This window comes from Notamacropus eugenii, chromosome 5, assembly GCF_028372415.1.
Source record: "Notamacropus eugenii isolate mMacEug1 chromosome 5, mMacEug1.pri_v2, whole genome shotgun sequence".
In the NCBI taxonomy this organism is placed as follows: domain Eukaryota; kingdom Metazoa; phylum Chordata; class Mammalia; order Diprotodontia; family Macropodidae; genus Notamacropus; species Notamacropus eugenii.
In genome coordinates, this window is record NC_092876.1 from 76,177,724 (window position 1) to 76,419,058 (window position 241,335).

General features: G+C 40.1%; 1 protein-coding gene and 1 long non-coding RNA gene across 8 annotated transcripts; one reads left to right on the forward strand and one right to left on the reverse strand.

Moving 5' to 3' along the window:
- Positions 1–15,067: 15,067 nt before the first annotated feature.
- Positions 15,068–177,555, reverse strand: LOC140504598 (uncharacterized). Its single transcript, XR_011967156.1, has 3 exons — positions 174,711–177,555; positions 141,686–141,973; positions 15,068–15,403 (listed from the first exon to the last, which is right to left on the reverse strand). It is a non-coding gene; the product is annotated as an uncharacterized lncRNA (long non-coding RNA).
- SCMH1 (Scm polycomb group protein homolog 1) lies at positions 48,741–227,778 on the forward strand. 7 transcript variants are annotated; one of them, XM_072609777.1, is made up of 15 exons: positions 48,742–48,853; positions 103,985–104,064; positions 110,388–110,538; positions 117,774–117,842; positions 119,012–119,035; positions 141,452–141,522; positions 142,643–142,877; positions 148,949–149,037; positions 150,124–150,367; positions 198,847–199,079; positions 203,659–203,785; positions 206,452–206,652; positions 208,526–208,711; positions 223,868–224,010; positions 225,592–227,778. In XM_072609777.1, the coding sequence occupies exons 3-15, from the start codon at positions 110,526–110,528 to the stop codon at positions 225,715–225,717; spliced, it is 1,761 nt and encodes a 586-aa protein (XP_072465878.1). In that variant the 5' UTR covers positions 48,742–48,853; positions 103,985–104,064; positions 110,388–110,525; the 3' UTR covers positions 225,718–227,778. The 7 variants fall into 7 exon arrangements, with proteins under 7 accessions (XP_072465877.1, XP_072465879.1, XP_072465880.1 ...); XM_072609776.1 differs by lacking the exon at positions 103,985–104,064 and having other exon boundaries at positions 48,741–48,853; XM_072609775.1 differs by lacking the exon at positions 103,985–104,064 and having other exon boundaries at positions 110,388–110,406.
- Positions 227,779–241,335: the final 13,557 nt, after the last annotated feature.

Here is a 241,335-nt window from a genome sequence, read left to right on the forward strand (position 1 = left end):
TGTGCCAGGCACTTTACTAAGTGTTTTACAAGAATCATCTCAGTTAATCCTTAAGACCATCCTGGGAGGTAAATGCTAATTATTATCTCCATTTTACAGTTGAGGAAGCTGAGGCAGACAAGGGATAAGTGACTTACCCAGGGTCACACGACAAATGTCTGAGGGCAGATTTGAACTTAGGTTTTCCTAACTATAGACCCAGCATTCCTTTCATCACACCACTTAGGCTTCGCTTTCCTCATTAAACCCAATCAATTGACATTTATTAAGGTTTTGCTATGTATGTGCCAGAGCAACATGCTAGGTGTTGGGAAGATATTAAAGCTAAAAAAGATATGTTTCTGTATTTATGTGCTTTATGTACTTTGCACTTAGCACTTTGTACTCAGCAGAGAGAAAAGACAAATCCATTTGTATTCTCCTCTATAGTTTTTGGTTTTCTTTAGTGCACCTTAACATGTTTTACTGATGCTCTTTTTAGCATACTGATTGCGGTCCACTAAATTTAATACATATCAACTTATTCCAAAAACAAACAAACAAACAAACAAGCTAAAGGTTTGAAGGCGTGGAGGAGAGGATGCATTCCAGTCATAAAGGACATTTCACCTGCCAAAAGGCAAAGAGAGGAGGGGAGACAAGAAAGGAGGGAGGGAGGGACAAAGAGGAAGTGTGCTCAATTTAGAGAAGAGTAGGTAGGTCAGTTTGTCTAGAATGTACAGTGTGTGAAAAGGAATAACGTGACTGACCGCAGAAAGGCAGGCTGGCATCAGATTGTGAGGGGCTTTAAATACCAAGCAGAGGAGAATGTGTTTTGTCCTAGAGGTAATAGGGAGCCAGTGAAGGCCCTTGAGCAGGTAAGGCAGATGGCCAGGCTTGTGCTTGAGAAAGATTCTTTGGCTGTTGCATGGGAGAAATCAGGAGTCTAGCAACAAGGCTTCAGCCATAATCAAGGTAAAAGGTGTTACTGCTCTGAGCTAGGGAAGAGTGGGAGGGAAGGAGGGAAGGAGAGAGAAGGGACACTTGTGGACGAAGAATAACCATGACTCGGGACCAAGCGGAGTATGCACATTCTGCTTTTACATGAGTCCTTACTGAATATCAAGAATTCTGAACCCTTACCCACACCCACCACCCCTGTCAAGTCTTGTCTTCTCGAAGCTCTCATCCCTTCCCCAATTCAAGGCCCAAGAAGCCCCCCAGCCACTGCAGGCTGGCATATGGGGCGAGGGATTCCACTGCCAATCCCTAGCACTTAGCCCCAACCATATACATGCAGGCAGGGTAGGGCAGGGCGTGAGGAAGAACTTGTGTCCCCAGAGGCCCTTAGTCATCTCCCCCAGATTTGGAAGCCTGGGTGAATCCTACCTCTTATGTGAATCTGGAGCATGTTAGGTGGAGGCTGGGGCTAGGGCTGGGGAGGGGCAAGGATCCATCAGGCCCTGTGGGTCCTAGTCAACAGAAAACCAGACACAGGACCCTAACTTAGGATGAGGTGAGAGCAGAGCTGCCTGAAGGTCACTTTCAGGGGCCACTGAGCTACTGAAAGATACTTGGAATATATCCCCTCCCCCTTTACCTCTGCCTCTTAGGATACCTGGTTCAGCTCAGGGGCCACTAATAAAAATAATAACCGCAGTAGCCATAACTAACATTTATATAACACTTACTAGGTGCCAGGCACTTTACAGAGATTATGTCATTCTATCCTCATGACCTGGGGAGGTATATGCTATTATTATCTCCATTTTACAGATGAGGAAACTGAGGCAAGCAGAAGTTAAGATCCTTGGATCACACAACTACTAAGTATCTGAGGTCAAATTTGAACTCAGGTCTTCCTGACTCCAGACCCTGAGCTCTCCTCACTGCACCACCTGCTGTCATAAGGCCTTTCCAGATCTACCACTCCCCACCTAAGATGCTTATCTCCTTCCAGCCCTTCTCCATCATCTTGAATCAATTTTGTATACATTTCTATATTCTCCCCCAGCTATTTTGTAAGGTCTAAGAAGGCAGGGTCTTTTGATGGTCTGTGTTTGCATACCCAAGATTTAGCCCAGGCAGGGGCACCGAGGAATGCTCATGGATTGTGTGTTGTTCCCTTTGTGAGCATGCATATGTGTGTGTGTGTGTGTATAGGACATCTAATCCGTGTTTGCATCCACATTAGTGGGATACCTACCAGCAGTGACTGATAACTTGGGTTTTCTGTGTTCTTGCATTGGGGGGGAGGGGGGGCGTGAGTGTGTGTGTTCATAGATGATTCTACAAATAAAGATGGTACATCCCCAATGTATATGTGTAATAAAGAAGAAACCTCTGGGTGTGTAACAGCATCCGTGTGTCTCTCTGTGAGTGCATGTCAGTGTGTCCATGTGCTCTGTGTGTCTGCTTCTGTGAGAGTCCCTGCGTATTCATGTCTGTGCATGCATCTCCACGTGTGCCAGAGCACTGGAGCATGTGAATCCATGCTCCTTACAAGGGGAGGCTTGGGAAGGGGGGGAGGGGGCATGAGGGGCTGTCAATGGCCAGGACGGGGAGGATGAGACCCAGTGTGGGTGCCCAGCAGGAGCCTGGCATTTGCTGTTGAATCAAAGAGACGACATCAAAGGGATGAGGGAGTGAGGGGGGGCTGCCTTCAGGGAAAGGGAACCACTGCAGCTCTCACCCCTCCCACACTCTGCACTGACCCCAAAGGGAGAAAAAGGAAAATTTCAGGACGAACTGAGGAAGGGTAGCAGTTGGCACAGAAATCTTCCCCCAGCACGCACACACACACACACACACACACACACACACACACACACACACATTTGACATCCTCACACCCTTTTAAGCTGCAGTCAGTGACTCCCTGATGCCACCAACTTCCCCTCATCCCCACTCAGGGCTCAGAGGCCCAGGTTTTCTCTTCCCCCACCAACCTGGACCTCAGCCTGACTCCTTTGTTTCTTTCCAAAATCTTCCTCCTTGAGAGAGGACACAGAATAGAACCTCACAGCCCGAAGGGGCTTTGGAACGCTTCTAGTCTAATTTTCTGCCCATTGTGGCACAATGAAAAGAATAAAGGATTTAAATGTAGAGCACCTGGGCTTCAGTTTTGGCTCCTAATACCTGTGTGACCTTGGGCAAGTTGCCTTCCCTCTCTGGGTTCGCTTTATTCATCAGTTAAATGAAGGAGTTGGACTCAGTCTCTCAGGCTTCTTGCAGTTTTGAATTCTATGATATCATCCCTCCCCCCCAGATCCCCTCCCATTTTATAGATATAAAAGTAGTTTCATCTTAAAGGTCTCTTCTCTAATGATAATCTCTATGATTAGTTTTTCCCCTAGTGAGGATTTCCCCTGAGAAAATCAGCATTTGGCCAGTATCTCTCCCAAAAAAGGCCTTCAGATCCTCTGTAAGCATTCAGACTAACAGGGCATTGAATATAGGACAAGTTTCAATTAACCAGGAGGAGGGGAGGGGGCAAAGAAGAGATTCATACCTGAGTCCCTCAGTACAGAGAACTCTCTTCCCCTCTCTTTGAAGATATTAAGCAGCCCTCTCCCCAAAACTGGTCCCACTTTCTTTCTGGATCCCTACAACCCTTGTGATTAAAAACACCCTCAAAGGAATGGGTCTGGGGTACTCCATGTTGCATGCAAATTTCCGAGCCTTCTTCTCTTGTGGGTCCCCATAGATGGTGCAGCCTTAGACTTCTCTCAGGACCTTGAAATGCTGAATTTCTCCATCTCCTCTGGTTTCAATTCATGAGGAATGACATAAAAACTAGAGCGTCAGGATGAGAGCCACGGAGACCTGGGAGCACCCCCCCCCCACCCCCGTGGTCCTCTAGTTCAATTCACACCTGAGTCCTTGCTATCCAGCCTTCAATATGTGGCCATTCAGCCCTTGTCTGAACGCTCTGGTAAACATGAGCCCACTGTCTCCTAAGGCAGTCTATTTGATTTTGTGGGTGATCTAATGCTTAGAGAGGTTCCTCCTGTATCAAACACAAATCTGCCTCTGTGCAATTCCTTTATGTTCATCCTGAACCCCTAATTTTGCCCTTTAGGGCCAAGCAGAATAAGTGTAATCTTTTTTCCACCAATAACCTTTTTGGGTTTTTTTTGGAGGCTATGGGGTTAAGTGACTTACCCAGAGTCACACAGCTAGTGAGTGTCTGAGGCAGGATTTGAACTCGAGTCCTCCTGACTCCAATGCTCTATACCAGTAGCCTTTTAAATAATTGAAGATAGGCTACTGTGGTCCTGTCCCCCAACCCTGCCCTCAGTCTTCCATTCTTCAGACCAAACACCTCCAGTTCTTTCACTTAATCTTTACATGGCATGATTCCTAGGACCTTCATGTTCCTGGCTAGCCTCCTCTGACAGATCTCCTGATGTCTCCTAAACTATGACCCCCAGAGCTGAGCACAATTCTCCAGATGTGGTCTGACTAGAGCTGAGTATGTCCCCATATGACTGTGCCCCCAATGCCCTCCCACTTGTCTAGAGCCTCTCCTCCACATCTGTGTCTGGCTCCTCCCAGAACCTGGCAGCTTTCCTCAGCTCCCTGGGCCCCTCCTTCTGGGGCTGCTCTTGACTGGGTCTCCAGGAGACCTGTTCCATCCTTGTCATCTGTGGGACCCAGAGAAGTACCCGAATCATAAGAGGTCAGGCAGCGAGGTTTAAGAAAGGGCTCCCCAATCCCTCCTCCCTTGTCATTACCACCACAAGAGACATTGGGGAGTCCTAGAGGGGTGGGGGATGGTGCAGGCTGGGCCTAAGACTGGGCTCTCCTAGCAACAGGTCTCCTAGGGAAGCCCTGTCTACAGAGGAGCCCTGGGGGAAGCCCACAGCCTGATCAAATACGTGTTGGGGGCAGGGAGGTGGGGGAAGCCTGGAGCCAGCTGTCTAGCTGTGGGAGGAAGAGAAGGCAGAGAATATCCATGCTGAGGAAAGATCAGAGTGGGGGTCTATCATGGAAAGACCCCTGCCTCAACCCTCTTCCCTTATAAGATAGAGGATGAAGAAATCTGCATCCTGTCTTTCTTTTTTAAGAAGACAAAGTCTGTCTCAAAGGGAACACCTGCTAGAGGTAATTGCCCTGGAAACTCGACAAATCCTAAATCCTTCAATCCTGACTCAGTCATGCATGAATGAACTCTGGCCTGGAAGTTAGGAGACCTGGGTTCTACTCCTGGCTCAGCTGCTAATTGATGGAACCTTCCCTACCCCCAACCCCCTCCCCAGTCCTTTCTCTCCCAGCCTCATCTATAAAAGAAAGGGGCTCAGGTAGATTATATCTATTAGTAATAATAATTTGTATTTATGTTGTACCTCACAGTTTATAAAGTCCTTTACATCATCTATTATCTCATCTGGTCTCTAAGGCCCTTTCTGGCTATAACATCCTGAGTTGATAAAGCTCAGGTATAGAGTTTGAGCAGTACGGCATCCTAGAATTTAGAATCATAGGCCTTGAGTTCAAAGTCAAACTCAGCTATTTACAAGTAGGTGTCATTGGGCACAGCACTTCACCTTTCCAAGCCTCAGTGTTCTCCCCTCTGAAATAGGGATAAACTTTTACACCTATTTCACAGGTTGTTATGAGGAGAAAGCTTTCGAAGTCTCAGGGCCCTATAGCTCAATCCTGATATCATTATTAGATCACCACACTGACTATGTGACCTAGGCAAGGGACTTCCCCTCTCAGGTCTACCCAGAAATCTTTTAGCTCAGGGGTTCCTAATCATCTTTGCATCCCTCATCAGCAGAGTGAAGCCCATGGACCCCTTCTTAGAATAATGACTTGTGGCCTACATTCCTAATTAAAGAAGATGCTCAATTTCCTGTTAAAGGTTAATGAAAATAAAGCTGTAACTTCTCCCCATCCCAATTCACACAGGTCCCCCTAAAGTCTCTCCATGACCCCTGCTTAGACCCCCAGTGAGAAACTCCTGTTTTACAGGAAGGTGTGGCCGATCACAGATTTAGAGCTGGAAGAGATCTTAGAATTCATTGAGTTCCCCCTCCTCTGCCCCAATTTTATAGATGAGAAAACAGAGGATTAGAGAAGCCAAGTGATTGATCCAGGTGACATGAGTGACAAAAGGTGGTCCTATGCCACTGTGTAAGAAGACAGGATTGATGATCTGGGGTATCCATAGACCTGAGAGAGGGGCTCGGGTACTGGGGGGCCACAGTCTTGCAGGAGGACCTACACTCGAATCTTGGCGCGGCTATTGCATGTTCTATTTGTGGGGAATTGGGTAATTAATTTTTCTTGCCTGTATCCCTTTGTAACAGGAGGATGTCAGACTGGATGGCCTCTAAGGTCCCTTTCAGATGTAAATTCTATGATCAAAAAAGCTTCATCCCTTGTTCCCCTGGCCCTTCACACACACACACACAGACACACACAAACACACACACAGACACACACACACACACAGCCGCAGGAGTTTGTCCGTGCATTGCTTGTTGACGGTATTCACAAGGGAAAAGCATAATTGCAGAAATCACATCAGTCAGGTTATAGGTAAGTGAAGCTGGGCAGACAGAAATCCATGCCGTGTGGGCAGGTGGCTCCAGCACTTCCCACGATGCCCCTGTCTCCTCCCCAGAAGCGCCCCCTCCTCGTCTGCCCCAACTCCTCACCGCTCTGTGCTCAAGCTGCTCCATCTGGGGCTGCCCCTTTCTCCAAGGTGCCAGGAAGGCACTGTCCCCTTCGCCTGCCCATCAGGGAAGGAACAACCCCAAACCACTCTTCCTCCCCACCCTCATCACTCCTGCCACATACAGACACTGAATGGTAGCACCACAGAGCAGTCGGGTTCTGCTCTCCACCTTCTGGGCTATGCTCTGGCATTCAGGGATTTCTCCCTGATGACCTCATCCCTCCAATGAGTCCTTAACTCCTGCCTAGACACACTTGGGGCATAACTTGGGGAAGCATCTTCTTCACACAGAGAATGGAAGGAAAATAAAAGATGAGAAGGGAGATACAGGGATAAGGAAGAAGAGATAAAACGAGAGAGAGAGAGAGAGAGAGAGAGAGAGAGAGAGAGAGAGAGAGAGAGAGAGAGAGAGAGAGAGAGAGAGAGAGAGAGAGAAGGTTGGGGGAAAGGTAAGAGTAGGAAAGGAGAAACAAAGAGATGGGGACTGTGACAGAGAGCAGGAGGAACAGAGGAGACATAGAGGCAAAGATGGGGAGACATGGAAACAGGAGGGAGAGGAGGGAGAGACAGAGGAGGAAGGAGATGGGGAGAAGGGACAACAAGAGGTAAAAATAGGAAGCCGAGGGAGAAGAGGAAGGCAGGGTGACAGGAGAGACGGAGATAGAACAGAGAAAAAGGAGACAGAGACAGAGAGAGATAGAGACAGAGAGATCAAAGACAAGACTGGGAGAGAGGCAGGGGCAGAGATGGGGAGGAAGAGAGAGACAAGGACCCTGAGAGAGAAAGGAAGGCAAAGGAGCTGGAAGTAATAGGGGAATGGATGGGGGATGAGAGTGGGGAGAGGGATGGAAGTAGGACAGGGGTGGCAGAACAACTCAAATCCTCCTCATCCCTCAGAGCCCAGTTCAAGCTCCATCTTCTCCAGGAAGTCTTCCCTACAGATGGGCTTCTTCTTGGTGCCCATCTTGAGTCCAGGGCTTTCCCAGCTCCTCCATTCCTGACCTCTGGCTAGGACTTTAGGCTGGCACAGGATCTCTCTGCCACTCTTGGCCTCCAGAAGGGGTGGAATGTCCTGAGACCACCGACTGGTCTAAAGACAGCTTGACTCCCAGGCTCCCGTTCCCCCATCCTGACCCACTTCATGCCTCATCTACTTTCCTGATTCCCTGGGCTTTTTAGGTATAATCACAGCACCCCCTGGTGGACTTGGGCCACCATCACTTAGTTCAGAGCTCGGGGAAGACCTAAAAATTGTAGTGGCTGGGTGGGAAGGAGATAGGCAAAAGAAGGGAATCTCCTAGGGTCTTGGGATTCAGAGCTGGAAGGAATCTTCAAGATTATCTCGAGAAGCTTGTGGGAGTCGGGACCAAAAGGCATGGGTTGACAGTCTCTGTCACTTCCCAACTCTGTGACCCTTGACAAGTTAATCAATGGCTCTTTGCCTCAGTTTCTCTCATTTATCTAACAGGTTGTTGCACTACTTCCCTCACAGTCTAGTTGTGAATAAAATGCTCCATAAACATGAGAAGAGAGGTTTTACCACCTAGTCCCACTCCCTCAGTTTTACAGATGAGGAAACTGAGACCCATGATGGGGAAGTGATTTGCCCAAGATCATGATGTCAACCTAGCTAGTATTCAAGATCAAGTCTTTTGACTCCAATCTAATTTGAATCAATGAGTGTCTAGTAAGTGCCTACTATGTGCCAGGCATGGGGCTGGGATACAGAGACAAAACAGAAAATGATGTGAGCCCAAAATAGCTCCCATTCTACCTGTACACCGATACACATAGATGTGATAATCTGAGGTGAGACAAAACATTAATAACTAAGGGGCACCAGGATAGTTTTCCTGTAGGAAGTGGCCTCTAAGCTCCTACTCCAAATCCAGTGATCTTCACCTTACACTGAGAAAGGAAAGTGGCAGACGAGGGGACCTGGGAAGTCCACCTGACCCTAAACCATCCCCCCTCTGACACCTGACTTTAAATGTTCTCAACCCTTTGCCTTTGTTCAATAAGTCAACAAAGCCCTGTGAGCAGGACCCTCTCCAAGGGATGTGGTGTAGAAAGAGTCTCTGTTCTCAGAGTCTGCCATCCTCCCTAATACAGTCAGATGCAAGAGATGGACAGATTGGATTAGAATTGTAGGGGAAGGATAGAGAGGGGATCACAGAGATTTGGAGGAAGGTGGGATCAGGGAAGGCTTCCTGGAAGAGTGAGCATCCCAAACTGAGCCTTGAAGGATAGATTTGGAGAGGTGATGACAACTCACATTTAAATGGTGTTTTAAGGTTGAGTAAATGCATGCATTGTCTCACTTGAGTCTCACAATAACCCTGTAAGGTAGGATTCACTGCAGGAAGTACAGACCCCATTTTATAAATGAGGAAACTGAGGCTAACAGACTGAGTCAAGCAGTTAGTAACCCTGGGAGGCAAGGTCTGAACCTGCATCTTCTTGATTTCAAGTCCAGCATTCTACCCACTATACATCTTATCTGAGGAGGAAAAGAAGTCTTTTCACATTCAACTGCCTGGGAGAAGAATAAGGTGGGAAGAAGCTTCCAGAGGGCAGAGGGATGTTGGGGATGGCAGGGAAGGGGAGAAGGGAATTGCTCATTTCAGAGGTGCTCTGGATATTTCTCTCTGATGACCCAGTGGTGAGAGGGATCCTGATCCCTGGTTAGCAATGCTCCCCACTCCTAGGAGGAATAATAAGATGGGGAGAGGGACAGAGACGTAGCCCAGAAGGAATCTAGAGCAGTGTATCATCATTCCCCAGCAAGTGGAATATGTCGCCTATGTTAGTGTCCTACATAGAGAGCTGGAGTTGGGGTCAGGAAGATCTAGGTTTGAATCCTGCCTGAGACATTTACCTGCTGTGTCACCCTGGGTAGGTTATTTCACTTTTTGGGGCCTCAGTTTTCCCATCTATAAAACAGGGATGATCATAACACCTACATCTCAGGACTATTATGGGACTCAAGATATAATGTAGGTAAGTCAAATCTCAAAAGCAAAGAATCAATCAGCCCTGATCTACATTTTGTAGAATATACAAAATGAGGGTCAGAGCAGTTTCACTTTTATCCCCAGGCCCTAACACATAGGAATCACTTCTTAAGTCTTTCTTGAACTGAATTGGATTCATAAAATCCTAGACTGTCTGAGCTGGCACAATAAGGGAAGGGGAGGTAATGAATATTATTAAATGCCTAGGACATGCCAAGCACTATTTCTTTCGGTCTTGACAACCATCCTGAGAGGTAGGTGCTTTTTTTGCAGTTGAGCAAACTGAGGCAGGAAAAGGTTAAGTGACTTCCCCAGGGTCACAAAGGTAGAAAGTACCTAAGGTGAAATTTGAACTCAAGTCTTCATGACTTGTCTTCTTGATCAGCCCAGGGCTCTATCCACTGTGCATCTAGCTGTCCAAAGAGAGGAAGTTTGATGGGGATCACTGAGTCAGTGTCTATAGAGAGACCCCTGACCTAGGGGTGAAGGTTTGTCCCTCTCTCTCCAGCTTCTTCCAGGGTGCCTTCTGGCGGCTGGTGCACCTGTGAGTGCCCCCGGGTCCCAGGTCACTCTTGGGGTCTGAGGTGGAGCTGGGGTGGGTTTGGAGTTGATTCTGAGCCGGATCCTCTGCGGTGTCTCAGCCCTTCTCTCCAGGCCTCATTAAAATGCAGACGGCAAATGCAGAGCCGTCAACAAGGTCACTGGAGAATGAAGAGCAACCGAGATTGAGCCAGCGGCAGGAACATGCCCAGCTCAGCCAGCTCAGCTCAGCCAGCTCCGAGACACCACTCTGGCATCCTCCTCCTCCCTCCGCCACCTTCCTTCCAGGATCAAAGAATGAGAGAACTGTAGCCGCCTTCCTTTCTTCCTGTCCTCCTTCCCCTCCTCTTCTTTTCCTCTCTCTGCAGCTTTTCTCCTCTCCTCCACCCCTTTTCCATGTCCTCTTCAATCTTTCTTCTCCTCCTCCTCCTTCCTATCTGTTCTTCCCTCTCCCCACCCCACCCCCACCTCCTCCTGTCCTCCCTCGTCTTCTTTGATCTTCCTTTGCTCTACTCCTCCCTTTTTTGTTCCTTCTTTCGCCCAGAGTCCAATGCCCAGGACTCCCAGTCTCCATCTGCCCTTCCCCTCCCCATCAATGCATACCCAGCCTATTGTCATTCCCTCAGGGCCCATCCCTCTGGTGTTGGGCAAATAGCCATCCAGTTTACTTGGAAAAACTCCAGTGATGGAGAGCTCACTACCTCCCCAAAGAGTCCATTCCCGTAACGTGAATTGTTAGAAAGATTCTCCTTACATTGATCACAAACCCCTTTCCTGCATCTCCTCCCCCCACCTTCATCCCTAGTTCTTTTCTTTGGGGCCAAGCAGAGAAAGCTTAGTCCCTTTTGTCCACATCAGCCTTTCTTCATAATCTTCAAAACAATGACAGTCCCCAAATATCTTCTCTTCTCTAGGAAAAAACATCCCTAGTTCCTTCTATTACTCCTCCTACAACATGGTCTCCAGTCCCCTCACCATGCTGCCTCCCTTTTCACCAGGCTCCTATTTGTCAATGTCCTTCCTCAAATGGGATGCCCAGAGCAGAATACAATACTCCATATGAGGTTGGTGTCATTCAGCCAGATAATGGGCATTACGTGCCAGGCACTTGGCTAAAAGCACTGAGGATGCAAAGAAAGGTAAAAGTCAGTGCCTGACCTCAAGGAGCTCATAGCCTAATGGGAGAACCTATGGGCAAATAGCTATGTACAAACAAGACAGAGACAGGAGAGATTGGAGGTGATCAACAGAGGGAGGACAGCAGAAATGTAACTGGGAAGAGGCAGAGATGAGAGAGTTGTAGGCATGGCGGTCAGTGAAAACACCCAGTTAGGAGATGGAGAATTCAGCCTGAGGAACATGCAGGGCACTTGTACATGCAAAGGATGGAGAAGGATGGAGAACAGAACTTACAGAAACTGTTACTCTCCTCAGTCTGAATGGTAGATCTGAGGGTGTTCATCTAAGTGTTCAATAACCAGCCCTACCAAGGGCTGGACCATCCTATGGAAGCACGGAATCCTAAAATGTCTGCAATTTATCTGGCTAGTCATGAGAGTCCCAGAAGGTGATTCCTCTGAGTGGAGGAGGGACATCAAATATGTCCATTAGAAAGACAACTATGGCAGCTTGAATATAGCATGACTTCTCTTTGGGGAAAAAACTAGAAGCAAAAGATTAGCCAAGACACTAGCAATAAGAGACATGTGGAGAGGACAGTTGAACTGTTGGAACGAGGGGAAAGAGGTACTAGGGAAAGAGGGAAATGAGAGCCAGAGAATGAGAAGGAAAGGAAGATAGGAAAGGTCATTGGTGCAGAAAGAGTTACTGCCCTAGAGTCAGGAGGACCTGGGTTCAAATCTGGCCTCAGACACCTACTAGCAGTGTGACCCTGGACAAGTCACTTAACCGCAATTACAGAAAGAAAGGAAGGAAGGACAAAAGAGAAAGAAGGAAGAAAGGAAAGAAATAAGGAAAGAGAAAGAAAGACTAAGAAAAGAAGAAAGAAAGAAAGAAAGAAAGAAAGAAAGAAAGAAAGAAAGAAAGAAAGAAAGAAAGAAAGGAAGGAAGGAAGGAAGGAAGGAAGAAAGAAAGAAAGGAAGAAAGAAAGAAAGAAGGAAAGGAAGGAAGGAAGGAAGAAAGAAAGAAAGAAAGAAAGAAAGAAAGAAAGAAAGGAAGGAAGGAAGGAAGGAAGGAAGGAAGGAAGGAAGGAAGGAAGGAAGGAAGGAAGAAAGAAAGGTAGGTCATTGGTGAGGGGACTGGTAACCAGGGAGAGAGAAAAGATAGAGATGATGAGGAAAGCTCAAGCAGGGATATGTACTAGCCATGGGGAATGGTATCTTTGACTGGCAGGGAGAATATATGTAGGCAAACATCCAGGAAATTGGAGCATTTGGAGTAATGCTTCTTTCTTCCCTGATTTCCATTTGGTGAAGGCCATCTGGGGAAGGCGTCTCCTCAGGGTGGGGCAGAAGGAAGGGACCACAGAAGCCAAACTTCCTGGGTGGCCATTCTTACTCTGCCCAGAGCCCAGGCTGCCCAGCAGTAAGGACAAGCAGATGGACAGCCCAACCTAATCCCATTATCATCCCATTCCTTCATTCCTCTTTGTGGCCAAATTCCTTGAAAAAGTTGTCTACACCGATGCCTCCACTTTCTCACCACCTGCTCTCTCGTTAACACCATTTCATGCTGACTTCCAAGTCCACTGGTCCAATGAAATTCACCATGACCTCTTGATCACCAAATTTTATAGCCTTTTTTTTTTCAGGCTGCATTCTCCTAAACCTCTCTACAGCTTTTCACACTGTTGGCTACCCTCCTGCTTGGCTTCAAGCTTCCTTTGGCTATAGAGGCATTACATTCTCCAAACACTTTACTTCTTCTTCTTCTTGAGACAATCTGGGTGAAGTAACTTGCCCAGGGTCACAGAGCTATTAAGTGTCTGAGGCAAGATTTGAACTCAGGACCTCTTGATTCTAAGACCAGTGCTCTGTGCTACCTACTTGTCCCAACTTCTTCTTAAACTCTTTCAATGGTTACTACAGATCCTATCTCTTTGGTGTCTCTCAAATCTCCCTCCTCTTCTCTTGGTCCTGGCCTTCATTACTATGCCCCTAGTCTATTACAATTACTAGAGCCCCCTAATAGGTCTTTCCAACTTCTTAATTCTCATTCCATTCCATCCTTCCCAAGTTGGCAACCTTATCTTCTTTGGGCATGTCACCCCTTCTACTAAGAAAGCTCACCTATGGCTCTCTATTGATCTAAACCCCTGTTTCTGTCCTTCCATTCCCTCCACCCTCTGTGCCCTGCCTTTCATTCTCAGCCTCATCTCATTTTATTCTCTTGAAAGAATTCTACATATCAAGAAAACGGGGTGACTCTCCAGTACCGAAAATCAAACTGTCTTCTAATGCCTCTCTGTCTTTCCCTGGGCTAACGCCCATGCTTAGAATGCCCTCCTTGACACTTTTCAGCTGTTGAAGTATTACCCATCCTTTACAACCTAATTCAGGAACAAGGTAGGTGAGGCACAGTTAACCATCAATTTGTCTGAGAGGAAAAACATGATCTAGGGGGTTTAGCATGCTGAAAATCAGTGGTGTGATATGGTGGCCCAAAAAAGCTAATGGGATCTTGAGCTTCATTAAGAGAGGCATAGCTTCCAGGAACCAAGAGGAGGTGATAATGCCATTGTATTCTTTCTTAAAATTTTTATTTATTTTCTTTTTAATTTATGGGATAAAACAAACATTTCCATAACATAGTACAAAAAAAAAATGATTGCATGTGAAACTGGAAATCTATTACATGCTACTTGCTGTTTCTTTTAAATATATAATGAAGTTATCATGTGAATTTCTTGCTTTTTTCTTCCCTCCCACCTCCCACCCTAGAGATGGCTACCATTAGACACAAATGTGTATATGTGTGTGTATGTGTGTGTGTGTATACATAAAATGTAAAATCGTTCCATACATACTTCTATTTAGTCAGCTGGATACAGATAACATCTTCCTTCATATGTCCCATTATATTCTGCCCTGGCCAGCCCTCATCTCTTCCAGACCCTACAGTTTAGGGAGAACACTGACAAATTAGAGAATGTCCAGAAGAATGGTGAAGGACCTCAAACCCACTCAGTTGAGGTCACTGGAGATGAGTAGGTTGGAGAAGAGTCAGTAGGGCTATGATTGTTGTCTGAGGATTTGAAGGACTGGCTGTCTTGTGGAAGAGAAATCAATAGACTTCTGTTTGACCCAGAGAACAAAATGAGGAGTAGAATGGGCCAACAGGGAGGTAGGGTGAGCTCCCCATCCTTGGAGGTCTTCAAATAGCCTAGACAATCATTTGGGGATATTGTAGTGGGGATTCTTTGGGGAGAGGTGTTAGGGTTAGACTAGATGATTGTCCAGCTGTCTTCCAACTCTTCAATTCTATGATTCTCTGAAAATGCAACCTCCTCCAGGAAGCCTTCCATGGCCACCATCAGGGATATTCGTAAAGCACTTTGTCCATACTTCTGCAAGGCACAAAGTATAATGTATTCTTGTTGGTTGTTTCCTATCCCCCTAATAGACTGTAACGCCTTGTAAGGTAGGACTTGTGCCTTATTTACACTTTGTATCTCCCACAGTTTTAAGACTTGGTAGGTTCTCTATGCATAGTAGGTTCCAAATAGATGTTAGTTGAGTTGAATTATTTAATTCAACTACATAAAACCTAGTTGCACATTTTAGATCTTAGGTAAAATGCAAAGGAGAATCTCTCACTTTCATTTTTACCAAAAAATAAATAAATAAATAGATTCAGCCTTCATTAGCATTTAAATATGCAGCAGTCAAAGTAGATATTCTTGGTGGGATAGATTAACATCTGTAGGCACTAATTCACTCTAATGGACCCAGTGGGGAGTCTTTGATGCTCCATCTCTTTTTCAGAGAAGCTCAGGGTTGGAAAGGACCTCAGAGGCCATCCAGTTCAACTCTGTACCTGAAAAGCAATCCTTTCTATGGCATTCCTGGGAAGTGGTCATCCAGCCTCGACTGGGAAGCTCATTACCTACCCTCTGGGATAGCCCAAAGTGCGTTGGGATAGCTCTGACGATGAAAAAGCTTCTTCTCTTGAGCCAGAAATCCTCTTCTCTGCAGCTTCTGCCTTTGCTCGTCTTGGTTGGGTCCTGTGGGGCCAAGGAGAACAAATCTAATTTTTCTTTCATTTGACAGTCCTTCATATACTTAAAAGATAACTAACAAGTCTCCCTTAAGACTTCAGTTCCTTCTCCCAATTCTCATGCAGCTTGCTCTCCCCATTCCCACACCCCTCCTCCAGATGTGTGCTCTGGTGTGTCAGTGCTTCCTAGGCTATGGGCCCCAGAGCTGGATGCAAAGCTCCAGATGTGGTCTGAGGACAAAGACACTCTTCCACCCCTATTTTGGACGCTGCTTTTATTAATGCAGCCTGATTGCATTAGCCTTTGGGAGTGCCATGCCATACTACTAATTCCTCTTGAGTTCATTAAGACCCATGGGACTTTTTCATGGGAACTGTTGCTTAGCTATATTTCTCCCTATCACATTTGCACACTGGATTTTATGAAAACATTAAGTGCTCCCCAATTTCATCTTATTAGATGTGGCTTATTGAGATCTCTCTGGATCCTGACATAGATGATCATATTAGCAATCCCTCAAAGCTTTGGGTCATCTATAAATCTGATAAGAAGGCTATCTGTATAGTTATCATTGATAAAAGTGTTGAACAGATTAGGGCCACCGATGGAACCTTAAACCATGACTACACCAAAACACAGAAGGAAGAAAGAGCTGAGAAGGGTCTGAGATAACCCCACCCACCCAGTGGCACCTGGGTGAGACGGGAGCTGGCGAAGTTATCCAGAATGGAGCCCAGAAGAAGGCAAGAAAGAGAGGTCTCCTCTCCCCTCCATTCTCCTCACCCCTCCACCCCCAGCTGAACTCCAATGAGTGGGACTTCCTGGAAACCAGCCAATGAAATAGACCACTAGCTTAATTAATAGACCACTCACCCTAGAGTCTCTCAGAGTGGGCCTGTACAGAGCCTTGAAATCAGACACCTGGGTCATAATAATACTATCTCTGGTCACATTTGCACAATAATTAAAAAGGCTAGCCAATTTGAGAGCCAGGGCTGTGGGTGGGCTCTTTCCACTCCCACCCCCTATAGTCTTGGTCTCAATACCCTAAGCTTCTGGAAAGGATTCCTCTTCAGTACAGAGTTGAACTAGATGGCCTTTGAGGTCCTTTCCAGCCCTGAGCTTCTGAAAGGGCGAAGGAGACTTGGGCAAGTCTAGGGTAGGTCTGAACTTGAGCTGAAACACTGGCATTAACAATATTAATCTGGCTCCAAGGGAAATCCCAGATTGGTCCCATAGACCAATAGCTGTATTCCTGAGTGTCCACATTGATAAGATTTCCCAGGTACCTACTCTGGCAGAGGGAAGGGAATACTGCCACAGGGCAAAGCTAGAGCTTCGGAAAACACTAAGGGTCCTGTTGGTCTGGCTAGTCTCATAGATCTGGGACCTCCATAATTAATGGGAATGGGGAAAGAATTTAAAGCAATGGATGTGGTCAAGGCTGAAACTGAATACCTTGGGCAGCTCAATGGTTCTTAATAACAATGGCTGATAAGGAGTGGCCTTGGGATGAATTACACTTTTCATCTCTAGCCCTCTCTGTTTTCATCTAGAGAATTATATTACTGAATAAGAAGGGTCTTTCTGAACACTAACATTTTATGCTCTATGTTCTTAAGTATCTTTCAGTTCCAGTATTCTACAGTCTAAGATACCTCACCAGTTTGGACATTCTGTGTTCTAAGTTTCCTTCCAGTTCTGACTTTCTCCATTCTAAGGACCCTCCTAGCTCTGTCCTCCTGGTTCTAACAACTCCTTCCACCTCTGACCTGATGCATCCAAAGATTCCTCCCAGATCTGGCATCCTAGGTTCTAAAGTCACTTCCAACTAGGATATTCTCTGTTCTGAGGTCTTTCACAATTCTAATTCTCCATGTTCTATGTCTTTTCCATTTTCTCTCTCCACCTCCTACCCTCTACAGACCTTCCACAGGGGAGCATCAAGATCTGAGTCTAGTTGCTCTCTCGCTATGGCATCCAAGAGGCCTCTGTACCTCTACTGCTCTGAAAACCATTCATCCTCAAGGCCCAGCTCTTCAGTTCCATTAGTTGGTCATTCATTATCACTATACGAGAGCTGGAAGGGACTTTAGAGATCAACTGATTTGATCCCTTCCTTTTACAAATGTAAAAATTGAGATCCTTAACTGAGTCTTTGACTGACCCAAAGTCACACATTTAATTATTGCTTGAACACAGTCAAAGCTTCTGATCTGTGGTCTAGCACTCCTCCTTCTGCACCAGGTTCAAATCTCTCACCTCTTCTGCGTTTCTTTCTCTGACCACCGCACCCCTCAAGGATATCTGTGACATAGTTCTTGTTCATTCATGCATTCATTCAGCAAACATTTTTAAAGTCTTTATATGTGCAGGGAAGGTCCTGGGCTCCAAATAGGGAAACAAAATGGAAAAGAGTGCAATCCCTTCCCTCAAGAAGCTTATAGTTGGAAAATAAGACATGTCTACACATAAGACAGCTGTAAGGGGAGATCCAGACACAGCACTCTAGAAAATTCCAGGAGAGAATAAATGCTTTCAACTTGGAAAAAGGTTTGAGAAAGACTACAAGAAGTCTGTTGGTGCCTGAATTGGAGCTCGAAGAAAGACTTTAATTGTCAAAGATGAGAAGGATGTGGATTCCAGTCATGAAAGATGGTCTTCTCAGAGACAGGAAGGGAAAGGATAAGATTGATGAAGAAAAAGTAGTCCAGTTTGACTCAAATGCAGAGTACAGGAAGGGGACTGGATTGAAGTGAGGCAGGATAGTGGTGCAATGGCTAGATCATCAGACCTGAGTTAAAATCCAGCCTCAAATACATGCTAACTGTGTGACCCTGAGCAAGTCCCTTAACCTCCTTCAGTCTCAGTTTCTTCATCTATAAAGTGGAGATAATAATAGCGCCTACCTCTCAGGAAACAAATAAAATTAGATATTTGTAAAATGCTTTTGCAAACCTGAAAGTACTATATAAATGCAAGCTATTGAGGAAGGCCTTGAATGCCAGGCTAACGTGGTTGGAGTACATTGGCTCAGGCACCACCTCTAACATGAAGCTTTCCTTGATTCCCACCCTTCCAACCCTAACCAACTGAAAGTAACCTCTCCCTCTTCAAATTTTCCTAGGGCCCATTGCCTGCATTTCTCCTTTGTCCCATCCCATTCGACCTTGCACCATATTGACTTTTGTATGGGTCATATTCCACCCATTAGATTGTAATTTCATTGAGATCAGGGACTCTGCCCCTTTTTATCTTGTAACCTCAGAGCCTACAACAGGGTTTGAAACATATAGGCCCTTCCTACAAACAAGAGCACCCAGAGAAGAGAGACCAAAATTTTCTAGAGGTCTAGAGGTCTTGTCATATGAGAATGTGATATTTAGCCTGAAAAGAAAAAATTTTGGAAGATACAGGTAGAATTTTTGTAACACTTTAACTGAAGTTTGTAAGGTACTTTATATGTATCATCTCATTCTATCCTTACAACAACACCATGAGGTAGGAGTTAATATTATCCCTATTTTATAGTTGGAGAAACTGAGGTAGGTAGAAGTTAAGTGACTTGAGCCGGGTCACACAGTTGAGGTCAGATGTGAAATCAGATCTACTGCACCATCAGCCACCTTCAAATATTTGAAGATCTGGCAGATAACGGATAAACGCATTATGCTTGTCCCTAGAAGGCAAGACAAGGAACATGGAATACAAATGGCAGAGAAATAGATTTAAGGATAAAGTAAGGGAAAACTTCCTAATTTCCTAATAACAAGAGCCATCCAAAAATGAAACTAGATGCCTTGAGAGGTAGTGTTATGTAGTAGATGGACCACTGGACTTGGGGTCAGACACCTGGGTTCCCATCTCATCTGTGATATTTGCTAGTTGTATGAGTATGGACATTTTGTGAGCTATCTGAGCTCCTCTTGGGGAGGTAAGATGGTACAATGGAAAGAGTACTGAATTTGGAGTTGGAGGATTCAAGTTTGAATCCTGCCTTGACAAATCACTTAATATGTCTGTGCCTTAGTTTCCTCAGCTGTAAAATAATGGGATTAAACTGGATGCTCTCACAGATCTCTTCCAGTCCTAGTTCTATGATCTTATGATCTATAAAATATGGATAACAATAGCCACAGACCTACCTCTCAGGGCTGCCATGAGACTCAAGATAGTTTTATATATGGCAAGTATTTTTCAAATTTCAAAAGTCTAAGGAAATTTCAGTTATTAGGAGGTAATGAGTTCACAGAATCACGGGAGTTAGAAAATCCTCCAGAATCTATCATGTCCAACCCAAATCTCAACAAGGATTCCCTCTACATATCTTTCAGGAATCTATCCCTAATATCATTCATTGTTCCAACTGGGTGACACAAGTCATGATCAGCTCTTCAGACACTCAACACAAACTTATAATGGCTGCACACTTTGATGAGTGTTTGATTAAGCTATCCTATTAGACTGTCAAGCCCTTGAGGAGAGGCACCATGTCTAATCTTCATTAATTGCTTACCAGTCCAATACAATATTTTTCATCTCCATATGAACTCATTGACCAGGTTTGATGAAACACCATTCCTGTTCCATCCCAGCTTCTCGGGAGTGTTGGGATCAAGTCAACAAAGCTCTCCGATCTAATAAACAATCTATCTATCTAGCAAGGAGTTATCCAGGCTCCACTTGCAGGGTTTCAGTGACGGGGAACTTTACACTCCTGCCTATCCACATGGCCTATTCTACTTTTGGGGCAGTTAAGAGGTATTTCCTTACCTAAATATATGACCTTAGAACTTCTGCCCATTGGATCTAATTCTAGCCCTTGGGGTAAAGGAGAACAACTCCAATCCTTGTCCTTAGAGGGATTTAACTAGAGGTAAGGTGATTTTGTCAGACATAATGTAGAGAGGATTCCTGTTCAGATATGATTTGAACCAGATACCCTCTGAGGTCCCTTCCATATCTAAGGTTCTGTAAATAAATCTTAGGTTGAATTCACATTTACTCCCAATTTCAATAGCCTTTCCCACAGAGATTGCAGACATTGTTTTCATATCTTTAAAAGACAACAGAATCTGAGAGGGTTGGCTTAAACTGTCATTTCTTGAGGAATCTTTGACGAATAGAGAGTTTTAACTATTGTTCAGGAGACTATTATCTATGATGGCTGCAAAGAAGACAGAGGAAAAAGACTAAGAGAACTTATTTCCTGAAAGAACTAAGTTTAAGTTTCATATTGTAAAAAAGCACAGACAATTCTTGAGAAAGCACTTTAATAAGTATCCCAAAAAGTACTGATTGGTGAAATTGTTTCCGGAACTGAAGAGAAATCAGCAATTATAATGATGTTGAAAGATGACTTTTGCTTTAATTTTTCTTACAGATAAAGTAGATTGTCAATAATTATGTCTTTGTTTCATTGTTTGTTACACTTTCGACAAAGTATATAGCCATTATTAATCTTTATGTTTATTTAACTTAGGATCCTGGAGATTGGGGGAGGGTGGGACAATATATTATAAAGAGAAATTAACACAACTTATGAAAAAGTAGGCTTTTCAAGTTTTTTTTTAATAAACTGGGATGAGGGCTCAAAGATAATTGATTCATTAATGAGAGAAATATTACAATTGTTAGTCATTAGTGTGTAAATGTTGGAAAGCACACTTTGCCTTAGAACCCAGGATGAGAACAAATAAGGAAAAAATAGCTAGTCGAAAGCAGAGAGAAAGGTGATCAGCACCTGGATCAGGGGTGGGGAACCCATGGCCTCGAGGCCACATGTGGCCCTCTAGGTCCTCAAGTGTGGCCTTTTGACTGAGTCCAAACTTCACCGAACAAATCCCCTTAGTAAAAAGATTTGTTCTATAAAACTTGGACTCAATCAAAATGTTGCACCCAAGGACCTAGAAGGCCACATGTGGCCTCAAGGCTGTAGGTTCCCCACCCCTGACCTAGTCTGTACTTGAAGGCTGACCCTAAAACTTGATTGTGTGTACAGCCACAGAACCACAGAATTTTAGAATTGGAAGGGACCTCTCTGGGCATCTAGTCTTATCCATACCCCAAAGGAATTCCCACTGTAACATATCTGGCAAATGGCCATCCAGCCTTTGCTTGCAGACCTCCAATTAGGGAGGGATTCATTACCACCTGCAGCAACCCAGACCATTTTGAGGCATCTCTAATCACAGGAAAGGTTTCCTGATGTTGAGCCTAAGTTTGCCCCTTGACAACTTATAACTCTTGTCTCTGGTTCTTCCCTCTAGAGGAACAAACTGAACAAGTCTTAACTCTCTCCCACACAAAAGACCTTCATATACTTGAAGAAAGCTGTCATAACTCTCCTGGGTCTTCTACTCTCCAAGCCAAAGATCACCAGTAAATTTTTCCCTTTAATTAATCCTGACATGACATGGACCCAAGACCATTCATCATAAGATTTAGAGTAGAAAGTTCCCTTTGAGGTTATCTAGCCAATTCCAACATACAGTCATGAAGTCATCAGGTCCCGGATTTAGAGCTTAGAAGGGATTCTAAAGTGCAACACCACCATTTTATAAAATGAGGAAATTGAAGCCTAATGGGTAAAGGGACTTGTCCAATGTCACACAGATTATACATTGCAGAACCAAGGTTGGATCCATGGCAGAAATCCCCCCTTCTACAGGAAACCTTTCCCAATCCCTCTTACTTCTAGTGTCTCTCCTTCACTGATCATCTCCAATTCATCCTGTGTAAAGCTTGTTCATGTATAATGGTTTGTATGTTGACTCCCTCGTTAGATTATGAGCTCCTTGAGGACAGGGACTTTCTGTCGCCATTCTTTGTATCCCCATGGGGCAGCTAGATAGCACAGTGGATAGACCACAAGGTCTAGAGTCATGGAGACCTGAGTTCAAATCCAGCCTGCTACTAGCTGTGTGACTCTGGGCAAGTCACTTTACCCTGTTTGTCTCCATTTCCTCATCTCTAAAATGAGCTGGAGAAGGAAATGGCAAATCACTTTAGTATCTCTGCCAAGAAAACCCAAAATGGGGTCACAAAGAATCAGACACAACTGAACAACAAGTACCCCCAGGGCTTAACCCAACGTCTAGCATATAGTAGGCACTAATAAATTTTGACTGACTGACTGATCCCAGGCTTTCTGACTCCAAATCCAGTGCTCTAGATATTTCACCATACTGTCTCTCTTAAATTGAATTGGATTGAACTGAATTTGTGTCTCTGGAGCCTGATTGAAGTGGGACTAAGGACTGAAAGAGGCACTCAGTCCTCTGTTCTAACTTTAAAAGGCAGAACAGTCAAAAGCTGGTCCCCAAATGCTCAGGCTATGTGGGAGAAAGTCTTGGGGAGAAAATGTTGAAGGAGGGGAATTTTGCAATTAAAAACATACACAAAAATCCAGACAGAATAATGCATGGCAGACACAAGACGGTGTACTGGGTGTGTGTGGGGGTGGGGTGGGGTACTGCATTTGGCTGCCTTATGGGGGGAGATATGAGAAATGAGAGAGAGGTTCAGAGACAGGCAGATGGAGACACACAGGGAGATGAGAGTGAGAGAAATCGAGAGAGAGACATAGATGGAGACTTAGGAAGAGAGAGAGGGAAAGAGAGCAGAGCCAGATGGAACTCTGGAGCGGGAAAGGAGGTAGCAAGAGGGGGGTGGGAGGATAACAGACTTTGAAGGCAGAAGCTGCAACCTCCATCCCACACCACTGGAGATGACATGGCAGGAGGTTGGAAGCAGTAACTAAATCTTAGCATGTAGAATTTCAGAACTGCCAGGGTCCTTAGATCTCTCAAAGTTGAGCCTTCCAATTGAAGGCATGAATCCTCACCCCCCTGCAACCTCCCTAATAGGGGGTCATCCAACGGAGAGTTCACTCTCTGAGGAGGTGACATGATCCGTAGCACTGTAGAACGTTAGGGCTGGAAGGGGTCCTAGAGACCCTTCATTTTACAGATAAAAGTAAGACTCAGAGAAGGGAAATGACTTGCCTGAGGTCACACAGATACTAAACAGAATAAGGTCAACTGTCCTGACAGTTCAGAGTTCAGGTAGACAATTCTGGCTATCCTTTTAATGAGATGGTGTTGCCTCTTCAGCCAATCATGTCACTGTTTAAGATACAGTAAATTGAGCCTTGATAATGAAAATGATTTTTGTAGAGATCTTTGACTGAAAGGCAGATGTGGAAGAGTGAAGATTCAAAGGCCCAGGAGAGGGATAGTTCTGAGGAAACTGAGGTTAGGTTGAGGGGCTCTGTTGTACCTTGAAAGGAGACAAAAGACCCTAGGAAAGGTGGGAGCTGAAGTCGAATGTTCCATGCTTTCCAGCCTTTTGGATAGCTCAGTTAGTGAAGGTGGCTGTGCTATGCAGAGGCAGGATAAGTACTCATCCTTAGGTTGGATAGCTCAGGTTAGCCATCCTTCACTGATTAGACCACCATGACTCAGCAGCCTTCTTCCTCCCTCCCCTGACCCCCTTCTCCCACTGCTAGAATCTTCCTGGAATCTCTTTATTGAGGAAAGTCCTAGAAAAACTACCTTTTGTTCTCCTTCGACACCATGCTACCCCCATTTTTCAGCTCTCCTTTTATTTGTTGTCTTTCCTCATTAGAAGGTAAGGTCCTTGAGGGCAGGAACTTTCTTTCTTTCTTTCTTTCTTTTTTTTTTTTGCTTGTATTTTTATCACTAGTACTTAGCACAAAGTCTGGTGGCTAGTAAGTACATAATAAATGTTTCTTGACTGACTGCTTTGAAATCTCTCTAGCACTTTGGGCAGCCCCCCTCATCAATTCCAAACACTGTCACCAAGGTTTTTCCATCCAGGACTCACCCCAAAACTCAGCTGACATCATTAAGATCACAGAATGTCAGAGCTGGCAAGTGACCTGAAAGTTCATCTAATCCCCACCTCCCCTCCCATTTTAGAGATGGAAAAACTGAGTTCCCAAAAGCAGAAGGAACTTCTTCAAAGTCAAACAGCAAGTCAATGTCAGAAGTAAAACTAGTTTTATAAAAGTAATGTGGCATCTTTACACTACACCATGCTTCCAGCTCCAGGAGAGAGAAGAGTCAGTAGGGACGGAGTGAAAAGGAGAGGCGATACCAAAGAGCTTCCTATAGAAAAGCTGGGTGGGAATCCAGGATTCCAGATTTCCAGTCCTGCTGCCCTTTGCCCTAATTAGACCCCATTTGGAGAATTGTACTCCATCCTAGGTGCCACATTATAGGAAGAATATTGACTGACATAGAATATTAAACCAGAATGGGGAAGTGACTAGAGATGGTATTAGTCAATCAATCAACAAGCATTTATTAAACAGCTATTAAGTGCCAGTTACTGTGCAAAGCTCTGGAGACATAAAGACAAAAAAAGACAAAAATAAGAAATGATCCCTGTGAGGATCATTGAAGGAACTGGAAATGAATGCATACATGAATGCATGAATGAATGAGTGAATGAATGAATGGATGAATGAAAAAAAGCATCTCTTAAGCTCTTCTATGTATAAAGATAAAACTGGAAAAGCAGAGATATGAAACATGAAAAGTCCTCTCAATAGCCACATTCTCTTGTCCAGGTGAAACCAAGATATAATAAAGAAAGATTAGACTTTTTCTTCTCCACCCTCGAGAGCCAAGGGGTAGAAATCACAAAGAGGTGGATTTCAGTTCAAAATTAAGAAACAGTTTGCTAACAATGTCATCCCAAAAGGGAATGAGCTCCCTGGGTAGAGGGTGAGTTCCCTTTCACTGCCCAAGATGGACATCTGCTCCCTAGGGATGGGGTAGAAGGGATTCCTGTTCAGGCATAGGTTATATTAAATAATGCCTAAAACCATTAAGCATTATGAACGTGGTGTCAGAAAATCGGCCTCCCGAGTCCAGGAGCTGCCACTAATCAATTGTGAAGACTGAAGCAATCCCCTTCCTCTCTTTGTAGCCCTCAGTTTCTCCATCTGTTAAAGGAGGGAGTTGAAGGAGGTGCATCTCTCTGGGCAACTTGCCACCCCCTGATGCCCTGTGTTTGGATTTCCTATTTGGGTCTTAAACTTTGTTCAGCGTCTGCATAAGCGGTGTGGTCCCGGGAAAAGAGCACTGGCTCTGGAGCCAGATGACCTGGGTTTGAATCCTGGTTCAGATACGAGTCTCAACCCCTTGGGCCTCAGTTTCCTCATCTGTAAAATGAGAGAGTAGGACTAGATGATTTCTAAATTCTCTTCCAGCTCTATATGACTATGACTTTGGGAGTGAGGTTTGAAACCTCCAGGTTTTCCCAGGCAGAGTACCCTGCTGCTGCAAAGAGCTTGCTTCCAGACCAGCAGCAGCAACAGCAGCAGTCCTGTGGTATTCAGTACCGAGCAAAGCTCTCCCTTTGGTGTCCCCAGGCGAGCCACCAGCGCCACCTAGGGGCTAGCCTTGCTGCCAGCCTCTTTCTTACTGATTCTTTGTCAGGACCACATCAGCGTCCCCAAAAGATGCCCAGCTAGGTCAGCAAACTGGTGGTGCCCTCCTGCTCTAGGCATGCAGTGAGCCAGGAAGTCCCTGCTGTGTTCTGCCCATCCCCATTGCCTCCTGGCTTCCTAAGGCCCCGTCCTTGACCTTGTTTTCTTTTCTCTACCTTCTCTCCCTTGGTATTTCATCTGCTTATATTGTTTCAACCATTAACTCAGGATTGTAGAATTTTGAGCTAGAAGGGACCTTAAAGATCATCTCCTGCAAGTGTTCTTAGCGTGGAATTCATGAACTTGCTTTTTTTAATTGTGATAACTGCAGTTCAATAGAATAATTTTCCTTTGTAATGGTATGATTTTTATATTTTATGCATTTAAGAACATCTGAAAAATAGGTTCATAGACTTCACCAGACTGTCAAAGGGGTTCAGGACATGAAAAAGGTTAAGAATGCCTAGACTAGTCCAACTGCTTCATTTATACATGTCAAAACTAAGGCCCAGGGAGGTTAAGTTACATAGCCAGGTCATGTAAGTAGGAAACTGGGGATTGATTCAGACCTCCTGAAAACAAATCCTTTTGACCTTATACCATAGCCACTCCATAGAGAAAACTCCTCAGCTTCATCCTGTATCTTTAGTCCCAACCCAGGGGTGGGGAACCTGTAGCATCAAGGCTGCATGTGGCTTTCTAGGCCTTTGAGTGTGGTCTCCTGACTGAGTCCAAATTTTACAGAATAAATCCTTTTATAAAAGGAATTTGTTCTGTGAAGTTTGGATTCAATCAAAGGGCTGCTCTTGAAGATCTGGGGAGCCATATGTGGCCTTAAGACTGCAGGTTCCCTGCTTCCTGTAACCTAACCTGTTTTCTGAGCTTTGGATACCCAATTCCCACTGCCTTCAGGACCTCTCCACCAGGATATCTCACTAACACCTCAAATTCCAACTGTCCAAAGTCAAATCTACTGTCTTAAACCTTAACGGATTGTTCCTCTCAGCTAATCTATTTCTCTTGAAGGCATCACCTTCCTCCTAGTCATCCAAGTTCAAAATGAAAGAAGGAAGCAAGTATTTGTCAATAACTTACTGTATGCTATCTACTTAGCAAATATCTCATTTAATCCTCATAACAATCTGGGAGGTAGGCATTGTTATTATCTCCATTTTACACTTAAGGAAACTAAGGATAAGTAATTTGCCCAGGATCACCCATCTAGTAAGTGTCTGAGTCTGGCTTTGAACTCAGATCATCCTGACTCCAGGCCCAGTCCTCTCTCCATGGAGCCATCCTGAGACTCTCCTTTCCCTAACCTCTCAGATCTAATTACTTACCTAGTCTGCTCATTCTATATCTATAATATCTCTTGTGTCATCCCCTTTCTCTTTATTCTCCTATTCCAAGACTTCATTCCTACCTGGATCATCCCAATAGTCTCCTGACAGGTCTTCCTTCTTCCACTCTACCTCTTCCCTCCTCCAGTCTTCACATAACACCTAAACAGTGGTTCCTCTCTGTTACTCATGTTTCACCAGGCTCTTGGCTCAGAACTGGGCACACAGGAAGGCTCATAAATTCTGATTCTCAGTAGCCAATTATCTTCAACTCCCTCAACTCCAGGAGTACGCTGTTGGAGTAGGAGTACACAGAAACCAGGAATTTGGCAAGAGAAGGTTCCAGAGCTTCCAGAGGTAAAGGAATAAGACTGGTGGCCTGGGTGGAGCACTTTATGATTTACAAAGCACATTTCTAGCCACAGCCCTAAAAGGTAAATGGCACAAATATTATTGTCCCCATTTTACAGATGAGGAAGCTGACATTCAGACAGCAGAAGGGACTTGACCAAGGTCACTCAGTCAATAAGCAGGAGATCCAGCCCTGGAACAAAGATCTCCTGGGACAGAAGAATGTCTGTCCCTTCTTCCAGGTTTAGAACCAAGTCCTAACTTCTCCTTAGAATATGCAGAGCCTCTGCTGTGGAGACTGGGAATAGCCAGTAGGCTAATGTAAGGATGTTGGGGGAGGGAGGGAGGAACTGGCAGGGACACGAGGCTGACTGTCAGACATTGTGAAGGCCTGGGCTGGAAACTTCGGTACAAGGAATTGTTCCTAGAGTTAGGAGAGAGGGAGGATCCTCAGGGGGCTGTGCTGCCTGGACAGAAAGAGCCAGGGGAGGGGGAGGAGGAGGGAGCAGGAGTAGGAACTAAAAGAAAGGTCAGGAAATGATCTGAAGCCAAAAAAAAAGAAAACCTGGGGGGAGAAAGGACAAACTCCAGCCAGGGAAAATCCCTGAAGAATAAAGGTCATTCCAGGTCACACTCACATTTGTTCATTCCTTCTTCCATAAATATTTATCACGGCCTGTCAGAGCAAGACAAGACCTCAGAACATAAAATGTCAGAGCTGGGAGGAAAACTTAGAACAGAGGATGTCAGAACAGGGAGAAACCTTAGAACAGAGAATGTCAAAGCTGGGAGGGCCTTAGAATCCACAAAGTCAGAGCTGGGAAGGGCCCAAGAACACAGGATGTCAGAGCTGGGAGGGAACCTTAGAAGACAGGATATCAGAACTGTGAGATGACTCAGGAGAAAAAATGTCAAAACTGAGAAGACTTTAGAACAGAGAATGTCAGAGCTGGAGGGGATCTTAGAATGGAGAATGTCAGAATTGGGAAGGACATAGAATATCAGAGCTGGAAGGAAACTTAGAAGAGGAAATTTCAGAGTTGGAAAAGGATTCCAGAACACATTTTAGAACTGGGAGGGACTTTAGAACATAGAATGTCAGAGTTGGAAGGGTCCTCAGAACATAGCCTGTAAGACTTGGCCATTCCTCCAGAGTTATCTAAAAGGGGAGCCTGTGTCTTTTTGGCACATCCCTGAAGAGAAACAGCCTTGGGGGAGGGAGGAGGAAGGAGCAGCCTCAGCCTCTTTCAAGGTCAAGTCTCTTTCTCCCTGCCCCACCTTACCCTGTTTTACCAGGGAAGGACTTCCCCACTCCAAAGGGGCGAGAAGATGTTGGTCTTCTTATCTTTTCATCAGCATCCTCAATAGTATCCCTGGATTAACTAGCATCAATGTCTTCAGCTAGAACCAAGGACACATGGATATACCTCTTCCATGCTCAAAGGGAACTTTCTGAGTACCTGACAAATGGGAGAAGACTCCCAACATCCCATGCCCCATGTGCTTTCTAAACTTCAGGTCCTTTTCTCTTGGACTCTGTTTATACTTTGACTCCTTTGGGATACAGATCTAGGAGTGACATTGCTGGGTCAAAGGGCATGAAAAATCTTATAGCCTTTGGGTTCCAAATTGTTCTTCAGAATGTTTGGACTAGTTCACAACTTCCCCAATAGTGCATTAGTATCCCGATTTTTTCCACATCCCCTCCAAGCATTTACCATTTTTCTTTTGTGTCACATTAGACAATCTGATAAGTTTGAGGTGATATCTCAGGGTTGTTTTAATTTACGTTTCTCTAATCAATAGTGATTTAGAACATTTTTTCATAGCTTTGATTTCTTCTTCTGACACCTACCTGTTCATATCATCTGACTAATCATCAATTAGGAAATAGGCCATATTTTTATAAATATGGCTCAATTTCCTATATATTTGAGAGATGTCCCTCAATTTTTATTGAAAAAATTTGAAGCTATTTCACCAAGAGCTCCCTCTTTTGCCTTTCTCCTCTCATATCACCCAGATGCCTTTTGCTACTATGCCCTTCTTTATTTCTGTCCTTCATGAAGAAGAGACCCTTCTCCCTGTCCAAGCAAACCCATCTACATATACAGGTGAACCCATTTCATCTCATATTCTTCAGCAGAGTGCCCTTTCTACCATTTCTATTCTCTCACTTATCTTCAATCTTCAATTAACTGCTTCCTTACTCCCTACAAACATGTCTATGTCTCCCCTACCCATAAAAGACCCTCATTTGATCCATCCATTCTCACTAGCTATCATCCCATATCTTACCTCCCTTTTGTGGCTAACCTTCTTGAAAAAGTCATATAAAATAGGTGCCTCCATTTTCCTCTCACTCTTTTCTTAACTTTCTACAGTTTAGCTTCTGACCTCATCATTCAACCCAAACTGCTCTCTTCAAAATTACTTAATATCTTTTAACCTCAAATCTAATAGGGTTTTCTCAGTCTTCCTCCTTCTTGACACTTCTGCAACCTTTGATATATTCTTTTCCCCATTCCTTCCCTTAATCACCCTCTTCTCCTTGAAAATCTCTTCTCTCTAGGTTTTTGGGACACTGCTATCTCCTAGTTCTTCTCCTACCTACTTGACCTGTCCATCTGTAAGGTTAATGGGATATAAGATCTTCCCCACCCATTAATACTCACATGGAACCCTGGTGCAGAACCCAATAGGCTCTGGACCACAGGGATTCCCACACCTTCTCAATTAAGTACTGATTTCCAAGTTTCTCTAAGCCAATCAAGTGCTCAATGTTTGATTGGAAACAGTATACATTGTATTGCTTGGATGGGAAAGGTGTGGGTGGAGAGAGAAGCAGGCAAAGGGAAGAACTTGCCTTGGGAAACTTGTTCATGGGGAGGTTTGAAGGAGAGAAATGTCTGTACTCCCTGGATTGATGATGAGTACCTTACTAAATCTGCCTTGGGAAACTTGTTCATGGGGAGGTTTGAAGGAGAGAAATGTCTGTACTCCCTGGATTGATGATGAGTACCTTACTAAATCTTGCCTCCTGGTATCCCAATAGGGATGTTTTAAATAAATATTTTGATTTTGTCTTGGGTGAAGAGAGTTTGTTATATTTTGCAAACCAACCAAGGAGATACACATGTATATTCATAGCAGCTGTTATGGGTGTCACATTGGCTTTACAACTTCTCAGTCTCCTTTGGTGCATCTCATCCCCATGGGTATTTCACAGAACTCTGTCCTAAACCCTCTTCTTTTCTCCTTCTATTTTATTTTACTTAGTGGCCTCATCAGCTCACATGAATTCAATTACATCTCTATGCTGATGACTCTCAAATCTGCTTTTAACTTCTCTATTGACCCCCCCAGTCTCACATCTCCAACTCCCTTTTAGACATCTTGAACCAAGTGACCTGTAGCTATTGTAAACGCAACATGTTCAAAACTGAATACTATCTTTTCCCCAAAACTCTCTCCATTTCCAAATGTATTACTATCAAGAGTAGCGCCATTTTCCCAGTTGCCCAGGCATACAACCTACATGCCATCTTTAGTTCTTTACTTTTTCTCAGATCTCATATTTAATCTGTTGCCAAGATCCATTGGTTTTTACTTTCATAACATCTTCGGAACATGCCCTATCTCTCCTCTGATATTGCTAGCACACTGATACAAGGCCTCATCACCTCACATATGAACTATATCAATAACCTGCTGTTTGGGCTCCATGCCTCTAGTCTCTCCTAACCCCAGTCCATCCTCCTCACAAAGTGATCTTCCTAAAGCGCAAGGTTAACCATGTCATCCTTCTTCTCCAAAAAAAAAAAACAAACAAAACAAACAAACCAAAAAAACCCAAAACAAACAAAAAAACAGTGTCTCCCTATCATCTCCAGGATCAAATACAAAATCTTTTGGATGGCATTCAAAGTCCTTCATGACCTAGGTGCTTCCCTTGACCTTTCCAGTTTTTTTACACCTTACATTCCTCCACACATCCTGTACTCTCTGATCTAGTAACTTGTTCGTCAAACAAGATGCTCCATCTCCTAACTCTGAGCATTTTTCCTAGCTCTCCCATGCCTAAAATGCTCTCCTTTCTCATTTTTACCTCTTGGCTTCCTTCAGGTCTCAGCTAATATCCCACTTTCTACATGAAACCTTTCCCAATCCCCCTTAATTTTACTACCTTCCTTCTCTTGATTAGTTCCTATTTATCTTGTCTATAGCTTGTCTGGACATAGTTACTTGCCTATTGTCTCCTCCATTATGCTGTGAGATCCTTGAGAATGAGGGACTACCTTATCTTTCTTTGCATCCCCAGCATTTAGCATGATACCTGGCACATAGTAGGTACATAATAAATCTTCATTAACTGACTGACTTATCTATATATTAAGCCCTAACCACTCTCATGACCTCCAGTCTCTAATCTCCAACTGCCTATTGGACATCCTGAACTATATGTATACTTCATAAACTCAACACATCTAGAATGGCTCATTGTCCTTCCTCCCCAAACCTTTATTCTGTCATCTTAACTTTCCCTGCTGGTGAACAGAAATCCTCCTTGTTACTCCCACCTACAACTTTGGGATCATCATTGACTCTTTACTTATACACACCCCACATATCCAATATATTTTCAGATCCTGACATTTCTACCTTCACAATGTGTTCCATCCTTTCCCTTCTCTCCCCTCACACTGCCACCATCCTAATTCAGACCCTCATCACCTCCTGCTTGGACTCTTGGAACAGCCTCCTGACCGGTCTCCCTACCTCAAGTCTCTTCCCTCTACATTCTCCACTCAGCTGCAAAGCACAGGTCTGACCAGGTCTGACCCCTCATTCAATAAACTCTAGTGGTTCCCTATTACCTCTAGAATCAAATGTAAAAAACACTCTTTGGCATTTAAAGCCTTTGACAACCTTGTCCCTTCCTACCTTCTTACAAATTCCCTTCTAGTACTTTGTGATCCAGTGACATTGGGCCTCTTGCTAATCCTTAAATACCCCACTCCATCTCCCATCACCCTGTCTTTTTAGAGGCTGGTTTCAATTTGTGGAATGTTCTCCCTCCTCACTTCTGCCTCCTAGATTTCCTGACCTCTTTCAAGACTCAATTCAAATCCTCCCTTCTCTAAAAAGTCTTTCCTGGTCTCATTTCCCTCCCCCAAACCCCCTATATCATGCTTCTATGGCAACAAGTGAAGGAAGAAATTAAAATAATGAGAAGCCAAAAGGAGAAAATGAATAGATGGTACTGAAAGGAGGACTGAGCTGTGGAAGAGAAAGGAAAGATTGAGGCAGTCTGTCATGTCCTGCAAGCATTTATATACCTCCTTAAAGGACTGAGGGAAGTTCTCTGTAGAGCTCTGCCCTTTCCCCAACATCCCCTCCCCGTGTCTGTCCAGTAGCAGATAACAAAATATACTCTGTTCACTTTTTCCGCCTTAAATGTATTTTATATTCTGATTTTGCCTCAAATATTGAACCAAGAAATCTATTACGCAAAGTAAACCTGGGTGACCCCAAGTTTAGAATCTTGCTCAAACTTGGGTACTTCAGGACATGGTGGTTTGGACATACCCTCGTAGGTATGCATTTAGACAAGGAGGAGGAACTGAGGCAGGACAATTCCCATCTCCTCATTTGACAAGTAACAATCAGCATATGTTTGCCCTTATATGGGAATTGTTTACTCCTGTTGATAAAAACATTATAATTCGAATCTCAATTTCTCCACACCCAACTGCTTGCTTACTTGGTGTGCTGATAAAATATTTTTACCTTTTTTTCCTGAGTTTGCCTTATTGACTAGGGCAAAATCTAAACCAAAATTTCTTTTAACACTATCAATAAATATTTATTAAATGCTTACTATGTGTAAAGCATTGTGCTAAGTGCTGGAGCTACAAAACAAGCAAACAAAAAGCAAAAGATGGTCCCTGAGCTCAAAGAGTTTACAATCTAATGGAGGAAAGAGGGGAAAGAAAACACATAGGGGTTAGATAGATATGCAAAATTTTGAATTAGGTCAGGAAGCCATATCCCTGTCAGAATGTTTTTCCTAACTGGAGGCTCTGGGTTATTGTGACTGTGTTCATTGCTAATAGGTTTTCATCCACCAGCCTCACTTTCTCCGCCAGAGCCACACAGCCCTCCCTCACTCAAATCAAAGTCATGTTATCAGCTCCCTGATGTCATGGTCCTCTCAAATACACAATTGCTTTTCATTCACTATAAATTTCATAAACCAGCAGAGAAAGAGGCCATGTGAGGGCCATTATATTGCCCATAGGCTAAATAGGAGTAGAACAAGCTGTTGTAACAGGTTGTGCCTCATTAATTTCCCAGCCCCAGAAATGAGAAAGGAAGGGGGAGAGATAGAGTGGAAACAGGTGAGGCCTAGATGAAACGGAAAAGGCCTAGGCAAGATTCAGCTCAGCCCTTTCCAAGAATGGAGGGGGGAATCAAAGATATCTGATACCTTATGCCACCCATCACTCAGTTTCCTATCCCTGGAGGTCTTCATAGTAAGACAGGATTACCAGTTATCATTCTAGCCCAAGTTCTGCTTGGTCTAAATGCCTCTTGAGGCTCATTCCACCTCCAACGTTCTGAGATTCTATGACTAGTCTTCACTGCACACATGCTCTAAGATATCTACACAGACATCTGTGCCCAGAAGAGGGACAGACAAGGCCCTACTCTCCCTCTGACTCCTGTGAAAACCAGAAACATTTTCCTTTTTATCTCCTTTGGAAAACTTGTCCTTCTCTGTCTTCCAAGGACTCTGGACAACCCAAAGATGGTGGCAAGAATTGAGACTAAAATTCAAAAGTTCAAGCTCTAAGTAAAACTCATGTATCAGTCTCAGTACCACTACTAACATATTTTTGGACTGAGGTTGATTCTGTTAAACAGAACCATATGTACAGTGTAGAATGATGATAGCATTGCTGTGAGAACCTTTGGAATTTCCTAAAATCCTGTATCCTTAATATTTTTTATCTCAATGATTTTTGAAGGCACATTATATTTGAGAGGATTTAAATTTTTTTAAAACATAAGTTTACTTTCTAAAGAAATGAGTCCTCCAAAAATAACTAAAAGTAATGAAACTCATTGCTGGTAGAGATGGAGGTACTCTACCAGATGCTGGTAGAGGGGACAAACAGGTACACTCGTTAATTGCAGATGAGAATGCAGACTTGTAGAATATATTTTTGGAAAGCAATCTATCAGTACCCAGTAAAAGCTGCAAATATAATAAAACTCTTTGACCCAATGATTCCATTAAGAATATACCCAAAAGTATTATCAAAAACAATTACTTATTCAAAGATTTTCATATTTTCATTATAATTTTTTTAAAAATCTAGAAGAAATCTTAATTTTCCAGTTGTTCATAATAAATAAATTGTGGTACATTATTGAATGGAATGCCACGATGCCATTGAGACAGACAAATATATGAAATACAAAGAAAACTTTATGACATAAATTGCAAAAGATAATTGCTGCTGGAGAGAATATACACTATGATCATAGAAATGGACGAAAATGAAAGGACAAATAAAGAATCTTGATAGGACTTACAGGAAATGCTTGACAAATGAGGATATTTCATTCATTTAAATTCAAATAATTGCTAATCAAATTTGACAGGTTGGAATGATATTCAGTATTAAACTTTTAATAGGAATAGGGCTTTGACCTAGAGTTTAATCAATATAGGAATTTCTTCCTACACCAGCTCCTGGTGAGAGACTTCCTTCAGCCATGATAGTCAGAAGCATTGATAGTCTTACAGGCTTTCCTAGACACTGGCAGGTTGAGTGACTTGCCCAGGATGTGGCAGAGGTAAGCCTGAGCCCAGGTCCTCCTGGCTCTTAGGCCAACTCTGTATCCACTATGCACTGCTGCTTAAAGCTTCTCCATGGCTTTTCTTTCCCATGTTTCCCATTCTCAGTTCCTTTACCTAATCTTAGCATAGCTGAGTTCTCAGTCCCCACCCTAGCTTAGTTATCTTTCTCTGAATGCCTTCTAGTTTGTCAAGATCCTTTCTAAAATATGGAACCTAGTTGAACAGGGTTCTCCAGATGGGGTCTACCCTGGGAGAGGATAATAACCTCCCTTGCTCTGGACATCATGGGTCCTTTCATGCAGCCTAAGGCCATATTAACATTTTTATAAACTTCATCATATTATTTGTATGTTGGAGCCTGTGTCTCTCTATTACCCTCCATTTGGTACTGTTCATTTTTAATTCTTCAGAGACAGTCATATTCCATTCTGCCATAAGACAACACTAGCAGAATGTCACAGTATTAAGATTTTGGGCCTTCATTTCCCTGGGAAGCTTGGAGTTTTTAAATGAGCTTTGCAACTTTCCAAAGGCAATCTAACTTGCTTTGCTATTTCACTTTGAGCCCACATATACATACTGGGGGACAAGCACTATAGGTGGTCCATACAAGTGTGTGCTGTAATCTGGGTCATAGATATTGTTATTTCTATGTAGATGGTTAGGCCAACATCTTTTGAGTAGTAACAGATCATACCCAGGAAGCTCTGAAGTGTTCTAGGCCTCAATGTAATCACACAATGTCATCCTACAAATAGGAGTTTCTGGAGGATCTCACCATCCCTGCCCTGGATCTCCTCCATTACAATGATGAACACTTTTGGCAAACACATAATTATCTCCCTGTCTCATGCCTCACCTAATTTTATGAAGAGAGATTACTGAATGGAGTTATTTCTGTTGTCATAACTTTCAAGAAATTTTGAATGATATTGGTGCACAGATGTATAGATATTTATGTAAGGAAGAAGAAGGAGGAGAAGAAGAAGGAGAAGAAGGAGAAGGAGAAGAAGAAGAAGGAGAAGGAGGAGAAGGAGAAGGAGAAGGAGAAGGAAGAGAAGGAGAAGAGTAAAAGATGTCATCAAGGGAATGTATGATAAGAAGGAAATGTATGAGGAGACCAGAGGATCACATGGTCAAAAGAAGGGACAGAAGGTGGATAGCCATTGTGACTAACTGCCATCCTTGTCATGTCAAAAGAAAACCAAGAAAGCCTCCAGCACATTGGGTGGGCACCCTATGACAAATATCTGGAAGGAAGAGGCATGAGCAGGCATGGATAGGTTGAGCTCTGCATCCTGGTAAGGCACTTCCAAATCCATGAGATCATAGCTCCTTGGGAGTTTTAGTAATCAATATCACCCCGTTGGCTCATATTGAGGTTACGGTCAGTTCAAAGCCTCAGACCTTTATTTACAAATCCTGCTGCCCAGCTGTGTCTTGTAAATAAGCCTTGAGTGTCCAGACTGGAGAAGTTCAAGCACTTCCCCCTCAAGGCCCTGCACAATTGGAAAGATATTAAGCAAATGAGCGCCTCTGAAGCCCCTCCAGCTCTGACATTCTGTGTTCTAAGGTCCCTTCCAACTCTGACATTCTATGTTCCAAGACCCCTCCCACTTTTGACATTCCATATTCTAAGACCCCACCTAGCTCTATCATTCTGTTTTTTAAGGCCCTTCCCAGAGCCATCAAAGGGCTTGCTGGAGTGATGCCCAGATTCCTCAATAGCCATTGTGGTCTAGGAGCTCAGGTGGAGCCCAAGGCTCCAGAGGACTGTTGTCATTTGGTTTCAGAGAGAGTGAGGAACAGTGAAGCAGGTCCTCACTTAGGTGGATTGCTCAGACTCACACATTGGCCTTGGAGTAGCCAACTGGACTTCAATTTCTTCATGTGTAAAATGAGTCAGTAAAGAGATGGTAACCTCTAAAGCCCCTCCAGCTCTCTGTGTTCTAAGGGCCCTCCCAGCTCTGACGTTCTGTGTTCTAAGGCCTCTCCTAGTTATGACATTCTTATGTTCTAGGATGCCTCACAACTCCGACAATTCTATGTTCTAGAATTCCTCCTACCTCTGACTTTCTATATTTTAAGGCCCCATCTAACTCTATTATTCTGTATTTTAAGGTCTCTCCCAGCTCTGACATTCTATGTTCTAAGACCCCTCCCAGTTATGATGTCTTACAACTCTGACATTCTGTGTTCCAGGCCCCTTCCCACTTTTGACATTCTATATTCTAAGGCCCCACCTAGCTCTATCATTCTGGGTTTTAAGGCCCTTCCCAGTTCTGATATTCTGTATTCTAGCCCCCCCCCACCTCATTTCCAACATTCAATATTCTAAGTCTCCTCCAAGCTCTAACATTCTGTATCCTAAGGGTCCTCCTACTTCTGATATTCTATGTTATAAGACCCCTCCCTGTTCAAATATTCTATATTCCAAGGATTCTTCCAGTTCTAACAGTCTATGTTGAAATCCCTCCCAATTGAAAAAATCTGTGTAAGTCTGTGAACCTTTGAGCTGTGCTGAAAAATACTGAACTCCAGCTGTGCAGTGCACTTTGGGCAATAGACTTGTTCCCAGCAAATTGCACATAAAGTGAAATTTTGACAACTGAATACTATTTTTCTGCTGACTTACATTATAATTTCAGAGACTTGACTTTCCTTTCTGATTGGTCTTTGATTAACTATGGCTCTGTTCCCTCCATCTTCCCATACTAATTGATATTCTACAAATATAAGCTTAAACTAATCGGGAACTAGCTTTAATAGGTAATGAAGTATCTTATGAACCCTGGTGTTCTCACATTTGTGTTGGAATAGTACTCATTTTTGGAATGTTGCTGACATCAATATTTCAAGAATTCATGATGTCATGGACATAAAATCTCAGAATTGGAAAGACCTCCGAGGACAGCATGGTATAGTGTAAAGGGCTAGGTTTCTTTTTTATCAGGGACCAGGGTTCATGTGCTATTACTTCAGATACTTAACCTCATTCATTCTCAGTATTCTTATGTATGAAATGGAGATAATTCTTGTACTATCTACCTAAGTTTCTTGACAAAACTGGAACATAATAGAAAGATTCTTGATAGGTGTAAGTTAACTGCAGCATATTCTCAATAATGATTTCTGTACAAAAGTTATCAATGCCGTCAAACCCCTTCCTCCACCAACAAGCAGCCTGGATTCCCAGAAGGTGGCTACTATTTCTCTTCTTGGAGTTCTAAGGCTAATCCTGAGGGCTAGTGTTCCTAGTGTGATTACTCACAAGCCCCCACCAGTGTGCTTCCCAACTGGTTACTAGTTGATATCAATTAGCCATCCAGATTGAATTAAGTTTTAGAAACAGGTATTTATTAACGTGATATATAAGGAACAATTTATACAGAAGACACACACACACACACACACACACACACACACACACACACACACACACAAAACCAGGAGCACCTTCTTCCATAAGTACGTACAGAGTTCATGGGACTGCAGGCTCAAGCATACAGAGTACATGTTGTAAAGAGGTAAAACAATTGAAATATGTCTGACAAATGCTTCTAATTTTAATATTTCAAAAGATCCATGATTTCACTGCCATGAGTACAGCTTTCCATTGGCACAGAGCACAGTCTCTCCTTACCTTAGTAGACAGACTTTGTCAGTTGTAGAGTTTTAGAAATCGTCACCTGGTGGCAGCTAGGTGAGGCAGTGGAAAGAGCACTGGCTCTGGAGTCAGGAAGACCTAAGTTCAAAGCCAGCCTTAGACACTCACTAGCTGTGTGACCCTGGGAAAGTCACTTCACACCGTTTTGTCTCAGTTTCCTCATCTATAAAATGAGCTAGAGAAGAAAATGGTGAGCCACACCAGGATCTTTGCTAAGAAAACCCAAAATGGGGTCACAAACAGTCAGATGTGACTGAAATGACTGAACAACGACATGAGTCTCTAGCAAAATCTTTTCTAGAACTTGTGTTCTTCAGGTATACTCTTCAAAAATGTGGATGTGGAGATGAGAGACTCTCAGTGAAGGGCCTTGTCCATAGTAGACGTTTAACAAGTCTTTATTAAAATGAGTTGAAAACTCAAGAACAAAAACTCCTGGGGGAAGGAATGTATCTGACAAGAGCTGCTGGGAAGTTGGAAGTTGGTTTGGCAGAAATGACTTTTAGACCAACACTTTACCATTTCAGACAGTTTTCTTTTCTGTGCTGGTTGGTTAATTAAATTTCTTTCCTTATTAAAAGAAAGGCTCCAGTGGTAATGGTGCTGTTGAGAGTTAACAGAAAATGACTGTGGTAAAAACAAAAAGCAACATTAAAACTTTGAAAATGAATAAAAGTTTAAAACTTAAATTAATTAATTCAATTCAATTGAAAAAAATCCAGTTAGGCGCCAGACAAATAATAATGATTAGGATTAAGAATCTAACGGTTCCCTGTTACATGCATTCTTCCTGTATCACAGATGTGAGAACTTAAGGGGCTTGAGAATATTGGAGTGGATGTTGGAACTACCTCCCTCTCCCCGACTTTTCAGCTTACTTTTGTAATTGCCTTCACTATTAGATTGTAGGCAGACTCATTGAAGGCAGGGACTGTCTGTTTTCATTTGTATTTCCAGTGTTTAACACAGCGCTGGCATATAACAAGTGCTTGATAAATGTTTATTAATACTATGTATAAACTGTGTTAAGATATAGCATACTCAGTGGCTACAACCTGGTAAATAATCTCAGTAGACAAGCTAAACCAGAATGAGAGTAACCAATGGACCTCAAACTTGTCAGTGAGTTAGGGGAGTATCTACCTCAAACATGTGAAGACTTCTCGAGGCAGACATATGAGAACAATTTGTTCCAACAGTCATGAAGGCAGTTGAAGCAGGTGCTATGGAGTGCTTAGACCTTGGTCAGACTTCTAAGACACCAAGATCATCCACTGCATCCCAGGCCATCACCAGTCAGTCGTCTAGACTTTTATTTTGCCCTCAGACTTTGAAGAAGAGACTGTGAGGCTGATGACTTAAATCCAATTCACTTGTAAATCAAGACATCACCCCATGATGCCAATTGGTCCTCTTTGCAAATGAAGGACAAACAACAGTAGAAAAGAGGCATCTTAACCCTTCAGAGCATCCCCAGAACTCTGAGGGAGAGATGAAGCAGTCTAGCTCCAAGATCATAAGTCAGAGTACATAAGAAAACAAGAAATGCGAGGAGATTATAAGAATAGACCTGTCTTCAACAACTTCAAATCAATAGGCTTAGATAAACTCTAGTCCAGAATAATGTTGAGAAACCACTGGTCCCACTGAGGGTAGTATACTACTTCTCTACTGCAGAAAGATTCTCTTTCTGCACGCAGGCAGGAAGTTTGGACTGAGTTTGATCCTGAAGTAGCCCAGTCTTTAACAAGAAGAATTTCCTTTTCTCACATTCATCAGTTCATTAAACTCCCATCCCGATTCCCCAGGGAAAAATTATTTAAAGCTTAGATTTAGGATCCCATCTAGGGTTTGCCCAAAGGTAAGGGAGAGTAAAAAATATTCAAGGTACAATATGAATCAGGTGCAGAACAGGTATTTTATTCCTACACACAAAAGAATGCTAAACATACACTGACAAGCACAAATTTGACAAAAATATGTTCAGTAACAACATAAGATTCAGTAACAACATAAAATTACTACTACAATCTGTTGGGAGGCTGACACAAACCTTATCCGAAAAAAAATGTAGATTGTAGGATAAGCATTTTACATTTTCCCTTGGCTCTGCATTGTCCAGAGAACAGTATATTTTCTGATAAACCAGCCAAGTTTAGGTCAATCTGTTGTTGGTGATCATCTTTTCTAAAAGCATTAGAGTATTTGCCAGAGACTCCTTTCCATCAGTCAGTTCCAACTCAGTGGGACCCAGGACCTTCATTCCTCTGTAAATCCTCTGGGTCTCTTTTCCTAGACATGTCTGGTTCAAGAATGATGTTCTATGATCTACTCATGGGACCTGGGAATATAAACTCACTTCGTTAAGTCCATGCTTTAGGTGGGATTCAAGGCAGGTGGGGTGGGAAAGAGATCACTCACAGGGCTAGAGACAGGGTGCTGCTTGCCACATGTGAGAGGTGAAGCAAGAGAGATCAAGCCGGAAGCTGTCACTCCTTTATAAAAATCCTCTAAATCGTTCACTCATCTGGCTCAGTAAACGAAACAATTATAGTCATCTCAAAACTCAAGTCCTTCAGCAGTGGAGTTATCCATGGCAAGAAACAGGCCTTAAAGCTTTCTAGAGATGAGTCAGAACCAGGAAGGGCAACTCTGAAAACGCTCCATGGGATAGCCCTCATTACAGCAGGAATCTGAGAGAACTGGAGAATTATAAAATTCCATATTAGAAGGGGTCTTAACAGTCATCTAAGTCAACCCACAACTAAAAGAAATCTCTCTCTCTCTCTCTCTCTCTCTCTCTCTCTCTCTCTCTCACACACACACACACACACACACACACACACACACACACACACACATAGATACAAAAAATAAATGAGATACATTAATATATTATAATATAATCAATATAATTATAATTATATATTACACGATATATAACATATATTATAATGTACTTAATATAAATATAATTATATAATATATAAGGAATCTCATATATCCACTATGTATGTATATCTCATATGTCATATATCTACTATATATATGTATATCCATATATGTGTGTGTGCATATGTCTATCTTTGAGAAGTGGTTGTTCAGCCTCTGTTTGAAGATCTCCAATGAAGGGGAACCCACCCTCTCCTGGGGCAGTCCAATGGATCTTTGAACCACTCTAATTGTTAGAAGTTTTTTCTGAATCTCTCAAAGGTTCAAAGGGATCTAGAATCTCTTTGATGCATTAGTTTTCTCCTACAATGCAAATCACAACCCATCCATGCCAGCCTATCCTGAAGGACTGATATCTGTGTTGACCCCAAAGTTCACTATAGGTGATCCAAACAGAGTGCTAGAATAGAGGCCTTCCTCACTCTCTCCCAACATCTTGACATCTCAAGGATTCCAGTGTCATCCTTGGACTGACTCACTCAATTTCATTTAATAAATGCTTATTGCATTTGTTAAATTTGTTATATTTGCATATTACAAATCCTTATGTGCAAGGATATGTGCAGGATGAAAATCACAGCCCCTGCCATTCTTCAACTAATATTTATGGAGCACCTATCATGTGAAAAACAGGCGGAGAGACATACAGTTTAGTAAAGATATGATCTATGTCCTCAAGATACTCATGGTCTAGTTTAGGAGCATAAGAAACATGCCCAGGTGGGGAGGGACAAGGTCAAAAGACAGAATAGAATAAATGGGGGGCAGGATAGGATGGAGGGAAATATAGTTAGTCTTACACAACATGACTATTATGGAAGTCTTTTGCAAAGCTACACATATATAGCCTATATTGAATTCCCTGCCTTCTCAGTGGGGATGGGTGGGGAGGGAGGAAGGGAGAGAAGTTGGAACTTAAAAGTTTTAAGAACGAACATTGAGAATTGCTTTTGCATGCAACTGGGAAATAAGAAATACAGGTAATGGGATATAGAAATCTATCTTGCCCTACAAGAAAAGAGAGAAGATGGGGATAAGGGAAGGGAGGGATGTGATAGAAGGGAGGGCACATTGGGGGAAGGGGCAATCAGAATGCACAGTGTTTTGGGAGTGAGAGGAGAGATAGGGAGAAAATTTGGAACTCAAAATTTTGTGGAAATGAATGTTGAAAACTAAAAATAAATAAATAAACATTGAAAAAGAAACATGCCCAGTAACAACAATCTAAACCTATTTTTTTCATGAAAATGAAAAAGGATAAATTACAATAAAAGAATAAATAAAAGATATTGCTAGAAACTATTTTGTCTAACAATATGCCAAAAAAACATACCGTCTAAATAAAATGGATGATATTTACAAAAAAGATATAAAACACCAAAATTAACAGACCAAGAAACAGAGGATGTAAACAACCTAATCTCAGAAAAAGAAGCTGGACAAACCATAAATGAACTTCCAAAAGGGAAAAAACTCAGGACCAGATGGATTTATAAGCAAATTCTATCAAATATTCAAAGATTTCTCAATTCCAGTATTACACAAATTGTTTGCAAAAATAAGAAAAGAATGTAATTGGGAAAAATTTAACAAAATAAATAAAAATATTTTTAAAAAGAAAAAATAGGAAAAGAAGGGATTTCACTGAACTGCATCTTTGATACAACTATGGCTTTGATTCCTAAAGAAGACGTAGTGAAAATGAAGAAAGAAAATTATAGACCTGAATGAATAACGATGCAAAAATTTTAAATAAAATGTTAACAAAATAGCTATAGCAATAAATCACAAAGATTAAACACTATCTCCAGCTTACATTTATGCCAGGAAGGCAGAGCAGTCTTAACATAAGAAAAATTATAATCATAATTGACCATATGTTAACAATTCCGAAAAAGCTTTGAGAAAATACAATATCTATTTCTATTAAAAATACCAGAAAACACAGGAATAAATAGGCCCTTCTTTAACATAGGAAGTAAAATATGTCAAAAAACAAAAGCCAACATTATATTTAAAGGAAATAAAGTAATGGCTTTCCAATAAGATCAGGGGGAAAGCAAGGATGTTCATTGTCACCAACATTATTTGATATAGTGCTAGAAATAGTAATTGTAGCAATGTGGTAAAAAAAAATTGAGGGAATAAACATAGAGAAAGAAAATAACAAATTTATAGTGTTCTGCAGATAATATGATGGTATTCTTAGAAAATCCTAGAGTCAACTAAAATTAATTGAAACAATTAATAATTTTTGCAAAGTTGCAGGATCTAAAATAAATCCACATAAATCATCAGCATTTCTGCATACTACCAACCAAAATCAGCAAAAAGAGATAGGAAGAAAAATTCTAATTAATATAACTACATAGTGTATTCAATATATGGGAGTCTACGTATCAAGACACATACAGGAACTCTATAAACATATCTACAAAATGCTCTTTACAAAAAGATAGATGGACCTGAATAGAGAAATATTAATTGCTAATAAGTAGGCTGAGCTAATATGTTAAAAATGACAGTCTCCTAAATTAATTTACTTATTCAATGACATACCATCAAACTACCAAATGACTGCTTTATTAAGCTAGAAAAAATAATAATGTAATTAACCTGGAGGAAAAAAGGTCAAGAACCTCAAAGGAAATAATAAAAAAGAAGTGGAAAAGAAGGGGCCTAGCAGTAACATAATTCAACCTATACAACAAAGTAAAAATAATCAAAATGCTTTGGTATTGTTTAAGAAATAAAGATATTGATCAGTGAAATACATTGATCTTGCAACATACAGAAGCAAATAAATCTACTACCCTAGTACTGATAAGCCCAAAGATCCACAGTATTACTGGGTAAGAACTCACTCAAAGAAAAACTACAAGAAAAACTAGAAAGCAGTCTAGCAGAAACTAGGTATAGGTTAATATCTCACATCATAAACCAGGATAAACTCTGAATGGATATATGACATCATAAACCAATTATGGGATAAAGAAAGAAATCACCTTTCAGATCTGTGACTAATAGAAGTTCATGACCAAATAAGGAACAACAAATGAAAAGGACACTTTTGACTACATAAAATCAAAAAGGTTTTGCACAAACAAAACCAATGCAGCTAAAATTAGAAAAGAAACAAGTAACTGGGGAAAAATCTTTGTGGAAAGTTTCATTGAATCAGTCTTATTTCCAAGATAGAATCAAGTGATTAAAATCTCTAGGAATGAGAGCCATTTGCCAACTGATGAACTTCAAAAGATAGGAACAGGCAGTCATCTAAGAAAGAAATACAAACTACCAATAATCATACAAAAAAAATTCCCTAAATGACTAATAATTAGAGGAATTGAAATTAAAGCCACTCTGAGGTTTCACCTCACACCCTTGAGACTGGCAAAGTCAATAACAAAGAAAAATGACAAATGTTGGCATGGCTTCAGGGAAAATAAGGATTGTTGGTGGGACTGTGAATTATTGGTCCAGCTGTTCTGGAATGCAATTTGGAATTATGACCCAAAAGTTACTGAACTATAAGACAGCATGACTAAGCCTATCTACATTTTAAAAAAAAATCAAAGAAAGAGGGAAAGGATCCATATGTACAAAAATACTTATAGCATCTTTTTGCTGGAAGAAAGAACAAGAAACTAAGGGAATGCCCATCCATTGTGGAATGGTTGAACAAAGTATGGTATATAAATATAATTAGTAAATTACTGGCCTTTCCAATAAAATCAGGGGAAAAACAAAGATGTCCATTGTTATCATCTCTATTTGATACAGTGTGGGGCAGCTAGGTGATGCAGAAGATAGAGTACCAGTGCAGGAGTCAGGAGGACCTGAGTTCAAATCTCACCTCAGACGCTTGACACTCACTAGCTGGGTGACCTTGGGCAAGTCACTTAAGCCCAATTGCCTCATCCTGGGTCATCTCCAGTCATCCTGATGAATATCTGGTCACTGGATTCAGATGGCTCTGGAGGAGAAGTGAGGCTGGTGACCTGCACAGCCCTCCCTCACTCAAAACAAAGTCAAGTGCAAGTCATGACATTATTTCTCTGATGGGATGGTCTTCTTCGGCAATGAAGGACAAACACACATTTGATATAGTAGCACTAGAAATGTTAGCAATAGCAAGAAAACAAGAAAAAGAAATTAAGGGAATAAACATAGACAAAGAAGAAACGTTTATAGCTTTTGCAGATGGAAGGGTGGTATACTTAGAAAACCCTACAATTGTGCTGTAAAAAGTAATGAAGGGGACAGTTTCAGAGAAACCTGAGAAAATTTGTATAAACTGACACAGAGTGAAGTGAGCAGAACCTGAGAATAATTCATACAATAACAATAATGTTGCAAAGACAAACAGCTTTGAAATACATAAGAACACTGATCAATTAAGGATGAAGGTTCCAGAGGACTGATGATGAAGTATTTTACTCATCTCCTGACAAGAGAGGTGAGCTCGGGGTGTATAAAGAGACATATTTTTTAGATAATAGCCAATGTGGAAATTCATTTCGCTTGAGTATGCATATTTGTTAAAAGGTCCCCACACACACATCCCCAGAAGGGATGACTCAGGGGGAAGGGAAGGACATTGATTTTTATTCATTGAAAAAATTTTAACTAAATCAAAATTTAAAAAATACATGAAAAATAAATCAGAGACATACAGAGTGCTGAGGGGAATGGTTGTTACTGTCTGTGGATCAGGGAAAGCTTCCTGGAGGAGGTAGCATTTGAATTGGGCTTTGGATAGAGTTGGGAAATCAGTAGATGAAGAGGGAAAGGGAAAATACTCTGGATAGTGGTTACAGTCATGAAGGGGGGTGTTCTAGGGATGGAACTGTCTAGTTTGGTTGGCAAGGAGTTAAGGTGCAGAAGATTAGGATTAAGGTGAGCTAAAACTAGTGTCAGATTAAAGAAGGTCCTGAAATGCCAGGCAAGAGTTTGCACTTTATTTAGTAGGCGATAGGGAGCCATTGGAGGTGTTAATCAGAAGACTGACATGGCTAGATCTTTGCACAGAAATCAGTGCCTACAAAACAGCGGAGACTGAGATTGCCCAGAGGTCTAAGCAAAGTGAACGGAGAGATATGAGCAAGGAGAGATCCCTTTCAGGTTGGTGATTAAGGGAAAATTTCAAGGAGGAGGTGTCACCTCAGGTGAGCTTTGAAAGGACTTTTAATCACAGACACTGAATGGGAAAAAAAGGGAAATAAAGAGCAGGATGGTGCAGTGGAGTGACATGGAGGAGGTACAAAGGGCTAGAGGGGACTCAGAAAAAGAGGACCCATCTAGCTTTTGGAAAGGAGGGAGCTTTGAACTGGTACGCAGAAGACCCTAGTTCCAGGGGTTCTTTCTACCCTTAGCAGTTTGACTTGAGGCAGATCACTTCTCCAGACCTCAGCAGCTTCATCTGTAAAAGGGGGATCCTAATATTCTTTTCCTCTGAAGGTCAGCAGCTGCCCGGTAAGATTCTAACACCTGGGTCCAAAGACGCACCTTTCATGGATTATAAACAACCTGGTGTCTTGGAAAGAACACCAGCTATGGCATCAGAGGTCCTAGGTTCTGTGGTTTACTGACTGGGAGCCCCCTTCTCCGGGCTGTGTCCCCACGTGTCAAACGAAAGGGTTTGGGCGAGATGACCTAAGGTCCCTGGGCGCTCCGACAGTCCCCTGCCCGCCCCTGATTGGGCTGGGGGCAGAAGCGGGGCATGCGAGGCTTCCCAGCCCAGGGCTCCGCTCCGTCTGAGGGCTGTGGGTGCTTCGGCCAGCCGCATGCAGGGGAGGGATGGGCCGGGGAGGGCAGGACTCTGGGACGCTCCGCTCCTGGTCCTCCCGGCCGGCAGCAAGGCAGCCCCCGCCTAGGGAGGGCAGGGCGGGGACAGGGTACAGAATCCTGAAGGGCTGCGCGGGCTCTGGAAGCCTCGGAGCCCGGCCCCGGGCACAGAGGACGGGGCTCCCGGCTGGCACATGCATGATGTCACCCCACGGCAGGAGGGGGTGCAGGGCTGGAAGAGCAGGCCTCATTTGACTGAGCAAGGGGCTTACCCAAGGTCACACACACAGCAGGGTCAGGGCCCGAATTTGAACCCAGACCTGCTGCCTCCAGATCCGTGCACCTTGGTACCGTGCCTGGTTCCGGAGTCAGCCCCGCCTCTGACCTTGGGCAAGTCCCTGAACCTCTCGGGGCCTCAGTTTCCTCATCTGTTAAAAGGAAGGGGCAGGATTGGAGGGCCTCTGAGGTCCCTTCCGGACGGGTCCAGACCGTCAGGCCTAGGCTACGCCCGGGACACCAGCCCGGGGTGGGAGGCGCGGTGCTGGGGGCCTGAGAGCGCGCCCGAGCACCCCGCAGCGGGAGCGGGGTCGTCGGGGGGGGGGGGGGGGGGCTCAACCGGAGTGCGTCCTTGCGTGTGCGCGCGCAGGCGTGCCGGGGGTGGGGTGGGGGTGTGCCGGGGGCGCGGCGGCGCGGGGCGCGCGGGCGGCTGCCGCTGCGGAGGCGGAGCCAGCGCCTCCGAGGGACGCTTGGCGAGGTTCCAGGAGAGGCTGCGTGGTCCCTCCCCAGCCGCTAGGCGGCGCTCTCCCCTCCCGGGCCGCGGTAGAGAAAGGAGGAGAAGGCGAGCGGAGGGGGAAGGGAGGAGGGAGGAGGGAGGAGGGAGGAGGGAGCGGAGCCGCCCCCTCCCCCGCCCCCGCCCCCGCCCCCTCACACTGCGCAGCGGAAACATGGCGGCGGGAAGGGAGCGAGTGTGAGCCGCCTCAGCCGCTGCCGCCGCCTCAGCCGCTGCCTCCCTCCGCCTCCGCCGCCTCAGGTAAGCGCCGTGGCCGTCCGGCCTGCCCGGCCCGGCCCAGCGCGGCCTGGGGGCCTCGGCCGCCCCGCCGGTCTGTCAGGGTCCGGCCTGTCCAGCTGTCAGGGCGTCCGGCCCGGTCCGGGCCCAGCAGGCCCGGAGGAGCGCCCCTTGCCCCGCGCCCCGCTGAGGGGGCCCAGGGGCGGTGACATCCCCCTGGGACACCGACAGGCTCCCTCGGGTGGGACCCCGGCACCCAGAAGGAATGACACCCCCTCCCCCACAGCGTCAGGCCGGGGACCCGAAGGAATGACACCCCCTCCCCCACAGGGTCAGGCCGGGGACCCGGGGGGGTGCCACCCCCTCCCCCACAGGGTCAGGCCGGGGACCCGGAGGAGTGACACCCCCTCCCCCACAGGGTCAGGCCGGGGACCCGGAGGGGATGACACCCCCTCCCCCACAGGGTCAGGCCGGGGACCCGGAGGAGTGACACCCCCTCCCCCACAGCGTCAGGCCGGGGACCGGGGGGGGGGTGCCACCCCCTCCCCCACAGGGTCAGACCGGGGACCCGGAGGGGATGACACCCCCTCCCCCACAGGGTCAGGCCGGGGGGACTGGAGGGGATGGATGACACCCCCTCCACCTAGGGTGGGACTGCCCTCTTTGCATGGATTTAAACTAGGAGACTGATTTCTCTTCTACTCCCACTCCACCCTCCACCCTTACAGTCAGATACTGGGATTCAGAAGGGATTACCCCGCCCCCTTCCCCCCAGGGTCTGTCAGATGATGTTGATGGGATAACCTGAACACCCACAGACTTTATTATTCCCCATCCCCTCAGGGTGTGACACTGGAAGCTTGGAGCACCTAATGATTCCTCCTGGCCTTGGCTTTGACCCAGATCCCGAGGAGATAACCTCCTCCCCTAGGGTTTGGATACTGGGATGCTTGGAGATTACATTCCTTCTATAGGCTCTGACACAAGGATGGTGACCAGATGATACCTCCTTCCCCCACAGGAGGTAGATGAGTGTTCTCACACATACACAGTGTTCCCCACTCACTTTAGGGTCTGACTCAGGAATGTAGAGGGGATAACACTCCCCCATGAGTATCAACAACCAAACCTCCCCCCTCCACTAGAGTACAGATGACCCTCCCCTCAAGTAAGAAGCTGTGGGAGTATAGATAGGATGACTCTTCCTTCCACTGGGACCCTGGGAGAGAGACCCCCTCACTTTCTTTATAGTCCATCTGCTCCATAAAATCTGAGATAACACAGAATGACCCCTCTTCTGCATGAGGCACAGAAAGAGAGATTTGTCCCTACGTTATAGGGCCTCAAGGCTACAGGTTCCTCACCCTAAGGAGGCACTGAAGAAAGGATGACTTTCCGTATGGGATCTTCCCAGGAGAGCTGGCCTTAACATTGTGGTGTCTGGGTTGGGGACTCAAGAGAATAGACCTTCCTTTCCCATTAGGAGTATTAAGCTGGTGTCTTAGAAAGGATGACCTGGAAATTCTGAGACGATGACCCTCTCTACTCACTCTGTGGTTTGGGCTGGGATTGTAGAGAGAGAATTTCTGTACCTTTGGGGATTCAGGCTAGGGTTTTTTCACAATTATTGTGGAGGGGGAACCCAGGATGGAGGTTCTGGTTCCTTACGGGTTACTTTACTGAGCGATGTGTCGGTGTATCCCCTGCCCATTCTCTTTCCTGCATCTGGAAGTTTATGTCTCTCTGTCCCAGAACTTGGAATAAATGACACTGTGACCAGCAAGTGGGCCCAACAGAATCAGACAATTTTTGTCTATGGAGCTTCATGAGGATACTCACGTGTTCTGCCTCCCTCAGGACATTGGTTGCCTGAATCACATACCGGGAAACTAGTTTTCAAATTTGAAAAGGGTGTGGAGGAAGGGTTGCTGAGCTTGAGAGAGCTCCTCTGGTTAAAGTGGGTGAACAAGCAGCATCCTAAGCATGGAGGAAAGGAACATGTGAGGTCACTACTTGAATATGAACTTGCCAGCCTGCACAGTCTTTTTGAGAGTTGAGAGTGATGTCCTATGGAAATGTGCCTTGAGGTTGGTTTTTACCAGATAGCAGAACTCCCTGTAGGCGAGGTGACAGAACTGTGACCAGGCTGGTTTTATGAGTGCCTCTCTTAATTGGATAAATAAGAGCACTTTATTTCTTTGTTCATTTATGGACTGTCATGTTTCAGACTAGTAAACAGGCATCTACTTCTGTGCACCCAGGTGTCCTTTACCCTGCTGGGGAGGTCAGAAGAGCAAGCAAGAGGCTGTTTTTATAGAGGAAATGGGCTGCTGTTTTTAAACATACCTCTGCCTAACAGTGCTTTAGGGAAATAACGAAGACCTTTCTAGTTTAGTGTCAGACTTTGTCCCCAAGCCTTCAATGTGATATTCAGTTGGGGGGGGGGGGAATGACTTATCAGATTGATCTTTCTTTCCTCTATCTCAGCTGCTCACACAAAACCTTAGTATGAAAAAAGTTGGTATGTTTGTTGTTTGCTTTCATTATTACCCCTCATTTGCTTTCAGTTAGCATGTGGTAGTACATGGGTTGGTTTTTTTATTGTTTTTGTGAGAGGGCCTTTTCCCAAACTCCCAAACCTCTAAACAGTGAATTGGACGGCGGCACCAGCACCTCCCCCCCACTTCTCTCTCTCTTTTTTCCTTGGGAAACATGATGGCCTTGTGGATAAAATGCCAAACTTGTTTCTGGGACCAGTTTCAACTCCTAAGTAAAGTTTCATTCTGTATAAAACAACCAAACAGAAGCTTCGTGAGCTTAGCATTAGAACTGGTACTTTAACATTGCCCTCATTTCTTCACTCTTAAAATTAGTTGGTGATTTTGAAGTTTTACTGGCATGTCTAGGACACTAACAATTTTATTAAATTTTGAGACCGTATGTGTCTTTTTAGACTCTTGTTTCTATAAATCGTTTTTAAAAATTTGCACATTCAAGTGCATAATTCTAATATGGAACACTTTACAGAAATCTGTAAAGAATTTCTAGCCTTTTCATGAGGAGGAACTGTTTTCACAAATCAGGGAATGTTAGAGCTGAAACAGTCCCTAGAGATCATTGAGCCCAATTCCTTCATTTTACAGAGGAGGAAACTGAGGCCCCCCCAAAAGAAAAATGACCCGACTTAAGGTCACATAGATTATAAGTGGTAGAACTGAAAGTAGAACCTAAGTCCAATGCTCCTGCTCCTATACCACATTTCTCTAAAGCACTGAAATCAGAGTCATGCTCCTAGAGAAGAATGAGAACCAGTATCAGCTATACCAAAGTAATTCCTGGCCAAATTTAGTGCAACATCGGCCAGCTTAGGGATCTGTCAGAAACAGTAAGCATTTATTAAGTGCCTGTGGTGTGCCAGGATCTGTGCTAAGTGCTGCCAATACAGAATTAAAGATCTGCTTAAGGATCCCTGGTTTCTGTTTGCCTCTTAAAGCCCTGCACAACCTTGCCCTTTTTTTACCTTTCCAGTTGTCTCTCCAGGGATGATCTAGGAACATGACCTCCTTGCTAATCTTCACATACCTCTGGGCATTTTCACTGTGCCTATTCCTCATGCCTAGAATGTTCTCTCTTCTCCACTCTGCCCCTTGGCTTCCTTGGTTTCCTTCAGATTTCAATTAAACTCTTACTTTTTACAAGAAGCCCTTCCTGGGCCCCCTTAATGCTAGTGTCTTCCTTCTGAGATAACCTCTCATTTACCCTTTATATATAACCTGTTTATACACAATTGTTTGTATGCTGTCTCTCCCATTAGAAAGTGAGCTTCTTTAGGCCAGAATCTATTTTTATCTTTCTTTGTGTCCCCAACACTTAGCACTGACAGGAGTAAGTATGCTATAAACGTTGGTAACTTAACTGGTGTAAGGGACACTGCAAGTACATTGCTTCAGGGAAGGGAGATACTGTAGTCCTAGAAAGGGAGAGTTTGGGATCTTAAAGGACCTTAGAGATAATCTAGTTCAATGCCCTCCTTTTACAAATAATGTAGTTGAAGCCCAGAAACACTGGCCTGTTCTGACAATAGCAGTGTGATTGTGGACAAGTCACTTAACTTTTGTGAGCCTCATCTTCTTTCCCTGTAAAATTGGGCTGTTACTTGAAGTACTTCATTTACAGGATTGATGTGAAACAAGGGATTTGCAAATCTTAAAAGTACTATAGAAATAGCACGTAATATTGTTGTTATTATCCAGGTTTGCAGAGCTGGAGTAGAACCCAAATCCTTTGACCTCCAATCTCATTTGCTTTCAGGTTGAAATAATTTTTTTTTTACGTAAGATTGACTTGCCTAGGAATTTTATTAGCCTAAATGGGAGTTAGGGGAACAAACGCTCAGTCCATTTCAACAAAGATCCAAAGCTACTGGATTAAATCTACTCTAGGCTTAAAAGATAAAGTCTGTTAGTTTTATTGTTAGGAAGCTGAGGAAGGAAAGAGTGATTTGTCCAGAATTTCACTTTGAGTCCATAGATCTGGTTATCACAGAATTGTGGTGTTGGAAGGAAACCCAAAGATCATCTAATCAACTAGTACTCAATATTGGAATTCCCCAATACAACGTTCCCTTACCATATGGGCTTCCAACCTCCAGTGGGGGTTGACTCACTACCTTTTGAGGCAGTCTTCTCCATTTGTGGACAGCTTTTATTGTTAGGAAATTTTTCCTTACATCAGCCCTAGCAGCTTCCACCCATTACGTCACTCCTATGTTGAAAACCATTCAGTGATTTATTCTATAGAGTCCTTAGCCTGTCATCTAAGACTAGCTCAATCTGACTTCAGCCTGTGCTTCCAGCTTTATCTCATCATTTCCCTCCACATGGCCCATGATCTTATCCAAAATGAACTACTTTCTATTCTCCAAAGGTAACTTCACCTTTCTTGTCTGTCCCTGTGCCTTTGCACACAATGTTCTTGTGATACTTTCTCTCACCCTTTATTTGTTGACATAGTTCCTGTTCTCAAATGTCAGTTTAAATGCTGTTTCTTCCTTGAAGCCTTCCTTGTTTGTTCCAACTAGAGGTCATCCTTTCCACCTCTGAACTGCTATAGCACCTTTCACCTTTCTCATTGTACTTACTCTGTGCTGCCCCCTACTGCAGATATTTGTATAATCCTCATCTCCTACTAAACTGGAATCTTCTTGAGGGTAAGCACTACTGTCTTATTTATCTTTTTATTTACTGCATCATTCAGCACAGGATCAGACTTCACAGGTGCTTAAGAAATGTTTATTAAATGATTAAGTTTTAATTAAATGAATGAGTTTGACTTGTATCATCATAAAACTGAACTTGTCATCTGTCCCTAAACCCACCCCTCCTACCATCTTCTCAGTTTTTGTAGATGGCACCACCATCACTCAAACTACTTAGGCTCAAAAACTTTATTTATTTCTGATTCTTTCTTCTCCCATATTTTCTGTTTTCAGTCAGTTGTGAAGTCCTGTCACTTCAGTGTATGCTCTTAATATGTCTCACATCTGTTTTCTTTCCTCGATCCCCATGACTACTATTCTAGTTCCAGCCCTGGTTACCCTTGGCTGCACTCAGTCACCATGCATCTATTAAGCTCTTATTTTGTGCCAGGTGGTGCTGATACAAAGGAAGGCAAAAAACAGTATCTGCTCTCAAGGAGCTCATGTTCTAATAGGGGAGACAACATACAAATAACTGGAAATGATAGCTAGCATTTACATAGTGCTTTGAGGTTTACAAAGCACTTTACCAGTATTATCCTCACAGCTACCCTGGGAATTAGGTGTCATTATTATTCTGATTTTACAAATGACGAACCTGAGGCAAAGTACCTCAATAAGGTGACTTATCCAGGGTTACACAGGCAGGAAATATCTGAGACCAGCTTTGAACTCATCTTCCAGGCTCAAGGGACAATGCTTTACCCACTGTGCTACCTATGTATAGCTTATATCTATACATGTAAGAGATATACGATATAAATAAGAGGGAATTTCAGAGGAAATGTCCTGGAAGACAAAAGGAGCAGGAACACAAAAGACCTGTTGCAAAAGGTGGGATTTGAACTGTCTAGGAAGCCAGGAGGTAGAAGTAGAAGGAGAGCATTCTAGGCATGGGACCCCAGCCAATGGGGAAGGCATAGTGTAGGAAGATGGAATGTCATATTCAAAGAAGGTAGGAAGGATTGATTTATTAAATGTCTACTATTGTATGTGCCAGACACTGTGCTAAACACTTTACAAATATCATCTCATTTGATCCTCTCAGGAATCCCCATTTTACACTTGAGAAAAGAAGGCAGAGTCACACAGACAGTAAGTGTTTGATGTTATATTTGAACTCAGATCTTCCTGATTTTGTTGTTCGGTTGTTTCAGTCATGTCCAACTCTTTGTGACCTCATTTGAGATTTTCTTGGTAAAGATACTGGACTGGTTTGCCATTTCTTCAGTTCATTTTACAGATGAAAGAAAACAGGATTGAATGTCTTGTCTAGGGTCTCTTGTCCTAAGTGTCTGAGGTCAGCTTTGAACTCAGGAAGAGTATTTCTGACTTTAGGTTCAGTGTTCTATCCACCGTACCACTTAATTTCCTGATTTGCTTTAAATACCAAACAGAAGATTTTAGATTTGATCCTGGAAGTACTATAGAGCCACTGGAATTTATCAAATGGTGAGATGACATGCTCAGACTTGTGCTTTAGGAAAATCACTTAGGTAGCTAAGTGGAGGATGGGCCAAGTTTTAGAGAGATCTATTAAAAAACTGCCCCAGTAATATAGGTGATGAGAGTTTTCACTGTATGGTGGTTGTGTGAATATAGAGAATGGGGTATATGTGAAAGAGGTTTAAGAAGGTAGAATTGACAAGATTTGAAAATAAATTGGATATGTAGGGATATATGAATGAGGGGTTGAGGATGACACCAAGATTGTTAACCTGGATGACTGAGAATGTGGTGATGCCCTTGACAGTAATAGGAAAAACTGGAAGAAAGAAGAATAAGGGTAGAAAGATAATGTATTCAATTTTAGGTATATTAGTTTTGAGATGTCTATGGGACATCCAGTTCAAGATGTCTGATAAAGAGTTGATGATGCAAAATCTGAGAATCATCAACGTATAAATGATAATTGAGCCCATGAGGGTTCAATTACTATGAGATCAACATGTACGATAATATTGAGGGAGATTAGAAGAGAGGCCAGGGAAAAGCCTTAGAGGATACTGCTGATTAGTGGGAAAGACCTGGAAGAAGATCCAGAAGAAATCAGATAAGCTAGAGAAGAACATCCCTAAAATCTAGAGAGAACAGAGTATCCAGGAGAAGTCAGGTTTCAGGGAGGTCAAAAAGGATGAGGACTAAAAAGAGGTAATTAGATTTAGTGATCAAGCAATCACTGCTAACTTTGGATGGAGCAGTTTTAATTGAAGAATGAAATTATAAACTAGATTCCAGAGGGTTTAGGAGAAAAAAGAGGAAGTAGAGTCACTAGTTATAGATGGGTTTGTCAAGGAGTCTAGCTGAGAAGGGGAGGAGAAATACAGAATGATGGTTGAATGGCAGGATCTAGTAAGAGTTTTTTAAGTATTTTTGTAGACAGCATGGAAGGGGCCAGTATTTGGGAGAAAGAGGACACCTTCAAGTGGATTTGAGATGAAGAGGGAGCTCTTTAATCTTGGCCACAAAATTTTCAGAAAAGCATGATATGAGGTCCTCAGCGTCAAGAGTTGGAGCAAAAGAGTCATAGGAGGCTTGATGAGAGAGGAAAATATTTGGAATGGCTGCTGTGGTGAGTGGGTATAGGAAATCTATTAGGGAGGAATAGTAGGATTGTCTTGCTGTGGTAAATTGAGATTACCTAGTACAAATTTGTAGTGACCTGGTTAGTTCAGTTTTGTGATATCTTTCAGTTTTGTTCAGTATTATAGGAGTAGGAATAAGTGTAGTAAAAAGGGAAGTAACCTAGACTTCAGGTTTGGCAAGGTGTGATCTAAGAGTAGTGGACAGCTTAAAGCTGAACTGGCCATCGAGTCAGTCAGTCAACATACATTTATTAAGTACCTGCTATGTTTAAGCACCTAGGTTTGTATTAGGCACTGGATGAAAAGTACAGAGTTAATCCCAGTTCAAAGTGATTTTACATTTTAGTGGGGGAAGACAAGTACATATAAAATATATATGCACTACAAATGGAAAGTCAGCAAATACACACACATACACAAAGTAGTTAAACTTAAAGTAATTTGGGGATAAAGCTTCATATAGAAGATGCTGCTTGAGCTTTGGCTTAAAGAAAGAAAGGGACTTTCTTTGAGGTAAGAGGCAGAGGTAAGAAGGAAGTATAGTTCATGTATGGGGAACTAGCGCCTGCTGGAATATCTTAAGTGAGGAAGAGAGAAAGCCTGTTTGGCTTGGTTGTAGAGTGCTGAAAGAAGAGTAATATCCAGTGAAGCTGAAAAGATAGGTTGGGGGATGAGTTGTATATGACTTTAAAAGTTAAACAGAAAAGTTTATATTTTATCCTAGAAGCGATAGAAAGCCACTGGAGTTGTTTGAATGGGGAAGGGAAGGATGCCACATGATCAGATATACATTAAAGGAAAATTTCCTTGGTGGTAGTTTGTGGGATATAGTGGATTGATGAGAGACTTGAGACAGAAGGAGGCTGTTAGAAAACTGTTGCAGGACTGGGAAGGTAGGGGAGTATAGCCAGAACTCAGAGTAGTACTGAAGGATGGAGAGATCTCAGATCATGTGAGAAGAAAGAGTAGGTGCATGAGTAAGGCATAAGGAGATGAAAATGTATTTTTAAAAAATCAGATAAAGAACTTTCAGAGTTCTTTATTATGGATTTGGAACACTTTGTGAATGATGCCAAGTTCAAGCATATAAATGTTTCTTTGTGTAGTTGAAATGCAGTGAAGGAGTAGTTATATGGAAATTGAGTATATTAAGTGATTAGAAAGTTATGGTACATATGTACATGTATGATGAATTTCTTTAGATTGAAAGGAGTTAGGTTAGAGAGAAAGACTGTGAGGCAGGTACTAAATTCATTGAGAAAGGTGGGGAGAATACCCTGAACGTCAATAACAGCTACCAGAATTTGGATTGGGTTATAAATTTGGACTGAAAGAACTCTGAAGGAAGAGAGATTGCCAAATAATGGGGGTAGAGAGTCTGGAAGTGAGAGTGAGGAGCAAGGAATATTCACATTCCATCGCCATGACTAGTGAGTCACAGTAGGAATAAAGTGCAACTGTTACTAAAAAGGATGCCCAGGAGAGCAGTGTCTATCAGGAATAGGTCTTAGTGAGTTACAGAAGACGGAATGAGGGAGAAGGAAAAAGTTTAAGATGAAAAGCAGGTTAGTTTAGTTATAGAGAAAGCATCCCAGAAGGCACAGTGAAAGAAATGGGTAGATGTGGAATGAGACTTTGGAAAAGTGGAACTGAAAGGACTGGGGACAGGTTGAGTAATGCAGGGGTTTGTTCTTCAGTAGCAAGGGGGTTCACTATCACAGAAGATAATAGAAAGGAATGAGAGTATGCTGACTTTTGGGAAATGAGTCCAGGCAGGGTAATAGCAAGGACCACTGATGAAAGCAGGTGATTTGAATGTTCAGGGTTGAGGATTTGTGTTAGCATAGTCCCTAAACTTCCTGGCTTTTCCTGTTGCTGTGATTTGTGGCAAACTTGGTGTTATCATAGGAGTCTTTTTTGCCTTTGGGTAGATCAGAAAACCTAGCAAAGAGATAGGAGCTGGTTTGTCTCTGTGGGAGCCATCTTGTGCCTTAAGGCTGGTCTGGATGCCTAGTTCAGGTTATTTAACTAGATTTTGTTGAATGGGAAGCAAGTCAGGGTAATGTTCATGGAACAATGAGTAATTACTAATATAGAGTATTCATGAAGAAAAATAGAGTGAGCTAATATTGGAAAGGTAAGGGGTCAGATTGTGGAAGGCCTTATTCAAGGTTCAGGAGTTGGGACTTTGATTTGTTAGACAATGGGGAGCCGTTAAAGGTTTTTGAGCAGGGAAACAAAATGATCAGAACTGTGCGTATGGAAGATTATTTAGAGAGAAAATAATAAGGGCCTACATGAGGATAATACAAACTATGATAGAACCCAAACCCAACATTTCTAGATTTATTAGCTAATCTTTTTGTATAGTTTTCCTCTCATAAAGTATCCTATGATGTTAAAACATAGTTAAGGGGCTTAGACCACCAGCAATTTTTCAAGACCTAGTACTGTCTAAACACCATCTTTGGTGAGTCAGTAATTATGTGGAACTTTTACTCTCAGAATGAAAACATATATACACATTGCACGTGCTTTTATTGGCTGTGCTTAGGATTCATTCACTTATGAGCACTTTTGCAGATGTATTTATTTATTATTGCTTTAAACTTACTCCTTCTTTCCCTTTTACTCTGAAGCACTCAAGTATTATGGGAAGAAAAATGATTTTTGTCATTATGCCCCACAGTGCCTAATAAAAAATAAGGACACCAATATACATGTGGAAGTGATGGAAAGAAACCTGAACTTGGATTCCGAATACTTGAGCTTGAGTTCCAGAATTTTGGGGCCTCCTCTGCTAAATGAAGGGGATAGCCTAGAATAGTTTCCAAGGTACCTTGTAGTTCTAAATCTATAATTCTTGACTGCATGATATCTAAGTCCCTTCTAACTCTAACATTCTGTGATTCTGTGGTACTAAAAATCTTAAAAATGAGACAGCTGGTCTAAATGATTTAAATGAGCTTCTGATCCAAATTTTGTGACATCTCATGGTATCTCCAGTTAATTCAAGAGGTACTATGAAAGTCTCCAAAATGAAATTAACTCAGTTTTGATGGAAAAAGTACAGGCTCTCTAGCCAGAAGACCTGAATTCAGAAATTTGAACTTACATCCTGCTTCTTGTCACCTACCTGTGTGATTTTAAGTAATTCACTTAACCTCCCTGGGCCTCAGTTTCCTCAATTAAAAGAAAAGGTTGAATTAGATGGTCTCTGAAGTCCCTTTGAGCTCTAGATCTGTGATCCTATTCTAAATCAATAAACTACAGTATATATTTTCTAGCACTTCTAGAAGAAATTTATAAAAGTCGAAGTATCAGAATATAAAAACATTCAAGGATCACTGGCTGAAACACAGATGATCTCTCAAAACCACTTCCTGTCTGCAGTTTCCTCATCTCTCCCCAATATTATGCATCTATGAAATCATTACAGTTAGAATTATAGCATCTTGGAGTTGGAATAAATCATAATGATGATTTGGCCCAATTTTCTAAAATTTAATTTTTTAATTAACAGAAATCTATTTTCTTTCCCTCTTATTTCACCTCCCTTCCACAATATAGTCTTAATGTGCATCTTGAAACTATCACCCATTTGTCAGGAAGTGGGTGCCATGCTTCATCATGGGTCCTCTAGAATTGTGGTTGGTCATTATGTTGATTAAGCAAGCATTACATGTTTCAAAATTGTTTGTCTATATAATGTTGTTAGTATATAAATTGTTCTCCTGGTCCTGCTTACTTCGCTCTGCATCAGTTCATACACCTTTTTCCAGGTTTCTCTGAAACCCTCCCTTTCTTCATTTCTTTTCTCAAAGTAAGTATTCTATTGCATTCATATACCATAATTTGTTTAGCCATTCCCGAAAGGACGGACAGCCCCTTAGTTTCCAGTTATTAGCCACCACAACAGTAACCGCAATAAACATTTTTACGGGGGGAAAGTTTCTTTGATCTCTGCAGGGTATAGACCAGGTAGTGGTAATGTAGACACAAAGATATACATAATTTAGTAACTTTTTGAGTTTATTTCCAGATTACATTCTAGAATTACTGGAACATTTTGCAGCCCTACCTACAGTACATTGATGTGGCTGTGTTCCTAAAACCCTTAAAATGACAACATTTGTCATTTTACTTTTTGTCAGTTTTGTCAGTCTGATGGGTGTGAGGTAGAACCTCTCAAAGTTTTTAAATTTTTTCTACTTATTAATGATTAGGCTGCTCGGTAGGGTAATGGATAGCGTGCTGGACCTGGAATCAGAAAGACCGGAGTTCACATCTAGCTTCAGACAGTTACTATGCTGTGTGACTTTGGGTAAGTCAGTTAACCTCTGTTTGTCTCGGTTTTCTCATCTGTAAAATGGGATATAATAGCCTTTACATCCCAGAGTTGTTCTGAGGAGCAAATGAGATAATAATTGTAAAGTGCTTAACATAGTGTCTGGCACGTAGTAAGCACTTTATAAATATTAATCATGATGATGAACATTATTTCATATGATTATTGGAAGTTTGGATTTTTTTCTCAGAAAACTGCCAGTTCATAGCCTTCAACCATGTATCACTTAGGAAGTATCTCCTTTGCTTATAATTTAAATCAGTTCCTTATATAACTTAAAAATTAATGTAGGCAGAATTAGAACACCTTCCATAATAACAATATTGTAAAGACCAGTAAGGCACTTAGTGACTGATCATTGCAATGACCAACCACCATTCTGGAAGACCCACAATGAAACATGCTACCTACCTCCTAACAGAGATCTGATAGACTCAAAATACAGACTGAGATTTATTTGAATGTAGCCATTTCAAGAATTTGCTTTTCCTATTTTAATGAGCAGTGGAGTTGGGAGGGAGAGAAAATAGACTTGTTCCTTGAAAAAATAAAGTCAAATTTTAAAAAGAATGAGACTCTTATTAGGAAAATTTGCTGTGAAGATTTTTTTTCCCATTTCCCATTCCAGTTTTAGCTGCATAGGTTTTGTTTGTGCAAATATTTAAAAAAAAAAATTTAAACAATCAAAGTTTTATCATCTAAAATTTTTTCCTTTGTTTGATCGTGAACTCTTCCCTTTTTGTTTGAAATGTAATTTCTGCTTCATTCTCTTAATTAGTTAGTGATATAATTCTTTTTTTTTTAATGGTTTACAATCGCTGCCATAAACTTAAGATTTTATCCCCCTCACACCTACCCCCCACTACCCCCCTCCCACCCCACGACCGCATACAATTCTGTATAGGTTCTACATATACTTTCCTATTGAGTACATTTTCACTATAGTCATGTTATGTAGTTGAACTAAAATAAATGGAAGAAATCATATAACAAATCAAAACATGATACACAAAAACACGCATACACACAAACATGATCTGCTGCATTCTGCAAGTGACTTCCATATTTCTTTCTCTGAGTGTGGAAGGCATTTTTCCTTAGAAATCCACCATTGGGATTTTTTTTTTAATAAGTTCTTGCATTATTACGAAATTCCAAGTCTACCAGAAAAAACTCTCCCACACTGTGGTTGTTGCTGTGCACAAAGTTCTCCTGGTTCTGCTCCTTTCACTCAGCATCAGGTCATATAAGTCCTTCCAGGCCTCTCTGAAGTCTTCTTGTTCATCATTTCTTATGGCGCAATAGTACTCCATTACATTCATATACCATAATTTATTCAGCCATTCCCCAATTGATGGGCATCCCCTTGACTTCCAGTTTTTGGCAACTACAAAGAGTGCTGCTATAAATATTTTTGTACATGTGGGACCCTTTCCCATTTTTATGATCTCTTAGGGATATAGTCCTAGTACTGATATTGCTGGGTCAAAGGGTATGCACATTTTTATAGCCCTTTGGGCATAGTTCCAAATTGCTCTCCAGAATGGTTGGATGAGCTCACAGCTCCACCAACAATGAATTAGTGTTCCAACTCTCCCAAATCCTCTCCAGCATTTATCATTTTCTTGTTCTGTCATGTTTGCCAATCTTATAGGTGTGATGTGGTACCTCAGAGTTGTTTTGATTTGCATCTCTCTAATCAAAAGTAATTTAGAGCATTTTTTATATGATTATAGATATCTTTAATTTCTTCTTCTGAAAATTGCCTGTTCATATCCTTTGACCTAGTGATGTAATTCTTTAGGCAAATCTTACTTATCTTGCTGGTGGGAAAAACTAAACATCTATTAAAGGAAGTAACTTTTATGAAGTCATCCAACTGGGACAAAACCCCAAATCTTCGAATTCTTAATCAGGTATTCTTTTCACTCTTCCATATTTCCTTTACTTTCCCTTTCTTCCCAATTTTTTTTTAACAAACATTCTGTGGCCTTCCTAGGGATAAAAACTTCTCTCCTTTTTCTTAGTGATAAAAGTAGAAAAGTTATTCAAATTAAACAAGATCAAGATTCTGAAATAAAACACATTCCTTGCTCTCAAGTAATTTATCATCTTTATGGGGAAACAAGGGCTGTGCACATATAATAATGCTACAAGTTAGAATATGATAATGTATTATAAAGAAGAGGGCCAGAGTGTTATTAGAAATTCTAGGAGGGAAAAATTTCAAGGGGATAATTGGACAAGATTTCATAGAAGAAGTAGTACTTAATCTGGATCTCTAAGGAAAGGAAGTGTTTCAGACTCAAACTTATATTTATTTTTTATTGGCAACTGAATTAAAAAAAAATCTCTCTGATAGTTAAAGAAACTATTAGTCTAAGAATAAAGGTGTCATCCTAAACATAATACATTAACTTTTTCACGGGTCATACAGATAGTTCATGAATGAATAGAAGAATGAGTAAATACTGTGCTGAGTGCTGGGGATAGAAATAGATAAAAGCTTGACAGTGCCTGTTTTCATGGAACTCACACTCTGTTCAGGGGAGAAAGCACTAAAGAAATTTTAGCCATAGGGCAAATGGAAAAAAATCCTTAGGATTTGGTAGTAGGTCAGATGTCAAGGCCCAGAGTCCTTAGGTTACTTACATAGTCAAAATGATAATGTCGAGAGACTATAGGGTCTAGAAGCAAGGCAGATGGAAGATGTTAACAGGAGGCTGCAGCAAAGGAAATAGTAAGTCTCAATGGTCTTCCATTTCATCAGAAGATCCCACGAGAGTATTCAGCTATTGGAGAAGATAAAGGGGTAGGGTGCCCCTGGTTGTGGGACTCTTCCTGTCCAGCCATCCTAGCTGTGTTGATGAGGACTGTCTGTAATTTACAGTCAACTTTTTCAATAATGTATCAGTCCTTTATATTGACTGGTTCATTCCAAAAATATTTACTAAGCCCTTAGGTATAGTGCCTGTAAGAGAAATAAAGATTCCTTAATCTTGCTCTATACTTCAGGAGCTTGTGGTCTAGTAGAGAAGATAAAACATGGAAATATATAATCATAATACTAGGTAGGAGGTACATTAAGAGAAATACAAAGTACTGTGAGAATTTAGAGGAGGAAAAATTATTTCTTTCTAGAGGGAAATAGGAAGGCTTCATGGAGGAGATGGCATCTGAACTGGGCCTTGAATCATTGGTAGAAATTGGACAAGAAGAGCTGGTAGGGGGAGATCATTTGAGGGAGGACAGTCTTAATGAATAGTCAGGAATTCATAGACTGTTTAGAGAATAGCAAGTAGTTCAAGTTCGTTGGGGTGTGTGTGTGTGTGGAGACAAGTTAAAGAGAAGTATGGAAGGGTAAATTTGGGGCTAGAATGCCAGGCTAAGGAGTCTAAACTTAGAAAATATGGATTCAAATACCACATCTGATGCTACCTTTGTGACTTTGGGCAAGGCATTTAAGCTCTCTGGACTTCATCTTTCTTCATCTCTAAAACACAGTGGTTGGATTATGTGATTTCTTTGGTCCCCTCCAGCTCTGTATACTGTAATCCTCATTTATTTAGTAGGCAATGAGGAGCCGTAGAAGATTTTTGAATAAGAAAGTGATAAGATCAGAGTAGGAGCTATATCTTGTTTTTTGCCCATCCCATCAACATAAATAATTCTGTATGTGTGTATAGTCTTGCTTTAGTGGGTTGAAATTCTGATTTGTTTGTTATGTATAACTAGAAACTGAAGGTAGCAGTTTAATTAAGAATGTAGAACACAAGCATTCCTCCTGCTTTTTTTCTAACCTGGCCCAATTTATTCTTTCCAGAAGATGAGGTAAAAACAGTAAGCAATTGACAAGTCACTGAATCTCTCAAAAGGCTTAGCTGAGCTAGAGTTAAGTAAGTGACAATATAAAAGAGGCCTCTTTGGGGATGAAATCCTTCTCCACAGTACTAAATACATCAAGAGCTGATGAAAAGAAAAATACATTTTATTAGAATACGTATGACATGAAATGCAAGCCAGTGTTTCCAAGAACATAATAAGAAAGGAGAGGGTATTAAGAATCACATTTTGGGGATACACACAGGATAAAGGTCAAAGGTTGGAGCAGAATATATTGTGCTTCAGCTGATATAAGAAAAGCAGGAGTAGCATCTTAATCTCAGACAAAGCAAAAGCAGAAATAGATCTAATCAAAAGAGATAAGGGTGGAAACTATATCCTGCTAAAAGGCACCATAGACAATGAAGCAATATCATTACTAAACATGTATGCTCCAGGTGGTATAGCATCCAGATTCTTAGAGGAGAGGTTGGGGGAGTTGAAGGAAGAAACTGACAGCAAAACTATACTATTGGGGGACCTCAACCTCCCCCTCTCTGAACTTGATAAATCTAACCTCAAAATAAATAAGAAGGAGGTTAAGGAGGTAAATAAAACCCTGGATAAGGTAGAAGCGATAGATCTCTGGAGAAAATTGAATGGGAATAGAAAGGAATATACCTTTTTCTCAGAGGTACATGGCACATTTACAAAAATTGACCATCTACTAGGACATAAAAATCTCACAATCCAGTGCAGAAAGGCAAAAGATAATCAATGCATCCTTCTCAGATTATAATGCAATAAAAATTATATGTAATAAAAGGCCATGGAAAGATAAACCAAAAATCAATTGGAAACTAAATAATCTAATCCTAAAGAAGGAGTGGATTAAAGAAGAAATCATAGAAACAATTAACAAGTTCATTCAAGAGAATGACAATAATGAGACAACCTACCAAGTCTTATAGGTTACTGAAAAAGCAGTTCTTAGGGGAAGTTTTATATCTTTGAATGCCTACATAAATAAAATAGAGAAAGAGGAGATCAATGACTTGGGCATGCAGCTGAAAAAGCTGAAAAAAGGACAAATTGAAAATCCCCAAGTAAATACCAAATTAGAAATACTGAAAACCAAAGGAGAGATTAATAAAATTGAAATTAAGAAAACTATTGAATTAATAAATAAAGCCAATAGTTGGTTTTATGGAAAAACTAATAAAATTGATAAACCATTGGTCAATTTGATTTTTAAAAAAATCAAATTACTAATATTAAAAATGAAAGGGGTGAACTCACCTCCAATGAGGAGAAAATTAAAACAATAATTAGAAATTACTTTGCCCAACTTTATGCCCACAAATTCGATAATCTAAATGAGATGGATGAGTATTTTAAAAAATACAAATTGCTCAGATTAACAGAAGAGGAAGTTGAATACTTAAACAACCCCATCTCAGAAAAAGACATTGAACAAGCCATCAATGAACTCCCTAGGAAAAAATCTCCAGGGCCAGATGGATTTACAAGTGAATTCTATCAAACATTTAAAGAACAGTTAATTCCAATACTATATAGACTATTTTTGAAAATTGGGGAAGAAGTCCTCCCAAATTCTTTCTATGATACAAATATGGTTTTGATACCTAAACCAGGAAGAGACAAAACAGAGAAAGAAAATTATAGACCAATTTCTCTAGTGAATATAGATGCAAAAATTTTAAATAAGATTTTAGCAAAAAGAATACAGCAGCTTATCACAAGAATAATACATTATGATCAGGTAGGATTCACACCAGGAATGCAGGGCTGGTTCAATATTAGGAAAACTATTAGCGTTATCAATCATATCAATAACAAAACTAAGAAAAACCACATGATTAGCTCAATAGATGCAGAAAAAGCTTTCAACAAAATACAACACTCATTCCTATTAAAAACACTGGAGAACATAGAAATAAAGGGAACTTTCCATAAAATAATAAGCAGTATCTACCTAAAACCTTCAGCAAGCATTATATGCAATGGGGATGAGCTAGATGCATTTCCAGTAAGATCAGGGATGAAACAAGGATGTCCATTATCACCATTATTATTCAATATGGTACTAGAAATGTTAGCTGTAGCAATTAGACCAGATAAAGAAACTGAAGGAATAAGAATAGACAAACAAGAAACTAAGTTATCACTCTTTACAGATGATATGATGATATACTTAGAGAATCCCAAAGATTCAAGTAAAAAACTACTTGAAATAATAAACAACTTTGGCAGAGTTGCAGGTTACAAAATAAACCTGCATAGATCTTCTGCATTCCTACATATTAGCAGGAAAGTCCAACAGCAAGAGATAGAAAGAGAAATCCCATTTAAGGCTAGGGTAGACACTATAAAATACTTGGGAATTTACTTGCCAAAACAAACCCAGGGACTATATGAACACAATTACAAGATACTTTTTGCACAAATAAAGTCAGATTTAAGTAAGTGGAAAAACATCAGTTGCTCATGGGTAAGCCAAGCTAATATAATAAAAATGACAATTCTACCTAAATTAATTTACTTATTTAGTGCCATACCAATTAAACTATCAGATAATTATTTTCTAGAGCTGGATAAAATGATATCAAAGTTCATCTGGAAGAACAAAAGGTCCAGAATATCAAAGGTACTAATGAAAAGAAATACTAGGGAAGGTGGCCTAGCTCTACTGGATCTCAAATTGTACTATAAAGCAGCAATTATCAAAACCACTTGGTACTGGCTAAGAAACAGAAGGGTAGACCAGTGGAATAGACTTGGCACTCAAGACACAGTAGGCAAGGAATATAGCAAGCTTCTGTTTGATAAACCCAAGGACCCCAGCTTCTGAGATAATAACTCACTGTTTGACAAAAATTGCTGGGAAAACTGGATAACAATGTTGTGGAAACTAGGCATAGACTCATGCCTAAAACTGTACACAAGAATAAAGTTCAAATGGGTACACAGTCTAGGTATAAAGATTGATACCATGGACAAGCTGGAGGAGCAAGAAATAGTGTATTTATCAGATTTATGGAGAAAGGAAGAATTTTTTACTAAAGAAGAGATAGAAAGCATTATGAAATGCAAGATGGATAACTTTTATTACTTTAAACTGAAAAGTTTTTGCACGACCAAACCCAATGCAATCAAAATTCGGAGGGATATAGTAAATTGGGAGAAAATTTTTATAGCTAATCTCGGGGATAAAGGCCTCATTTGTGGAATATATAGAGAACTCAGTCAAATGTACAACAATACAAGTCATTCCCCAATTGATAAATGGTCAAAGTGTATGAATAGGCAATTTTCAGAGGAAGAAATTAAAGATATCTATAATCATATGAAAAAATGCTCTAAATCACTTTTGATCAGAGAGATGCAAATCAAAACAACTCTGAGGTACCACATCATACCTATCAGATTGGCAAACATGACAGAACAGGAAAATGATAAATGCTGGAGAGGATGTGGGAGAGTTGGAACACTAACTCATTGTTGGTGGAGCTATGAGCTGATCCACACATTCTGGAGAGCGGTTTGGAACTATGCCCAAAGGGCTACAAAAATGTGCATACCCTTTGACCCAGCAACATCACTACTAGGACTGTATCCCCAAGAGATCATAAAAATGGGAAAAGGTCCCACATGTACAAAAATATTTATAGCAGCACTCTTTGTGGTGGTCAAGAACTGGAAATCAAGGGGATGCCCATCAATTGGGGAATGGCTGAATAAGTTGTGGTATATGAATGTAATGGAGTACTATTGCGCCATAAAAGACTTCAGAGAGGCCTGGAAGGACTTATATGATCTGATGCTGAGTGAAAGGAGCAGAACCAGGAGAACTTTGTGCACAGCAGCGACCACAGTGTGCGAGAGTTTTTTCTGGTAGACTTGGAACTTCATAATAATGCAAGAACTTAAAAAAAAAATAATTCCCAATGGTTTTCTAAGACAAAATGCCTTCTACACTCAGAGAAAGAACTATGGAATTCATTTGCAGAATGTAGCAGATCATGTTTGTATATGTGTGTGTATGTGTATTATATTTTGATTTGTTGTATGATTTCTTCTATTTATTTTAGTTCGTCTACACAGCATGACTATAGTGAAAACTTATTAAATAGGAAAGTATATGTAGATCCTATATAGAATTGTATGGCGTCTTGGGGAGGGAGAGGGGTGGTGGAGGGCAGGTGGGGGGGTAAAAATCTAAGTTTTTTGGCAGTGATTGTAGAACATTAAAAAATAAATAAACTTAAAAAAAAGAGTCACAGTTTTTAGATTGTCAAAAAACTTTAATATGGCTATTGATTGTCTAAATGTTAGATCCTTACTTAGTGACAAATGAGTGGACATAGTTCTGGACGAACTGGATCATATCAACCTGAACATTCATGTTATAAATGAAACCTAAAGTGGAAGGATACCTCATAAATACCCCACAGAGAGGTAAATTACATACCCGAAATCTACAAGAAACATTATTTTATGGGATATTGAATCATCATTGAATTAGCAGTACTAAAAATAAACATTTGCCAAAAGACAGCTGTGAAATTAACTTCAGCTTATGCATTAGCATTGGTTGGTGAGAATAAAGTGGTAGAAAAATTCAATGAAGAACCTGCTAAAATACTCTAAATCAAATCAACATGCACCCTGATACTTTTTGACCTTAATGCAAAAGTGGAAAAAAGATGAGAATGAAGAGAAATGATAGGAAAGTATGATTCAGAAGAAAGAAATGAGGCCAAAGACTTATAGTTCATGCAGAAGCCTCATATTCTGTTCTTCAGAAAAATAAAATTGGTAAGCACTGAACATAGCAACAGTGCATTAGTGAGCATAGCAAATAACATAAAGAACGACACTGACTGCATTTTAAGAGACAGAAAAATACTTTTTGTGGATATGGGAGTTATCCCTGAGTTTGCTGTATTTGTACAATCAGACTACCAACTTGTCATTTCTAAGATCAGAATTTATAATAAAGCAGAAGAAAGAATAATAATGAGGAAAAGGTTTGGCATACAATTGAGATTTAACTCAGAATTGTTAAATAAATTGTTAAAAATAAAAAATGAGAAATAGACAACAGAAGCAACATCAATGCCAATTATAATAATTTCATCCAGAAGTTAAACTAATGTAAACGTATTGCTACAACAAAGAAACCAAAAGATCTCCAGAAGTGACATGGTCACCAAACGTTTGACTTGCTTACCACTGGGGAAGAGATGACTGCCAGAGGCAGTAATGAATAAGAATATAAACTCATTTTGTAAAATCTTGCAAGAAACGATGATGAACAGTTATTTACTTCACAAAGCATAAAGAGACAATGGAGGATGAAAAACAATTTAAAGAAGTGAGGCAAGTTATCCAACTAAGCAAAATCATCCCAAGGGCATTTAAGGATGAAAATGGAGAGAGCCCTACAAATAGGGAAAAAAATTGGAAATGATTTGCAAGAAAACATTTCCTTTAAAAATATATTTTTAGAATTACTGAGTCTGAATGCAGATCAAAGCATACTATTTGCTCTTTTTCTTTTTTTTGTTTTGTTTCTTTTTCCTCGTGGTTCATTCCATTGGTTGAAATTCTTCTTTACAACATGACTAATGTGAAAATATGTTTAATATGAATTTGTATGTAGAGCCTATATCAGATTGCATACTGTCTTGGGGAAGAGTGAGGGGAAAGAGGAGGAGGCTATTTATTTATTTTTAGTTTACAGCATTCAGAATGGTTGGACTAGTTCAGATTCCACCAACAGTGCATTAGTGATTTTTCCACACCCTCTCCAGCATTTGTCATTTTCCTTTTCTGTCATGTTAGCCAATCTGATAGATATAAAGTGGTATCTCAGGGTTGTTTCAGTATGCATTTCTCTAATAAGTAGTAATTTAGAACATTTTTTCATGTGGCTATTGATAACTTTGATTTCTTTTTCTTCTACCTTTTCATATTCTTTGAGCATTTATTTATGAACCTGAGAAGTGGCTCTTATTTTTATAAATTTTACTCAGTTCCCTACATATTTGAGAAATGAGACCTTTATTAGAGAATCTTGCAGTAAAATCCACTGCCACCTCCCCGTTTCTTGTTTTCCTTCTTTTGGCTGCATTTGTTTTGTTTATGTAAAAGCTTTTTGATATCATGTAATCAAATTATCTATTTTTGATCTTCTCTGTCTCTGTACAAAAACTTTATGAGACATGAACTGAAGGCATCCTTGATGCTGGCTTGGAACCATTAGGCTTTATAAATAATATTTTGCCATGGATCACATCTTTACTATCTCACAATTGACTGAAAGATATAGAGGATATAAGACCTCAGTTTGCTTTTCGTTCATTGATTATTCAAAAGCACTGGACTTGGTAAAACAAAACTCTACCTTACCGATTCTTTTACAAGCACATCCCATACATATATCAAGATCATTCAAGATTCCTTGGAAGATATAATAACAGAAATAGCCATATTTATTAATCCTCTGTTAATAAATATTAGGTAAAACATTATCTGGGAGATGTATATTTGCCAAAAGTATTTGCCACTGATCCAGTGTAGAGTCCAAGTTAAGGAGTGGTGAAGTGCTCCACTTGGTCATTTGTGTAAATGATGTTGTATTGATTGCCTCTCAATCCCTAAGATCTTGCAGAGACTCCTATAAGAGATCTGTGATACTTCAAAGAATTTTGACCTGTCCATTCACATGGGAAGGATCAAAGAGATGAAGAACAAATCTTGTCTAGATTTCAGAATGCATCTTAATGGATACCCAATAGGGCTTTCTAACTCTGTGTGTGTGTGTGTGTGTGTGTGTGTGTGTGTGTGTGTGTGTGTGTGTGTGTGTGTGTGTGTGTGTGTGTGTGTGTGTGTGTGTGTGTGTGTGTGTGTGTGTGTCAGAGAGAGACAATAGAGATAAATAGTGACCTGGACCCATGGTTCAGTACATAAGTGCAAAGAAAGCTAGAAAAGGGAGAATCATTGTGGACCTTGGAGGTACCTTCATACAGTTGAGATTTAAGTTGGCCTTTGGAGGAGATTAGGATATAGTTGGTAAATAAAGAGGCAGGGGACTTTCCAAGCCATCAGTGTTAGCTCCCTAAGGAGCTAGGTCTAACTAGAGGGAGATGTACTGATTAATTGAAAATGATAGTAATCACTTGCATTTACATAGTGCTTTAAAGTTAGAAATGTTTTCTTCACAATAACTAAGGTAGATAATACAAATATTATTATCATCTTACAGATGAGGAAACTGAGATTCACAGAAATTAAGTGATTAGTCCAGGGTCACCTAGTTGGTAAGTATCCAAACTAGACATTAAACTAAATCTCCACGATTGTATACATTCCATTTTATACTACTTTAGATAAATTGAATCCAGCTTGAATGCTAGATTGAAGAATTTTTAATTTGATCAGATTAGGGAATAGGGAGTTGTAGCTTTTTGAGTAGGGTAATGAGATAGTTGTAGTATCCAAAGTTTCGTCAAAGGTCTGCTGGATGTATTAGAGCAAGGAGAAACTGTAGGCAAAGGAACCAGTTAGGAAACAGTAACAATAACATTACTCAAAAGAAAAAAGGCTTTATAACATTTTCTGTGCTTTTCTGCTTATGTGTCTTTGCTTTCACAATTCTGTATGCGTGCAATATCCTCTTTCTTCATCATCATCTGTTGATTTCCTGCCCGTCCTTTAAAACTCAATTCAAATACCACCTGGTTTATGAATTCTTCTTGTTTCCCTAGATGATAATCCAGGGCTTCTTAAACTTTTTCCACTCGTGACCTCTTCGGTGCTTCTTAAACTGTGATTGCGACCCACAGTTTAAGAAGTGCTGCAACCCAGCCTTACATGGCACATTGTCTATACTCTCTGATGGCACTTAAATGGTTTTATATTTATAACTATCTTTGTTTTATACCTCCATTAGACTATAAGCTATATATTTTTTCAGGCAAGGTCTTTGTAATTTGCTATAGTGGACAAAATTCTGGATTTGGAGCCAGAAGATCTGGCTTAAAGTCCCCATCTGCCACGTCTGAGCCTAGATTTCCTCATGTGCAAAATAGGAAAAATAATACTTGTCCTACTTTTCTTATCTCAGACAGTCCATGGTGGATGGATTGGGGTGGGGAGGCAGGAAGACCAGCCACAAGGTTATTGAAATAGCTCAGGTACAGTAAATGTCTCAGTCTGACCTTATTGGAATTATTCTGTACCTCAGATAGTCCTTCATCTTTGCAAAGAAGGCAGACACATTCTCAAACATCTTCTTTCAAGCCAAGTTTGGTCTTTATAATTTGATGGCATTCAGTTTTGATTGTTTAGTTGTTATTTTTCCATTTACATCATGGTAGTTTTATATATATAATTATATATGTAAAACACATATATATATAATAAGTATGTATGTATGTAATGTACCAAGTACATTTGACTTAGAGAAGAAGAAATTCAAGAAGCCTCATGCTCAGTCTTGTCACTTCTAATCTCTACAAAAATGTCTCTTTGCTCCTCACATGGCTACCACGCTAGCCCAAGCCATCATTACTTCTCACCTGCACTATTACAATAGTTTCCTAATTGGTACCCCTGCCTTCATTCTTTCTCTTCTCCAGTCTATTTTCTGTACAAATGCCAATTGATCTTCCTAAAGTATAAGTCTTACAATGTCACTCTCTTGCTCAAGAAAACACAATGTCTCTCTGTTGCTTTTAGGATTAAAAACAAAACCTCCCCACTCCTCTGTTTGGCATTTAAAACCTTTTACAGTCTGATTCCAACCTATCTTTATAGATAGATGTCATGTTAATATTCCTCCTGCAATCTGAGTTCCAGGTAAACTAACTTACTTGCTGTTACCTGTACATAACATACTATCTCCTACCTCCATGCCTTTGCATAGTCTTTGCATAGTCTGGGATGCTTCTCCTCCTCACTTCTGCCTCTTAGAATCTCTAACTCTCTTCATGGCTCAGCCCAAGTGCTACCTCCTTCATGAGGCCTTGCTTGACTGTGTTGGTGTTCTCCCCTTTCTAGCTCCTTTATCAAGACATTTTTTATAAACATGATATCACAAAGGGTTTACATTTATGTATCTCCATACACACTGATAATTTTCAAAACATAAGTTTCTTGTTGTCAGGTTCTGTTTTGTTTTTGTTGCCATATCCCTAGGATAGTGCCTAGCTTATGATAAACACTAAGTCAAGACCAGGGAATGTGTTATAAGCCTCTTCTAGGCCTCCCTGCCTCAGTGCCTCAGGGCCTGACCTATTGCCAGTTACATAGTAGGATCATCAGATCTTAGATTAGAACCAGAAAGGATTTTAGAGGAGATGTTAAGTATTTAATGAATTGGAGAAGCTAGCCTTGGGGTGGTAGCTTCTGTGTGAGGTACTGGCCTTTATGATGAATATGCGATGTGAATTTTCAAAAGTGTCAGTTCATTGTTTCACCTACACTGACCTGTATAATAAATTACTATCGTGGTAATATGAAAATAATGAAGTGCTAAGGGTGTTGTGATGGGCTATGGAGCTGTAGTGTAAGTGAGGCCCTTAGGGACAGTCACAACAATGGCTACCCTACACTAAAATGTAGAAGACTTCAAATACTTTGTTGTTTTCCCAACATTTCTGTTTCCTAAAAGCTAAGCCATATTCACTCTATACATATTCTCTAAATATTTAATGTGTCTGTTTTCTGATTTATTTATAGGTCATTCCCAGTAATCTTTAGCAGGTTTTAAGTGTGCAGGTTTTGAGAAACCATTTTTTTCTCCTCTCTTAGAAGCTCCCAAAGTTTCCAATTCAGACAAAAACCCAGAATTGAGCTTTGAAGTGGTTCTAAATTTAGAAAAATCTCAACTTCCCCCTTTTGTTTCTCCAATGGTGGTAATTAATTCCCCAAAGGAGTGCTAGCCTCTATTGTGTAGGCCCTTCTAACCCAGAGCGAAGCCTGCCTCCAGATGTAGTGTTGCCACTTAGATTAGTAACTCATCTAGAATCACATTGTTTTTAGATCAACGAGTTCAAAGGGCTACGTGGCAGCTCTGAAGGCTGGTGTCACAAGGTGCATTAACAGAATAATAATGTCCAGAATGAGGGAGCTGAGGGTTTCTCTGCACTCCACTCTGGCCAGACCTTATCTCATTTCTTTTATTCTGAATGTCACATTTTGGGAAGGTCATTAATATGCTAGAACAAGTAGAAGGATAATCAGGATGTGGAGGAGAATAAACATCATTTTCCCTAAGAGGCTAGAGCCTACTTAGAGTAAACCTGTCAGGAAAGAAAATGAGGTCAATTTAGCATGACTTGTCCTTTATGATCCCTTACTGGTTAATTTATTTAAGGAGTGGGGTGGAGCAGAGTCTGGACATTTTATTTCTTTGATGGAGGGTATGCCCAGTGAGGAAACTTCTTTTCCCAATGCGGATCAGCAATTGTTCTTCAACTTAAGTCTTAGAGGATTCTAAAATAAAAAATGAAATCCAACTTGAATCCAGGTCTTCCTGAGGGTCAAACAGGCGCTCTTTCCATTAAACTGCTCTACCTTTCTCTTGCTCATGGATTGCCCCTTTAATAATGTATTCAAGGATTCTAGCAATTGAATTCAAGCTTACTGGTAGAGCTTGAAGAATCCACCTTCTTCCCCTTTTTGAGAATCAGAATTAGTGCTTGTCAGTCTTTGATTCTTGGCCATCTTCTCCATTATCCAAAAGTCTTCACATATCACTGGGAGAAACCCAATAATTTCTTTTAGTGTTGTAGGATGTAGTTTATTTGACTCTGGTGCTTAAGATGGGTATTCTTTTACCATTCATTCATTCATTTATTTAGTGACCATTATCTAGGTACCTGTTTTAAACAAAAAGCACTCTGCTAGGTCCTTGGAAAGATAACATACTGTATATGAGACACTGTCTTTGCCATCATGGAACTTACAGTCCAGGAAGGGGAACATACAAACCCAGATAACAATAATAGACTTCTGCTTTGATACTTGAATGAATCAGTGATCTCATTAGTCTGGGTACTGCTTCCCGTGGTGCAAATCACAACAATGCCTTCTCATTCTGCATGTTTCCATTCTATGCTCTTCTCTAAGTACTCCACAGAGAATATATCTAATGTACTATGTGTCTTCCTCTGGGCCTTTTAATATTTCTTGTATACTGATACAACACTTATGTTGTCTTTCTGTTATATCTCACGATTGCTTCATGACTGACCTGTCTTCTTTTCTAGTCATACATCTTCTGGATGTTGTCTCATGCCGCTTCTAGCTATTGAGGCATCACTGGAAATGTGCAGCCTACATACACTTACCATGTGTTTTTCCATTATCCTTTGTTCACTGCCAGTTTGTATTCTTTGAATATTATGGTGTCAATGATTCACAGTCCTCTGACACTGCCCAGAAGAGTATCAGTGTTTTTAAAATTGGACTTTCGAGGTAGGGAACAGTTTGGGATCACTAAAAGTGTTACGCATTTCCCCACTGTGATCTTTCCTGCTCTCTTATTCTAGTTCTACACTCAGGTCATAATCCATCTGCAGTGCCTGTCCAAGGTCTATATACTTGGGAATTAAGTCAGTAGACTGTTAATCTAATTGCATGTCATAGTTTGAACAATATGCATTCTTCATCCATATGGCTTTTCCTGTATGAATTCCTAGACCAATTTCTCTTGGAACAACTATATATGTCATTGAAGAGCCCCTATAATGTTCTGGAATTTGATGCAATTAGTGTAGTATCTTCCACAGTCAGGAGCATCTGCCTTATCATTCATAGGAAGTTTCTATTCCATTTGGATTTTGCACAAGATAATGTTCACTAGAGTGGCAAACACCTTTTAGCAAGAATATGGACACCTATCTATTTATTTTTATATTAATTTTATTTATTTTCAGTGTTCAATCACTGTTCGGCCTAGAGGCCGATGGGCTACCCGAGTCTTACCTTACCTGTCGCAGGTCTTCAGCGGCCAAACCGGATAAATGTATTGAGAGAAGAGACTTTCCAGAGTCGAACAAGGGTTAGGCTTTATTCAGGGTCTTGGTTACATGTGCAGGGTGAATTCTTCCTCAGGAGAGAGGAATCCTCCTCCTCCCAAGGGGGCAAGGATCGTACAGCAAGAGGATGGGAGCGGGAGAGGGGAGGGACCCTCTGCCCTCTAAGGGCCCCTCAGCGCAAAGAGCACCTTCAGGCTTTCCTGACCCTACTTAAGCTCTCCCACCGCATAGTTTGCACATGAATACTGGGTGTGCTCTCAGTCTTTAGCTAGTCAACAACAGGTGTGCTCAGACCCCGGGCCAATCTCAAGGGTGGGATGCTCTCCCCAGCACGTATCCCACGGAGAAGAGGTGGAAATGCACGAGATAGCCCGTGTCTCACACCTCAATTCCCAGCTGTTCCCTGGGGGGCCTCATGAGAACTCTGAGGTTTACAAGTCCTCACCTTTACCTGCCCGAGACTGTCCATGTGAAACTGAGCTTACACCCCCAACAAATCACTACCCTATAACTTAGATTTTTTTCCCTCCCTCCCCAAGATGGCATATAATTTTATATAGGTTCTACACATACATTCCTATTAAATACATTTTCACCATAGTCCTGCTGTATAGAAGAATTGAAAAGAATGAGAAAAATCATATAACAAACCAAAATGTAATACAAAAGAAAATGATCTGCTACATTCTGCAGTTGAATTCCATAGTTCTATCTCGGAAGGCATTTTGCCTTAAAGGACCATTGGGAATTTTTTTTTTTTTAAGTCCTTGCATTGCAATGAAGTTGAAAGTGTACCAGAAAAAACTCTTGCACACTGCGGTCATTGCTGTGCAAAAAGTTCTCCTGGTTCTGTTCCTTTTAGCATCAGATCATATAAGTCTTTCCAGGCCTCTTTGAAGTCTTCCTGTTCATCATTTCTTATAATACAATAGTATTCCATTGCATTCATATACCATAATTTATTCAGTCATTCTCCAATTGATGTTCATCTCCTTGATTTCCAGTTTTTGACTACCACAAAGAGTGCTGCTATAAATATTTTTGTACATGTGGGACTCTTTTCAATTTTTATGATCTCTTGGGGATACAGTCCTAGAAGCAATGTTGCTGGGTCAAAGGGTAGGCATATTTTTGTAGCCCTTTGGGCATAGTTCCAAACCGCTCTCCAGAATGGCTGGATCAACTCACAGCTCCACCAACAATGAATTAGTGTTCCAACTCTCCCACATCCTCTCCAACATTTATCATCTTCCTGTTCTGTCATGTTTGCCAGTCTGATAGATGTGATGTGGTACCTCAGAGTTGTTTTGGTTTGCATCTCTCTAATCAAAAGTGATTTAGAGCATTTTTTCATATGATTATAGATATCTTTAATTTCTTCCTCTGAAAACTGCCTGTTCATACCCTTTGACCATTTATCAATTGGGGAATGACTTGTATTTTTGTACATTTGAGTCAGTTCTCTATATACTCTAGAAATGAGGCCTTTATCACAGACACTAACTGCAAAAATTCTTTCCCAGTTTTCTGCTTCCCTTCTAATCTTGGTTGCATTGGGTTTGGTTGTGCAAAAAGTTTTCAGTTTAATGTAATCAAAATTACCCATCTTGTACTTCATAATGCTTTCTCTCTCTTCTTTAGGCAAAAACTCTTCCCTTCTCCATAAATCTGATAAATACACTATTCCTTGCTCCAACAATTTGTCCGTAGTATCAACCTTTATACCTAGATCATGTACCCATTTGGACTTTATTCTTGTATATGGTGTCAGGCATTGATCTATGCCTAGTTTCCACCACACTGTTAATGGCTACCTATTTAATACCCTTCTCATTGAATATTGATACACAAATGGCCGTTGAACACTTATCTCTGTAGTTGTATCCATCAAATAATCTTTATGATTTTAACATTTTCACAAGAAGAGGACATCTTTGTGGATCTCATGCTTTTTGTAATGAACAGTTGTGTCCATTGTGTCACTATCTAATAATATCTATCTAATAAATGATATTTGCAAAAGAGATTTTGTGTTGGAGGTGGCATTTGAATTGGGCTTTAAGGGATGACTAAGAAATAAAGAGGGGAGACAGAGAGGAAGGACATTACAAGTCAAAGGAAAAGTGTTAGAGAGGATTGGAGGCTAGAGAGTTCCTTAGCCTTTGGGTCCCAGATGGTAGAATAGTTTATAGTATAGAATACCTGCTGGATAGTAATCTGAACTAATGCTGGAAAACTGGTCTAGCACTTACTTGTGATGTGTCTTGACTACCAGGCAGTAGAGTTTGGCCTTTACTCAGTGTAGGCATTAGGGAGGCACTGAAGATTTTTAAGCATTATATTAGAAAGATTATTGTAGATACAGTAGATTATTATCTCTCTTATAACCATGTTGGAATTCTCTATTATCCATTTTTATTCTGTCCTCAATCTATTTATAAAATAATACCGGTACAGAATCTAGCAGTATAAGACAGTCACAAGGTGTCATATGGGATGAGAGGAAGGAAAGATCCTGTTTGGGTCCAGAGTCCTGGGAAAAGCCTTTACTTCATATTGCTTTATTATGCTTCACAACAACTGCAGCCCACAGTGAGAGAGGAGCTTCTCTGGGGCTATGGGGTATTTTAGTGGTGACCTTATTAGACTTAGGACCTAAGCCACCCAACATTTCCAGTTTAAACCCCTACATCATGCTTCCTTATGTTATCCAAGTTTTCTAACCCCAACCCTCTTTATCAAAGTGTTCAGAAAGACTTAGATTCAAGTTCTACTTCTGGCATATACCTACTTGCCATGTAATGGTAGGCAAGCACTTTGCAGTACTTCAGGCAACTTTTTAAATAAAAAGATTGCAAGTGATAGCAGAATTGCAGAACTGCATCAGTGGAGAGGATTTCTATACCTAGAATTCTCTGCACTGATGAATGAACAAATCTGGATGAAAGAAAGAATTAGAATATCAGACCTGGAAGGAACTTTGGATATTATTTAGTTCAACCTCATCCTTTTGTAGGTGAAGAGGCTGTAGGTGTAGGTGAAACTTAGAGAAGGGAAGTGACTTACTTATGGTCACGCAGCAGATTAGCAGATTTCCTGCTAATCTTCCTGCTAATCTTTCATCTAGTACCTTTTCCTCTGGAATCACAGAATGTCAGCTGGCTAGATAATATATATATATATTTGTATGCATGCATGTATGTATGTGTGTGTGTGTATATATGTGTGTGTGTATGTGTAAATATATGTGTGTGTGTGTGTGTGTGTGTGTGTGTGTGTGTGTGTGTATATAAAGTATGTATGCAGACTTCTCACTTTACAAACAAGGAAGCCAGAGACCAAAGGTCTACTTAAGTGATGTTCCCAAGGTCACACAGTTAATTAGTGACATACCTAGGACTAGAACCTAGGTCTGCTGGTTACCAATAAATTTTTTCACTCTGCCACTTATATGTGTATATGGTGTCTCCTAAGCTCCTTGAAGGTAGAAACTGTTTCTTTTTTGTCACTGTATTCTCAGCTTCTCTCACGGTACCTGACACAGATTAGGCATTTAGTAAATGCTTGTTGATTGATTTCCACAGACACATGCTTCCTCATATAGATAAATTTTCAAGTTTTTGATTATATAAGATAGTATTAATTTTGGAAATTTAAAATATATTGCAAAAGGCTGAACACTTAGAAGACCCTCAGTAGATGGTGGAATTGAAGAACACCAAATATATTGCTTTTGCTAATTAATGTTATGCCTCTTAAAACAACAACAACAACAGTAAAGTCTAGTAGTGATGTCCTTTTATTCTCTCAAATGAGACTCTCCTTATCTTCATCTCTGTTTATATAAAAGCCATCTTTTCTACCTCTCATTTATGGCTTTCCTCCTGTATATCTTGAAACTCTTTTGATGCTTTTGGAGGTCACTGATACTGAATCCAGAACTCTGGAGATGACGCTGCATGGGGGTATGTGACTGTGTATCTCCTCTGCCAACCTATTGTGTAAAAACCAAGATTTGTATAACAGGAGAAATTAAAGGGCTATGACTCACTTTACAAAAGGAGGCACCATAGTATTTATTTAGATGACTACATGTAGATGTAGTAATGTAGATGACTACATTTAAAATAAGATCTAAATTATGAAAATTTAGTTTTTCAGGTACCTTAGTTTTTTTTTAATTTATAATATGTGAGGGGGAGGGGTTGTTTGAGAGAGGCTCTAAGAACTTATCCAGCTTGAATATTCTGTGATTCCCTTTTGGACAAAGTGAGGTACAGTTAGGGTAGCAGTTTCTATAGTACAGTAATCTTTGTCCTCTTAGTGCTTTCCAGCCTCTACCATCACTCTGGGGATTTGCTGCTGTGCCCTGAGCAGGCAGTTTCATTGAAATCTCCACAATAAAGCCTGAGCTTTCACCCCAAAGGTTACAACTAATTCAAAATCCATTAGTCTGAGTAATTGACATTTCTCTTTCTAGTTCTTGTTGCTGTGTCCTTGAATTACCCAGATTACCATTGGTATTCTCTGCCACTTAGGCTTTTCTGGGTTCTCTCTAAGAGCATGTTCTGTTTGCCTTCCTCAACACCCCAGTGAGATAGGTTAGGGGTAGACAGTCTTTCTTCTCTTCTGTGCTTCTAAACTGGCCTTTAATCGAGGTAAGGTTTTTCCACTCTTGCACAGCCTACTTTAATAGACTCTTGTGAAGGACAAACCTTTTGAAAGCTTTCAATTGTACTTATCACTTCCTTACATCCACTCTTTCTCTCTTTGACAAGATTCTATGCATTTGGAGAGTGGTTTATTGTTGTTTAAGTAGCTAGCTCATTTTTTTTCATTCATTCATACATATCCCTTTTGCCTTTTTTAGGGAGTTTGCTCAGCTGTTTCCTTGAAACTGTTTTGATAATGAGCCACTTTAGTGTAGTGTTTTAAAAAATACTGTTTGGCCTCTGCTGTTTTCCTTCACTATGACCAATTATAGTGAATTTCAGTTCACTTACTGCTTTAGTTTTCCTTTCGTGACTGAATTTTGGACATGCCTTTAGGAAGAGCATTTTGCAGATGCTGCTGTTTAAGCCTTTAGAACTTTCTCATAGAGCCAGGTATTTTATTTTGTTTCTCATTTTATTGATTGGGAAGATTGAGGCTCAGGACAGTTAGCTCCTAGAACTCCTATAAGGTTAGCTGAAAAGAAATCTTTGAGATCATCTAGTCCTACCTCTTCATTTTTTTGGATAAGGAAACTGAGCATCCTAATAGAGGGGGAAGTATCTTCCCCAGAGTCACATAGATACTTAGTTAATATATTCCTGGACCTACAAAGCTTCTTCTACTAGTTTAAATTTCCTCCTTTTCATTCAAATCAGCTGCAAGAATCCTGCCTCCTCCCAGCCTTTCCTCAGGAGTCAGGATGAGTGTCTTCCATCTGTGCAGGGAGTCTACCACTTTTTGCTGCTCCCTCATAGATAGCCTCCTCAAGTGAGAAGATCTCAGACCATGGGTGCTAGTGCCCTGAGCCTTCTATATCCTGCTGGGTGTTGCCTGAGGAAAGGCTGCTAGGGCCAGGGCAAGTTGTTTTTCATTGTCTCAAAGCAACCACTTCCATCTGTGTCAGTACAAGGCATCTTCCACTCATCCTGCCAACCCAGTCTTTCAGCTACTGGGGATATGGAGAACCTCTGGTGCAAAGAAAAAAAAAACAGCTCTCCCTTTGAGTAAAGGTTTTCCATCTCCTGCTGTGCCTGAACTTTGAAGGTAGAGGAGAGTAATTTCTCTTTCTTCCATGCTGGACTTTGTTAGTAATATATAGAAATTCTGATGATTTTATGAGAATTTACTTTATAATCTGCAGCTTTGCTAAAGTTGTTAATTATTTCAATTAATTTTTTTAGTTGATTCTCTAATATTCTCTGAATGTATGAACAATCATATTGTTTGCAAAAGTGGTAGTTTTATTTTCTCATTCCAATATCTTCAATTTCTTTTTCTTCCCTTGTTGCTATAACTAGCATTTCTAGCACAATATTAAATGATAATGGTGATAATGGACATCCTTGCTTCACCCCTGATATTTTTGAAGAAGACTTCTGGTTTATCCCCATTACAGATAATGCTTGCTGATGGTTTTAGATACATACTACTTATCATTCTAAGGAAAACTCCATTTATTTCTGTGCTTTATCTTTTTTTTAATGAGAATGAGTGTTATATTTTGTCTAAAGCTTTTTCTGCATTTATTGAGGTAATCATGATTTTTGTTGCTTTTGTTATTGATATTGATATGGTCAGTTATGCTGATAGTTTTCTTAATATTGAACCTGCATTCATGGTATAAGTTGTATGTAGTCATAGGTCTTTATGATATATTGCTTATGATCTTCATGATATATTGCTGTAATCTCCTTACTAGTATTTTATTTAAAATTTTTGCATCCGTATTCATTAAAGAAATTGGTCTATGTAGTTTTCTGGGGGTTTTTTTGTTTTGTTTTGGTTTGGTTTTTTTTGCTCCTCCCGTTTAGGGATCAGCACCATATTTGTGTCATAAAAGGAATTTGGTAGGACACCTTCTTTACCTATTTTTCTAAATAATTTATATAGCATTGGAATTAATTGTTCTTTAAATGTTCTTTAAATGTTTGGTAGGGTAACTCAGCTTGTCCTCTCCTCTCCAAAGAAAGGTAAATTTTGATGACCAGAAGCTGCCCAGTTAACTTGGGATATCCTTCCTTCCTTCCTTCCTTCCTTCCTTCCTTCCTTCCTTCCTTCCTTCCTTCCTCCCTCCCTCCCTCCCTCCCCTCCCCTCCCTCCCAAGAGCCACTTAGTGACTATATTTTCAGCCCTTCTGGCTTACAGTCAATGGCAATAGTAACTGTTTCTCTTTGGAACACCAACCCTGAGGATTGCTTGATTTTTTTTCTTCTTTTTTTCTAATTAAAGGAGCCATCCCTTGACTCACTTCTTAAAGAGGCCTATTCACTGAATGAGCTTTACCTCCCTCTAAGTGAGTGCCTGAAAAGACCTTAGCCTAAAAGGGCCAGGGTCTCCCATTGCTTCCTGGGTCATCTGCAGTCATCCTGATGAATATCTGGTCACTGGACTCAACTGGCTCTGGAGAAGAAAGTGAGGCTGGTGACCTTGTACTCAAATCAAAGTCAACTGCAAGTCATGTCATCATTTCCCTGATGTCAGGGTCCTCTTTGAAAATGAAGGACAAATACAACAACACAAGAATTTACTTGTAAATCCTATTCCTGCGGTTTTTTTCTTAGGGAGCTCATTTATTGTTTGTTCAACTTATTTTTCTAAACTAGAATTATTTCAATATTCTATTTCCTCCTATATAAATCTGGACAATTTATATTTTTGTAACCATTCATTTCACTTAGATTGTTAGATTTATTGGCATATAATTGGGTAAAATGACTCCTAATAATTGCTTTAATGTCTTCATTGGTGGTGAATTTCACTCTTTTCATCTTTGACACTGATAATTTTGCTTTCTTTTAAAACATCAAATTAACCAATGATTTGTCTGTTTTATTGGTTTTTTCATAAAACCAGCTTCTAGCTTTATTAGTTCAGTTTTATTGATCTCTCTTTTGGTTTTCAGGATTTCCAATTTGGTGTTTCATTGGTAATTTTTAATTCATTCTTTTTCTAGTTTTTAAAATTGCATGCCCAGTTTGTTGACCTGCTCTTTCTCTGTTTTATTGATGTAAACATTTAGAGATGTAAAATTTCCCCTAAATATTGTTTTGGGTACATTCTAATTTTGGTATGTCTTTCTCTTTAATTAAATTATTGATTGTTTCTATGATTTGTTCTTTGACTCACTCATTCTTTAGATTTAAATTGTTTATTATTTAAATTATTTAATTTCCAATTAATTTTTCATCTGTGTTTCCACAGCCCTTTATTGAATTTTTTTTACTGCATTAATGTTTGAAAAAGATGAATTTATTATTTCTGCTTTTCTGCATTTGTTTTTGAATTTTTTATGCCTTGTTTCATGGTTACTATTTGTGAAGGTGTAATGTTCATCCAGTTTTCTCCAGAGGTCTGTCATACCTAACTTTTCTAAAATTCTATTCATGTACTTAACTTCTTACTTATTTTATATTTAGATTTCTCTAGTTCTGAGAAGGGAAAGTTGAGGTCCCCCACTAGTATAGTTTTATTGTCTTTCTTCCTATAACTCATTTAACTTTTCCTTTAAGAATTTTAATGCTATGCCATATACACGTTTAGTGGATATATGTTAAGTTTTGATATCACTTCATTGTCTATGGTACCCTTTAGCAAAATGTGGTTTTGTTGCTTGTTAGGTCATTTTTCTTTTCCAACCCCTTAATTTTACTCTCTGTGCATCTGTTTCAGCTATGTTTCTTACAAATAACATATTGTTGGATTCTGGTTCCTAGTCTGTTCTGCTATCTACTTTTGTTTTATGGGTGAGTTTATCCCATTCATATTCACAGTTATTATTTACTGTTTTTCTCCCCATCATACTTTTACCCCTTGTATGCCCCTCCCCCGTCTCTCTCTCTCTCCTCTCTCTCTCTCTCTCTCTCTCTCTCTCTCTCTCTCTGTGTCTTTCTCTCCCCCTCCCTCTTTCTTTACCCTATCCCCACTCAAAAGTATGTTTTGCTTCTGGTCACTGCTTCTCTTAATCTGCCCTCCCTTCTATCAGCCCCACCCCCATCCCTTTTTTCTGTCTTCTTCCTCTCCTACTTCCTTGTTGGGTAAGATAGATCTCTATACCCAACTGAGTTCGTATGTTATATCCTCTTTGAACCAATTCTGATGAGGGTGAGGTTCTCAAGCATTGTCTGCCATTTTCTCTTCCACTGTACAAGCTTTCCCTTGCATACCTCTTTTTTTGTGAGATAATTTTCCCAGTTCTTTCTCACCCCTTAATTTTTTTTTTTTTTGAGATTGTGACAAATGAAAAAACCCCAAGAGACAGAGTTTCTGGATAGTTGATAATCAATTTGTTCATTAGGCTAACTGGCATTCAGTAAATTGATGGTTAGTTGTTTCTTTTGGTAGCCAAAGAGAAGGCCATGGAGAACTTAAAAGCCTTAAATACTTTTTGAAAGGGAATGCCAGGGCAGCTAGGTGATTCAGTGGCTAACGCACCAGTCATAGAGTTAGGAGGACCTGAGTTCAAATTTGACCTCAGACACTTACTAGCTGTGTGACCCTGGGCAAGTCACTTAACCTGGCTTATCTCAAAAAAAAAAAAAAAAAGGAAAGAGAATGCCCCCTGGCAAGTGAAAATGAACCCTCATTAGTGTGCATTTAATAAGAAGGTGTGCTAGAAGTCTTCAGTTCCTCCTGCTAAGAATGTGACTTTGATCTTGAGTCTCATCTGCCTCCAGTACTCTGAACAGGGAAATCCATCTCCATCTAGACTACTGGTTGACTTTCTCCTTCATCAGCTGGATCACCCTAAACTCTAATTAAGGGATAAAAGGATAGGGCTCCTGTCTAAGACCAAATCTGAATTTACTTGGGGTAAAAACATGCCTAGACTGAATTCTGTTGATGCTCTAAACAGAAGTAGGTCTCCTAGTTGGGTGGGGTTTGGCCCAAGATTGAAGACCATGTTTCTTGAGGTCTAGGGCAATCTCATCAGTTATGTCTTTCAGAGACTGACTTTTTATAGGGACTAGACCTTAAATGAGGAAATAAAGGAGAAAGCCTGGATCCTAATTTAATAACTGGTTACTAATATAAAAGTAAAATACTAATTTCTCTCAGAGATCATCACATCATAGTCAACTTACACCCGTGCCCTCTTTGTGTACTCCTTATAACTACCCTAATAATGATAAAAGTTCTTAGGAGCTATAAGCATCATCTTCCCTTGTAAGAAGATAAATAGTTTGATCATATCAAGTACCTTATGATTTCTCTTTCATGATTACCTTTTTTATGTTTCTCTTGAGTCTTGTGTTTGGATGTCAGACTTTCTATTCAACTCTGATCTTTTCACAAGGAAAACTTAAGTCATCTATTTCATTGAATATCCGTTTTTCCTCCTGAAAGATTAGACTCAGTTTTGCTGAGTAGGTGATTCATGGTTGTAATCCTAGCTCTTTTACCCTCCAGAATATCATATTCCAAGCCCTCTGATATAGAAGGTGTTAAATCTTGTATTATCCTGACTGTGGCTCCATGATATTTGAATTGTTTCTTTCAGGCTTCTTGCAATATTTTCTCCTTGTTGTGGGAGCACTAGAATTTGGTTATAATATTCCTGGGAGTTTTCACCTCTTTTGGTGGTTGCTTGTTGTCCTTTGTTCTTGAAGAGGACCAAAATGACATCACTATGATAAAGTCAAGTTTCAATGTGTTTGACTGTGGCTGATCAGACCAATATGATCTCGGAATGCTTTAGCACAGATTGAGCGCAGAGAGTCCATGTGAACATTTGGGGTGGATACTCTTAATCTGTGCATCCTATGTTTCCTTTGAGCTGTTTCAGTTCTGCTTTGCCTCAGCACCTTCTCTGAGGTGGGCACGTCATGCTGAGCAATCCTGTGCCAGTGTCTCCCATGTCACACAATCAATTCCAAAGTTCTTGAGAGAGACCTTAAGAGTGTCCTTGTAACCTCTTCTGACCACCATGTGATTGCCTGCCCCATGCAAATTCTCCATAAAATAGTCTTTTTGGCAAGTGTATGTTTTGTGTTTGAACAACGTAGTCAGCCCATCAGAGTTGTGCTCTCTGAAACATAGTTTGAATGCTTGGCAGGTTAGTTTAAGTAAGGACCTCAGTGTCTGGTACCTTATCCTGCCAGGTGATCTTCAGAATCTTCCGAAGACAGTTCAAATGGAACTGATTCAGTTTCCTGGCATGACACTGTAGACTGTCTACGTTTCACAGGCATGCAACAATGAGGTCAGCACAATGGCTCTGTAGACCTTCAGCTTGGTGTAGTCAGTCTAATACCTCTTCTCTCCCAAACTTTTCTTCGTAGCCTCCCAAACCCTGAACTAGCTTTAGCAATACCTGCCTCAACCTCATTATCAATGTGTACATTCCTGCCATGGTAAGTGAACTTATCCACAGTATTCAGAACTTCTCCATTTGTTGTAAATGATGGTTCCACATATGGATGGTGTGGTGGTGGCTGATGAAGCACTTGTGTACTCTTGGTGTTAATTATTAAGCCAATATTAGCATAAGCAGCAGAAAATTGATCCATACTTTGTTGCATCTCAGCCTCAGAGGCTGCATTGAGTGCACAATCATCTGCAAACAGAAAATCATGCACCAACACTCCCTCCACTTGGGTCTTGGCTTGTAGCCTTTTCAAATTAAAGAATTTACCATCAGTGCATATCTGACCTTGATGCCATGTTTATTCTCATTGAAAGCTTTCGAAAACATGGCTAAAAACATCATGCTAAAAAAGCATGAGAGCAAGCACACAGTCCTGTTTCACTACATTGGTGACTGGAAACACATGAGAGCATTGTCTACTATCCAGATCATGAAATTAACATGCAATATTGAAGAACTTCTCTGGGCAACCAAATTTTGACGTAATTTTCCATAAGCTGTCACAACTAACAGTATCAAAGGCCTTGGTCAGATCTACACCACTTTTAGGATGTCAGGAGGTGATTGGTGGATGCTTTCAATTTCTATTTTACCTTCTGGTTCATGGATATCAGGGCAGTTTTCTTTGATAATTTCTTTTTTTGTTTTTGGAGGGGGGAAGGCAAGGCAGTTGGGGTTAAGTGACTTGCCCAAGGTCACACATCTAGTAAGTGTCAAGTGTCTGAGGCTGGATTTGAATTCAGGTGCTTCTGACTCCAGGGCTGGTGCTCTATTCACTGCACCACATAGCTGCCCCAATAATTTCTTGAAATATAATGTCTAGGCTCTATTTTTGATCATGGCTTTCAGGTAGTCTAATAATTCTTAATTATACCTCCCCATTTTATTTTCCAGGTCATTTGTTTTTCTAATAAGATGTTTCACATTTTCTTCTATTTTTTTTCATCCTTTTGACTTTGCTTTATTGTTTCTTCATATCTCATGGAGTCATTAGCTTCACTTGCCCTATTCTAATTATAAGGAATTATTTTCTTTAGTGGGCTTTTATACCTTTCTTCCATTTGGCCAGTTTTGCTTTTTAAGGAGTTCTTTTCTTCAGTGAATTTTTGTGCCTCTTTTACCAATTTTGCCTCTTCTGTTTTGTTTTTTTTTAAGGTCTTATTTTATTCAGTATTTTTTTTTAGCCTCTTTTACAAAACTGTTGACTCTCTTTTTGTGATTTTCTTGTATCACTCTCATTTCTTTCCCCAATTTTTCCTGTACCTTTCTTGTTTGGTTTTTAAAATCCTTTTTAAGCTCTCCTAGGAATCCTTGTTGGGCTTGTGTCCAATTCACATTTTTCTTTTGAGGGTTTGTTTTGTAGCTGTTTTGACTTTGATATTTTCTCTTGAATGTGCCTCTTGATCTTCCCTGTCACATAATAGTTTTTTATAGTAAGGTTCTTTTTTTGTTGTTTGCTCATTTCCCCAGCCTATTTCTTTACTTTTTGTTCAATTGTTTTCAGTCATGTTTGACTCTTCATGACCGTAGTTGGAGTTTTGTTGGCAAAGATACTAGAGTGGTTTGCCATTTCCTTCTATCTCCAAAACTGAGGAAACTGAGATAAAAAGGATTAAGTGTCCAGCCCAGGGTCACACAGGTAGTAAGTGTCTGAGGCCAGATTTGAACTGAAAAGATTAGTCTCCCTGACCTCAGACCTGGCACTGTTTCCACTGCACCATATAGCTGCCCTTTCTTTAGCTTTATGTTAAAGTTGGGCTCTGTTCTTGGGGTTGAGGAGACACTGTCCTACGTTTCAGGTTTTTTGTGCTGTTAATTTCAGACCTGGTTCTGGTGGTCTGTAAATTTTTGGTGCTTCTGAGATATTGATCCAAGGAGACATGTGATTACTGCTCTTTTGACTTATGCTCTGGTCTTTACCCAATAAAGGACCTTGTTCTCCTGCAGCTGCAAATGCTAGTGATCCTTTCTACCTTGAAACTGAGATGAGGGCCCTTACTCCCTAGTGAATGACTTCAAGTACTCTTATCCATCCTGAAACCATCACCAGTACCTCTGCTCCCCTGCAGCTGCAAGCATTAGTATTCCTTGTTACCTTGGAACTGAGACCTAGAACTAAGTATAAGCAATGCAGCAAGGTCCTACACCCAATGTCAGCAAATGGTCTGTATAATCTCTTTCTAATCAATTGTCTGATTCCCTTACAGTCTCTAGATTGACAGCTCTCTAAGCTGCTGCTGTAGCAAGCACCTACAAGGCCTGTTGCTGATGTTATTGCTATGTTCACTATTCTCTAAGCCAACTTCTACCCTGGTGTCACAGACCTCTCTTGCCAAGTTCCTAAATTATCTTGGGCTGGAAAAATATCTTTTTGTTTTTGTTTTTTATTTATTTATTTTCAGTTTTCAACATTCACTTCCTCAAAATTTTGAATTTCAAATTTTCTCTCCATCTCTCTCCTCCTCCCACCCCAGCACATCATGTATTCTGATTATCCTTTTCCTCCAGTCTGCCCTTCCTTCTATCACCCCCCTCACCCCCCACCCTTATTGTCTTCCCTTCTATTTTCCTATAGGGCAAGATAGATTTCTATACCCCATTGCCTATATATCTTATTTCCTAGTTGCATGTAAAAACAATTTTTTAACATTCATTTTTAAAGCTGTGAGTTCCACATTCTCTCCCTTCCTCCTTCCTCTTCCACCTTCACTGAGAAGGTAAGCAATTCAGTACAGGTTATACATATGTAGTCATGCAAAACACTTCCATAATAGTCATGTTAAACTATTATGGAAGACTGGCTCTATTTCCCTCTATCCTGTTCAGCCCTCCATTTATTCTGTTCTCTCCTTTGACTTGTTCCTCTACCAAAGTGTTTGCTTCAAATTACTCCTTTCCCCAAGATGCTGTTCCTTCTATTATCCCCCCTCTCTTATCCCCTTTCCCCCTGCTTACCTGTAGGGTAAGATAAACTTCCATACCCAATTGAGTGTGGTGTTTTTCCCTCCTGAAGCCAAATTCAGTGAAAGGAAGGCTCACTTATTGACTCTCATCTTCCCTTTCTTCCCGTCCATTGTCAAAGCTCTTTCTTGCCTCTTCTATGTGAGATGATTTACTACGTTTTACCTTTCCCTTTCTCTTTCTCCTAGTACATTCTTCTCAACACCCAATTTTCTTTTAGATATCATTCCTTCATATTCAACTCACCCTGTGCCCTCTGTCTCTCTCTCTCTCTACACACACACACACACACACACACACACACACACACACACACACACACACACACACACACATATTCCCTTCAACTATCCTAATACTGAGAAAGGTCTCATAAGTTACACATGCCATCTTTTCATGTAGAAATGTAAACAGTTCAACTTTAATAAGTCCCTTATGGTTTCTCTTTCCTGTTTACCTTTTCATGCTTCTCTTATTTTCTATTCAGCTCTGGTCTTTTCAACAAGAATACTTAGAAGTCCTCTATTTCATTGAAGTTCTATTTGTTTTCCCCTGAAGTGTTATACTCAGTTTTGCTGGGTAGGTGATTCTTGATCTTAAGCCTGTCTCCTTTGATCTCTGGAATATATTCCAAGCCCTTTGATCCTTTAGTGTAAAAGCTGCTAAATCTTGTGTTATCCTGATTGTGTTTCCACAATACTTGAATTGTTTCTTTCTGGCTGCTTGTAATATTTTCTCCTTGATGTGGGAACTCTGGAGTTTGGCTACAATATTCCTAGGAGTTTTCCTTTTGGAATCTCTTTCAGGAGGTGATCGGTGGATTCTTTCCATTTCTATTTTACCCTCTGGTTCTAGAATATCAGGGCAGTCTTCCTTGATAATTTCTTGAAAGATATTGTCTAGACTCTTTTTTTGATTATGGCTTTCAGTTAATCCAGTAATTTTAAAATTATCTCTCCTGGATCCATTTTCCACATCAGTTGTTTTTCCAGTAAGACACATTGCCTTCTGTTTTTTCATTCTTCTGGTTTTGTTTTATAATTTCTTGATTTCTCATAAAGTCATTAGCTTTCATTTATTCCATTCTAATTTTGAAGGAATTATTTTCTTCTGTGAGCTTTTGGACCTCTTTTTCCATTTGGCTAATTCTGCTTTTTAAAGCAGTCTTCTCCTTATTGGCTTTTTGTACTTCTTTTGCCATTTGAATTAGTCTAATTTTAAAAGTGTTATTTTCTTCAGCATTTTGGGGGGTTTCCTTTAGCAAGCTTTTGACTCATTTTCCATGATTTTCTTGCATCACTCTCACTTCTCTTCACAATTTTTCCTCTGCTTCTCTTACTTGATTTTCAAAATCCTTTTTGCGCTCTTCCATGGCCTGAGACCAGGTCATATTTTTCTTAGAGGTTTTGGATGCAGGTGCTTTGGCTTTATTGTCTTCTTCTGGTTGTAGGTTTTGATCTTCCTTGTCACCAATGTTGTAAGAAAATAGCTCTTCACCGAGAAAGTCAGAATCTATGGTCTGTTTCTTTTTCCCCATTTGCTCATTTTCCCAGCCAGTTATTTGACTTTTGAGCTCTTTGTTAAGTGGAGTTCTCCAGAAGCAGCCTCTACTTCAGCAGTGGCTGCTGCCACCCTGGAACTAGGACTGAGATCGGGTCTCAGGCTGAACTCCTCTCCCCTCTCAGCCAGGTGAGAGACCCCTTCCTACTGACCTTCAAAGCTTCCTTTGGTGTTTGTGGGTTGAGAAGTCTGGAAACCGCAGCAACTTCTAACAGTTCAGCCTCCCAAGACCTGCTCCAGCCACACAAACTGCACTGCACTCCCAGCCAGGTATGATAGACCTTTGCTGTCAACCTTCCAGATTTACTTGGGCTGGACATTTGCTTCAATGTGTTATTTTGTGGCTTCTGCTGCTCTAGAATTTGTTTAGAGTTGTTTTTTACAGTTTTTTTGAGGGTTTGGGGGGAAAGCTCTAGCAGGTCCCTCCTTCTACTCTGCCATCTTGGCTCTACCTCGCTTGAAAAATATCTTAACCCAACCTTTTCTTGGCTCTGCAGCTCCAGAATTTGATTTGAGGCATTATTTTAAAGTTGTTTGGAGGGGAAGTTCAGTTGAGTTGTTGTCTGTACCTGTCATCATTTACCACCATGCTTTCATTGATCCACATTTATAACCTTGAAATTTTATGTGATTTCCTACCATTTCACTACCATATCCAGTCATTTACCAAGTCTTATTGATACTACTTCTGCAAAATCTCTTGCATCCATCTCTTCCTTATTACTCATACCTCTACTCTAGTTCAAGTCCTCATTAATTCTCACCTGGACTATTGCAATAACTTCCTTATTGATCTCCTTTGCCTCCTCCCTTGCTTTCCATCTACTCCAATCCATTCTCCATATACCTGCCAAATATAGATCTAACTGTGACTTCTCTTCCCCTACACAAAAATCTTTTGTAGCTTCCTTTTTTTTCTGTGGGATAAAATGTAATATTTTAAGTTTTAGTTTTTAAAGCCCATCCTTCTATATTTGTGGTATTATTTCATATTATTCCCTTTTGTTTACTGTGTTCTAATCAAACCGGCCTGCTAACTGTTCCCCATGTACAGTATTCCATCTTCTACCTCTGTGTACAAGTGATTTCCCAGGTCTAGAATGTGCTCTCTCCTCACTTCCATCTTGTAGCATGCCTACCTGTCTTTAAAGTGCAGCTTAGATGCCACATCCTATGGGCTTTTCCAGAGTTTTTAGGACTCTCTTCCTCCTGAAATTATTCTTTATTTATTTGTGTATCTATTGTATCTCCCCATTGGATTATAAACTCTTTATCAGGCTATTGTCTGATTGTACAATGGTCACTGATTTTTATCTTTTTATCTGTTGTAGGCACTTGCACATAATAGGCATTTAATAAATATTTGAATTGACCTGAATAATGGGAAGAATTTTAATAAGTAAAGATAGCAGAGGGAATCCATGTAAATAAAATATCCAGGGTCATAGAAATAGGATATATAATGTATACAGGGAACAATCAGCAGGCAGCCATTTTGAATGTCCTTTATGTCTGAAATTAACTGTCTCCTCACTTTTGCTTCATAGATCCCCTTCCTTCCTTCAAGTCTTAGGTTAAGTATAGCCTTCTACATAAAGCCTTTCACAGTCTCCCTTCCCAATTTCCAGTGTCCTCCCTAATTTTTATTGATTTTTAATTTATTGTGTATATATATTTATTTTTTATATACTTCTATTTATGTACCTATTGTCTCCTTGATAGAATGTCAGCTCTTTGAGATCAGGGATTATTTTTTGTTTTTGTTGTTTTTGTATTGTAGCACAATTCTTGGTACATAGTAGGTATTTAGTGTAACAAATGATTGTTGATTGATTAATTAATGATTACTATGAATAACTGGAAAATTAGTATGGGAAGGGGAATAGTATGAGATGGATTGGGAAGACCATTGGGAACCAAAATGTGAGAGAGTTGATGGTGGGCTCATTTAGTTTACATCTTACTTTCCAGGCATTAGAGAGCTATTAAAGATTTTTGAACTAGAGAGTAATGTGCAATTTGAAATATTGATCTGGCAGTATGTGTAGGATGGAGTTTATGTTAGAGACCAGGTGTCCTGACAAATCTAGGATACATCCCTGGGGAATGGTGCCCATATGGCCTATGAGGTAAAGAATTTTTCCCATAAAAGGATTTTGTCATTTGATATTTCATGGGTACCTATTCAATTCGTCCACTCCAGTGTGATAGCCAATTTCAGACTTCGCTCCCTCCTGGTTTTTATCCTTCATACTAATATATTAATCTTCCTAAGTACTACTTTCCTTATATTACTTCTTTGCCTCCAAATCTCCCTACTCTTTATGGGACAAAGTCTGTATTCCTTACCCTGGTATTCAAGGCTCATTAGCTTTGTGTCTTCTTCTATACAAATCCTACCTACTGAATTTGTTTTGTACTTTCCTTTTGCGCAATAGCATTCTCCTCTTGAAAATTATTCATTCATTTATTTATTGTACCATTCATTCTGCTAGGCCTTGGGTACTGACATGGCTGTTGCCATTATGGAGCTCCTCTCTACCTATTGAATCCTAACTATCCTTCAAAACTCAATTCAGACTGGCCCTCCTTCACGAAAACCTTTCATAATCACCCTCCCTTCCCCCATGTCTCCCTGCTCCCTACAGCCCTTATTGTCTGTACCACTCATTTCCTTATTGTGAGTCGGATTTTTATGGTATATATGGCTTTTCTTTTGGACTAGACTATTAATTCCTGAAGGGCAAGAAATTCCATTTCCTTGTATAATAACCCCTAGTGCTTGTTGACAAGTGCTTTTACACATGGTACATGCTCAGTAGATGCTGTTGATTGAGAACAAAGTTTACTGCTCCTTTGCTTAAGTGGTTTGGAATTGCTTAGAAATTTATTATATCTTACTGTATCTTTACTCTCCCAAAATTAACAAACCAAAAAATCATCAGTGTCAATGAAATTAGACTTTTCAACAACGAAATCCTCTATTTTAGTGCTTATTGGTTGATTGATTGATTCTAAAGGTCAGCCACTTCAGTCCTCATTAGATCAACTCAAAGAACTTTTTCTAGGAGGGAAGCCCTTACTGAGAATTCAGCTGCTTCATATTCTCTCTGGTTTAAGCCCCAGGAAGCTTCACACCTAATCTGTGGCTTGATTAATTCAAAAATAGAGGAATAGCCCCAAAGGAGACATGCATCCCAGTCTGAAAGGACTCTCCAGGCAATAAATAGACCCTTGATTGTACCCAAGAGGTGAATAGTTCATTGATTCTTTTACCATATCTTCCAAGGAGCTTTTATAATTCTAGTATGTTAAAGCTAGAAGAGGTTTTAGAGATTATCTACTTCAGTGGTTCTTAATCCAGGGTACATGAACTCCTCTCCCAAGGAGACCAGGAACTTGGATAGAAAAAAAAAATGCATTTTTTTTTTTTTGTGACAAACCTTTGGTTCCTTTGCATTCATATATATTTTATTTGGCAAATTTAAAAATATTATTCTGAGAAGGGTTTCACTTCAGTGCCAGAGGCATTCATGGCAAAGAAAATGTTAAGAACTCCTAATTTGGTCCTCCCTTCCCATTTTACAGAAACCTGCCTCCCTTTGAGGTGAAACAACTTGCCTAAGGTCACACAGCTAGTTAGTGCCAGAGCTAGGATCAGTGTTCAGTGAACATTTATTAAGTGGCTACTAGGTATCTGGCTTTGTGCTAAACTCAGAGAAATACAAAGAAGCCAAAAGACAGTCCCCGCTGCTCAGAGAGCTCACAGTATACTGTATGATATGGGAGATAACATACACACCTACTTATAGACAAGCTATAGACAGGATAAATTGGAGATAATCAAGAGAGGGAAGGCACTAGCAGTAAGAGGGACCAGGAACAAGATGGTGGAGTAGAAAGACGGACCTACTCTAGCTCTCCCCCAAAAGCTCATAAAATACTTGTAAAAAATTACTTTAAACAAATTCTAGAGCAGCAGAAGCCACAAACTGACAGGAGTGAAAGATTTCCTGCCTAAGGCAGCCTGGAAGGCTGACAGTAAAGGTCTATCGTTCTAGGCTCAGAGCTGCATGCAACCTGGCCTTGGCAGCAGGGACAGGACTGGAGAAGGCTTCAGGGTGAAGAATCATGGGCAGCAGCTGCAGTTCCCAGATTCCTCAACTCACAAACACTGGAGACAGCTTCAGAGGTCAGTGAGAAAGCTCTTTCACCTAGGTGAGAAGGGAACATGGTCTGGCTGCAGTGGTCCCTGAGGCAACAGCATCCATTTTAGGAGACCTCAGCCTAAAACCCCGTTGAAGTCCTGATTGGCAGCCCTGGCGTGAGGAGGAGTGCTGGTGTGGTGAAACTGGAGGCAGTTGAGGGAATTCTGTGCACAGATCCTGAGCAGAAAAGCCTGTAGTTGTTTCTAGACCAGAGTACAGACCAGGAGAGGAGTAAACACCTCTCTCTTGATTGTGCCACCTTGGAGGAACTGAACTTACAGGTCCCTAGAGTATATCCTCCACTTGATAAAGGACTCAGAAGTCAAGTTACCTGCTGGGAAAATGCCCAAAAAAGGGGAAAAAAATAAGACTATAGAAGGTTACTTTCTGGGTGAACAGGTATTTTCCTCCATTCTTTTGGATGAGAAATAACAAAGGATAGCATCAGAGGAAGACACCAGAGTCAAGGCTTCTGCATCCAAAACCTCTACAATAAATATGCAATGGTCTCAGACCATGGAAGAGTTCAGAAAAGATTTTGAAAATCAAATAAGAGAGGTGGAGGAAAAATTGGGAAGAGAAATGAGAGCAATGCAAGAAAATCTTGAAAAATGAGCCAACAACTTGCTAAAGGAGAGCCAAAAAAATGCTGAAGATAATAACACCTTTAAAAATAGACTAACCCAAATGACAAAAGAGGTCCAAAAAGCCAATAAGGAGAAAGAATGCTTTAAAAAGCAGAATTAACCAAAAGGAAAAGGAAGTTCAAAAGCTCATTGAAGAAAATAGTTCTTTAAAAATGAGAATGGAGCAGATGGAAGCTAATGACTTCAGGAGAAACCAAGAAATTACAAAACAAAACCAAAAGAATGAAAAAATTAAAGACAATTGGAAAAACAACTGACCTGGAAAATAGATCCAGGAGTGACAACTTAAAAATTATGGGGCTACCTGAACGCCATGATGAAAAAAAGAGCCTAGACGTAATCTTTCATGAAATTATCAGGAAAAACTGCCCTGATATTCTAGAACCAGTGGGTAAAATAAATATTGAAAGAATCCACCAATCACCTCCTGAAAGAGATCTGAAAAGAAAAACTTCTTAGGAATATTGTAGCCAAATTCCAGAGTTCTCAGGTCAAGGAGAAAATATTGCAAGCAGCCAGAAAGAAACAGTTCTAATATTATGGAAATACAATCAGGATAACACAAGATCTAGCACCTTCTACATTGAGGGATCAAAGGCCTTGGAATATGATATTCCAGAAGTCAAAGGAACTAGGATTAAAACCAAGAATCACCTACCCAGAAAAACTTGAGTATAATACTTCAAGGGAAAATATGGTCATTCAATGAAATAGAAGACTTTCAAGGATTTTTGATGAAAAGACCAGAGCTGAATAGAAAATTTGACTTTCAAACACAAGATTCAAGAGAAAGATGGAAAGATAAACAGGAAAGAGAAATCTTAAGGGACTTACTAAAGTTGAACTGTTTACATTCCTACATGGAAAGATAATATTTGTAACTTTTGAGACTTTTCTCAGTATTTGGGTAGTTGGAAGGATTATGTACACATAGAGAGTTGAGTAGGAAGTTGAATAGGAAGGGATGATATCTTAAAAAAAAATAAAGTTAAGGGATGAGAGAGGAATATATTGGGAGGAGAAAGGGAGAAATGAAATGGGGCAAATTATGTCTCATAAAAGAGGCAAGAAAAGGCTTTTTCAATGGAGGGGAAAAGGGAGGAGGTGAGAGGGGAAAAAGTGAAGCTTACTCACACATGCTTGGCTTAAGGAGGGAATAATATGCACATTCAATTTGGCATAAAAATCTATCTTACACTACAGGAAAGTAGAGGAGAAGTGGGGTGTGGAGGAGATGATGGGAGGGTAAATGGGAGGAGGGAGTAATCATTTTTGGGCAGGGACAGGGTCAAAAGAGAGAATAGAATAAATGGGGGGGGCAGGATAGGATGGAAGGAAATATGGTTATTCTTTTAGAACATGACTATTGTGGAAGTCTTTTGCATAACTACATATATATATAGCCTATATTGAATTGCTTGCCTTCTCATTGGGGATGGGTCAGGAGGGAGGAAGAGAGAGAAGTTGGAACTCAAAGTTTTAGGAATGAATGTTGAGAGTTATTTTTGCATGGGGTATAGAAATCTGTCTTGCCCTGTAAGAAAAGAGAGAAGATGGGGATAAGGGAAAGGATGGGTGTGATAGAAGGAGGGCAGATTGGAGGAAGGGGTAATCAGAATGTACAGTGTCTTGTGGTGGAGGAAGGGTAGAGATGGGGAGAAAATTTGGAACTCAAAATCTTGTGGAAATGAATGTTGAAAACTAAAAATAAATAAATACATTTTTAAAAATGGGACCAGGAAAGGCTTCCTTTAGAAGGCAGAATTTTAGCTGGAACTTAAAGGAAGCTAGAGAAGCCAGAAGGCATAGGGGATGGCCGCTGAAAATACCCAGTCAAGTCTTATGTGGGGAACAGTAAGACCAGCATCACTGCATGCTAGAGGGTGTGTTGAGGTGGGGAATAGGGAGGGGGAAAGGGAAGTACGGTGTAAAGTGTAAGAAGACTAGGAATGTAGCAGGGAGTCCGGATATGAAAGGCTTTGAATAGGAAACAGGTGATAGTGAGCCACTTCTATACCATTTCCTCCATAAAACCTTCCTTGATCACCTCAGTTCAGTGACTCATAGCACTTATCATATCTAAGAAAGATCCTTCCTTAGATACTTACTAATTGTATGACTCTGGGCAAGTCACTTAGCTTCTCTCAGTCTCAGTTTCCTCATCTGTAAAATGGGGATATTAATAGGGCCTACTTCACAGGCCTATATGTAAAACACTTGTGGAGCTTAAAGCTCTATATGAATGCTTGCTTTTATCATTATTTTTGTTATTATAGCTACCTCATAGTGTTGTTGAGGATCAGATAAGATATGTAGAACTCTTTTTGAACTCCAAAGTCTTTAAATACTGTGTAAATATTCACTATCATTTACTGTTAACCTGTATTGTCTATCAAACCCTGTTCTATTGATATTTAAACTCATGTAATCTTGAATTGGTAGTTATATGTATTTTCCCAAATGAGTGCCTTTGGGACAGTAATTGTCTCATACTTCTTTGTACTCCCCTGTAGCAGTGGTGTCAAACTCAAATAGAAAGCGCAGGTAGGGGAGGATTAAACCTTACATAAAGATCCCTGCAGACTGCTTATTGACTATGAAAACCACATATTAGTACTGTCTATGTTCTATTGTATTTTTATTTTATTAAATATTTCCAAATTATATTTTAATCTGGTTCTGGCTGCCCACAGGAATATTATGGGCCAAACACAGCCCCAGAAGACTGAGTATTTGCTAACTCTCTCCTATAACTTGTAATATGATAATGTTTATCATTATATGATTTAGCTGGCAAAGAACTATTGCAACATTTGACCAATATTTGAGAGTTCTTTAGGAGTGCTAAATAATGACTGTGCAGAACTATTTTTCCATAATCAAAACCCTTAAATTAACTTTAGGGGAAAATTCTTCATTTTTCGTGAAATCTGAGGGCAAAGAGCAGGTATAAATAGATCTACTTTTTCTGATGCATACTTGCAAGCTTGGTTCAAGAGGATGTATTTATTGAAGGAATCAGTCCTTGTAGCCCATGTACCTATTACAGTTGTTTAATCATTATGTACTTATGCAAAGAGTGATAGCTTATCACCTTAAGGGAATTTTTTTTTTTTTTTTGGTGATCTGACCTGGAAGGGAGGCTGAAGATGTTCCCCCTAACAAGTGATGATCCATCCTCTGCTTAAAGAACTCTAATGAGAGGGGAACCCATTCTATTTTTGTACAATTCTAATTGGGAAGTTTTTCATTGGTCAATCAATGAATTTACTGATTGCTTCCTTTGTGTCAGGCTCTCTCCTAGCTGCTAGCTGAGTCTTGTAATGTGCCTTAGTGGATCAAAGTGAGCTAGAAATTGATGGATTAGAGCATATTTATGTGTTTGTCCTTCATTGCTAAAGAAGACCATGCCATCAGAGAAATAATGACATGACTTGCACTTGACTTTGTTTTTTGATTGAGGGAGGGCTGTGCAGGTCACCAGCCTTACTTCTCCTCCAGAATCATCTGAATCCAGTGACCAGATATTCATCAGGATGACTGGAGATGACCCAGGATGAGGTAGTTGGGCTTAAGTGACTTGCCCAAGGTCACCCAGCTAGTGAGTGTCAAGTGTCTGAGATGAGATTTGAACTCAGGTCCTCCTGACTCCTCCACTGATGCTCTATCCACTGCACCACCTAGCTGCCCAGAGCATATTTAGAGGATGGCAGAGGGGTGAAATCATGCCATATGAAGATAAGTTGAAGGAACATGTTTAACCCTAAAGAAAAAAAGATCCTGTTGGTGGGGAAGGGGAGGGTGTAATTAGGGAAGGGACATGATTCTTGTCCTCAAATTTCTAAAAGGGTGTCATGGGGAAAGGGGGAGCAGTCTTGTTCAGTGTGGCCTCAGAGGGCATAACTAGAATCAGTGAATATAAATAATTGGAAGGCACTATTTAGCATAATATAAGGAAGAATACCCTAATCATTCTAGCTGACCCACAATGTAACTGTCCTATGGGGTTGTAAACTTCTTATCACTATAAATTTTGGAGCAGAGACTAAATGATACTTCCTCTTTCTTCTTGTAAGGGATGTTATAGAAAGGGTTCTTCTTATGTGGGGTGAGAGGTTGAAACATATTATCCCTAAGGTGACTTTAGCATTTGAAATGGTGTAATTGTAGGATCAGTGTTAAGGGCAAATGTCCTAACATTATACCATTCCTGAGGAGTGCTGATTTGCTGAGAGGGTAACCAAGGCCACTGGTTTAGGATGAACACGTGTCTTGATAGTGAACCTTGCTTGGAACCACATATGTTATTAAGATAATTCAAACTTGCTTTAACCTCCTTTAAATATCTCTGTCTGATTGGCACTGGGAAAATTAGATCTCTGTTAAATGTGTTTCATATTCCCTTTGGAAATAGATTATCACAGGACACCCAATTTCAAATCTCCATGGAAAATAACATTCTGTTGTTTTTGTAGATATGTCTGTTCTCTCTCTCTTTCTGTCATTAGGGCCTATGTTTATTGTTTTCGGCACCAAACAGAAGTTGATTACCTGTGCTACAGCATTGAGGACTACCCTGCTTGCACAATTCAGGAGCTCTCTAGGACATGTTTTTTACTTTGTGGACTTACATTTCTTTCAAATGTGTTCTGTCTTTTTCTTTTGCCTACCTTCTCCTTTTTCCTGTCCTTCAGTTCTGGCCAAGGAAAATGGGAGCTTCCTGATGTCAGGGACCTGGGCTGTGTCTCTTTCTTTGATTTTCCCCTATGGATCCTATGGGTCTGTAGCTATGGTGCCATTTCATCTGAATAGATATATACATATATATCCATCTCCAAGAGAAAAACAAATCTAGAGTGGAGCTTTGTTATGAGGAAGATGGGGCTCAAGGTTTCCAATACCTCATACAGCTTCTTAGTTTATTGTTTTCTATTTCTAATCTTAGTTTATTCATTCAATCACATTTATTGATCACTTACTTTGTACAAAGCTTTATGTTATTATACTAGACCGGTTAGGATCTTCTTTGATAATGAATCTGGAATGTGGTCTTGAATTTGAAGATCTTTCCTTAGCTTTTTCTTTAAAGTTCCAATATTTTATTACCATATTCCCAATGGATCCTTTCATGCTCCTTCCCTTCCCTTTTAATAATCAGTGATTATTTATTTTAAGGATATAATATTTCTGGCTTTGTATAATGTAATTTTGATTGGGCTAACAATTTAGTGTTAACTTCTAAACAAAGTAATCTATATTAAATTCTTGTAAAAGCTCTTCTTAACACATTTGTTTCTTTTATGCTTTCTGAATGTAGCCATCTCATATTCAAAAGTTAGTTGAGGAATTATAGACGTCCAAATGTTAATGTTTAGAATAGGAAATATGTGTATAGACCTGATCCTGGTTTAGTTGTGATCCTGGGTTTTCAAATGCTCTACCAGTAGAGTACAGGCTCTAGTGCATCTTACTAAACAGGAAGAGCTTCATGTATGACCTAGTTATTGATTGTGGGTATCTGTCTTCTGAAAACTAGCCTAGCTAAGCTTGAAGAGACTCCTTGCTAAGAGGTTAGCCAATATGTGATGAAATGTTTTGGTTGTGGTGCATGTGAAGTAAGCAGAAATACATACTGATTTCAATGTGAGTATTTTAACCAAGATCAGAAGAAAATTTGAAATATCATAGAATTTAATACCCTAGTATCTTCTTTGGTATATAACATTCCTTGAATAATTTTTTTTCTTTTTTTTAAATTTTTTTCTCTATACTAAAACATCAATTCTAAAAAATACTTGTTACACTTTGGTGTTTCTTCAGTTTTAGCCTTGTGTTATAAAATCAGAATTTTAGAATTGGAAGGGAACTTGACAGTAATCTAGTCCTTCTGATAGTTGAAAAAGAATCTGTTCCAGCACATCGGACAAGTGGTCCTTTGCTTGAAGACCTTCAGTGAGAGGAAGCAACCTCTTGAGGCAACTCATTTCACTGTTGGAGAGCTATCATTTTAAAAAGAAGTTTTCATGGCACTAAGCCTAAATTAGCTTATTTGCAGCTCCTACCAATTGCTCCTAGTTCTGCCTTCTAATTATTTGTTCTTGACAAAGAGTCAAGGTTGTGTAATGGACGGAGCACTGAAGCAAAAATCTAGAGCCGACTGACTGGTTGTGAGACCTTGAGCAAGTCTCTTCCCCTCTTTGGGCCTCAGTTTTCTCATCTGTAAAATGAGGGGGGTTTGACTAGATGAATTTTCTACAGTTCCTTCCAGGCTGTAATTTTAGCAGTATCACTATTAAGAGTGTCTCTGCTCCCAAGGGAAACACAATGATCAATGTGTTGCATTCTTGCTGGGGTTTTTTTAATGTTGTCACAATTTTAAAATTGTCAAGAATTCAGCCAGTACTTATTACTCATACACCCTCTGACTAGTATTTTAGAAAAGTTCTATGTGTTCATAGTCCTTATTTTCAAGGGGCTTCCTGTTTTGTGGGAGAAAACTTCCAAGTTTCTGAGTGGGGCAGAGGATAAATTGGCCCCTAGTTGCTTTTCATTATCTAGGCGTTTGTAGATGACTTTGAAGGAGGGTTCACATTTCTAATTTTTCTTTCTTTCATTCTAGATTTCTTCATCTTGCTAAGGAGAAACAATCTCCTGTTTAGTATAGCTGGTGTAGCATGTAAAAAACCAGCCCTCAAAAAGGTCAGTGTGCACGTGTGGCAACAACAGAAGCAAGAGAATTCCCTGTGTTGGCTTGTGTCTGAACATATGAATCATGAAAGCCAAGGTTAGGGTGAATGATGGAACTTCACACCTATGGAACTTGGCTGGCCATGTCCTCAGGAAGTCCTACAGATGCAGTGTCCACCCTCTGAGAGTCACAGCCTAACAGTCAGTGTCTAAGCCAGGGACAAGCATGACAACACCAGATGTACACACTGTATAAACACTGGCAAAGAGAAACAACATATGTACAAGTGTGATGGAAAAAGTTAAAAGTATTGTACAAATGCAACCTATTAAACTAGTTGGTTGGCATTGAGTACCTGCTATGGGATAAGGCTGATAATAGCATGGAAAAATGCACTAGAGAAAGAGAACAAGTGGCTCCTACCTTGAAGAATCTATCACATTCCAACATAAAAGTGTCATTACTTTAGCGTTAAGAGTAGATTACTTTTAAAGTGCCCCTGGGAAGGATAAGACGTTTAGCCAGGAATCCTCCAATCTGTGGAGACCACTGTGAATGAATATAATGTAGATTTATACATAAAAGGGAGCGGAAGAAAAGAGTTAGGAGATTGGAGAGGGTTAGGATTCCTAGAGGGAGTGAGGTTTGAAACAGAAAAGGATACAACTTGCCTGCATTGACTGTCTGACATTGTTTTAAACAGTAAAATGATGATGAAACGTCAACAATTGGACTTGGAGTCAGAAAGACCAGAGTTCACATCCTAACTTAGACACTTACTAGTTGTGTGACTATGGGCAAGTCACTTAACTTCCCTCTGCCTCAGTTACCTCATCTGTAAAGTGGGAATCATAATAGCACTTACCTCCCAGAGGTGTTGTAAGGATAAAATGAGCTAATATTTGAAGCACATTGCAAACCTTAAAGAGTTATATAAATGCTAATTATTATTATTATCATTATCATTATTGTTATTTTGTGGTAGATAGAGAATTGGATTTAGAGTCAGAGGACCTGAGTTCATATCTCAGTTCTATTTCTTACTACTGACACAAAGGACTTTGGACAAGTTGTTTAGCTGTTCTAAGCCCTCAGTTATTGCATATTTAAAATGACCAGCTTAGAATAATAGCTAGGTGGTATAGCAGATAAGTTATTGGACCTGGAGTTAATAAGACCTGAGTTCAAATGTGACTCCGGACACTAGTTGTATCACTCTGGGCACTTAATCTCCACTTTCTTCAGATTCCTCTTCTGTAAAATGAGGATTGTAATAGTATCTACCTCCCAGGGTTGTTGTAAGGGTCAAATGAGATAATATGTGTGAAACACTTTGCAAACCTTTAAACTCTATATAAATGTTGACTGTTATTTATGGTTAGAAAGAGGTTGTTGTGATTTGGTATAGGGAAGCCAAGCGAGGCTGTGAAGGAATGTTTGAGAGGAAAGAGCCAGGAGTAAGAACATTTGCTAGGGAGAACAGAGGACATGAGAGATTTCACGATGTTGTTAGGACATCTGGGTTGGTTTACTTAATGACAAATGTGAGCTGAGGTCCTGGGTTCTGAGATTTTAGGCAAGCTGATGTGAAGAAAGTATGGAAATGGCAGAGGATTTGATTTGATTCCACATTATCAAGTGCCTACCATGTGCAAAGCATTATCCTGGGGGCTGTAGATACAAAGAAAAAAGTCCCTGCCTTACAGGAACTTAGGTTCTTCTATATAATACAATAAAGTAACACAAATTAATTTCAAGAGAGAGAGAGAAATAATCATTGGAGTATCAGGAAAAGCCTCCTGGAGCAGGAAGCATCTTAGTTGAGCTTTGAAGGAAAGTAGGCATTGTACAAGGTGGGGATGAAGAGGCACAGAGGTGGATCATGGAGTGTTGGAAAGGAAGAACAGCAGCACACAAGTTTGACTGGAACAATATTCTTTGTATGAAAGGAGTGTGATATGACACAAGATTGGAAATGAAAGTAGGAGCCAGATTGTGGTGCAGAGCTCTAAATATCAGACTGAGTATTTTGTGTTTTTTCCTAGAGGCAGTAGGGAACCATTGAAGATTTTTGAGCAGAAAGGTGTCATGGTCAGGTCTTCATTTTAGCAATATCAATTTGGTAGCTGTGTGGAGGATGGAAAACAGTAGCTAGAGACTGAAGTCAGGGAGACCATTTAAGAGGCTATTGCAATAGTTCAGGTGAGAACTAATGAAAGCTAAAACAGGATAGGTACTGTGCAAGTGGAAAGAAGTGTATAGATGCAAGAGATGTTATGGAGGTAGAATCAACAAGGTGACTTGGACTGTGATCAGACTCTAAACTATATGAAAAGACTGGAAGGTCAGGGCAATGCACAATGCGTAGAAACATCTAGGGACTTGATCCAAATTTTGCCTATAAGAATAGAAAGGAAAGGACATGGGAAAAAAATGTTATCTAGCCAAAAGCCTTAGGCTACCTGCTAAGAGCAAAGAATATGGCAGACTCATTAAATCAGTATATATCTGGAAGGGATCTGAGATAGCATTTTGTCTAGTCCCCCTCTTTTTCAAGTAAGGATTCTATGATCCTAGAAGTTAGGTGACTTTAGATGACAAGATATAGGATTTTGAGATGGAATGGATTTGAGATAACATCTCATCTAAGTCCCCCTCATTTTATAGAAACCAAGACGGAGGCACAGGGAGGTTACATAATTTTTCATGATTCTTACAGCTAGAAACTTGCAGAGCCAGGGCTCGAACCTGGGCCCTTTGACCCCAGATTTGGGAAGTAAGTGAAAATGATATAGCAGATAAAAGCCAGTATAGAAAAATCCAAACTTAGAGAAGAACTCAACTTACAGATGGACTTTCACTTCCAAAAAGGATTCTTAGAAGTTTTCTGAAATGGCCAGCCCCCAAAATATATTTGTAAAGTAATATACATAAATTCATTTTATCCTCCACTTTTCATGTATTGGGTACACCTATAGTGTTCATTCTGCAAAGAAGTAAAGCAGTTAAGATTATGGTGAAAGGAGCTAGTGGGGACAGAAATGCTTGCCAGGGGTCTGACAGAAAGCCCTTTCTATAGGTTCTATCCATTCGATCTTCACAGTGGCCCCTCACTGTTAAAATAGGTAGCATAAGTTTTATGTTATCCTCTTTTTAAAAATCTCTCAGCTAATAATTTTCAAGGGTATGATCCAGCTCAGCCTGTATTTTTCCTACTGCACTGCTCCCTGTTAGCACTCTCTGTGAGCACTACTACTGCTGTTCCACTTCCAATGTCTGCCAACATGCCTAGCATCAGCCAAGGGGAGCTGTCTAATATCTCTCCAGTTACGCTCCACCAAAAATCCTGGTTTCCCTCTTGTTTCCCACAATAGCTAGGGCTGCCTGTTTGCTTTCAGAGAGGGCTGGTCTTGTAGACACTGCCTACTCTCATGAAAACAAAGGGCTACAGACAGCCCCCAGTCTCTCAGCATCTTTGTTATCCATTTGTTCCTGGGCGTCTTTCTTGTTAAAGGCAATATTGATGTTCTCCAGTGCCATTCTATCTATGTGCACGTCAAGCTGCGCAACTGCAGCAGAGGGAGTGGGGGCAGGGAACACAGCCAAGGAGAGGGGATCCGCTCCGTCTTCTTTGTTCACATCTGCCACATCCATACAAGGTTTATTGCCTGCTGGGAGAGGGAGATCTCCTGCCTCAATTCTCTTCCTCCCCCTTCTTCTGATGGATCATCTCAAAGGAATATTATCCTCTCTATCACTGCTCATCCTTTAATGAAGTGAAAGGAAATGAGGGAGAGCTGCTGGTAGATCTGCTAATAAAAAAAGGCAGGCAGATCAGTCAGCCAGCCTCCTGACCCAGCCCACAACTCTGTTTCCTATCCATTTGGTTAGTTTATCTTTTTTGACCATGATGGAACAAGTGAGAGGAAGCACAGTCTAGTAGAAAGCATCCTCTCAGGGGCCAAGAGACTGCATTCTAGTTCAAGGCAACTACTCTGAGCAACTCTGTTCACTGCTCTGGGCCTCTGTTTCCTTATGTGTAAAATTGGGATAGTACAGTTATGTCTCTTATATATACCAGAACCGGTGTCTGTACTCTCATGACAGACTATTAGTTATAGGATACAATGTAATACAATATAAGAAACATTTATCAAATGTTTACGTTTTATAAAATGCTTGTAGGTGCTGAGGCAGACACAAAATTTACATGTGTCCTCAAGGGTCATAGGATTTAGAACTGGAGAGAAACCTTAGAGATCATCTAGTTTATCCCTCTCATTTTAGGGATCAGAGAGCTTAAATAACTTACCTAAGGTCACACAACTCTTAAAGTGTTACTTAGTTGATGTAGTCTCTTCTAGTTCTAAATCTCTGATCCTAAATGTAAGGTTGGAATATGAATCCAGGTTTTCTGACTCCTAAGCCTCTATTTAGGTGCTTGATAATTTGCTAGACGTAAAGGCGGGAAGAGCAGGATTCATAGCGTGCCTTTGACTCTTGCTAGCTATATGAACATATACAAGTTACTGAACCTCTCTCAGACTGAGTTTCCTCATCTATATAATGGAGTAATAATACCTGTAGCACCCATCTCATAGTGCCATTATGTAGTTTAAATGAGAAATATGAATCTAAGTTATTTCCACTATATCATATTGCCTCCCCTTCTTTGGTCTAATGCTCTCAAAAGCACCTTTGCCTTAAAACAACTTTGAATTAAACAATCTTGACTTCCCTCTTCTCTTGTTCCTTCTTGTCCCTTGCCTAAAATAAATGAGTGAGTGAATGAATGAATGAATGAAAGCCTCCATTCTTTCACTTAAGTTATCTGAGCTTAACAGCTGACAAAAACAAAAATTAGCTGTGGTTGAAAACAGACCAGTCCTCAGTTTAACTTCTATCTGTGCTGCTCTTGTATTGTAGCTCTTTGAGTCCAGTAATTGGGCTTTATTTTACTCTGCTCCTCCCACAGAAGTATGCACAGCGCCTGAGCCAAGGGTTCTTGAGGTGAATGGTTGTTCCGGTTTATGTATGTTGCTTTATTTTTTATAGGGTTTTGTAAGAGTAAGGTTTTCAGGTTCAGCGAGCTTCCAGTGGCCTTTGCTATCAAAAGTTGACATCATTTTCTGGTAGAGTATATGGTGTAAAAAGATAGTAAGAATGATGATTCACATTTTTATAGTAGCAATAATCAAAAGCTGTGTAAAGCTTAGAGGTTTACAAAACACTTTCCTCACGATGCTCCTGTAAGATAGGTAGTGCAAGTCTTATTTCTGTCATTTTTATGACTAAGGGATGATGAGATTCCATCAGAGACAGGAGATAAGGTCATAGAGCTATTGTCAGAGTCAGGAAAGCTTTTGGTAGGAGCCTGAAATTCTTGGCTGATGCCTTAAGTGCCCTTAGAAAATTGCTGGGATTTCTTGGTCCAATTTGAGTCTTGCTTATTTGGCTGGTAATTATATTTGTTTTGTATTTTTATGTGGTCATATACACCATGTGTGAGACTGTGTCTTTATTTCTTTCATATATACAGACTTAGTTGACTTTATCCCCCTGAATCTCATAGGTACCCAAAGTTAAGGAACAGTCTATGGCAACAGTTGCCCTCTTATAACATAATACCATTTTAAGTAAAAATAAGTTATGTATTTAAAAACTACTCCTCTATAATGTGTCCAGCCTTTGAAATATGTATTAAAACTCTTTTCATGTAATACTCTCAGAGGTCTCGTTGTGTTAGATTTTTCATTATCTCATTTTGGGGGGTTTCTTTGCAAAGATATAGAGTGGTTTGCCATTTTCTTCTCCAGTGGATCAAGGCAAACAGAAGTTAAGTGATTTGCTCGGTCACATTGCTAATGAGTGTCTGAGGCTGGATTGGAACTCGGATCTTCCTGACTCCAAGCCCTGCGCTCCATCCACTGAGCAGCATAGCTACTTCCATTATCTAGCTAGACGTGTCTTTGAATGTTAGTATCATATAGTGTCACTTATTTAAATTTCTTAGCACTTTACAGACTTAAATAATGGTGAGTCAAGGAACCTGGGATCTTCTCCCAAGTCTGTCACTAACTTGTGGCATGATCTAGGACACTTCTGGGTCCCAGTTTCTTCCTCTATAAAATTAGGAGGTCGATCCCTTCCAGCTCTAAAATTTTATGATTCTTTATGTCTCATTCTCCCCATTTTATAGATGGAGAAATTGAAATACAGGGAATCTTAAATGACTTACCCTGAGAATCATGTAGCAAGTCAGTGGTGAATCCCTGTTCCATATTCAGTAACTGGATCTGCCTAATAATAAGGATTTTTTGTTCCTCTTTTGCAGATGGGAATGCTGTGGCACTGTGAGTGAAGGACTTGCCTGGGGGAATGAATTAAAGAATTCCTTTCTGCGGTGCGGTTACCCTTGGACTGCACCTTGGCTTTGTTTCTATAAAGCCATGACATCATCTCCATCAGGAGTATGACTTTTCAAGGTAGGGTGGGGCAGCTTGAAGCTTTGCTCAGATACCTAAAAGGATTCTTAAAACAGTTTAGCTGCTCTACAAACCATTATCATCTGTCCTTAGAACCTGTAGCCCTGTCTGAAAGGTAAGAACATTCTTCTGCTTTATGTCATAGTATTTTTAGCAAAAGTAGTTGGATTTATTGGACACATTTTTGGCAACGTTGACCTTTTAAATTTCCAGATCAAATTTAGGTTCTTTGGAAAGTAAGAGCCTAATAGAAATCTTTAAAGCTTAATAACTCTTTGTGGTTAAATATAAACAGCTTTAGAGTTTGCTATTAATTACTTTTCTTATCACTTGTGTTCATGCACAGAAAGCATTTGATCTGGCTTTTTGTCAAAACTGATTTTCATTTTAAGGATTCAGAGTGTTTCTTTACAATGGCCCAGTGAAAAGAGTTAGTATAAATACTACTTTCCTCATTTTGTAGATAAGTAAACTGAGAACTAGGTTGGTTAAAGTCACTTAGCTGTAGTCATACAGCTAGTATGTGTCAGAGCTACCATTTGAGCACAAGGCTCCCTGACTCTTAAGAATAGCGCTCCTTCCACTTATATCACATTATACTTCCTCTCAAAAAAATTACAGCACTTAAATTCTTTTCTTATAACAGCTCTATAAGGTAGGTAGTTGCTAAGTCCTTAAGAGGAGTTTCCATAAAAGAATCATAAATGCATAAAGCAATGGCCTTTTTATGCCTGATATATTTTAACTCACAAAAGGAAGGCCCTAAAATGAAACCCTTGTGGGGAGGGAGCAGGGGCAGTGAGAGAAGGCAGAAGAAAGGAGTATCATTTATGGTCCATAAGAGAAGCTTACCTTGAATTCAACGCACCCAGCTCTGCCAAGCTATCTATCCCTTCTGGTTGGCAGATCATGCCTGGATTGCAATTAGCATCACAATATCAGAGCAGCTCACACAGTCTGTCAAAGGTTCTGGGTTTTATAAGGAGGGAGAAAATTCTCACTCAGGTCGGGTCACTTTGGTGTCCCATTTCTTACGGCATACATGGGGTCTATGCTGGGTATTGGCTAATGGGAGAGTGCTGGGTGAAACAAATAGAGAGTATGGAAAATTCCAGAGAATAGCAGGGTGGGAGTGATAAACAAAAATAGAAGCACCTTATGTGTCTTAGAGAGGCCAATAGACTTCAGATTTTTTTGGACTATCACAGTAGTATAAGAAATATTACAACTCTGATATTGGGGAAAGAACACTGAATTTAAAATCAGAAGATATGGGTGCAAATCCTGGCTTTGCCTCTTACTAGCTGTGTGATCTTGACTACTTTCTCTCTCTGGTTCTTACTTTACTCACTAGCTCTTATTCCTGTGGTTCTTATTTTATAGATGAGAATGGGCCTTTTTTAGAGGGAAAACAAAAAAACTTCGGAAGGATATGATGAAAGTGGTTTACTGTGATAGATATGGAATTTAAATGGTTAATTGAGCAAGATTTAATAAGAAGTGGTTGACTTTGCAGATTTCCACCCATGTATTTGAAAAATGTTGGGAGGATTTGGAATTGAGGAGGGAGTGGAGAGGGATAGGCTGGTTCATTTTTTTAATTAATTTTTTTTTCCAAATTAAGATCTGCTTTCTCTTTTTTCCACTTCCTCCCCCCATTCTCCTACCACCACCACCACCCCCCACTCCCATTAAGAAATAAAGAAATCAGAACCTCTGTTACAAATACATATAGTCAAACAAAAATTTCTACATTGGCCGTGTCCAAAAAAAAAGTCTTAGGAGATGGGCCTGTTTCATCCTGAGTCCTCTAGAATTGTGATCAGTCATTGTGTTGATCAGTTACTAAGTCTTTCAGAATTGATTGTTTTCACAATATTGTTATTGTAAAAATTGTTGCCCTAGTTCTATTCACTTCACTCTTCATCAGTTTATTCAAGTCTTCTAAGATTTCTCTGAAACCACCCTCTTCATTTTTTTTTTTTATAGTTTAACCATATTCTGTCACATTCATATATACCGTAACTTGTACAGCCATTCCCCATTTGATGGGCACTCCCTTCACTTTCCAATTCTTTGCCACCTCATACAGAACTACTGTAAATATTTTTATACATATGAGTCCTTTCTCTTTTTAATTTCTTTGGGTTACACACCTAGTAAAATAAAATATAAATAAAATGAGATAATATTTGTAAAGCACTTAGTGCAGCACCTGATACTATATAAATGCTAGCTATTTTTATAATTAGTAGTAATAGTAGTAGTAGTAATATTGCTGCATCAAAGGATGTATACATCTTAATATCTTTAGAGGCACAGTCAGATTTACTCTTAAAGGAAGGTGCCTTCTCTGCAAATACCATTTGCCCAAATAACTAGACTTTTCAGTGCCAGCTTTTTCTTCTAGGTAAGAAAATGCAAAGAAGAAAATAGTTTACATTTATATAGTTCTTTTTAAAAAGAAAATGTCACACATTTGTATGTGCAGGCACAGTGCTTGGCACATAGTAAGCACTTTATAAATTATTGTTGATTGATATTATATAGCATGTTAAGTTTTTAAGAAGTGTTTTTCTCACAACAGCCTTGAGATAAGTAGTACATTTTATATCCTTATTCCTTTATTATGCTCATAGAGCATTTATGAGGCTCATAGAAGTAGAGAGACTTGTTCATTTTTACGTGCTAAAAAGTGCCAGACCTGGAATTGAAGTGGTCAGAGGCTTCTTTCCACAATACTATGGTGCATTTTAAGCCTCCTTCAAGTATGAGTTGGCCTAGATGACTCCTTGAATTCCTTCCCAACCCTAGGATCCTTAGATTCTAAGCATTTAGTGACTAGCTGGCTTATTGTGACTAGACCTCTTACAAAGTGCACTAGACCATCTCTCATCCATAAAATGAGAAGTTTGGACTATATGATCTTTAAGTCCCCTTCCAGTTTAGTATTCTATGAGCTTATCAAAATTGCTTAAGAAATGTATCACACAAATGCTCCCACAGAACTTTTGGGAAGATCAGTTGAGATCATGTGTGTAAGTTGGTTTTTACCTGTAAATTACTAGACACAACTTACTTTACAGAATTGTTGTGAAGGAAATGCTTTAACACCCTTAAAATCCTGTATGAATGTAAGTTATTATTATTGCTACCACAAATCTATGGTTATTGTTAGATTTTATTCTCAGCTTATTAATTTCTGGATCCATTTTGCTGCTTCATTGAATTGGCAACAACGTAGTGCAGTGAAAAAATTTGGAATTTGTAGTCAAAAGACTACAAATTTGGTTCCCAGCTCTGTTCTTAACATGTGTGACTTGAACCACTTAAACTCTCTTGGCCTCAGTTCCCTCATCTGTGAATAAGAGGTTTGTACCACATAACCTCTAAGGTCTCTTGCAAATCCAAATCCACGATTGTAAGTTTATACTATTTTTCCTGTTTTGGGGGGTCCTCCTTTATTTATTTTTTTGGGGGGAAGACTTTGTTTTTATTTGAACTTAGCAAATACATAAAATTAGCACTGCCACTTTAGAACAGAAGGAGGATCTTGTTCATGAAACTGCAAATCTCTTATGTAAAACTTGCTTTTCTTTTTAGGTATATATAATAAATTCAGCATATAACTCTGAAAGCTGGCCTGCATGTCAGTGATTCCTTCTGGTTTTCTCTCCTCTTTCCTTTCTCCCTCTCTCCCTCTCCTTCTTTTCTCCCTTTCCTTTTCCCTCTCCCTCTTCCTCTCTCGGCTCTGTCTCTCCTCTCTGTCTCCTCTTTCTCTCCCCTTTTCTCTTTTTTTGGAGGGAAGGCAGGGGAACCTACCTCAAACCCTTTCTCCCTCCTATCCATATCTCCCATTTTACAAAAAAGAAAAACTTGTATCAAATTTATATAGTAAAACATAAATTCCCACATTGGCAACATCCAAAAATAAATGTCTTATTCTGCACCTTGAGTGTATCACCTCTCTGTCAGGAGGTGAGCAGTGTGCTTCATCTTCTATACATTGGAATCATAGTTGGTAATTGCAGCAGTCAGAGTCACTAAGTCTTTCAGCATGTTTTCTAAGGTTGTTGTTATTGTATAAATTGTTCTCCTGGTTCTGCTCACTTTGCTGTTTCTCCAGATTAAAAAAAATTAACAAGCATTTATTTTCTCTCCCTTCTCTCCCCTACTCCCCACCCTCCTGTCTTCCTGGGCACCACTGAGAAAGAAAAATAGAAAAGCAAAACTATTGTAACAAATAAGTAAAAAATTTCCACATTGGCCATATCTAAAAATTCATGCTTCATTCTGCATCTTGTATCAATTATCACCTTTCTTTCAGGAGGTGGGTAGCATGCTTCATTGTTGGTACCATGAGGGTATGGTTGATCATTGCACTGATCAGAGTTAAGTCTTTCAAAGTTATTTGTTTTTACAATGTTCTTGTATTGTATAAATTATTCTCCTATTTCTGTTCACTTTACTTTGCGTCAGTCCATACAACCTTCTGAGGTTTCTTTGAAACAATCCATTTGATCGTTTCTTATAGCACCAGTAGTATTACCTTTTACATACCATAATTTCTTTAGCTATTCTCCAACTGATGGGTGCCCCCCCTTAGTTTCCAGTTCTTTGCCATCACAAGAATAGTTACTGTAAGTACTTTTTGTACACAATGCGTCCTTTTCCTCTCTCTTTGTTCTTTCTTGAGATATAGTAGACCTAGTTGTGGTATCATTGAGGCAAAAGTTATTCACAGTTTAGCGACCTTTTGGACTTAGTTTCAACTTGTTTTCCAGAATTGCTGGACTAATTTATAGTTATACCAGGAGGAAGAGTTCATTAAGGTATCAGTTTTCTTGCAACGTTATTTTTCTTTTTTGTCATCTTTGCCAGTCGGATAGGTATGAGGTAGAACGTCAGAGTTGCTTTAATTTGTATTTCTTTAATTATTAGTGATTTGGGGCATGTGGCTATTGATAGCTTTTTTTCCTTTGAAAACTACCTGTTTATATCCTTTGACCATTTATCAGTTGGAGTATTCTTATAACTATGAATCAATTCCTTATATATATTAGAAATCAGTCCTTTATCAGAGAACTTTAGTGCAAAGATTTTTTTCCCCAATTAACTGTCTCACTTCTAATTTTAGCTGCATTGTTTTGTTTGTGCAAAGGCTTTTTACTTTTACGTAATCAAAATTGTCCATTTTCTCTTCTGTGATCACCTCTGTCCCTTGTCTGGTCATGAACTCTTCCCCTCTCCAATGATCTGACAGGTAATTTTGTCTTTACTCCTCTGATATGTTTATATCTAAGTAATATGTCATTTTGGTACTTATCTTAGTATATGCGTTATCTTCTTCTGTGGAGTCCTTGGTCCATTCTGAGTTTAGCAGGTTAATAAATGTGGTAAATATTTCTAAAGTATGCCACTAGAACATTATCACTGAATTTTTTTAAGATTTCAGAGCCAGATTTCTGTCCATATAATTATTCTTATTATGGGTAGTTTCAAAAAATTTTGTAGATAGTGGGTGTATATGACAGATATGAAATGTGAAATATGGTCTTGTGTTTAACCTCCAGAGATTAAAAGGCAGCCTCTGTCTCTAAAATATCCTTTTAATAAGCAGATATTTTTGAATGTCAAAAAATCAAAATCTGTTTTACTTTAATGTGAGGTCTTTGTCACTACAAATATAGAATCATAGAATGTTAGAATTGGAAAGGTACCTGGGAAATTCCTAATCCAGAGGTGGGGAACCTGCAAGCTTGTGGTCATATGTGGCCTTCTAGATCCTTGCGGGCAGCCTTTTGACTAAGTACAAGTTTTACAGAACACATCCTTTTTATTAAGGGGTTCTGTGAAGTTTGGATTCAGTTATAGTGTCACATTTAAGTACTTAGAGGACCACAAGTGGCCTCTAGGCCTCAGGTTCATCACCCCTATCCTAATCCAATTCTAATCCAGAAAAGGAAATTTAGGAACAGAGAAAAAAGTGACTTACCTTAAGATCACATGAGAAATTAGTGGCAGAACCAAAACGAGGACCCAGCTCTCCCATCTCCAAATCCAGGGATCTTTACAACACAGGAGATTGATCACCATGTGTTGATTTTTACTTTTTCAGTGACAGCATTTCATAAGAGAATTGACTATATGGGGTGTAGGGATCAGCTCTACTGATAAATCAAAGAGTCTTTAAGTATTGAAGTGGTAGGGAAAAGTTATTACTTCAGCTTCAGTTTTATCACTGAACCCATCATTGGGGGTGGAGAAGAAAGTTAGCTGTCAACCTATGTCTTAAGGGACCCTCAACCTTAAAAGATTCTGCATATCAGTATTTTTTTTAAAAAGCCAAATAAAGGTACAGATAGGCACTAGAAGGAACTTGAAAGATCACTTAGTTCAGTTCCTTTCTTTTATATAGGATGAAACTCCTCCTCTGATAGGGAGAGGGACTTGTCTGAGATTACACCTTGAGTCAATTGACAGAGACTCTATTTGAACTCAGACTTTCTAAGTCTAAATCCAGTGTTATTTCCATTATACCACTCCATGTTTGCACTTTGCTTACAGTAAGATAGAGGTATTATTTTGTTTCCTGATTACATGTAAGGTCAAGTCAATAAGCATTTATTAAGCACTTACAATGTGACAGGTATTATGTCAAACACTTGGGATAGAAAGCAAGGCAGAAACAGCCCCTGTCTTCAGGAGTTCACAGTCAATTAGAATGGTGAAGTATTTATCTGTGTGCTGAAATACGCTTTCATCTTCGTGAAAATATGCCACTTTAAAGTTCAGAAGGATTAGTATTCCTTGGTTATTTCATGTATGCCCCTTTTCGTGTAAGGGATGTGTTTATGAAAAGTTTTGTGTAAATCACATATTTCTATGTTGGAAATAATTTATGCTAGGAACTATTTAAAAGAAACTTTTGGTGAATCCTTCTCTAGATTCCTTTTGACGAAGTAGCTAGTACCTTTTATCTTTCGTGTTGTCTGAATATTTAGATATTGGCATTGTTTAAAGTGATGCATAGTTGTATGTTTAGATGGGTTGAATCTTAGCTCTACTACTTCCTGTCTTTGTGACCTTGGACAAGACTTTCTTCTCTCTGGCCTTTAGTTTTCACATCTGTAAAATGAGGGAGTTGAACTAAATGATTTTTCATTCTCTTCCAATTCTAAATTCTATATATTTTGAGTTTCTTTTTCATTTGTATACTTTCTCTTTTCCCATAGCAATAGACTGGAAAGATGGTAGAAAGCACAAATATGGCCGCCCATCAGAGCCCACATCCCAGTTCCAAGGTAAGAAAACCTCCTTTGCTGCTTCCTAGCCTATGGAATATCTATGAATATCTATATTCCTAGCCTATGGAATATCTATGAAGCATGGAGATGTTCATTTCAATTCACCAAACATTTATTAAGGGCTTACTTTGTGCAAGGCACTGTGCTGTTGTTGGGAATACACATACAGACTTGACAAGGTCCTTGTTCTCAAAGAAATATGATCTAATATTGGGAAATGAAATGTACACACATAATTGTGCTATAAAGAAAAATGAGATAAATGCAAAAGAGATGTCTAGGCAAAATGCCAGGAGAAATTCATGTAGGGAATGACCACATTAAGTTTCATGGAGGAGGTTGTGACTGATTTAGTCCTTGAGAAAAGGGAGGATAATCAATTTCCAAGTGAAAGAGGAAGTCTGTTCCAAGTATAAGAATAGAATTAGCATGGAGACCAGAGAAGGCAAGCTATGTAGGGAGTAGAACATACAACAGTCTAGTTTGCTTGGAGTATAGAGAATGTGGGAGTAGGAACACAAGGTAAAAAAATTGGAACCATATTGTTCACAGCCTTAAATGTCAGAATCAGTTTATACTTTTTTCACTTGATATTGGGGAGCCACTGATGGTTTTAAATAGGAGTGGCATTGTCAGAGGACTAAATTGTGGAGGTTATGCAAGCAGTGAACAAAAGATGAATTGGAGTTGATAGACTTGTGGGCCCATAAATATAGAACTAAAAGGGATATAGGAGAAAATGGAGGTAGAAAGTCCAATTAGGAGGCTGTTGGAGAATACTATTCAAGAAGAGATGAAGACCTCAGCTGAGGTGGTTGTAGGGAAGTGGAGAGAATGGGCAGATAGATGCAAGCAAAATTGTATAGGTGGAAGTGACAGGGCATTTGATTAGTTTTGGGGGTGATGGAGAAGGAAAAGCAGTCACTCTGATGTCTGGAGTAACTGGAGGGATGATGGTGCCATGTAGAGAAGTTAGGGGGAGTGGCAGATTTGGGAGGATGTTCATTTGACATCACTTACCACATGACTTGGTTGTGTCTAAGGGGATGAATGGCCCACTCTAACTAGTTAACTATACCAAGAATGGGCTGTCTCTGCAGGGCTCTGTATATTTTACTTTATGTGGTGGTTTGTTGACTTATGTTGCAACATCTCTTCTTCAACAGAAGCTGCTGATATTCTAGAACTAGGTAAGCTATTTCTCCTACATTTTTATAAAACAGAGTAGTTATAACATGATGTAAGTCAACTTACTTACACTAAGAATTCAATATACTTTATATTAACCTATGCTCTCCTTTACCTAATAGAAGCCCTTGCAGTTCATTTGTACTATCAATTTCTCTTGAATGGAGGCAGGAAATCCAGTTAGGAGTTGGTTCCAATAGCCCAGGCAAGCCATGAAGAAAGTTAACAGGGAAAGAAGGCATAATTACCTTAAGGAGAATAAGAATCTTGTACAGAATTAAACCATGAACCAAGATTCAGAATAATCCATTTTTGAACTCTGTTGTTAATTAGGTCCCAGAATTCTTAGCCTACCTACCACAGCTTTTAAAAAGAAATCAGTGAAATAGGCAGAAACAGCTGTCTTTTTCAGACTTAACTGACCTCTCCAAGTATCCTGTAATTGGAATTGGAAGTGAATCTATGTTTGGCTCAGGTCCCTATTTCATAGTAATAAGTTTTTGCCCATTCCAAACAAGATAGTATATGTAAAGACTTGAGTGAGCAACTGCAATTTGAGGAACAAAGGTAATGGCTTTGATAATTCCAGTGTCAACTTACAGGCATAAAATTTAAAAATCATGGACCTCATTATTTAGAATTCCTTAAATCCCTGCACATGTAACATAACATAGCAATTAGGATACAAGGGTCCTGATCGCTATCATTTCAGATATTTCATATATTTCAAGTTTTGCAACTTCATGTCTTCTTAAGAAGGCTGACATTTAATATAGTCCACATTTGTTGCAGTCTTCACCAGTGGGACCAATCCCTTCTGCTTTCAGGCTGCCTGCTACTTGTTCTAGTCAGGGTATAGGCACTGTCAGGCCCTAATGAAGGTCAGAAAGTTGTATGGAAATGGCTAACGTGAAAAACTGGACGTGAGCTGAAGAAGCTAATGAAAAACTAAGCACTATCTTGAACTATGTAAAATTTAAATCTTAAACATGCTTTGCATAATCTGTTAACATTTACCTGTTAACATTCTTTTCCACCAGTCTAAGAGTACCACAGTGACTTAGAGAGGTGGTAATTCCTATCCCAACAGGGCCATTTGTTTCTATAGACCTGAACAAGTCAAATAACCCTTAAGTCTTCACTTCATCGGTGAGCTAAAGAGAAGGACACAGATTTTTTTCAAACAAATTTGTGGGAGGAAATTATGTTAACTTAAATCCCTTTTGCTAATTCAGAGTGCCATACAAGTCCTTTCAAAACCTCTACTTTTGTTAATTAGAACATTCCTCAGCACATGCCCAATAATGTCTTGGCACACTCATCCTGAACTCACAGCCCAGATGGAATATAACTTCATGATAAATTTGTAGAAAATTTATTTTTATACTTTGGACTTACTGTATAACAGCTATGAAAGATCTAAGTCTTAATTTCTTTTTGTTAGCCTAGGTGACTTGTGTTCAAGGATTATAGAATTATGATACAATTTTTGGGTCAAATTTCAGAGTAAATTGAAATTGGAACTGGGGTTAAAAGACAATTAAGAGTCATCTCTTGACCAAACTCCCTTCAATAAAGAATCCTTTCTATCACAGGGCTATGTCGTCTGACTTCTACTTAAATGTCCTCAGTAACAGGAAACTCACGAGACAGCTCATTTAACTGATAAGTTTTTTTCTGTGTCTTTATCCACAATTTACCCATTGTAAATTGATATAGTGGTTCTTATGGAGCTTCTGAAATGGAACAGTATATCTGTCCCCTTTTCTCCATGGCAGCCTTTCAAACATTTCAAGATAGCTCTCATATGTTACTGCTCAGTAGTTGTGATTTTGAGCCTCAGTTTCTTCATATATAAAGTGAGCTAATTGAGTTAGATGATATCTAAGGTCCCTCTTAGCTTTAAAATTCTATGACTTTATTTCCCTAATCATCTGTTTTATAACCTTTTTCTCTAATCCAGTTTCTCCAACCAACAGGATATAGTTTCCGGGTCCCTCACATTTCTTGTTGTCCACCTTTGTATGTATTTTGATTTTTCAGCGGACCTCTTAACACTTTGTGCCCAGAAATGGACATTGTGTTTTGTATCTGGATCAAACCAGTGCATTAATACAGTAGATTACTTTCCTATTACTTGTGCAACCCTGGGCAAGTCACTATTTAACCTCTGCCTCAGTTTCCTTACCCATTAAATGAGGCTAATAATAGAACTTACCTCTGAAAGTTGTTGTGAAGATCAAATTAAGATAATATTTGTAAAGCACTTTGCAAGCCTTCAAAACACCGTATAAATTCTAGCTATTATTATTTTACCCTAATTCAATTAAAGCATCATATAATTTCAAAATCTTAGGTTTTTTTTTAATAATTACATCACAGTGTTGATTCAGTGAGTTTATATTCAGATAGTCAGTTGATGAACATTTGTTAAGAGCCCACTGTGTGCAGGTAAAGTACACAGAACCATTACAGTACCATATGGTAATTCAAAGAAAGGAAGATAGCCCGTTTTCAAGGAGCTCACAGTCTTATAGGAAGACAACATGCAGATAACTATGAACAGACAAGCTATATACAGGATAAATTGGAGATAATCAACAGAAGGAAGGCAATACCATTAAAAGGGTCCGGGAAAGGCTTTCTGTAGAAGTTGGATTGTAGCTGAAACTTAACTTAAAGAAGGCTAAGGAAGCCAGGAGACATTGAAAATACTCAGTTGAAGGATAAAAGGTCTTGTGTGGGCAACAATAAGACCAGTGTCACTGAATCACAGATCACACTGTAGGGTGGAGTGTGTGGAAAGAGGAGGGTTACAAGGTAAGATATAAGAAATCTGGAAAGGTACAAGAGAGCCAGGAGAAACTGGACTAAAAAAAATCAGGCTTTAAATGCAAAACAGAAGATTTTATATTTTATCCAGGAGATGATAGGAAGCCACTAGAGTTTATTGAGTAAAAGGATGACATGGTCAGACCTTCATAGAGGGTAAATTGAAATAAGGATAGATTTGTGTAAGGGAGCTTAATCAGCAGTCTAGTACAAGAGTCCAGGCAAGAGGTGATAACGACTGGTACTAGGGTGATGGCTGTGTCAGGAGAGAAGAGAGTGTAGATGAGAGATGTTATGTAAAAACAATAATCCTTGGTAACATGTTGAATCAAGGATAACACCTAGGTTGCTAGTGTGGATGATTGGGAGGATGATGGTACACTCTGTTGTAATAGGGAAGTTCAGAAGGAGGGGTGGGGTTTGGGGAGAAAGGTAATGAGTTCAGTTTTGAACATTTTGAGTTTAAGATGTCTGTAGGACATTGAGTTCAGTATGTTTAATATGCAGTGGGAAATGCTAACCTGAAGGTCATCAGAGAGGTTATATTAGGATAAGTAGATCTGATAATCATCAGCATAAAGATGGTCATTAAATCCATGGGAGCTGATGAGATCATCAAGTGAAATAATATACAGTGAAAAGAGAAGAGGACCCAGGACACCCATGGTTAGTGATGATGACCCAGACTAAGATTCAGCAAAGGAGAAAGAAAAAAGCAGCCAAATAGGTAAGAGAAGAACCAGATGAGAGCATTGTCACAAAAACCTAGAGGAGAAAGTATTAAGGAGAAAGTAGTGATCAAGAGTCAAAGGCTTCATAAAGGCCACGAAAGATGAAGATTGAGAAAAGGCCATTAGACTTGGCAATTAAGAGGTCATTGGTAACTTTGGAGGAAACACCTTTAGTGGAATGATGAAGTCAGAAGCCAGACTGTAGAGAATTAAGAAGTCAGTGAGAGGGAAGGAAGCACCTGTTGAAGACAGCTTTCTCAAGGGGTTTAGCCACAAAAGAGAAGAAAGATATGGAACAACACCTAGTGGGGATGGATGGATCAAGTGAGGGTTTTTTAAGAATTTGAAAGACTAAAGCCCCTTGACCTTTTTCAGAAGTATGGCTTCCAATCCTTATCTTTTTTGTCCTGTATTTGTGCAGAGTTTTTAGCCTAATGTAGGACTTTAGGTTTTATCTGTGTCAAATTCTCTTGTTAGGTTTTTGCTTAGTATTCCAGTCAACATTGTTTGGAATTGGAATTGTGGTAGAATCTCTTTCTTCCAACTTTGTATCTGGTAGATTTAATAAGCATCCTTTTTGTTTCTTCTTCCAAGATACTGCTTAAAATGTTTAACAGTAGGATAAAAAGACAGAACCATATGGCCCTCCCCTAGAGATCTACTATGTTAAACTGAAGTCATTTTGGATATTGTTTGTAAAAGCAAGGACTCTGACATATACAGGAGGGCCTGCTATCACAGGTTCTTTGATCTGTTTTTCTAAAAGGAAAAGCAGCTTTTGAGGGGTCAACAATCACTTTAATCAAGCACATGTGTGCTTAGTTCAGAGGGAAAAGTCAGCACCCTGAACTTCAGAGAAAATACAAAGAAATCAAAATCAACAGACAGTGCTTCCAACTGTCTGACATAAGCAGTACATACATCCTAGATCAAAAGACAGATCCAGCTGTCTGACCATTACATACATACAGTTACCAGAGCGAGAAGAACCAGCATCTAGGTTTTCGAAGCTGGGGGCTCCTCAGCAGCTGCCCAAAGTCTCTTCTGGCCAAACAAACACTTCCAAAGAGTAAGCCCCAAAGTAAACCTTCACCTCAGAGTACTTAAATTTTTCAGAGCCAGAGGGCATCATAACCCTTGAGAACCAGTGCCTCATTAACAAAAGGTGTTGGCCTTCCTACAAATCTTCCCAGGCCCATTTAATGAGTAGGGAAGATCTTCTTTAATCACATTATTCAATCTGAGGCACTTGATTAGACTAAAACAAAAAATGTATTATCAATACACTGTTATATGGAACTGTGAATATATAGCCCACATTTCAACATCTTACTCGCTAGACTGTTATTGGAAATTTCATCAGAAGCTTTACCAAGTTTAAATAGTCTGTGTCCCCTGTTCCCCTAAGCAAGCAACCTGATGACACCATATGCAAAGAATATGAGGTTAGTTTATGATGGGGTGAACCCACTTTGTGTTCTAGTAGTCACTGCATTCTTTCTAACTGTTCATAACCATCTGTTTTTATCATCATAGAATTTCACTGAGGATCAAACTGGGCCCATGCTGGAAATCATCTTTAAAGGAGAATATGGCCTTTTTAAATATTAAAACAACTCTTACTGAGAAGCCATCATTTAACAAAAATAGCACATCACTGTTTTGATCCTTACTAATTCTTGGATGTTATGAAGACAAGTATCTTAGCATAGTACCTGGCACAGAGGAGGTGCTTAATAAATGTTTATTGAAGTATCTGCATGAGTCCTTATTACATTTTTAGTCCCTTAGGTACTTCTTATATCTGGCAGCTATTCCTTACTTTTAGATTCTCCTACTAGTATTAAGTTATCATCAGTAATCAGATCACCCTAAAGATTGACCTTAGATAGCTGGGTCCAGCATGTTTCAGTTTTTCAAGTTCTATCTGGGTTGATATTGAAAGCTGCCCCCACTTCCAGCCTGGAACAAAATGACCAAAACAACCACCAAGTGGCTTACCCTTTTGGATTTAAATATTCTTAATGAGAATTGTTGTGTCCCCACTTGACTTTGTACTGCTTTCCTTTCCTGTCTTCCACCAATCACAAGGACTTCAAAGTTAGCTTTTTCATGTTCATCTCTATCTTACTCCCTTGTGTACATGCTCTTAAATTGGAGAAATCAGAGAGTATAGATCATGTATGTAGGCACAACAGCTTCTCCTTGGAGGCTGAGAGCTGCCCTCTGGTCCTGCTGTGGAGCTGCCCTTTGTCAGCTTGAACAAGAGAGTTCTTGGCATTTAACCAGAGTCACCTAGTGTTGCTTTTGTGTTTTTTTTCCTTTTGTAAGTTTTATTATTTATTTTATACTTAAATACAAAATGAGAAAAGAAAATACATTGCCATGCATACAGCAAAATGTAAAAGAGAATTCAATATAAAACAATAACTTTCCATTTCAAGAAAACTTATATAATAAATACTACATGATTTTTTCAAAGCTGTCTGGATTTTTGTTTCTTCCTTGTAGGTTTTCTTTTATTCTCTGCTGTGTACTTTTTATATTTTTTCTCCTCTTTCCCCCCCCACCTCCCCACCCCTTCCCTAAAGAAGGCTACAATTAAGTATAGATTTATATACATACAGATAGATATCTATAAACATACACATTTATGTAAGACCATACCATACTTAATTTCCACTTGTCATCTGTCTCTCTGCAGGTGGATAGCATGTTCCTTCATAAGTCCAAGTCTTCCCTTGTTTTTCTACATCAACTAGCTCATTATTAAACTACACAACAGCAATATTCCAACCCAGTTACATCTATCTGAGAGATCACCTATGAAAGTTTTCCACCCAATTTTCTGCATTACTTCTATTCTTGGCTGCATAGGTTTTATTTATACAAGAAAATTTTAACTTAAAATAATCAAAATTATTCATTTTATACTTCAACAGTACTCTCATCTTATGATATAATTTAAGGTCTGATACTGCTAAACCTCCTTCCTTTATGTCTTTTCTCCCTGGTTTCTTTGAAGTTCCTGACCTTTTGTTCTTCCATGTGATCTTTGTTATTATTTTTTCTAACTCAGATAAATTTTTAGTAATTTTAATTGGGATGACATTGAATAAATAGATAAATTCGGTAAAATTGTCCTTTTTTAAATTATATTGGCTTTACCTACTCATGAAAAATAAATGTTACTTCAGTAATATTCAGTAATAATATTTAGATCTGACTTTATTTGTATAAAAAATGTTTTATCTGGTCATATGTTTCCTGTGTCTGTTTTGGCAGATATACTCTCAGTTTTTTTATACTGTCTAGTTATTTTAAATAGTCTAAAACAATATTAAATAATCTTGTGGACACATTATAGTTTCCCTGTTTTTCTCTTGGTTTTGTTTACTAATTCCTTGGTTTAACTCATAGTCATTCATTTCCCTGAACTCAATACTCTCTTTCAACGAATTATTTTGTTCAGTGAGCTTTTGAACCTTCTCCTCCATTTGATTAATTCTGCTTTTCAAAACCTCTTTCTCCTTGTTGGCTTTTTGGACCTCTTTTTCGAATTGAGTTAGCCTCTTTTTAAAGTTGTTATTTTCCTCAGCGTTTTTTGGTTCTCCTTTAGTAAGCTACTAACTTGTTTTTTAAGGTCTTCTATTGCCTGAGCCCAATTTAAGTTCCCTTTGGAGGCCCTGGAGGCAGAGGCCTTGACTTCGTCTGACAGTATACCTTGTTCTTCCTCATCTGAAAGGATGGGGGGAGACACCTGTTCCCCAAGAAAGTAACCTTCTATGGTCTTATTTTTTTTCCCTTTTTTGGCCATTTTCCCAGCCAGTTACTTGACTTCTGAGTTTCCTCTCCACATCTGCCTCCCCTCCAGTTCCGCCAAGCCAGCACTGGGGTCTGAGATTCAGATGAGCTGCTCCAAAGCCTCAGGGGCTTTAGGCAGGGGCTGGGCTGCTATTCAGTGTGAGATTAAGATCAGCTGCTCAGGTGGGTGCAGGGCCGCCACACAGGGCTCACTTCCCTCAGGGGGTTTACGATGAAACCTTCAACAATGGATGCAGGCTACTGCCTGCTTTGGGAGCTCCTTCCGCTGCTGCCTCCACTGTTGCCACCTGAGGAGGCCCTAATTATGGGGATACCCTGCTGTCTTCTCAACCAGCCGAAAAGACCCTCTTACTGACCTTTGGCACCTGTGGGTTGAAGGATCTGCGCTGCCACTGAAGATTCTGTCCCTGAAGCCTGCTTGGTTCTGCTCCTCCTGGTGTCCTCCTTATTTTTCTCTTTTGAGTAAACCTATTTTAGCTTTAATTTTGTCTGAGATCATGATTACTACCCCTGCTTTTTTTATATAATAAGTTCTACCTTTATTTTATCTTTGTATGTTATTTCTCATTTCCTGAAAGCAACACATAACTTTAATTTGCTGTCAGGTTCCATTTTATGTTTAAATTCATCCCATTCACATTCTAAGCTGTACTTGCTTGTGTATTTTCCTCCTATTTTTCCTTGCTATCCCCTATCGGTCTCAACCAATTCTATTCCTCCTCACTCCTCTACTTTACTTCTGCCTGATACCTTGCCCTCCTATCTACCCTTTACCTACCCATCCCTCCAAGAGACTCTCCCTTGCCTTATCCCCTTTGCCTCTTATTTCTTTCTGTATTTAGAAGACTTTTATATCATTCTAAATATATATGTCATTCCCTTTTTAACCAATTCACCCTCGCCTAGCTTCTTCTGTATCCTTTTATGTCTTTTATGTCTCATTTGTATGGGACAAGTACTCCCTTTTATCTCTCCTTACACAGTTTTATTTTTTTAGAATTACCTCATCATACACAACTCAGCACAAGCCTTTTTTGAAATCTACCCAAATAATGATGATAGTCAGAAAGTACTGAACATATTTTTACACATTAGAAGTAAACAATTTAACCTCGTTGAGTCCTTATAATTGGTCCTTAACGTTTACCTTATATTTCTCGTGAATGTTATATGTCCATTTTCCCTTAAGTTTTGCTGTTTTTGTCACAAATACCTAAAAAGTCTTTCAGTTCATTAAATATCCATTTTTTTTTTCATTCAGCATTATAGTTAACTTTGCTGGTAAGTTACCCTTGGTTGTAAGCCCAGCTCTTTTGCTCTGTAAAATATAGTATTCCAATGCCTATGGTCCTTCAACATAGTAGCTACTAGGTCTTGTGTAATTCTTATTGTAGCTCCATGATATTTATTTTTTTTATTTTTTAAATGTTTTATTTATCTATTTTTAGTTTTCAACATTCATTTCCACAAAATTTTGAGTTCCAAATTTTCTTCCCATCTCTCCCCTTCTCCCACTCCAAAACACCTTGCATTTTGATTGCCCCTTCCACCATTCTGCCCTCCCTTCTATCACATCCCTCCCTTCCCTTATCCCCATCTTCTCTCTTCTCTTGTGGGGCAATATAGATTTCTGAACCCATTACCTGTATTTCTTATTTCCCAGTTGTATGCAAAAACAATTCTCAACATTCATTCCTGAAACTTAGAGTTCCAACTTATCTCCCGTCCTCCTTCCCCACCCATCCCCACTGAGAAGGCAAGCAATTCAATACAGGCTATATATGTGTAGTTTTGCAAAAGACTTCCATAATAGTCATGTTGTGTGAGACTAACTGTATTTCCCTCCATTCTATCCTGCCCCCCATTTGTTCTATTCTCTCTTTTGATCTTGTCCCTCCCCAAAAGTGCTTACTTCTAATTACTCCCTCCTCCCATTTGCCCTCCCTTCTATCATCCCTCCCATCCCACTTATCCCCTTTCCCCCTGCTTTCCTATAGTGTAAGATAGATTTTCATACCCAATTGAGTGAGCATGTTATTCCCTACTTAAGCCAAATGTGATGAGAGTAAGCTTCATTTTTCCCCCCTCACCTCACCCTTTTTCTCCTCCATTGAAAAAGCTTTTTCTTGCCTCTTTTATGAGAGGTAATTTGCCCAATTTCATTTCTCCCTTTCCCCTCCCAATATATTCTTCTCTCACCCCTTAATGTGAATAATCCCTCCAACTACCCAAATACTGAGAAAAGTTTCAAGAGTTACAAATATTATCTTTCCATGTAGGAATGTAAACACTTCAACTTTAGAAAGTCCCTTATGATTTTTCTTTCCGGTTTACCTTTTCATGTTTCTCTTGATTCTTGTGTTTGAAAGTCAAATTTTCTATTCAGCTCTGATCTTTTCATCAAGAATGCTTGAAAGTCCTCTATTTCATCAAATGACCATTTTTCCCTTGAAGTGTTATACTCAGTTTTTCTGAGTAGGTGATTCTTGGTTTTAATCCTAGTTCCTTTGACTTCTGGAATATCATATTCCAAGGCCTTTGATCCCTCAATGTAGAGGCTGCTAGATCTTGTGTTATCCTGATTGTATTTCCACAGTACTAGAATTGCTTCTTCCTAGCTGCTTGCAATATTTTCTCCTTAACCTGGGAATTCTGGAATTTGGCTACAGTATTCCTAGGAGTTTCTCTTTTTGGTTCTCTTTCAGGAGGTGATCAATGGATTCTTTCAATATTTATTTTGCCCTCTGGTTCTAGAATACCAGGGCAGTTTTCCTTGATAATTTCATGAAAGATGATGTCTAGGCTCTTTTTTTGATCATGGCTTTCAGGTAATCCCATAATTTTTAAATTATCTCTCCTGGCTCTATTTTCCAGGTCAGTTATTTTTCCAATAAGATATTTTACATTATCTTCTATTTTTTCGTTCTTTTGGTTTTGTTTTGTAATTTCTTGGTTTCTCATAAAGTCATTAGCTTCCATCTACTCCATCCTAATTTTTAAGGAACTATTTTCTTCAGTGAGCTTTTGAACCTCATTTTCCATTTGACTAATTCTGCTTTTTAAAGCATTCTTTTCCTCATTCACTTTTTGGACCTCTTTTGCCAATTGAGTTAGCCTATTTTTAAAGGTATTATTTTCTTCAGCATTTTTTTGGGTCTCCTTTAGCAAACTGTTGACTTGCTTTTCATGAGTTTCTTGCAATGCTCTCATTTCTCTTCCCAATTTTTCCTCCACCTCTCTTATTTGATTTTCAAAATCCTTTTTGAGCTCTTCCTTGGCCTGAGACCATTGCATATTTGTTTTGGAGGTATTGGATGCAGAAGCCTTGACTTCCTCTGACAGTATGCTTTGTTCTTCCTCATCTGAAAGGATGGAAGAAAATACCTGTTCACCAAGAAAGTAACCTTCTATAGTCATTTTTTTCCCCATTTTTGGGCATTTTCCCAGCCAGTTACTTGACTTTTGAGTCCTTTGTTGAGAGGAGGGTATTCTCTGGGGGCCTATAAGTTCTCAGTTCCTCCAAGGTGACACAATCAAGGAAGAGGAGTTTACTTCTCTCCTGGTCTGCACTCTGGTCTGGAAGAAACCACCAGCACTCTGTTCTGCCCAGGATCTTCCTGCAGGGTTCCCTCTCCATACCCTCCACCAGCTCCACCGCCAGCACTCTTCCTCAACTCAGAAAAGCCACTCAGGGCTGAGATTCAGATCAGCTGCTCAATTTCCCCAGGGTCTTTAGGCGGAAGTCTCCAAAAATGGACTCTGCCACTGCAGTGAATGCTGCTAGCAGGTCCAGACTGTGTTCCCTTCTCACCTAAGTGAAAGAGCTTTCTCACTGACCTTTGACATTGTCTTTGGTGTTTGTGGGTTGAGCAATCTGGGAACTGCTGCTGCTGGTGGTACCCTGAAGCCTGTTCTGGGTCCTGTCCCTGCTGTGATGTGCTGTGCTCCACTCTGCACCTGGTGCAATAGACCTTTCCTGTTGACCTTCCAGGCTGTCTCAGGCTGGAAATCTCTTTCACTCTGTCATTTTGTGGCTTTTGCTGCTGTAGAATTTGTTTAGAGTCATTTTTTACAGGTATTTTTGGGCTATGGAGAGGAGCATCTACAGGTCAGTCTTTCTACTCTGCCTAGTCTGTCTTTTTACTCTGCCCCATGATATATAAATTGATTTTATTTTCTTGTTGCTTCTAATATTTTCTCCTTAATCTGGGAGCTTTGAAATTTGGCTACAATATTCCTATAAGTTCTTCTCATGGGATCTCTTTCAGGTAGTGATGGGTGGATTTTTTTCTTTCTTCTTTGTCTTTTTGTTCTAGAACTTCTGCTCAATTTTCCTTGACAATTTCTTGTAATATTGTTTAAAGATTCTTTTTTTATCATAATTTTCAGATAGTCCAACTATTCTTAAATTATTTCTCCTCAGTCTGTTATCCCAAGCAGTTTTTTCTGATGAAATGTTTTGCATTCTCTTTTATTTTTTCTTTCTTTTGATTTTGTTTTATTATTTCTGGTATTTTAGAATGTCATTAGCGTCTTTTTGCCCAATTCTAGTTTTCAAGGAATTATTTTCTTCCTTAAACTTTTGATTCTCTATTTCCAGTTGGTTGACTTTCTTTTCATAATTTTCTTTATTTTCTTGGATTTTTCTTCTAATTTTTCCTTGATCTCTTTTATTTGATTTTAAAAATATTTTTTAAGTTCTTCCAAGGCTCTTTTTGTGCTTAGGACCATTTGACATTTTCTTATTGAAAAAGGAATGACTTTTTTTCATCTTATCTTCCTCTGGATATGAGGTCTTTTTTTATCCCCATAGTAGCTATCTATGGTTGGGTTTTTTCTCCTTTGCTTACTCTTTTTTTGTTGTTTATTTTATTTTGGTTTTAGCAGCTATTAGTGTAATCAAGTTATAGTTCTCAGATATGGGGAATAATGCCCCAAGTCTCAGGTCCTTCATACTGTTATTTTGTGAGGTCTGTCCTGGGGCTCAGCCTTGGGCTCTCCTCTCCACTCATAAACCGCGGCTAGGTCCCCTAGCCACAGTACCACAAATGACCTTGTTCCCTGTGGTTTCTCAGGTAGCTGCAAACTACAGCTGTCCTCTCTGCCCTGGAGCTGAAAGCAGGGGCTCTGCTCTACTGCTAGTGCCCATAGCTAGCAGCTATTGCTGCTGCTCTTACCAGATGTGTGCTAGCTCCTTTTCCTCTAAAGCCACAGCCTGGAACCTGTCTGGTCAGCATACCTGTACTCTGTGTCCCTTGACAGTGGAAGGTCCTTCAGTCTCCTACTCAGCTGCCAGACCCCCACAATATCTGTGAGATAACAGTATCTAAGGTTGGGGCTAACCCTCAACCCAGCTGCCCCAAAGGCTTATTGCTTGTTGATTTTGCAGTCAGCGTAGAGGTGTTTGCACTTCATTCATGCTGAACCTCTGTCCCTGGAGATTGACTCTTTCCTAGGGTCTTCTCCAGTAGTCAAGTAGTCTTAGGAGAACAGCTGCTTAAACGCAACTTTTGCTTATTGCTGTTGCTGTACATTTCCTCTGTGGAGATGTTCTGTTTTTGGAGATTTGGAAAGCCAAAAGTTTTCTGACCTACTCTGCAATCTTCCCAGAATTCTCTCTCTAGCGTTGCTTTTGAAAGAATGCCAATGATATATTCAGATACTGACGTTTGCTTTCCAAATGTGTTTTTAGCACCAAAAGTTTTATCTTCAGGTGATTCACAAAAACAATCACCTAAATTCCTAATGCAGAACACAATCAGAAGCTATTCTCCCTATAAACTATTGTATATCTCTGGTCTTAACTGCATCCTCCTGCATCCAGAATATTGGGTAGTGGACCAGTCTTTGTGTCCTGGAGCCATAGCGCTCCTTGGCAGTACATGGATATTTGGCAAGGCTTTTTATCCCATGGTTAGTTATAATAACATATCCTATATCTTACTTTGCCTTTATGGCTTTCTCCATATAGAAATCCAAAATTGCTGTACTCTTAAATACATGTTTGCTAGAACTTGGATGTGTATCTTACACTTGCTATATATTCTTATGTCACTCTTATGACACCATTTACTATAGTTATGCTGAAGCATCTGTTTGGGATTTACTGCCCTTTTTGTGTTCAGAATTCTCTGTGGGTAGGGAAGTGATTTTTTTTTTTTAAACATGGACTTTGGCTTCTGACACTTATAGTGTTGATTTGAAAGAGAGCCTATGAAAACTTACAAATACAGCAGGTAACCCTTTACACCTCCTACACCATGGCTAGAGAAACATTGTATTATTAGTGACAAGAGTACTGTATTTGGATCAGGGTTCAAGTCTTGTTTTTGTTGCTTTCTAGTTATTCATCCTTGGGCAGGCAGGTCACTTAAGTTTTCTGGGCTTTAGTTTCCTCTTCTGTAAAATAATGAGACTGAACTACCCCCATTCCACACCCACCTTACATCATAGGATGTAAGTCCTATAATTGTATGAAACAATTATCCAAAGTAGGTAGTAAGCAATTCATTTTGCCATGTGTGTTTTGGGAAGAGAATAATACTCATTACAGTAGACTCTGGCTGCTAGGGTAGTGATTTTTTTGGACTGGAGATTTGCCTCTTTGACAAGAAAAGAAAGAGAATTGGTTATATATTGGAAAGTTATTTTCTCCGCACCTTAATGTGATAATAGAATACCTTCTCAATTTCACGAACTTCTTAATATATAAAAGATACCAACAACTTTGTCCTGTAATGCTCCCAATCTTCCCCCCCAAAAAAGTTTACAGTCTTTCCTAATTGCTATAAAGAAAGAATTGATAAATATTAAAGCTTCCATCCCTCCAAATTCTCCATTTTATTCTACCTTTTCATGTAAATTATAATTTATATATGTGGACAATTTTTTGCATTCTCCTTTTTCAGTTAACATTATCTCAGAATTTCATTTTTAGGAATCAGCATAGTCAAGAGATTTCCAAGTTTAATAATTTGATAGTGTCTATTATGCCATTATTTGTTTAGCCATTCCTTTATTGTTGAATTTGGAGGCTTTTCCTATTGTAGAATGGCTATGAAGATCTTTGTATTCATTACTTGTTTCTTCCTTTGGAGTTATTTCAGAAGATACCCAAATTTAGCCTTAGAAATCCTCCCAGTCTCTTTGGGGTATATGTACAAAAATTACTGAGGTGAGGCAAAGGATCTGAACAGTTGTGTAACTCTTGTTCCACTATGAATAAATTGTTTGATCTAAAGTGACTAGAAGCATCAAATCATAGAATTTTGAACCTCAAGAGTCTCTACCATCTTATTTTACTGAGTAAAAAAACCAAAGCCCCCCAAGGTCAAATGATTTACCAGAGGTCACAAAGCAAGTTAGTAGAAGGGCTAGGATTAGAATCCAGACCTCTGCTCAATGTTCTTTATATTCTTTATGCCAAATCATGTTAAATAACAGATAAATGGGTACATTTTCCTTTTAATAGATTTTTAGATATTTTGTTTTATTATTTTTCCTTAGAGCAGATGCTTCCAAAGCCAACCAATCAAACCAACTTACCTCCCTCTTCTGATTTTTGATCACCTCTTTAGTGACTTCTACTTTTGTTTGATCAATTTGTTCCCATCATCTTCCACCCATTTATTTTCTTTCTTTTTTCTTGGTGCTTAGAATGTGGAGAAACCATCAGGAATAGAACTCAAAAGGAATGGGCAATGTTTAGATATTTATTCAAGTACCAAGGAAGATATTTTATGCTTCTAGTCAGAGGGAAATGTCTTAAGTGGGATTTTGTTAAATCAAATAAAGAAGATATGGCATACTGATCTTTCTTAGGGCTTTAGAAACTTGTGGTCATCTGTAGCCTATTTCTTTGAGATGGTTTATAAAAGGTAAATGGTCTTCATATTTCCCATTACCTCCTCATCATTCCCCTCTCCCTACCCTAGAGTTCCTTTTGGTATATGATGGATAGGATATGAAGCATGAGAAGGCTCATAGTATCCTCAGCTTTTCCTGTAAATATTACTCTATTATTAGCCCTGAGTAGTATGCGAATGTTAGTGACTTTGTATAACTCATCACCTTTTACTAGCTAAAAAAGATACTTGTGATTCTATGGGAGTTTCTCTAAATTTCATAGGCACATGTTAGGTTATAATATCTACATGAATTTCAGGTTTGGATCATTCAGACTATTTATATTAGGTATTAATTCTTCCTTGGAAGCCAGTTTTAGCAGTTTCTAGGAAGATGTGCCCTACCATATGTTTCCTTGGTCATGCTTTCCTCCCTATAGTCACCAGTGTGTTAAATAGTCTGTCTGCTCAGGGTTGGAAGAGACCTCAAGGGTCATACTAGTTTTACTCATATTGATATGGTGCTTTTAAGATTCATAGGCTTTATCTAGTTTAACTTCTATGTGTATCTTAACAGGAATCTCCTCTGTAACATCCCTAACAAATGTTCAGGCATCCCCCAACTTGAAAATCTTTAGTCATGAGGAACTCATACCTATACAAGTAGCCCATTTCACTTTTGAACCACGCAGCTTATTTATAGGTTTATCATGAGATCAGATCTAAACCTGCTTCATGGCTTTATAAATATTACCTATTTATTTTTAGCCAAAAAAAAAAAAAGAGGAATTTACATGTAATACACATATAGTTATGGAAAGGACTGTTTATCACAACAGAACTATTGGAAAATCATTGAAAGAACCATTGGAGAATGTGGTTGGGAAACATTTTTACTAGTAAGACCACTGTCATGAAAGCTTCTCCAGTTTGCACTCTCCACGTAGAATGAGCACAAAAACATTTACTCCCTTTGCTTCCTGTACGGATGTCTGTTAGATGCTCCTAACTCTCACAGGCTGCGTCTTGTTGTTCAGGACGTGCAGAGGAAAATCAGAGAGAAGGTAGAGTCATGAAGTTTATTTGAGTTTAGGGCTGTGCATGGTCCCCATTCTTTTTGCATTAACACAGCTGAATGGGCTTGCTTTATTTTCCAGAACAGTGATAACCACATTGAATGAAAATGGTTCATAACACAGGAAACTGAGTTAAAACCCTAAATACAAATCATCACAATTTCTTTATAATTTATTGTAACCAATTTTTTCCACTTCCTCTACACAGATAGACACATGCACACATGCACATGTTAATTCATTATTGTGTATGTGTGTTGATGGATCTGTGCTTTCATTGGTATAGGGAGCTCCTGGTGAAGAACTCTTTTCATCCCAGCGTATCCTGTCTTAGAGGGGTGGGTGGGACACAGAAGTATTCAATGACTTTCTCAAGGTACTATAACCAGTCTGTGTGAGAGTGGGATTTGAACCCAGCTCTTGCCAACTCAGACCAGCTGTCTCTCCATTCTGCCAGGCTGCCTTCGAATTGTGGTTGATTCATTAGAAATTGGAAGAGAGGATATTTAGTGTAGTGGGAAACTCACCAGGTGGCCAGAAAGCATGAGATCTAGTCTTGCTAGCACCAACTGGCTTTGTGAGACCTTGGGCTAGTCCCTAAGTGTCTCTTACCCTCAATTACCCCATCCATTAATTGAGGGGATTGGACTAGTGGATCCATAAGACAGCCTACTGCCCTCGCATTCTGTGTTCTGTATGCAGACCCTCCTCACTCTGAGGTTCTGTTATTGTAGAGTGAGGCTGGGTTTGGATTAGCCTGCAGTCCTTTGGGAAAGCAAAGAAAGTGATTAATCTCAGGATATAAAGGAAAGGCAGTTAGCATCAGAGCTGGGATCTGAACTCCAGGTTGGGTTCACAGCAACTTTTGGGAGACTGATTTTAGAGATCAGTGCATCTAGTCTGTATCTGAACAGCATGATCCTATATCTCTAGGTGGTTACCCGACTCCCACTTAAAGATCCCCATTAATGGGGGTGCATCAGAAAGCAGTCTCTGTCCATGGGAGCAGTTAGTTTTTCTTTATATCAAATTGAATCCTCTTTCCCTATAACTTACATACCTGTAATGTAGTGGAAAGAGTGCTAAACCTAGAGCCAAGAAACACAGACAAGAACCTTGGCTCTGATATTCTAGAGCTATACAGACATGGGCAGGTCGGTCAACAGCCCCAAGCTTTATTCCTTCATCTAAAACACCGCAGTACCATGTCAAGCACTTCAGTCAGAGACAGAAAGAACTGGCTTCTGACCCCACATTTGCTAGCTCTGTGACCATGGACAAGTCACTTAATTACCCTGAACCTTAGTTTGTGGCCTCATGGAATTTCAGATTTCAGGGACAGATACAATGTTGCGGAAATCAAAAGTAAAACTCTTCACCTCTTCCTCCCCAAACCCTACTCTTGACTGTTCCATTCTATTAATGGCAACACAAACTTCCTGATTACCCAGACTTGAAACTATAGTCATCTGATTCCTACTTTTCCCAACCTACAGTGGCCACATCCTACTGATTCTGTTCTTATATAGCTTTCATTTCTCTGCTCTTTTCTGTCTCTACTTGTACTGTTGTGTAGGCTTACTCTCACCTTGTTTAACTGATTAACAGGATTATAGATTTAGAGCTAGAGTGGAGCTTGTTTGTCATCTAGTCTAACCGTCTCATAACAGAGGCCCCAAATAGGTGAAATGACTTGTCCAAAGTTGCATGGGAAGTTAGAGCAGAACTGGAAGCCAGACTGAGGCCCTTTTTATCAGTAGTCACCTAACTGCTCGTTGTGCCTCCCTTGCAAGTCCATCTACTTCAAGGTCAATCTCCCTCATATATAGGTCTAGTGTGCATAATATGTGCATTATTTCCCTTCTCAGAAAACCTTCACTGGCTTCCAGCTTAAATCCAGGCTCCTGTTATTCAAAATTCTCCACAAACCTGTTCTATCTAGCTCTGGAAGTATTTTACATATTCTGAAACCCAGCCAAACAGAATCACTCCTCCTTCCCAGAATGTATCTCATGCCATCTCACCTTTGCCTACACAGACCCCCCTCCTCTGTCACTGATTCTTCTTCTTGAAATTATATTTACCCTAAAACTCATTTCAAAAGTTCTTCCATGAAGCCTTCCTTAAGCCTCTTCTTCCCCCTAATCAAATGCTCCTTCTTTCCTGTGAATTCTTTTATTCTCATATGCACTTGTCTTCCATTTTGTATTATAGTTTCTTATATGCTTTTCTTTAATGGCCTACTTGCTGTTTTTCATATACTCCTCCCATCTCTGCTTTTTGAGACACACTCTTTCTTTACTTTCACCTCTTTTAATACTTGGTTTCCTTCAAGGTTAAGCTTGAGTACCATCTTCTACAAGAAGACTTTCCTAGCTGTTTCCCCCTTCACCCCAGCTGCTAGTGCCCTCTCACAAAACTACCTTGTATTTTTATCCTATGTATATTCCTTATATACTTACATGTATGTGTTGTTTGTATTCCCAGCACTTAGCATAGTATCTGGCACATATTAGGCACTTAAATACTTATTAATTGATTGCAGGTTGGTATTTAAATCATTACAACTTGAACTTTCCTTTGTCCTCTGCTATTTTGCCAACAAGAGGACCAATTAGATGCAATAATTTAGGTTGTATGCTCATAATGAAAGTATATAAGAGTAGAACTAAACTCATCATTTTACAGAAGAGGAAACTTTGGCCTTGAGAGGGGAGGAGGTTTGACCCAAAGTCATACCTTTAGTAAAATGGCAGACCTGGAATCAAACATAGGTCTCCTACATCCCTTAACTAAGCCTTTAGACATTCTGTAATACTCAGTTCTCTGTTTTTCATATATGATTTCCATTTGGAGAGATCAACATTGTGGTTTCAACATAATGACAAGGGTCTTCAGTCTTTTGATTAGATTAATGGTGGACATTTCAGACTTTTGGAGGGGATGGGATGGGGTTAAACCTCCCATTGAAGTAGTCCTGTACAATATCCCCAGATGGAAAAAAAGATAAGCTTTTGCTTATTTAGCATTGATATAAGACAGGCAGGCATGTATTGCTAGTCTAACTTTTCCCAAGTGTTGATGCCATCATTGTTAACCCTTTCAATGAGATATCATGTTTTGTAGGTATTAAATGGTAAAATATTTTTTTTAGTGAATTAACTCTAATTATTGAAAAATGGAAGAGACTTTTGTTAAGTAGTAAGCTCTGTCACTAGAAGTGTTCAGACAGAAACTGAATGGCTATGTATTAGAGATATTGTAGTGGGATGACCACCTGTTGGGGAATGTTATAGAGGAAATTCTTCTAAGTCAAGTATGGATTGGACTAGATGATCCTTTCAGCTTCCTTTTAGCTCTGAGATTCCATTCTTGCCTTTATTGAGGGCATTGAACAAGATGATATTTAAATCTTCTGAACTGCAAATTTTTACTACCATGAAGTTTACGTCAATCACTACTGTGGGTTGATGAATTTAGGTTTTTGTTAAAGTTCTTTGTCCAAAACCCAGTTTCTTTTTTGTGGCTCAGTTTTTCTAGACTCTAGACCAATGCTAATTCATATGACTGTTTCTCATTACATTTGGTGAACATTCTTTATTTCATTACATTTGGTGAACATTCTTTATTCTTGAGATTTCACAGCCTCTGCTGAAGAAGGTAATATTTTACTTACATGGGATAAAGAGAAATCATCCTTTTTTTTTCTTCTCATAGTAATTCTTACTTTTTCAGAGTGCCTTCACATTTATTATTTAGATTTGAGCTCTTTGAGGGTAGGACACATGTCTCCTTCACTTTTTCTGTCCCATTCTGCCTAATACAGTGCTAGAAATATGTAGTGCTAAGCACACAGTAGGTGCTTGAAGAGATCTTGTTAAGAACATTGAAAAAATGAACATAACCTCATTCGGGTATTTTTGCAAATGATAGGGGATCAAGTCTTAGATGGTAAATGTGTTACAAATTAACCTAGGCTTGGATAAACAGAGTCCCAGTTCTGATACTTCCTGAGTGATTTTATGCAATTCACCTTATTTACCTGCCTGAGCCTCAGTTTCTTTATCTGTAGAGTACAAATAATAATGCTTGTGCTATCTATGGAATTTATAATATGGAATTATGATTGGATTGTTTAAGAAAAACATAAATGACAATATGACGCAGTTTTTCAAACCTACACAGTGGCAAGGATGGTCTTGAAAAGGGAGCAGCATGTTTTCCTCTCAGATGGTAATGGAGAACCCCAAGGCGCTGGAGGGTCTGAGGTTTCTGGACCATCTCTGTCATCACATGGCAATTGATTAAAGTCATCAAGGTGTGGAGTAGCAAACTGTAACTGACTCCAATTATTGTGGCACCCCTGCTGCTTCCATAATTACTTGAAAGCCAGAATCTCTTGGGTGCTGTTCATCAGAACACAATCTAATACAAGCAATTACCTGAGTCTAAGCTAGCCAGCCCTCCAGAGTCACAGTCTGGTCAGCTCACAGACACACTCTCCACCAAATCCCTCATTTGTAAGGATTAGCCTCTTTGGGGAGAAATCACATTTTTTTTTATTGTTTCCGCCTGCCTTTCATTGACAGCAGATAGTGATAAAATGTATTCAGTCCTTACCCTAGGGCCCCCTTAGCTGGGAACTGCCTCTGTCTGAAATCCAATCAGCTCTTTAAATCCTAGTCTTGAGGACATATCTACTCATTTACCCTGTGGGCTAACTGTCTAGTACAGATGATTAATTGGTGACCAGTTCTTGAAATGGTTCAGGACTTACTGTGTGATTCCTGTCCAGATCCATTTGGCTTGGTTGAAAACAGTGGGAAAGGGACTAGTGTTAAAGGCAAAACTATAAAGTCAATAGTGTATAAAGTCTTGGCATCATCTTTGGAATGATTTAGATTGTATCATTCAGTGACTCATTTTTATTCCTAGCATCTAGTGCTTTTGCTTGGCCCAAAGGGGGCATCTGTGACAATCAGCTACAAAAGAAACTTTAGGAGATGCCGCTTTTACCACAGTGTTGATTTAATTTTTGAGGGGTACCCTGAACTGACTTCTGCTTCCTCTGGAAATTTCCTCATTCATCCTGGGGTCACCTCTGAGTGGATATTTGGAGATGACTTGACCTTGGAAGTAAAGAACTCAGTGAATTCTCCCATTCCAGTGAGGAAGAAGTTGTTTCTGTTTGATTTTATCTCTGATTCCATTGTCCTTGGACTCCAGAGTCATCACTAGCATTTCAGGTTACGTCTAGGACTTGAGGCCATGAACAACTTTAGCAAAGCCACAGACACCTAGACACCAAGACCAGCTCCCCTGGAGCTAGCACTTTATACCTAATTCACTGTCTGTTTTTCAGTCCTTATCATTTTAGGCATCCGAGTTGTAGTTCCAAGTGCTATAGACTTCTGACAGGGAAAGGAAAAGATAGTAGTTCAGAGGCTGAAGACAAAGAGAGCAGCATGTTGGCTCTACTTCCTCCAGACTTTCCAAGCTACCACTCCCTTCCTTGGATCCTTCCATCCTGTACCTTCAGAAAGCCTCTTTGGCTTCAGTCCAGACTTGCCCTTGTACCATCTCATTGTCACACTTCTCTTCTAAGGTGGCAGTGGCAATACCAGTAGTGCTTGAGTTTTTGAATGCTTAAGACTATGATCAATGCATTTATAATAGTTGAGTCACCCATAGTAGATAGGTCCTATCTCTTCTTTTTTTATCCAAACTGTGCTAGCTGAGAACCTTGTCTGAACACTTAGGCTTCTGGACCTTATATTTGGGCCTTTTTGGAGACGACTTGGAGTACTTTGGTTATCCCCAGACCACACCAAGAAACCATTGCCTTAGAATGGTGTCCTTTGGCCAATGAGGTCCATTCTGCTTTAGGTATAGAAATTTCATTTTCCAGTTCCTTGCCTGGATGTTGTCTAACCAATGTAATATGGTTCCTGTGACTAGAAATGAAAGCAGCAGAAGGCTGAATGTAAAGTCTGAATCACTTCCAGCTCTTTCTGGAAGCATTTGACTAGTGTGAGTATGCAGGAGCATACTAGACCCCCGATAAGAACTTGAGGATTGCTTTATGCTAGAAATTTCTGTTTCCTCTGCAGGTCATTTCACCTGGGACAAATACCTAAAAGAAACATGTTCCATCCCAGCGCCTGCCCATTGCTTCAAGCAGGTAATGATTGTACAGTGTGATCATTGGGTAGGGGAAAGGGTTTTACTCATGATCCTTAGGTAAACAGAGGGTAGGACCCTGTCACCTTAGACTTCTTAGAAGAAGACCAGAAGACAAACTTATCTTAGTAGGAAAATATTTTGAGAGGGAAAATGATAGTTACCTTGAATCACAGCAGTAGACATTCCCCACAGTCACTCAGACAGCAGTCCTGTCCCAAGGGATGGCCCCATTGGACTCCAGTGTCATCCTCTGTAGACCCTCAGAGATAGTTTCCTTTACACATCATCCACTTCATTCTCAGCCTTGAGTTAAAAAGTTGACTCCCAAGGGTTGGCAGTCCACAGGGTCGTTCTTAGGTCTTTGAGAGGCCATCAGAGCCACTGACACTTAACATGCTTCATAGTAACATCTGTGTTCCATCATTTATGAAGATGATACTGGCCATGTCCTGGGGAGGGGATAAGAGTTGACAGGATGGATGATGGTGGAGGAGTAAAAGCCCTTTCCACTGTGTGGAGCCTCCCTCTTCTCTCCCGTTGCCATCACTGAGCTTTGACATAAGTTTATTTTATTGAGGCCAGAATTTTATATTTAAAAGACTAAAGAACAGATCAATATTTAAGTTGATTTCAGATAGAAAAAACTAATTTGTAGTTAATTAATTAATCTGTAATTGGGAAGATAACAGACTGAATCTCCAAAGGAGATTAGGGACAGTGTTAGAGACTAATCTACTGGTTCCAGAAAATATTATAAGAATGTATGGAGTGGGTTGTGTGGGTGTGACAGAAAGATGCATTTGGATTTGCTAAGCCAGAAGAGAATCCATCAGTCCACCATGACCTTTCTTTCTTTGTCTCCTGAAAAAGGCAATATTTGATGCCTTGGGGGACAAAATACCTTTTCTCATCTCACCTACCATTATTCCCTTTCCCAGGAAATTCCACCTTTATAATTATATAAAATGGAGTGGGAACTCAGAGCCTCTTCTCAGTGCTGCATATAATCAACTCAAGTCTCAGGCTAGGTGATTTCAAGGTCTCAGACTTTAAGCATTTCCTAAAGTGAATACTTTACAATGTCAATCTACATTATCCCCTTGATTTGTTCTCCTCAGTCCTACACTCCCCCAAGCAACGAGTTCAAGATCAGCATGAAGTTGGAAGCTCAGGACCCAAGGAACACCACCTCCACCTGCATTGCAACAGTGGTTGGGCTGACGGGTGCTCGACTCCGATTACGCCTGGATGGCAGTGACAATAAGAATGACTTCTGGAGGCTAGTTGACTCGGCTGAAATCCAGCCCATTGGTAATTGTGAGAAGAATGGAGGGATGCTTCAACCTCCCCTGGGTGAGTAATCAGGTCCCAGCCTCTCCTAGGCAGGTTATCTGGCTACCAGAAGTACTGAAGGTACTAGGACATCCTTTTAATTTCCAGTATCTTCTGTTGCATCTTTCCTTTGAGTATAGTTGAAGGTCAGACAAACACTTCTTATTCTGGGGCTAATGTTACAGGAAGGGCCCTCACTCCTCTGGAGCTGTCCCACGAAAAAGGATGTGGTTTTCCTGGAGAGTTTCGTTACCTCTGTCTCCCTGGAAACCTATGGGAAGTGCACAGAACTAAAGACTTTCTTTTTCTAAGGAAAACCCCCTCCTTTTCAGCCTGTAGGTATGTGGGATGTAGCTCCTTGTTGATGTGCTTATATTTCTGAACTAATGACTTTTTCTCTATTCCCTCCTACATGCTATTTTGGTCTGCCTATTAAGTTAGTGAATACTACTTCTAGTAGAGGAAAAGTTTCTGGAGAGGCCCTCAGTAAACCATCCGTAAAAGGCTTACTTAGCACATAGTAGGCATTCAGTAAATTAATTTGAACTCTTTTATGACATTCCTGTCATTTATCCCAGGAGACCTGAAAGGTCCCAGGGACCCTTCAGTAAGAAAGGGATGCCAGATATGGTGGCACAGGCCTGTAGTCCCTTCTACTGAGGAGGCTGAGGTTGATATATTGCTTAAGCTCAGGAGCGGGCTAAAATCAGTTGAGTGTTTGCACTAAGTCTGGCACAAATATGGTGAACCTCCAAGACCAAAGGGCTCCCAGGCTGCCTGTAGAGGGGTGAACAGGGATGAGTTGGAATTGGAACAGTTCAAAGCTCCCAGGCTGATTAGTAATGGAATTGGGCCCATGAGTGACTGCTGTACTTCTAACCTGAATGAGATAGAGAGACCCAGTCTCCAAAAAAAAAAGTCCAATAGAAGTGGGAATACTGGATAGTTAGACCTCTGTGATACGTGAGCAGGATCTAATTGCTTTTGATATTTGTATTTTCTCCTTCTTTTAGTTTTCAGCCCTGGTTTTGTGACACCTCATAAGATCTAATTACTTAGGGTTGCTTGTGAAATTCTTCAACAAAATCTTGTAATCAAGTTGATCACAACTCACTTAATTTTTGAAAACTATTTTATTGATATCTTTAATTTCTGAGTATATCGTTTCCATCTTTTCTGCTCAGTGAATATCTCTTGTAACAAAGAATAAAAAGGAAGGAAGGGAAAAAGCATCTAGTAAGTGTCTACTTTGTACCAGGCACCATGCTAGATGTTTACAAATACTATCTTTTTTGATCCTTAAAACAACTCTGGGAGGTAGATACTCTTGTTATTCTCATTTTATGATGAGGAAAAGAGACAGGCAGAAGTTAAGCAACTTGCCTAGCATCACACAGCTAGTTAAATGTCTAAGGTCAGATCTGAACTCAAGTCTCTCTCATTCCAGACCCTGGACTCTTTCCACAGTTCTACCTAGCTGCCTCTAAGAGAGAGGAAAATAAATCAGTTTAGCACAACTAACCAGCATATCAACCACAGTCTATAGTATATACAATATTCTATACCCATAATCTCCCACTTATGCAAATAAGTGAGGGAGGTATATTTTTTCAACTCTTCTCAGAGTCTATACTTGGTCATATTATTTATACATTTAGTTTCTTTTTTTGTTCTAATTACATTGTTATAGTCATTATATGTATTATTTTCCTGGTTCTGCTTACTTCAGCTTGTATCTGGTTTATTATAAGATTGCCTGTGCTTCTCTGATTTCTTTATAGTCATCATTTTTATGATACAATAAGATATTCCATTCCATCTAGGTCTTGATTAGTATGAACAACAAATCATATGAAATGATCCGATTATTTGGACTTCCACTGAGCTGAAATTATATTTTATATATAATTGCAATGTCAAATAGTGCTAATTTGAATAATTCAACCTAGCTATATATATCCATGAGCCACCACAGTTAATTTTAACTATAACCCAGTTGAGCATCTATTTTGCCAGACTCTCTCTCTGTCTCTCTCTGTCTCTCTCTGTCTCTCTCTGTCTCTCTCTGTTTCTCTCTGTTTCTCTCTCTCTCTCTCTCTCTCTCTCTCTCTCTCTCTCTCTCTCTCTGTCTCTCTGTCTATATATATATATAGTTCTCTATCTGTCTTTCTGTAGCGGGGACAGAAGTGTTACAAAATCGATCAGTGATAGTATGTCATAATTTTAAAAACATTTGATTAAGAAATGCAATAACAAGGGCCATGGAAAACAGGTTAAATGCACGTAGCAATTCCCTTGTGCAAATGCTATTCTAATACCTACCACTTGAGGGCACCAAGGATGGTAAAATGACAGTCCTAACCGATCATTTGAGGGCACGAGGTCACTATCCGTTTCATGGAAATGGATTACTTAGTACCCGGAAGTTCTTTAAAGGTGACAGGTTAAAGAGTAGAAAGAAGTCAGATGGAAAGCCTTTCCTCTCTAAGCCTCTGACAGGGCATGATGAGATTTGAGGAGAGCCCTGTGGCTCTTATATGCAGATCCACATAACATCTGTTTAATCAGGCTTTTTTAAAGTGATCTTCCTTTCACCAGAGATTCTTGTTTAGTATAGAAAGAGATGATTGCCCTGACTTGATTCAACTAATTATGCCAATATATGACTCCTGTACTTTCTAAGAAACAAGAGCAAGGTGGGAGATGGAACCTTCTGATTGGATTAAATACCTCATGTAGTCTACATCTGTCTTCCTATTGCCTACTATTACTTATGAAGTTAGGTTAAAAAATTCATGGTCCAGAGCAGAGGTTCTTAACCTTTTTCTGTGTCATGGACCCCTTCAGGGCAGCTAGGTGGCATAGCAAATAGAGTCAGGATGACCTATATTCAAATTCTTTATGAAATTAATGTATAAGATTACAAAGGCAATTGCTTATATTGATATATGTTAAAATGTTTTTTAAAAACAAGTTCATGTGCTAGAGTTATGAACCTCCCAGCTAGAGCCTGGTTATCTGAACTCATCTATACTGCTGGAATATAAGGGTTGTCATACCAGGTCAGGCGCCTTGCCTCTACAGTCCAGTACTCTCTTACCAACCAACAGTGGGTCCAAGAGGTGTTCCATGGAAGGGCCTAGTTATCTTCTCTGATATCAGTTTTGAAAATTAGGTATATTTCCCCTTAGGAATCTTATGGGTCTTATTAATGAAATTGTTTAACTTTTTCTGTTCTTAGTAACTCTGGGGGCAGCAATTGGTTGTGTAAATATTATTACCCACTATGTCAAGTAGGATATCTTTTTATTTGTCCTAAGTTTACCTTGTTCATGTTTTAAAAAGAGGTTCCCTTATCTTGGTATGTTGGGATTAAAATGTCATTCATTTCATATATGCCATTCTTGATTTTATAGAATCAGATTATGTCCCTCCTTGACCTTTGCCTTTGAAGACTGAAGAATCCTCATCTTTTTCATAGTTTTTTCCCTTTCCTATTTCTCTTTGGTATACTTTCTAAGATGTGCTTGTGGCTGGTGTTGGCTGCAATCTCTTTCTATTCTTAAAACTTCTGCTTCTTTAAAATAGACATAGATGAAAGTCTCCTCACCCCACATACACATAGTTTTCAATACTTATTTCAAGTAGGTTGTGTGTACCATATGAAGTCTCCCTTTGTAGATCAAATTTAAGGAACAGTCATTTGACTTACTCCCAAGTTTTTGTGATGTTCACGAAGATCCTATTGGCAGAAGAAGACTAGTTATGCTCTTGTAATTCTGTTTCAGTGAAAAAGGCTACACTTTAGTGATTCCTGACTCCCATCCCAGCGACTCTTACTTCCAGGGGTGTCCTTGGAAATACGGGAATAGGGCAGGGATACAGTGCCACTTTGGGAGAGTGTGAGGGCACTCAGTGTCTCCTTTACCTGGAAATAATGGGGCCACAAAGCCTGGATCCTCCCATCCTTACTTCAGGTTCTCACATATAGTACAGGCCTAAATTCCAAGAGGATTCTTTATGGTCATAAATAAAAGGAGGGATAGGAGTGTCTATACTGTCACTGCTATCATTGTTTTTAAAAAAATAAATCATTTTGAGAAATCGGCTAAGCACAGAGAGCCATGGCTCAGACTCGATAGAATCAGTCACTGAAGGGGAAAGCTTTCACCTTGGTCTTTGTCGTACTCTGCTATAAAAGGGTGGCAAAAGCAGAAAGAGGGCAGCTTTAAAGGTTGGGTTGATTATCCCCAGTTTAGGAAAAACTGGCTATAACAGCAGAAAACTTTCATTTTAGGATCCCTTCTCTCACTTGAAAGAAAATGATTTGATGAGTTACTTTTGTTCCTGAATTTTTTGAAATCTGACCTCCTAAAATTTATCTGAGTATGTCCAGTGTTGTCTTACTTCGTTCTCATGAACTCTAAAACAACACAGTCACTTTCATCCAAGTTTTCTTTCTTCTGTTTTATCAGACAGTTTCTCCTTATCATCAGGATGATGCCCAAGGTAGCAATTCTCCATTCACTTTCTACTGAGAAAATTCAGGTGTTCTTTGATTCTGAATTGCTTGACCAACCACTGGTACCTCTCTTGAACTCCAGAACTAAGCATATTTGAGATTTTGTGGGCCCAGGTGGCCACTGTTTAACAGTTGTAGTCCCACTGTGAGAGAGAGACATGAAAATGCAGGAAAAACCTAGATTCTTTTCGTGTCTAATCAAAGACAACAGATGAAATCCAAGGGCACCATTCCCAAGAGTGAAAGAGACTCTTTGGAATGAGTTTACTCTTAAGGTGAACCAAGATGAGTGAGTGAAGGAGTAAGAAGGAACTCTGAAAAAGCAGGCCTGGCTCCATGTACATTTGAATGTATGTTAGTGTTGACTAACATCAAAGGCTTCTAAAGTTTTCTTATATCTATAACTTTCCCATGTTTGTTATTTTTACTCCCATCTCTATAATTACTAGCAGTAAAAAACCAGAAATGGGGCTATCTATTTATTTAGGGATGAGATGGGACAGGGAAAAGTTGGGAGCCTGTTTTCCACTCTGCAGTAGATGTGAGATAAAGAAAACTCAGGTGAATGAATCATGGTCAAAGGAGCAGTTACCCAAGCCCCAAGCTCTGAGGGAGAGAAAAAAAATAAGTGATAGATACCAGGAAACCTCTCTGGAGATCAAGAAGCATGATTTGAGGTTTAAGACAAGCAGAAAGCTGCCATACCTTTCCCTCCTTAATTCTTCTCCATCTCTACCCCCCCAACACACACTCTGATTTAATTATATTTATTACTAACTTCAGTTCACAGTGCCTGTTCTTAAAATTCTTCCCTTCCTGCAGTTCTATTTGTACTTGTCTCTAATCCTCAGCAGCTTTGGTGCAATTAATCTACTGAGGTTAATAAAGGTGAGATCTGGGAAACTCTTGGGAAGTGCCAGGAATGAGGGAGAGAGGAGAGAATTCTGTCTAGAAGAACATGATTAAAATGTTTTTTAATTTAATTTGATTTTTAAAAAATCACCTTACTTCAATGATTCAGTCAAGTTCTGCCACCCTATGACCTTGGGCAAATCATGAAACCTCCCTGGGACTCAGTTTCCTCACTGATAAAAGGAACAGACTGAATAAAGGCACCCTTCAAGTCTTTTATTATTACTTGATTCTGAGTTTCCTGAACAAATACTTAACACCAGAAAAGTCCCTTACAGAGCCAGACTTAACAGCATTTGTACTAAGGTAAATGAAAGAGAAATTCATGTTGGGATAAATACATTGGTTTTCGCAGCCATTTGGCATCAGCCTAAATGATTGGAATATTATTTTTCTCAGGATATTGGCTAGTTTGTCACTACTTGATATCCCTGTACATCCTCTCTTTGGGATTTTGTGAGAAAAAATGTCCAAGATTTGAATGGGGATGATAAAATGTGGCGGCAACTGGTTGGTCAGACTCATTAGCTTGAAAATAGAATCAGTGACATGGGAATATCATGGTAGTTGTCATGACTAGTGAGACTCACTGGAAAGGATATTATAACATCACACTCTCTGACATGTTTCTTATCCATTTCCTATTCTGTTGCTTCAGGATTTCGACTGAATGCTTCCTCCTGGCCTATGTTTCTCTTGAAGACACTAAATGGAGCAGAGATGGCTCCTATCCGGATTTTCCACAAGGTATGGTGACCTTTAGAGAACCCTGGCCTTTGACTATCCTTGGGTAGATGCCTGCAATGCCCTCAGACTCCCAAGATCTGAGGCGTGTATCCTGTACTATATGCATACTTCTTGAGCTAGTGGCAATTTTTTTCTTAGGGTGGTGGCAGACTTCTAATGGGAAGAACACTGGACTGGTTAGAATTTCTGGACTTAATTTAGTCCAGAAAGTGCTTACTTACTATGTGAGAGCTTCCACAAAGCACTGTGGTGTCCAAGGGAGAGTGAGTTAAGTACAAAGGAGGTATTCAAACAAAGTATCCTGAACAGCTTGAGAAAGGAGAGAGCCATCTCATCTGTAGCCTGAAAGAGAGTTACAGTTAAGGGGTGTTTTTTGAGTTAGGCCTTGAAACCAGGTAGAATCAGGAGAATCCCTTTCAGGTGAGTGGGGGCCAGGGCGTAAGGAACAAAGGCAGAAGAGAAGGCAGCACCAGAATAGGGAAGAGAGGGTAGTCTCTGTACATGGAGGACAGTAGTAGGAAAGAAAGCTGGACAAGTAGGTTAGAACCATATTGTTCTTCAAATGCCCGAGTTAAAGGAAGGCAGAAGTGAATCACTAAAGCATTTTATTTAGATAAGTGATCATGGTAGTATGTGAAGGAATGTGACTCAGGCGCTCTGCACTGACTTATGCTTTGACCTTGAGGAATCACTTTACTTCACTGGGTTTTAATTTCCTCATCTGCAAAATGATTATGAAATCCTGTGCCCTATCTACCTCACAGTGCTGTTGGGGCAACCAAATGAAACAGTAGCTCTGAAAACAATATGGTAACTCTTAAGAGACATACACATGCAAGATGCTATTGCTGTTGTAAACTCTGTGGAGAATCTTGTGCTAGGTTACTGCCAGGTAAACAGTAGAACCAGGAGCTACTCCTGAGATGTGATGAGTTAGGCTGCTAATGTTGCCATTTTAGACTACATGTGTATCATGAATCTTCACATGACAATTGCCTGGGAATTAGCCATTAGGTAAAGTAGATGCTTGGCTTACACACCTGTTATTTCCCTTTCTGTGTCTGTGTATTTACCTTCCTTATTTAGGAACCACCATCTCCCTCTCACAACTTCTTTAAGTTGGGAATGAAACTTGAAGCTGTGGATAGGAAGAACCCACATTTCATCTGTCCAGCCACCATTGGGGAAGTCCGAGGCTCTGAGGTCCTTGTCACATTTGATGGGTGGCGGGGTGCCTTCGACTACTGGTGTCGCTATGACTCCAGGGACATCTTTCCTGTGGGCTGGTGCTCCCTGACTGGAGATAACCTACAGCCCCCTGGCACAAAAGGTAAGAACTGCCCAGGGCATTCTGCCATCATTTAGACTGAGATGCCAGAAAAATGAATTACAGGTTTATCAGGTGGCCTCTTTCATTTCCAGTGCACTCTCTGTGTCTTGGGAGACAAGGTAACACCTCAGACTCACAAAAGGGCAGATGAACAGAAAAATCAACTGAAGCCAGAAAGGCCTCTAAAAGTTTGTGCTCTAAGCTTTCCGGCTTGTTGAGGGGCAACAAGCTCAGTGTCTTGCTTCCTCACCTCTCTGCTTATATAGCTTACTGTTTGAGCTACAGCAGCTTCATAGGTGCACCTCCTTAGCCACTTTACCTTGCCCGTTGTGGCGAGTGTCTCTATGGTCAGTGTTCATCGGCTTGAACTTGAAGGGTGTGATAACCATTATTTAATCTCCTTATGTTTATGTAGTACTCTTAACTTTTTCCAGAGTACTGCTGAGGCTGAGTGGAGGAGAATTAATCCTGTCTTGGCTGGCGGCCTGTTCCCTAGCTTAGTTGCTGTGACTTTGGACAAGTCCCTTCTCTGTAACCCTTCATTTCCCAGTATATAAAAGGAGAGGGTTGGAATAGATGATCTCTAAAGTCCCTTCTAGATCTAACCTATGAATTTATAAATCTAGACATCAGGGTGACATACTTTATCCTCCTTCCTGACCTCTGGGTTACCTTGGGAAGCCAGGGTCTTTAGGAATGAGAGATTAAGATAGTGAAGCATCCAGATCTGAGCAAACCAAAAGCCATGTTGTATCTACTTTTCTGGGGAGAATGAAGGGAAAATGAAAACACTAGAGGTGTAATAAGAAAGAAACTATTGACTTTCTTTGATTTTGGCACAAGTGCACATTTTAAAATATTTTACTATAAACTTGAACAAAACTATCTGGATTAGCTTGGAAATTGGAGCTATAGGATGATTATGCTTTTTTGTTGTGGCTGTTGAGACAGTGTTTGTGCAGGGTTGACCCTGGGCATATACTTCTGGACAGCACAGGGAGACCCAAGCCTCAAATTCCTTCAGGTGCCCAAGTGTCTGGAGGCTGTGAAAAGTGAAACTAGGGCTTAGACCACCATTGGTCCCCAGGCTGTCAGTGCTCTCTCTGCCCTTCTTAGTTCAGTAAAACAGTCTCTCCATTACTTTCAGCAAACACCTGTACCTTAGAGACAAGAAAACCTCTTTCCGCTTGAGAGCACAGGGTTGATAAATCTCTGACCAACCAAAGTTTTCTGATGACCACATGCTGGATGGCAGCAGTGGTGCTGTGGGAGCCTGTTTGTACCAGGGCCATGCTTTTCAGGTTAAAACAGGAATAGGTTATGACATCCATTGGGTTTCCTTAGTCAGGAGGTTGACTGTTTAACTTTACTGGAAAGGCTTTGCAGTTCTCTAACTGCTAGACTCCTGAAGCAGCCATGTACAATTCTCCAGATGGAGAAAAACTGAGTATATAGGAGGGAAAAAGACACCGTGTATTCAGTGCTTCCAGAGGGGTTTCTTCAGATATCTTTTTTCCTTTTTGTGTTTTTCTTTGTCTGCTGCACAGGGTAGATCCAATCTATTTTGCAGCTGTGCTTGGGTTTCTACTATAAGGTGCCCCAAAAGTACAAGGCCCAGATTTTCAGATCTGAGCATAGACTTTTCTACAGACAGTATTTCAAGATCAAGACCTTCAATCATCAGAGCAGCAGCAGCTAGGCTATTTGTTTCAACAGTCCTCTCTCCCCTTTGGTGCTGGCTTAGGAGAGAGTGACAAAACGTGGAAAAAATGTAGTTACTCAATTCAGCCGGATAAAACAAGATGCTCGTGTGTGTGTGTGTGTGTCCTTCTGTCATCCTATTGCTTTTTTCCCTCCCATCTCCAGTTGTTCGTTTGAGTTTTTAACATTTGCAAGTTAAACTGGGTTTTTTTTTTCTGGAGCAGTAAATGCAGCTTCTGAGCTTTTCCTCTGACTCCACCTAACAAATAGTTGATAAAAGAAAATGTTAAACAAAATATAATGTACAAAACTATAAAAAGATGGGGGATATGAGTTTGCTTTCAAGCACCTGAAAAGTTGTCATGTGGAAGAGAAGCTTGTTTCTCTGTGGCTACAGATGAATAGGAAAAAGTTACAGGAAGGCAGTTTTCCAAAGTAAGGAAGAACTTGCTAATAAAAAAGAACTTTATGACACTGGAATGGGCTTTTTATGAGGCAGTAAGCTTCTTGACTCTGAAAATATTCAGAGCTAGGAAAACCTTGTTTGGGCTGCTGTAGAGTCAGTTCATAACTTGGGATGTGGTGGATGATTTCTAAAGTACTTTCTAGATCCAGGGATCTGTGATCCTCTGTAAAGAACCTGCATGGTCCCACAGAGCAGCTTTTGTTTAGTTCTTCAGCTCCCATGCTAGGCTTGGACAGAGGTCTTCTAGAAGCTAAATTTTATTATCATTAGAATTAATGCTAATCTCCTTATCATTGATAAAATTAATTATACTAGGATTTGGGTAAGGAGCATGAAAATTGTAACAGTAAAGATCTAGGGGACAGCTAGGTAGCACAGAATAGAGCACCAGCCCTAGAGTCAGGAGAATCTGAGTTCAAATCTAGACTCAAACACTTGACACTTATTAGCTGTGCAACCCTGGACAAGTCACTTAACACCTATTGCCTTGCAAAAAAGAAAAAAAAAAAGATCCAGTATCTTTATACCTAACAAGTAAACTTTTAAAAAGGTCACATAGATAAACCTGTTTATCTATAAAATGAGAGAAAATATTTCACTCCTTCCCCTTTCTGGGACCCTACGTGTACTAGAAAGACCTCATTTTTAGAAATTCAGTTAAATTCAATAAATATTTACTAGTGCTTTCTACATCCCTAGTATTAAGGTCTATGCTATGGAGGATATAAACGAAGCATGCAGCATAGTTCCTGCCCCTTGTGAGGTAACAGTCCCCAATCAGGAGCATAAAAAACCCAGAACAAAGCTTTTTTGTGTCCCAAGGAAAAGTTGAAAATTGCAGCCTCTGTGTAGCTGCCCACTGGGGGCTTTCAGTTTTCACTGATAACACATTGCATTAACTTAGCACAAAGTAAATACATTCTCTGCCTCTGTCTCTTTACCTGATGAATTCTTACATGTCAATTAAAGCTCCACTCAAATACTGCCTCTTCCATTAGGCCTTCTAACATGCTCTCCTCATCACTGCCTTCATCAAAAACAACCTTCTTCCTCACGTAGTGTTTTATTTTTTTATCTCTCTAAATTCACTTATATGTACTATATTATGATTGTCTTTTGGCTTATCTACTTTTAAACTGTACTTCATTAGGGCAGGAACTGTGATTCTTTAATATAAAGTTTGCATTTGCCTGAAATGTTGAAATTTGAATAGGGGTGTATGTGGGTGTGGGTGTGTGTCCAAGAGCAGTCCTTCTATATGGGAAGAATAGCATGAGCAAAGACTTGGAGGTAAGATGAAATATTTGAGGGTGAAAAGAGAAGACTATCATGACCACCTAAGAGTTTTGTGTTTGAAGTTAGTTGTGGAATATAAAACTGGACAGATAAAATAGAGATGAATTATAGAAATCTTTAAAAGCAAGAATGAGGATAATTCAACCCTAGATGGTACTGCCATCTTACTTTTATAGTATGTCAAATGGCCCTTGTAGTATGAACTAATGTAATTTTAACTTAGCTAGGCCTAGGCAGAGGGTGCCAGTGATGTATGGAGGAGAGTGAATTGCCGTCTGTTAAAAAAAATCCTCCCATTTGGCAGCAGTGACTACCAGTTGCCCGAGAGCTGCTGCAAGAATGTGTTCTGCAGCTGCTGAACAGCCTCTTTTGGGGAGGGAGTTGACCCTTTGACTGGGAGAGGAGCCAGATTTCTAATAGGGATAGTTTGCAAGGGGAAAAGGAGGGTGAATGTCTGCTTTCTCAGCTTGGAACTTAGTTTTCAGTGTGGAGGGAGCTGTGCTGAGATGCTCCTTCTCTCCACATATGACAATTCTCATGCATGACTGAAGTGGGCCTTTCTACTCCTACACTTTGCATAAGAAATGTAGCTAAGTGTATATACTAACCTATATATCCTCTCAGCTTAAGAGGAGCTGCTTGGAGAGATGCACATTGAAATAATCACTCTTATTGGCCATATTTTTATCTGAGACCAAAGGAAAAGCCTGTGGTGGTTTCCTAACGTGCCTCACTCTCCTTTAAACTCTACTGACTTCATGCTGTGTAGTTAATATTCCTGTATAACTGCTACATTAAAGAGGCTTCAGACTGTTCTTCTGAGACCCTCATCTGTTGGTCTCCAAATACTGACATTAGGAAGAGGTTCTTGGGAATAAACAGTTTTACTCTTCCTTCCTGAGTTTGCTTACCTACCATTTGGTTTCACCTGTCAGTTTAATTCAACAAGCACCTATTCATTGTCTACTCTATGCAAAGTCCTCAGTGTATTTTACCTGCTCGTTATTGCTTGGGTGGCTATGCACACCACTGATTTCTGATGATGAGAAAGAAGAAATTGAGCTAAGGGAACAAAACAACGTAAGGCAATATTACCCCTTTCAGATAACTAGCTTTGTATGATGCAATTTGATGCTTAATAAATGTTTATTGGATTGGATAAGTTAGCCCAGTTTTCAGCAAAGCCAATATAAACAAGATGTCAATCAAAGACAAATGCCATTTTTAAAAAATGTATCACTTTGGAATGACTTGAATTGATTAGAAAAGAGAGGGATATTTTTCCATACTCTGCTGAGTACTAAGAAAGTAAATGAGTCACTGTAAGTCCAGTACTTGAGAAATATACAAATGTGTCCAAACTCTGTACAAACATCTACCCAAGTTTTATCCTAATATCCTTCAATAAGAATTTATTAAGTACCACCTTCCATGTATGAGGCACTGTGCTTGGCATTGGAGGCATTAAGACAAAAAGCAGTCTGTCTTCTTCAATGTGTACGCAGAAAGCAAATACAAGATAATTTGAAAAGAGCAGATCATTGGTAACTAGATGGATAAGCAAAGACTTCTTGTAGATGATTGCACGTGAGTTGGGTCTTTATAAGACTCTATGAGGTAAAGGTGAGGAAGGAACAAACATACTGCAGTCATGTGGGACAGCCTGCTCAAAGATACAGAGGTGGGATGGAGAACAAATACCAGGTTTGGGCGACACAAAGCAGACTGGTTATGTGAAGGGCAATAATGTGAAAGCAGACTAGGAAGATAAGCTGGAACCACACTATGAGATTAATGTTTAAATGCCAAGCTGTGGAGTATTTATTTTTTCTTAAAGAAATAGGGAACCACTGAAGATTTTTGAGCAAGGGAATGACATAATCAGACCTCTGCTTTTGAAAGATAGTTTTGTCAGCTGTATGGAGAATGGATTGAAGAAGGAAGAGAATGGAAACAAGGAGACCAATTTGAAGACAGTTACTGCAGTGGGCCAGGTGAGAGGTGAAGAGGGCCTAAACTAGGAGAGGAAAAGGTATGGATACAAGAGCAGATAGGGAGAACTGATGACTTTTGGCCATTAATTAGATTGGGGAGGGGGAGGACGGTGAAGAAGAGTGAAGAGTTGAGGATACCTCCAAGGTTACTAACATGAATGACTGGAAAGACAGTGGAACCCTCAAGAGGAATATCAATTAATAAACATTTATTAAGCTCTTTTTGTGTGCCAGATACAGTGCTGGAAATACAAATGCAATAAGTGACACAGTCCCTGTTTGCAAGAAGTTTGCATTCTGATGGAGGAGACAACAAGGACACATGTAGTACATATAAAGTTATATAAAAAATCAATGTGAAGATAAATGAATGCAAGTGTTAAATAACAAGGTAGTGTGAGAGGGAGGACACTAACAGTTGAGGGATCCGAAAAGGTTGTGTGTAGAAGGTGATACTGGAGCTGTGTCTTGGGGTGAGAGAGAGATTCTGTGAGCCACAGATCAAAAAGGAATAGATTGCGGGAATGGTATCGTTTAGAAGAGGGATGAGTTCCATTTGGGACATGTTGAGTTTGTGATGTCAGTACTGCTTCCACATGGAGCTATCCAGCTGGCATTTGGTGATGTGAGACTATAACTCAGGAAAGAGATGGAGGCTGGCTATACAGATTTAGGAGTTATTTGCATAAAGATGACAACTGAACTGATAGTAGCTAAGGAGATCACCAGTAGTAGAGATTGTAAAAGAAGAGAAGATGACTTAGGGTAGAATCATGATGATTGCTTATGGTTAAGGGATGGGATATGATAGATGATCTAGTTAGAGTGATTAAAGAGGGGTCTTGGGGGTAGAATGAGAAGCAGAAAGGAGCTTAGTAGCCTTGAAGAATACAGTTTTTCCAGTGGCAGTGTTGTTAACAAGACTGCAAGAGAATGAAAAAGAAAAGAAGTGGAAGCAATGAGAATAAATAACTTTTTCTAGAAGTTTAACCATAAAGAAAAGGAGGGCAATAGGACATTAGCTTAATGTGGTGGCTTAACTTAAGGGCCTGGTGAGGGTTTTTTTTACAGATAGGAACACCTGGATTAGTGTGTGGGCACCTGGTAGGAAGTCAGAAAAACCTTGTAATAAAAGGTTCAGAATATGCTTTAGACTAAACTAAAGATAGCCTCAGAAAAACAAAACTTCTAGAACTTATTATCCTTTCCTTTTGCCATTTGACATGAAACTTTTAAAATGGTCTTTATTTTCGTGAAAATCTACAAAGCTGCACTTGAGATTCTCCTTTGACACCATGTACAGGTCATATATTTATACTTTGTGATTACTGCTCTGGGGTCAGTGGGCAGGAGTAATTTTTTAAAAAAATATAATTTACTTATAATTTTCAACATTCACTTCCATAAGATTTTGAATTTTAAATTTTCTGTCCCTCCCCAAGATGGCATGCAGTCTGATGTAGGCTTCACTTATATATTCATATTAAACATTTTCATTTTAGTCATGATGTAAAGAAGAATTAGAACTAATGGGAGGAACCAGGAGAAAGAAGAAACAAAACAAAACAAAACAACAAAAGGAGAGCAAATAGTATGCTTCCATCTGCATTCAGACTCCAAAGTTCTTTCTCTGGATGTGGATAGCATTTTTCATCATGAGTCATTTGGAGTTGTCTTAGATCCTTGCATTACTGAGAAGAGCTAAGTCTATCAAAGTCAGTCATAGCACAACATGTCTGTTACTGTGTACAGTGTTTTCCTGGTTCTGCTCAATGCACTCTGCATCAGTTCAAGCTTTCCAGGTTTTTCTGAAGTCTGCTTGCTCATCATTTCTTAAGGAACAGTAGTATTCCATTACAATCATATGCCACAGCCATTCCCCAATTGATGGACATCCCCTCAATTTCTGGTTATTGGCCACCACTGAAAGAGCTACTATAAATATTTTTGTGTGTGTCCTTTTCCCATTTTTATGATTTCTTTGGGATACAGATCTAGAAGTAGTATTGCTAGGTCAAAGAGTATACACATTTTTATAACCCTTTGGGCTTAGTTCCAAATTGCTCTCCAGAATGGTTGGATCAGTTTACAACTCCACTAACAATGCATTAGTGTTTCAATTTTCCCACATTTTCTCAATATTTATCATTTTCCTATTTTGTCATGTTAGCCAGTCCGATAGGTGTGATGTGATACCTTAGAGATGTTTTAATTTGCATTTCTCTAATCAATAGTGATGGAGAGCATTTTTTCGTATTATTATAGATAGCTTTAATTTCTTCCTCTGAAAACTTCCTGTTCATATCCTTTGACCAATTTTGTGTGTTCGTCCTTTGTTGCTGAAGAAGACCATGTCATCAGAGAAATAATGACATGACTTGCACTTGACTTTGTTTTTGAGTGAGGGAGGGCTGTGCAGGTCACCAGCCTCACTTCTCCTCCAGAGCCATCTGAATCCAGCGACCAGATATCCATCAGGATGACTGGAGATGACCCAGGAGGAGGCAATTGGGGTTAAGTGACTTGCCCAAGGTCACACAGCTAGTGAGTGTCAAGTGTCTGAGGTGAGATTTGAACTCAGATCCTCCTGACTCTTGCACTGGTGCTCTATCCACTGTACCACCTAGCTACCCTCCCCCCTTTGACCATTTATCATTTGGGGAATGACTTGTATTCTTATAAATTCAACTTGATTCTCTCTATATATATTTTAGAAATGAGGCCTTTATCAGAGACATTAACTGTAAAAACTGTTTCCCAGCCTTCTGTTTCCCTTCTAATCTTGATTGCATTGACTTTGTGCAAAAACTTTTCAAGTTAATGTAATCAAAATCATCTATTATGCATTTCATAGTGTTCTGTATCTCTTGTTTGGTCATAAACTCTTTCCTTCTCCATAGATCTAACAGGTAAACTATTTCTTGTTTTCCTAGATTGCTTATAATATAAGTCTTTATATCTAAATCATCTACCCATTTTGACTTTATCTTTGTATAGGGTGTAAGATGTTGGTCAATGCCTAGTTTCTGCTATACTGTTCCAGTTTTCCCAGCAGTTTTTATTAAATAGTGAGTTCTTAACCCAGAAGCTGGAATCTTTGGGTTCATGAAACAGTAGATTACTACAGTCAATGACTGTTGTGTCTTGCATACCTAATCTATTCCACTGATCCACAACTCTTTCTTAGCCAATACCAAGTAGTTTTGATGATTACTGCTTTATAATACAATTTAAGATCTGGTATGGCTAGGCCGCCTTCCCTTGCATTTGTTTTCATTAATTCCTTTGATATTCTGGATCTTTTGTTCTTCCAGATGAATTTTGTTATTGTTTTTTCTAGCTCTATAAAATACATTTTAGTAGTTTGATTGGTATGTATAACAGCAAGCATGCCAGCATACCCAGGATAACCTGCTAGCACAGGTTCTTGGATCTGCTTTTCTTAAAGAAAAACAACTTTTAAGGGATCAGCAATCTTCTTTAATTACATTCACTAGTTCAGGGGAAAAGTTAGTACCCTGTACATCAGAGAAAATACAAACAGAGAAATTAGCACAAAGACCAACAGACAGGGCTCTGACTGCCTGAATCAAAGCAATATTGCTATACACTTTACATATGCCACTGGATGGAGAGAGCCTTTACATATGAGCAATTGCCGGGGGGAAGGGGGGGAGTTCTGAATATATGGCTACTCAGGAAATCACAAGGTCCTTCTCATAAGCGAACCCCCAAAGCAAAACCTCACCTCTCAGAATATATACTCTTTCAGCTAATAGGCTCAGAGCCAGAAGGTATCACAACCTCGTGACTCAGTGCCTAACTAGAAATTAGCAAAAGTTGTGAAAGGCTTCCTCTAAGCAAGCTTCACTTAATGGGCTCCATGTGAGGCCTGTTAATGGGTGGGGAAGATCTTACATCCCATTGACATTATTTTATGGCACTGAATATGTAGAATTTAGGTAGAATTGTCATTTTTATTATGTTAGCTTGGCCTACCCATGAGCAACTGATATTTTTCCAGTTATTTAGGTCTTACTTTATTTGTGTGGAAAGTGTTTTATAATTATGTTCATATAGTTCCAGGGGGGGAGGAGCCAAGATGGCGGAGTAGAAAGATACACATATGCTAGCTCCTAACCCACAGCCCATAAAATACCTGTAAAGAAGAACTCCCAACAAATTTTGGAGCAGCAGAAGCCACAGAACAACAGAGTGGAGGGGATTTCTGTTCCAGAGAGACCTGAAAAACTGACACCAAAGGTCTGTCGCACACCGAGTGGAGCAGAGCCCAGCCCTGCCTTGGCCTCGTGGCACTGAGGGGAGCAGATCTGAGCAGGCTTCAGGGACAGAATCTCCAGCAGCAGCACAGGTCCCACCCACAGGTACCAAAGGTCAGTGAGAGGGTCTTTTCAGCTCACCAAGAGGGGAGCAGGGTGTCCCCATAACTCAGGCCCCCTCGGGAGGCAGCAGCAGACAGGGGCTCCCAAAAGCAGGCAAGAGCTGGGATCCATTGTTGAAGGTCTCCACATAAACCCCCAGAGGGAACTGAGCCCGGTGTGGCAGCCCTGCCCTCACCTGAGCACCTGAACTTAATCTTACACTGAATAGCAGCCCCACCCCCACCAAAAGCCCTGAGGCTGGGAAGCAGCTTTTGAATCTCAGCACCTAAGCGCTAGCTGGGTGGATCTGGAGGTGAGGTGGGTGTGGAGAGGAAACTCAGACGTCAAGTAACTGGCTGGGAAAATGCCCAGAAAAGGGGGGAAAAAAATAAGACCATAGAAGGTTACTTTCTTGGGGAACAGGTGTCTCCTCCCATCCCTTCAGATGAGGAAGAACAAGGCATACTGTTAGAGGAGGTCAAAGGCCCTCCCTCCAAAGGGGACTTAAACTTGGCTCAGGAAATAGAAGACCTTAAAAAACACGTTAGCAGCTTACTAAAGGAGAACCAAAAAGATGCTGAGGAAAATAGCAGCTTTAAAAAGAGGCTAACTCAATTGGGAAAAGAGGTCCAAAAAGCCAACGAGGAGAAGGAGGTTTTAAAAAGCAGAATTAGCCAAATGGAGGAGAAGGTTCAAAAGCTCACTGAACAAAATAATTCATTGAAATAGAGAATTGAGTCCAGGGAAAAGAATGACTATGAGTTAAACCAAGAAGTTGGTAAATAAAAACAAAAATTTAAAAAAAATAAAAGATGATGTGAAAGAACTCATTGGAAAAACAACTGACCTGGAAAATACATCCAGGAGAAATAATTTAAAAATTATTAGACTACCTGAAAGCCATGATCAAAAAGAGAGCCTAGACACTATCTTCCATGAAATTATCAAGGAAAACTGCCCTGATATTCTAGAATCAGAGGGCAAAATGGATATTGAGAAAATTCATCGTTCACCCCCTGAAAGAAACCTGAACAGAGAAACTCCTAGGAATATTGTGGCCAAATTTCAGAGTTCCTAGTTCAAGGAGAAAATACTGCAAGCAGCTAGAAAGAAACAATTTGAGTACTGTGGAAATAATCAGGATAACACAGGACCTGGCAGCTTCAACATTAAATGAACAAAGGGCTTGGAGTAGGATATTTCAGAAGTCAAAGGAACTGGGATTGAAGCCAAGAATCACCTACCCAGCATATCTGAATATAATACTTCAAGGGAAAAAATGGACATTCAGTGATAGAGACAAATTTGAAGATTTCATGTTGAGGAAAAGACCAGATCTGTATTTAAAAATTTGACTTCCCAAGACAAGAATCAAGAGAAGCATGAAAAGGTAAATGGGAAAAAAAAAGAAAAATCATAAAAGACTCTCTAAAGCTGAACTGTTTATATTACTACATGGAAAGAAAATATTTTTAACTCTTGAGTCTTTTCTCAGTATTTGGGTAGTTGGAGAGATTGTACACACACACTCAAAAACATACACATAGAGAGTACAGGGTGTGTTATATCAGAAGGGATGATATCCATACACACACACACACACACACACACACACACACACACACACAAATAAATAAAATAAATAAAATAAAATAAAATAAAAATTAAGGGGTGAAGGAGGAAAATACCGGGAAGAGAAAGGGAGTAATGAAATGGAGCAGGCTATAACTCATAAAAGACATAAGAAAAATCTTATTCAATAGAGGAGATAAGGGAGAAGGGGAGGGGGAGGGAAATAAAGCTATTTTCCCCACATGTGGCTGAAAGAAGGAATAACATGCTCACTAAATTTGATAGGAAAATTTATATCACACCACAGGAAAGTAGGAGAGGAGGCAACAAGTGGAGCAAAGGGAATGTTAGAAGGGAGGGCAAATGGGAGAATGGAGTCACTAGAAATAAACATTTTCGAGAAGGGACAAGATCAATTGTAGGGGGAAAAATAAGGGGGATAGGGTAGGTCAGAGGGCAATATAATTAATATTACACAACATGATTACTATGGAAGTCTTTTGCAAAACAACACATGTTTAGTCTGTATTGAATTGCTTCCCTTCTTAGTGGGGCTGGGGGGGGGGGGAGAAGTTGGAATTCAAAGTAGTAGAAACAAATGTTGAGAATTTTTACTGTATATAATCGGGAAATAAGAATAGGGGTATAGACATTTATCTTGCCCTGCAAGAAAAGAGAGAAGATGGGAATAGGACAGGGGTGGGGTGTGATGGAGGGGAGGGTACATTGAGGGAAGAAACAACCAGAATGCAAGGTATAGGAAGTGGGGGGAGGGGGGCGATGGGGAGAAAAATTGGTCATGTTACAAAGTGAGGTAAAAGCAATTAGTATTAAAACAATAGACTGAATTAATTACTGAGAATAAATCAGTGTCATCTTTAGTTTGGAGAAAAGAATTTCAGTCTAACTTTCCAAGAGGAAGGTAACCTCTGATAAAATTTGGCATTGATGGAAAAGTCAAGGTTTTAATGGTAAATTTGATTTTATGATTGCCTTTTAATCAGGAACTAGAACATGTATAGAAAGACATGTAAGCCACTTAAGACTTGCCTCAAAGATGTTCCTTAGCCAAAGTGAAACTATAATCATATTTTAAACCTGGTTATAGGAACTTGCCATTTTTAGATGCTATGGGACTACTAAGTGACTGTTCTTCTGAGTCTGACTCCAGGTATGGGAAGCAAGAAAGCTGATCTGAGCCTCCATTACATGATGCCAGTAAGCTCATGAGATGCTGGTATGAATTGCATAGGTGATCTCAAGGGAAGAGTGGGAGAGCAGCTGTTCAGCATGGGCTGAGGTAGGATTCTCCTGACTCAGTTTCCCCACTGACACCTGGCAGACTTTAAGCCTGACTGAATGCAAGTGGACAATCCACTCCTGCCTGGAATTGACATGAAGTTGGGGAGATATTGTTTCCCTGCAATGTCCCTACTCTTGGTGGCAATTTGCTATAGTCAAAAGGTTTGCAAGCTTAATACCAAATCTGTTCAATTATAGATTATGGGTAGAGGAACATCCGAGGCTGTCTAAAATCAAGCTATTAGGCATAGGACTTTAGACCAACAACATTAAGTTAGGGTCCTTTTATTCTTAGTAATACAGTGGAGACAATTAGATCAAGAGATTGTGAAGTTAGCAACATAAATATTATCTGTGTCTCAGTTGGCTTATGTTTAAAAAAAAAATTCTTTTGTGGTCCATATTGTAAATGCTTTAAAAAGATGTATCACCTGACCAAAAGTTTGAATTGCTGTATCTGTTATAAACTGTGTTAAAAATAAATTTTAAAAAAAAAGGAAAAAAAATAGTTCCTGGGTTTGTTTTGGTAGGTAAAATTCCCAAATATTTTATGATATCTATAGTAACTTTAAATGGAATTTCTCTTTCTACCTCTTGCCATTGGGCTTTGTTAGTAATATATAGAAATACTGATGATTTAGTAGGTTTATTTTGTATCCTGAAACTGCTAAAGTTGTTTATTATTTCAAGTAGTTTTTTATTGGGTTCTTTGTATACTATTATATCATCTGCAAAGAGTGACTGCTTGATTTCTTCTTTGCCTATTTTAATTCCTTCAATTGTCTTTTTTCTTCTCTTACTGCTAAAGCTAACATTTCTGGTACAGTGTTGAGTGACAGTGGTGATAATGGACATCTTTGTTTCACCCCTAAACTTTTTGGAAATGCTTCTAGCTTATTCCTGTTTATTTATATACATACATACATACATACATACATACATACATACATACATACATACATACATATATATATATATATATATATATATATATATATATATATATGCTTGCAGGTAGTTTTAGATAGATGCTACCTATTATTTTAAGGAAGACGCCATTTATTCCTATGCTCTCTTGTGTTTTTCATAGGAATAGGTGTTGTATTTTGTTAAATGCTTTTTCTACATCTGTTGAGATAATCATATTACTTTTGTTAGTTTTGTTGTTGATAAGGTCAGTTATGCTCATAGTTTTCCTAATATTGAATCAGCCCTGCATTCCTGGTATAAATCCTACCTGGTCATAGTGTATTATCCTCAAGATAAGTTGCTATAATCTCTTTGAGAGATTAAATTTGATACTCACTAGCTGTGTGATCTTGGGCAAGTCACTTAACCCCAATTAACCTCATTCTGGGTCATCTCCGGTCATCCTGATGAATGTCTGGTCACTGCATTCAGATGGCTCTGGAGGAGAAGTGAGGCTGGTGACGTGCACAGCCCTCCCTCACTCAAAAACAAAGTCAAGTGCAAGTCATATCATCATTTCTCTGATGGCATGGTCTTCTTCAGCAATGAAGAACGAACAGACACACATTTTATTTAAAATTTTTTCATCTATATTCATTGGGGAAATTGGTCTATAATTTTCTTTCTCTGTTTTGTTTTTTCCTTGGTTAGGTATCAGGACCATATTTCTATCATAAAAAGAATTTCATAGGACTTCTCCTATTTTCCCAGATAGTTACATAATTTTGGAATTAGTTGTTCTTTAAATGTTTGATAGCATTCACTTATAAATTCATGTGGCCCTGGAGAATTTTTCTTAGGGAGTTCATTGATGGCTTGTTCAATTTCTTTTTCTGAAACAGTGTTATTTAAGTATTTTATTTCTTTTTCTATTAATCTAGGCAATTTATATTTTTGTAAATATCCATTTCACTAAGCTTGTCAAAATTTATTAGTATACTGTTGGGCAAAATAGCTCCTAATTATTGTTTTGATTTCCTCTTCACTTGTGGTGAATTCACCCTTTTCATTTTTGATGCTGGTAATCTTTTTTTTATTTTTTAGTCAAATTAACCAAAGGTTTATCTATTTTATTATTTTTTTCATAAAACCAGCTTTTAGTTTTATTTGATAGTTGAATGGTTTTCTTAATTTCAGTTTTATTAATCTGTCCTTTGGTTTTCAGAATTTCTAATTTGATATTTAATTGGGGGTTTTTGATTTGTTCTTTTTCTAGTTTATTTAGTTGCATGCCCAATTCATTGATCCTTTCTTTCTCTATTTTATTCATGTAAGCATTTAGAAATAGAAAACTTCTTCTAAGAGTTGCTTTCACTGCATCCAATAAATTTTGGTATGTTGTCTTATTATTGTCATTCTTTTGGATGAAGTTATTGATTTTTGCTATGATTTCTTGTTTGACCCACTCATTCTTTAGGATTAGATTATTTAGTTTCCTATTAATTTTTAGTCTGTCTTTCCATGGCCCTTTATTACATGTAGTTTTTATTGCATCATAATCTGAAAAGGATACATTTAAGATTTCTGCTTTTTTGAATTGCATTTTGAGGGTTTTATGCACTAATACATAGTCAGTTTTTGTGTAGGTGCCATGTACCACTGAGAAAAAGATGTATTCTTTTCTATCCCCATTCAGTTTTCTTCAAAGGTCAACCATATCTAACTTTTCTAAAATTCTGTTCATCTCCTTAACTTCTTTCTTGTTCATTTTGTGGTTAGATTTATCTAGTTCTGAGATGGGGAGGCAGCAGTAATTTTTGAAAGGCTCTGATGACACATAAGCACAGTTGGTTGTAGAGGCTTCTCATCTGAAGACTTCAAGAATTTTTAACTATTTAATGCTTTGATCTCTCTAGACCTCCTGAGATTAGACAGTTGGTTATATCATAACCCTAGGCTGACAGAAGTTGGAAAAGAGATAGAAACAATAGAACCCAAATTAATCAGTAAGTTAAAAGTACTTGCTTAATGTCCAGTCCAGTTTTTTCATTTAATGCTATGTATGTGTTTGATTGAAAGTTCATTTTGTTTGCCCTCTCCAACCTCAGTTTTAGCATCTTTGCTTGTAGGAAAATTACAAATTCCTCTACTTAGTATGTAAAACTTTTCACAGTCTGACTGCAGCCTAAGACTGATTTCACATTATTCTTCTTCACATGCACCAGGGTTCAATAAAACTAAACTACTTATTGTTACTTGAATCTGGCCTTCCATCTCCCTGTACCTTTGCCCAGGCTGCCCCACGTGACTAGAATACACTCCTTCCTCACCTTCATCTCTTAGAATCCTTAGCTTTCTGTGAGGCTTATGTGCTGCCTTCTACAAGAACCCTTGGTTCGTCTTTCTAGGTAGAGCTTTCTCCCTCTTCAGATTTTCATGTCTTTGCTTCTCCATATATGTGTTATATCTCTGACTTGTGATAGAACTTAAGCCCCTTGAGCTGACAGATTTTCATTTTGTCCTAACATTCACAATGCCCAGCCAAGTACCTTATGTGTAGAGGTCATGAAACTAGTGCCTGTTGAATTACATGACACAAAGAACCAGCTCAATTAGGTCCCTTTAATAGCAGCAGTTTAGCACAATAACCCAGTATTCATAACCCTGAAACCCCAAATGCCTGGGGGAAGGAGTCCATCCCTGTCTGATAAGAACTTCAGGGACAAAATGGGGAAACCTTTGACAGAAGATAGCTTTAGAGTAGCACTTTGTACCTTATAACCTCGATAAGTTCCATGTGCTTATGCAACACAAATATAAAATGACATATCAGGAAAAATTAAAGTATAGCAGAAAGAAATGTTTTCAACTTTGACTAAGGTGATAACCTAAATGATGAATAAAGGTAAACCTAAAAATCAAAGAAGATAATTTTTATGCATAAAATTTTTAAACTTTTGTACAAATAAAATCATTGCACCTAGAATGAGACCAGAAAATTCTGAGTGGGAAAAAAATCTTTGCATCAAATATGTCTGATAAAAATCCAGTATCTTAGACATGTAGGGAATTGACCCAAATACATAGAGCCCAAGAACCCATTTTCCATTAGATTTATGTTCAAAGGACATGAACAAATAACATTGAAGTGAAGAAACATAAACCATCAATAACTATATGAAAAAGTATTCCAAATCACTAATTAGAAAAGTAAAACAGTTCTGAGGTCATTGCAAACCCGTCAGATTGGCAAAGATGATAAAAGAAATAGTGTTGAAAGGGTTATTAGAGTACAGGCTCATTGCTGAGTGGAACTGTGAATTAGTTCACCTGTTCATACACTTTTACTCGACATTCCCACAACTGGGCAAATATCCCAAGGAAGCTAATAATTATAATAATAGCTAACATTTATGTAGCACTTACTATGTGCCAGGTACTGTGCTAAACACTTTACAACTCTTATCTCAACTTATCCTCACAACAACCCTGGGAGGTAGGTGCTATTACCATCCCCGTTTTACAGTTGAGGAAACTGGGATTAAGTAACTTGTCCAGGATCTTACAGCTAGTAAGCATGTGAGGCTGGATTTGAACTCAGGTCTTCCTTACTCTAAGTCCAGCATTCTACCCACTGTGCCACCTAGTTGCCCCAAAATAATACAATGCATCTCATAACAGAAAGATCCTATATATAACAAAACATTTATAGCAGCACAACAAAGTGTGTGCCCATCATTTGGGGAACAGCAAAACATGATGGAATGATGAGCATTATCACATCACGTTGTTGTTGTTGAATCGTCTTTCAGTCATATGCAACCCTTCATGACTGTTTTGGGGGTTTTCTTAGCAAAGATACTGGAGTGCTTTGCCATTTCCTTCTCCAGCTCATTTTACAGATGAGGAACTGAGGCAAACAGGGTTAAATGACTTGCTCAGGGTAACACAGCTGTAAGTGAGACCAAATTTGAACTTAGGACAATGAGTCTTCCTGACTCCAGGCCCAGAGTTCTATCCACTGCCCACCTAGCTATCATTATTATCACACCGTAAGAAATGACAAATAGGAATTTAGAGAAATATAAGAAGATCTATGTGAAGCAATGCAAAAGCAATATAAGCAGATCCAGGAAAAATATACACACAACTACAGTAATGTCAATGAAAATAACATGAAAAGACAGGCAAGCTCAGACTTGTTTCAATGACCCCTTGACCTTAAAGAACAGACGGTGAAGCACTTTTCTCCTCTGGATGGAGGAGAGGCAGGGTTGTTCATAGATATGGAATGGTATGTAGCTTTTCAGATGTGGTTTTTTTATCCATTGGTTTCACTGAATTGTTTTTTCTCTGTAACAAAGGAGTTTTCATTTTTGGAGGGGACAGTGTATTGAAAAATGAATGTGGTATAAACCCTTAGAACAAATGAAGTGATTTGCTGAGGATCTTCAGAGCAGGAATTCGGTTCCAGGTCTGGAATTCTGGGCTTGGAGTCATGAAGACCCATGTTCAAATCTAGCCTCAGACACTGACTACCTCTGTGGCCTTGGGCAAATCACTTAATGTCTATTTGCTTCAGTTTCTTCAAATATAAAATGGGAATAATAGCAATACCTACCTTGGAAGGTTTTTGTGAGGATCAAATGAAATAATGTTTGTAAAGTGCTTAGCACAGTGCCTGGCACACAGGAGGTGCTACGTAAATATATAGATGCTAGCTATATTTTAGCTAACTATTAGCTAACTGTTAAATAGCTAACTGTTCAGCTAACTACTAAATCCAATGTTCTTTCCTCCACACCAGCTATCTCAGTTTCACAGTTGTTCAGTCACATCTGACCCTTTGTGACTCCATGGGACTGTAGCCCACCAATGACGTCTGTGGGATTTTCTTGGCCATTTTCTTCTCCAGTGGATTAAGGCAAATAGCATTTAGGTGATTTGGGCAGGGTCACACAGCTTGTGAGTGTCTGAAGTCAGACATGAACTCAGGTCTTTGTGACTCCAAATCCAGTGCACTATCCACTGAGTAACCTAGCTGCCTCCTCAGTTTCACCTACACACAATTAAATTGACATTTGACTCATTCTCAATTCAAAGTAAACCCCTTACTAAAGATGTTATGCTTCCTTGTAGCATCTCCAAATTGACTGGAAATTGGTGGCTATGTTAGGGTCAGGGACCCTGAAGAGTAATATTATCTAGTGGCATACAGGGCAAGAACTCCAGTTTTAGAATCCAAGAAAACTGAGTTTGAGTTCCTTGCTGTACCACACTGTGTGATTGAGAGCAGGTCTTTATAAATGAATTCAGCAAGCATTTATTAAGCACCTATATCAAGTCAAGTCATGAAGCATTTTATTAAGTGCCTATATACCAGATACTGTGTGAAGTGCTAAGTTTACAAAGAAAAGCAAAAGTAGTACTTCAGGGGGCTCACAGTCTAATGGGGGAGACAACATGTGAACAACTATGTATATGCAAAATAGACATAAGGAAAATTGGACATAATTTCAAAAGGAAGGCATTATTCAGGGTGGAAGTGGGGGATAGGGTGCAACTAGGAAAGGCCTCTTGGAGAAGGTGGGATGTGAACTGAGATTTGAAGGAAGCCAGGAGGCAGAGGTGAAGAGCAGGAGCATCCCAGACATAGGGGCAGCCAGTGAAGACGACTAGAGCTGGGATCTTATGGGAAGAACAGCAGAAGGCCAGTATTGCCAGATCTTAGAGCACGTGGAGGGAAGTAAGGTTTAAGAAGATTAAAAAGACTGGAAGGGGCTAGGTTGTAAAGGTCTTTAAAAGCCAAACAGAGGATTTCTTGTTTGACCCTGAGGGATGATGTGGTCAGACCTGCTCTTTTAGAAGGTCTCTGAGGCCGCTGAGTGAGACTTGGCTTGGAACAGGGAAAGACCCACCAGAATGTTACTGCAACAATACATCTGTGAGGCACCCCAGATACTGAATTAGGTTCAGAGCACACAAAGACAAAAAAAATATGAAACAATCCTTACCTTCCTGGGCTTTATATTCCCCTTGCTAGGGAAAATATATAAATATACCATGTATACAAAGTAAATACTAAATATTGAGGAGATGGAGGAGCACTAATAACTGTAGAAATCAGGAAATACTTCTTATTGGGGGGTACTTATAGTACTTGAGATTTAAAGAGGAAGAGGCAGTCTCATAAAGTGAACAAAGTGCTTTTTTGGAGTGAGAGGACCTAGATCCTAGATCCACGTCACCTCACTGACCTTAGGGAGGTCACTTTGCTTTCTTAGGCATCGGTTTCTTTATCTATAAAGTGAGAGAGTTGGACTAGGGATTTTGAGGTCTCTTTCAGTTCTCTATCTATAATCTTATGATCAGAAAGCCTTTTTTAAAATAGAACTAGCTAAACCTGCTTGACACTGCAATACATTACACTTTCCCCACATTTACCTCATTATTATCTATGAATGTGTATTAAGGACTATGTATGAGGTTCTCTGCAGAATTTTATGGAACAGAAAAGATGCAGTCCCTGCATCAAATAGAAAATGCCCATCTGGAAGTAGAAAATCAGGAGTCATGGGTCTTCCTGATTGTGAGTGAGTATATTGTTCCATGATAGCATGCAAGGCTTTGTTGAAGAGGTAAAATCGAATAGGGAGGCAGAGGTGTTTGAAGCCCTTTGAATAAAGAGGCTAAAGCATGAGATTCCTAAGTATCTTTATGGTGTAGTAGAAAGTGTATTGGACTTGTAGTCAAGAAATGACGTTTCAGAGAACATGGAACGGTTAATCTGAAGAAGACTAGTATTGATTGAACAGCTCCTGTATGCCCAGGGAGTGGTCCTAGGCACTGCGGATACAAATGCAATGAATGAAACAATCCCTGTTCACAAGTTTACATTCTAATGGAAAATACAGCAAATACATATAAAAATATATACAGCATAACTAGAAAGTTAATGAGTACAAATGTATACGAACTAGCAAAGTCCAAAGTAGTTGGCAGAGAGGGCTGTAGCAGTTATGGGAAAAGGTTGGGGAGTAGTTCTTAGGAAGTGCTTTGTGCAGATTGTGGTGCTTGAGAGGCATATTAAAGCAGGAGGGGGATTGGATAAGTGGGGAGGGAATTCTAGTTGTGGGAGATGGCCAGAACAAAGGAGATGGAGTGTTGTGCATGAAGAACAGAGAGAAGACCAGTTTGGCTCAATTCAGAGTACAGGAAGGAAAATAATGTGCAAGGATACTGGAAAGGTAGATGGGGCCAAGTTGTAAATAGCTTTAAAAGCTGAATAAAATTTGTGTTCTCTCAGAGAGACAATAGGAAGACACTGGAGTTGATTGAATAGGGGAGTCACTGGTCAAATCTGTGTTTAAGGATAGCTACTTTGCATCAGGTAAAAGATGGACTAGAGCAGGGAGAAACTTGAGGCAAGGAGACCAATTAGGAGGCCATGTCAATAATCTAGGTAAGAAAGGATAAGGACCTGAACTAGGGTGTAGCTTGTGAATAGAGAGAAGGGGTTGTGAAGGCAGAAACAGCAAGGCTTAGCAGCTGATTGGATATCAAGCTTATAAACCTGGGAATCTGGAAGAAGCTGAAAATACACTGTCCCCAAAGTCTTAGTTTATTTTTAAGCTTTAATAGCTTAATATACTTTTGGAACACCCTATATTCATCTGGGAGTCATTTTCTTAGAAATGATCATTAAATATGGAAGCCATTGAGGTTACCAAGAGAGTATGAAGGGAGAAGACCCAATGTCCTAGGACAGAACCTTGGGGAACACACACAGGTTATGTGATATGCATGGTGGGCCAGCGGAAGAGACTGAGAAAGAGCATTCAGACAGGTCAGAGGTGAACCAAAAAAGAAAAGTATTTCCATGATCCAGGAGAGAGTGGTCAACATTATCACATATATCAGGTAGATTGAGAAGGATTAGGACTAAGAAAAGAATGATTTGTCAGTTGGGAGATATGGAAAGGGCGGTTTCAATTGAGTGATTCCTTATTCTCTGTCCCTTCCCCCCCATGAGATTATGAATTCCACGAAGGCAAACACAGACATCCCACTCAGAAATCTGTGCGATTCTTTTTGTTACTGTATCTTATTGGTATTGGTATTGCCAGTGTCAGGCAAAAAGAATTTTGCAGAGTTAAGTGCTTACTAAATGTTTGTCAAATTGAATTGAATTTTTATATATCCCATGTAAAACCGTATTGATTTATTTTCAGTATTTGTACCTTGTGCTGAATGCCCTCTTTTCCTCTCAAAAATCTCTTCCTGATTTTCCATTTCCCATAAGATGTCATTTCTCCAAGGTGACTTTGAGAGATTTATTAAACATGCACTTTGCACATGTGGTAGAATGGCTGTTCAGAAGTATACTTAGAAACATCCCACGTGCCAAGGGCCTTCTGTACACTCTACCTAATGAGAGACATCTCAGTAAGACTAGCAAAGTTGACTAGGCCCTGATGATAACATTTAATTATAGAGTTTCTCCTCTCTCTCAGTTCTCTCCAGGTCTTATTTCTTAATTACTTGAGTTTTTTCTTTCTCTCTCTTTCTTTTTTCTTTTCTTTCTCTTTTTTTCTCTTTCTTCTTGCTCTCTTTTTCCTTCCTTCCTTCTTTCTTTTGCCTCTTTTCTACTTGTGTGATTTCTTTCCTGTCTCTGATATGTCATATGAGTATTGAGTAAATACTATAGTAGCTCACAAAATAGAGAGTTCACTCATATTTTAAAAAGCCTTAGATTTGAGTGGGAATGACATATTATCAATGTCTCCACTTCCCAAAGGAAGACTGGCATGTTGGCCAAAGGACAGTTGGACTGACTTGTTTCAAGTTTACCATCAAAATCCATAGCATCATCACTCCTGGCTAAATCTGGGTGGCTACAGATTCCAGGACAGATTGTGTAGGGAGGACTTGAAACAGATTAATCTATAGTGCCTAGCAAAAGCTAAGAATACCTGGCAGGGCTGGGACCAGTTCGTTCTCAATATGTGGCATTGCCCTCAAGCAAGCTTGCATGTGCATACCTAGTCCTGGGGCAAGCCATAAGAAGCATGATACTTCTTAACTCGCAGGTCCAACCATGCCAGTCCCTACTCAGTAAACTCTGGTGTCTCCCTGTTGGTCTCCAGGATCAAATTCAAAATGCTCTGTTTGGCATTCAAAGCCCTTCATAGCCTAATTCCTTCCTACTTTTCCAGTCTTTGGCCTCTGGGCTGTTCAATGAGCAAGACTATCTTTTAGCTTTGGGCATTTTCTCTGACTGCCCCCAGTTCTTAGAATTCTCTTCCTCCTCAACTCCACCCACTGGATTCCCTAATTTCCTTTAAGTCTCAACTAAAATCCCACCTTGTGCAGGAAGCCTTCCCCACCTCCTTAATTCTGGTGCCTTATCTCATTTAATTATTTCCTATTTATCCTGTGTATATCTTGTTTCTACATATTTGTTTGGTTGTTTTCTCCCCCATTAGGTTGTGAGCTCCTTGAAGGCAGGAACTGTCTTTGCCTCTTTTTGTATCCCTAGCAAGGCATAGTTCCTGGCACCTAATAAGTCCTTAATAAATGTATTTTGACTGTCTGACTGACTGAGTAGTGGCAATAATTGTTATTAACATTCCACGGAGGCACCAGTCTTTTCAATGATAAAAATGCATAACGTAGTTTTAGACTATTGCTGTGTGATGCTCTCAGCCTGTGCTCTTGAGTTATATTCCTGAACTATAACCTCAGCGAGTGCTGTGATACATATAGGCATCTTTCACAGGGGTCTGACTTTTAGCCAAGGAGAAAGAACAAAGTGAGCAAGCCATGTGTACGCTCAGAATGGTCTTAAATTGTCTTTTTAAAACAAAACAAAACTTAGAACCTGTGAGGAGGGTTAATGTAATTGGGATTAAGGATCCTTTGTTTCTCATACACTGGTTCTGACTTTGTGAAATGCATCCAAGGACCAGAAAAGTCTAGTCTCAGCCCATTCTCCTCATTTCCAAACTCCATCTGTTGTTTCTTGGCTCTGTTTTATCTTTCCTGCCTTCTCTAGCCCTCTGCCCTCACAAGTCCCAGAAAAAAAAAATGTGGCACAGGTTTGGGCAGCAACCATTTCCAGAGTTTTAGTAGTAGGAGTTAGGAACATGTTGAAGCTGGGAGTGAAAAAGAATGGATGACCACGAGATAGTAATTTTAAAAGACTGCTCTAAAGACTGAATATCCATCTTAGTTCTGTGACATTTGGAAAGTCACCAGATGTGGCTCAATCAGAAAGTTTGTCTACATTTCTTCCCAGTCCCCAAATTACCCAATTACAAGCCAGCAAGCATTTACTAAGTGCTTACTTGTGCCAGACGTTGTAGTTACTACTAGCAATAAAAATGCAAGTAAAAAGAAAGTCACAAATTTCCTGTAACCTCCACACAACATATATGTGAATGAACATGCATCTCCTTTTTCAAACAAGTCTATGTGGTCTTGTTGTACAAAATAAGTACAAAATATTCATGTAGCTTTTTTTCTTAAATCCTTAGACTTTGAGGAAAAGTTACATTGGCCTAATTTGGAATGACTACAATCAGAACTGTCAAAAATAGAATGAGCTGCCTTGGGCAGTAGGGAGTTCCCCATCGCTAGAAACCTTAAAGCTGAACTTGAATGGCCCCTTGGAAATATTACAAGGAGAATTCATGCTTCAGGTTCTAACCAAGTTAGCCTACCTTAGATGAGCAGAGCCATGATGATTTTGGAGATCACTTCCAAATAGGAGATTCCATGGGATTACTGGAACTGACCAAAAAGAAGTCAACTTAGTTTTCTTTGTGGAGATAGAATTTGGCATCCTGGTCAGCAGGAACAGACCTGACAGGAAGGCTGTAGTGGCTGCAGGTTAGGAATTCCAGTGCTTCATGTTTTTTGAGTGAAGTTGTTCTCTCACAATTACATACTCTTCAGATCAGACACATTCTTTCCCTTTTTTTCAGATTAGACAGATGTTGGTTTGTCAGTTTGTAAGGCTGACTGGCTGGGGGAGGTTTTGTTTTGACATTCTGCCATAATGGAGTTGTGACCTGAAGCAGCGAGGTGCACAGTAAATAGAGCCGCAGGGCCGGGCATCAGGAAGATCAGAGTTCAAATCTGGTCTTGGACACTTATCATCTCTGTGACCCTGGGAAAGTCACTTAACCTCTGCCTGCCTCCCTTTCCTCATTGGTAAAATGAGGATAGTAATATCAACTGCCTCTTGGGTTTTTTGTGAGGACAAAATGAGTTGTTTGTAAAGTGCTTTGCAACCCTTAAAGCACTGTACAAATGTTAGCTATTATTATTTTTTTAAATGTTTATCATGCTTCTTCCCCAAGCAGTCTGCAATCTACTCTCCTCATCAGCAAGTCAGCTTCCTCAAAGACAAAACTTCTCCTTCCTGGAATTTGTTTATTTCCTCTTGTCCCTGGCTAGGGGTCAACCTGTTCCTTATAGCTTATGGCAGCAAACATCATTTGAAGTTGACTTCCCATCCTAAAATTCATGGTTTAAGTTCAATAGAACTCTCTCCTTTCCCACTTTCCCCTCCCTCTCTCCATCTTCACCAGCACCACCACCACTGCCACCAGCAACAACATCCCCTAGGCTTCTCAACAAAACCTGCCTCCAGTGCACCAAGTAGCTACATTCTAGAAGTCAATTTGCCATGGTGATAGAGAATTGGAAGTGTTAACTGTCTTTGGACAGAATCCGAGTTTGGAGGCAGCTTGTGCTTTATTGAGTGAACTGGAATCTAAAGGAGAGGAGTTTCTGTCTTGGCACCAGCCCAGCTGGCAGCAGGTAGCTGAACCAGCCAGGTCGAGGAAAACTAATAAAGAACACATCCTCTCAATTACTGTGCCAAGGCCAATGAAACACTGCCGTAAATGCAGACAAGATCCTGGTTTGGGAAGCTGATAAACCAAATGAGTTTCCCTCTATTCTTTTCTGTTGTTTGCCTTGCTTACCCTCTGTACCATGCAGACTTCATTTAGAAAATCCTGTTGGGCTTGCAAAGTAAGCAGGAGTTAGTTAATCTTTTGGTAATGGTTGCCATGGGGATTGCTTAAGTTGGTGTGTGTGTTCATGGACATACACATACATGCATACACATTCTGTACAATACCATACAACCCCTTTGGACTCTTGTGTGCTTTCTACGAATCTGTTCCAACTACAAACACTGTGAGAAGTGCTACAGAGTGGAGGGGCCTGGTAAACTGTTTCAAGCCCTGGATCTTCCAGTTCTTCAAAGCCAAGGAATGGCAAGGGGAAGCCAGAGGCAACTGTAGGAAGCTGGGGAAGTACCCGGCTGCCCTTTGTCATTCCCACTGCAGGCAGGTTTGGCTCTTTGTTTTTCTCTTTTAATGGGGTGAATGGAGGTAATCACTCTCTCATGGTTTGGGTGGTGTCGATGATTGTCTTTCTGTAAGTCTGGGCTCAGTCTTAGGGCACAGGTGATGCTGGAAGGGTAGCATCTGCTAGGTCAGTACCTAGGACAGGGAGGAAGCCAGCTTTCTAAGATTTACAGGACAAAAAGCATGGTATAATAAATAGAGAGCCAGCCTCAGAATTAGGACAGCCTGAGTTCAAGTCCCTGTTTTGCCATGTACTAGCTGGGCAAGTTGTTTAACGTCTTAGTTTAACCACAAGCAACTCTCTAAGAGTAAGTGTTGATCTGTTCTGTTTCAGTCGTGTCTGACTCTTTATGACCCCATTTGAGGTTTTCTTGGCAAAGATGCTAGAGAGGTTTGCCATTTCCTTCTCCAGCTCATTTTACAGATAAATAGACTAAGGCAAAGAGGGTTAAGTGATTTAACCAGGGTCACACAGTTAGTAAATGTCTGAGGTCACATTTGAACTCAGGTCTTCCTGACTCCTCTATCCATTCTGTCCACTGTGCTATCTAGCTGTTGTACTGGTCAGCAAAGACTTGAGGTTTCTCACCAGAGTTCTCTGTACCAATGAAATCATATATTCAAACAAAATGTAAATGTGCAAGGACACATGTACACACATACAAATACAAACACATACCCATAGCTGGGATCCAGGAAATCAGTAGACATCAGGACAATTCAAATGCTGTAAACTGCGAAGTTGGACAGTTAGGATTTCTAAACCAGAGTTAGGATTCCATCGACAGCCAGTGTATCAGTGGGGAGAGAAACCTGTACTCTGTACCCAAAGCCGGACTTTGAACTTGGACAAAGATAGTCATGGTGGGAAGACATTTCTTACTTTACATTTCCCTCTAAAGAGGAGTCTGAGATTGAGCACAGGAGAGGGATTACAAATGTTCAAGAGGCACAAAGGAAAAACTAAGCTTGGAGCAGTAATGGGGCTTCTATCAGCATCCAGCTTGAAGGGAGCAGCTAGGAAGTTGGATGAGGATTAGCCTAAAGAGGTAATTGCTGTCTGAAATGCTTTGGCTGAGGTTCAAGCAGCTGCTGTAGAATGCACTGATCCCTACAGGGCTTTCAGGAAGACAGGGAGCTCCTTTGATTCAAAGATAGGATCATTTCCTCCTTTTGTGTTCTTCTGTAGTGCCTAGGACACAGTAGGTATGCAAACGTGCTTCTAAATGGGCGGATCTAGTTGGTGCTAATAAGCTAAAACTGGCCCTGCTGACTTTGTAAGGTGGAGGGGGTTTGGGGGTTGATTATGAGATTGAGTCTTGTGCTTTCTTCTTCCCTAAGTAGTTGTTGGCATGAAATACAGACCCTTCAAGAAGAATACTTTTCCAGTTTGCTTTCTGCTTTGTCCCATGCTCATAGAATCATAGATCTAAGACGGAAAAGACCTTGAAGATTGTCTGATCCAACTTCTCCTTTTATAAATTGGGAAACTGAGGCTTAGAAAGAGATTAAGTTGAATGATTGGCCTAAGATTATACAGGTAGTGAGCAGAATTGGAATTTGGACCCAGATCCTCACTACAAATCTAGGCTCTTTCCATTATGTTATGCTGTCCATATATGTTATACTTATAATTATGTAAATTTACTCTATAACTGTTCATTCCTTCATTATACTGAAAAGAGTAAGAGGCTACATGTACTACTTATATTTAATCATAAAGAACAAACTAGGGGCAGCTAGGTGGTGCAGGGGATAGAGCACCAGTGCAGGAGTCAGGAGGACCTGAGTTCAAATCTCACCTCAGACACTTGACACTCACTAGCTGTGTGACCTTGGGCAAGTCACTTAACCCCAATTGCCTCCTCCTGGGTCATCTCCAGTTATCCTGATGAATATCTGGTCACTGGATTCAGATGGCTCTGGAGGAGAAGTGAGGCTGGTGACCTTCACAGCCCTCTCTCTCTCAAAAACAAAGTCAAGTGCAAGTCATGTCATTATTTCTCTGATGACATGGTCTTCCTTAGCAACGAAGGACAAACACACAAATAAGAAACTGTAGGTATCCCTTGTTTTTTAATAAACTAGCTTTGAACTTTTGAAATGATAATGTATGACATTCATTTTGCAAATTTTGGGACTTCATGCTTAGGAATTTTCAGACTAGAGTGTAGTAGTATTCTAGAATCTCAGCATTGAAAGGAATCCTAGGAGACTCTTAAAGCACTTAAAGCACTCCTAAAGGAATTCCTTCTGCAACATCCATGACCAGAGTCATCCAGCCTTTGTTTAACTTTTACATTGGCAGAGAGGTCATTCCCTGACCAGGTTTCCTAGTCCATTTTTGGATAGCTATAATTATTAGAAAGTTCTTTCTTTAAAAAAAAAAAAAAGATTCTTCCTTTTATTGAGCTGAAACAGGAGTCTGAAACTTCCCTTTGTGTAGTTCCATCCCCTGGAGTTATATGGGATGGATCTCTTCTACATAAATCTAGATAACAACCCTTCAAATACTTGAAGGTGGTGACTGTATACTCCTCTCCCCCACACCAAACTTCTCCAAGTTAAACATTATGTATTATACAGTGGTACCTATTAATGAAATATGATATTGGGTCCTGTTGGTACATGCTTCTGGATACCAGTAATTTGTTTCCTACTTTTATGCAAACAGAATTGCCTCTCCATGTCCTTCATTCATATAGAGGTCTAGTTTCCTTAGTTATAAAGTAGGTATACTAATTATACATATTTTTTCTATAAAATGGAATTAACATAATTTTGATACTTGCTTCAAGGATAGGTGAAATTAGGCTGAGGATCAGATCTTATCTGAGAGCCAGAAACTCGAACCATTCTTTGCCATCTGCTGAGCTATGTCTCATTGCTGGTCTGAAACTTGCAATATCTTTTATTAACAAAAGTCCTTCCTTATTTGTTAACCTGTGTACTTAAAAAATGAGACTTCTCTGGCTCTCTCCTCCTCAGCTCCTAGATTCCTACTCACTGAGCTTCTGAGATTTCAGGTCAAGCATAGCCCTCAGAGAAGGCATTGAGAGAGCTCATTAGTCTATGTCAAGAAAACATGTGCTACTCAGAAGACCCCTGTGCCACATGTGGGAGGACGAAGACAAGATTCCTGTAGGATGACCAGGCAGGGGTGGGTTTGGATCTGCATCGTTGAAAGAAATACACACATATCAATGAGACAATATTGGAATAAGAAAGCTCTATATTGACTCTGCTTCCATCATTAAATAAGAATACACATAAACTATCATAGAGCAATGAGAACCTGGTCTGTGTTGTTTTTTAGAACAGCATTAGTCTTGAGTGTTAAGCTTAACTCTCTTAGCTCAGAGTTATCTAGGAAACTGCATCAGGATGATTTTTTTTTTCTTCCTCACTTTATTCCTGGGTGGCAGAAACAGTCAAGGAACTGAGAAATTGGGCTTACTATGTGCCAGTTGCAGCTTTCACAAGCCATAGTAGTTGAAAACTGAAGACAAACCGACATAAAGTAATCATAGTTCTTACCAGCTATCTGACAAAAGGTCATCATATGTGCCTGCATCTTTTTACTGAGAGCAAGGTGATCTTGGCATGGGCAGCTGATATAGAAGAAGAAAGAGTCGTTAGATACAGATTTTGGTGCAAGCTCTGCCACTAGCTCCTAGGGTGACCTTTGTTGACTGCCGAAGTGTGAGACTAGAAGGGACCCCTGAGGCTCATCTAGTCCAGCCCGCAGCAAGAATTATCTTTGTATGTTTGTATATACATATATACATGGTACTGAATTCCTATGGGGATTGACAGTATTGACTGTGTCACACACACACATATACATGGTACCTCTTTATATATCATATACCCTAGTTCAACTTTCCTCTCTGCCATGTTGCCCCTGTGTATGTGTATTTGTAGGGTTCTAATCTCAAGTTTTAGCCAATTAATCTTAGGTAGAGTCACTTCCTTTCAGTTTCCTCATCTGTCCTATAAAATTTCTTAACTGGTTTCCTTCTGCTTTCTCTCCTTTAATCCATCTATGTACTTATGCTAGAATAAGCATTCTAAGACACTTTGTATCTTGTTAAGGGCCTACAGTGGCTCCTTTTTGCCTACAATATCAAATCCTAGCTCCTTTTCCTAACATTTCTAACATTCTAACATTTCATAAGCACATAGGTAGTGTCAGATCAGGATTTGAACCCAAATCCGCTTACCCCAGATCTAGAATTCTTTCACTTAGTCTAATCTGTTCCTATACAACAAAAATTCTCAAATTTTTTTGGCCTCAGGACCTCAGTCTTAAAAATTATTAAGGACCCTAAAAAACTTTTATTTTTATGAATCATATATTAATATTTACTGCTAAAATTAAAATGGATAAAATTTTAAAATGTTCATTCATTTTAAATAATAGTAAACCTATTACATATTAACATAAATAACATTTACTAAAAATAACTATTTCCTAAACCAAAAATAATTTAGTGAGAAAAATGGCATTGCTTTACATATTTTGGCAAATCTTATTATCAGGCTTAATGAAAGGCAACATTCTCATATCTGCTTTTGAATTCAGTCTGTTGTAATATGTTGTTTTAGTTTAAGGTATATGAATAAAATCCAGCCACACATAGATATGTTGGGTCCACTACAAATTTATACGATCTAATGTGGGCCCTCACAGCTGCATGCCAGTCCTTTTATCCTTTCCTGATTGACAGTCACATTCCTCATGGGACCTATACAAAATATTCTTCTCTCTCTTCAAACCCCTCCCTCTCCCCCTTAGCAGAGGGTGAGGTCATCCCTCTCCTGTATAGTTCCATACTTCACATCTCACCAAATGCAGCCCATTCTCTTCTCCTTTACTCCTCTCACAAAAGTTAAGGTGACCCTTCTCCTTGCCAACACCAACTACTCTCCTTGTGCCTTTGATCCCATTCCTTTTAATCTACTCTGTGAGTGTGCCCCATTCAATCATTCCATCTCTCCCCCTAATTACTACCTTTCCTTATCTGCTGGTACCTTCTTCACTGCCTCTTAACATTTCCTTATCTCCTCCATCCTTAAAATACATTCACTTAGGTCAAAAGATCTGAGCAAATAGTTCTCAAAAGAGAAACTGCAAGCTATTACAACCATATGCGAGAATGTTCCAAGTTTTTAAAAGCCCTAATGTTTCATCTCATACCCAACAAATTGGCAACAATGACAAAACATGAGAGCATGAGCATAGTCAGTAGTAAAGGGTTTGTGGGGAGATGGGCACACTGATGCTTAGGTGGATCTGGGGGCTAGTACAGCCATTATGGAAAGCAATTTGGAATTATATAAATAAAATAGCTGAAATATTGATCTCTTTTGACGCAGTGATTCCACTGCTGGCATATACTCCAAGGATGTCAGTGACATAAAGAAAGGCTTTTTATACACCAAAGTAGTTATAGCAGCAGTATAATAGTAAAGAAGTGGAAACAAAATAGATGTCTACCAGTTGGGAAATGGCTAAACACAGTGTGGCACATGGATCAAATGGAATATTATTACTGTTATAAGAAATGAGCAACATGATAAATAAAGAGAAGCATGGAAAAGCATACATGAGCTAATGCAAACTGAAGTAAGCCAAGACAGGAAAACAATATACAAGATAACTCTGACAATCTAAATGAAAAGAACAGCAGCCACAAAACAATCAAAAATGAATGTTTGAACGTTATAAAGCTAGGCCCCAGGGAAGAGATATGAGGAGATACCTTCCTTTACTCATGTGCAGAACACTGAATACACTGTCAGTTGTTTTCAGTGTATTTTTTTTTTGTTTTGTTGAATTTTAAAAAATTATTTATTATAAAAGATGACTTTCTAGGAAGGAGAAGGGATGCAACGGGAAATCTAGGTGATTTAAAAGCAAAAAATACCAATAAAGATCTATTTTCCTAATGATACATTCTCTTGGCCCTACAAGCCTCTCAAGCTGTTGTCCAGTATTTATCTCTTTCATAGCCAAATGTCTAGAAAAAGCTATCTCCCCTCATTGGCTTCAACTTTTTACTTTTTAGCCCTTTGTGATCAGATTTTTCACCATACTACTCTAATGAAAATGTCGGCTTCATGGTCAACAGTGATCCCCTTATAGCTAAATCAGATAGTGGTTTCTCAGTCCTCATCCTGATTTGTCTTCTTTGAAGCATTTAACATTCTTGACATAACTCTTCCTTCTGGATATACTTCCTGCATTTTCATGATACTCTCCATTATGATTCTCTTCCTGTCTATCTGAGACAGTGTAATGTGGTGGAAAGAACCTTGGCTTTGGAGTCAGAGACCTGGATTCAAATATCGACTCTGATGCTTACGTTGGTCAAATTACTTAAAACTCCCATGTACTTCAGTGTCCTCTTCATTAAATTGAGGGGGCTGGATTAGATGGTCTCTGAGACCCTTCTCAGCTCTAAATCTGTGATCCTATCTCATTTTGTGAGAGTTGCAGAGTTGGAAGAGACATCCATAACCATCCAGTTCAACTCGTGTCTGAAACAAATTCCACTATGACATGCCCATGCAAGTGTTCATCCAACTCATTTCACTTTTAGATAAGAAGTTTTTCCTGACGTAACTTAAATTTGCTTTTCAACTTTCTCCCGTTGTTACTGGTTCCAGACCAAATAGAACAAATCTATTGTCTTCCACACAGCCTTTCAGATATTTGAAGAAAACTATCAGCCCCCACCCTGTTCCTTTGTCTTCTCTAAGCTAAACATCTCCAGTTCTTTCTATCTTTCTGGCATGGACTCAAACTCTTTACCTTCCTAATTACCCTCCTCTGGACACTACGCAGCTTATGTCTTTCTGAAGTACTCCAGATATGTCTGACTAGGGCAGAGTACAGAGGGACTATCATATTTTTGTGCATGAAACCTATGCCTCTCTTATTGCAGTCCATGATAGCATTAGCTTTTTTGCCACTATATTACATTGGTGACTCTGTCCCTATATATGTGTCCAGTTAAGTGCCAAACTTTGTCATTTCTGACTCCAAAATAATCTCTCAGGTCCCTTTCTCCCCCCGTTATGGTTACTAGTTCAGGCCTTCATCACTTCTTGTCCACTCAACTGTAGTCTGTTGTTCTACACAGCTGCGCAAATGATCTCTCTAAATTTCAAGTCTGACTACATCTTAGTCTCGATTAGTGTAAATATTGAATAAGAAGTCACATTATTCAAATTTTTACTATTCAGAGTTATATGTAAAATATGGTAATTGGTTCTAGCCCAATAGAAATATGTAGTGAAAATTTTCAAAAATAAGTTTTTTTGTTAATTAATAAAATAGCAAAGGATAAGAAAAATATATTTCTGATTCAAGTTTACTACAAAATAATAGAAGAGTTATATAAAGAAAATATTTTAAAATTATTGAATATAGTATCTAAAAATAAGCCTATCCTGATGATATATGAAAATGTAGTATTCTTTGAAATATTTAGCAGCATAGACTGGACTCTCTTCCTTTTCTCTAAATCTTCATACATGCATTGATAGATGTAGAGAGTTTTATCTACATATTGGCAAATTTGCACAGCTTACGTTCTCATACAGTGAACCAAGTATAGTTGAATGACCTCAGGCATTCTCTAAAATTAAGAATACTTTAAATGCAATATTGTTGTCCTTGCAATATTCTTTAGCAAGTGGGCTGAAAACCAGTCTTTTGAAAGCAGCTTTAGTCATCTATGCTTTCTTATTTGACTGTCAAACAACTGGAAGCGATTGATGGTTGTACAGCCTTTCAGTGCAGATTTCAAGACATTAAAAAAAAATTTTGGTTTTCATTTAAGATCTTGTTTTGCAGTAAAAGTGATAGGCAATCATTAGATACTTTATATCCAAGTTGAATTTTTTTCCTTTCTTAGAAGTATAAGTTATTATGGAAGGCATTCTTTCCCAAAGTAAGCCTGTTTTATCCATATTTTAAAAAATTGTTGATCAGTGTATCTACTTCAATTATTTTCTTCAAAACATCAAACTTTCATGAAAAATGTAGTCACTGTATAGAGTGGAAGGGATATGATTTGCATGAGTAGAGGATGGAGTCGCCATAGAAATCAAATATATTGTGAAGTAGCCCCTTGATTATAAGCACCCACCTGGTGGACACTGGTTCTTCAAAGACTGTAGAATAGTTTGTGTTCCATCAATTGTGGATGCCACATTTTGAAGGGATATTCACAGATTGAAGCACCTAGAGAAGAGCGACCAGGATGTCCTTGGGAAAAGACACTACATTTGTTCTTTATCACGTAGAGCTTGTGCTTTAAAAGACTCAAGAACTCTGATAACCAACCAGAATTCCAAAGGATTAAGGACAGAACATGTTACTCAGCTCCAGATAGAGAGCTGATGGATTCAGAGTACAGATCAAAGCATGTTTTGTTTTGTTTTGTTTTTTAAATATGGCTAATGCAGGAATTTGTCTTTCTTGACCATACGTTTACAATAGGCTTTGTTTTTCTTTCTTTCTCCGTGTAAGAGAGGGAGAAATAGGAAAGAGATAATTCAGAACTAAAAATAAAATTGAATTTTAAAAAAACATACAGTCATAGATGTAGAACTAGTAGGTTATGTAGTCCAGCCCATGAAGAAATTAGTCACAGAGTCGTAAATGTCAGAGTTCAGATTCAAATCCAGTGTTCCTAACTCCAAATCCAGCATTCTTTGCTCTTGTACCATACTGTGGAAAACTAGATATAAAACCAGATATGACTCCCAGTTAGGGAGGTTACCTATTGTCATGGTCATTCACATAGTAGTTGAGAACTGCCCTTGAAGCTGAAATGTGAATTAGGGTAACTTAAGAGCATTAGATTTTGAATTAGGGGACCTAGGCTCAAATCTTAGTTCTTTTTATTGACTATCGACTCATGTAGCCTTGAACAAGTCACTTCTCTTCTCTGGGACTCAGTTTCCTAATCTGTAAAAATTAGATGACTGAACTATGATGTGGCCAGGGTTTCTTCCAGCCCAAAATCCCATGATCATCCTGTGAACTAAAGCAACCCTAATGTGAAAAGTAAAAATTATTTACATGCATATGCTGTTTACTTTTTTTTGAAGCAATTTCATGTGACTTGACCATCCTGTGAGGAAGATAGAGATTATCCCCGTTTTATAAAAGACAAGACTGAGGCTCACAGGGTAAGCTCCTTGAGGTCAAAGACCACGCCTTACCCTTCTTTGTATCTGTCACAACGCTTTATATGGTTTCTTGTAGGTAGTCGGTATCTGATCAATTGTTGAGTCAATGTCAACAACATCAGTAACAATTATTATATAGAAGGTCCTTAAGGCCTACTGGAACAACAAAGATGGTATACCAAGTGATTGGGGCTGAATATGAAACAGCACAGTACTGCGGTGAAAGCGATAGGCTAGAAGTCACTGGTTCAGATTCCCTTCTTGACTGTCCCTAACCTTTTGCCTTCTGACAGATGCCATATCTCATTTTCCCATTATGTAAAACATTATATAATATATCCCTCCTCTCCCTGTGTGACACATCAGCCATCAGAATCTTGTGAGAATAATGAATGTGAAAGTGCTTTTGAAAGCACAAAGTATAACATGAATGTAAGAGATTATTTTTGGGAAATCAGAGGCTCAGTGCTTCATGGTGGAAACTCCTCTTTTTCACCCACCTTGCATCAAAGTCCCATGTTTAGATGGTAGCTGTTATTCTTGGACTCACTTTCTGGCTTTGCTATACGTTCATGGAGCATACAGAACAGGTAGTCTAAACTGTACAAAGGGAAGCCAACCTTCAGTGGGTTGGTAATGTATAAGACCTCCAAGCTCTACTATGGCATTTATATAGTTTGAGCTCCTCATAGCCCCCCACTACCAGAGAGAAATATTTCTTCTGCCCCAAAAGCCTCTCAAGGGGGCAAGTTTGATAGAAATACCTCCTAGAGTATAGTGTGAAAACAACCAAACTGATGCAAATTCTTATCCTCTGATTACTATTCACAACCATCCAGGAAGATCTTGTCCAACTGAAAATCTGCTCATTATCAGGTTCTTCCTTGTATGTCATTGACAACCTCTAAAACATTTGTTCTCTAAACTCTAAAGCTTTGTTCTCAGAGCTTAGGAGTTTATTGGAAATATATATGCTCAGGACTTCCTTTTCTGTCCATTAATTGGGGGTGGGGAGTAAGGAGGAGAATCTCTGAGATAATACTTGCCAACTTTCTGGTCTGAATTTTGAAGAGATGCAGTGAAAAGAGTACTGGACTGGAAGTCAGGAGAACTGAATTTTAATTCCCTCTCTGTAACTAATTGGCCCTATAATCTTTGTGAAAAACCTCTCTAGGTTTCAGTTTCATCTTTAAAATGAGAAGAGTTGAACTCGACCATAGAATTGTAGAGTTTAAAGGGACTTCAGGGCTCATCCCAGTCAAACCCCTATTCAAAGCATTTGGATTTTATAACATCTTTGAAAGTGGGAAATTCATTAATCCCTGTGCAGCCTGTCCCTTCCATTTCTGAATAACAGTGTGTTAAAGATATTTTTTGTAGATTGTAACATTGTAAGTTCCTTAAGCAGAACCTGTGCTTTATTCATCCTTATTTCCCTAGCATCTAGTACAGTATCTTTCACAATGTAGATGCTTCTATGTTTTTTTGAAATTTATCCCAAATTGAGCTGAATTTCTACTCATTGCTTTTAGTTCTACCCTGTAAATGAAAACACAGCGATTTCTGTGATCCTCATTCAGTCAGTTAACAAGCAAGCATATATTACCAAGCACTGTGCTAAGCATACAAATAAAAAGATTAAATGGTTCTTGTTCTCAAGGGGCTTACATTCTATTGGAGGAATGCAATATATTCACAGATGAGTGTAAATATCCAGTCAGTCAACAAATATTCATTAAGTACCTGCTATGTGCCTGGCACTGTGATGGGCACTAGGGGTACAAAAGGAACATTCTTTCCCCTCAGGAAACTTGCTTTCTATCAGAGGGAGAGAGGGAAGGGAAGAAGGAAGGAAGGAAGAAACGGAGGGAGGGAGGGAGGGAGGAAGTTTTAAATACCTCCTATGTGCCAGGCACTTTGCCAAGCACTTTACAAATATCTCATTTGATCATCACAACAACCCTGAGAGGTATTTGTTATTATGATGCCATGTTTTAGCTGAGGAGACTGAGGCAGACCAATTAAGTTAGGGTCAGACAGCTTGTGAGTGTTTGAAGCCAGACTGGAATTCATATCTTCCTAATTTCAGGCCAAGCACTATATTCAATGAGTTACCTGGCTGCCTTTATCTGAGGAAACAGCATATATAATTTTATTTTTATATATATATACACACATATATCTGTGTACATGTTGTATTACAGTCTATGTGTATATTACATATAATTATATACAAAATTTATATAACTATGCATATGTACACATATAAAATACATATTTTATATACTGTATACAGAATACATAGACAACAAAAACAAAACAACTTTAGTATTGGAGGTACTAAGAGCTTCGTATATAGACTTCTTGTGGTGCTTGAATTGGCTTATGAAGGAAATGAGGGATTCCACATGGTAGATGTGAGAATGGAGAGTGTTCCAGGCATGGAGGACAACAAGTATAAAGGCCTAGAGAGGGGTGATGCAATGCCGTGTATGAGGACAGCAAGAAGGTCAGTTTGACTGGGCCATAGAATGTGAGAAGAGGGAATGATGTATTAAAAGCGTGCAAAGGGCAGTTAAGGCCAGGTTGTGAAGGGCTTTAAATGGCAAACAGGAGTTTGTGTTCTATGTTAAAAGTAATAAGGGGTCACTGGAGTTTCCTGAATAGGGGAATGATAGGGTCAGACCTGTGTCTTTGAAAATCACTTTGGTATCTATGTAGAGGGTGGAGGCAAGAGAGGAAAGGCTGGAGGAGATTAGGAGAGAGAGAGAGAGAGAGATATGATTTGGTGGTGGCTAGTAGCAACTTGGGATAACAGTAAAAAAGCCTCTTGAAGAAAGTGGCCCTTGAACTCAGCCTTGAAGGGAGCCAAGGGTTCCAAGAACTCCAAATGAAAAGGAAAAGCAAGTGAGGTGTAGATGCAGAGTAACACATATGGGGTATAGAAAGTTGTCCAGTCTGATTGGCACACACCATATATGGGGGGCAGTGGGCCTGGAAAGGCAGGCTGTACTCTGATGTGGGAGAATATTAAATGATGAACAGAGGAGTTTTTACTTATCCTAAAAGCCATAAGAAGCTGGGGGGTGATCTGGACAGATCTATACTTTAAGAATATCAATTCTGTGAGTTTATGTTAGCTCATTTATCAAATGAACTCCAGAAGGAAATGATTCCACCTCAGTCTCATAACCCCTTTGGATCTCACTTTCTCCATCTGTAAAATAAGGGGTAGAAGACGGATTTCTTACAGTTTATACATCATTCAGGGTCACACAGATAGTTGAGACTCAGGTCTCCTAACTGTATACCCGGTATTCTTTCCCCCATCCTCTGCTGTTTCTGTAACAGCATGTAAGAATTGCTAGGCTGACTGGAAGTGATTTTATCTTATTCTCCCCGGCCCTTCCCCCACACAGACAACACCATTCCACCTCCCCTGCCTCACCTCTAGCCTTTGACCACTTCGGTTTGATCTAGGGCCTTATGGTATGTGGCTTCTAAATGTAAGTCTTTCTGACACCTCACCTGGCTCACAGTCTTTACTTAAATGGATTTGGCTTTGTTTACCTTGCTGCTGGTGACTTTGTATCCTAGGGAGCTGTCATGTGTTTCCATGGAAACGTTCAAGGAAAGGGGAGTTGTTCATGCTCTTTGTTTATTTCTTGCTGTGACTGACTACTTGAGAAAATTTTTTGAAAGGGAAAGTGAGCAATTTTCCTGTTTCCAGGCCACTGATGGCCTTAAAATGACCCCATATTCTTATTCCTAAATCTTGCCATTCTGGGTATTGAGAAAAGCACAATTTAATTCACTGACTCATAGCATCTGAAAACTGGAAGGCACCTCAGCAATCATGTAGTCTAATCCATTGATTTTCAATATGATGAAGGTACAGTGAAAACAATGAACGTTGACTCAGAGGAGCTGGATTTGAATCCTGTCTCTACTGTGTTTCAAAGTTGGAAGGGAGTACATGACCTCTGAGGGCCCACTGGTACCTGAACAAGAACTCCCAACAAGTCATTCAGTCTTTTCTCAAAGATCTCTAGGGGGAACATAAACTCCTTAGTATAGCCTCATTCCACTTTAAGATAGCTCTAATTGTTAGGAAGTTTTTATTTACCTCAAGCCTAAAGAATAATTCTTATTATTAAAATGATAATTTGTGTCTGTATCTGATTTCATAATAGCTAACCTATATTAAGGTTTGCAACTGCCTTACATGCATCATCTCACAATACATTTTAGATAGTAAGTGCTTAGCAAATGCCTTTTCGTTCATTTGAGCCTTTGGAACAAGGAGCTGCATGAAGGATATATTATAGGTATCATCACTCCCATTTTACAGAAAAGAAAACTGAGGAACACAGAGTTTAAATGTGTTGCCTGTAATTATACAGCCAGCAAGTGTCAGAGGTGGGATTTTACCTGAGGTGTTTTTTACTCTTAAGTCCAGCCCTTTGTACCTGAAATCATCCTCTCTGTCAATTCTATCTAAATTCTATCTCTTTTCCACTGAGAGCCTGTCATATTCTTTAAAATAATCATCATATTTCCCCTCATTATTTATTACCTGGCCGCTCATCTGGATTTTATCACTATCTCCAGTAACTCCTCTTTGTGAAAGAGCCAAGCAATTCTGAAACCACTCCTCCTTAGTACCCCCCCCTTCCCTGAGTGTCTTCCCCTCCCCACTTCTTCCCCCCCACCACCACTTTTGGAGAAGGTTGAAGGTGAACATTGGAGAGCTTCTCCTAGATCCTCTGTTTGGAGGGGCGCTGGGGCAGGCAGCCCATAATCTGTCTGCAGAACTTTACCATGCCCCATTCAGGCCCCTTCCTGCCCCTCCTTTCCCTCTTTCCTCTCTCTCAACCCATTTCTCTTTTCAGTACCTTTTTATTTATTGTCTTCCCCTATTACATTGTGAGCTTCTTGAGGACAAGGTTTTCTTTTGCCTTTTTTGGTATCCTTAGCACTTAGATTGATGCCTAGCTCATATTAGGCACTTAGTCAATGTATATAGACTGACTGACCTTGCTTTTTCTTCTCCAGTCTAAACATTTCCATTTCCTTCAGTTATTCGTCATGTGACATGATCTCACCATCCTAGTCATTCTTCTCAAGATGGTCTGCGGTTTATTACTCTTCTTCCAAAACTATGGTGCCCAGAACTGAGCACACGATTCCACAGGATTTCAGAGCTGAGAAATGCAGTCTAGTTCTGAGCAAGACAATACTATCAAAGCCCTAGTCCTGGATATCAGACTCTCCTGAGGCAGTCTAATGATGTCACTCAGACAAATTCTTCTCTTCATTCCTCAGTTTCCTCATTTGTAAAAAAAGGAGGCTAGATGTCATGATTTCTAAAAGTCCTTTCCAGCTCCAAATCCTAGGATCTTACTAGACCTAGAAAGAGGAAGTGACTTATTCAATAAGTATTTGTTTAATATCTACTATGTGTCTCAATGAAAAAGCTTACAGCCCAGTTGGGAAAATAAGACTTATATGCAGAAAACCGAGGGTATAAAGCACCTACACAATTGAAACCACAAGATTACTGATCTCAGTAATGCTTATTGTGCTCCTTCCCCACCCAACCCTGGGTATATTGTGAATGTACTCTTTTGAGCAGTGTTTCTAAACCATGGAGCCTACCTAGTATCTTCCAAGTAAAGGAAATATTTGAGGAAAGAACTAAAGGATGTACGGGGGAAGAGCAGAAAGGAAAAAAGAGAGACAGAATATTCTGAATCAGTTGAAAGCAGGAGCTGTGGAACTTGACCAGGGGAATATAATTTGAAAGAGACTACTGGTTCCATAGGTTTGCAATGTGGGAACCAGGGAAGATAGAATAAATAGTTTGTCATGTCAGGTAGCTTCAACCTGACCCAGGTGTTAATACCTGGTATCTGTCGTTGTTCATTCACATCCAGTTCTTCGTAACCCCATGGACCATGGCGTTTTCTTAGCAAAGATACTGGAGTGGTTTGCCATTTCCTTCTCCAGTGGATTAAAGCAAACAGAGTTAAAGTGACTTGCCCAGGGTCACACAGCTAGTGAGTGCATGAGACCAGATTTGAAGGCAGGTCTTCCTGACTCCAAGCCCCATACTCTATCCACTGAGCCATCTACCTGCTTAGGCCTAGTACCACTTTTAAAGGACTTCATCCAGTGCAACAAGTTTTACTCTGACTCCTTTGCACTAGCAACATACCAGTCTTTATAGAGCTGGCAGCTTTAGAATTCAGGTATTTTAAAATTCACTGTGGATGGAGAGGTAGTTAACAGGAGCTATAGACTAAACTCATTGAGATTTTAAGGGAAGACTTTAGATCGTGGGACTTAAAGCTGGAAGGTACCTTATAGATTATTTGGTCCAACTGCATTCAACGTAAGGAAATCGAGGCTCAGAGGGGTAAACTGCCTTGTCCAAAATCACTCAGGTGTTAAGTAGCCAGACCCAAGATTCACACTTAGATCTTCTGACTCATCTCTTCTATCTTTGGGTGGTGACAACAAAAATAATCAACGGTAAACATGAGAAGCCTTCTTTATAAAGGTGTCTTTAGAAGTTTCATCACTTACAAGGAAATATGAAACTGCTAACTTTCCTAGTATAGATTATAGTATCATAATCCCTTAGTCGTAGAACTAGAAGGTACCTTTAGAGATCATCTATTCCAGCCTTCTTATTTTATAGATAAGAAAACTGAGGTCCAAAGAGTTTAAGTTGCCAGAGGTTACATAGATGGTAATTGTTGGGGCTGGGATTTTTGTCCAAGGCCTTTGGCTCTAAATCCAGACCTCTTTGTACTATACCACATTGCCTTTTGACAAAGGAGTTAAGATAAATCTTCATGGACTAAAGAAGATGACTCTTTAAGATTTGAGGATTAGTAAAATGGTGGTATCTTTGAGAAAAACAGGAAAAATAGGAGAAACTTTTTCTGGGGGGAGGGGGTGATGTTTGGTTTTTTACTTATTTAATTTGGTATGCCTACTGGACAGCATCCCAGTGGAGATATTCTTGGTAGTTTGGCATGACGATTAGAAATCAGGAAGAAAATTGGAACATAAACAGCACTTTAGATTTTAGTGTGTTGAGAACATACATACTTCTTCTGAGGATTCATTCTCTAGACCATCAGTGATTCTGCAAAGCCAGGGTTGTACTAGTACAATCTAGTCAAGTCCAGACCTATACTGTAGCTAATGGAGGCCACAGAGTATGATATGTAAGAAAAATGCATCTGGGCTCCCAACAAGCAGAAGAGCACTTGTGTCAGGTTTCCATGCCAAGGAAAGAGACAGTCTCAGGATTTGATCAACTCTCTATCATTGTTGGTAGTGGATTCTATCAACATCATAATCAGTTTTTGTTCAGTACCATCTGAGGACTTCAGTTCCTGACAGAGTTATAAAACATCATATTAAAGATATGGGTAATGAACGTAATAGAAAAAAGCCAACATGATTTCATCAGGAACAGGCCATTTTTTAGACCCAGAGAAGAAAACAGAAGGAAGGCCAAAAAGAAGCATAGACAAGCAGCAGGATAGCTTTTAAAGCTACAGGTTCAACTTACATACTTAAAAAGCAAGCCATCTATAATAGAGACCCATAAGTTCTCTGAATCAGGATATGTCCATTTTATTTGGTATTTATTAAATTCAGAATAAAAAAAATTTTTTAAGCAGGTCATGCCAGTCTAACTTTATCTCCTTTTTTAACAGGATAATTAGACTGCTAGATCAGAAGAATGCAGAGATATAATTTACCTAGAATTGAATAGAGCATTTGACAAAGTCTCTCATGCTATTCTTGTGGCAAAGGTAAAGAGATGTGAACTATAATTTCTCAACTATATAGAGAACTGAGTTAAATTTATAAGAATACAAGTCATTCTCAAGTGATAAATGGTCAAAGGATATGAACAAGTGGTTTTCAGATGAAATTAAAGCTATCTATAGTCATATGAAAAAATACTCTAAATCACTATTGATTGCAGAAATGCAAATCAAAACAACTCTGAGGTATCAGATAGGTATATAGGTATACCTATCAGATTGGCTTAAATGACAGGAAAGGAAAATGATAGATATTGGAGAAGATGTGGGAAAATTGGAACTGTAATGCATTGTTGTTGAAGTTGTGAACTGGTCCAACCATTCTGGAGAGCAATATGAAACTATACCCAAAGGGCTACAAAACTGTACATACCTTTTGATGCAGCAATACCACTACTAGGTCTGTATCCCAGAGATCATAAAAAAGGGAAAAGGACCCACATGTACAAAAATATTTATAGTAACTCTTTTTGTGGTGGCAAAGAATTGGAAATTGAGAGGATGCCCATCAACTAGGGAATGGCTAAACAAGTTGTGGGATACGAATGTAATGGAATATTATTATACTATAAGAAATATGAGCAGGCAGATTTCAGAAAAACCTGGAAAACTTACATGAACTGATGCTGAGTGAAAGTGGGCAGAACCAGAGCATTGTACACAGTAACAGCAACATTGTGTGATGATCAGCTATGACAGATTTAGCTCTTCTCAGCAATACAATGGTCAACCACAATTCCAAAATGTTGTCTGCATCTAGAGAAAGAACTATGGAGTCTGAATGCATATTGAAGCAGAGCATTTTCACTTTTTTGTTGTTTTTTCTTTCTCGTGGTTTTTCCCTTTTGTTCTGATTCCTCTTTTACAACATGACTAAAGTGGAAATATGTTTTAACATTATTGTACATGTATAACCTATATCAGATTGCTTGATGTCTTAGGGATGGGGGAATGAAGGGAGAAAAATTTATAACTCAAAATCTTATAAAAATGAATGTTGAAAACTGTCTTTACATGTAATTGGAAAAAATAAAATACTATTAAGTGGGGAAAAAGACACCATTACAATAAAAATAAAATAGAGATTTGGTCCAGACAGTAGTCCAGCTAATTGGATTTGGATTTGGTTGAATGATTGGGCCTAAAAAATAGTCGTTAATGGTTTGATGTAATTTTGGAAAGAAGTCTCTAATCCCCAGGGATCTCTACTTAGCCCTCTAGTGTTCAGCATTTTTACAAGTTGACGAATGAACAAATGGTATGTTTGTCATGTTTATAAGCCATAGATTTTAGGGGGAGTAGTAAATACATTAGGTGATAGGATTCTAAGGGATCTAAACAGGTTGAAACACTGGGCTGAACTGAATAAGATGAGATTTAATAGGGATAAATTAACATATTACACTTGGGTTTAAAAAAAATCACTTCCCAAGAATAAGGCTTGACTAGACAGCAGTTTGTTTGAAAAAGATTGGGACTTTTAGTGGACTGCATGTTACTGATATGACCCAACAGTGTAATCTAGTAGCCAAGAAAGCTAAGGTGACTTAAGGCAGCATTCAAAGAAGCAGAGCATTCAGGTCTGTGGTCTGCTACTATCTGGAATATATGTTCAGGTCTTAGTGCCGTATTTTAGGAAGGATGTGTGTAAGATGGAGATGGTCCAGAGGAACAGTTGGTAAAAGGCCACATGAGGGTCAACTGAAGGAACTACAGATGTTTAGTCTTAAGAAGAGATGATTAGGGAGCATGACAGCATTTTCTAAGTATTTGGAGGGCTGTCATGTGGAAAAGGGAGTAGAGCTGTTGGGTTGGGCTTCCTAAGGCAGAACTAGGATCGTTAGTCAGAAATTGCAAAGAGGCAGAATTAGTCTTAACAGGAAGTGCTGCCCTGAGTGAAATGGGCAGCTTCAGAAAAGAGTAGGCTCCTCCTCACTGAGAAGAAGGCTTTAGACAGTGAGCAGATGAGCACTTGACCAGAATGTTGTAGCAGGGATCCATTTTCAGGGAAGGTTTGGACTAGATAGCCCATGTGACCATTTAAAGGCTCTTCTACTGTGGCTTATGTGATTGTGTAAGCTGCCATGTTTCTCACACATTTTTTTCTAGAATGCCAGGCTCTTGGACCATCTGAGATATGTACTGACATGTGCTAGCAGAGGACCAATCCCACAGCTGGAGACTTTTAAAAAACCTTACCCTAGCCACCAGATTTCAGTCTTAGAACTCCTGAGATTCCAGTACTTCGGAGGAGAAAAGAAGATTTTGAAACTGTAACTATTACAGCCAACATGCATGTATTATTAGAGATGACCCTGGCCCTGGGGCCCCTGAAGTGGGTCTGCTCCTCCCTCCCCCAGTTCTGTAGTCGCAGCTGCCGTCCCGCTGGTTCCTTCCTCCACCGTCTCTCGTTTAAGAAACACAAGAGAAATAGCCTCTTATTGGGAGTGTGCATTCCTCAAGGACTGGCTCTGTATTAATGAAGTATATTTAGATTCTTGTTTGCAAGACCTTCACTTCATCCCCCTTTAAAACAAGAGGGCTTAACTGAAATGCAAGACACAGGAATTTCCAGGAATAATACTGAAAGTTTGATTAAGAAGTTGTAGAACTGAACATATATGCATACCTCCTATGGACACTACCTATCAGCCAAACCTTCTAGAGACAACAGTAGGGCAGGGGTGTTACACTTTAACAGTTAAAGTATTGAACCAAAAGCTTTCTCAGTGTTTGCAAAAAATTTTTTTTCTTGGTGGGGAAAGGGTTTTATTTTGTTTTTTCAAATTGATCCATTTGAAAATGCCTTGGAAAGAGGATGTTCCCTACCATCAGTGGTGGAGGAATATCTCTCTGGAATTTAGGTTTACAGCATAGTACAAGGAAAAGGAAACAAAAGGACTGGACCTGGCTCTCTCATGGGTGAGTCTCACCTCACATCTCTGAATCTCACCTTCATCACCTGTATGTATTGAGGAAAAGCCTTCTTCTGTCAACTTTAAAGCAATACAGAAATGTGACTTAGAGTAGCAATACTAGTGCTGGAAAATCACTATTAGATTAATCCACAGACTACTTCTCTGCATTCTTTCTAGCTAACTCCTTCCCCAGTCCTTTTTCTGCTCCTTCTTAGAGGCATAATTAGTACTGATTATGTGCAAAGTACGGGATGGTATATGGGTAATCAGGAGATTAGCTAGAGGTAGCAAGGCCCATTCTGTACCGGAATGAGCTATTGTAATAGTTTATCCTGTATCCAGTATACTTCTGTCATTCTGTTAGGCTCTTCCCATACTTGGTTTTCCTATCTACGTCCTTTTCTGTCCCCTCTTCTGAGAAGGTGTGAATTACCCGCACTCATTTTATTTGAGCACATTCAATAAAGACAATTCTAATCCTCGGGCCTTCTTACTTCCCTTTCCAGACCAGGAGAAGCATCTTTGTGTTGAATTCCTGTGGCCATCTCAGTCACATGAGTTATGCTTAGCTGCCAGGAGTAGGTTTGGGCCTTAGGACAGGTACAAAGTTGAGTCTGGAAAACTTAATGGACTTAATTGCTTTCTTTCCTTTGATTTCTGTCACACTCCTGCTCATTTGTCTTCTTCTAAATTCCTAGCCATCTTCCACTGAGTCCTATGTCCTTCTCTGTTCTATTCCTAGGATTGGGCTATAGCAGGCCAAAATTTACAAACAAGCTTGAGATTGCAAAGAACCAAGAGCTAGCTTACCTTGAGCTGGACTGTTGGCCTAAATGAAGGCCCAGGAGAGAAATAGCTGCTAAGAGGCAAGCACTATCACTACCTTTTTTGTACCTAGCCCAGTGCTGATTGTCAGTGAAGCAAATGGTAGTTATTGATCAACCATAATCAGAATGGACTGAGAAAGTTGTCTCAACCAAACAAAGAGGGTAGAGATGAAGAGGAGCAAGAAATATTTATATCCTGCTTCCTAGTTTAGAATGTGTTTTACCTAGATAATCACCTTTAATCTCCATGAGAAAGAACACTGTATTATCATTACCATGATTATTGATGATCTTATTTTTCAGGTTATAAAAAAGATTGGATGAGGTGAAGGGTACCTGGTAGAGCAAAGACTCAAACCAAGGGTTTTCACCTGCAAACTTATTGTTCTTTTCCCAAGATCATATAGATCTAGGTTTCCTGACAACCTGCCCAACACTTGTCAGATAAGCCTTCCAAATGGGAAGAACTACAAAACTCTTGAAGCCTCCCAATTGGGTATATGGAAAATCCATTTATTAAAGTTTTTTAATTAGCATTAAAGGTAATCTCTGTTGGTTTGGGTGCTTTCTGTGCTAATAATTGGCATGTGAGCCATTCATAAGCCGATTTGGGGGAAAGACTGGGGTTGCCTGGTTTGCTGCTCCATCATAGTCTACTACTCAGGTCAAATAGTGCAACCTTGTACTCCTAACAATTTTTCATCATTAGTCAAAGGTGACACTTTTTGCGCACCCATCTAATTTAGTAGATTAGGAAATGCAACAAGGAGGGAAAGTTTGGGATTCTGAGGACCAAGCAAAGCGCTGACCAGCTTCCCAGAAGAATATACACACTTAAATTGAGAGAACCTGACCAAAGTGCATTAGCAAAATATACTTTCTTATAGTATGAAATGAGGCTGTGGGGGATACTCCTATGTAAAGACCAAGTACAGTTTTTTCCCTTACCTATAGACTTGAATCTCCATCACAGTCCTTCTCTAATATCTCATCATATTATGGAAGTTACTGGGTTTTCAAAGGCAGTACCAGCAAAGCACAAACTGCTGCCAGTGGCTGGTTTGAGGCTGATTCTGTATGGACCAGAAAGGTTCATCACCAGAAGGCTTTTGGCAACAGCATCGAACGAAAACATCCACTAAGGCACTGGAGGGATGTATGGTGATCTGTAGCAGTGGAGGAATTACCAACATGGATGAAATTGTGAATTTTTTGAGTATTTTAATGTGGATCCATAGACTGTAAGTTTTGGAACGGGCCTTAGAATTGATCTATTCCACTTTCTCATTTTGTAGGTGAGAAAATCAAGGTGTAGGTGCAACTTTTGCTTCACCTTTGAGATGAAGGCAAAGGCAGAGCCTGAAATGCACCAGTCAAAAATTACTAGGCACCTTGGAAAGGCAGGAACAGGGGAGAACAAGAACAGTATTCCCAAGCTATCTGAGACTTGTAAAAGCCTGAGTGGAGCCTGCCCAAAGGGTTCAGTAGATCCTGATGGATTTGCTTTCTTGAGTTATGAGAATTTTTGCAAGGAAGAAGTGTGGAGGTCTTTTCTGTTTGGATAGAGGTTCTTATTATCATCTCTTACAGGAATGACAGGGTCTTAATTTGTCAGCAGGCATGGGAGTTGTAGCATTCAAGAAGAGGGGGTGACGTAGTCTTTTTCTTGCAGTTGTGATTCCAAAGAACCCTTTTCCCACCTCTGACGCAAGTGCTGAGAAACCCAGCATGCACAGTGGCACCAAAGCTGTCTTGGGGCATCAGCCAGGGCAAAGGGGCCGCAAACCAGGCAAGAAGCGAGGCCGAACACCTAAGACTCTGATTCACCACCCCATCTCTACCCCATCCAAGTCAGTGGAACCTTTGAAATTCCCAAAGAAGAGGGGACCTAAGCCTGGCAGTAAGGTAGGCAAGCAAAATGGGTTGTGTTATCACGTACCCTTGGCAAGTGTGTAGAGTTGGGATTGGGGAGAGAATGGAATGGGGGGAGATATTCTTGTGTGACTGTTTTGGGAAGGGAGAAATGCATTCAGTCCCTCTGTCTTTTAAAAGAACTGCCTTGTGCTTTGTTCAAGGTCTTGAACACAGGAGATGCTTGTTGAATTTAATTAACATGGTTGGAATTGTTTTTTATAGTGCCAACTTGATCCACTATTGGAGATGGTGGGGAATGATAATCTCCTGGGTTTTAACTCTTGAATTTTGGGCATAATTCATATTTCCTGAGATGATATTAGTTGCTTTTTGTCAGTGCATGATCAGAAGCCTCTAAGCATGTGCAAGAGGTAGAAAGGTGGCATATATCTATCCTTTCTGCTACATGTTCCCTCTTTCAAGTCTCCTAAGACAGACTGCTATCCTGACTGGGAAGCAAAGGCTGCTGAGCCTTTCCATCTTCCTGGGATGATTCCAGGCTAGGCCACTTGTTAAAAACACTGACTGTCCTTATCTTCCTTCTCTTCCCTTCCCTTCTCTCATCTAAAGGCACTTAATTCACATTGGTTAAAGATAAAGTGGTATTATAGGATTTTAAAGGCCTCTTCACTACCTACGTCCTGCCAACCACTGGGGCTCCCAGGGCTTTCCTCTTGTATTTTCTCCAGACTCCGAGTAAGCTCATCTATTTCATAGAAACTGGAACCACCTATGTGGGACTGATAACCGGTTTCTATTGCCACGCTCTATACATTTTCTTTTAGTTCATTCCCTCTTAACCTAGGTATAGGATTTCTTCACTAACTCTGAATTATATTCTAAGAATAAAGCTATTAGAAAGCCCTCTGTTGTGCCTTTCTTCCCTTCTACTGAACTTCTTTCAGTTACTTAAAGCCAGAACCTATATCTGATAGAACTTTTTGTACCTCAGTGCAGTAGGCATAGAGCTTCACAGATACAAGACTCAGTGAACTAATTGTCCAAATATATATTGTATTGTGCTTCACTTTCACCCACCTTGCAAGGAAGAAACTTTGTTGTTAACTCTTCTTTTCCTTCATTTTTAATATCCAGTCTGTTACTAAAATCTATTATGTTTTCCTATATTTTATTCATACATTGAGTCATTCATTCAATAAATATTCATTTTTGAGCTAAGAAAACTCAGAAAACATTATCCACCTATGCCTCTTCCTCTCTATTCCTAGTGTACGCATGGATTATTCCTGTTTCATTTACCACAGCCATCTTTTCACTGCTTTGCCTACTTACTTTTCTGACCCCTATCTGTAATTCTGAATACCCTGAACAGTTATTTTGCTGCCTGGTATATCTACAGTTGGATGGTGCATTCTGCTTTTTTTTTTCTCTTTTTTTCCACATTTTAATAGTGTTTTTCTCTCAACTATGTGTAAAGATAGTTTTCAACACTCATTTTTGTAAAAAACATTTTGAGTTCCAAATTTTTCTCCCTCCCTACCTCTCCTCCTCTTTCCCAAGGCAGCAGACAATCTGATATAGGTTATACATGTACAATCATGTTAAATATATTTCCACATTAGTCATGTTGTAAGAGAAAAATCAGAACAAAAGAGAAAAATCACAAGAAAGAAAAAAGCAAAAAACAAAAAAGTGAAAATAGTACGTTTCAATCTGCATTTAGACTCTGCATTCTTCTTCTGGACATGGTTAGCATTTTTCATCATAAGTCTTTTGGAATTGGATGATGCATTCTCAACCCCTCACCAGGGCTCCTTTTTTTCCCTTGCCCTGATAGAGTTGTCCTTACCCACTGATCCTAGCTACTTTTTTCCCCTCTTTCTATATACCATGCACACTTCCCAGCTTGCCCAGCTTCCTTCTTATTATCCAGGAATTTCTAGAAGACTCATTTCTTCCCAAGGCTTTCTTTAGTTCACAAGAGGAATTAGTTATTCCCTCTTGTCTTTTCTCCTACCCGCTACTTATTCTGATATTCAGAGGCAATGTGATATATTGGGGGGTGGGAGGAACATGGCAACTTGGGTTCAGAAGACCTGATTCCATTCCCAGTCACGAATACTCATGGTCTCTGTGACCTTGACCGAGTGATTAAACGTCCCTGAGCCTTTGTTCTCTTCTCTGCTCACTGTGAGAGTTAAACTTGTTAAAACTTGCACTACCTGCCTTATAAACATACTATAAAAATCAGATAGGATAATGTTTATAAAGTGCTCTTCATTGTTTTCACTTATAACTATACCATATAATGCATACTATGTACTACATACTAAACTATCCTGTATGAGTAACAATACAAAGAACATGCTAAGACCTGTGTAGCGTGTGTACTTCATGCTGTTTTATACTTGTGGGTGTGCTTGTTCACCTTTTTGAGTTCCTCCCATCTTTTATAAATGGTAAACTCCTCCGAAGGCAGAGGATCTGTCAGTTCACTTTGCACGCTACTAACAGAATGTGCCTGGGCCATTTGGGAAGCAGTGTTCTTTTCAGGTGACTATCTTTTGGAAAAGAGTTTCAGAAAGGAGCTTTCTGTCATCTGTCATCTTTCAGAGTTCCCCAACTCCAGAAAGTCTTCCTATAGTAGTATGACTTTTTATAGTATTGGATTGAAGTCCAAACTGCTTTATGTTTCTATCCTCAGTATGTTTCAGTCAGTCAACAAGCATTTATTAGCCACCTGCTATGTACTGGGCACTGTGCTAGAGGCTGGGGATACATAAACAATGAATGAAACAATCCTTGCCCACAAGGAGGTTACATTCTAATGGGGAAGAAGACAAGTACACATCTAAGTGTATACAGAATAAATTCAAAGCAGTTTAAGGTACTTTGAGAAAGAGAGCAGTAGGAGCTGGGGAGATCAGGACAGGCTTCATGTAAAAGGTGGTGTTTTAGCTGCATCTGAAGGACAGGAACTCTGTGAAGCAGAGGTAATAAAGGAGCACATTCTAGGCACAGGAGATTGGAAGTGAGATTTTTGTGTTTGTATATGAGGAACAGAGAAAGCCAGTCTACCCAGAACAGACAGTACTTGGTAGAGAATAGTGTACAATAAGTCTGGAAAGAAGGGTTGGGACCAAGTTGTAAAGGGTTTTTAAAGCTAAATAGAGGAGTGTCTATTCTGTTCTAGAGGCACTAGTAAGCCACTAAAATTGAGAGGGTAAGGTAGTGCTATAGTCAAATCTGTGACTAAGGAAAATTATTTCAGTAGCAGTTTAGGGAGACACTAGAGTAAAGAGATTTGAGTCAAGGAGGCTGATTAGGAGAGTTGGAAAAATCCAGCTAAGATGGTAGCTATGTGAATAGAAAGAAAGGGTTGAATGTGGGAGATACTGTAGAATTATAAACAGCAGTATTTAGCAGCTGATTGGATACATTGAGGTGAGAGAAAAGAAGTCAGAGATAATAACAAGGTTTTGAAGCTGAGAGAATGGGAAAAATGTGCTGCCTTCCACAGAAATGGTGAAGTTTGGAAGAGGGGTGGTAAAAGGCAACACAGCCATGTGACCCTGGGCAAGTCACCTAACTTCTCTGGGCATCAGTTTCTTCATCTGCAACATGAGGGGGTTGGACTTGGATGGCCTCCAAAGTTGCTACCAACTCTAATTCTCTAATCATATGATTACATATGCATGTGTCTAGGGAAGTAGAGGGGATGGATTTTCACCATTCATTTCAGTGAATGGACTTTGCAGAACTTTGTAACTAGGTGTTAGACAGATGCAAAGATAAGATTTGAACTCTTCCCTGTTCAGGAAGTATGAAGAAAAGTATGAAGCAAAGTGGTATGTAATATTTGAAGGGAAAAGTCATATTTATGGGGGATTAGGAAAGGATTGTTGAAGGAACTAGGATTTAGGTTGGATTTCAAGAAACAAAGAAAGAGAGTGGAAGGACACTGTAGGCATCATAGACATTGGAATGAAGGCAGTAGATTGAAAGCTACATTCATTTTAATTGGAGTATAACAGTTTTAGGATATTATGAGGTAAGGCTAGAGAGGGAAGGTAGGACCAAATTGTGAAGGGCTTTGAATGCCAGGCAAGGCATTTGAACATTAATCAGCAACCACCAGGAGACACTGAATATTTTTGAATAGAGGAGCAACATGAACTAATCTGATGGTTTGTGAAAGGTGGAGTGGAAGGGAGAGAGCACAGGAGAGGAGCAAATAGCAGTAGGCTTTTGCTAGAGTTACAGCTTCATGGTCTAGGCGAGTGGTGGTGAGGACCTCACTATGCAGTATCGGAGAAGTATGTTCCAGGTTCACCTTCACTATGACAGTGTTGGGGTTAGCTAAACTCTGGCTTCATGGACAGGGATGGAAGGAGAGGATTCTTGTTCATTTGTTTGTTTCTTCATTCAAACAAATATTTATTGTATAGCTACCATTTGTAAGGTTCTATAGAGAATTCGGAAGTATAAAATATGATCTGCAGCCTCAAAGAATTTACAGTCTGGCAGGAGAGTAAATGCTTGGGATAAAGAGAGAAAGAGACACACTAATACATATAATTGGCAAACTTTTCTCCATCTGTTTTGGCAGCGAAAACCTCGGACTTTGTTAAACCCAGCACCCACCTCGCCAACCACCAGTACCCCTGAACCAGACACCAGCACTGTGCCCCAGGATGCTGCTACTATCCCCAGCTCAGCAATGCAGGCCCCTACAGGTAAAAGACCCAATTACAGACCAAACGTCCCAAAGCCAGTGCCTTTTTCTGCACTAATATTTAACCTAATATCTGAGGTCGTCACAAGAGCACTGTCCTGGGAGTCTGTCTGAAGATCTAGGATTGCCATGGTCACGCATCATGTGACCTCAGCTGAATTACTTCCCCTCTCTGAGGGGAAGTTTTCTTCTCTAGAATATGAAGGGATTGAACAAAAGCATGGCTGGGCTCTAATGTGGGATTCTGTGGCTTCTTTGAGCTTTGAACCAGTTGGGGTCCAAAATGCTTCTATAAGAGGTAAATCTTTTGTGTTACCTGTACTAAAACATCTCTAAGACCTAAGAAATCTCAAGAGGTTCCATGAGTTGTGGGGACACCAGAGATTTTTCCCAACACATGTGTCCGTCCAACAAATATTCATTAAATAGCTACTATATGCAGTGCCCTGTACTTACCACTGAGAATACAAAAATGGGAAGCAACACATACCCTCAAGAAACTTACAGTCTAATAAGACAAATGCATTATGTACACAGAGAAGTTTGTGACTAAGGTAGAGTGATAAGATTGAGAGATAAGAACAGCATCCTCTAAAAAATTCTGAGTAGAAAGAAGACATCAATTTAATTTGGGAGGATTTAGGAAACTTCTGGAAGGAGATAGTATCTTAACTGGGCCTTGACGGAAGATAAAGAACTTCATAAGCAGAGATATGGATGAAATGCTTTCAAAGCATGGGAGAGAACCTGCAAGGAAGACACAAAGGCAGAGAAAGCAGGAGCGGCAAATAGTACTACTGCTCTGGAAAATGGTACTCATGAAAGAGGATAGTGTAAAATAAACTCAGTTCAATTCAATCAACATTTATTAAGTGCACACTCTAGGCCAAGGTGGTTCTCTGCTAGCTTTTGGAGATATGCTGAAAAAAACTCAGCTGAGAAGGTATCAAGTAATATGACTAATTTTTTAACAAGTATACAAGAATGTATATTCAAATAAGATGCCCTTCAAAAAAGTCATTCTCAAAGGCTACAAGCTCATTCCAATAAAGTTGCCATTGCAGAAAATCATTTTGGAACTCCTTTTAAAATTGCCTTCAGAGGTGATCACAGTCTTTTGAATGTTTTCCGTGGTGTCAGGTTCTTATTGAGAGTGGATTTTGTTGTTTAGTCATTTCAGTTGTTTCTGACCTTTTGTGACCCCATTTGGGGTTTTCTTGGCAGAGATACTGGCATGGCTTGCCATTCCCTTCTCCAACTTACTTTATAGATAAGGAAACTGAGGCATACAGGCCAACAGGGTGAAGTGCCTTGCTCAGGATCAAATAGTTAGTGAATGTCTGAGGCCAGATCTGAATCCGACCCTGTTCTTGCTATCATTCATAAGCTGATGAAGCTGGAGAAAAAGTGTTAGATAACAGTTCCCAGACCCTTCACTCCTGCTTTTGGAAAGTGGTAGGATCGGCAGATTCTTTGGGCTTGTTTTAGAAAGGCAAGAAGCTGAGTAAGCATTAATGCTTACCATTGGGACGCCCTGAGAGTGTCACTGACCTGATTTGAGTTCCAAAAGACTGAAGAAGAGCTCTGCTGAGCTGGCCTCCTGCCTCCTCCTCCTTGGTGTGCCACCTTGGTTCAGTGCTAGGGGATAAGACTGGGTGCTCTGGAATAGCATGACCAGTACAAGGGCAGAAGCAGTCCTAATTAACAAATCCAGAATCTTCCCTGTCATTTTTTAAAATTTATTTTATTTTTATTTTTCTCTCCTGGCCAATATGCCAGTAAGCAGGCAGGTCGACTTCAGGGTCCAGAAAGGCCAGGGCCACTTTCAGCTTTTGAGGATCAAGTATTAAAAAAAAAAAAAGATACATGAAAGTAATGTACCAGAAAAGAAGACAGAATTTGAATTTTCTGTTTATCCAAATGTTTTTCTAACCTTTTTCTGTATAACTGCACTTGTGATTAAAAGAACGAGTGGCTTTTGTGCACTGTCACAGTAGATTTCAGCCCATTGCCCAAGTTCTTGTCTCAGAGAGGAACGATGACTGTTTGAGCGAGAAGTCTAAGAGGCCCTTGGTCCTTTTACCAGCGCTCTCTGTGACCCTTTCAGCAAGTGATTGTAGGTCAAGGGAGGAACGGACCTTTCAACTCCACTCTTCTCGCACTCAGCTTACCTCTTCACCCCATCCCTGATGCTTTGGTGTTCTCCCCTCACTTCCTCCCCCACTCCTAGCCTTCCACACTCTTTATCAGGAAGTGGAAAGTCAGACCAATAGATACAGTGTGAGGAAAAAGACAGTGATCAAGAGATAGGAAGAATACATGGAGAGAAGGACAGGAAGGATGTTTAAGAATGCACATTTGGGAAATTGTTAGCATTTTGTTTTCAGTACAAGAAAGATAACTGTTGTTTTGGGCCCTGGCTTTTTGACAGCATCATTTTCCCCAGTAGGCATTATTCCCAGAACTTTTGATCATATAGCCAGGCCAATAACAGCTGGGTACATGCTTCCTTTGCTCCTCCCTACTCCACCCCTGCCCCCCTCCCCATCTTCTGCAGTATTGCACTGGGCATGCATATGTTAGGGCTGAGGAGCTAGAAGTGAAGGTAGTAGAACTCTGTATTCTCTGAGGTCTGTCTGAGTCCAACAGCTTCTCTTTCTCCTGCAGTTTGCATCTACTTGAACAAGAATGGCAGCACTGGCCCCCACTTGGACAAAAAGAAGGTCCAGCAGCTGCCTGACCACTTTGGGCCAGCACGGGCCTCAGTGGTGCTGCAGCAGGCAGTACAGGCCTGTATTGACTGTGCTTACCACCAGAAGACCGTCTTCAGTTTCCTCAAGCAAGGCCATGGCGGGGAGGTCATCTCAGGTAAGCACCCTCTCCCAGCTGCCTGGGGCCCTAGCCTTGCCCTTCCTCACTGTACAGGCATGGCCAGGGCCCTAGGCAGCTAGAGGGGCAGGGTTTTCCTTCCTGTTGTATCTCTCTTTCTGCCTCACCTCTTAACTCTCAGAAAAGTAGGAAAAGGTTCCTCAGGAGGTGGGGTGGTTGTAGGGAGGAGGGTCCTTGCCTGGGTTTGTTTCTTTCTTTTCTCACTCAGGAGCACCAAGCTCCCCAGATCTCCCTTGGCCATACTCATGAACCTTTTTGCCAGCTGCAGGGCCAGTACAGTGATGGCTCATTCCATGGATCAGGTGAATAGGCCCCTAAAAGAGGCTTATGTTCTCCCTCCATTTAGCCCACTTTCACCTGCCAAGAGTGCTTCAGTGACTGTTAGTCTTGTCTGTTCATATATAAATATATCACTTTGAAGATTTCTCCAGAAATGAGGATTAGCAGGGGAATTTCTCCAGGTCGCTTGGGAATTTCCTGTCCCCCCCTCAGAAGACTGTAATACCTCTCACCTTGCTTTGCTGGATTCTTATTCTCCTTAAGCAGAGTTCTTCCTAGGCACAAGAGGGTCTGTGTCCTGTGCTAAGAAGAGCAAAGTAATTCCTTCTTTTTTCCTGCTATGGACTCACTTTAGCACCTGAATCAATATCATAAAACCTCTTAATTAATTTCACCTTGGTTTTCCCAAAGCTTATCCCCCAGATCTCCAGCTCCTCTTTTCTTTCCTCTTTAGCAGCTCTGATGACTAACAGTAAGGGGAGACACTATCTTTGCCTTCTCAATACCCACTCAGCCTCCCCTCATCTCCTTTTCTCTCCCCAGTCGACAGCAACTTTTAGCCCTCACCAATACTTAGCAGAGCCATCAGTGTCTAGACACCACTTAGCAAACACCAGAACACAAGCCCATTAGACTGCCCAGGCACTGGGCACCCAGTAGTAACATGAGGTAATAGCAAAAGTACTGGTTTGAGAATAAGACCAGGGTTTGAGTTCTGACTCTTAACAACAATTATAACCTACATTTATGTACAGCTTTATGTGTTTCATCTCATTTGATTCCCATAGTAGCACCAGGCAGTAAGTAATAAAAGTGTTGTTGTCCCTGTTTTATAGAGAATACTAAGAGGTGAAGGGGCTGGCCCAAGAACACATGACTAGACATGGCAGAGCTGGATTTTGAGCCCTTCTCTTTGACTACAAACCCAGTACTCTTCCCACTGGACTGCAGCCCCCTCCACTCCTGCCAAGCTAGCTCTGTGACCACAGACAAGTCATTCTGCTGCCTTGTGCCTCAGTTTGCTCATCTGTAAAATGGACATGATCATAGAATATTTTCATTCCGTAACTCTTAGGGTTATTGTGATAAAACTCTTAATCAACCTTTAAGTGCTATAGAAATGAGCCTTTTTTTAACAATCAGTACTGGAAATTTCTGTAGTTCCTTCTGGTTTTGTGTATTATCTCCTCCTCCCTGCAGTATGTCTTATCTTCTGAGTGATACTTGTACAGACAGCTCCCTAAAGAACAGATTTTTTTTTTCCCTTGAGGCTCAATCCAGCTGATGGAGGACCAGATATATTCGTCGTTATTTTCAGCTAGGCTGGGTAGATTGGTTTGCAGCCCTGGGTGTAACAGACCTGTCCTGACTCTTCCCATTATCACAAATCCAGGAACTCAGGATCAGGAGGCCCCCCCAGATCAAAGCCCACCAGGAGGGTGGATATCAGTGGCACTGACTCGCCTTTGTTTAACCAGGTGACACTGAAAGGCAGGCGTTGGCAGCAGTGCGGCCCCAGCTCCTTCTACACCATGGGGCTTATGTGTTCTGCCGTGTTTGCTTAACTCTGTAGCTGTATTTGACCGGGAGCAGCATACCCTCAACCTGCCAGCGGTCAACAGCATTACCTTCGTCCTTCGCTTCCTGGAGAAGCTGTGCCGAAACCTCCGGAGTAGCAACCTGTTCGGCAACCAGCCCTTCACGCAGAATCACATGCCACTGTCCACCACTGAGTACGACCACGACAGGTACCTACCAGGTAGGAGCTGGGATGGGCCTAGGCCTGGAGAGACCGCGGGATGGTGGAAGGAGTCAGGAGGCTGGAGGCAGCCCTGGGTTGGCAGAGTTATGGGGCCCCTGTGCCTAGAGAAGAGCTTTGCTTTCTAGGGGCAGATCACAGAATAATCACAGAGCTGGAAGGGAGGGGTCTTACAGATCATCTAATCCAACCCCCTCATTTTACAGAGAACACTAAGGCCCCAGAAGGGTAAGTGACTTGCTGAAGCTCACAGAGCTATTATGTTGCCAAGCTGGGACCCGAACCTAGGTTTGCTGACTCCATGTCAGGCCTTTCTCTCTGTCTCTTTACTGTTGCCATGTCTGGGGGGTTAAGTCTCATCCCATCTTTTGCTTTCTTCTGGACTTTAATCTTCTCAACTCTTTGGGCTACACCTTGTTACCTCTGGGTCTGTATAGGCCCAGATAGGTGACTCATTGAACCCCATGCTGAGAATCTGGGAAATCGCAATTCTTCTTTTTTTAAGCCACTGAAGTTATTTCATTCCTGTCTCAATTTTGGCAGCTGTGAACTAGAATGGAGACTTCTCTCCAACAGGGAAATTTAGTCTCAGAATACACATTGAGAAACTTATTCCCTAATGACTGGCTGTCCTGTGTTTCTTTTGGCACATACCAAATAAACATCCTTCACTTCAATACTTTATGCAAGCCAGTTCATGCTCCTACTATCTTTGACTGGGCTGGAAAATCATTTTTTAAAGTTAACCTACCAGACTCATAGCAGGGAAGCATGTGCCACGTGGCCGCCTAAGTGACTAAGCACATCTCAGAAAGGTCCGAGAAGGCGGGGGCTAGACTGCTCCACTCTGAGGCCTCACATATTGAACCACTCAGAAGGAAGCCAGAACTCTGAAAGCATTGAGCTCATCTTATTCAGAAAAGAGGTAAGATCCTTCACAAGTTTCTTGGAGTGTCCTTCCCACCTGAGTATGCATTGGGAGAAAGGGCTTCTGACTTTCCAGTGCTTTATAGGAGAGCAAGGTCATTTGTCTTGCCACTTTAGCCATTCCTTTGGTTCTTCATTGTTTCCTTTCTTTGAAGTGGAAGGATATGTTTTCTCATCAGTTTCTCCTTTACTTCACTGCTAGTATGAAGAAGCATTTCTCTAGCATCAGAATCAAGAGGGAGCAGAAAGATCTGTTCTGACCATGCTTCCTACAGAAAAGTGACCTGCCTCCATAAAGGCTGAGCTGAACTGGTAAAATGGGATCCTATCTTTAGTCTTCCAAAAGCATATCTTGATAAAAAGTGATACTCTCAAGGCTCCCTTGTCAATGAAATATCAGCACACCTTGGAATGTAAACTGTGTCTAGTATTTGCCTGGCCATTTCCATTTGGGAAATTCCATTTTCTTGAGGCCAGTCTCCAATCACCTGTACTGAGGAACTGATACTTCTACAGGATTACACATGGCATTCATAACAGTACAAATAGATGAGGAGGTTTTGAGGGATTTTTGAATCCTTCTGGCTTTCTGGCTAATTGAACGTTATTCATTTAATAAATACTTACTGGATACTGATTATGTACAAAGCCCTGAGCCTAGGTGCTTTATGGGATACAAAAGAGAATAAAACATGATTTTCTGCCCTGATGGAGGTCACATTTTTAAAAGGGGAGATGAGATCAATCAATCAACAAGCATTCTCAGGTCTCTGCTATGTGCCAGACTGTGTACTAGGTAGGTACCAAAAAAAATGAAACAATTCATGCTCTCTAAGGAGCTTAAATTTCATAGGGGAAGACAACATACATACACACATATTTACACACACACATACCTACATACACACGCATATATATACGTGTGTATACAGAATAAATACAAAATTAGTACATGATAGTTAGGGATGGAGGACACCAACAGTTGGGAGATGAGAAGAGGCTTCACATAAGTGAAGGCATAAGTCTCATCTTAAAGATGGGCAGAGGGGAACAAGGAGTATATTCCAGGAGTACATTCTAGCCAATGTGAAGACCAGAGGGTAGGAGATGGAGTGCCATGTGTGAGAAACAAAGAGAGGCCAGTTTGACTGGACTATGAAGTGTGCAGAGGGGAGTAATGTATAATAAGTTACAGACAGTTAATTATAACAAAGCAGAGATGAAAATGGAAGAAGAGTGAGGAAAAGTTCTATGAGTGCCACAAAGAAAGAAATCACTTCTGGGTCAGGGAATCAAGGGCCACTTTTCAGAAGAGATGACATTAGGCGTTCTGAGGTGTCTTAGAACAGTTATTATCTATAGTGCTAAAATTACCCAGCCTGATGTATACCTGGCTCTGCATTTGGTCCTAGCCTTCCTAGGACAGGGATTTCCAAGGTTCCTTTCAGATAAAAGAGACCATTCATTTGTCTCCTGACACAAAATTTTCTACCCCATCTCTGTCTGGATATCATCAGGTATGATTCCCAAGAGAATTTCTAAGGGGTTTTCTTGTCAAGGTACTGAGATCCTATAGCAACTGATAGGAAATAACTATCATACTATATCTTGAGACCCTACTGCCAAAGGTTTTCGTGTAATACTTCTAGAGTTTTAAAATAACTTGTATATGTCTGTAATTTTTCATTTTCTCTCACAGGTATCATATTAAATTTATAATGACTCATTTCATAAAAATCATTGAAAGCTGTTAGAGTTAGTTTCATACATTGACCAGATTCTTATTAAGAGTTGAAACCACTGAGCATATACTTCTCTTTCTCTTCTACCTCCCTACTATCCAAGCAAACCTGACTCTCAGTCCTTTCAGTGATGGCATTTTCTTGGCCGCCATCCAAGTGGAAGCTCAGAAGTGAGTACCTGTGTGTGTGTGTGTGTGTGTGTGTGTGTGTGTGTGTGTGTGTGTGTGTGTGTGTGTGTGTGTGTGTGTGAGAGAGAGAGAGATATACATAGTGTATATGCGTGTGCTGCCTCTAGTCTGATTAGTGCAAAGACTTTCCTTTGAGACAATCCCCTGTGAACTGTAATGTGGATACAAGTTTACCCATAGCTTGGCAATATAAGAAGGTTTTTTTTCCCCAGAGGACAGAATTCTCTGTTCTGAATTTTAATTTTGTTCCTTTTTCCTTTCTTTGATTCTACTTGCCATTCTCCCTCCCACCCTTTAGTTTTTCAACATTGCTTTTGTTTGGAAGGCAATGTAATGTAGGGAATGGATCTACATGGAAATCAAAAGACCTTGGTTCTAGTCTCAGCTTTGTCATTGATTAGCTATAATACAACCTTGGGGCAAATCATTTGCCTTCAAGGACTTCAGTTTCCCCATTTATAAAATGGGGGGACTAGACTAGAAAATCTCTAAGGTCTCCTCCAGCTCTAAAATTTTATATTGTATTGTTCGGTGCCTTCCCACATTTATGAGCTTCCAAGATAGAAACATAAAAATCTTTAACAGTAACATATTAACTTCACCCATATCTTCTCTCATCTAGAAAAGTCCTACAAATTCCTAGGTCAACACCAACATATTTATATGTCATGATCCTCACTGCTATCATTCTTTTTCATCATTTTCATTTTAGGATTTGAGGATTTTGTGGCAGAAAAAAATGTTCCTTGGTTTATAACTTGGCTTTTTTGTTAGCTCATAATGTCCAAATATAGACTTCCCTTCCTGGACAAATGACTGACCTTTCCCTGTGTGCTTGGGCCTTTCATAGTATCCTTAACACTTTGTGAAGCCTGGAGCAACTTTTACACCAAACACATTATCTGAGGCATTGTAATGATGGGGAAAAACAACCACATAGGAATTTGAAGTGGAAAATTGGCCCTGATGAAGCAGAACTTACTCTCTCTGAGCCTCAGCTTCCTTATCTGTAAAATAAAGATAATAATAATGTTCCAGCCTCCCTTCCAGAAACATATTTGGTAAACCTGAAGGCACTAGAGCAGTGGGAGCAATTGGTTCCAGGAGATACTGTGTAATTAAAAGTAATGAGAACAGAATTTATATTAGATATTGTCCCCGTCAAAACAGTCATCTTAGTGGTTACACATTAATTCTAGTCATGCTACTATCGTCCAAAACATATAAATTGGAGACACCATGTCCAGAGTGATGAAGGTGATAGTCCCATTGTCCTCTGTTAATGGATGAACAAGCAGATCTTTTGGAGAGAATATTGCTGTGCTGGAGCATTTCCAGAGGAGAATGGCTAGGATGACAAGAAGACTAGAGAACATGCCATATAAGGACTAGTTTAAGGAATTTGGAGATAAGAGGAGGTAAGAGCATGATATCTGTGCTTAAGTATGTGCAGGGTTGTAATGTAGAAGAGGCCCCACAAAGAACTAGGACCAACACAGGGGAGTTGAAGAGAGGCAGATTTTTGGCTTGATAGGAAAAAAAAACTTCCTGAAAATTAGAGCTACCCCAGAGAAGAATGGACTATCTCAGGAAGTAATTGAGTTTCCAGTTAACTTCACTTGTTGGGGACATTAAAGAAGGAATTCTTGTTCAGTTAGGCATTGACCTTGCTATCCTTTCCAACTCTGAGATTCTGTGGTTTCTAAAGGACCTCTTAAGTGAATTCCTTTGAAAGGGATAGTTTTCATTTGGATCACAGGATTAGAGGTAGGAACCTTAAAGGTCCTCTTTCTAGTACAGCTCTTTAATTTTACAAGAAGAAATTGTGGCTGAGAGAACTTCAATGTCTTATTCAAGATCATATGTGTAGTGAGAAGCAGAGCAGGGCTTTGAGCTTCTTTTGGTCTCATATCCAGGACTTCTTCTACTATATGCCATGCTGCATCTTTTAGAATGCATATTTATTGACAAAACCACCTCATTACTTCAGTTGCATCTTATGTAACCTTTCTGGGTCTAAGTCCCAAAATGGAAGTCTGCTTCTTTACCAGTATGAGGTGTACCAATATCCAAGAAAAGACAGGCTGAGGGCCCAGAAAAAGTTGCAGAGCCGCCTTCTCATCTGGTCCTGGGAGCCAAACCCACCTCTCTAATAGAAGAATTCTTCAGTCAAGTGGATGGAGGTGGAGGTGAAGGAAAGGGCACCTTTCCCATGCTGCCTCTACTGGGATTTGCCCCAGATTAAGGGCCACCAGCCAGTGCTCCAGTATCTGTGGAGTGCCTGCTGTAGGTAGATAGGGTCCTTTGCAAGGAACTCTGCTAAGCCCTGGTCACAGCAATGACTAAAAGCAGGAGGCTGTCATTCCTAATACTGATCATCATTCTCTTCAAGTTATATAATAACTAACCTGAAAAAAGTTTCAGGTGGAAGTGGATGAGAGCTGGCCTTCAAGCCAGGGGGACTGGAGTTCAAGTTCCCTTTCTGATACTTCCTGGCTGTGTCCTGACCACGGGAAAGTCATTTAACCTCTCAGTGTCCCAGGCAACCAGCGCTGACCTAGAAAGGGAGATTGCTCACCTAGAAGCTCCTTGTACAAGTGAAATCACAGGTCCAGTGTTTGTTCTGCCTAAGGTGAGAGTAAATGGTTCTGTTGAGTGCTTGAAGGTTTGCAAAGGGCTTCATGTGCATTATCTCATTAGAGCTTCACAGTAGCACAGCTAGGTATCACCGATACTATTATAGCCATTTTATGATTAGCACCTAAGACTATAAATTGCCAGGAGGTTCTGATATACATTAACAGAGGGAGTTTTCCTCACAAGGACTTACTTAGCCCAATGAAATCACAAGTCCAAGTCTTCCTTCAGTCTTCTTGAGGCTCATTGTCTCTAGTGTCTTCTTCCTGTGACAAGTTTTTCAGACCCCTCAGTATCCTGCCTGATGTCTTCTGGATAAAACTATTTTGTCAGCATCTCTCTTAAAATGATTTTTGCTGAAAATTGTTCTTTTCAATACCATTCAACAAAAAGCAATTAAGTGCATACTATATACAGGCACTCACACCCTCAGTATCCTAAAGTGCTTCAAATCACAGAGGCCTCTGCCCTTGCAGATAGTGGTAGCACTCTGCCCAGTGATAGCAGCCTATGATAGTAGAAACAGGGCTGGGTTTGGAGACCTGGGGTCAAGTCAACTTCAACACTTAACTAACTAGGTGAGCACATCTCTTAACTTCAATCTTGCTTTCTTCACCTATAAAATAGGGATAATTTGTGCTACCTATCTCATAGGGTGGTTATAAGAACATTTTGTAAACCTCAAAATGCTACCAAAAAATCTCGAGTTGTGTTTGTTGTTCTGTATTCAGATTTCTGTTCACTGCTCAGGATGACTCTAGTTTGAGTCCTCTATACCCGTAAGTCTTTCCTCACTGCTTTGCCTTGAAATCTCTTCCAAAGAAGGGTACAAAGCTGGTTTTGTTGTGGATCTATCAAGTTTGTAGAACCAGTCAATTTCAAAGGGAAGGGGAGATTAACACTTGCTCAGAATTGTGTCCATTAGCAAGTTAGGCACCTGATCATCAGCATTCTCACCTGATGTCCACCCTCCACAGAGTTTAGATTTGTATGTCCAATCTCTACACAATAACTAGTCTCTACTGGAAAAGACAGAGAAGTTGTCCTTCACAAACTGGTTTTGCTGTTTACTTGGATTTGGTGCCCTCTGCTGGGACACAAGAGAAAATATTGGTCCATGGTTGGATTTCCTTAAGTCACTCTCTTGTTCAAAGGCAGTATCCCCCTGTACACTCAGGTAGAATACCAAAAAAAAAAAAAAAAAAAAGGTAGCACCATTTCAGAAAAAAAAATTAAAGTGCTTGAATCTTAACATTGGTCACATCAATGAGTCTTCCTGGCAAACTGAGCCTCAGTTGCTTTATAGTATTGATAAAAATTCTGCCTTCTTTCCAAAAGCAGATTTAGGTATATTTTATACTGGGACAGCCATGCTAATGGGCACAGGCCTAGGGTCAGACACAGACTAGGTTACTGGCAAGTACAGATCTAACAGGGACCTCTTCACTCCATTAGTACAGAGAATAGTAGAACTTTGTAGTACCCCAGGGGACTGGCTGCTTTTAAGGTAAAAGAAGGGGTAGTCCTTTATACAGGTTGGAATATGCATGCATTTTTTATTACAGAAATCTTGCTCCTTAGAACACATTGAACTATAGACAGGAATTGAACTAATTTTAGTTACCCCTAGCTAGCTACTTGGCAGTATTAGAGTGAGTACAAAAGGGTGCAAAGCTAGGGCTCAGAGCGTGTCAATTGACCCTGGCGCTCCATATCTCAGTGTGGAACAGTAGGTGAGTCATTGTCTCAGGAACATCAGCTGTAGGGCAGAGACAGTCCTGGGCCCCTTTTGTGAGAAGCAATGGTGGACAAGAGGTTGGTAGGTGGAGTATGCGTACTTTGATATATTAGGCATATTATGTGTGTATCAATTAAAATCTAGTAGGGCCTTACATTCTCCTTAGTATTTGTACTGTGCAGTTACCTTAACACAGTACTTCAGATACAGACCCCCTTGTGTAGAGTCTAAAATGGACCTGCCCTATGTAATAGTAATTCATCTATGTAGAATTTTACAGCTTACGAAGTACTTTACTGGCGTCTCATTTCATGTTCAGAACAACTCTATGAAGTAATAATAGTTATTGCCCATTTTATAGATGAGACTCACAGATCTTATGACTTCCTCAAGTTGACTAGATTGTAAGTTCCATGAGGGAAAAGATCATGTCTTTTTTCTTTCAGTGCCTTTCTACAAAAATTTCCTAATGAATATTTATTGCTGAATGGTAAGTAGGTAGTACGTGATAGACAATGGGATTAAATCCCAGTTCTTCTGAGTCCTGGGTTCTTTTCTGTTAAACCACATTACCTCTCCCTTTTATAGCAGTATTTTGGTGAATCTGCAGTCATGATATTAGAGATACATAGGGAGTTTGTGGGTAATTATTAAGATGCAGTCATCAATAGCCCCCAGGTCAGCTCAAGAAAGACTCGGAGCATGCATTTTGGGGCACTTTGGATTCATTGATTGCTAAAGAAAACTCCAAACCTCCATCTGAATCTCTAAATGTTACTAGCAAAAATAGCAATAGTAATGAATATAGATAGAATATGGGAATTATAAAATCTTAGCATTTAGAGCTGGCAGGGACTGTAGGGATCATTCCATTCCAGTCCTTTCATTTCACAAAAGAGGAAGCTGAGACCCAGAGCAAGAAAATGTCCAGAGTCATAGGTAGTATGTAGTGGAGCTAGAGAAGCAAAGTGGCACCATGGAAAGAACGCTGGAATTAGAGTCAGGTTATATGATTTTGGGGAAGTCACTTTATCTCTCTAGGACTCTGTGTCAGTATCTCCGAGATGAAGCAGTTGGACTAGAAGGTCTCTAAGATTTTTTCCTGGTCTGTGTTTAAGATTCTATTGTCCCGTGACTAAATTCCAACACTCTTCCTATTGTGCTGTATAGCCGTAGTTGGAAATCTTGTGCATCATTTCCTACTTCCCCACCAATTGACTGCGTTTTCTCAGGCATATCACAAAGCTTCTCCAGGCTTTTCTCTTCACAGTGAAGGGGATCATAGTTTTGCCTGCAGAAGCAGCATAACACAATGGAAAGAACAGTGAACAGTGAACTTGTGGTCAGAGACCTAGACTTGCGACCTGCATGATCTTGAATAAGTCATCTAAATGCCCTGGACCCAAGTTTCCTAATCTCTAAAATGATGGAATTGGAAGATTTCTTCTGCTCTAAATTCTAGGATCTTTCATGTATTCAGTCAGTTACCAAATCTTGCTTTTTCTCCCTCTGCAACATTCACTTACATTAGACCCCTTTTCTCTGTTCATATGGTCCCCATCTTGGTTTAGGCCCTTTTCACTTCTTGACTAGCCTGTTGCAGTGACTTCCTAAGTGGTCTCTCTGTTTCAATTCTTTCCCTTCTCCAATCATCCTTTACATGGCTGCAAAGAGACTTTTTTAAAGCTCATACTTGTCTGTGTGTCATTTCTGCACCAGAAGTTCCAGTGTTTCCTTTTTTGCCTCTCGGATAAAATATAAACTCTACTATTTTGCTTGTAAGGTCTTTCGTGTACTGGACTCAGGCTCTTTCCAACCTCATCATATATCACTCCCTTTTCTGCACCCTGTGGTCCAACCAAAGTGGCTTTTTGTTCTTTACACATGGAACTCCCATTTCTTGTCCCCTCGACTTTCCACTTGCTATCCCCCATGCCTGGAATGTATTCCCTTCTTACTTTTGCCTCTTAAAATCCCTCTCTTCCTTCAAGATGCAGCTGAAGAATCATCTTTATGAAACCTTTCCTGATTTCCTCCCCCAGCTTCACCCTGCCATCAACCACTGGTTTCTTTCCTCCCTCCCTTCCTTGTACCTTGTACCTTGTATTTATTTTGTATTTATTCTGCATGTGTTACGCACACACACATACACACACGCACACGTGTTGATATTGTCTTCCTTAATAGAATATAATATACTTGAAAGGAAAGATTGTTTCATTTTTTGTTTCATTTGTTTTGTTGTTTATATTTTTATCCCCATCACCTGAACAATGCCTGGTATTATAACTGACATTAGAGCAAGTAGTAAAAGGGCTTTTGGAAGGACAGAGTACATGTTAGTGATGGTTGAGGAGCCATTCCCTATTGCTCATGCTTCAATCTTGCCCCTCTGGGGTGTCAACTTTGGCCCTGAGGATGCCCCAAGAGAAGTGGAAGGAAAGGAATTAGGTTGCCAATTCTGGAGCCTACATAGCATCCACAGGTGAGTCTTGTGATGACTTACCCTAGTATCTTTTATTAACCACCTACTATGTGCAGAGCATTGTGCTAGGAATGATAGAAAGTTACTACCGTTATGGATTATGGATCTGATAGTTTATAGAGTAGAAGGATGTAAGAGGGAAATAAGTTTTATATACATTATATATATATAGGCTAATACATGGTAAGTATATGAGAAGTGAAAACAGTTCATTACCAATTGCAGTATTAGAGACACTTTATGAAGGCGATGGCATTTGAGTTGGACTTTTGTCATTATATCTCCAGCACCTGAGTGCTTGTTAAATTGACTTATTTTTATTTTTTAATTCAGTTTTATTTTCAGTTCTGAATTCTTTCCCCCTTTCTTCCTTCTTCACCATCCACTGAGCAGACAAGAAAACCAAAACCCATTACAAATATGTATAGTCATGCAAAACAAATCACATTAACTATGTCCAAAAATAGAAAGAAAGAAGGAAAAAAATAACAAAATATGTTTCCTTCTGAGTACATCAATTATCCATCTGGAGGCAGATACTATGTTTCATCATGAGCCCTTTGGAATTGTGGTTGATCATTGATTAGCATTCCTAAGTCTTTCAATGTTGATTATCTTAATTACACTAATATACTGTTTGTGGAACTGTGAACTAGACCAACCATTCTGGAGAACAATTTGGAACTATGCCAAAAGGGCTATAAAATTGAGTACCATTTGACCCACCAATATGGCTAGTAGGACTATACCCCAAAGAAATCAAAGAAAACGGAAAAGGACCCATGTATACAAAAATATTTAAAGCTGCTCTTTTTGTGGTGGCAAAGAATTGGAAACTGAAGGGACACCCATCAATTGGAGAATGACTGAACAAGTTATGGATGGAATACTATTGTGCTGTAAGAAAACATAGGGATTATTTCAGAAGAACCTGGGAAGACCTGTATGAACTGAGCAGAACCAGAAGAGCAGTGTACACAATAACAGTGATGTTGGGATGTAATCAGTAGTGAAACACTTAGCAATTCTGATCAATATAATGGTCCACAATGATTCCAAAGGATTCATGATAAAAATGCTATCCACCTTTAGATGGAGAACTGATGAACTCTGAGTATAGAAGGAAGCATGTTTTTTCTTTTTTTTGCAACATGGCTAATATGGAAAAGTATTTTGCATGACTTCATATGTATAATGGGCATCATATTTCTTGCCTTCAAAGAGTAGGAGGGAATAGAAAGAGGGAGGGAATTCAGAACTGAAAATAAAAATTAAAAATAAGGGAAAAAACCAAGTTGATTATCTTTACAGTATTGTTGTCTAAAATGTTCTCGCTCTGCTCACTTTACTTTGAATCTGTTCTTCCCAGGTTTCTCTGAAATCCTCTCCTTTCTTATTTCATAATAGCACAATAATATTCCATCACTTCCATATACATAACTTGTTTGATCATTCCCCGATTGAGGGGCATTAGTTTCTACTTCTTTGCTAACCCAAAAAGAGCTGTACAAACATTTTTGTAGATATAAGTCTTTTTTCTTTTTTATGTCTTTGGGGTATAGACTCAGTATTGATATTGCTGGGTCAAAGGTTGTGTGCAGTTTAATAGTTTGGGGGTGCATTAGTTCCAAATTGCTTTCCAGAACGAATGAAGCAGTTCACAGCTATATCAGTAGTTCATTAAAGTTCTTGTTTTCCCAAAATCTTTCCAGGGTTTGTTATGTTCCTTTTTTGTCATCTTAGCCAATCTAATGGATATGAGGGAGTACAGTACCTGAAGATGCATCTTATTGAATTTCTTTGATTTTGAGTGATGTAGAATATTATTTTTTCACATGATTAATGGTATTTTGGATTTCTTGCTCTGAAAACTGCCTAATCATATACATTGACCATTTATCAGAGTATGGCTCTTAGAAATTTGAATCCGTTTCCTATATGAGACTTTATGACGGAAACTTGCTGCAAAGTTTTTTTTCCCCCAATTTCCTGCTTCTCTTCTAATTTTAGGTATAGTAGTTTTGTTTATGCAAAAAGGTTTTAATTTTATGTAATCAAAATTGTCCACTTTACCTCCTGTGAACCTCTCTGTCTTGTTTGGTCACGAACTCTTCTCCTTTTCATAGATCCAAAGATAGTTCTCCCATGTTACTTTAATTTACTAATGATGTCACTCTTTACATCTAAATCATGTGCCCATTTGGAATTTATCTTGGTATGCAAAATGAGATGTTGGTCTATCCCTGCTGTCTACCAAAATATTTTTGTTTCCCCAATGAAAATTTCTATTGAAGAGTGAGTTTTTGCCTCAGTAGCTGGAATTTGGGGGCTTATAAAATACTGGATCACTGGCTTCCACGTGTTATGTACCTAAATTGTTCTTCCGATCAGCCTTCCTGTTCTTACCCAGTACCCAATTGTTTTGATAATTACAGCTTTGTAACATATTAAGATCAGGTACTGCTTGGCCTCCTTTCTTGGAAAAAAAATGTTTCAAAAGTTGTATCACTAGGACTTCCTGATTGGATGTAAGTGAGGAAGAGGAAAAATCCAAGTCCAAGATAAACCAAGATTTAGAAATTCTCCCATGTGGAGGGATGGCTGAGTGATAAGCGCTCCCAAGAGGCAGCAGAAGCTTGTAGAAGAAAGAATGTAGAGTTTTTAGTCAAAAGATCAGAGTTCAAGGCCTCTCTGTGCCATTACTAGCAGCGTGACCTTGGGAAAGTCTCTTAGAATAGATGGTTTCTAAGTCTCCCTCCAATTTCATCATGCTGTAATTTTGATGAATAATTGACTGGTAATTATTTAACATAATTATGCTCTCAAGTAACTAAGGGTAATTGGCCAAGAACCTTCTGGCAAAAGAGTGAGTAATAGTGGGCATTTATCTCAAGCACCGTAGCAGTCAGTGGGTTAGAAATTAATAGCCAAGGCACCCACATGGTACCATTTTCTACTGTTTCTAGGCATAGGACAAGCCTTGTCCAAGAAATCTTGGACAGGGCCCTTCAACATCTACTAGAGAGGTTTAGATATAGAACAAGACTGAAATAAGCCCAGTGTCTACTTTGCCCATTCTACCAGGCTTGTTTGGGTCTTACCTTCAAATCGTTGAACCATAGAATGTCAGAGATGACAGAGTTTTTAGATCATCTAGTCCAGGAGTGGAGAATGAGCAGCCTTAAGGCCTTATGTCGCCTTCTAGGTCCTCGGGTAAGGCTGAATCCAAGCTTTACAGAACAAGTCCTTTTGTTCTGTGAAGTTTGGGTTCAGTCAAAGGACCACACTTGAGGATGTAGAGAACCACATGTGACCTTGAGACCAGAGATTCCTCACCCCTAATCTAGTCTAACCATTTCCAAGCTGTTTTTATTTTAGAATGCCACCTCTGTTCCTGACCTGAGTGTGTCAGTAGGACTCTTAAGCAGATAGTAAGGAAACTTTATTCACCAGAGCTTGAGATTGACTTGAAATCTCCCCAACTCCTTTTGGAGAAAGGTCTGTTACTCTACCCCACCCCAGTTCCTTCAGTCTCAATAAACATGCCCCCAAAATATAGTCCCCTGGGTATTGGTTCCTATATCAGTGTTCTAGCCTTCTCCAAACACTGTGCCATACTACCATATCAAAACTTTGCTCCCAGGCTGATAGAGAGCTCAAAGGCCAAGCTTTCAAGTTTGAGCATTGGAAGAGTCTGGAGAGTCTCACATTCCTATTATACCTACGTAATGGCAACACGTCAAGGACTAGTTTCACCACTGGCTATCAGGTCACAGGAAGAGAACCTAGAGGGACATTGTAAGGGCAGCTGGTAACCCAGAGTGCAGAGGGCAGTGCAGGGAAGGAGAAGAGAGTTTATGGCCAGAGAGATGCTCCTGAACTCAACCAATGATCTCCAGGATTCTGTCTCTGATTATAACAGTACCAAGTAGTAGAATGTAGCAGCCCACCATGACATCAGCCTCAGGTTGTTAGAAGCACCTAGGACCTAATGGTTGACTGAATGTGATATTTGTATATTATAGTTACCTCTCTTTTCCCCCATCAGGGGCTGTGTGGTTGTAGCACTATGTCCTGCACATAATAGGTACTTAGTAAGTAGTTGTCATGTTGAATTGAATTGACATTCCCTAAACTTTCTTTAGTAGTATGATATTAATCTTTTCTATTTTTAGAGGGGGAATCGTGACCTATTATGTCTTTGGTATAGGGAATCCCTTCCGATGCAGATCAACAACTCTACTGCAATTTAGCATCTTAGAGAGTTGCCTGGGACACTGAGAGGTTAAGTAAATTCACCCTATGTTTTGCAACCAGAATGTCCCAGAGTGAGGACCTAAATATGTATCATTCTGACTTCCTAGGCTAGTCTATATAGGCCAAACTTCATCTCATAAATCTAGATGTCTGAGTTCTCCTAAACCATTTACCACCCTGTACCTTGGTTTCCTGATCTGTAAAATAAGAAGATGGTATCTCAGGTCCCTTTCAGCTCCATCAATCGATTGGTCACTAAGCATCTATGAAACACCTACTACACACCAGACACTGTCATTCTGGGGGGATACAGATACAAAGAGTGTAGCAATCCCTCCTTTCAAGGAGCTTGCATTGGTAACTAACTGGAAGAAGAGTGATGTCCTTGACAAAAATAGAGAAGTTAGAGGAGCAGGACACCTCACTTTTGTAGGAAACTGGGCCAGCTGTTTAAGCCTACATTTGTAATAGACTTTCTCTCATCTCATGCCCCAAATCATAATCTGGGCCGCTATGATACTATGACTTAATTGTCTCTTAAGAGCCCTTCTAGCACTAAATCAATGATCCTGGGATTCCTCCCACAGGAGGTTCAAAAGAACAGGCTTCCAAGGGATCACTTAGGAAAGATTAACCAAGCTAGAGAGTGACCAGGGTAATGAAGAGCTTTGTCTTCATGATACGTGAAGACTAGATAAGGGAACTGGACATGGTGCAGATGAAAAGAAGATTGGTGATGTCAGAGCTTCTTCCAAGTGTTTGCAGGGCTGTCATGTGAAAGAGGGATTCGACTTGCTCTCCTTTGACTCCAGAGGCTAGAAATTGCATAAAAATAGATTTCAATTTGATGTAAAGAACTTCCAAGTATTAAAAAATACTTTCCAGACGTAAAATGAGGGATCCTGGAAAATTGTGAGTTCCCCATCACTTGAGGTCTTAAAACTAGGGAAGGCTACCAGTTGTCAAGTATGTTGTAGAGTGAATTCCTATTTAGGCACAAGATAAATTAGATGACCTCTGAGGCTTCTTTCAACAATGAGAATTTGTGAATATTCTTGGATGTGTAAGTTCTGTTCTTTTTTTTTTTTCCTTTTTAAATTAGTACCATCAGCTTATAACATTTTCCTTTTTGTGTGTGACTGAGCAGAAGATGTGATTTTCTCTCATATTCCTATCTGGTAGGTTCTGATCGATATCTGGGATCACGAGACTCATCACGATCAAGCAGCCGGGACCCCTCCTCTTGGACTGTAGAAGATGTGATGAAATTTGTCAGAGATGCTGATCCTCAGCTGGGACCCCATGCTGACCTCTTTCGAAAACATGTAATTCTCCTCTTGGACTTATCTCAAGTGGATTCTGTTTTATGTGTGTTAGTTTTGTCTTAGCAACTTGACTATAAGCTTTTGAGAGCAGGCATTATGTTTAATAACTGTTCAGCATCCTCTACAACCTAGGGTCCAAGGACAGAGGACAGGTGGCCTATGAACTTGGATTGGAGGGGAGGGGGAATTACATCTTTATTTTCACTAAATATATAATTGAAATTTAGCATTTACATCAGTTATGAATGTAGGCAACAAACCATTATTCCAGAGGCTTTATTAGTCTGCCAAAAATTGCCTCTGACACAAAAAAGATTGAGAACCCCTTCCCTACAACCTAGCACAAGTCTAGGTGCCTAGTAAGTTCCCAATAACCTTTATTCATTAATTGACTGATTTTTCTTGAACTCCATGAGCAGGTAGGGCCCCTCTGATTGAGTCCAAGGTTGTATCAGTCAGTTTAACAGATACTCACTTGAGCACCTGTTAGAAGCCTATCCCTAGAGCCAGAGAGACAACCACAGGGAACGCAATGGGGAGAGGCCTAGTCCCCACTGCCACAGAGCTTGTAGTCTAGTTGGGGAGGCAGAACACATACAAAACAATAAGAGAAAAATAATAATACAATTTTTCGTTTGTGTAGCATTTTAGGGGTTACCAAGCACTTTCCTTACAACTGTTCCATGAGGTAGGTATTATCCTCATTTTGTAGATAAGGAAACTGAGGCTTCGAGAAATTCAGCAGCTCACCCAAAGCCACACAGCTAGGAGTATTGGACAGGATCTACAGCCACCTTTCCTGCCTCCCTCAATGCCACTGTCTCATCTTGTGAGAAGGGTGTATTCATTGATATACAAAATCTAAATACTAAGAAAGGAACAGATTAGCATAGACTGCAGGACTCAGAAAGGCTCCTTGGACAAATTAGGGCTTGAGCTATGTCCAGAAGGATGAGTAGGATTGAAAGAGGCTAAAAGAAATGGAGAGGTCATTCCAGGCCAACAGAAGAGCGGGAGATTCATGTGACAGTGAGGAGAGAAGGTAGAATGGGTAAAGTGTGACATGGCAATGGAAGGCTTCAGATGCCAGATAATGACTCTACCTTGTAAACCCTTTAACATAGCATAACAAGGTTTACAAAGGGCCCTGTGCCGGAGGTGGCACAAATTTTATCATCTCTATTTTACAGGTGGCCAAACAGAAGATGAGAAATATAAACTTGCCCAGGGTTAAACACAATAAGTAGTGGAACTGTAATTTGAACCTAAGTTTCCTGACTCCAAATCTAAACTTAGAGTTTAGACTCCAAACACTAAACTGTTAGTGTTAAACCATGCAGTCATAATCAGGACTATTTTTGATGTGATCCTTAGTCAAATAGTTATTTCTCCAGCACTTAAGTTACCCCCAGGAAGAAGAAAGGAAGAGACCTGAGTGATCCTTGTGTGATGCCTGATGTCTCAGGTCAAGATCTTAATATCTCTGTCTGGTGCTTGAGAGCTCCCATAACCAGTTACACTTGCACAATTCTAAGGGTACTATCTGATCCCTCCTTTTAATTCATCTTTCTCTGGTGGCAGGAGATCGACGGGAAGGCCTTGCTCCTCCTCCGTAGCGACATGATGATGAAGTACATGGGCCTAAAGCTGGGCCCGGCGCTGAAACTCACCTACCACATTGACAGACTAAAGCAAGGGAAGTTCTGAGAACCCTTGGAGAAGAATATCTGTCCCATCTGCCTAGCCCCAGAGGCCCAGCTCACACCTACTTGAGGCCCCCATGGCTCAATGCAGCCCAGCACAATGCAGCACTATTCTGGGGGCCTCCAAGTCAAGCAGGTACCCCTCCCTGCCCCTGTATGCACGCACGCACGCACGCACACCTCCGGACCCCTGCTCAGCACCCAGAAGGTTCCTGGAAAAACAGGCCCTGCCCTTGGCCCTGAATGGGGCTCTCCAACAATGAAGATGAATTAATGGTCTTGCTCATGGGCAGCTCTTGGTGAAGACTGCAGAGCCATCCCATTTCTGTGCGGGTGGAAGACTCCAGAGGGGAATGCATTGGATGGTTGGTTTGGCCACCTGGATTCTTTATTCCAAGGTCAGGAATGCCTGGCCTGGCTTCCTTCCTCCAAGCTGGCTTTGTTCTCATGCCATTTCTTGGCTGGTTGTCTTTGCAGAGGGCTATGAGACTCCAGGAGGCTGTTTGAGGAGCAGTCTTCTTCCTTTTTCTTCCCTCCCCTTCCCACATTGACCAGTCCTCCGCATCTCCTTCCCTCATTGAGGCTGGTCACTCTGAAATGTGTGCTTTTCCCTCCAATGACATGCCCTTCCATGAAGGGTCAAGGAGAGGAGAAGGAACTGCCCATTGGCCTGCTACGCCCATCCCACTGAAGGGGCAGGGGAGTTTGCCATCTTCTCCTCCAGGGCTGGTGCTGTTCCTCCTCCCCCAAAGTTGCTGGCCCCCCAGTCCTTCCCTGCAGGGAGAGGGTGCCTGGAGCTGGTGAAGCAACATATGTTTCAGAGGCCCACATCCTTTGTATTTATTCTGGGTGCTGTGGCCTTGCATGGAGGGAATGGACTGAGCCCCTGACAAAGGAGCTGAGCCCAGGCACCTCAATACTGTGGGCACTGCTTTAAGAGCAAGAGTACAAGGCTTTGTGGTGATGCCAGCCAGCTCCACTGCCAGTAGCCCTACCTGATACGGGCAGACTTGGGAAGCTTTCTATAAAGTTAGCAGCATGGCCCCACCCTACAGTGTCCCATGGGGCCTCTGGCCACCTCCTACCTAGTGCACCACATCCTTCCCCCAGCTACATACTCCCAACTAATGGTGCAAATGTTTTTTTTTTTGTAAGAGTCTTTTCTATTGTTATTTATTTTTTTCCAGCACCTGTGCAGTGATCCACAGCTCATATCCATTCCAACCTAGAGGCTGGGAAGTAGGCAGGAGGAGGAGTGAGACTGCCAATAATCTCTCCCCTCTTTCCCCCCTCCTTCCTTCCCCAGCCCTTTAAGGTCTTAGCCCCTTTCTAGAGGACTCAGAAGGTTAAATACTCTTCTTCTAGAGGGACTGGAAAGCCAAGCATAGCCCCCAGAGGGTCCTATAGAAGAGGTTCATAGGCAACCCTGGGGTCTACCTCCCTAGTCAGTAGAGAGGACCATTCCCAGCACCTTCTGCCTTTCTACCTTCAGTCATGATTCTCTTTTACTTATCTGATGAGAAAAATCCCACAAAGAAAGAAGGGTGCCTATGGCATCAAGGGGTCCTGCTTCTTTATATTCCCCTCCACATCACCCTCTGCTCCTTAGCTGCCTCCCTGGGATTTGGACCAGATGATTTGTAAGAAACCAAGAAAACTGAAGGGGGAACCTAGATGGATGTCTAGACTGAGAAGGTGAATCCCTTTCAGGTACTCCCAAGTTTGGGGGGTAGTCAGTGCCACCCAACAATGAACTTGCCTCTGGTTTGGCCAGACAGCCCTCTTCCCTCTCTCCTTCCCTCCTCCCCGTTATTTCATTCTTCTGTCACCATCCCCACCCCTCCACCACAGAGAAGGCAACGTGGCTGCCAGTGCCTCGGGAACAGCCTCGTTGCCAGCTTTGGTCTCTCCCAGTTCAAGAGTTTGATTTCACAAGCTGTCCCTTAACATCATTGGTCACCAGGTCAACAGAACAGAGTGCTACCCATGGTCTCACTGATGCTCTCACCCAGATTCCTTTTATGTCAATTTGTTTATAAAGAAGAAATAAAAAAAAAAAAACCAAGGATGTTGGTCTCTTATTAATCCTCAGTCAGGTCCTTTTGAATACCTACTTTTGTGCCAGGTGAAAACAGAAGAGCCATGATCCCTGCCCTGAGGGAGCTTACAGTCTCATTAAGAAGATGCAGACAGAGCAATTAAGGACTAAGTGGTGTGTAAAAGGGTGATGGAGTTTAGAGATGGGGCAGATCAGAGGGGTTTCAAGTAGCAAGGGATGGTCCCTGGAGGAGGGGCCACTTCACACAGGACAGATAAAATCTGATTACATGAAGAGAAGCATGGAGGCATGCCAGGGTGATTCTTTTCTGACAGAAGTGGGGTAAGTAGAAAGACACAGACCATAGAGAAGCCAAAGAACCAGCTCTTCTCTGGGATATGGCCCCATTCAATTCAATTCATCCAACATTTATTTAGCACTAAAAACAAAGTCAACCTAGTCCCTGCTTCCAAGGTGCTTTCAAAATACTAGTCGTATATATAGATGAGTATGATTCCAGGTAGAATGTGATAGGGGCAAAGATTAGAGGCTGTTTTAGGGGAATTAAATGTGAAGAGGAAGAGAACACTTCCTACTTGGGTCTGAGAGGATTCATGAAGGTCAGCAGTGCCCTCCAAAGCTGAACCTAGAAGAGAATTTCAATAGGTGAATTACAAGGTAGGAGTTGGAGGGAGAAGGGAAAAAGCAGGCTGTGCTGAACTCTGTCCTCTTTGTTAGGTGATCCCATGAAGATACTCTGGGGTTTTCTCTAGGAGATACAAAATCAGGTCCCTTTAACGTGGTGAAAGCATGTGAGTGACAAAGAGTTGATCACTTGTAAACTGTAGGACCATAAGAAGAAAACATGTTTTGGAATTGATGGGAACAATTTTATAATCAGGTATGTATAGACCCCTTGGGGGAGAGGAAGGGCTTAGCATCCTTAGACACCCCTAACTACACTGCCTTCCTCCAGCTGACATATTGCCTTTCAGAGATCTTAATGGAACACTGACATGGTCCCAACTCCTCTACTGGTGCCAGGACAACCAAACAAGGTAGGTCTTTTTACCCACCACTGCAACCCAAACCCACCCCACCCCAAACAAGAAAATGAGCAAAAGACACATGAGCCAATTTCGCATAGCCCTATGGAATATGGAGAGTATAGCTACTGTCCTCATCCAAGAGTATCCAGTAAGCCTTTGATGAAATCTATCACTGGATGTAGCCTAGTGGGGAGGATGCTTTCTGCATGGTTTATCTAGATAGGAGCTAAGCACTTAACAAAGTCAAATGAAAAAGATGGAAAGATTTTTGCTAGATGATAGTATAATTAGATGGATTCAGAACTAGATGAATATTGGGGCAGCCCCAGAGAATAATCTTTAGTAATTTAATGTAACTTTGGAAGGAGGTCTTCAGTGGACTGCCACAGGGATCTGTGCTGTTCAGCACATTTGTCAATGATTTTAATAAGGGCATAGATGGTGCCTTTCATAAGAATTTGCAGCCAACACAAAGCTCAGAGGGATAACTGACAACTTGTAACTCGTGATCTTTTCCCCTAAAACTGCCCCTCTCCCTAACTTCCCTCTCTATGTCCAGCACTACTTTCTAGTCACTTAGGTCCACAACTGCAGAGTCATGCTATCTTTATCCTCATCCTCCACATCCAGGCAGTTACAAGTCTTGTTAATTCTGTCTCCCCAACATCTCATTGATCTTATACATTTACTCACACAACCACCACCCTATCCCTGACTTTTATTATCTAATTTGTTTTCTTGATTCTTTTTCCACTCCATCCTCCACACAGCTGTGAAATGTATGTTCCTAAAACAGGTCAGCCCCACCCCCACTCAGGAGAATTCATTGGCTCCCCATTGCATAGCAGTTCGTTTGTTTGGCAGTTCAATTCCTTATCAGTCTGGCTCCTGCCTATGTTTTCATGCTTACTTCATGTTATTCCCTCTCATCCGATCCGTATGTCCCAGTCCGTATTGACCTATTTGCTGCTGCCCATGTAGGCAGACCATGTAATACTACCTGGAATGCTCTCCTTCATTACCTCAGTCAGTCATCCAGCATCTCTTAGGCATCTACTGTATCACTAAACACTATGCTAAGTGAGAAATAGACAAAAATTAAATAGTCTCGAATCCTAGGGAGGAAAATCTGCACACAAATACATGTGTGTGTATATGTAATGGGCATGGGTGTGTGGCATTGGCTGGCACTAGAAGATGAGGAAGGGGAGATCAAGAAAGATCTGTGATAGGTGGCACTTGAGCGGAGACCTAAAGAAATGAGGGATTCTTGGAGGCAGGGTTGAGGAAGGAATGCCTTTTAGGCATGGGGGCAGCTTGGGTAAAACCGCAGTGATGAGAGAGGCAGTGTGCTATGTGAGAGCCAGTAGACAAGTTCAGCTAAATCACAAAGTCTATTAAGGGGACTAACAGTAAATCTAAACAGGTAGGTCATAGCCAGAGGGTGAGAAGCCTTAAACACCAAACACAAGAGTTTATACTAGATACTAGGGTCAATAAATGGACACTCATGAGCAAGGGAGAACATGGCTAGTTAAAAATATCCCTTTGGCAGCCATGTGGAATGTGAAGTAAAGAGGAAAGAGATGAGAGGCAAGGAGACCACTACAATAACTCGGGCCAGAAGTGACCAGGGCCTAAACTAAGGCTCTCTTGGAATCCTAAGGCTTAGCTCAGGGATCACTTTCTTCACAAACTACTTTGTATTTTTTAAAATTTATATAAGTTAAATTCCTTTAGTATGATATAGGCTTCTTTAGGGCAGAGACTTTCAACTTTAATGTGCATACACAGGTTCTTACATGCAGTTGGTACTTAATAGATATCTATTGAATGAACAAATGAAGTCAGGATCTACAAAGACCTTGACAGGCTAGAACACTGAGAAGAATCTAATTGATGAAATTTAATAAGGTTAAATGTGAAGCTTTGTATAGATATAGATTTGTATATTATGTATAATGTACACTATATATAATGCATATATATACACATATACACAGTAGCTATGAAGTCCTTGTTTATCTTAAAATTTTAATAATAATGAATGCACTTGATAGAAATATGTGGTAAATTACATGTAATAGCTGAAATCTTAAAAGTTGTAAAGCTATATACAGTTTGCCTTTTTTAACTTTCAGCATAACCACCATTATTTTTAGTAGTTCTTAAATCAGTTTCCCAAATCAATTCCAATGAAAACTTTTCTCAGTTATACCTCAGTAAAGACATTAAAAATTAACCCCAAAATTAACTAGAGTAATATATAAATTTTTTAAGAATTCAACATACATTTATGGTTTGCTTCTATCTTGTAAATTTCTAAAGAACTAATTTACACCCAAAATACACACACACACGCACACGCACACAGCAATGAACAAGTTCTGTAGGTTGTTCGTCCAAGTGTATGTATATCATAATCTGGACAATAGATATTCTTCACCTACTTTCTTATTCTGAGTTGGGTCTCTCACCAAGCTCCCTTTAAACTTTTTTGTTTTTTACTTTCACTGCATTGTGTTTTATAAGGTGATATTGTTCATAAATTTCCACTATCCATAAGATTTTATAAGTGAGTTTTTATTCTCAATCAGTGTTGCACTTGTGGCTCTGTCTCCCCATTGATAACGAAGTCAAGTGTTTGCTAATTAAGAACACTTTATAGACCTTTTAGGTGTCCTCCTTCTGATGAACAATCTAGATTGGGGAGACTTCTGTATGCAGTTATTGTAATGATTGTCATTTCCTCCATCTCTTTCTCATTTTTCAGTATCAAGAACTTGCTTAACTAAATCACTTCCACTAACTGTTCCTGGTTATGTCCTCTGATACCAAACAGAACAAACTTAATTTTTCTTCCACATTACTGCCCTTTAAATATGTAAAGAACTAATATCGTTTTCCCTGAATCTTTTCTTCTCCAGGCTAAGCCTCAGACACTAACTAGCTGTGTGACCCTGGGCAAGTCATTTAACCTTGCTTGCCTGCATTTCCTCATTTGTAAGATGAGCTGAAGAAAGAAATGGGAAAGCACTCTATTATTTTTGCTAAGAAAAGCCCAAATGGAGTCACAAAGAGTTGTACATGACTGAAACAATTGAATAACTTCCCCAATCTCTTCATCTGATCGTCGTATGCCATGAACTTGAGACCTTTTTTATCCTGGTTACTGTCCTTTGATCACTGTACTTCCTACCGTGTGGTGCTCAGAACTGAACACAGTACTCGGAATGTGGTGTGTTCAGGGTTCAGTACCACTGAACATTACCGCTTTATTCCTAGAAGCTGTGAATCTCATTGCCATTTAAGTTTGCTTTAAGTTTAGCTGCTACATCACGTTGGATGGAATGGAATTGAAACTCCAAGTCTTTTGCAGACAAACTAATGTCTAACCATATGTTCCCCATCTTGTACTTGTAAAGTCAGGTTATTGAACCAAAATTATTATTTGTTATTCTTATAATATATTATTATATTATTGTAATATTATTATTGTAAGATTTTATGTCTTTTCCTATTAAATTTCATCTTATTAGATTTGGGCCCTTGCCCATCAAAAAGTTTTAGAGTGCTGTTGGCAGAGAATTGAGTAGCAATTCCTTCTGTCTTTTTGCCAGTTATCATTGTCTCTAGTCCCTCAAGCAGTGTCCTATCCAGTTTTTGATCTCCTGTTTTCCCCCATACAACTTTTTAAAAGATTCAAAACCACAGTGTTGCCACAGTGTTGCCACAGTGTTATTTGCCAGTCTTCATTCATTTTGCGTTTTATCACTCCTGATACAATTCTTACAGGCCTATTCCCTTTTTTTATATATATTTATCCTCTTATATTCCTTTCCTTCCATCTTCTGTACACATCTTTAAACATCTAAGTTGGTTGATAAGTTCTCTATTCATTTAGTCAGTCTCTGCAGATCATTCCTGTTCCTCAAAAAAATCCTTCTTTTGCATCTTCAGAATTTCATTCTTGAGAGTTTTCTCTCTACTGGGTTGATTTCTTTGACCATGCCACCTCTCTAGTTACTAAAATTCAGTAGCTCCCTATTTCTTCCAGGGTCAAATATAAACTGTTTTACTTGGCATTTTAAAGCTTGTCACTACACATTCCTTCCACACACTCTGTACTTCAGCTGTATTGACCCATTTGCTATTTCTCACACCTAATACTCCCATCTCCCAATTCCTATACTTTTGCACTGGCAATTCCCCATGCCTGGAATGCTCTCCTTCAGTTCTGCCTCTTAGAATCCCTGAATTTCTTTAAGATTCTCCTCAAACACCATCTTCTACAGAGGCCTTTCCTAGTCTTCTGCTGCTAGTGCCTTTTCCCTCTAAGTTTACTTTCTGTTTACTTATTTGTGTGTATACACACAGACAATGACCTTTGGTTAGGAATAGACAAAACAAAAATGTCTAATAGGAAGTGGATAATTATTATAAGTCAGTATACAGTAAGATAGCACCTCGATGCCCTTGATAAATTCAAGTCGTCTGGATCAGGTGGACATCCAGGTCCATCTGTCCAGTAGGAAGTTAAGAGTTGTGAAGTCAAGAGACAGGTTAGGACTGGATAAGTATATCTGAGAATTACAGCATAGAGATGATAATTAAATCCATGGGAGCTGATGAGATTACCAAGTAAAGTGGTATATGGAGAGAAGAGGGCCCAGGACAAAGTCATGTAGGACATCCAGTTAGTGGGCGTTACCTGGGTGAAGATTCAGCAAAGTAGACTGAGGAGTAGTCATCAGATAGGTAGGAGGAAGACCAGGTCCAAAAACCTAGAAAGAAGGGATTACCAAGGATAAAAATGTGATCAACAGTGTCTAAGACTACAGAGAGTAGAATGAGGATTGAAACAAGGCCATTGGATTTGGCAATTAGGAAACTGCTATGGAAATTTTTGATTTCCCTTTATCATTCAGGACTCAGGTCCATACCTCCTACAAATTTTGGTTCACCAGAGGTCTGTCTTAATATTAACCCCAACTGATCAAAACCTGTTCCATGGGATACAAAAATTTACTTAGAGCCTTAAACATTCCTTAGATAAGAAGCCAGAGAAAAATCTTACCTGTCCCTGACTCCTTAGTTACATATAAATCCTCCTCTTCCATCAGCCGATTTGTGAATCCTCTAAATGTAGCTTAATCTGTAGCCTGACTTGGTTTCCCTCTAGAGTTTGTTTGATGAGGTTTGTTTCCCTATGACTGTGTTGTTTAATTTTTATGGCAGTGAAGGAAGCAGGGGATTGTGGATCTATCTTCTCTTTAACTTATGTGGCCTAGGAGGAATGTCTAAGATTGCAATGTGTAAAAGAATTATTTCTGTCACTCTGATGTGATGTTGCATATAAGAAGCCTGGTTAGAGTCCCAGTCAGAGTTCAGATGAGGCCTGAACCTATGCTTAAACATAATAATAAAACCTAAGTTTTTACCTTCATAATTTCTGCATTGTGGTAAGTATATATTTGGCAGGAGTTACCTATCATATGAACTCAGAGAGGAGGTATTTCTCCAGTGGACTTGAAAGTTAGGAGATCCCTGATAAATTGAAAGAGAGTGAGCAGTTTCAATTGAATAATGAGGTAGGAAGCCAGACTGTAGAGTGCTTAGCAGAGGGTGAGAAGAGAGAAAGTGGAGGAGACAGCCTTATTGTAGTTTGGCCACAAAAAGGCAGCAAATATATAGTCATTAGCATGGATCAAGTGAGAGTTTTCTGAGAATGGGAGAGATGTGAGCATGGGGAAGCTGTCAGTAGACAAGAAGTTGAAGGTAAGTGAGAGAATGGAGGTGATAAAGGGGGTAGTCTCCTGGAGAATGCAGGATGGAATGGGATTGCCTGTGCATATGGAAAGATTTGCCCTGTCAAGGAGAAGGGTCACTTCATGTGAGACAGGAATGAAGGGGGAGATGATGGCAGAAGGCATCTGGGAGATGTGAAGAGGAGGGGAGGCATCTTGGTAAATGGCTTGTTTTTTCGGTGAAATATGAGACAAGGCTGTCAGCTGGGGGGTGGGCTATGGGAGACTTGAGAAGGGGTGAAAAAGCTTGGAATTGCTGCTGGGATGAATAGCGTCTTGAATCATTTAGGGAGGTGTAAAAGAAGCAGTGAAGGCCAAGTCGAGATTACATGACAAATTTGTAATGGATTCAGTTAGCACAGGTTTTATTCTCTGGCTTTATTCAGCAGCATATGAGTAGGAAGGAAGGCAGCGAATGATGTCAGTCATCTAAGGCTGACGCTTGGCAGGGCAAAACTGGCAACAGGATAAGGGGGCAAGGGATTCAAGAGAAGAGAACAGTGCTGGGTTAAACTGGTTGAGTAAGGGTCCAGATAGGAGAGGGAGGAGATGTATGTAATGCAGGTGTGATGGCCTGGAAAAGAATTAAGGGAATGAAATACTGAGGTCACCTTGAGGACAAGGAGCAGGGTTTGAGGTTGCAAGGCAGAGGGGGAGAGGTACAATAACAAGCAAGTCAGTGGTGTCAAATAGAAATGGATCCCTGTGTGCCACATATTGTCTTAGAAAACCACAAATTAGCATCATCTATGTTACATTGTATTTTTTATTCGTTTTGTTGAACATTTCCCAATTATATCAATCTGGTTCAGGTTTCAGGTTTTTGTTGGCAACAAACTTGGCACCTTTGATATAGATATAGTTTACCTAGATTTGTGCAAAGCATTTGACAAAGTACTTTATACTATACTAGTCACGTAGAACAGATGGAGCTGTATTGGCTAGATCGTAGTTCATTTCAAAGGATTAAGATCCGGGTGAATGGCCAGGTGCAAAGAGTAGTTGGAGACCAGCTGGGTAGAAGGTGGCTGCAGTGCAGCATCCCTGAAAGCTGTGATTGTTTCTGTGCTATTCAACATTTAAATCAATAACTCGGGCAAAAAACATCAGATTTGCCGATGACACAAAATTGAGAGAGAGAGACAACTGGATGGTAGAACCAGGAGCCCGAGAGCCCCTTCACGATCCTAAGTGCCCTCTCCATTCTTTCTCATCTCTCAGCATGCTTCTTAAAATGCAGTACTTCACACAGTGCTCTTCACATGGTTTGACCAGAGCAGAGCAGAGCACAGTGTGTCTCTCAACTCAAGTTCTTTCCCAAGAGCCTCAGATTCCTGACATGTGAACATCACATGCTACATTTGTAGTAAGAGAAGACAAGAGTCAGAAGGAGATATGAGATTGGTCTTTGTGTGGAAGGAGGATGAAGCCTATTCTCTCTGGTCCCAGAGGACAGAAGCAGCATGTACAAGTTACAAAGAGGCATGAAAAACTTCCAAAGAATTAGTTATCCAGAAATGCAATGAATTGCCTTAGGTACGAGTGGTGTCATCCTCATTGAGAGTTTTCAAAGGAAAAAACTTGAATCACTGCTTGTTGGGCATTTAACAGATGTTTGTGGTTTTGTTTTTGTTTTCGGGGGGAGTTAGAGGATGGTATTTTTGTTTTGTTTTTAAGGTTCCTTTTGAGGTCCCTTCCAATTCTGAAATTCTGTGATTTTCTGATGTCATATTGTTGATTCGTATTGAGCTTGCATCTGCCAGGTTCTAGTGATGGCATGGTGGGGAAACGGGCACAGATGCACAGGTCGGGCTGGATGGTGGCCTCAGGTGATGTTCCTAAGTCTGATGAGTTCTTCTTGCAGGGTCTCTGGAATGCCTTGAAGACTTTCGCTTCCAGTACAATCTTTTGCTTACTCTGCCACTCTATATCTGTTTTTGTTCTTCCCTCAAACACTTTCTAGCTGTGTGATCACGAGCAGTCACTTAACCTCAGCCTCAGTTTCTTCATCTATGAAATAGGAATAATAGTAGCACTTGTTTCACAGCATTGTTGTGAGGTTCAAATGAGATAACCTATGGAAAGCACTTTATAAACCTTAAAGTGCTATATAATTTTTAACTATTATCACCAGATGATGCTCTAGGTCTAGGACAATTCCACTGCTCTGCTCTTACCTAACATGAATCCTTTTCATGAATATTAAGGCCTGAGAAATTTGTTCTGTTGTACCTTGAAAAGTTCCTTTGCTTTCCTACACATGTGCCTTTGCTCAACCTATTCCTTGTGCCAGGAATGTCCTTCACCTCTGCCTGTTGAATTTATACTTATTCATTACAGTCTGACCTCTGGAGGAGGGCCCCAGGAAGGCTTCTTTGATCCCTACTTTACCCACCGTTTGGTGAAGGTGTTTTCCCACTTGGTCCTCACCTTTATTTGAACCTTTCTAATGCATTTAGTATGGAAATTCTGCTATAGAGTTATCTGTATCTGTCTCATTCCCTTACCAAACTGTTAAGCTTCATGAGTGCAGGAAACTGTATCTCCCCTAGCACAGCATCCTGTACACCATAGACAACTGCTAAATTATACTGAAAGAATGGATGCCCTGTGCTCAGAGCACTGGGAAAACAACCCCATTGGGAGGCAGGGGTATGTTTCTTAGCAGAGATACAGGAATGATTTACCTTTTCCTTCTCCAGCTCATTTTATAGATGAGGAAACTGAAGCAAATAGGGGTAAGTGACTTGCCCAGGGTCACCCAGCTCGATGTCTCAGGCTGTATTCAAACTCATGAAGATGAATCATCCTGATTCCAAGCCCAATGTTCTGTCCACTGTGCCATCCAGCTGCCCCTTGGCTGGGAGTACAAAATCTTTTTCCAGACTGTTCCTTCTATAGCCATAAAATCTTAAATTTAGAGCGGAAAGGGACCCTGGAGATCATCTAATTCATTTCTTTCCCCTACCCCCATTTTACAGTTTACTAAAGTATAGACCAGAGTGGGAAAGAAACCCCATGTAACCAAAGTTACATGGAACTCAGATATTTTGAGTCCAAATTCAGCTCTCTTTCCTCTACACATTCTGGTCTTCTATGCCTGTATCATTTGGGCATTCAATAATACCTCATCCTTCCATTTCCCCTCCCTGACTATGGACCCCAACTCCCAATTTCCTAATGGAAAACAAACCCAACAGCCGTTATTACCATGAAAAGTTTTGGATTTACTGAAGTTGGAAGTTATACCTTGCTTTCTGATCAGAGGAACTCCTCCCCACCCCCAACCAGCTGCATGGAGTATAGGGGAGAGCCACAGAACCCAAAGCATTGTCACCTGGGGAACTAGCCCCAGGCATTCTAATACATCCTGGGGCTGGGCACCAGCCAGGGTGAGGCTGGTTTTGAGACGCCAGGGTACCAAGCCCCCTGAAATGGACCTCAGCAGGCCAGCTGAGGGTTCCAACATTGCAGACGTTTGATGATGGCAGGGGATGGGGGTGTGGGCACTGCCAGGCTGCTGGGCTCTGGACAGGTGAGCAAGGCCAGGTGCCTAGGACAAGAGTGAGATAGGCTCAGACTTGGATCTTTGGAGGTTTGGGCTCGTACTGTCCAAATGAAGGAGTGACTGGGCTGACGTTGTTGCTTCCAGCTTTTGGGACATGCTGAGTTCCTTAGTGGCCCTTGTGCATTTGCCCCCTTATAGGGTAGCTTTTTAAAGGCACAGATGCTGCCTCTTCCCTGACCACCAAGCTCAGTCCAATCCATCTTTCTGTGAGGTCACAGTAGGGGCCCTGACAGGGAGGCACCCACTTTCTATTTCATCCACTGCTGCCCACCAGGGAGCTGAGTGAGTCTGAGCCCCAACTGCCCCTGAGCATGGGAGTCAGAGCAGTAGGAACCCTGGCTAGATCCTAAGGACAACTCATCACATATTTGGGAGTAGCCAGGCGGGGGAGGTTTGGGGTAGGAAGAATGATGAGCTAAATGGGTTTTCTGCTCTCATACTAGCCCTCCTATACCTGTTTTCCTGCCCTGCTGGAAAACCTGCCCTAACAACAGAGGTCATTGGAGACTAATGGGTTCCCCCCCAACCCAGATATCATTCTAGATGAGGCTCCCAGGAGCACTGCTACCTGGGGAGGGAGGGGAGACAGAGGCTGGATCGCCAGCAGGGAAGGGCTGAGTCTCCTTAGCTAGGAGAGGAATGGTGGAAGCTAATTAGCCCTACATACCAGGTCTTCTACTTGTTGCTGAGATACAAAGACAAAAAACACACCACCACCTCTTCCCCAGGGTTTACATTCTGCTGGATGAGGGAAGATATTTAATACAGATAAGAAAGTACCGTTTAATATAAGGAGGAGGGAGGGAGACCCTTAACAAATGGAGGGATGAAAGAACCCTTCACAGGAATGGTGGTGCCTGAGGTGAACCTTGAAGGAAGATTCTGAGAAGCAGAGATGAGGAGGAAAGATGAATTCCAGACTTAGGGAACAGCCTGTGTTCAAAGGCAGAATGTGGGAAGATTGAATGTCCAGTTCAGGAAATAGCTCGTAGGGCCAGTTCGCCTGAATGTAGAAGCTTGTGAAGGGGACTAAGTTTCCAAGCTTCCAAAGCTGGAAAGGTAGGTTGGAGCCAGCTTGTGGAAACCCTTAACTGCCAGGCAGGCTCAGTTTGTATTTTATCCTAGAGGCCATAAGAATCTACTGAGGGGTTTTGAGCAGAGGAATGTTGTAAAAGGTTATTTTGGGCAACTGTGTGTGGTTGGAGGTAGTCAGTATGGAGACCGATTTGATGCAATATCGCAGTGGCCCATGTGAGAAAGTGTTAAGTGCTGCTCAAACAAGGGAGGGTGGGGTGGGGGTAAGCCAGGTGAATGAGACGATACCAGAGATTGTGAAAGAAGAATCAGCTGGGTTTGGTAACTAATTGGATATGTTGGCGGGGAGAGGAGAGGACCTTTGAGGTTACAATTCTGATTTACAGGGAAGGTGGTGAGTTGCCCTCAGCTGAAAACAGGAAAGCTTGAAGGGTTGGTGTAGAGGGAGAGATCTGAAGTGACAGGGCGTCCAGGGAGGCTGTAGGTTATACAGAACTGAAGCTTGTAGGAGGGTGTGATCAGGCCTGACTATAGATTTGGGAGTTACTTATATAGGAGTTATCATGGCCGAGTTTACTTTTTTATTCAAGATTTCTAAAATAGGTTTTCTTGTCAGCCTTTTGTTTTTATATCGCAGTCTTTTCCGCCTATAATCATCATACGGTGATACATGACAATAGAACTTCTTTTGTAACAAAGGAAAACAGTTAAACAAAAACAACTGTTGTAGTAATTGTGTGTAACAACGCATGCAACTTTCTGCTGCCATAGTCCCACACCTCTCTGCCAAGAAAAGGAAAATATATTATCCATTCTCTAGGAGCACAACTGGTTGTTACTGTTACTTAGAATTTCCCCTTGGTTGTTTTTTTGGTTTTTTTAACAATTTACATTATTGTTGTAAATTCATTATATTTGTTGTTCTTGGGTTTGTTTTTTTTTACATTTTACTCTGTATTGGTTCATTTAAATCAGCCTATGCTTTTCTGAGTTTCTCACATTCATCATTTCTTTACTGTATAATAGTAATTCATTATTCGCAAATAACAATTTGTTCCCCCATTCCTTGAACTGATGAGTGTCTGATTTGTTTCCAGTTCTTTGCTACCAAAGAAAAGTATTGCTTTGAATAGGCAGGTATGTTATTGGACCTTTCTTTTTGTCCTTAACCTCCTTGGAGCATATGTAGTAGTTGGATTATTGGGTCAAAGGATATGGCTAGTTTCCCTACTTTTCTCCCATAATTCTAAATTGTTTTTCAGGAGAGTTGGACCAATTCACATTGCCACCAGGGCTGTATTAAGTTTCCCTGTTTTCCCATAGTTGAACCTCCAACGTTGCATTTCCATTTTTGTCATCTTTGCCAATTTGCTTTGTGTAGAGATGATAATTGGACCCATATGAGCTAATATCACCAACAGTAAGAATATAAAGAGGACATGAGGACCCAGGACAGGAAATTTAAGAGGAATGAGGCAGAAGAAGGGATAGGGAAAAAAAGGGGAGATCATGATAAGGAAGGGAATTTCAGAGCTTGAGAACATTAAGACTGAATGATATGGTGAGATAGCAGGTGTGTATATATATATATATATATATATATATATATATATATATATATATATATATACATATATATATACATATATATACATGTATGTATGTATGTATATTTCAACTATACTACCTCATGGTTTGTTTGCTAGTGTGAGTCATGGTAGTTGAAGAATTCCAACTGAGAACAATATTTCTACAACCAGGAAGTCAGAACAAATACATGGGCTTGTCCGCAGATGGTCAGAGTTACAACCAGCTTAAGTTTGGTAGTTGAGAAAAGCCATGAACTTGCATATATTTGTGAGCATGTTTGGCAAATTTGACCTCACAGATTCACCTGAGTCTAGGTGGGTGAAACTCATGACTGGAATATGACTTTGAATAGAAAAAGCTTCTTTCCTTTAAAAAAATAGTATAGATAAAGCAGGAGATAGAGTATACTTGTGATGAAATCCACCAGAGAGAGGGATGAGGCATAGTGTAGAGCAGTTGAGTGAAAGTCAATGGAGAGAGACCCCAAGCGCTGGCTGGGTGGATCTGGAGACGAGGTGGGGGTGGAGAGGACACT

Excerpts from the sequence above, each read along its gene's own strand:
- SCMH1 (XM_072609775.1), top strand. Across the intron at positions 203,786-206,451 it reads AGCAATGCAGGCCCCTACAG|TTTGCATCTACTTGAACAAG; the intron begins GTAAAAGACCCA and ends TTTCTCCTGCAG. Across the intron at positions 224,011-225,591 it reads CTGACCTCTTTCGAAAACAT|GAGATCGACGGGAAGGCCTT; the intron begins GTAATTCTCCTC and ends CTCTGGTGGCAG.